This window comes from Desmodus rotundus, chromosome 12, assembly GCF_022682495.2.
Source record: "Desmodus rotundus isolate HL8 chromosome 12, HLdesRot8A.1, whole genome shotgun sequence".
In the NCBI taxonomy this organism is placed as follows: domain Eukaryota; kingdom Metazoa; phylum Chordata; class Mammalia; order Chiroptera; family Phyllostomidae; genus Desmodus; species Desmodus rotundus.
In genome coordinates, this window is record NC_071398.1 from 72,745,818 (window position 1) to 72,989,610 (window position 243,793).

Here is a 243,793-nt window from a genome sequence, read left to right on the forward strand (position 1 = left end):
TGGATCTTCTAGTCTCCAAGTACATTCCTGGTATCCAAATGACATTTCCTCCTGTGACTCTCCCCGATCCCTGACTGCCCCTCCCCCCAAAGAGAAAAGCCCCTGCTTTAGAATCCACCAAAGCCTTTGGGGTGATCTGCAAGGAAGTCTTGTCCCCAAGGGGTTCCATGAGGAGCATGGCGGGGTGGCAAGTGGATAGCGACCCGTGCAGGGGTGCTCTGGTCTTATATATTAGATGGGTTTTTGGATTTGAAAATGACTGAGATGGTCCTATTCCTTCATTGACAGATGGGGAAACTGAGGCCCAGAGAGGGGACGTGACTTGTCCCATGGCTGGTTAGTGGTATGCCTGCAACAGAGGCCCCTGATTTGAGCACCCCAGGTCCTGCATGTCCAGGACTGAGTGTTGGTCTGGGAGCTGGCCCTCAGCTGAGCTCGTGCTTGTCTCATTGCGCTTCGTCATTCCAGCAGTCAGCCCCAGCCACCTTCTCAGAGCTTCAGCAGTGCAGAGTCGGCGGAGACACTGAGAACCGACCCCCGACTCCTCACACACTGCCTGTGTGGAGGGACCCTGGCTGGGTGAACTATATACACTGCATTCCTGGTTCTCCCCTTGTCAGGAGGGCTGCCTAGTTCAGAGTCAGCCTGCAGGCATTCAAATCCTGCCGCTGTTGCTCATGTAACCTCCCTGTATCTGTTTCCTCATCCGTAAAGTGGGGATTATAATAATTCCTACCTCGTACTATTCTCATAGGGTTAAATCAGATAATACATGTAAAGTGCTGAGCACAGAAGCTGACAGTGTCATCCCAGCAAGGCTGCCCTGGCGAGGCCCTACTCTCGTGGAGGCATCCATCTGGGGTCTGTTCTGACCTGAGCAAGACAATGCGTTGTGCTTAGCTTCCTTAAGCCTGACCACTCTGGTCTCTGCTTTGTTCAAAGTCCTACTCTCTCCTTCAGCCCCTGCTCCAGAGAAGGGCTCCCGCCTGGCCAGCCGCCCAAGGTCTCTTCTGCATGACGCTGCCTTCCCCGCTCCTCCTGCACCTGCCTGCTCCGCAGCAGGGAGGGAGGCTCTGGCTGCAGGCGACTCTTGTCCTTGGACTCTGACCAAACCACACAAGAGAGCTGGGCAGGGAATTTGCCTTGCCCAGCAACCTGGCAGAGTGAACGGGATGGTGGCAAGGAGGGGTGGGCACAGCATGGAGTTTAGGGGAAGCAGCTCAGAGTCCCTCACTCCTGGAGCCCATTCCTCTCCCTGCCTTGTTCTCTGGCAGATGTGGTAGAATGGTGAGCCCCCACCCCTAGGCCCATTACCCACTCTGCCCACGGAGGCAAGCCCAGCCCAACCTCTGCTCCATTATCTATATGGGTCATCCTCCAGTTCCTTGCCCCACCTCCTAGATGGCAGCTGCTCCCTGAAAGGCCAGAGAAGAGTCAAGGACTTTGGCTTCAGCTCCTGGCAGTAGCTGTGACCAGGATGCCCAGCTCACGCCCTCTTTCCTGGGACCTGGGACCAGCACCTTTAGGTCTTGTTTTTCTAAGACCTTTCTGCCATCCTTTCCTGAATCCAGATCACTCCTGATCTGGAGGGTCATTTTGGGGGGGTGGGGCTAGGAGCAGTGTTTAACCAATTGAGCCCCAGCACCCATCTCTCTAGCGTGTTGTATGAATGGGACGTGGGTGGCTTTTTGTACTGTGCAGTTTGGCACAGGGCAGGGTGTAGGGCATTCCCTTCTCCAGCGGGGAGAGGCAGGGAGCTGGAGGCAGGGTGGGGCATTTGCAAGGATCTTTGTTGTCTTCTGAGATGGCAGCTTCTCCAGGCCACACCCTTCCCCCTTGGATCCTGACTCTGTCCTAATGTATCAGGGAACCTTGGAAGGGTCAGTGCACCTTTCCAGACTCGAGTGTTTGCCATTTGCAAAATAGGGTAGGGAATTAGCCCTGCTGCCTTTCCAACGTGCAGGGCTGCAGGGGCAAGAAAACCACTGGGCCGGTATCCCTAGGAATTTGGCTCAGGCAGGTTAACATAGATATAGCATGGGGCCTCTGAACAAGCTCATTATAACAATCCTCGGCTACCACCTTCCTGGCATAGTAGCAGGTGACCCATTTCTGAAGACGCTTAGAGATCCTGATGTGCAAATTTGTGAATGGTTCCTTTCTTTCTGGACTTTGCTCAAACGTTTCTCTCTGCCTGGAATGCCCCTGTTGCCCCTCCCTAGTTTACCCTCCTTGGCTGGGCAAACCCCATTCATCCCTCAAGACCTAAAACAAAGTTTTCTCCCAGAGGCTATTGTCCCTGCTCCTCCAGGCAAAGAAAGCTCTCCCCAGTGCTCCTGGAGCCCCTGGCAGGCGGGGACCTCAACGGTCACATTCATCACACTCGGCCTGAGTTGATTCAGTTGCTGGTCCTCCCACTGGACTGAGGACCTTGGTGCAGGGACTGCCCAGTTTTTGTCTAAATCCCTAGCACCTAACACCAGGCACATAGTAGGTGTTCAGCAGATGTTTGGAGAATAAATGACCTTCATTTTTCAGATGAGGACATTAAAACCAACCAGACCAATTAACCAGATCATTTAAGCGACTTGTCTCCAGTTGCATAGTTCCGCAGGGCAGGTGAGGACGAGATGCTTGGGCTCTTGACGCCCACTCCAAGGACCTGGGTCCATGTTTGCACTGAGATGTTTGTTGTGCCTGGGTCCCCTGCTCCCGCTAGGTAGGGCAGCCATGTGGCATATTGTCTAAACTCAGGTACTTTGGAGAGAAAGGGTCACTATGAGTAACGATGCTGGGATTGTCTCCAGGCACGGGGTCTCCCCACCTCTGGGTGATCCACTCAGCCATTGGTACCCTCCTCCTTGGCTCTAGTCAGTGTATTTCTTTTTCCCTAGAGAATGGTTGTTCAACTGTCTTGCAGATGAGAACAAAGGTCCCTCAAAAGCAGTGCTTATAATGGAGGCTGACTCTGTACCCACGCGTAGGAAGAAAGGCAGAACACCTCATCGGGCACAGGCCCAATCAGTCAGGTGTCAACCCACTGACAACCAATAAACATTTCTTTTGTGACTTGTGCTCATCAGTAAGCAATTGTTGAGTGCTCTTGTGCAGCGACCTCTGTCTAGGCCCGAGCTTTTGCTATGTCTAATTTACTTTGATAGGCCAGCCAGCAGGTAGCTAGGGGCCTGTCTCACGGGGCTGGGATGGGGTGTCACCAGGGCAGTGACACATCACTCTTCTTGCCTGTCACCTGCTTAGGAACTGGTGGAGGCCAGATGCCATAACTTGTTTCTTTCCTGGGAAGTACCAGCCCCGCCACGCTCCCCTGGGAGCTAATGCAGGGAACTGCGGGTCCTTCGACCTAGCCCCTGAGGCTAGCGCCGAAGCTCACTGGAGAATGGAACTGTTCATTGAAGATTAGCCTTCCAAATTTGAAAGAAATGGATCTCGAGGTTTGACTTGCATGCCCTCTATCCATACAAGGACCCCTTCTAGCTCTTCAGACCCCTTTATTTTTGGGGGGGACCTCATTTCTTCTGGGTCTTGTCTTTTTTAGAGCTCTACCTCCTAAGCCTAGGATGCTATCGCTCAGTGTTGTGTATGTTTGTGTGTACACAGTTACACGTTCAAGGCGTGCTTAGTTTTTGTATGTGTGTGCCTCTTAAGCTCTCAGATAGTTTTGTTTTATTGTCTAGATTTGTAACTTATATATGATGGTTTACTCTCTGTTAATAGTTTTTATGGCCTCTTTATCTGAAGAGCTCATAGTACTTTGTCCACTGTCTGATTATTAAAATGAAGCCTTATAGAGAGAAAAGGACTAGTCCATAAAATCTTGCCTTTGGGGAGAGAAAAGGAGAATGGGAGAGAGAGGCACACAGGAACCACACTCCAGATTCAGTCCTCAGAGTTGAAGAAGGATTCCAGCCCCTTTGTCCCCATCCCTGCCCCCTGTCCAATTCTGAATCAGGGACTTTTCTGCTCAGCTCAGGGGGCGGGGCGGGGGGGGGTGGAGCAGAAGGGGCGTGGCCTGAAGGGAGCACCTGCAGCTGCAGCGTGGGCCTCCGCAGCATCCGGGGGAGGCTCCATGGCGATAGTGGCTCCCGCTGCCATTGTCCTCCCTGCCCTCTTCAGGGAGGCAGCTGCAGGGGAGGAACGGGGTGGAGGGCACGCTGTCTCTGGCCCGTTGCCAGGGCGACCAGGCCCTGGGCACTGGGAGTGACTCCTTGTGGGATTATGGCCGTTCCGCATTCTTGTCCACGGTCCCTGTGAGCAGGAAGCCATTGTCTGCCTCCAGAGCCCTGTGAAAGGAATAAGGCCCCTCCCTTCCAGAAGTGCTTTCCTTTTTTCTGTCTCCTTTTGAACCTCAAGAGGAGGCAAACCCTCCTGGGAAATTGAATGAGGAGCTGCTTACCTCAGTCTGGGCCCTCAGATTTTTCATAACTTGCCTATCTCCCATGAAGAGGAAGTCTTGTATTTACCACTGGTGTCCTTGGACAAGACTTGACAGGAATTGACCGGCCCTGTGACACACCCCCTGCCCAGCACCCAGTGCCAGCAATGCAGCCTCTGAGGGCCTGGCCTTTGCCTGGCTCATCTGCCAGCATCAGGGCAGGAAAGCACCTCACACATCCTTCGTCCTGTTTGTTTCACTCAAAAGCGAGGCTCTGAGAGGGAGTGGGACTTGCCCATGGGGACAGTGACAGAGCCTGGAGGAGAACCCAGGCCTCCTGACTCCTCAGGAGTGTCTTCCGTATACCACACACACACACACACACACACACACACACACTGCACTGTTGTGATTCTCCCGTTTCTGTCACCTTGGCCCTGAGTGGACGGAGCAGAGGAGACCCCTGAGTCTCCAAGAGCTTTGTTAAAGGGTGTCTTGGCAGCTGTTTCTTCATTTCCTCTTGCTTCATTCTGCCCTTCCTGAGCCATGCAAACCAGCTGGGTGGGTTAATCCTTTTATGGTATTTTCACCTTTACAGGCGAGATAGCAGAGCCCAGAGAACTCTGTGTACCTGTCTAGTTGTTTTTGTTTGTTGCCAGGAGAGGGACATTCCTCATCTAGACTGAAGGGACTGTTCCCCCCACACACAAATTTTTTTTTGTGGTAAAATGTGTGTAACATAAAATTCATCACTTTAAGCTACAGTTCATTCAGTGCATTAAGTACAGTCACCAGGTCGTCCAGCTGTCGCCACTGAGCATTTCTCGGATCACAGAAGCTCTCAGTACCCATGAAACAATAATTCCGCCCCCCCACCCCCGCCATCCCCACCCTTCTCCCGCCTTCCCCTGGTAACTTCTACTTTCCCGTGCATTTTCCTACTCTGGTCACCTCATACAAGTAGACTTGTACAACATTTGGCCTTGTGTGTCTGGCTTATTTCACTTAGTATAATGTGGTCAAGGTGTATCCACGCCGGTGCCAGTTAGTGGCAGTGTAATTTTGAGCAGGTCATGTGACCTCTCTGGGTACCAGTTCCCGCATCTGTAAATAGGGATGATGATATTTCTGTGCCTACCTCCCAGGGCTGCTGTGAGGGCCAATCAACGTACTAAAGCAGCACGTGGTTATCCAGTGCCTGCCGTGTGCCAGCTACTCTGCTTGGCAGCAGGGCCCCGGTGGTGAGCAAACCCTCGTCCTCACGGTGTAGCATGGTAAATTTGCTTTGTAAATCATAAAGCATCAGCCTTCCACACGGTCTTACCTCCCTGGCTCATCTGTGGCCTCTGAATAAGGCCATCGGTCCTTCCTCCTTCCTGCTGCGTGGACTACACCTAACCCGGGTAAGAACCTTCTCCAGAGAAGGTGCTCTTCAGCCTCTCTGCCACCCTCTCTGGTGAAGGATGGAGTGCTTCCCTGGGTGCATCCTTGTTCTCTGCAGCAGCTGCAGGCAACCCAGAGTCAGGAGTTTGCCAGTGTCCACCAGGACACCTTCACCTGCCAGACCTTCCCCTCACTCTCCAGCATTCTCTGTTCCCAGGTGGCCATCAAGTCAATCCGGAAAGACAAAGTCAAAGATGAGCAAGATCTGATGCACATTCGGCGAGAAATTGAGATCATGTCATCACTCAACCACCCCCACATCATCGCCATCCATGAAGGTACAGAGGAGGGGTGTTTGACTGGGACTGAGGGTGTGTGTGTGTATGTGTGTGTGTGAGTGTGTGTGTAGGAGCAGTCAGAACAGGCGATACAAAGAAATGAAAGAGAAGCAGGCTTTGGAGTTGGACAAAAGCTGGATTTGAAATTCAGCTGTATGACTTGGGCAACTATTCAGTTTCGTCCCTGGGTGGGCCTCAGTTCCTCATTTGTAAAACGGGATAATCCCACCTACGTCACAGCATAGTTGCAAAGGTCAAATTAAATGTCATCGGGTTCTCAGCTCATGGGAGGAACTCAGCAAATTGTAGGCTTTTTGTTGTTATTGTTAGGTTTTCCAAACTTGGACACTTCCTCCCCAACCCAGTGAAATCCTCAGCAATACGGGGGAGCCTGACACATACAGAGACCTGCACCTGTCTCCGGTGCATGGATGCTGAGATCCAGGCCTCCTGCAGTCTGCCCTGTACTCTGAATCATTCCTGCCATGGGGCTGGCTCCTGCCTCTCCTTGTTATCTTCCTCAGCCTTCTCTTGCTCTGACATCGGCGCTGGCTCTCCACTCTGCCCTGTTCTCTGTGACCCAGACAACAAAGTGAGCAAGAGAAGGTGACCAGGGAAGGGGGGGCACCCTCCCACACACACCTGTCTGCTTCCAGCCTTTATATAATGTCGGTTAGATGGAGAAATAAGGAATAGCAGCAGAGGGAAGGAAGGGAGCCTATGGCTTTGCCCTCTTTCTGAATATGTTTGCTGGGAAGTACAATATAAGAGAAGTCTTCTCTCTTGGGTTCTATTCATAGGAACGCTAAGGGCAGAGCCACTGACATGGCCCTGTGGCCTGAACCTGTCCCACAAGGGCTCTGGGCAAGTAGCTGAGAAAGCTACTTGTATCTCTATGTATTCCCCCAGGGAAGAGTGGGCAGATGGCAGGGTGTTGGTTAAGCCAGACTGAGCTTGGCAATTGGGGTGTGTGTGTGTGTGTGTGTGTGTGTGCACACCCCACACCCATATCCCCAGCCAGGTCTGGGAACTGAGCTTTGAAGCTCAGGATGCTCAGGCTTGTCCTTCACCTTCAGATCCAGCAGATATAGGGCTGTCGCAGTTACCGTGTATATGCAGGGCTACCCCAGATCTGTCCCCAGTCTGCCACAGCCTTCAGGAGGTATGGCCCGGGGGTGGGGGAATGAGCTCTCACCTAGCGGCTGTCCAGAATGTGCTGGCTCTTGACCCCCAATTTCATGGCACAAAGGCTGCAGCGATGTGGAGAACCACAGGGGCAGCTAGGCACACGGTGGGGGGCTGGGTCACCACACGTCAGGGCCACTCATTCATGTTCCCCTGGGAAAAAGCTCAGTCCTCTGGCCATGTATCCAACTGCCCCAGAGCTGGGACACTTCCTCAAGAACCTGCCTCTCTCAGCTCCTTCTCACAGGCCAAACGGCAGTAGCTCTGGGGCTGGCCAAGCAAGCCGAACTCCTAGGACCTGTTTGACACAAAGATGCAATGTCAGGGACCTACGTGTTCTGACATACACTCAGCTGAAGGGCCAGTTTGGTGACCCAGTCACCCCCTACCTTTCCAGAGGGCTGGAGCCAGAACAAGGCCCGAGGGGGCATGTGGGCTCGTCCCACACAGGCCGATGAGCCAGGCGGGGCCGGCCGAGTGACGCGGGCCCAGCCAGTCCTTCAGTTACGAAATGTCTGTTGATCGCTCCTGTGGACAAGGCCCTGGCAGTGCTCTGGGCGGGAAGTCAAAGGTGTTGGGAGATGAGTATCTCAGCTCTCCATTGTACTTCACAGTGTGCAAAGCCCTCGCATGTGCTTTATCCCTCTTCTGATCCTCCAGGCAGACATTTTATGGGCATTATTATATGTTATTATGTATACAAGGACGCTGGTAAAGAATGTAACAGCGGGTACCATTTATCCAGTGCCTGCTTGTGTCAGCTCCTTGCCAGCTTGCTCATCCAGTGCCAGAGCTTTCACGGACTTGCATTTAGTTATCACCCCAGCTCTAAGATGTTGGCATTATCATCCCTCCTCGTTCTTGAAACAAGGAAACTGAGGCACACTGGCTGAATAACTTGCCAAGGTCACCTAGCTAGTAAGTGGCGAGGCCTAGAAGTGACAGACCTGGAAGAGATCTACCCTGGGTCACGAAGCAAGAAGGCACTAAACCCTGCACCAGAGAGGCTTTTCCTTCTCATCCAGGGACGCCTCTGCCCTCCTGAGAAATTGCAGGGTCGTTCTGAGAATCCTCAAAAGCCAGACCTTCCAGGGGAAGAGAGGGCGAACCAGGTCCCTTGCCCCTAACTTGCTGCTGTTGGAAGATGTTGAGAGCTTCAAAGGCGCTTCTCCCGCCCCATCAGCAAACATCCCTGGAGGGAGGTGTCTGGTCCCGGGCCAGGGAGAGGCCTGGCCGGCAGGGGCGCAGTGCACTCTGGCGGGCCTGATGTCCCGCCCCCTCTGCCCCAGTGTTTGAGAACAGCAGCAAGATTGTGATCGTCATGGAGTACGCCGGCCGTGGCGACCTGTATGACTACGTGAGCGAGCGGCAGCGGCTCAGCGAGCGCGACGCCAGGCACTTCTTCCGGCAGATCGTCTCCGCCGTGCAATACTGCCATCAGGTAGGCGAGCCCCGCCTGCCCTGCCCTGTTCGGACGGGTGGTCCTTGGGCCCTGGTGCGGTTTGGGCCAGAGAGATTCCATGACTTGCCCATGCAGGGAACACACACACACACAGGGAGACAAAGCAGAGGCAACACTCGATTCTGGACTCACAACCTAGGAACGCTGGTGTCTCTGGCTCTGAGTCCCTCACTGGGGGGTAGGAAGGCCTGTGATTTGTGCGCTTAGTACCAATAAAGATGGGCACTCCCAGCCCACTTGTGCCTCCACCTGGCCCCCTTTGTGTTTGCTTTACTCTGCAGGCTAGGTCCTCATGCCCTTCCCTCCCTGGTGCCCTTCCCCTGACACTCTTCCCTCCCTCTTTCAGAATGGGGTTGTCCACCGGGATCTCAAGCTGGAGAACATCCTCCTAGATGCCAGTGGAAATATCAAGGTGGGCCCCGCTTCTGGCTTCCAGCAGCTCTCCTGCTCCTCCCCAGCCTTTTTGCACTGTCCCTAGCCAAGTACCTCTAAGCCCCTAGGGGTTTCAGGAGGAGTCCAGCAAAGGTCCAACTTATGTGTTTGTTCCCACTCCATTTTATGGATGGAAAACCAAGGCCTCGAAATCAGGGGTGACTTGCACAAGTTTCTGTGGCTAACGAGAGGCTGAACACGGCTAGAAGCAAGGTCTCCTGCCTCCCCACCCAGGGCTCTTGACATCATGGCGCTGACAGGAGTCTAGGAGTCAAGGTTGCTCACAACCTTGGCACTGGCAAGGAGAGGGCCACGGCCTGAGTTCTTCCTGCCTGTGTGCATGCGCTCTCACACACACGTGCACACGCACGGAGACTTTCCTCTGCTGCTGTTAGGTGGCTCTTTGGCATCTTTCCCCAAAGACTGAGCATTCCAGCTTCCATCTTCCTGCAGCGTCTGGCCTCCCGTGCCTTGGCAGGTGGGTTTAGGCATGAGAAGGGCACACTGACAGGTACGCTCAGGGCTCAGACCCGGAAGGGGGAGATGGCCAGGCTGGCCCTGCACTCTGCCCTCTGACCCCCGCAGAACCCTCCTGAACCCAGGACACAGTCCCTGCTCCGGTAGCCCCTGACCTGTGCTTTGCGGCACCCTGGCGCTGAGTTCATTCCCCTTTTCCAGCCCATTCCCGGACCAGGTGGGGCTTTCTTTGATGCTGGGGTGTGGGGGAGGGGAGGCAGAGCCAATAAACACACACAGCCTGGACAGGCACGAACTTTCCCATCTGCACCAATCACCTGCTTCATTATGGGCTTCAACTATCTGCTTGATAAGAGTCCAATAAAACCATAAACAAAGGAGCCAGAGTTCCATAAAGAGGCCCGCCCCACCCTAGGCACACATGACCCTCTGCTGGGGGTGAAGAGATCAAGAGCAGCAGGGCACCGGCCTCAGCCCCTCCCTGAGGGCAGCTGGGGAAAGGGTCTCTCTGGGGAACAACAGGAAGATGGGCTGGACACCTCTCAGGCCTCAGTAGCAGATGGCTCGGGGAGTCTGGGAGACGATGCCCTCTCCTGGGCTATAACTCCATGATCTTGTTCTGCCCTCACCACTGCTTCTCAGCCCTACTGGGCTGACCCCATGCTCCTGCCCTGGAGTGGACATAGACAAGCCCTTTGCCAGGAAGGGCAGCCCAGCCTGTGCGCTTAGAGACAGGATGGCATGCTTCTGAGGGCAGTGGCACTGGCATGGGATGTTGACTGTCCCCCTCCATCTGGTCTACCTTCCCATAGAGTCCCATTCATGGGCCACACCTATGCCAGGAGCTGCAGGAGGGATGGGGACAGAAGGAGGTCAGCACAGGAACATAGTGCTGTGGCAATATGAGGAGACAGAACCGATAAGCAAGGGCTACAGCAAGCCGTTGGAAACTAGGGCTCCGTGGGAGAAGGAGATCTCAGGGCCATGGAGGGCTTCCCAGGGGAGCTGAGCTTGCTGGACCAGGAGGATGAGCACGGACAGGGGAGTGCATGCCTGAGCTGGAGTAGCAGGAGAGAGGAGCCCGAGGGACAGTGAGAGCCTGGAGCCCCCGCACCTCTGGCTAGGTGCTCGTTTACATAGTTTCTGCAAGGCTCTTTATTCCAGGGCCTGAGCTGTGTTGACAGTGCCCAGTATGGGTGGGGGTCACAGGCACCCTTTCCTCCTGCTGGGGCCTGGGTTTCCCCAGCGTCTTGTGGCAACAGGCTGAAAACTGCAGAACAGCCCAGGCCTCAGCGTCACCCCTGCCGTGTTTACCCACTCCTGCAGATTGCTGACTTCGGTCTCTCCAACCTCTACCACCAAGGCAAGCTCCTGCAGACGTTCTGCGGGAGCCCCCTGTACGCCTCGCCTGAGATTGTCAATGGGAAGCCCTACACAGGCCCAGAGGTGAGTGGCCGCCCTCCACTGCCAGCCTGCCTCTGCCGTTTCCTGTGACTTCAGCTCCTGTAAGATAGGTGGGCCCGTTTTCTAGTTGTTCCCTTTCTCAGAGCACAAAATTCAGCCCACAACCCATCACCTCCCAAAGTGGTCACCTGCCAGGTCTCTGGCCAGGAGCGGCAAAACTGGAGTGAGAACTTAAACCTCCTGGCCCCTGGTCTAGTCCTGTGCCCCTCACCTTCCTGGTTCCCATTGCCTTTCCCGGCACCCAGCCTGCCACCCCGTCCTGTCCCCAAAGGGATGACCTCTCCACTGCTCTTGTGTTTGTGGCTGCCCCTGCCAAGGAGAGGCAACTGACAGTGCCTCTCCCTGTGCGCTTTGGGCACTTGTGCAGTGCCACTCCTTTGCCCCTGGAATCCAGAGGGACGTGGCCCTCGGACGCACCGGCCTCTGAGTTCTCCAGTGTGCGCCCATTTCTCCTCTGGTGCGGAAGTGAGGCTGGAGGCCCTCCAGCACCCTCGCTGACCCCCACCCCTCTCCCTCAGGTGGACAGCTGGTCCCTGGGTGTCCTCCTGTACATCCTGGTGCACGGTGCCATGCCTTTCGATGGGCAGGACCACAAGACGCTGGTGAGGCAGATCAGCAACGGGGCCTACCGGGAGCCGCCTAAGCCCTCGGGTGAGTGAGAGGTCCGGGTGTCCCCCCCCCCCGCCCCCCCCCCCCCCCCCCCCCGTCCAGGCCCCGGGGGTCCTGAGCTAATTCCTGAGGCAGGGGTTAAACAGTGGCAGTAGAGTGAAGAGGATGACCCATTGCAGATGAGAGTACCCTCCACCCACCTTCTGCTGTCATCTCTCTGCCCCCAGCATCTGTGACCTCTGAAAAGGAGGAGCCATCTCTTCCTTTGCTTATGGGCATGCTTTATTATATTTGCGAAGTGCTTCCTAAGGCCTAACTTAGATCCTCTGTGCTCCAGTTGTCTCACTTTCTACTGCTTTTCCCTCATCCTTAGAAGTCTTTTTGTCCTTTCACCTACAATGTAGGCAAGAGGAAGGGTGTAAGAACCTTGGTTTACCCTTGAGCACAGTCCACACCCTCGGAGGCTTGCATTTCTGAGAGCAAGGATGCACACGCACACACAACAAGGCTAGTGGAGGGATCAGAGTCCCCGGGGGAATGGCACGGAAGAGGAGGTTGGCAGAGTCCATCCAGGACAGCTGGAGTCTGGGAGCTGGCCCAGCTGGGGCATGTGTGGAGCCCTAGGTGGGAGTGGTGTCCTAGCACAGACGGGGGTACCCAGTGAGAGGGGACTGCGGGGTCCCACTCGAGTGGCTGCCAATCTGAAGACCCTTGTCTTTGTCTTCCAGACGCTTGTGGCCTGATCCGGTGGCTGTTAATGGTGAACCCCACCCGCCGGGCTACCCTGGAGGATGTGGCCAGTCACTGGTGGGTCAACTGGGGCTATGCCACCCGTGTGGGGCAGCAGGAGGCTCTGCAGGAGGGAGGACACCCTGGCAGTGACTCTGGCCGGGCCTCCATGGCTGACTGGCTTCGGCGGTCCTCCCGCCCCCTCCTGGAGAATGGGGCCAAGGTATGCAGCTTCTTCAAGCAGCACGCACCTGGAGGTGGGAGCCCGGCCCCCAGCCTGGAGCGCCAGCATTCGCTCAAGAAGTCCCGCAAAGAGAATGACATGGCCCAGTCTCTGCAGGAGGACCCTGCTGAGGACACCTCCCCTCGTCCTAGCAAGGGCAGCCTCAAGCTTCCAAAGGGCATTCTGAAGAAGGTTTCTGCCTCCTCTGAGTGCACAGGGGAGGACTCTGAGCCCAGCCCAGCCCCTGGGAGCCCAGGGCAGGCTGCCCCTCTGCTCCCCAGGAAGGGCATCCTCAAGAAGTCTCGGCAGCGGGAATCCGGCTACTACTCCTCTCCTGAACCCAGCGAGTCTGGGGAGCTCTTGGATGCAGGGGACGTGTTTATGAGCGGGGATGCTGTGGAGCAGAAGTCCCCCCAGGCCTCAGGGCTGCTCCTGCACCGCAAGGGCATCCTCAAGCACAACGGCAAGTTTTCCCGCACAGCCCTGGAGCTCACAGCCCCCACTGCCTTCGGCTCCTTGAACGAGCTGGACTCTCCTTGCCCTCCGGCCCGAGCCAACCGCCCGTCAGGGGCTGTGAGTGAGGACAGCATCCTGTCCTCTGAGTCCTTTGACCAGCTGGACCTGCCTGAACGGCTCCCCGAGCCCCTGCTGCGGGGCTGTGTGTCTGTGGACAACCTCACGGGGCTTGAGAAGCCTCCCTCCGAGGGCCCTGGGAGCAGGGGCCTGAGGCGCTGGAGGCAAGGCTCCCTGGGGGAAAGCTGCTTTTCCCTGACGGACTGCCAGGAGGTGACAGAGGCCTATCGACAGGCGCTAGGGATCTGCTCAAAGCTCAGCTGAGGGTGGGGCCATTGCCCCACCTGGACAGGCTCTAAGATGCACCTGGCAGCACCCTGAGGGGAGCCACCTTTCCCCCTGCCTCCTAGAACCAGCATCCCAGCCTAGAAGGGCTGAGATGGTTTGTGATTTAGCCCTGGGGAGGGCCGGATACAGGAAAAATGGGCAAGTGAGATGCATTGAGGATTCAACATCTTCAGCCCTGTCAAACCAAGAAGGTAGAACAGGGGAAGAGTAGAGGAGTAGAGAAGGTCCATGGCCAAGTTCAGGTTCTCTGTTTTGTGTACACACAGTAGGACCACCGAAATCTGGAAAGAGCGCTCTTATCGGTACCCATCTCCTTTATGGCAATGAGTAAGTTTTGTGCGTGGTGCCTTCTTGCTCAGGTAGGGGTGGAAACTCTTCAAATACACATTCCCATGCCCACCAGGCACTAAAACTGGAATACGGAAACTCCTCATGTGCCTGGGAACAGTCTCCTGGAGTGTGCCCTTCCTTACCTCTCCCAGCAGTAAGAAAACCCAGCCTCTGTTTCCTCAAAGGTTCTCTCCGCTTTCCGGTCCCCCAAACCTCACCCAAGCCTCCTGGAGTCGCTGCTATAAATCTGAAAGACTTGAAAAGGCTCAGGCTGCTATTGGACTTCATCATCTCAAGGGGCCCAGATTACTCTGGACCCCACCTTGAACCTCAAAGGCTCTGTGAACTTCTCCAGCCTCCAAGCTGCTCCTGCTACTGAGAATGAATGTGTCTATTTCTCTGGGTTTTCAGGACCCTAGAATGCCCTATTTATATTTTTAGCTATGTGTTCTTTCAAAATGAATCTTGCTGTTTTCAATAAGGTGAATATTACGTTCTGGAAAATTCACTATACATCTAATTTTGTGTACAAAGTAATATTTTTACAATGATTTATGGGGAAGGGGGCCCTTTTATAAATTCATGTGTTCCTTGGCCCTGTCCAGGGACATGTGGCCCCCTCATCCATGTCCTGGTTCTGCTGCCTGATGGTCCCTCTTCCCTTCTCTGTGGCCAGAAAAAACCCACTCCATTAAAAACCAGACTGGTGACTGAAAATGGCCTTTGTTGTTCTGTTTGAGGAGGTGGGGCGCTGATCTTTGAGCCCTCTCTTAACGCACATTCCTGCTGGGAAATGGACAACATGCTTAATAAAAAACAAAACAAGTTCCCAGCTCTGGGTTCCAGAAGCTCCCCCAGTGTACCTCCATTAGCGAGTCTGCCCTGTAAATATACAGGTGGGAGAGCCCTGGGCTGAATATCCCCATTTTGCTCTTCCTGCCTTTGGCACTAGCGGAGAGCTGGGCTTGGCAGATCGTGCAGACCCGCCCCCAACCTTCTATCCATCTTCTTCCACCCCTCCCCCATATAGTTCTGTCCCCTGCTGCTTGAAGACACCCCCACCTCCTTTATTCTCTCTCTCCAAAGAAATCCCCTTCACTCAGTGTTCCACAGCTGCGCCCAGCTCTGCCCTCACCATCTGACCCCTAGTGCAGTAAAGAATGCTTGGAATGCCCCCCCTTGAAGGCTGTCCCTCTCAACCCCCAGCAGAGCATTTCCAGCCCGCTGGCCTGGTCCTTTGAGAAACTCGGGCTCTGAGGGCTGGGATGAAAGAATGAGGACAAAGTGCAGGCAAGCTGCTGCTGGCTCCAGCTACAAGCAGTCTCCCTTCCCATGCCCTACCCGCTTCTGGTGTTCACAGGCTCCAACACAACCCCAGGCCCAGCCAGCTCCAGCCCCCTGCTCCACTGCACACCTGTTCTCTTTCTGGAGTGGAGCATCTGGACCTTCCCTCCCCGTCCCTGCATCTGGGGACCTGGCAAAGTCGGTGAGCTGGGGAGTAAGTGGGGTGTCCAGGCAACTACGGCTCATGATGCTGCAGCAAACTGGAGTATTTCCGTCTGATATCCTTGAGGTTCTGCGGAGGGCTGGAGCTCTGGGCCAGACTCTGGGTGGACACCAGGAAAATGTAAGGGAGTGTTTTTACACTCCAGAAGAAGCACAGAGTCAGCTGTGGAGTTGTCTGTGCCCCTTTATTCATTCAACTCAGGAATCCAGCCCTTTTTATGCTGTGGAAGACAAAGGTAATTGCTGTTTCTCTGGTACAACACATGAGATGTTAGCTCCCAGGAGGCTGCAGACTGGACAGCAAGGTAGCATGCATAAAAATAAGTAAAATGCAGACTTCCAATCAAGATGGTGGTGTAGGTAAATGCGGTACTTGCATCCTGCCACCACCAACCTACAGAACCGCCTGAAATCTATTAGAATGGAAGTCTTAAACTAAGGATTTAAAGAAGAAGCCACATCGAGACTGGCAGGAGCAGCAGAGACGTGGATGGGCTTTTCCCACACCCACATGTAGCAGATAAAAATGTAGAGGGATATCTCAGCTGCAGAGATTCCCCCCTGAGGAGGGAGGGATCCCAGCCCCACACCAGGCCCCCCAGCCGGGGGTCCCCAGCCAGGAAGAGAAGTCCCCCATAACTGCTGGCTGTGAAAGCCAGTGGAGATTGTGGCTGAATGAGGCAGAGGCTTCTGGAGTCCCAGGCATTTCCTCTTAAAGGGTCTGAGCACAGACTTACTCAGACTCCCTCTGAGCCTCAAGCGCTGGACCAGCAGCTCAAAAGTCACCACCAGTGACATGCAGGGAGGAACTAAATTGTCTGGCATCAGGACAAGAGCTGGATATGGCACCTTTCTGACAGATAAATGTTCTGGCGTAGCCCATTGTTCCTTTCTGCAGAACTCCCCCCCACCAACAGACCTGGCAGGTGGGCCCCATAGCTAAGTCCCCATCAACCTGCTCACACTAGTCACCCCATCTTGGTGATTCCTTGAGACCCTGCTCCACCCAAGTTGCAGGCCCACCCAAACTGTTTTCAGTGGCTTTTCTATACAAATGGCTAATACTTCAGATTTTTCTAAGATCTCTCAAATAAGCAGCATCTGGCCTCAGTGAACCCTATACATTTCACTAAGTGGCCCCAGGCCTGGCACTAGCAGCAGCCAGCTGTGGTTTGCTGTTTTGCCGCACCTGGGCACCTCCAAGCCCAGCACAAGTAGCAGCCATCTGCAGGTCACTTTATAGCTCACACTGTGTGGCCCTGGACAGAACACAGGTGGTGGCCGACTATGGCCTGCACCTCCTGGGAAGCCCCAGAGCCAGTGCACCCAGTGGGCAGTTTCAGACCACGCTGAAGCGCCTCCGCCTGGCCACCTCTACAGGCAACACACTGAAGGAATGAATTTAGCAAACACCAGAGCTCCGCTGAAGTAAGTCCTGCTCTGTGGGGTAAGCCCCAACACAGCTGATCCTCCAAGATAGTGGGAGGTCAGTTGTCGGTGGTGATAGCCAGCCTTAGGGTTGATTGGCATGGGGGTAAATTACTTCCATTGATGTGCCAACAGCAATCAAGGCTCAACTACAAAAGGAGGGTGTACACAGCCCACAGGAGGGGTGCAACTTGAGTGCCCAGCTTGTGTGATTGGGGAAGCTGTGCCACTGGACCCTGCAGAACATCTACTACATTAGGTCACTCTGCAAATCCTGGGAGACATAGCAGCTCTACCTAATACATGGAAACAAGCACAGGGAGGCTGTCAAAACGAGGAGACAAAGAAACATGTCCCAAATGAAAGAACAGAACAAAACTCCAGAAAAAGAGCTAAACAAAATGGAGACAAGAAATCTACTAGATGCAGAGTTCAAAACACTGGTTATAAGGATGCTCAATGAAGTTAGTGAGAACTTCAACAACATAATAAAGGACATGGAAATCATACAAAAAGAACCAGTCAGCCCTGGCTGGTATGGCTCAGTGGACTGAGTGCCAGCCTGTAAATCAAAAGGTTGCTGGTTTGATTCCTGATCAGGGCACATGCCTGGGTTGCAGGCCAGGTCCCCAACTGGGGGCGTGTGAGAGGCAACTGATTAATATTTCTCTCCCTCACTTTCTCCCTCCCTTCCCCTCTCTCTAAAAATAAATAAAATCTTAAAAAAGAAAAGAACCAGTAAGAAACGAAGAGTACACTAACTGAAATGAAGAATAATTTACAGGGAATCAACACTAGAGTAGATGAAGCTGAGAATCAAATCAGTGATTTGGAATACAAAATGGCAAAAAAAAAAAACCCACCCGATCAGAGCAGCAAAAAAGAACCTCCCCAAAATGAGAATGAGTGTAAGGAGCCTCTGGGACAACTTCAGGCATACCAACATTTGCATAATGGGGGTGCTAGAAGAGAAGAGAGTGAGCAAGAAATTGAAAACCTCTTTGAGAAAATAAAGACAGAAAGCTTCCCTAACCTGGCGAAGTAGACATACAAGACCAGGAAGCACAGAGAGTGCAAACAAGGTGAACACAGAAGAGGCCCACACCAATACACAACATAATTAAAATGCCAAAGGTTAAAGATAAAAAAAAGAATATTAAAAGCAGCAAGAGAAAAGCAGTTAGTTACCTACAAAGGAGTTCCCATAAGACAGTCAGCTGATTTCTCAACAGAAACTTTGCAGGCTGAAAGGGTTGGCAAGAAATATTTAAAGTCATGAAAAGCAGGGACCTACAACCAAGATTACTTTACCCAGCAAAGCTATCATTTGGAATCGAAGAACAGACAAGAAAAAGCTAAGGGAGTTCATCATCACCAAACCATTATTACAAGAAATGTTAAAGGATCTTCTTGAAGAAGAAGAAGATCAAAATATGAACAATAAAATGGCAATAAATGCATATTTATCAATAACCGAATAAAAACCAACATCAACAACAAGGAGAACAGAAATAGACTCATAGACACAGGAACACTTTGAAGGTTTCTAGATGGGAAGGGAGAGGGAGGAGGGGGAAACATGAGGGGATTAAGAAGTACGAATTGGTAGTTACAGAATAGTCATGGGGACGTAGAAACTATAGCCAATAATATTCTAATAACGTGAGTGGTGTCAGATGGGTACAAAATTTATCAGGTGATCACTTAGTAAGTTACATAATGTCTAATCACTGGGGTGTACATCTGAGACTAATACAATATTCATGTCAACTGTAATTGAAAAATAAAAATGATTTTAAAAATTCAACACAGAAATTGTCAGTTCAGATAACGTGGAAGAGGAGTTTGAATGATGAAAAAGATTCACAATTTAGAGATAATAATAGGGGTACAATTTATTAAGTGCTAGTGTATGAAGCATCATATTTTCTTATTTAATACGAGTTTTATCATTCTCATGTTACAGAAGAAGAAATTAAGATTCAAAAACATTAAACAACTTGCCTCGCTAGCAAGTGGGAAAACCAGACCTCAAATCAGGTCTGTGGGATGCCAGATCTTAGTGGGGTGGGGTGGGGGCTCGTTTTAACTAGATTGGGCTGGAGAGTTGAGAGAAAGAATATAAGTGAATGGAACTACAAATAATTTATTGAGCATCTATTACATGTCAGGCTCCTTTCTAAGCACAAGGAATATAGCAGTTCCTACTGCAAAAAAAACATCTTCCCCCTATCTCTACAAGCCCCAGAGGGAGCTGGGAAAGAAGAGGGAGAGTGGGAGCAAGGAGAAGCTAAAGGAGGGGAGGGAGGGGGGGTGGCAGGAAGTGGCCTGGAAGGGGAGAAGGGAAGCCACAGAAAGGAAATGGGGGGAGGGAAGGGAGCCACTGACCCCGCTGCCTGGTCCCATCAGCACTATCTCATCAGGGGGAGGAGCTGGCATTTCAGGGAAGGACAAGGAACTCAAAGATCCTGAGATAGCTGTCCTCCTAGTGATCTGTTTGCTTAACCTCTTCTAAACCAGGGGCTGGGAGGGGCCCACGGGCAGAGGGGGTGATGTGGGGGAAGCCTGATGGGGAAGGAGAATATTGTCCCAGCCCTAAAGAGACCTAGACTCAGGCTGTGGGTCTGACACTGCACAGCCCTTCCCTTCACCTGCCCTGATGCTTCATATCAAGAACATTCCAGAAGCAGGCTCAGAGAGATGACGCTGAGCTCTGGGGGAGAATGCCGGGGGCCCTAGGAGTATTTAGTGCCACAGGAGCGCCTCTGGAATGTGAACAACCCAGACAAAGACCAGGGCCGACTTTGGGAGACAAGAAAGGGCCTCTGGAAACCAAGACAAGAGGACTCTTGGCCAGAATCCTCTCCCGTCCTCAGCCCTTTCCTGGGGCAAGTCCCTCCAGGCTGTGCCTGAGTGGAAGCCCCTCGCAGAACCAAGTGTCCTCTGTGTGGACACAGGGAAAGCCCTGTGGCATGTTAACCTGTCCCCAGGACGACCCCCTTCACTGAGGGCTGCTTGGCCCTCCCGATGGGGTCAAGTAAATGGAAATGGCGATTGAGATGTTTCGGGAGCAGCAGTCCCCTGCCAGGCACAGTGCCCACATCCTGCCAGGCTTCTGGGTCAGCTCTGTGAGTCAGAATCTGAAGACTGACTGGCAGCTGAGGCATGTCTCAGGAGACCCGGATGGACCCAGGACAAGGGAGTACCTGAAAAGCCGAGGCGTTTTTGAGCAGAAGAGGGGACTGGGGGGAAGCCACATAATAGATGCCAGAAAGTGGTCTTCTGAAAAAAGGGAGTAGATCTGTAGGCTTGAGCAGGACCAAGACCAATGGGGAGGGGCTAGTGAGACCCAGGATTCAGCTTGTAAGGCAGCCCCTACATGATGTGTTCCTTCGTTCCTTCGAGGAGTATTTATTTACTGAGTACCTACAGCACGCACTGTTCTAGTCCCTCGGGACACATTCGTGAACAAAACTGACAAAGATCTCCACCTTCACAGGGCTTTCATTCTAGTGGAGAAAGATAACAAAGCAACAGGCAGAATAAACACGTAAATTGGTGTATCACTTTCTGCCAGTGGATACCACCAAGCAAGCACCCTTGAAGTCTCCCCTCCCACAGTAGTCGTGTGTAAGTCAGAGTCTCCCAAGTCAGAGCTCCCCAACAGCTGCGGGAGCTCTTCATCAGGGGTTCGAGCTCCGAAGCAACCAATGAGAGTCTGTCTGAGAAGCCAGAGGCTTTGGGTTTGGCACGCACGCCACTGCAGAGGCCGCACGAGGCGGCTGGAAGAGCTGTGGAACCGGTGAGGGCTGTCTCAAGAGAAGATTCCCAAAGGCCTGGTAACCACGTAACTGTGAAAAGATTTTGGCTGTGGTGTTGAAGACACTGAAGAACTCCACCTAAGAGCTTAGTCTGAACAGTACGGGAAAACTGAAGTGGCTGAAATCATCACTGACCAAGGCAGTGGCAAAAAGGGAGAGGCCCTATCTAACTAAGCAAGAGATGGCAAGTGCTTCACACGTCCAGAGTGGTTCTGGAAACTTCGGTGTTGCTCGTGGAGACGGTTTTGCTGAGAATGACAACTTTGGTCATGGAGGAAACTTCAGAGGTGGCGGCCAAGGCAGTGGTGGATATGGGGGCAATGGGATCGCTATTATGGATTTGGTGACAGTAGAAGCACTTTGGAAGGTGGCAGAAGCTACAATGATTTTGGTGATTATAACAATCAATCTTCATGTTTTGGACCCAAGAAAGGAGGAAACTTCGGAGGCAGAGCTCTGGCCCCTATTTTGGTGGAAGCCAATACTTTGCCAAACCACAAAACCGAGGTGGTTAAGGCAGTTCCACTAGAAGCAGTAGCTGTGGCGAAGGCAGAAACAACACCTGCAGGAGAGCAGGGCCAGAGAAGCGGCAGGGGAATCTGCAGGTCACCACAGATTTACGAACTCAGTCAAGCACGGGGGTAGCCGGGCCCAGCTGCTGCAAAGAAGACATATTTTAGACAATACTCATGCTTACGGGCAAAAAACTTGAGGACTGTATTTGTGACAATTGTATAACAGGTTATTTTTGCTTCTGTTTGGTGGAAAGGGTAAAACATTCCAAGAAAGGGTTTAATTAGATATTTTTTGGCACTTGTGTTGTTGATGGCTAAATACGACCCCGATCGTGACTCTGATAGACGTGTTTTTTAAAAAATGTGCGGCGTACCTCTGACTGGTGTGCTCAGCAGGTTGGGCGTCTTCCTGCAAACTGAAAGGTCTCTGGTTCGATTCCCAGTTGGGGCACATGCCTGGGTTGCAGGACAGGTCCCCGGTTGTGGGCATGTGAGAGGCAACCAATCAATGCTTCTCTCCCTCTTTTCCCCTTCTCTAAAAATGAATAAATAAAATCTTTTTTTTTTTGAAAAATATGCTTTGTAGCCCTGGTTGGGTACCTCAGTTGCTTACAGCATCATCCCAATATGCCAAGGTTGTGGGTTTGGATCCTAGTCAGGGCACATACAAGAATCAACCAATGAATGCATAAATAAATGGAACAATAAATTGATGTTTGCGTCCCCCTTCCACTTTCTTTCTCTCTAAAATCAATTTTTTAAAAAAGTGCCGTGTAAAGTTAGTCTACTCTGAAGCCATCAGTGTGAAGTGGGAATTCCTTAGGGTGATGCCAGGTCCCATTTGAAATGTACTTACAACCCGCTGGGCACAGATGCCACTCTCTCCAGGAACCGTGGTGGAGTTGGATGGGCGGTCACTGTGTCGTGACTGGGAGTTCACCATTAAACGTATAATGGTTATTAATGATTGTTGGCACATCCTATGCAATTTAAATTGAATTAGGGTGCCAGACAAAATTGTAGATGGGAAAGAAGCTTGAGTAGCATCTATTATCATATCCTTTTGAAAAAATTAGATGCTATATCAATAGGTTACACGTATTAGGAAAGTGGGGGTGGGGTATTGAGATGGTGGGGACAGGGAATATAATTTTAAATAGGGATGGTCAAAGAAGGACTCACTGAGAATGTGGCATTTGTGCAAAGACCTGAAGGAGTGGATATTTGGAGGAACAGTGTTCCAGTGGAGGGAACAGCCAAACATAGAGTTTCAGGTGGGAGAGATGAGGCAAGTTGAAGAACAGCCAGCGAGGCTGGAGCGGAGTGTGAAAAGGAAGAGTAGCAGAGACAGGGTCAGAAGTGATGGGCCCTGGCTGGTGGGGCTCAGTGGACTGAGTGCCAGCCTGGGAACCCATATGTCACTGTTTGATTCCCAGTCAGGGCACATGCCTGGGTTGTGGGTCAGGTCCCCAGCTGGGGACGTGCAAAAGGCAACTGACCAACGTATCTTTCACACATTGATGTTTCTCTCCCTCTCTTTCCCCCTCCCTTCCCTTATCTCTAAAAATAAATAAAATCTTTTTTAAAAAAGAGAGAGAGGGAGGGGTGGGGATAGTCACATTGGTCCTGGGAGCCATTATACAGGCTATGGCTTCTATTCTGAAAGAAATGGGGAACCGGCTTTCAGCAAGGAGGGTGGCATAATCTGAGTTTTGATTTTTATTAAGAAATTCGTCTAGCTGCTGTTGAGAAGAGCAGGGAGAAGGGAGATCAACTCCATGGCCTTTGGCCGGAAGTGTCCTTTAGCGGAGACAAGGAATGGTTGCAGGTAGAGTGGTGGGGGAGCTGGGAGCAGTGTGGCCTCCTGCGGCCGTAAGAGGCGTAAGGTGTCTGCAAACTGGGGAAGCCATGGGAGTTGGAGATGGAGATTTAGGGGTGGTTGCTGGAAGGAATTCCTGCTGGGGTGGAAACTTGGACTCGATGATCTCAGAAGTCTCTGAGTTGTCGAGTCTAAGCCTTTATTGAATAGCAAAGCAGTTGTTTATTTATCTAATCAGTTGCTTGTGAAAGCTTAATAGTGGGGGAGGTGGGGAGGCAGATTTGCCTGGTTGGGATTGGCTTTCTCCTGAAGAAGACCAAGGAGCTTTCTCTTAGCCAAGAGAGAAGGTTGGGGGAAGTGGTCCTTCATATCATTGAACCTTCCTGAGATTTGGTTCTTCTCCACCTATACAATATGGGGGCTGCATTAAAAGGCTTCTTAAGACCCCCACCTCTGTAACTCCATGACTGAACATCTTGAAATGCTTTCATAGATTTTATGAGAACATTAGATATGTCACCCTTGGGCTGAGCTCTGCTTCTGACCTTGGCAGAGGGGGTGGGAGTTGCCTTGTACAACTGAGGCCCCAGAGGATGAGCCAGCTCTCCAGTTCCCAGGCTTATCCCTGCCGGTCAGAGCTTCCTTCTTCAGATCACTGGGGAGCTTGAGCACAGCCCACCAAGGGCCCAGGAATCTGCATTTAACAAGCCTGGCAAGTGGCTCTGATCACACTGAAGTTTGAGAACTTAGTCCAGGTGAGGGCCCTTCACCTACCTCCACGGAGCTTCTGCCTTTAGAGGAATTTCATTCTTCCAGGCAGGCAGCTTCCCTCTGGGATACAGACCTCTCATTTTTCCTTTCTTTCTCTTTCTCTCCCTCCTTTCTACCTCTTTTGGCTCTAAAATCTTCCCCTCACTGGGTGCTTCGCAAAGGAATTCCCCATGCTTATCACCCAGTCTCCAACCCTGACCGGGGCTAATCCACTCTCTCGATTCCACCCCTGCCACCCCATTTTTAGGTCAAACTGGGGGAATGAGTAATCCTCAGATGGGGGAGGGGCTTCACGTCCATAAATGGGCAAAAACTCTGATTTCAGGTTTCAGCCTCCTAGAAAGGGCCCGTCTCTCGCCTCTGTCCCCTCCCCCAAAGGAATTTCCACAGGAAAGGAAGCCCGTGGGACTGCCTTTGACTAATGGATTTCTAAAAACAGCAGAGCTTTTTAGGAGATAGGGCCAGTCTGACGCAGCTTCCGTGATAAACAGACTCGGCTGGCCAGGATTTTCCCAGCCCGAGGAGCCAAAACTCCATTTCCGGGTGGAAGTGTTCAGCTCTGCCTTTAGAGTGCCGGGCCCAGCCAGCGCCACCTCCTCCCCACTCTGCACCACTTTCTCCCCGTGGTGACATTGCAGATGATCCAGGCTGCATCGGACCTGGACTCTGGACACATATCGGTGCAGCAGGGCTGACTGCACGCCCCACCTGGAAGCTGGGGAAAGGAGGCGATGACCTTTGGAAGCTCCCCCAGCTGGACTGTGAATCACCCTCCTGGCCCCGCCTGCAGAGTCTGTCAGCCTTCTGACCCCTGGCCTGTGATCACTCATGTCCAGCAGGCAGGGCCCTGGCTGGTAGCAGCTGGCCTGCCACTGGCATGGATCCCCCATCCGCTAAGGGACTTCTGGCTTGTTCTGCCTGCAAGCCCAGTGTCCAGTTCTCTGTACATGGAAAATCCAGTGGAGAGGCTGGTGGGCACTGGGGAGCGCGTGCTGGCCCTTGGACAGTGCTTTGCATGGTGGCCAGGTTTCTCTTGAGACCTTTCCACATTTCAGGGTCTGGGGCTCATTTTGCTGCTCAGAAACCTTGCCACAGGCTTAGGAGACTCCAGGGAGGACTCACATGTCTCCAGGAGAGGAACAGGTACAGTTAGAATGCCAATTTATTGATTTATTATGGAAAATAGAACTGCTATCAAACCAACCAGATCCTGGGGTTTGCTGGTGAGCATGTTCACTATCTGTTGGCAATTTCACCCAATGGCAAGCTCAAGTTCAGTGGGAAGGTCACTCAGAGCATGAGAGCTAGGCAAGGAGAGCTAGCTGAACGGCATGCCAGCCCCTCCTCTGCCAGGGGGCGCCAGGAAGCGGTGTCAGGACACCCTTTCCCGGCACAGCTCTGGAGAGCACCCCCCACACGTGTTTGGTGCCACAGTGACAACCTCCCTGGCTTAGCACATTCTTGTCTTAGGCAGAGCACATCGCAAGGGTCACCTTCACAGTGCACTCACACCAGTCACGCTGCTGCCGGGATTAAATGCACCACGCACACACGTGCTCCGTAAGCGCAACCTCGACAGAGACAACCTAGGGAGTGAGAGTAGGCGTTCGATAAATGTTTCATAAAGGGCCTCCACCCGCTTTCCTGGCCCCAGCCCCTTACAGAGGGGGATCTGATAGTTACATCAGTAAAAACCTACCCCCTCATAAACTGTCAACATGCATTGAGATCTTACCATTGTTCTAGGTGCCATGAAAATACAGAAACAATAAAGGATGGTCCCCTCCCTCCAGGAATTTATATATAATAAAGTCGGAGCTATAAACTAGTGCCTCCAGGATGACCGTGAATGCACAGAGGACAGTGTGCTAAGGGCATATGTGTGGCACAGAATATGTGTGAGACGCTCCAGTCCCACGGGACTTGGTGGTAAAGGAGCCACTGGTGTGGATGTGAGATAGGCCACTGATTGTTTTGGGTCCCCACTCCTTGGTCACTGGATTGGTCAGTGAAGGGGTGAGCTTGCTTGACCAGGGTTTCAGGTGCCTAGGCAGGGTCTCACTTGAGGGTACTCAGCTGAAATGTGGCAGTCCAGCTGTCCTTCCTTACGGCCAATGTTAGACTTTCTCCCACTTAGCCGTTTCGGAAAAGGACAGCAAGGGTCAGAAGGAGCAGACAACGACCAGGGAGAAGCGAGGAAGAGTCAGTTGGGCAGCTCTGCGTCCCTCGTCCCTCGCCAGGCGCGTTCGGGGGCGGAGTAGGGCAGCCAGGAGCTGGCTTACTGACTCTGTTCCCAAGGAGCCAGAGCACCACCAGGCTCATCCACTCACACCTTCGTTAGATGCCTCTTAAAGCCTCAGGATGAGACAGAGATGCCGCTCTCTCTCTTGCTCACCTGAGTCAGTTTGGTGCTTCGCAACCTATGTCCCTTGGGTCAGACAGAGTCTTCTTAGCCCCATTTTTTCATCTCCACAGAGGCCCTGGGCAAGACCCAGCCTCCCACCCCGCTACTCGTCTCGGAACTGAGAACCGGTTTGGAATCACATTAAATTACGTGTGCAGTCTCACACTATCCCCTCCCCAAGTTAACTTTAAGAGGCAAAGGAGCTGGTGCTGATCACCACCGAAGTCTCTGGTATTGTGCTAGAGCATTGGTTCTCAGAGTGTGGTCCGGGCAGCCCTGCGGGGAGGGTCCCCAAATTCTTTCAGAGGGTAGGCAAGGTCAAAACCGTTTTACTAATAATATGAAAACACCATTTGCCTTTTTCACTCTAATTCTCTCATGAGGGTACAGAGGAATTTTCCAGGGGCTTTATAGTGTATGATATTACAACAGACTGAATGCTGACGGAGACATATGGATCCAGCAATGTGCATGTACTTAACACTAGTGAATGTATTATGCTGGTTAAGGTGGTAAATCTTGTCACTGGCTGGGTAGCTCAGGTGGTTAGAACATCATCCTAATACACCAAGACTGTGGGTTCAATCCCCAGCCGGAGCAAATACAAGAAACAACCAATGAATGCATAAAATGTGGAACAACAAATTGGTGTCTCTCTCTCTCTTTTCCTCTCTCTCTAAAATTGATTTTTTTAAAAAGATCGTACATCTTATGTTAATGTGTTTTTACCACAATTTAGAATGTCAAAAAAGTTTTAAAGAATCTAGCTCTTTAATTAAGCCATACTTAAAGTCATTTGCAAAAAGTACAGAACAATGCCACTCCTCACTAATTGTTTTTGTTATGCAAAATATAGTTATATTATACAGTTTGTATAAGCATGTAATGAGTTATTAGTTGTTTTTAAACTGTTATTTTAAAATAAATTAATAGTACTTTTTAAAATTTCTGTTTTAATTTCTAATATGATAAACGTCAACTCACCCACAGAGAAACGCTGTGAGTGTTCGTAGTCATTTTTAGGAGTCAAGGGTCCTGAAACCAAAACCTCTGAAAGCCACGGACGGACGGCTACGGTGCGAGGAAGTGCAGCAGGCTGGGCTGCCAGATAAAACAGGGCACCTACCGACATGTGAATCTCAGATAAACACCAAATACCTTTTTAGCACAGTATTGCCTGGGACGTGCTGAACCCAAACAATGTTGTTTACCTGAAAGTCACATTTAAATGGGTGTTCTGAATGTTTATTTGCTACATTTGGCAACCCGGAGACAGGAAAGGTTTCGGTGAGACTGAGAAGACATTGGGATTCTGACTTAGGGACGGGTGGAGAATGCTCCGTTTTGGACAGCTTTAAGAAAAGCAAGTGGGGTCCTGGCTGCTGTGGCTCAGTGGATTGGGTGCTGACCAGCAAACCAAAGGGTAGTAGGTTCGATTCCCAGTCTAGGGCACGTGGGCGCATGCCTGGGTTGCAGGCCAGGTCCCCAGTAGGGGGTACATGAGAGGCAACCACAGACTGGTGTTTCTCTCCCTCTCTTTCTCTCTCCCTTCCCCTCTCTAAAAATAAATGAATAAAATCTTAAGAAAAAAAAGTTTAAGAAATAAAGAAAAGCGAGTGTGTCTAGGGCCTTCAAGATAAGGCCTCTAAATGCTTAAGGCTCCAGGGCCCAGCCTGAGGGAACAGACCTCTTCCCTGAGCTAGGCCGAAGTGAGAGTCACCCACCCTGCAAGAAATCCAGACAGCCAGGATGCCAGACAGCCGGGATGAGCAAAAGAGGAGGCAAGGGAAACACATCATCCTCAATGTTGTTGTTATCAAAAGGGGGAAGCGACACTAGTGGGTGAAGGGTGGGTGGGGGCAAGAGAGGATGTCAAAAGCATGAGATTCTGCTAAAAATAGCTGTGGTTGCAGTGGGGGCGAGGTCTGTCAGGAGGCTGGGCAGTGGAGTGCATCGATGTTTGGGCAGGCTGTGCATAGCTACCGCTGGGGGTGGGGGGAGGACAGAAAAGCACCTGTGGGGCTGGAAACAAGCAGCAACCAAGAAGTGGCCTCTGCAGCAGCCCAGAGGAGGAGGGCAGCAGCTTCTGGCATCAGCATGGGAGGCTCGAAGAAGTTCTTTCCATGAAGAGAAGCAGGGGTGCGTCAGAAATAAGAGTAGCAGGGAGGCTGCAAGGCGTGTTTCTTCAACATGTATGGAGCATCGACTCTGTAGTTGGCATTGTACTAGGCCCTGGAGACCCTGGATTGAATAAAATGTGGTTCCTGCCCCCCAGAGCCTGTAAGTCCAGGGAGGAGACAGTTGCACAAAATCAGTACAAATGCATGAGTTTATTGTGATACGAGTGAACCACCGAGGGTCCGAGCAGCCACACAGGCAGCAAACCTGAACCCCGCCCTCAGCAGCTCCCCAGTCCTGGCCCAAGCTGTAAACTCCTGTGGAGGACAGAGAGTCATCCAGCTGCCTGCAGAGCCATGCTCCCAGCTCTGGACCCCTCCTCTGCCATTTCTGCCAACTGTTTGGAGCAAAAGGAAATAGTCCAGTTGGGACAGAAATGACAGTTTCCCAAACCTTCTCCCTCGCCTACTAGAGCCTGGAGAAAGCTTTTAGATTCTTCTTCTGAGCGTTTTAAAGGCCATTATAGGCTTCCAATTAAGGGAGAGGGGAATTGAGGGGGGCTGGCTGCCTTTGACCATGGTTTTGGACTTAGCTTGGGGTCACAGAACAAGTGGAAGCAAAAGACAGGACACCATTTCTAGTGCCTGGAGCCTACTGAACAGGCATGGGCTGAACCCTTCTTGCCAGCAGCTGGAGTGAGATATTGAGTTCCCAGCTGCAGCCCGCTCGGAGCACAGAGAGGTCAGATACGGACCAGACAGGGTCTGAGTGGGATCTGAACCCAGACCCTGGGAAGGGAGCAAAGTCCTGGGCCAGAGGGCCCTGGGGGAAGCTTCATAGGGGGGTGGTGAGCCGGCCCTTGCAGGCTGAGAAGTTTTCTGGGCCAAGGAGAGGGGTTTTTAGGGAGCAAGAATTTTTTGGAAACTTAAACACTGACTTCAAGTAGTCAGTTCTGGTGCCTGTACGTAAACCTCATACACTCAGATATGCTCTCTGTCCCGACTTCCACCCCCCCCCCGGCCCCCGCTACATTTACTCTCCTGTGTGTGTGCTCCTGCCAAGAGGGGTGTCTGCACTCTTGGGGGAGACAGGGTCAAAGGCTCTTTCTCTGTCCCCTAGGTTCCTGAGGTTCGGGCTCCAGGCCTATTTTCTGCCCTTGTCCTTCCCTTCCCACAAGCTGTAGCCTGACAAGCTGGCCCTTCTCTGCCCTTGCCGAGGAGGCTGCCAGAACCGCAGCTCACCACGAGGCCAGGCTGGTCGCACTTCTGCGCAGCAGCAGCAGGAGCCCTGTGGGCAGTCCGGGCCAGTGCCCCCAGCAGCCACGTGGAGCTGATTCATTGTCGTGTCTTCCCCACTGGGCTTCTTTGAGGCCCCATCTGGGTAGAAGAGTCTGGCCAGACTGGCTGTGTGACCTTGGGCAAGTCACTGCACCTCTCTGGACCTTGACATCTCATTGGTTCAGTTGTAATCTGCGTCCTGGGGGCTGTGAGGTATGTGGACGTGCTTTGCAAGCGGTCAAGCACAGCACTGGTCTGAGAGGCTGTTTCTTTGAATTTGCTCTGGGCCCGGTAGTTTGGACAGGAGGCTGTCACAGAATCTACTTTTCAGGCATCAGCTTCTACATGGGAACCCCTGACCTTGGGTCCAGGGATGGTCTGCAGGAAGTCCTGCTGTCGTTTGCGGGGCTTTGCACAGGTGCATTTTTCTGGGAAGAGGGTGGAGTCTTCCATCAGATCCTGAAGGGAATCCATGAGTGAAAACCTGTTAAGAGGCACTGCCTGATCGTTGGGGCTCCCTCCTTGGGGAGTCATCTGCCAGGAAACCCCCATGAGGCAGGAGGAGGGGCCTGCAAGTCCTTAGAGGCAGCAGTGCCAAAGGCTGGGGTGACCTGCGCACACCCGTTCACCACAGACGTGGCAAAAGAGCCACTGGGTCCAAACACGCCGGGGACATGCTCACTGGCCCAGAGCCCTGGGCGGGCCAGCGAGGCAGCAGAGCTCGGCGCATCGAGCCCGGGTCTCGGATGCGACGTCTGGGTATCACTCTCCATGCTGGCCTGGCCTTGGCTGGCACGTCGCACCCCATCTGGACACCATGTTACCAGAAAAATGTGGATAAATGGAAACGTTTCCAGAGGACACAGGCCAGCTGTCTAAAGGTCTTGAAACCAGTCTCAGGAGGAACGACCGGAAAAGCTGATCTGGCTCGGAGCAAAGAATTACAGAGCACATGGGGACTGGGAGTGGGCATCTGATTCCTGAAGTGCTGAAAGTGGACTCTACGGAGAGGCGGACTCAGCAAAAGGAAATACTTTTTTTATTTGTACTTTTCCCATCACCATTTGTCCCCCTTATGCACCCCGCCAGTAATCACCACACTGTTGCCCGTGTCCATGAGTCCTTTTTCCTTTTTATTTGATCCCTCCACCCCTTAACTCCCCCCCCCCCCGCCTTTCAGAAGGGAATAAATTTGGGGTAGGGTCTGAGTTCTGCCATGGAGGGAGAAGAAGAAATGACAATGGCCACTACTTCCCTGGAGCTCAGGGAGAGTGGGTGTTGCCTGCGGAGGAGAGAAGGCGCAGGGCGAGGCACTGTGGGCCAGGCCGGAGCCTCTGTGGCCTCTGTCTGCACTCACGAAGGTGTCCATTCCGACTGCCTGGATCTGCTGCAAACACCGCCCCCCACCCCGCCCCCAGGGACCCCGCTGTGCTGCACCAAGTGAGAGAGCAAGGCTTGGTACAGAGAGAAGAAGCTGGTGGTGAGGAGGGCTGGTCTCCAGCCCGCTTGGGAGACAAGCTGGGCTGCCCTGGGCTGGCCAGAGGGGGTGGGATGAGAAGATGGCTCATTGGTGAGTCACCTGTGGCCATTGTCTGCTCCTGCACCCTCTGGGGGAGGGCAGCTGAGGGAGACAAGGCGTCTGGCCAGCTGGGCCTGTGAGGACAGGTTCCACACTCCTGTTCTCACAGCTCTGCGGCCACTGGCGTTTGGCTCCCTGGCCCTCCTCATCCACCCGCCAGCAAGGCAGGGCTGGTGAGCTGGCATTGGGTGGGTGGTGAGGGGTAGGAGGTCCAGCGCCACTCACTCCTTGCTAAGGGCCCAGAGGCCCAGTCTACGGGAGAAGCTGCCCTGCCCTGTCTGGCACGGCACAGGAAGCTGGCAGGCGTGCCCCTCGTGGTGATCACACCTGGGTCTGAGTGGCGCACCCTCCCCACCACACCCTTCCTAAACCTCCTTGCAGACCTGTTCTTACCTAGCAGGCCTGTTGAGCACCCCACCCTACCTCAGGGCCCCAGGGAGCCTGGAGAGAGGGAGGGTAACTGGAGGTCAGTGCCCAACGGTGCCTCTCCTGCCCCTCACTGGGGTCTGGTCTGGTCTGAGGGACGGAGTCACCCTCAGACCCACCGTCAAGCCCAAATCTGAGTTCCTGATGCCTCTTTGGGCTGCAGCTCCCAGAAGCTCAGGCCACCAGAGTTGTCGTCATACATGTGAGGGAACTGAGGTTTGCAGAGCAAGACGTGTGCATCAGGGGACTCAATCTGCTGTGGGAGGGGGGAGCGCGGGCCCAGGAGGGGAGACCCATGGTGGGGGACAAGGCTGTGGTTTGGGGCCCACATTCAGCTCTGCTGCTGCCTTCCTTGCTTCCTCCTTTCCCTGTGGACCTGAAGGAAGGTGTCCCAGGGCTTAGGGGCGAGGTTGGGAAAGGGGTTGCCCCGTGGAGGCAGCGGCACAGGCTTTGGAGCCAGACAGACATAGGTTAGAGACCTGGTTCCCGCCACCTGCTGCCAGCAGGGCCCTGAGAGGTGCCTAGAGCTTGCTGAGCCTCAGTTTTCTCATCTGTAAAATGACAATAGTAACTATCTCGGCGTGCAAAATGTTTTACTTCTATCATCTCATTTAGTTCTCACAGCAGCACTTTGAGTTAGATATTATCTCCATTCTTCAGATGAGAGAAAGGAGACCTAGAGAGCTTAGCTGCCTGTGGGTGTCTGACCCAAGACCCCTGCCCTGGACCACCCTGCTCTTCTGCTGCCGCTGCCCCCGAGGACGATGGCTGGGAGAAATGACGGGGCGAGTGAGATGAAAGTGCACACGCGCCTTCCCTGGGCCTGATGTGGAAGAGGGAGCAGGGCTGGGTGCAGGAGAGGGGGAGAGGGGCTTCGAGGGCAGAGGGTGCTCACGAGGGTGTGAAGCAGAGGCCGCTGGGAGGGTGGCTGAGTCCAGGGACCCACCCAGAGGACTGTCAGCTGCCCGGGGGCACTCTGGGTTAGTGGGAGGGGAGGGACTGGAAGCCTTAAAGGCAGATGAGGGCAAAGATAGTGCAAGGGAGACTCTGTGGTCAAAGTGGCCCCTTGACTGAGGGAGACTCAGACGGAGGGCAGACACCTGCCACACTGCTGACAGCGCCATCCTCTGGGAGGCACCTTGGACAACACCTTTACTCTCTATGCCACTGTATTGCCTGCACTTTGCACAGTGACTGTGTGTTATTTGCATTTTGTAAAAAAGAAATAAACAAGAATAATGGCCCTGGTCTGTGGGGCTCAGTTGGTTGGAGTGTCGTCCTATAACCAAAAGGTTGCAGGTTCGATCCTCCATCTGGGCACATAAGGGAGGCAACCAGTCGATGCTTCTCTTCTTCATCAGTGTTTCTCTCTCTTCCTTCCTCTATCTCTCTCTAAAAAGGAGGAGGAGGAGGTGAATGACTGGAAGGACTTATGTCAAATGCTGATAATGGGGGGAGGAGCCTGTGATTTGAGTTCCCATCTTAAATTTCCTACAACATGTATTAATGACACTCAGAGAAACTATTTTTAAAAGAGATCACACGTGTAGCATGTCTTGAGCTGCACCGTGCACACAGAACCTTGTGCCTGACGGGCAGTGCTTAGTCCGTGCCGTCCAGTATGGCGACACTGGACCCCGCGGCTGCCGAGCGCTGCGAGTGTGGCCGGTTCAGCTGAGGAAATAAAACGTTAACTTTATGTAATCTTGACTAATGTATTCCTCTTTTATTTTTATTTTTCAATTACGGCTTACATTAAATAACATTCTGTATCAGGTTCAGGTGTACAGCATAGCGGTTAGACAACCACATGCTTTGCAAATGGTCCCCCGATATTTCCAGCCCCCACCTGGCCCCGTGCACAGTTATTACACACTGTTGCTGACTGTATCCCCGTGCTGTGCTTTACGTCCCCTGACTATCCTGTAACCACCAATCAGTACTTCTTAGTCCCCTCACCTCTTCCATCCAGTCCCTCAACTCCCCTCCCCTCTGGCAACTTATCAGTCTGGGTCTATGAGTCGGCTTCAATTTTTTTGTTTATTTTTCTCTTTAAATTTCACATATAAGTGAAATCACATGGTGTTTGTCTTTCTCTGGCTGACTGATTTCACTTTGCATAATACCCTCTAGGTCCATCTATGCTGTTGTAGATGTAAGATTTCATTCTTTTTTATGGGTGGATAATATTCCATTGCGTATATGTAGCATAACTTTTTTTTTTTTTTTTTTTTTTTTCTTTTCTTTTTTTTTTATTTTTCTTTTTAATATATTTATTGATTATGCTATTACAGTTGTCCCATTTCCCCCCCCCACTCCACTCCATCCTGCCCTCCCCCCTCCCTCCCACATTCCCCCCCTATAGTTCATGTCCACAGGTCATACTTATAAGTTCTTTGGCTTCTACATTTCCTACACTATTTTTACCCTCCCCCTGTCTATTTTCCACCTATCATCTATGCTACTTATTCTCTGTACCTTTCCCCCTCTCTCCCCCTCCCACTCCCTTAATGACAACCCTCATGTTCTAGTTGTTTGCCTAGTTTGCTCTCGTTTTTGTTTTATGTGTGGCCGTTAATAACTGTGAGTTTGCTGTCATTTTTACTGTTCCAATTTTTTATCTTCTTTTTCTTAGGTAACTCCCTTTAACATTTCATATAATAAGGGCTTGGTGATGATGAACTTCTTTAACTTGACCTTATCTGAGAAGCACTTTATCTTCCCTTCCATTCTAAGTGATAGCTTTGCTGGATAGAGTAATCTTGGATGTAGGTCCTTGCATTTAATCTTGGGTAATGTAATTATGATGTGCCTTGGTGTGTTCCTCCTTGGGTCCAGCTTCTTTGGGACTCTCTGAGCTTCCTGGACTTCCCGGAAGTCTATTTCCTTTGCCAGATGAGGGAAGTTCTCCTTCATTATTTGTTCAAATAAGTTTTCAATTTTTTGTTCTTCCTCTTCTCCTTCTGGCACCCCTATCATTCGGATGTTGGAACGTTTCAAGGCGTCTGGGAGGTTCCTAAGCCTCTCCTCATTTTTCCAAGTTCTTGTTTCTTCATTCTTTTCTGGTTGGATGTTTGTTTCTTCCTTCTGGTCCACACCGTTGATTTGAGTCCCAGTTTCCTTCGCATCACTATTGGTTCCCTGTACATTTTCCTTTGTTTCTCTTAGCATAGGCTTCATTTTTTCATCTGTTTTTCGAATAGATTCAACCAAGTCTGTGAGCATATTGATAACCAGTGCTTTGAACTGTGCATCCGATAGGTTGGCTATCTCTTCATCGCTTAGTTGTATTTTTTCTGGAGCTTTGAAGTGTTCTGTCATTTGGGCCATTTTTTTTTTTTTTTTTTGTCTTGGCGCGTCTGTTACTTTAAGGGGCGGAGCCTTAGGTGTTCACCGGGGCGGGGTAATGCTGGTGGCTGCGCTATGACGCTGTACGTGGGGGAGGGGCCGAGCAGGAGCAATGGCGCCTGCCTCACTCTCCTCCGGATTTCAATCTTTTACTCCAATACCCACAATCAAACTGGGCCACTCTGGTGCTGGTTCCCGAGTAAGTGGGCCTGTGCACACTCTAGGCCCCTGTGGGTCTCTCCAACGACCTCTCCTGTGAGGCTGGGAGTCTCTCCTGCTGCCGCCCCAACCCCCAGGGGCGTTTTCAATCAGAGGTTTGAGGCTTTATTTCCCTGAGCTGGAGCCCTGGGTTACGTGGTCTGCTTCGCTCCCTGCCGTTTGTCCAGTTTCTCTGTGGGCGAATGTGGTGCCGCGGGGTGCTACCCGCTGCTCTGCCTGCCCGGCTCTCCACCACTCTGAGTCCGGCCCTCTGGGTTTATCTGTGCAAATGTGGGGCCACAGGGTCTGCTAGTGCTCAGACTGCCTGCGCCATTTGTCCCACACTCCGCCAGTCTCGGTCCCGCTACAGCCACGCGAGTCCTCTCCACCCCGGTGCCGTCTCCGCCCCTCCTACCAGTCCGGATGAATGGTTATTTTCTATTTTCTTGGTGTTGGTCCCCCTTGCTGTTCGATTCTCTGTCAGTTCTGGTTGTGCGAGGAGGCGCAGTGTGTCTACCTACGCCGCCATCTTGGTTCTGTAGCATAACTTTTTTATCCACTCATTTATTGATGGGCACTTGGGCTGCTTCCATATCTTGGCTATTGTAAATAATGCTGCAATGAACACAGGGGGGCTTATGTTCTTTCAAATTAGTGTTTTGGATCGCTTTGAACATATACCCAGAAGTGGAATCGCTGGGTCATAAGGCAGATCCATTTTTAGTTTTTTTGAGGAAACTCCTACTGTTTTCCTCAGTGGCTGCACCAGTCTGCATCCCCACCAACAGTGCACAAGGGCTCCCTTTTCTCCACGCACCTGTTGCTTGTTGATTTACGGATGACAGCCATTCTGACAGGTGTGAAGTGGTATCTCACTGTGGTTTTAATTTGCATTTCTCTGATGATTAGTGAAGTCAAGCATTTTCTAATATGTCTATCGTCCATCTGTATGTCCTCTTTGGAGAAATGTTTATTCAAATCCTCTGCCTACTTTTATAGAATTGGGTTGTTTGGCATTTATTAGTTGTACGAATACCTTATATATTTTGGATATTAACTCTTATTGGATATATCATTGGCAAATATCTCCTTCCACTCAGTAGGTTATCTTTTCACTTATTTTTAGAGAGAGGGGGAGGGAGGGAGAAATAGAGGGAGAGAAACATCGATGTGCGGCAAACATCCACCGGTTGCCTCTCGCATGCACCAAACCGGGGACCTGGCCCACAGCCCAGGCCTGTGCCCTGACCAGGAATCGAACCGCCGACCTTCGGTCTGCGGGACGACGCCCAACCCACTGAGCCACACCAGTCAGAGCTACTTTTATTTTGTCGACGGTTTCCTTTGCTGTGCAAAACCTTTTGAGTTTGATGTAGTCCCATTTATTTATTGTTTGTTTGTTTCCCTAGCCCAAGTAGATATATCAGAAAACATATTGTTAAGTGTCAGAGATAATTCTGACTAGTTTAACTTTAATTTTATAAGCCCTGGCTTGCAGGGGTCCGATAAGACTGACTGTGAATGATGACGCTGGGCCTCGGGGGGGCTTTCTGCCCTGTCTCCACCTGAGCCTGTTCTGACACGTGCTTCCCCCACCGCCCTCTCCCTCCTCCCTGGCTTCAGAGCTTTCTCCCCTCAGGGTGGAGCCCTGACCCCGCTGCCTCCCTGCACACCCCTTACCTTCGTTCTTCAACCATGTGCACAGACCACGAGGGTCCCTCAGTCATGCCTTCCCCCCCTCAGGTCTGGTTGTCATGGTGGGGGCATCTCCTACAGCACCACCTCACTGGATGACCTCGGGCAAGTCATCTCCCCTTTTTGGGCCTCAGTTTCCTCGTCTGTATAATGGGAGCATTGGCCAGAGAGTCCATGAAGGCCCCACGGCTCCTTGCCTAGCTGCTGAGGTTACAGGGTGGCATCACTGGGCGTGGCCAGGTGTCCTGGGCACTGCTGGGCAGGAGGGACGTATGTGAGGTAGCAAAGAGGACTTTCTGGCTGGAAGGCTCATGAGGCAGTGGGACAAAAAATGGGTGGGAATGGATGACGAGGGGTGTGTCCTGGAGCAAGGGCACCGTTGCCGGTCCAGACCCCTCCAGCAGTTAGTTGCCCTTCCTCAGATCGCGTCTCCACGTGAGCGGTCACCAACTTGCATTGCCAATCACCTGCTTTTGTCTCTGTCTTTCAGGATAGATTTCCAGAGGTTCGAAGAGAAAGGGTTTGTCAAGCTGACCTCAGCATCCTCCATGTGGTTTGCAAAGCGGGTGTCCCTACAGATTTGATGGGCAGGAGAATTGGAGGGCCCAGCCTTAGGAACGGATAGAAAGCCAGTGGAATGTGTGGAAGTGTTGTCTTCCCTTTGTGACTCTTGGAAAGTGTTTTCTCCTCATGCCCACAAACCCTAACCTTCTCCTTCTCTGTCAGAATAGAGAAAGAGTGTTCAATGGGATCAGCTAATTCATACTAAGATGTGAATGGCTCCAGATCTACCCCCCTCCAGGGGCACCTGCAGTTGTATATAAAGAAGCAATGTTAACCTAACTGTGGGTGTCAGGCTTCAATCCCGGGCAGCAGCCTTGTCAGCAAGCTTGGGCTTGTCCCAGGTCTGCCATTCGCGAGCTGTGTCTATGAGTAAGTTTCCCCATCGTTCTGAGACTCAGTTTGCTTGTCTGTAAAATGGAGTCGAATGACAACCGTTAGGCACCCCTTGGTGTTGTTGTGAAGATAAAATGATCAGTATATGCAAAAAGCATTTGCTGGCTGGAAGGTCCTGGATGGGAAAAGGGTTTGATGTTGCCATAATTTCGGCCGGGGTGGGGCCTGCCCACACCTTCAAGTCACACCTGAGTAGACAATGGCGGCGTGTGAACGCCACTTCCTTTTTAATCTTCCAGCTGCCAACCAGAGAGGAGAGCCCTGGTATCTCTTTCATCTTGGGGCTCTCCCCCAGGGGACAGTGAAAGGGCGGCCAGGAGAGTCCAGAGAAGCAGCCTCCCTCCCCTCACGCTCCTGGAGTCCCCTGTGCTGCCCCTGCCCCCGGTGTCCAGCAATGGGACCCCTTTTGCTCTTCCCCCCACTTTTCTGCCAGGATGTGTTCTTGCTCACAGACCACATCCAAGCCGTGCCTCCCCGCCACGACACTAGGAGCTGCAAGCAGAGTCACCTTCCTCTCCGTCCTGAACTCTCCGTTTGTGTGGAGAAGGGGATGTCGAGGCCCAGACAGGTGCCTGGCCTGCTCCATGGTGTCACACATCCATCCGAGTGTCAGCCAACGCTCTCCTTTCCCTCTTGTCCCCTCGGCTCCCCTCAGCTTCCCTTCTTCTTCTGGGCACACGAACAGCCCCCCTGATGCCTCCAAGGCCCAGGGGTTCCAGAGTGAGGGTCTTTTCCCCTTCCTGAAAGATGCCCTCATTCCCGCTCCTTCTCCCTGGAGTGGACTTGGAAGCCCCTTCCCCTGAAAATGGACGCATATCCCCTTACGGCATGGAACAATGCCTTCCATGCCACCTGCAGAGCCAGGGGCTGACAACACCACCTCTACAAGGGGATGCTCTCCCTCCCTGCCTCTTAGCCATCCCCCAATGCTCTGAGAAACCTCCCCAAAGCTCCCCATTAGAATGAAGTTCGTCCCTGGACCTCCCACCCAGCTTCTGTGGCAGCATTCATCTCTGCCCGTGTCTGCATCAGAGGGCGTGTGTGTGTGTGTGTGCGTGTGCGTGCGCATGTACCCACTGCCCCGTGAGCTCTGTACAAGCATGGACCATGTCTTGCTTCTCTTTGTGACCCCAGTTCCTGGCACAGGGCAAGCGCTACAACCCGTGTTTCTTGTATTCATTGAAACCTAATGCTGGGTGCTTTGGGGGTCACACACCTGGACTCTAGGGTCCAACTGTGATGAGAGCTCCAAGACCAGCAGAGGAGGAAACAGAGAATAAGAAATGGGACCCTGCCTCGGTCCCTTCCCCGTAAGCAGCTGACTGGCCATCTCTCAGGTCTCCCAGCCTTGGCCTGGCCCCACCTGGCTGAGAGGGTGAGAGGGGGGAGCAATCAGAGACGCATGCCGGGTCTGTCTGGGTGGCTTGTCTCTGGCATGAGTTCGTTTAATGCCCATTTTCATGGGAAATTCTCTCCTCCTCTCCTCCACTCTTACTGTGGGGGCTTGGGGCTGACCTCAACTAGAAAAAGAACAAGGGGACCCAGCTCCAGGTGAAAGTGGCGGGGGGGTCTCACCTAGAGGTGGGCACCCAGAGAGAACTCAGCCTTCCTATAGGAGACCAGAGAACAGAGCCCTCAACCCAGCCGGGGACTGAGCTCTCTCCAAAGTGTTTACTTTGGTCTTATCAGCAGTGAGCTGAAATTGCAAGGACAACCCAAGTAAAGCAACAAGAGAACCTCTAGGCGGGAGGTTGGCAGGCAGCAGAGCTCGTGGGATCTTCTCTGGGTGCTTTTGGAAGTAGACCCAACTGGGTGGGTGGCTGCTTGGAGGCAGGGGTATGGCAGAGGTGGCCTGCCCAGCACTACTGGGCCCAGGATACCTCAACTGGGCAGTTGGCCTTGGGGGAGTAGAGGACTAAAGACAGGGATTGGCCGCTGAGGAGCGAGAGGTCTCCTAGGAGGACCCAAGTGTGAGAGACACCAACTTGGACTGACCTTCTGGTCGGCTCAGGTGCTGCCAGCAGGTCTGGATGCGCTGAGGCAAGTCCTAGCCTTCCCTCCCTCCCCACCGCTGCCCCAGCCTGCCTGGCAGGGCCAAGCTGGCTCCTTCCAGCTCCATCCGGAGCGGGCTACATCCCTTCAGGCCAAGAGCAGGTCAGAACCCTCCTGGGGGCCCCAGATGGTCCAGCAGCATCCTGACAAGTATCTCCCCTAGGGAGAGATCTGGGTGTGGGGAGACAAGCACCCACATCTGAGATCTCCTCTGAGCCTTTACAGTGGGCTGCCACGTGGGTAGCACGGGCATCATTATCATGTTTCAGATGAGGAAACAGCTCCAGGACCTCCCAGCCAGCAAAAGGCTGAGCCTCAGGGGCCCAAACCCAGGCCTCTTGATGCTGGTTGCCACTGGGGCCCGCAGTCTGGAGGAGGACGCCGTGTGCTGACCTGCTCCAGGACCAGCGTGCGGGCAGCCAGGCAGGCCTCATCAGTGCTCTGTCACACTGGCGCTGACCCCTTGGGACCGGGACGCCTTGTGTCTGAGGCGAGGGGAAAGGCTCTCAGCTCCCATGGAGGGTGACTGAGGCCTGGACTCCTGCAGTGACCCTCAGCCTGTGCAGTCTGCATGGTCCGCCTTAGACGCCCTTCTGTGAGGGCTCTTCAGCACCTGAAGAGGCCCTGAGTTCAGGAAGCAGGAGCAGTCACCACTGCCTCAGGTTAGTCCCTTGTTGGGTTTCAGGCATCAGGCTCAAGTCCTATAGAATGTCCTTCGAGTCCTGCAGAAGGTCCTCTGCCTTGCCCCTCAAACCTGTGAGGCACATGTCATTTGCTTTCTTAATGGCCGATAAGGAGCTGGTGTGAGAGCAGTTGGAACCTTGTCTAAGGAGAGGGGCAGTGCTGGGATTTGAACCCAGGTCTGCTGGCTCCAAACCCATGCTCTAAGTACTTTGGAGTCTGGAGTTTCCCACTGCTAGGGAAGTTCAGCCTGCCGTGAGGATCCTTGCTGTTTCCCGTGATAGCTCCTTTCTTCTCCCACCCCGTGGCCCCAGGTCTCTTCTCCTCCCCTCCGACTCTCCCCACCCTGGAATCAGCCCGGAATAACCTGGATGGCAGGGTGAAATCACCTCCCATTGCCCATGCTTTACTGAGGAGTTCGGTGTTTGCTCAGGCTGCACCTGCTGCAGCTCCAGTGTCCACAAGGCTGGCAGGGAGCACCGGCTCTGCATAGGCCCAGTAAATGTGCCAGCTCCTGGCCAGCCACCTGCCCAGGTGCTGCTGCAGTGGCAGAGCATCACATCCAGGAAGAGGTGACTTCTAAGCTGTCCCCATCCTGGGCAGGTGGAGGCTGCAGGACGCGTGGGCCTGGCTGAGCCCTCTGAACCCATGGCGCGGGGCCAGGACAGCAGCACAGATGCCCTGGGAGGAGCCTGCCTCTTGGCCCTGCAGTCTGAAGGAGGATGGTCCCCCACAGAGGAGGCCGCCCTGTGAACCCCTGGCAGGAGAGGGAGGCAGGTCCAGAGTGGGGGCAACTCACCCCCTTTTTCATAGGCTCCAACACAAACAAGGAAGCGTCAGTGACCATCAGAGGAAAAAACCCAACTCCCAATTAGGGGAGGGCTTTACTAGACACCACGTTGTCTCGATGAGGCTAACGTGGGGCCTGTTCGTCCTTTTTGCAGAAGATGCCTCTGGAGCTGAAGCCGATCTTAGCTCTCTTCTTGGACTGTTTGCTTTGCAGCCTCAGGAAGGGCTGAGAATGACGTCTTCCCTCCCTCCCTCCTCCTGCCTCCCTTTCAGTGTGGACTATGGCTGGCAGTGACATTAAGAGCCGGTGCACTGAAGGCACCTGACCTTGGGGAAGAATGTGGAAAATGTCTGCAGCTTGGAGCAGTCCCCCCACCTGGGGCCCAGGAATGTGCCCTCCTCCTAGTCCCTCCCAGGGAGATGTGCATGCGGTTGGAAGAGAAGGGGGGTGACCGTTGGAGAGCCCCACGAGGTCACCCGGTGAAACTCCCCGGTTACAGCAGGCAGAGGCAACTGCAAGCGTTGCCCCCTCATGGCACCAGCACGGCACCCTTTCTGGTCTTGCCAGGGCCGGGCCCCGGACTCCCAGAGTCCCCTCAAGCCTGAGGTTGTGGACACAGCTAAACTTTTGACTTCTCAGACCTACAGAATCACAGAATGTCAGAGCCCTTTGAAATTAGAGGCTACAGCATCTGTCCCATTTTACAGATGTGGAAACTGAGTCCCGGGGAAGAATGGGAGTTGGCCACAGGTACACTAATTACAGGCCAGGATTTTGGTGTAGGTGCTTTCCCCACCTGCTCCTGCTTCCATAGTGCTGGAGGCCAGCATCGCCTTCTCTCACTAGGGAGATTCAGGTGACCCCCTAAGCTCCCACAGGGTTCTTGCTGGACATACAGTGCCTTCTGTAGGTGCCCTTAACTGCCAAGGAGTGGGAGATGCAGCCACATTGGGCCTAGCCTCTATATTCAAGGCGACGCTCTAGCTCCTGGTGATCTGTGCCCTGTGTGGACAGCACTGATAAGGCCAAACTAACTCCAACAGAAGCCTCTTGGGGAGTGAACCCTAAGAAAGAATTAAGGGCTCTGCTGCCCTCTTGTGGTCACCTCTGGGTATGAATACTATCACCCAAGTCTCTGGTAGTTTATCTTCTCTAAGCTATGGAAACCTCCCTTCCCATCCCCTCCATTCCTTCCAGAAAGCACTCCTGGATGGCTGGATGGGCTGAGTGTCATCTCACCTCCCTCTCACCGAGGCCAAAGCCTTGGCTGAACAAAGCAGATGGGAAGGGTAGGGAAGCCCTTGTTCAATGTCAGATCCTAGAGGAAGAAGACCTCAGGCCAGCAGGTGAGGTCCAGTTTGTTACCCAGAACACTGAGTTTGGGGAGAGATTTGCGGCTCCCATGGAGACAGCCTAATCATTCAACACCAGACAGGAGGGTTGAAAAGTTAGAGGATATTTATTTCTCGGGAAGGTCCACATCAGCTGGAAGCCACTCCCCTCCCCTGTCCTAGGGGACTTCTCTCTCCTTTTCCGAGAAATCCCCTCTCTTCTAGGAAGTGCTAATGGGGGGGCTGGGATGTGAACAGAAACCATACACAACACTCTAGAGCCTTAAAAAAATAAAGCAATAAACCACCTCTTCCACACAAATACACACATACAAAATAAATAGACGTAAAAGAGAAGCTTCGCTCCTCCTATCCTGGCTCAAAGGCTGCTTAGGAGAGGGGCTGGGCGGCTTTGCCCTACTTCTCCCAGCCAGAATTATCCAGAAGCTGAATGGTATGGAAGTGCCCGACAGCCCGGAATAAGCCCTGGCTTCAGAGAGAGGAAAGGGGCAGACCTCTCCCTGGAGCTCAGCAGGGATTAGGTACAAATGAACAAATAAATAAATAAATAGAACCCAAGTGCTCCCAGAGGCCTAAGGGCTTAGGCTGAGGCTCAGGGTCCCTGGGCCTGTTTCCCTGAAAAGAACAGATCCAGTGACAGGCAGAAAGAATAACAGGGAAAACACTAGTCCAAAGCCACACCCACCTGGTCTCCAGAGCCTGCATCCTTTGGCTCCCGTAAGGGCCCAGCCCAGAACCCTGCCTCAAACCAACTCTGGAGGAAGGAGGGGTAGGCTGAGCCTTCCCTCTGGCCCAACGGGTGCCCTCAGCTAGGAAACTCCTCCCCTCTCTCTGGGGCCAGCAGAGCCTCCCATCGCCATCTTCATCCTGACCATCTCCACAAGGGGGAGCCGTGGCTCCCACCAGGTGGTCTCTTTGCTGGGAAGACTGAGGCATGGCTCTCTCCTGCTCCTGTTCTCACTGGCCTTCCCCACCAGCAGCATTCAAGTCAGCAGAGAGGTCTTGTGCGACTATAAACAATCAAAACAGTCCAGCCTGGTGACCTCTGCTCCATTTGGCCACAGATGTCCCCACTGCCTCCAGCCAGGGCTGCCTTCAAAGGCTCCCTTCAGGCCAACAGTAGAAGGTGTCAGACGGAAGCAGGAACAGAGAAGGGACAGGAGCCGCTGGAATGGACAGTTTGGGCAGGAAGCCAAACCAGACACATGAAAAATCCAAGGGAGCGGGGAGTCCCCAGGTGCCTCCTGGAGAGGCGTGCCAGCTGGGGGCCAGGGGAGCACGGGGTGGGGACCAGCTGGCCACTCAGCTGGGCAGCAGCACGTGCTCCAGGAGGTAGGTGAGGGAGTCCCAGTGCTTCCAGAGGAGGAAGAGCATGAGGACCAGGAGGGCGGTGCTGGTGATGCGCAGGCGTGTCTTCATGAGGGGCGTGATGAAGTTGGCGATGGTGGACACGAACACCAGAAGCACAGCCATGAGTGCCAGGATCACGTTGATGAACTTGCCCAGCAGCGCCCTGGCGTTGGCGTTCTCCACACCCTCCAGCTGCACCACTTGCTGCTGCTGCTGCTGCAGCTCCAGCTTCGTGACCCGGGTCAGGCAGGACTCCACGGCCTCCTGTGGGGCAGAGGGGTGGGTTGTGGGAGGGGGCCACGCACGGCGTGCCCTTGCCAAAGGCCAGGCAGGGATAGGCTGAGCTGCTGCAGCTGGGGGCAGAGCCCTTTACTTATGACTAGTTGGGGAGGCTGGTAGAAAAATGGAGTCTTGCTTGCCACGGGAAGAGGAGGAGCTGACCCAACCCCAGCTTCCTCTGGAGGCACTTGGAAACCCCCACTATTCACTGGCAAGGCTGCCAGCCAAGGTCTGGGTGCACAGCAGCCCTCTCCAGTCAGTTTGCCTGTGCACAGGGCACACTCTCTGCCCCGGGCCTGCCTTGCTCCTCTCTCTACCCCACCCCACACTGCCCTCTTCATCCATGTGCCCATCCGTCTGCCCCAGCTGATGGAACTGTCTGTGCCCATCATCCCCCACTTTGTAAATCCTCACCCTCTGGCTGCTGCCAGCTCTATCAGCACATCTGGGACCTCCCCAGGCTGGGGCCCTGGTTGTACCTGGATGTCCCGAGCCCTCTCGTAGGACTGGTAGGCCACCTTCTCCTCCATGCTGGCCAGCTCCTGCTTCAGGTTGGTCATCTCATTCTGGTGAAGCTCAGTCAGGTCGTTCAGCTGCTCCTCCAGCCGTTCGTACCTGGCAGAGGGAGAAGGTGGGATACCAGCCCTGGCTCCCGAGCCCCCTCCCCCCCAGGATCAGTTCCATTCGTTCTCAACAATGACTTGGCCAGCCCCACGTGTCGCCCCGCCCCAGATGAAACACTGCGACAGCGAAAGGCACCGCTTCCACAGCACTTCTTAGCAGGTGCTGCGCTGAGCACTCCCCCCAGGTTATCTCACAGGACCGCCCCCGCAACCCCACAAGGTGAGCACTAGTCACCCCACCACAGAGGAGAAGATGGAGGCGCAGAGCGGCTCAGGCGTTTGCCCGGAGCTCAGGCCGTCACAGGGGCACAGTACGACCCGTGCTCTGAAAGCACAGATATGGAAAGACGATTCTTAGGTGGGGGTGGTTAGTTATCAGGCAGGGCTCCCTGCAGTTTTCTAAACATTCCTCATACATATAAACAAGACCAAGTGCTAGGGATAGAAACCCTAAGAACTCAGGGAGCAAGTGCCAATGCCACACGAGAGGCATGGAGCAGAAGAGCAGGGTGGCCAGAGGGGAGGAGGGACCTGCTCGAGTCACACTGGCCGTGACAGGCATTCACACCCTTTAACTTCACAGGTTTGGCCTCATTTACTTCTCAGATGCTTCGAGTGGGGATTCACGTTATTCTCGCCTCCCAGACGAGGAAACCAGGTGCAGAGTGCATTGAGGACTTCGCTCAAGGTGGATAGTAGACAGTAGAGCTGGGATTTGAACCCAGGTAGCCTGGCTCCAGAGTCAGGGCTTGTAATCAGAGGAGAAGCTATGCACCTGGTCCCTACCTCAGCTTTCCCTTCTGCACACTGACCACATAAGCATCAAGTAGGGATGCTCACAGCTCCTGAGACAGGCAGAGCCTTCCTTCGATAGGGCCTGCACTCCCACCTCCCAGCTGCTCAGACCAATCTAGAGGAAGGCTCCTCAGCACCTCTCCCTGGTCCCTCCCAGCAGCCCAGGACCCTTCAGATGCTCTTCCACCTGCCTCTACAGCCCTGCATCTGAAACCTGGTGCTTGTCACCTCACGTCTGGGCTCGCTGGGTGGTGGCGAGGGTGGAGGAGGCACCTACCTGTAGCGCTCCTCCTGCAGGCACTGGGTCATGTAGGTGTAGTCCCTTTGCAGCTGAGCCTTCAGGTCCTCCATTGAGTCCTCCAGGTGGGACTGTCCCTCCTTGATCTCCCGCAGCTCTTCCAGCAGAGCATCCAGGTTTCCAGGGGCCCCATACAGTGTGTTCGACTTGGGGCTCCCCAGCGCCCCAGCGGGCCCAGCCCCAGAGTTACTGCCGGCCCCGGCCGAGCTGGCACTGGCGCTGGAGCACTCATCATCGCTGCCGTACTTGGGGCTGGACACGAGCGTGGCACTGCCACTCAGCGCCCGGGCCGCCTCCTCAGGAGGCCCGTCTTCCAGAGGGTCCTTCAGGTGGGCAATGTTGTCGGCGCTGCCAAACTTGTTGCGGATCAGGCTGGCAAATTCCCGGGGCTTGGACACCACGGCGGTGTGGGTGGCCTGCGAGAGGCCGGAGAGGCTGCCCTTGACGCCCTCCACCACGCCGCCCCCGAAGCCACTGATGCCTGCACGCATGTTGGCGCCCACGTCCTTCAGCCCCTGCTGCATGTCCCGCAGCACGTCCTTGGGCTGCCGCGAGGGCCCGTTCTGCTCGATCTCCCGCAGGCGCCGGCGGTAGTGCTCCAGCTTCTTGTGCAGCTGGGCGATGGTCTGGGCAGACTTCTGGTTCTTCTTCTCGAACACCTGCTTGATGCGTGACACCTGCTGCTTGTCCGCATTGTTGGCCAGCTTTAGATACTCTGCCACATTGTCATCCCGTGCCTCCTGCTCGATCTTGATCTGCTCCGTGATCTTCAGAATCTTCTGGTGCAGGTGGTCAATGGCAGCCTTGGTCCGCTGAGGGTCTGGGGTCCCGTCCGGCACATCCAGGCTGATGGGGATGTCGGTGTCACCATGGCCAGGGCCACCGGGGAGGCTCAGGGCGACGAGGTCCCCCTTGTCCACCTAGGAAAGAAGGCAGTAGAGGAAGCCTGGGTAAATCAGGGAGCCAGGGGTCCCTCAGGGGCCCCTGACACCTCTGGACTTGGTTTCTCTACCTAGAAAATGGGTGCAGATGAATAGAAAACTTCAGGAAGAGCGTTCAAAAGAATAACAATGATGACAATAACAACGGCATTCTCTTACAGCCGCCCCCTGTCACCTCACTGATCCCCACACCCCCCCGAGAGGCCGTCCGGGCAGCTGTTCCTCCGGCAGGCCAGAGAGTTCAAGCAAGTTGCTCAGGGACACATAACTGCAAGAGGACAGAAGCCCAGCCCAGAGCTCCTGCTGCTCCGCCCCACGGTCCAGGCAGGTCTGAGGCTCCATCGGAGAGTCAGGGTGCTGTTTCTCAGGATGAGACAAACTGTCCCTCCGGACCAGCCTCCCCACTGGCTGCTGCCTTGAGCAGGCCTGTCCCTCAGAACTAACCAGAACCTGCACGCTGGCCCCAGGGCTAGCACAGGGAGCCCCCCCTCCCTACTGCAGCTCCTCTAATACAGCTCTGTGGGTCACCCTGCCTCTGCTGACGCCCCTCCCAGCCCGCCTTACCTTCCAGCTCTCTGGAGTTGTCAGCAACCTCTTCCGCTTCATGATGGCAGGAGCACCCTACCCTACCCTGCCTGTCCCCCCGACCCCCACCTGCCCCCGCTGGCCAGGGCTCTGAAGACTGAAGTCCCAGAAGTGACCCACAGGCTAAGGGAAGCAGGCAGCAGTCAGGGGGGGCCCAGGGGTACCAGCTGCCCAGCTGGGAAGGGGGTGAATGTGCAGGAAAGAGATGACAGTCCCTTTTCCTCGCCGGAAGGCAAGCAGGCTTCCCAAGCACATCAGGGTGGCAGGAGAAAAAAAGAGAGACTGATGAAGGAGGCAGGGTGGGGGAAAGGGGAAGGTCCCAGAAGACAGGAAAGACGGAAAGGCACAGGTGAGAGCAGGTGAGCCGGGGCTGGGAGCCCCATTCTCCAGGGGCTGTGTCCCCTACTTATTGGGTCTCGTTGCACAGCCGAGCCCCAGTGTCTTATCGCCATGCAACAGCGGAAACGGCAGGAAATGGCTCAACCCCAAGTATTTTTGCACAGCCCAGTATGGCCGGGTCAGATCATCGTTCTCTGTGTGCCCGGCGGTGGGGGCGGGGCAAGAGGCCCAGTCATGCACACCAGGACTGGAACCAGCCGAGGTCAAAGGTTTCAGAAAATACCGTTAGGCAACAGCCCCACCAAACTGCGGGCGGCTCCACATGGGCTCTCTCGGGGGCCTTTCCAGGTCATGGGGCCCTCACCTGCGACCCAGGGACAATCACATCCTCTCTCAGGTCTGCGGCGAGGTCACACAGATGGGCCCTGGCCGACCCTGCGCCGCATGCAGGGCGTGCAGAAGGCACCCCCGCTGTCCGGATCTAGGCCGCGCAATTCTTTGTTGGGGGGTAAAACTTATTTGAGGTATTACACCCACAGATTTCCTCAGCATTGATGCTGTAATACAGATGCTGAACTACACAAAATTACATTCTATGCGCAGCACATAGTTTTACGATTAAGGAACTTGACCCTCTTATAAGGCCGCCACGCTGCCCAAAGAGACTCAACTCTCTCCCTGTCCCCACGCTCTGAGCAGGACAGGAATACCCAGAAGATGAGTCCAGGCCGGCTGCACCGCCGCCTGGTGCTCGCGCTCTGTCCTCTGCTCATCTCCATCGGCCGTGGGGAGAACTAAGGGGCGTGGACTGGACGGCGAAAGTGCTTTCGGACGGCGAGGGAGTGTGACACAGCTCTGCACTGGCAGCAGAAGCTTCCCCCGGGTGTGGAGTCCATCCGGCTTAGAAGTGGAAAAGCCGAGCTGCAGCTGGCTGTGAAACCCCCATGGACGAGAGGTGAACAGACACTAGGGAAAACCAGCTGGGGCCTGATGGTGGGCTGCGGGGGCCTGGGTCCTCCATGGCGCCCTGCCTGCCCCCTTCTCTGCCCTGGGGCCAGACTCAAGCCTGGGGGTCCTGCAGCAGGACACCAGCCCCTCACTGCCCCTCCACTGAGGCCTGCCATGCCCGGGGCCTGCTAGCATCTCCAGTCACAGAACATCCCCTTCACTGCCCTTGCCGTGGAGGAAGGCAGCATGCAGGAGGGAGGGGCTTCGCCCTGCCCTGCCCTGGGCGGGCACCCCCAGCAGCATGTCCTTGCAGGACCGAAGGGGGATGGGGTGGCTGAGGGAAAAAGAGCCAAGGAGCCGGCAGGAGACAGGCAGAGAGAGGTACAAGGAGGGAAGGCGCTTCACCTAAGGGAGGATGATGAGAACACAGCAGAAACGAGAAAGCAGTGGGGAGGGCGGAGCAAGCCGAGTGTGGGAGAAGGCAGCAGAGACCTGCAGCAGCAAACCGTAGGCCCTTCTGGAAGCGGAAAGGGCACTGACCCTGGATCCGGGCACCAGCATGGAATCCTGCCTGTCACTCGCCAGCTGTGTGACCCTGGGTGCGTCAGTGACTTCTCTGGGACCCGGTTTTCTCATCTAGAAAAGGGGACTAATTCTACCTGCATCCAAGGGCTGTCCGGAGGGTGACACCGGACACGGCGCGTGAGGCGACAAGGACAACCCAACCTCGGGGCGGGCAGAGGTACTCACAGCCAAGTAAGAATAAACTGGGTGACACTTCATACGCACTAGAATGGCTATAATTTTGAAAAGGAAAGCAACTGTTGGCGAGGCTGTGGAGAATTAGAACCCTCGTGGTGGGAGGGTAAAGCCGCTGTGGGAAGCAGCGTGGCGATTCCTCAAAAACTGAACGTAGAATCACTGCCTGACCAGCCTTCCACTCCCAGGTGCAGACCCAGAGAGCTGAAAATGGGCGTTCAAGTCCCTGCACACACGCGTGCTCACGGCGGCAGTCACTCACAATAGCCAGAGGGTGGACACGACTCGAATGCCCATCAGTTAGTGAATGGGCGAACAAAGCTGGTCTGCTCACTCAGAGGAACATCATTGACCATAAAAGGAGTGAACACTGCCACACGGCAAGCCCCCAGAACATCACACTGCGTGAAAGCAGCCAGATACGAAAGGTCACATATTGAGTGATTCCATTTGTGTGAAACGTCCGGAACCGTTAAATCCACAGACACAGAAGGCAGAGTAGGGGTCGCCAGGGCTGGGGGAGGGAGACAGCGGAGTAACTGCCCAGTGGGCACAGGCTTCCTCTAGGGGGGATGACAGTGTCCCGGAACCCGAGGCGAGGGCTGCACAGCCTGGGTACGGAGGGCCCAACCTGCCAGCCTGGGCTGCGGGCCCAGTGTCCTACTGTGGAGTGGTCTGCGGGACGGCACCTGGCACTTCGTCTTACAGTCACATTTTCTCTGGAGCAGAAGTTCTGGGCTAAAAAGTTCTGGGATTCTAATGAGAGGAGCAACAGCAATCACTCAACCCCCAGTCACTAGCAGGTGAAACTCCTGCGGTCCCCCAGCCAGAGCATGGAAGTGGGTGGGCCACAGGGCCAGCATGCTCCCTCTCAAACTGTCACAGCCTCACGGGGCCCAGGCCACCCGGCCTTCTGTCCACGCCCGGCCACCAGCACCGCACCTGGAGCTGTGGCCCCAGCACTGTGGCCCCTTGCCCCACTCTCCTGCCTGAGAAGGGCTGGACTCTCCACAGGTACCTGGCCCCTGTGCTCAGCCCACCATCTAAGAGGAGATTATGGAGGGAGGGCCATGCCTCTTCCACCAGCCCCTCTCACGCCAGGCAATTAGGGAGGCCGTGCCATGCTCCCTGTGCAGCGTGCCCACCATCCAGGGCTGGGGTAAAGACCTTCTTCTAACAGAGACTCAGCTGATGAACGTTCTGGGGAGGCCAGAACTGGGACGCTCTGTCTTAAGTGTCCAGGGCCCAACTTCCCCTTTTTCTCTCCCTGCCCCGAGGAGACCTGCCACAGCCCAGCACCCTCCACACAGCTTCCCAGGTCCTGGACTCTCCTCCCCACCCTCCTGCAGCAACTCGAAGCGGAGCCAGATTAGGCACTCGGCCAGATCAGAGGGGCTCCCCAGCTCTGACTCCCAGGCCTCCCGCCTCCTCCCGGGCCCGAGCTCAAGCCCGCATGTTAACCCGGCCCAGATACAGGACAGCGGCTCTTCCTCGGAACACTAGCCCGGCATCCTGGGCCCCTGAGGCAGGCAGCACACACACTGCAGACAGAAAGCACCCAGGCTCCCACGGCACTGTGTGAGAGAGGGAAAGGCCCAGAGTGGACGTGTGCGCCACCCTGTGCTCCCCGGTGCCCAAGGGACTGCGGAGGGCTCCTAGACGGACTCCCCTCCCACAGGGACAGGCAGCACCTCCCTAGATTCACAAAGAGCTCCTGTTAGGGTTCCCAGAGCTGGCTGACATAGAGATGGGGCCTTCATGCCATAGCCATCTGCTCAGGGGCTGCAAAGGCACCACTAATATAGGTCCCCCTTACACACACAAAAAGAAAAGAGCTCCAGGACTCCTATGTTCCCCTTCAGGACAGCAGGGCAGCCCTGTGTTCAGGAACAGGTGGCCCTCAGGTCCCCTCCCAGGGTGGGGAACTAGGGTGTCAGGTGTAAGCCTGCCTTGCCTGTGGGTCTGGCCAAGCAGGTCGAGGTCCACGCAGGATACTGCCCTGAGCATGGCCCGGACTTCAGGGGCCTAAAGGCCCAGCAGGTGAGTGGTGCTGGGAGCTGTCAGTCCCAGGTGACAGCAACATGCTTGGGTCTGCTGACTTCTGGCTTGAGCTTCTGATCTGGGAACCCTTCTTGGGGTGGAGAGCACCCAGACCCCCTTTTTCTGTGAGTTCCCAGAGGGAAAGGGAGATCAGCCAGGCCACATGGGGAGGAAAAGCCACAGCCAGCTAAGATCCTACCACACAAAGAGGCACCTGGGAGGGAGGGAGCCTGACACCTCCCATGCCAACCTGGCACTGCAGCCAGAGTAAGTAGGAAAATCACCCCAGCTCTCTGCCCTGGTATCAGGGGCTGCCCATTCTCCCAAACCGGCGGCACAGCTGCTGGGCTGCTCTCTCTCTTCCTGGTGGAGCACTGCCAGGTGAGGAGGGGGTGGGGGAGAGCGCCGGCCCACCCAATGGTTCCACCGGTCCTGGCAACCTAAGCGGCTTTCCCGCAGAGGTCCAGGAGGCGAAGGCTTAGATAACAGCGTGATGCGGGACAGTATGTGTGTGGGCTTGCGTCTGCTCAAGGGGCGAAGCGGGGTGAAAAACTCCTGCAGGACACCCTAGCCACCACAAGGGGGAGTCGAGGGGCAGGTGCCCGGGGTTCCTGGCTCTCCTGGGGCACAACAGGCCCTGGGTGGTTTACCAGCAATCACGCCGTTGCACAGAATTTGAGGTGCAGCGTGGAGGAAACACACTCACGCACCCTTTTACGATCTCAGGATGGCCAGGCACTGGTTGAGGCTTTACTCGGCCTCCTGCAGCCAGCGAGTGCTTTCTCCCACCCTGACCCTTCGGGCTGCTCTTTCTTCCTAGAGAGCGACACTCCTCTCATCTAGCCCTCAGCTTCCAGGCCTTCCTGCCGGAGGTCCACCCCTGGGCTCTAGTCAAAACCGCACCCTCCCCCCAGCTGCCTCATTTCTAACCCGCTACGAAGAGGGCCGTTTTGTCGACACAAATGGCTTACAGGGCCCTCTGTCTGCTCACACCCGCAGACCCCTGATCAGGCCCCCAGACCTTGGGGCCTCCTCTGAATTCTCCAAAAGCCCCAAGAGCCCTACATGTTGCCCCTTCTGGACTCTTCCACTGCCACCTGGGGTCTGTGCTCATTGGAACGTCACAGTCCCCTTTCCCTGTCACAGTTTCTCTGGGGACAGAAACGACCACGACCGGCAACACCCCTTCTACTTAACTTCCCATCAGCTCCTCCGGCACCAGGTGGGGTGACTCATGGCCACTGGTTTCTGGGAGCACCTGTGCCAGGATTCTCTCGCCTCCTGCACAAGGCCCCCTTGCCTGACCCCAGAGGCCCTCCCAGCACTGGTCAGCCTACGCCTCCTCCCTAGTCCCAGCCAGCGTTCTCTACAACAGAGAGGAGAGGGCCACCCCCTAAGAGGCCAGAGGGAGAACACAACCCACCTGACAGACACTGCAGACGCGGCTCTCTCCCATCACCCCAACCACATCCGTGAGCTTCTCTCCTTCCACCCCCAGGGGCCTCACCTGTGTGAGTACCATTTCCCGAAGCTGTGCTGGTGACGGGGTGCCAGGGGCTCTGGGGCCCCAGCTTTCTGCAGGCTGTGCCAGGGCTCCAGGGTCACAGTCCCTGGGCAGCATTGGGCTTGCCGAGAGAAGCCGGGGTCTGCGAGCGGGGGTGCCAGAGCTCCCAGGCTCTGCCGCCGCCGCCATCTCCAGTCTGAGGCCCAGCCTGGGATTAGGGCGGATTGCTCGGGGATATTTCCCCCTCCCCTGGGGCCTGTGCTGCTCCTTCCCATCTGGGAGGAGACAAAAGGGTTCACCAGGCGGGTAGACGGAGCTCTGACGAGGTGCTGCGCAGCCTGCCCTGCCTGTCCCTGAGTCCAGCTGTTGCTGCTGTGAGTTCAGTGTACAGGAGGACATCCAGGTGTGACAGGAAGCAACTCTAGTACACATGCACCTGCATCATTCACCCTCCCAAGTGGCTACTCTGCCTGTCCCCTCCCAGGGTGCAAGCCTAGAAATACCTCCCACCGTCACAGCGCCTCTGACAGAAGCACAGGCCCACCGGCCCCCTTCTTCAGCCTTCTAATGGAACTAGGCCTCCCGGCCAGGCTCCCAGGACTAAGGGCTCTCCAACGCCCCAACGGCTGGAGCCTTACACAGCCAGCTCCCCCAGCCAGCTCAGGGGGAATCCTCTGCCTCTCCCCCTGCTGCCTTGCCCACTGGCCTGAGGTAGTGCCGCTCACAAGGCACCTCCCTCTGCGGTAACCAGACCGCAGCCCACCTCATCCAGGGAGTCCCTCTGCCCTGACAGCCAATCCTGGAAAGCCACTCTCTGCTCGGGACACCACTGCAGCTACTTCTCCACGAGCTTCTGCTTCCCATTCCCTGCCCTACCCCCACCCCACCTCCAGTAGCACTGCCCTGGAAAAACACCCGAGATCAAACTAAACTGAACTCACAGCAGCCTCTTCCTCCTTGGCCTTCATCTTGACAGTCCCAGCAGGAAATCCTGGGAGTGTCCAGCAGAGGGGGTCAGAGGTTCACAGATGAGGAGAGCACGCCATGAGGAGGGTGCTGGGGAGGCCTCAGAGCTCAGGGCTCTGCTGAGTCTCTCTAAGGGCAGCTTCGCTTGGCAGAGTCACCAGTCAAAGAAGACATGGATTCTGCATCCACCTGAGCCTGGTGAGGGACTCAGTTTAAGTACTGAGGGTCAACATGGATCATGCTGACGGGTGGCCCCAGTCTCAAGAAGGTGCAGGGAGATAAGACGGGCCCAGCGCTATCTCTGGGGCCCAGAGCCGGCCTGCAGTCACAACACCAGGAGTAGGAGTGCCCACACCCGGGGCCTGTGGACACCTTACAGATATTTGTGACGGCAGATGACTTGGGGTTTGTGAGGACCGGAGCCTAGCAAAAGCAAAACACAGGCTCCGGTTTCTGGGGCCAGCTGACACGGGGGGTCAAGGGAGCGCTTCCGGCAGCCCCTCTGTCTATAAAAGATGATCTCCCTCGGATTTCACTCGAAGCTTTGGCACCGGGCACTGGTCCTCTTGCACTGTGCTTATGTATAAATAGGTCTTGGGTCTTGCTGTCCCTAGGAAGTCCAGACCCTTCACTGTGCCTAGCATCACTGACCCTTCCTCAACATCTGTGTCTGTAAAATGACTGCACGGTCATCTCACTGAGCTGCAACGGGAGACAGTCCAGCTCCGTAGGAGCAGTGAGACAGCCAGGCCTCTCGCACTCATGACAACGTCCCCGCCCCCTCCTCTCTAGGCGCCACCAAGCTAGGGTTTGTCACCTTTCCTTACCACCCGAAAAAGAGGAGAAAAGGGAGAAGGCAGTAGCAGCAGGAGACCAGGGTGGGAGGGGCTGAGGGAGCTGAGCCCTGGGGCTCTCTCACGAGACCTCAATGGTCTCACTCCCCAGGCTGCCCAGGATCCTGAAGGCTCAGGAAAGCACCCGAAGGAGCTCCCTACAAGGCCACGTTGCACTGCCAGTGGGCTAAGAGGAAAGGAACGAACAGGAACCAGGGGGGTGCCTGCCAGGCAAGCCAGCAGGAGAGAGATCCCTTTTCCTCTAGAGTCTGTTCTTGTCTCTGCCTGCGAGAAATGTTCCCAAGCCTGCTTCCTGCTCTGGGGGGGCAGTGGGAGGGGGGGGCAGGAGCCCAAGGCCTCCTGATGGGAAGGTGCTGCCAGCCCAGCGTCTGGGTCCCAGTTCCAGACTTGCTACCGGACCTTGGTCAAGTGAGTACAGGCTCTGATGCTCAGTGTCCACAACAGTGGGGAGGAGTACCTGAGGAGTGGGGGGCTTGGGAAGCCTGGCTGGAAGTCGGAGTGTGGCAGGAGGACACGTGCTTCCCTGGGTGCTGGCGGAGACTTTTGGTGGCACAGCGGAGGGTGGGGAGTCAGAAGGCTGCTGTCAGCCCTCACCCTGCTACCCACTAGCTACACGGCCTTATCCAAGCTTCTTAACCGCAAGAGGAGGCGGCAGCACCTACAAAGTGGCAGCCTGAAGGAAGACGCCTCAGGGAGTGACACTACGGCATTGGGAGATGGGGGAGAGCCAGAATGAGCTGAGCCCTGGAGATCTTTCTGAAGCCCAGCCTTGGTTTTCCGGGCTGTAGTGAAGATGAAATGGGAACGTGACATGTCACAGGTTTCCCTGAAATAGACGGCTGGTCCTGAGGCTTCCTCGCCACCTGTGTATGCATACGCCCCACCCACCCCAGCATTGAGGTGTCCTCACCCTGTGTACACGTGCCCCCCCACGCCCAGCACAGTCATTTTAGAAGGTACCAGGAAGACTCTGCCTGTGACAGAAAAAGCCAGAAAAGTGGCTGCCCTGGGGAACACAGTTGCGAGTGGGGCCGGTGGGCATGGGAGAAGCGGCAGCGGGGGCGAGAGCCACAGGCTCGGAAAGGACAGGCACACAAAGCAGCCATCCTTCGGCAAAGAGGAGGTGCTGCTCCGTAAGTGCCTTTACACGTCCTTCCTGGTAAGTCCTAGCCGTGCCCTGGCTCCCCTCCTACGTGCTCTGTGGCCTGGCAGAGACGCAGGCCCCACCTCGGCCTGGGCGGGTGGTCACCGCTGACGCGCAGGCTCAGGAGGCGGAGTGGTGGCAGGTGTCTCTGGCCTCGCTCTCTCCACTTTTGTGAGTTAGCCTGAGTCCGGGGGCGACAGATGGGCTTCTGCCGTCCTGGAGGGACCCTGGACGGAAGCCCGGGCCCTGTTCACGAGGCCGTCCTCTTTGCATGGCCAGCAGCTCCAGCCCGCTCGCTCTTTCACTGGGTCCCCTTAATCTAGTTCTGTCCTCTCCTCCCTTAATTTTCATGCCATACATCTTCTTTCTTTAGTTCTCTAAATGTTCATTTCTTTCTTGTCTCTTCCTTTGCCCTTGTTATTGTTCTTCATTCCCCCACAACCCCCTCTCCTTTTTAAGTCTTCCTACTTACTTTTTTGTCTTAGGGGAAAAAAAAAACCCCACGAACCACACATGCTGAAGGATAGGAAACTTGAGAAGTCATAGGCTTTAGGAGCAAAGACAATGCTGAAAAGCAGCTAAATTTAGCAGCTTAGAACACACGGCGAGGCCTTAAAAAAAAACCCTCGGGCTCCAAATGTGCTGTGAAGATCTCCGAGTTAGGGCCCTCTGTGAAAGGCTCCGCTCCCTCTATGGCTCACCTCCGGGACTCGGGGTTCGGAAGGCGGCCAGCACTCAGCGGTCTCTCCCCTCACACTCACTTGTGGACCCAGCCAGCAAGTGCACTTTCGTAGAAACTCATGTCACCAAGGAGCGAGCCCTGCCTCCCTCTGGGGAAATGTGGGAGGCAGGATCGTCTTCTTTATGGTGAACTAGAGAACCAAGGTGGGCGTGTTTCCTGGGAGCATGTGGACAGGCCGAAGGGGCTGGAGAAGCAGGCCCCAGCAGAGAGGCCACGGGGCGATGCCGCGCACACAGCACGCCACCTTTCAGCTGCTCCTCGGGAGCAAGGCCATCTCTGCCACCCACTGGTCCTTTGCCCATCTAATGCCAGTGACACTCCTGTCTGGGGAGTCCTCCTCGGGCACAGTCGTGAGCCAGATGCTGGGCAGTGGAGAGAATCATGCAACTAGGTCACTTTTTTTAAAAACCAAAATTGGTGCCAGGCAGGTAGGAAGGAGGGATGATGCCAAGGCTTTCACAGCCACCCTATTTTCCTGGGGGAGCGGACGTTGGGGACAGGTCCAAGAGAAAGTGACCCAGAGAGAAGCCCTATGTTCTTCTGGGGCAATTTTTAGGAAACAGAGCACCCTCCACTCCACCCTAGTTGCCAAGAATAACTTAGGACCCCTCACTAAAAGCAGAAGACTGAAACACAGAACTTGTGGGCCGTCCTCCCGTCTCTCGGGCTCTGCCATGGGCTGGCACGAGTGACCACAGGAGAAGCGTACAGGAAAGCACTCCACACGCCACCCCTGCGCTCTAGGAAGGCGCAAAGGGACGCAACCAGCGCGTCAGCGGGGCACGCCCATGAGGCCGCTGAGCCCCCTTGGAGTCACAGGACCCCGGTAATATTTAGGTGTGCAGCTGCCTGCCTTCTCAGGCAGGGCAGAAACCCTATATAATGAAGTTACCATTACAGAGCACTTGTCTTTCCAGGGCAGGGCTCGCCTTTCCAGCCGCCCCCGGCGGCCTCCTGCCACAGTATCACTTTGGATTAGCTTTTGCTGCGCGTGCTGAATTATTCACTAGCTACAGATGCTGCCCAAACTCTGGGGTCCCAGTGGTGGGGTATCTGGAGAGACAGAAAAGGATACAGTGACTATTCCCCAAACCCAGTCTTGGGTGAAGGTCAAGAAGGACAAGAAGGAGCAGGGGCATCTGAGTCAGCCTCTGCAGGAGGTGGGAAACGGGCTGGGAGCACCGCGAAGTCACACCAGCTGCTCGCAACACCCCAGCTCCTGTTGCTGGGGAAAGGAGGGGGGTCGGAGAAGTCTACTGTTCTCAAAACTTCACTCCTTGCCTCCAACCCCCCACTGCAAAGCAGGGGAGCCCTTGGTTCCCTAGGAGCCTAGAAGGAATGAAATAGGTGGTGTGCACTCATCACTGCTTCTACCTCAGAGCCCTCTGCCCCGAGGGATATAAATAGAGAAAGCCCAAACCGTGCCTTTGAAAAGAAAGAAGAGGCAGAAGCAGGGATCAGGTTCGTGATACTGTATTTCCATTGCCTCATCTGGCACCAGAGGGAACGAGGCTCACTTTTCACAACTCAGGGATAAGCTGGATCGGGGAGGAATGTGCCTGGTAGCGAGGGAGACCTGTGCCAGCTCCCGTGACCCACGCCCACACCACCAGCGCCGGCTCCTTGCCGTCTGGAACCAGATGACAGAGCTCCTCTTGCTGTTGACTGTTATCAGCTCTGGCATGGGGGCTGACACCTGAGCCTTCAGCCCAGTCTCCCCTGGGCAGCCCTGGGGCAGGCCTGTCTGAGGGAGCCCAGGCCGAGGCTGAGGCTGACGACCCCGAGGGAGGAGTCTGGGGATCTGACTGGTGTCTCCCACCTGTGTCTGGGGGGCATCGTCTTAGCCCCCAGGGGCTGCAGAGAGGCACCGGGTCTCCCCCAGGGTTTGGGCCTGAGCTCAGAGACAAGTAGGTTAAGAATGCAGGACATCAGGCCTCACCTAGGTAATTTGGACGTTATCTAACTGTACCCCAGGGAATTCTGTACTATCAGCAGCCAGCGCTCATCTGGAGAGCATGGGAACGAACTTTCTATCTAGAAAGAAAGTCATGGCCCTGGCTGGTATGGCTCAGTGGATTGAGTGCTGGCCTGCGAACCAAAGGGACACTGGTTCGATTCCCAGTCAAGCCACATGCCTGGGTTGTGAGCCGGGTCCCCAGTTGGGGGCACACTAGAGATAACTACACACTGATATTTCTCCCCCTGTCTTTCTCCCTCACTCCCCCTCTCTCTGAAAATAAATAAATAAGATCTTTTTTAAAAAACCAAAGAAAGTCATGGATGTCAGTGGGGGAAAGGTGAATAAAGGCTAATTCCAGAGGCCAGTTATCTGCTGGGCAACTGAGCCCACAGTCCTGTTCCACGAGTCAGCAGGAAGCTGCTGCTTGTGCTCCCGGGTGTCAGAGCTTTAGGCAAGGGGCAGAGTCCTCATTTTCTGGCTCCTCTCCTGATTGGGCAGGACCCCTAAAAGGCAAGAGCCTTCACCTGAATCTGCGCAATTCAAGTCATACTAAAGGAAGAACCTTTTTAAAAATTGAAGTGTAACTGCCATATAACAGTGTATGAGTTTCAGGTGCACAACGTAGCGATTCAACATTTACATCCCTTACAGAGCGACCACCAGGATCAGTGTAACCGTGTAGCACCTACAAAGTCATCACGGCATTGTCGACTGCACTCGCGGGGTTGTACGCCGCTTGGCTTGCCAGGCACCCTGAGACAGGCTGCTGTGGTGGGGCCTTCCGGCCCCTGGGAAATAGGGGCTTTTAATCCCCGGGGCAAGAAGCAAGAGTTCATGGCAAATCACAGAGCTGCCCTGCCTTGGCCTTGGAGGCTCTTCTGAGGCCACTGGGCTGGCTGCCTCTGGCCCCGCTCTGCCTGAGGAACCCATCCACGCAGGGAGGAAGAGAGAGGGGAAGACAGGCTGAGATGCGTGGAGGAGGGAGGAGAGAAGGCAGCTGCCCTTCCCAGCAACTGGGCGTGAGTTCGGGCCGGCAGACTCGAGCAGGCGCACGAGTGACTGTGAACGGGGCAGCACACACGGCTCTGGAGGTGTGTGCACTTGGCGGACAGGCCGAGGCACCCCTGGCCTCCCCCGCTGCCATCGGGACATGGTTGGAAACCTCTCCCAGCAGAGCTGACCCCACCCACCCCTGAACCAGCAGGCTCCCAGACATAAATAAACCAGAGACCCTGGCGCCTGCCACGGTCTGTCTTCCTGGTGAGAGCCTAGGGTGGAGGGCAGCTCCTCCCAGGCCAGCCCCTCAGAGCACACAGGGGTGCTTATTTGCACCAGGGCAGAGGAGAAATCTTGTTATGGGATAAATCTGGGGGAGGAGTGTCACAGGCTTCCAGAGTCTGCTCTGGTTTAGGTGATAAGCTGAATGCCACTGTTTTCCCCACCTGGGGCCTGGAGATAACACCTCCACAAGGCCACAGGGCAGTGTCCAGTCATGACATCATCTCTCCACCTCCTCACTGCGTAGCAGCTGGTCCTCTTTCCCACCCTGCCAGCCCTCAGAGCCCTGGGGCAGCAGGCTGCCCTGTCAGGAGAAGCCCTCCTGCCACTGGGCCCTCCATGCTGGTCTCCTAAGGCTGCCAGCTCCCACCCCACCCTGCTCCTCATCCTTGGAGGGGACCAAGGACCCTGCACAGCAGGGGAAGGGTGAGCAGGGCAAAGTCAGGGGGCTCCTCACCAGAGCGAGCTGCAAACCCAGCACCTCTGTGCAATCCCTCTCCGCTGGGTACACCTCGCACAGCCCAGAAGGGGTGGGAGGAGCGTGGTGACAGCTGGGGAGAGGCTTCGGACCAGGCTGAGGGGGAAGCCCTGAACAAGCCAGACATGAAAGGGGCAGGAGGAAAGGGACACAGGTCGCTGACCCACTCCCAGGTAATGAAGGCAGGACGGAAGAGTTACTCGGTTTTCCTGAGGCCACATTTTTTAGGAACTGCTGCTCAGCAAAAAACAAAACAAAACCAAAAAAAGAGGGTGGGAACACATCTGCTGAGGAACCAGGCGGCCCATATCCACTGTCACCGCACATATTACCGAGCTTCCTGCTGCAGCCTCCGGCTTTCCCGGCAGTTAAGGCCACACACTGATGGAGAGCCCGAAGTCACATCGCCTGCCTTCTCTCTTCACCTGCCAACGCCCCAGTGTGCCAACAAATGATGACGGTGTTTTTCCACTTTACAGGTATAGGACAGAGTAGTTACCTCGCTCAGTGTCACAAAGATAACAGAAAGCAGGATGGTGAGACAACTTTTTAAGATGACAACTTTTTTTGTTTTACAGGGAAGTCATTTAAGGTACAACCTCAGAGACAGCTAACTGGGTTTGGAGGGAAGAAATGACCAACAGACTCCATCACCAAGGCTGAACTGCTACTGGGACCAAGGGCCTCTACTGTCCCCTTGTCACACCCCAGCTCTCCTCAAGCTCCAGGTCCCCTACTTTCTTAGGTTGGGGACAGGGTAAGCCTCTCCAGGACAGCCCAGGAACTTTAGCTGTTTCCAGGGTGTGTTGGTGACTCAACCCCCACCCCCCGCCCCACAGGGCTCTGGTCCGAAAGCCAGCTGGTACATCATAAACAATGACAAGGGGGGTGTGTGTGGTGGGGGAGGCTCATGAATTAAAAATAGATGCTAGCAGTCACGGGGGAGCTTGCGGAGAGCACGTGGGGCTGTGTTTACTAGAGAGAGAAGAATACCTTCTCTTCATGCCCAGAGACGAGTGTGGAACCACCGCAGCCTCTCACACCAACCAATGGCCTCTGGGTCTGGGGAAGTCAGCTGACAGAGCAGGCCCCTCCTTGACCTGGAAGGAGCCCCCTCCTCTGGGAGGACAGCCCCCGGGTAGGAAAGCTGTGTAACTGAAGGGAAATGGCAGCCAAGAGATCAAGTCACCCTCCCTGGGCTGAGGCAAACCTGCTCCCTGTGGATCTTGCATGAAACTGTCTCCAGTGGTTTTGCTCTCAGCTCTCAGTCTGGTCTTGTGACGCATTAGAAGCATGGGATCTAGTCTTCTCTCTGCCGTGAACTAGCTGGCTGCTCTCAGACAAGCAGCCTCGTGATTCCTCCAAGCCTCAGTCTATGCGTCTGTAAAACGGAGATCATACTACCTGCTCTGGCACCTCACAGAGATGTTGTCAGGATTAACCAGGCAGCCCTGACTTGTGTGGCTCAGGGGGCTGGGTATCATCCAGTCGCCGGTGTGATTCCCGGCCAGGACACATGCCTGGGTTGCGGGCCAGGTCCCACACTGAGGGCCTGCAAGAACCATCAGACAGATATTCCTCTAGCACGTAGATGTTTCTCTCCCTCCCTTTCCCTCTCTCTAAAAGTAAACAAATAAAATCTTTGGGGAAAAAAGGATGAGCCAGGCAGCGCACAGGATGAAGCTTGGGAAGCTGAAGGTTCCAGATAAGAACAGAAAACAATCACTGGAGAACTGTTTCCTCGTCTCCACCCTGAGCCCAGGAACCAGCCCCCAGGCAGCCCGCCCCCATCTCTGGGCCTCGTCTTGACCAGCAACAAGAAGAAACCCTGCCTAGGACATCTCCACAGCCGTGCCAAGGCCAAATGTCAGCCACGGAAAAGCCTCGGCAGGAGCTCCCCAGCTGCCCGCCCCCACCCCAGCCCCTGCCCCTGCCCCTGCCCCTGCGTTCCCACTCAGTACACGGGCACAACCCCTCCCAGCTTCCTGGGCACCCGCTGCCCACCAGCTCCATCTGCCCTGGTGACGGAGACGACAAGGCTCACATTCTCTCTCTCTGTAAAGTAACTGTAGTACCAGAGACCTTCACTTTCCAGGACTGTTCTATTTTGATATTTGAAATGTATTCGCTGATTCAGCAGTGAGAGGTGGGCCTGGCTGCTTTACAGGCAGAACAAGTGCCCGTCCAGGGCCGGAGGCTGTGCCAGCCCCTGGGAGTCTCCACTCCACAAGGCCACGTGACCCTTCTAGTGATACACCCAGATCTCACTCTTGGAACGGACTTCTTCACAGTTGAGACTTTGCTTGCAAATGGTCCAGTGCCATCGTTTTAAATACTATCTATATACTGACAACTCCCAAATGTATGCCTCTAGGCTGGATCTCTCCCCAAGACTCCAAATTCATTCATCTGACTGCTTAGCATCTCCACGTAGGCGCTTAATAACCATCTCACATGGAACACGTCTCGTACCTGCTCTGATTTCCATCCCCGCACCACCTGCCAAATATCTGTTCCATTTGTGCTTTTCCCCCAATGCAGTTCATGGCGATTTTTCTTCTTTGCAGCTGCCAGGCCGAAAACATGTATGCCATCTTTGCCTGCTCCCCATCATGCCCCACATCTGTCAGAAATGGAGGTAGCTCGGTCTCAAGCAAACCCGGGATCCAGCCACTTCTCTTTACCTCCAGCACTCCCACCTGCTGCAAGCCACCACCACCCCACCCCTGGCACATGCCAACAGCTTTCCAGCTGGGCTCCATGTTCACCCCCTGGCTCACAGCCGGTCCTCCCCCCAGCAGCCACAGTGATCTCTTAAAAGGTGTCACTCATCTGCATAAAACCTTCTAAGGACCTCCTGTCTCACTTGAAAAAAAAACCCAAAAGTCCCTTCCCTGGCCTACCAGGCCCTATGTGATTGGCAGTCCTCCCTGTCTGTCTTTAAAACCCACCAAAACCCAAACTGCCTCAGCCCACTATCGCTGGCCGCTCTCCTCCCCAGACTAGCTACACGGGCTGCCTCCCCTTCCACCATCTCCTCAATGCCCCAAACTGGTTTCTTGCTGGTTACCAATGACCCCTCCCCTCGCCTGATGCTACCCATCTACATTTCCAAGCCCAGACCTGACCTGTCGCCCCTGACACATCTCTCTCTGTTGACTCCTTCCTCCTCCTCCAAATTCGCCTTTTGCTTCAGCATCCTCTCTCCAGGTTTACTTCTGCATGTGGCTGCTCTGTCCCTCATATGTCAGATCTGTCCTTGGTCTCCTTCTCACTCAACACATGTCCTCCCGGGGTCTCACCCACACCGGTGATTCCAAGCTCAGTGCTGACTTGCAGGTGCTAGCCCCAGCCCAGACCTCGCCCTATGAACCCGACGGCCAGCTGGTGCTCTGTAGTCGATCGAGAGCAAAACTGAGTTCATCACTTTCCTCCCAAACATGCTCCTTCCCCTGTGTTTCGTCAACTAGTGACAGCTGTCCCTAAACCCTGGACTTGTCCTCTACTCTTTCCCTTCCTTCGTCTTCCATACCCACTTCTCAACGTGTACTGTTGATTCTAACCGCCAACGTGTTCTGAGTTTGTCTCCTCCTTTCCATGTCTCACTGGCCTTAGCCTGTCAGTCCCCAAAAGTGCTGACACTCCAACCGCCATGAACTCCCAGTAGCCCCCAGCACCAGAACTTACTTGCTTTGGACGTGCTGCACAATCCCGCCCCGGTCCCCTCTGCTCAGTTCTTCCCTGGCTAAATTATACGCCTTCAAGACTCAGCTCAATGGCTTCCTCCCTAAGTTCTCTGCTAACTCCCCTCCCCCGCCCACCCCCATTTCCCTGCAGCTCCCACGGCCTCTGGCTCACACAGCCTCATCACCCCATTCTGTCCTCTCGCCCAGCTGTCTCCCCTCTATTCAGTGAGCTCCACGAGGGCAGCACCTCTGACTTGTTCATTCTTACAGCATGTAACAACTGCTCGATAAATACTTGTTACATGAATAAACGAATGAATATAGAAATTCAGGAAGTACCAAATTAGATTTTCTCCTTACTAAACAATACTTCATGGATTCGTCCCGATCTTCTTTCGTTGGTAATAATAATAAAAATGATATGGTACCAGACTCCATTCCAAGTACTTTATACATATGAACCCACTCACGAGTAATCCTACAACAAGGCTACTATTAGTACCCCATTTGCAAGTGGGGAAATGAGACACAAAGAGTGACTGCTGCAGCTGCTACGTGGATGAACCAGGATTATGCTCTTAACCAGCGCACTGCCTCTCAACAGCATGTTTGAGGAAAGCAAGACAGAAAGTAATATCAGCCTGAACAAAATATAGTTGTGCAAGAAACAGAAGTTAGTCCTTGGGATCATCTCTTGCTTTGAACTTAGTCTACCTCTGGTTCCTTCAACCAGGCGGATGTTCTGCAGGCAGCAGAGTGCCCACACCCACTAGGCAGGGCCCCCAGCTCAGCTCCCCGGGTGCAGAAGCCACCCCCTGCCCTGAGGTGGCACTTGCCGCTGAGTAGCCACCTACCTGGAAGGCCCTCCTCTCGCCCCACCTCACCTTGTCCCCGATGCCCTCAGTCTCCTCGGCCAAGAGATACACGTTGCCACCATCTGCCAGCAGCAGGGCTGTGTCGGTGGTAGAAGAGGAACGGGGCCGACACTGGTGTTGGTGCAGGATGGCGGCCAGGCTGCTGTCCTGCGGGGCCTTGCGCAGCAGGTGGGGGCTGCCCCGCTGGGGCTCCAGGGAGCTGCTCTTGGCACGCCGGCTGCCACCCCCGCTGCTGCCCCCACTGCTGCTGTGCAAGCTGGCGCCCCGCTTGATGGAGGGCCGGGAGCGGATCTGCTGCAGCACGCGGTTGAAGGCGGTGGGCCGGGCGGGCAGGTCGTGCAGGGACATGGCATAGGAGACCCGGTGCATCTCGGGGGACCGCTCCTTCTCGTCCGGGGAGTCATGGTCAGACACACCCTGCTGCTGCTGCTGCTGGGAATCCTGAGACGTCTGATGCTCCCTCTCTCGTGACCGGCGGCGGCTGTGGAACAGGTGCTTCAGACCGTGGCCAAACATGGAGCCCTCTGAGAGCTGCTGGATTTTCTTAAGAGGGAGAGACAAAGAACTCTGGTGACTGGAGAGCTCCTGAATGCCCAGGTGATGGGGACAGAGGAGAGGCTTCTGCTCTTGGGTGACCAGTGTAGCTACTACAGCTGTCTGAATCTGGAAGACCCTATAAATGGCACATCACACCTGAACGATCACACCTTGCAGAAAGGTGGCAACCCAGACCTGCTCCTTTCATTCTGAAGAAATGCACCCTGTGGCTTCCCACAGGACACTCCCAGTCCACACATGGGTTCCGGGTTACTGAATCATGGGATTCTTGTGGCCAGACTGGGGCTCAGAGGCACACGCAGCCAGCACTTGGCTCATGAGGTTGTATCTCTCCGGCCTGATCCGCCCCCCCCCCCCCCCGCCCCCCAGTTCATCCCTCATTCTGAGTAGGTCCTCCTTCAGGCTGCAAATGCTCCTCTAGACCAGTGGTCCTCAACTTTTTTGGCACCAGGGACAAGTTTCGTGGAAGACCATTTTTCCACAGACTGGGGGCAGAGGGGCAGGTGGGCAGGGATGGCTTTATAGCCTGCCACCAGATGCAGCTTAATTGTCACTTGCCACTCACTAACAGGGTTTTGATATGAGTCTGTAGGCAATTGATTTATTATGGACTCCGTGCAGTTGAACCTCTCTGCTAATGATAATTTGTACTTGCAGCCGCTCCCCAGTGCCAGCATCACTGTCTCAGCTCCAGCTCATCATCAGGCATTAGATTCTCCTAAGGAGCTTGCAACCTAGGTCCCTCGCATGCGCAGTTCACAGTGGGGTTCACGATCCTGTGAGAATCTAAAGCCACTGCTGATGTGACAGGAGGCGGAGCTCAGGCAGTAATGTGAGTGATGGGGGGCGGCTGTAAATACAGATGAGTCTTCACTGGCCCACCGCTCACCTCCTGCTGTGCGGCCCGGTTCCTAACAGGCCATGGACCAGTACTGGGTTGGGAACCCCTGCTCTAGACCAGCAGGCATCCATTTCCAAAGAGGCCTCATTGCAACACTGTGGGAAAATCAGAATCACACAGTCAGGCTACACCAGCATAGCAGACACTACTGACCACCAGCTCACTGTCGTTCCCATTTTCTTTCTTAACCAAACTGAAGAGCCTTCACATAACTGGCTAAAAATTCTTGCTTCATCAGACTCCCTTGCAGCTAGGAGTAGCCACATGACACAGTTCTGACCAAAGAAAAACAAGGTAAGGGTTTCTATAAAGACTTGCTTTCCTGATCGAGGCCCTGGCCCTTCCTACTGCTTCCCAACTGGAATGGGGAAGAAATGCCTGGACATGTAACAGCCATCTTGCCACAAGATAATTGGCATGATATGAAGGCACACATGTGCACACATGTGCCCATGCACACACACATGATCACACATGGTAGAGACCCAGAGGACAGGATGCCTGGGAACTTGATGACCCCACAGTGCCACCAAACCAGCTGTAAATGCCTATCCTGGATTCTTACTGCATGAAATCAATAAGCCTCCCTTTGTCTATAGAAATCTAGCACAAGTTTCTGTTATTGGGAGCCAATCTCATTCCCGGTATGGTCAGCAATAAAATAACCTTCATTGGAGCTTCTGAGTCAGTGACTACAACCACATGCCAGGAGGGTGGGCCACACCCCAGTTCCTCTGGGACAGAAGCTCCTACACTTGGGACCTCTCCAGACCTCACTCTATGTACCTCTTCATCTGGCTGCTCAGCTCTGTCCTTTATAACAAACACTGAACATAACAAGCACACAAACTCCTAGGAGCATGCCTTTTATATGACCACTTCTTTAGCACACGTACCAAAACCCGCCGTCCAAATGAATGTCCTTCCCCTCAGACTGAAATAAACGAAAGAGGCCCCGGGCCCGGCGCTGCCAGGCCTCAGCCTGCCCTCTTAGCTCTGAGACTCCCCGCCTGCTCCCCAGGCCGGGCTGCTCAGTGAGGCCGCTGGACCGCTCGGCCAGGGCGAGGCAACGTGTGGAGTAATTCCAGAAAGCTGCCTCTGTCAGGGGGCCGATTCACCTGGCCAGGCTGAGCCCTCGGCAGAGCTTCAGAGCCACGGGAGGAGGGCTGGGACTCGAGGACCAGGTGGGAACCCACGCAGTCTGTGACTCCTAAGCGGAAACTCTGAGCCCAGGCATTTGGGGCTCCGTGAGCCACATCTGTGAGGGACAGCCCCTAATCGCACGTGGCAGCCTGCGTCATTCAAAAAAAAACATTGCGAAGACTTGCACTTACTGGATTTTCTTTTTTTCTGGAACCAAACTTACAGAGCAGAAAACTGAGACCATGTAGAAACCCAGAAAACACCGTCTTTAGATCTTCTGTGTCTGCGGACCCTCATTCTGGTGTGGAGCACGCCACCGCCCTCGCCCGTGGTCGGCAAGAACGGCACTACCACGTTATTTGTGCACAAGTTTCGAACGTCCAGCTTTCACCTCACTGAGTCTCACCACAGTCCCCCCCGCCCCCCGTGGGCGGGCCCTTGTGCCACCCATTTCACAGATGAGAGAAGTTACACCATCACAGCTCACCAGAAACGAATGGTTCACAGTTTTTGATGTGCTTTTCCTCCTGCATTAACTCACTTGATCTTCCCAGAAACTAACAAAAGCAACAACAGTAACATTTCCATTTTTAGATGAGTAAATTAATGCTACCACCAATCCTTCTCAGGCATTTAAATCTGGGGCTACCCAGTGCCAGGTTTTCCCACGGTAGTCACCATCCCCCAGGGCCAGCCCGCGGCAGGACCATGAGGCTACAGGACCAGGACCACTTGGGCGTCTCTGGGTAGAACCAGGACGCCCAAGGCAGACCAGCCTGGGAGCACAGTCCTCAGGGGCTGGAAAGGGCCAGATTCGCCACCTCCCGACCAGGCACGAGCCAAAACACCTCCCTCCAGGGTCATGGATGGGGCCAGCTGGCTCTGGCATTTGTCCAGCTGCTTCACCAAATGGCCACATTACATATTACAAATCGTCTTGCTAGCATACCATTCCAGGTCTCGTTCTCCTCTCCCCACCACTCCTAACCTAGCCCCTCCAACTCTGAGATCAATCTTCTATAGCCACTCGGATGAAAACAGTTCCCTTCAAAAGACCTCACCAGAGATCCTGGAGCCGGGAGGCGTCTCCGCTGCTCAGCCCCAGGAAACGGGCAGAGGGGCTACGGGCAGCAGCCACCACCGTCTGCCACATTGCCTGGGATCCTAACGTCCTTGGTCAATTTACTTTTAATGTTATACAACAGCATTTTTCAAAGTGCTTTCCAATGTATGCTGCCACCCCAGCCTGATGCCAGCCGCCCCTCAGGAAGGAGGCTCTAACAGACACAGTAGCAGCGTCTCCATGAAGAAACTGAGGCCAGCACAGTCACGTGGCTCGTCCACGTCACACAGACAAGCGCCTGGCTTCTAATTGACCTTCAGTGTTTCACACACTGACCCAACACTAAAGTAGATGTGGTATGTACCTGCACCCCAGAACAGCCTCCAAGGCAGCTTCAAAACAAAACAGAAATGCCTGGGCCAGAGGGAGTTTGGTCCCCTGAACTGTCACTATGGATCTGCCCATGACACAGGGAGGACTTGGACAAGACCTTTCACCACTGCAGCCTTCAGGCCCCACCTCCCCACCTGTCTAGCAGGTGAAGGAAAGCAGGACCTCTGGCCCCGCAGCACAGAGGAGTCTGCTGACGTCTGTGGTAGACACGAAGGAAAGGAACAAAAAAATCAAAGAATAACGGGGGGCAGGGTCCTCTCCAAACACAAGTTTTTCCTCACCAGGTGCATGGCCAGATAGCAGGATGACATCCATACAACCAGCCTTAGGCTTTGGAAATGAGGAAAACCATGGTGACTAGCTTGAGGGAACTTAGCCACCAACGCAGCAGAAAGCACCACCTGCTCTGACTAACAGGTTCCAGCTACTAAATGTCACTTGCTTTTCCACACTGACTTTTTCTTTTCCCCAGCAGCTAGAAACCATTTTTGGTGGTCAAATGAAGCCATGCACCAGGAAAAGAGAGCTGAGATGTTTCAGAGTTAGAGGTGGGACACAAACACAGCTTCCCCGATCCAGAAGAACAAGCAAGTACTGTCCCCAGAGCTGTGCCCAGAGGCTGGACTGAGACAGAAAGAGAGCTTCCCAGACCAGGAGCCTATACGTGGAGAGATAATGAGGGAAGGTTGCTGTCCCCTCCCCTGGGACTACCTCCAAGGGGAGGAAGAACACCCCTCTTCTTTGGGTGACATCATCCTCTCCAGAAGGAAGGGTGGACTAGATGGTTTCTGAAAGATCCTTCCTGAGAAGACTGTGGTCTCGGAACAGCTAGGCTTCATCTGTTTTCCTCCCTGGGTGTGGGTCCCCCAAAGAGGAAGTTTGCTCCAAAATTTGCAAACACAGCTGCATGAGGCCGAAAGTAAATGCTTTGGGGTACGAGAGTCCTTGCCACCATCTGATTAAAAATAGCCAAGCAGCATCTAATTCCTACAGGTCCCTGTGTTCCTAACAACTCCCAGAAAAGCCGAACAGATCTTAAAAAGTCACACTAACCTACAGCTAATTTATCCCACCTGGCAGCTGACTGCATGTCCCTTCCTCCCACCTGGGTTTGAAACTCCCTCTACTCCCCCACCCTCCTAAGGTTTGGTTGTGAGGGTTCAATGGGGTGACTGGGTCACAGTGAGCCTTAGCAAGCCTAAGTCGCCAACGTTCCTCTATTTATAGGGTCTCTATGGAAACGGGGCCAGCATTAGAGAGCTAATCGCTGTAAAAGCCCACAGAGCCCTACTCTATCTCAGGATACAAAGTAGATTGCTGAAGTCCCCAACTACCCTTCAGAAGCTCTGGGCGGGGAGCCTGGGGCTGCAGCCAGGCAGGAACCGACCTCACCCCGGCTTTGGCACTGAGGACCACGAGGAAGAGCGAGCAGGCCTGTTTAGCGTTTCTATTAGAAGCACAGTGATGAAAGATTCTTGGAATCATTTGTGCTCCAACATCACAGATGACACTAAAAAACAGACCTCAACTCAGGGGCAAATGATTTTCCCATTCCCAATTTTATTTTAATTTGTTTCTTTCGTTGCTTACAGAACTCTGCCGAGAGCTGATGCGAGCAGGGAAAGGTGACCTCGACCACTGTTCTGTTCTTCAGAAGACCCTGTTCTTTAGGCAGAACAGACTCGGCACAAACCCGCTCAGAAGGTTGCGACTCAAGTTACCGGCACAGTGCGCCCTCTCTCTGTGGCCCCCGCCGGCTGACCAGACCAGTCTGCAGTGAGCTCACCACCCTGCTCTGAACTCCAGAGAGCACATTACCGGCAACTAATCGTGTACTGCCTCACGGCATGGCTTCTCGTGCTCCCCCAGTCTGTCACCCAGCTTTCCGCCGGCCTATGGACGGACCCCTCAGTGGGAAAGAATATGAGGGGACGGAGGACACGACCTATATCATCTACGTCTTCGTAGATGATGTACCGGGCAGAGGCCTCAACACAAACACAGTGAATGCTCCGTAATTACTTTCTGAGTGGGAACTATCCAAGCCTGCAAAAGTTATCTTTTTTTTTTTTTTTTTTTTTTTTAATTTTAAATATTTATTTTTAGACAGAGGGGAAAGGAGGGAAGAGAGAGAGAGAGAGAGAAACATCAACGTGTGGTTGCCTCTTTCGTGCTCCTCACCAGGGGTTTAGCCTGCAACCCGGGCATGTGCCCTGACCGGGAATCGAACCGGCAACCCTTTGGTTCGCAAGCTAGTGTTTAATCCACTGAGCTATACCAGCCAGGGCAAAAGTTATCTTTATAAGGCGATTTAATCCTTAGACAACTACTTTCCCAAAGATTTAAAATGCACACTTGGGCCGTTTTTTCTTGTGTCTAACCCAGGTCCCTCCTCCTGCATTTTAAACTTCCTCTCAGTCTACTGACTTCGCAACTGCCGGCCTGGAAGAGGGTGAGCGCAGACCCAGGAGCCCCACTGTGTGCACTGTCTCCATGCGCGGCTCAGGTCGGGCTCGTGTCCTTAAGCCAGCCCCGCTTTCCAGGGTGAACATCACTCAGCTAACCTGGCTGAAATAAGGAAGCCTTGAACCATTGGGTCTGAAAAGTCAAATGCTGCCTTTCTCACAATCACAAAACATACCTGCTGTCCCTCCACAGCTTCGCTCTAACTTCTTAGTATGAAGAGAGGCTTAAGTGTTTGGCTGAGGGAGGTGGCCCCTGTCCAGTCAAGCCCTAGTTCTCGGAATGACCCCCCTGGCCTACAGGAACGTCACAGGGGGATGCAATTTCTTACAGGAGAGATGACAATGGAGATGAGTTTTAAGTTGGCCGCCAAGACCATCACCCAGAAGCCAGCTGAGTTGTTTTTTTTTCCCAGTCCCTGATATCCACACTTTTTAAAAACCTCAACCTCACGTTCAGATCCTATTAGATGTTTTCACTCCTTGTTTAGGGAGAGATTCTTGTTAGTGGGATTGGCAGTTAAGACACAATTAGATACACAAAAAGGACATTCTGTAAATACTGAGCCTGCAAGACAGTTCCCACTAGAACGAGGCAGCTGGAAATTCATTTAGAACCCAGTATGTGGCAGGAGAACAGAGAGCTCCTTTTGCCACATGCTTTCTCATCGGTCTCCAGTTCCTCCCGAGCCCACATACAGGGCTGCTCTGAATATTACCGAAGACAGAGGGGGTGCGGGTGGGGGTGGGACAATCCCAGGCCTCAGGATCCATGCCCTTCTCACAGTAAGTGCAAGTGGGATAGAAATAGGTGGCCTCACCATTCTTCAGCACCTTCCACTGTCCCTGACCAATTTACAGGGCTGGGGAAACAACTGCCATTCCAGCCGAAAAGGACTCTGGCCCTACAAGGGACCTGGCACTTGCCACTTGCCTCCCCATCTGGAAAGCCCCTTTCCTCTTCTTGGGTAAATAACATTCCACCCTTACTTTACTATCTTGCTCCAGGTCCACCTCCCCCAGGACATCTTTCCATGTGCTTTTGATTCCATCGCATCACGCTCGAAGCAGCTTTAAACTCATGTGTCCTTCGATGGATGACTTTCTTGCTATTTCATCATGTTTGACTGGGAGCTCACCTGGAGGCGGAGGCAGTGCCTGGTGCTAAAGAACTAATTTTCCATTTCTTTGTTCTTAGGTCTACCTCAACTCTGCACCGCCCCCCACCCCCGCCATGACGCCTAGCCCAGGGGTCCAGCTCCCACTTGGGAATCTTCGGGTCTGAGCGCATCACTTCTGAAGTAGAACCAGGAGCCTCTCGGTGCACAGAGCCACACTCTGCCATGAGAACCTCCCCTCAAGGCCGGAGCGCACACGCTCCTTCATCCCGCCTGCATTCCTGTAAATAGTTTTTCTCCACTGAAAAAGTGGAGAAACTGAGACCTATTGATTTTATCAAAGCCCTAGGCCTTAAAAAAACAACAGAACAGAAAAAGCAGCAGGAGTTTCTCGGGAATGCCAGCGTTCATTTTCTTGACTTGGGTGGTAGGGAGATGGGGGGTCTGTTTTGCGCTTGTTATTTAAACCGAATGTACCTTTCAGACACTTGTATGTGCACGACATATTTCACAGGTTGAAGCTGTGCCTTTCCCTCAGCTATGTGGCTTCTAATCGCTTTTCCCCGATCTTCCTGGGCAGGCAGGACGGCCTATGGAGGGAATGGGAGCACTTACACTAGAACTCAGATGAGCCCTGAGTCAAAAGCACTTCGAACCAGGACTGGAAAATTGGAATTTGGATCTGCACCAGCCTCCCCTGACCTCTTCTTGGGGCGGGGGGATGAATACTGCTCAGAAATCCCTGGGGAAATTATTGGCAGGGGCTTTTGTGAGGGAACCGAGAACCTCAGGGGAAGTCCAGGGGAAGGCCTCAGGCAGCACACTCAGACCCTCCCTTTCAGGAAAGACTCAATTCCTCCTGCTACACCAGGCGGTTGGGGGGAGGGGGGGTTTCCTCCCCTACTTTCCGGCCTGAACCGCACCAGGACAGAACCAGCTGACTTATGCTTAGCCACTCACCGGGGGCCTCAGCAATATCTATCACTTGCTGTATTTTTACAGGAATGTGAGCTCCATGTCCCCTTCTGCAGTTTTCCCCGAGCTCCTCCCCACTCCTGTTCCCACTGGAGCTGGGCTTTCTTGCTGGAGAACGCCAGTGTACTTTTGGTCAGCCAGTACTCTCTGTGACCAGCAGTCCCAGCATCTCCTAGCAGGGATTCTGGGTGCAGCGGAGGACTGGATAATGATGACGATGGAATCAAGACAAGAGCTCAAGGGGTTAATCAGGGATTCAAGCCACAGAGGGTAGGGATGTGATTGTTGGGCTTCTGTTGCAGAAGTGTCTGCTGAGATCTCCGGCCCCCCACCTAGCTGCGCGAGCCTTCTGTAGGGCCATGTTCATTTTCAGGTTATTTTTCAGTTCCCATTTTATGGTTGCTCTTTTAAGATTGCTACTTAACTATTCTTCCTTCTTTTCACTGGCCTTCCCCACTGCATCATCACAGATCCCGGGCCACCATAGCAGAAATTTACAGTGTAGAGAGGGATGCTCCACATGGCCGAAGGATGGGAGGGGAGACCACAGGAGCCCCTGACACCTCTGGCTGCCACTGGTTAGGGCATCATTCAGATCTCTTTGGCAAAGGCTAAAATTCTCTAAATTCTCTCTTCTCCCCATCCTTCACCTCAATGGAGGTTCTTCAGACAAAGCCTCTTATTTTCGCGCCCCTTTCTCAAGATGATTTCCTCCAATACACCTAATCCATCACAATGCCTGGAGCTGTCACAAGAAAATAGAAGTGGACTAAAGGACCAAAAGTTCCTATCTCCAAAGTTTAAATAAAAACAGAAGCGAGCCAGACCTGCTGGTCTCCCTAGGCCGAAGAGAGGTGTAAAGGAGGGAGTGTTAAAAATTAAACTTGCCCCTTTCTGGTACCACCATTAAATCTAAAACAAGTCAGCTTCTACCCAGTGCTAGAGCCAATGACGGAATTTTTTTATTGTTGGAAAACTGTGCCAGCATTGGAAAACGAGTTTGGACACACTTCAATATTTCTAGTCCCTTTCCCCAGAAAAAAATGCTCAGAAAAGCTGAGATCAGGTTTGCCTGAGATCACACAGCAAATCAAATTGCAAGAGACCCCAAGTTCATGTCTGGTTCACACGTCCCTACCCTATAAACATGTGAGAAAGCGGACAGATAAATAGCTCCACTTGTCTCCCCATGCTCCCCCTGAGCAGGCAGCAGCTCTGTTTCCTCCTCCTCGCTGCCAGCCTGGGTCCACAGGGCTGGCATCCACCTCAGTGGTGTGTTTGCTTGGGGGTGGGAATATGTGTGGGGGGAGGGATGTCCAACACCTAGTCACACCTGGCCTCAATTTTGGTTCGGGGAAGTTCAGCATTTCATATCAAGCATAGAGTTGTTGCTATATCTGCCGCAACCAGCATGAAGGTGTCACCGGAGAGAGAGAGAGAGAGAGATGACATAGGGCGAGGTGAACAAGCTTCCTAAAGTAGCTTTTTATCTACAAAGACAGACACTGCAGCCCTCTCACACCACAGCCAGCCCACCCTGGGGGAGCAGGGGTGGAGATGAACAGAGCCCACAGGTTCCAGTACTGGCCTAAGCTGGAGCGAGGGGAGTTGCTGAGGCTGCCACACCTGGACTCAGGGCGAGGGTCCATCTGATTAAGGAATCAGAGTTTGCTGGCCGGACTCATCTGGATCTGCCCAGAACAAAGCTGAAGTCTGCAGCAGAAGGCTGCACCCCGCCACCACCACCACAACAGCATTAAGGGCATCCCTGCCCCTTCACCATCGTATGGGACCCACACCTCCTGAGCACACGGGGTGGGCTGAAGCGTGACAGTGGGGCCAGGCATCGAGCTTCCTGTGTACAGACTAGCCAGCGGAGCTCACCTTTAGACATAAGGCTGGCCCCGAACCTCGGAAAACAGGGCAGCAGAAGAACCAGAGGCCACATCCGAATAACTACTACAATTTCTTAAAATTACACACAAGGAGCTAGCTGCCCCCTTCTCATCCCTCCCCAAGGAATACAGACAGGTGACACACACAGGTAAGAACACACTCACCTGCGCTCTGACTTCCTGACTCTGAGTCGCTCAGGCCAAACGAGGAATGTCATTGGCTTATTCGGGTGAGCTCCTTAGTGTCTGCTGCTATAGGATACAGGCTTGATTTAACATAACAGAGTCCTTTCACTCCCCTAGTCAAGACCTTGCACCCCCTCTGGAGAAAGTCTCTCCTGAGGCATCAATCTCCAAGGCATCTAAGTTCCTTCCTTGGGCTGACATCTCCTCGATCAGCCCGGGGGTGAGCTGGCTTGAGAAGCCTGATCCTGCAGTCCCTGCGGCAGCTCCAGCAAAGGTGCATTATTTATCCCAGCTGCTGTTTCAATTAATATAGAGACATATTCAATACAGCTCCACAATTGTCTCGGCAACCTCAGGCTGGAAAGTAAGCAACTCCTAGCTGTATGATTCTTTCTCCGAGTCTGGTTCTAACTGCCGGCTCAGCGTGTGTGCAACTTGAACCGAGGCCCCAAACCAGCCCAAGCCCGGCTCCGCCACCTGTCAGTTCCACCCTGGGGATTGGTTCCGCAAGCCGGCAGGCAGGGATCTCCAAGCACTATCTTAACCTCTGGCTCCACCTAACGGCAAGAAATCCGCACTCCCCTTTCACAGACGGACAAACTGAGCTTCATCCAGGAAGGTCCCAAAAGGAGGAAACTAATTCAGCAAAGGAAATTAATGGTCCTCTGCCTGGCCTTCCACGTTGTCATTTTCTTCCCCTGCTATCTCACAGGAGGAAAACTGGTGTTAACTTTTTGGTTAGCATCTTGGATTTCTCCAGCCCTTTGTCTGAGAATAGCACTTCACACATATCATTCAAACAATATTGTGTGGGTGAGCCACTAGAACATCTGCTGAATAATGAGGAAGAAACACAGAAGCCTGAAATGGAGCTGAAAGACAGAGGCACAAATGGTACCTGAAGTCCGGCCCAGGGTTCTGGCCCAGCATCCTCTCTGACCTTTGCCTGGTTTCCCCACCACTTTTAAGCACTTCGGCGTGGGGCGGGGAAAGCTAAGTTGCCGACTGGGCTGGGTTGGCCAGGGAAGGGTCTGCGCTCACCTTTAAATCGGGAGGCTTGCTTCGGGGACCGGGGTTGGGCGCCGGAGCAGTGCCCACGTCTGGAGTTGGCCCGCCAGCAGAGTTAGCACCCGTGGTCTCCCCAGGCCGGAGGTCTGCGCCCGGCAGGTGGCAAACGGCATCTTCCAGCCCAGCTCCATCCTCCTCTGCCTGCTGTTGCTGCAGCTCGTCCGATTTGCACCTCTTCATGGTGTCTGTGGGTCGGCCAGGGGAATTTGTCCTTCCAGCGAGCCGTCTTGGGGATGACCGCGCCCCCTCTTACACTCAGAAACGAGGCCTGGGGTCTAAACGATTAGCGAGGAAAGGAGTGGACGGATGACAATTCCTTGAATTAAAAATTAAATCTTTTTAAAGGAGGAAGAGCAAGGGGCGAGAAGGGAGAGCCTTGGTTACAGCTTGGAATAGTTCATTACGACCTGGGGAGCGAAGGCAGGGCACAGTCGAGCTGGCCAGCAGGAGTCCTTGGGGGGTCATTGGAGCGGGTGGAGGGCTGCCCCCAGACCCCGAACTTTCTGCTTCAGGGCATGGCCAGGGCCGGGTTGCTCAGCAGCGCAGCGCATCCCTCTGGGTTGGCCCATCTCTGGGAGAGGCAGGGCAGGGGGCAGCCGGGAGGGCAGGTCCTCGGCGGCCGCCCTCGGCGGCGGCTGGGGCCCCGGGCCCTGCCGCCCGCCCCCGCCCCGCATGGGCCGGTCGCGGAGCCTGCGCCACGCCCGGCCCCCTCGCTCCCCGCCCGCGCCCGGGTCCCCGTGGCCCGCTTCCCGCCGGCGCGCCGCCTGCTGCAAAGCGGCGACCGCGGCCAGAGCCGACAGCGAGTGCAACCTACCCCGCCCGGGCCTCCGCCCGCGAGGGGAAGGCGAGGCAAGGAGAAAGTGACAACGGCAACGAGCCAATGGGAAGCCCGGAGGGCGGAGGGGGTGTCGCGCAGCCACGTTTTAGGGTTGGTTGCACGGTGCGAGCCCCCCAGGAGATGTCTGGAGGACTGTGCTGCTGCGTCTTAGCAATGCGGAGAGCGGCTGCCGAGTAGAGGCGGGGACGGCGGGCGCCCCGGGATCTGTCTTAGCAGACGCCGGAGGGACCCTCCCCGGAAAGGCTCTCTCGGGATTTCCCCCACCCACTCGTTTTATCTGGTGGGGAGGGGGCGCAGTAGGGGTGCTTGCCATCACTGCTTTTTTTACTCTAACTTTGCACATTATATTAGGTACATCCCTCCAGTAAGGAATGTTCTGATTCCCTTTAGGAAACTTGGTCTGAAACACAAACCTATAGCCACGTTCAGCGCTGCAAATACAAAAGAACGTTCTGTCCCATCACCCCTTCCGCCACTTTAGTGAGTCTTAGCTTTATGCTCAGGGATGACAAAGTATTTCATATTTAAACACAATAATGAGTGTGAGAGCTCCTTGCAAATTGTAAAGCAGCTTTTAAACAAAATAGGATATTAATGGCAGGAGGTTGGGACATATGGAAGAGAAGGAAAAGATTGCAAGCTCTTTTTCCCATAAGTCTCAGACAAACTGCGCTGAGTAATCTGAAGGCAGAAGAGAGCAAATACCGCGGTAACCAAGATATGGAGCCTCGTAAGAGCCTCGTAATAAGGAGGGCATCTGCGTGCCTACTGTGTGCTCACTGTGGATAGGATTTTTGGCCCATCCAACAGCCCAGGCTAATGGTTCTAGGGACCAGCGGCATCTGCATCACCTGAAAGCTTGATAGAAATGCAAATTACTGGACACCAGCCAAACCCACTGAATCAGAAATAGTGGGCCCAGAAATCTTTTTAACAAGCGCTCCAGGTAATTGTGACCCAAGCTACCATTTGAGAACCATTGCCCTAGACGGTTAGCCAAAGGGACCCTGAGTCTGTGAGTCCTGGTGATGGACTCTACTGCATTTTACAGCTTAGCAATCTTTTTACACCCACGATGCCATCCTGGCCCCCCTTGAGTCCTACTAGCCTGTGTGTTTCTTGACTGTTTTATTCTTCCCGTTCTAACCACTCATTTTAATGTAGAATATCCTAGGAGAGCCTAAGTTGTTAAGAATTTACCTTCTAAACTATCCATTTTTAGAGAATGGGACATAGAAGGGGCTGGTAGAACCACCCCCGACGTCTGCTGCACAGTATCAGGCACAATGTAGAAACACAGTCTACAAGCCTTCGGCCTTTTCAATGGTGAAGGAAAGGCAGAATGCCCTGAAGACCTGGGCAGATGCAGACAGAACCAGCGAGGGCAGCTTCCCAGGGTGCAAGAGCTCAGGCAAAGTCTATTGCCCCCTGCCTGCCTGCCTGCCTGCCTGGCCCCAGAGAAGGGCAGGGGCTCCACAGAGCCTGGGCCAGCCTTGGGCAAGCAGGGACCAGCAAACGGTGAACAGACCTGAGTCTAAGCTGAAGAGGAGGCAGTTGGCGTGCAGCTTTAAGGGAGCAGAGACGTTATCGTTTTGACTTCTGCCTCACTTCTGCACTAGGTTGGAGTGGCTTTAAGTCTGATTTTTGTATTACCATACACAGGCAAATTCCCTATTTGTGGCCATATTTTGCAAGGTGTGATGCAGGTCAACCAAGCGTCTGCGGTGTGTTTTATGAAATCAAATAACACTTTACAATCCATTTTGGAAAGGCAGGGTGGCCTAGTAGTTAAGAGCCCGGACTCTGACCCGATTGCTTGAGGTCAAATCCTAGCTCTGCTCTCCACGAAGCATGTGATGGGAGGCAAGGTCTCTAACCTCTTAATGCCAAGATTCCTCATTTGCAAGGGAGGATACTGATAGTATCTACCCTAGAGGGTGTTGGGTAATGGGGTGGGCAAAAAGTTGTTTGTATGGAAAAAGGCATGTCAGTTGTGATTATTACAGTAGCTTTATTAACACAAAAGAATGTCACTCACGAACGCAAACCTATAAAACACTCAGACATCACCTGGCACAGAGCGAGGGCCACACCTACATCTGGGATGCCATTCAGTTTCACAAGCGTTGCGCATTGCACTGCGGTAGTTCCATCCTTGGGAGTTCAGTTAAATGTCTCACCCACCTCTGATTGTCACTGAATGTCACCTTATGGAACAAATCCGCTACTGCCGGGGGAGTCTGAGTGGGAAGTCTGTGCAGAGAGCTGTGCGACCTGCAACCATCAGTTTGAAGCTGACAGCAAATTTTCATGAACCATAGTAAATTCTTGAGTGCCGCAGGTAAATAGAAACTGAAAGTATTTGGATTGAAATTTTGTGTACAGGATTGGAACATTGCATTTTTCCAGGCTTCTTTGGGGAAAATATAGGCACATCCTATGTTTCCATGTTCAAGATGAGACAAAAATTTGCAGATTTACAATGCAAGAAATTATGTTTGTTATGTAGGAGTAGAATTTTCCCTTTCTGCTTTGGCACCACCAGTTAATTACGAAGAAGTAACATGATGTAGCGGGAAGAACATTGGTCTTGGTGTTAGCAAATCCACATAAGAATTATAGTTCTGTTACTCCCCGTGTGTTCCTGAGCAACCAAATCAGTCAACTTCTCCCACCCTGGATTTTCTCGGCTATCAACAGGGGCTAATAATATTTATCCTCACGTGGTTATTGTAAGGATTAAACTAGACAATGCATGCGAAAACTCTTGGCACATAGTACGTGCTCAGTAAACTTGAATAAAACAAAATAATGAATTTGCCCAAGCCTCTTGGCTGTCACCTGAGAATGGCAGAATTGTCCCACTAAGCTTGGTGAGTGCTTTTTGTGAAAGGAAATCCCAGTCAGGCGAATGAAAGGGGGGCTCTCCTAGTGGTGTTAAATCCGTTAAACCAGTGAGCCGCACAAACCAGAGAAATACCAGGGCTGTGGAATCCCGTCGCCTGGTCAACAGCCCGTGCCCTTAGCTTGGTAAACTGAAGAAGTGTGCATTACAGAGCTTAGGTTGCTGAGCTCAACAGGTAAGCACAGAGTAGGTCTTAGCGTCTGTTTGTAAAATCAATTAAGTCTGAGAAATAAAATGTTTCCTTTTGCCAATAGCAAGAGGCTTATAGATGATGCAAGAAAATTGTTTCCTATTCTGTAGGAATTCTTAAAAAATATTTTATTAAAATTATTTTATTTTAAAAAGCTTAATTTTAATTGAAAAACATTTTAAACATGAAATGGGTAGGTAGTTTTCAGACAGTTGTTTTAAACATACTAAGTAGACTGCTTTGCTTAGAAGGTGAAGGTATCCTCTAGGGAGACTAGATATAATAATTCTGATCACTGTATTTTGATACCAACATCATTACACATATTCTTTTGTTGATCTAATTTTCTTTCCCTTCTTTTAAAGATATCCACTTCCCCCACACTGTTCTCCTTAAAAGAAATTGGGTTCTGTTGGATTAGGAGAAGAAAACTATGCAAATAATCATCAGGGAGATTGGCTAGATTGTTGATTACATCACCATCCCACCACCTAAATACAGGCTTTTTATTGGCTATTGTAAAAGGCAGACAGGACTGGGAAGGCTCTGCTTCACTCGTGAATTGTAGAAGGCTCTGTATTATAAACAAATTTTATCCTGTTTTCCACTTAAAATGTACTCAGAAGCATTTTCCATGTGTTATTACATTTTTCCATGTTACTTAATAAGTAAACATTTCAAATGCATGCTTACCATTCTATCAAGTGACTGTATCAGGGTTTATTAACCACTATCCACCTTATTCTCACATAATTATTTTAATTTTTCACCTTCAGAAATAAAACTGTAATTACTATTTTTATTCAGAAATTGGATGTATTGTTCCTCCATAGAATAGAATTCTAACACCTGTCAATGTTTTAAAGGGCTAGACAAGCCGAACAGATCGTCCCCCTTGTGACCAGTTGTTCTCTCACAGCATCCTGAGACCTGCGTGGGAGACTCCAGGCTGATCCCTGGAGCGCTGAACCTCCTATCTGTAGTACAAAGAGCTGGAAGTTTCTGTTTCTCATTGCAGGTAGGACACATATTCCTCATTCTGGGTGCTCGTTGCTCCTCGGTAACAGGATGAAGTCACAGTAATCGTGGCTGCGAACAGAGGAGGTTTGTGAGGCACGAACTTAAACCCCGATTGTACTGCTCCGGGTGCAAGCCTGGAACTGGCAAAATGGCTGCTTTGTGTCCTTTCCCATCCCTATAGGGAAACCACGCAGACTTCTGGACAATCTGTTACTTAAAGCTGAAAATGCTAGACCTTAAAAAAACAAGGAAGAAAGAAAGAAGGAAAGAAAGAGAGAAAAGAAAACACCAGCTTTGCTCAGAAAGAATCAGTTGTTTGTTATTTTGCTTCTGAAGATAAACGTCTGGGCAGTTCCATCTATTAGTCTACGTGGCACTTTTAGATATAATAAGAGGTAGCAGCCTCGTTCATGGAGGATCACAGGCATTAAGCATTTGGCTAGGACCTCGTGAGCTCTCTCTTACCCAATCCCCACAACAGCTCTGCGAAGGCAAGTGTCATTCCCGCACTACAGCAGAGGGAACGTGCCAGGAGAGATCACAGAGCGTCCACAGGCCTAAGTTCTGCCCTGTGCTCAGCCCGGTGCAAACCCAAAAAGCCTCATAGCTCCCCCTTTCACGACTGTAATTCTGAACTACTCTTGTGGTAAGGGATTTATCAATGAGTATTAGTCTGCGGTTAAATAAACCTACTACATTCATTCAAATGTATTTATGAAACACATATCATATACAAAAGCTTTACAACATGCCTGTGGAAGGGAGAGAACAAAAAAAGTCATTGGTCCCTGCCTTTTGACTTAAAAAAAAGTCTGGTTGGAGGAATTAGACACAAATGAAATGTAAAAGAGTAACACAAGAAGAAATAGTAATGTCTGTCAACACTCGGAGGGGAAGATAATGAAGAACCACAGCCCAAGGGAGAGATCTCTGTGCCGGATTAAGATAACTCCAAGAAAGAAGTGTTTACACACATTCCTCCATATCATTAGTGTTAAAAGGATAAAATGTTGCTTTAGGATGACTCGGAAACATTTAAGTAGGTGAGAACTATAGAAGTCATCTTTTAAAAAAATTTATTGATTGAACCCTGGCTGGTGGGGCTCAATGGATTGTGTGCCAGCCTGAGAACCAAAGGGTCACCAGTTTGATTCCCAGTCAGGGCACAAGCCTGGGTTGTGGGCCAGGTCCCCAGTAGGGGACGCACGAGTGCAACCATACATTGATGTTTCTCTCCCTCTCCCCCTCCCTTCCCCTCTTTAAAAATAAATTGATTTAAACATTTTTTAAAAATGTTTATTGATTGATTTTAGAGAAAGAGGAAGGCAGAGAAAACATTGATTTGCTGATCCACTTATTTACGCATTCATTGGTGGTGTCTGGTATGTGCCCTGACCAGGGGTCAAACCAGCAACTTTGGTGCATCAGGATGATGCTCTAACTGAATGAGCTACCCAGTCAGGGCCTGTATAAGTCATCTTGAATACATACTCATTCAGTCATTGCATCTCTAATTTAACATCTGCATGTGACAGTTTTGATGGCATATTAGTGATGGGAAAAACACGTTTTTCTTTTTATTCTCTGAAACCATAGGGCAGTTTTTCTCAAAGTATGGTTCATGGACTAGCAACAACATAAATTACCTTGGAATTTAGGTACACATGCAGATCCCCCAAGCGGATAGCAACAGAATTGCTGGGGGTGGGACCTGAAAATCTATACTCGAAACAAGTATTCTAGGTGACTCTTAAGCACATTGAAGTTTGAGAAACAATATGTAGTAGAAGACTTAGTGGATCACATATATTGATAGATTTTTTAATTAATAATATCTCCTATTTATTGAGCACTTACTGTATGCCTAGCACACACTCACATTTAGTCTGTAAGACAAACTTCGTAGGTAAGTATCATAACCTCCATTTTACAGTTGGAGAAACTGAGGCTCAAAGAGAATTAAAATTTGGCAGAGCTCACCCTGTTGGAAAGGGCTGTGACTTTCTAACCAGTTCCAAACTAGTTCTGCTTGCCTTCAATGTCTGTACTATTCCCACAGTGCCTACCACACTGTTGCCTAGGGCTTGAGTGCCTGTTATGCCCTATCATTTCAATCTAAGCCTTTCAGTACCCTCACATGGTTGGTACTCTTGCCATGGAAGGTAACTAAGATTCATAGATATTAATATATAATCTCAAAATTACCTTCCAGCAGTTAGCATATAGCTTTCTTTCTTATTCTAGTCTGGCTTTTCCTCGCTTTTACTTTCTCCTGACAGGTCCTAAAACCTTTTTCAGCTCTGGCTGCCAGGGCTTCCATTCCTTGGTGTAATTTATCTGACGCTTTCACGCCTAGTTTGGAAAGACAAATCATGAGTTGAAGTTTAGGTTCCTTTCTAACAGCTACCACAGCTTTTCTGAACAGGAATGAGAGCTAACGTCTGAATCAAGAGGGAAATATTAGTTGCCTAAATTGAAAAACCTTCTACCGATCAAGGAAGCCTCTTCTGGGAAGGAGAATCACACTGTCCCATGTGAGAGCTCATTCTGAAATATGCATACTTGTAAGTCATTTTCAGAGAGACACATATGGCCTGGGGCATATCCAAGCAGCTAGAGAGACAAAGGGCTGTTTTCATTGGTGAATCCACCCAGGCTTGCCTTGCACCTCTCACAGGATGCTGGTGAGAACATAGTACTCTCTTTCAAGATGCAATGACAGTTCCATTCAGTAATGTATAGCTAAAGCCATATAAATGTGTACCCTTTTTACCAAGTAATATCCTCCTGAGCATGATGCTGGGAAAATAATTCAAAAGAAAACAATCAATGGTACAAAAAAACCGTTATAACAATGAAAAATCTGAAACAACCTCAAAGCCCATGAATAGAGTGGATGAGAAACAATGTTATAACAATACAATGGAATGTTATGTTTCTATTAAGCGAGATACAATTGATAAGTATATAGAAACACAAAAGGACTTTTTTATGTAATGTAAAATGAAAACATTAGAATACAAAATTTGCATTGAGTTAGAATAAGTGCTTTGGAGTACAAAGAACCTGTGTTATTAGCTACATGGACTTAAGACAAATCACCTAACCTGCATCCCAATTTCCTTCTCTATAAAATAGGGACACCCTGGCTGGTGTAGCTCAGTGGATTGAGTGTAGGCTGAACACCAGAGGGTCGCTAGTTGGATTCCCAGTCAGAGCACATGCCTGGGTTGCAGGCCAGATCTCCAGTAAGGGGCTCACGAGAGACAACCATACATTGATATTTCTTCCCCTCTCTTTCTCCTTCTTTTCCCCTCTCTCTGAAAAAAAATTAACAAATAAAATCTTTTTAAAAAACAGGGATAAAAATAATCCATCTTGCCCTGGCCAGGTGTCTCAGTTGGTTGGAGTGTCATTTTGGTTTTTTTCCTTTTATTTTTTTAAAATATACTTTATTGATTATGCTATTACAGTTGTCCCATTTCCCCCCCTTTATTACCCATCTCCCTGCACACCTCCTCCCATCCACATTCCCCCCCCCCTTTAGTTCATGTACATGGGTCATACATGTAAGTTCTTTGGCTTCAACATTTTCTATACTATTCTTACCCTCCCCCTGTCCATTTTGTACCTACCATTTATACTACTTATTCTCTGTACCTTTTCCCCCTCTCTCCCCCTCCCACTCCCCTGCTGATAACCCTCCATGTGATCTCCATTTCCGTGGTTCTGTTCTTGTTCTAGTTGTTTGCTTAGTTTGTTTTTATTTTTGTTTTAGGTGTGGTTGTTAATAACTGTGAGTTTGTTGTCATTTTACTGTTCATATTTTTTACCTCTTTCTTAGATAAATCCCTTTAACATTTCATATAATAAGGGCTTGGTGATGATGAACTTCTTTAACTTGACCTTATCTGGGAAGCATTTTACCTGCCCTTCCATTCTAAATAATAGCTTTGCTGGATACAGTAATCTTGGGTGGAGGTCCTTGCCTGTCACAACTTGCAATACTTCTTTCCAGTCCCTTCTTGCCTGTAAGGTCTCTTTTGAGAAATCAGCTGACAGTCTTATGGGAACTCCTTTGTAGGTAACTGTATCCTTTTTTCTTGCTGCTTCTAAGATTCTCTCCTTCTCTTTAATCTTGGGAAATGTAATTATGATGTGCCTTGGTGTGTGCTTCCTTGGGTCCAGCTTCTTGGGGACTCCCTGAGCTTCCTGGACTTCCTGGAAGTCTATTTCCTTTACCAGATTGGAGAAGTTATCCTTCATTATTTGTTCAAATAAGTTTTCCATTTCTTGCCCTTCCTCTTCTCCTTCTGGTACCCCTATAATTCAGATGTTGGAACGTTTAAAGATGTCCTGGAGGTTCCTAAGCCTCTCCTCATTTTTTGAATTCTTGTTTCTTCATTCTGTTCTGGTTGAATGTTTCTTTCTTCCTTCTGGTCCACACTGTTGATCTGAGTCCCGGTTTCCTTCCTGTTACTGTTGCTTCCCTATACATTCTCCTTTATTTCACCTAGCATAGCCTTCATTTTTTCATCTACTTTGTGACCATATTCAACCAATTCTGTGAGCATCCTGATTACCAGTGTTTTGAACTGTGCATCTGATAGGTTGGCTATCTCTTTATCGCTTACTTGTATTTTTTTTGGCACTTTGATCTGTTCTTTCATTTGGGCCATTTTTTTTTGTCTTGGCGCGCCTGTTATGTAATAAGGGGCGGAGCCTTAGGTGTTCACCAGGGCAGGTTAACACTGGTCGCTGCGCTGTGACGCTTATGTGGGGGAGGAGTCTGAGAGGGAACAATGGCGCTTACTCTGCTCTCTGCTTTCAGTCACTTCCCCTTCTACCCACAATCTAGTTGGGGCCCTCTGGTGCTGATTCCCAGGTAGGTGGGCTTGTGCACGCTCTAGGCCCCCGTGGGTCTCTCCAACAACCTCTCCTGTGAGGCTGGGAGTTTCTCCTGCTGCCGCCTCAACCCCCATGGGTGTTTTCAATCAGAGGTTTGAGGCTTTATTTCCCCGCGCTGGAGCCCTGGGTTGCACCATCTGTCTTGCTCCCCAGCCGTTCCTCCCGGTTTATCTGCAGGTGAATGTGGGTCCACAGGGTCTGCCAGCCACCACCTGATTGGTCCGCCAGCCACTGCCTTGCCACCAGTCCTCACCTCCTGGCTGCCCGTCTCCACCCCTCCTACCAGTCTGGATGAATGTTTCTTCTTTATCTCCTTGGTTGTCGGACTTCCATACAGTTCAATTTTCTGTCAGTTCTGTTGGGTTTTGTTTACAAATTTGTTGTTGTCCTTTTGGTTGTGCAAGGAGGCACAGTGTGTCTACTTGCGCCTCCATCTTGGCCGGAAGTGCCTGGAGTGTCATTTTGTACACCCAAAGGTTACAGGTTTGATTCCCCGGTCGGGGTACATACATGAGGAAACCAATTGATGATGCTTTCTGTCTCACATCAATGTTTCTCTCTTTCTCTTGCTCTTAAAAAAATCAATGAACATATCCTCTGGTAAGGATTACAAACATATATATACAGGGTCTGACAGAAGTAAGGACTGCTTGAGTGTGGTTGGTAGGGTAATAATATTGGTGTAATAATTTATAGTTTTAATTTGACTATTTCATCTAAAATGTCATATGTGTGCTTGAATATGATTCTGTTGTTACAGCATTCTATGCTTATGATTTTGTAATAAAAATGGGTATTATTTGTGCCAGACCCATATATGTATATTGTATTCTTACAACAACCCCGAAGAAAGGTGTGTATGTATATAAATATATATCTATAAAAGAAATATATATCTATAAATATATATTTATATGCATTATATATTTGTATTTATTAATATATTTATTTATTACCACACATATATTTATATAATATCTAATATTATATAAATATAATTACATTCATTTAATATTTATACAATATTTAATATTACTAAATAGTATATAAATGTAGTACTTAGAAATATATTTATAAGCATTACATTTATATAATTTGCATTAACATACAAATATTAATATATATCGATATTATAAATATCACAGTATAAATTACATTTATATATTACATTCATTGATATATTATTATATATTTAATATGTAATACTATGTTTATAAATATAATAAATATTTATATATTTTTATACACACACACACACCTTTTCCCAGGGTTGTTGTATTAAAGATGATATAAAGTCTATGGCTAAAAGTTGTATGAAGCATGATGGAAATGCAGTGCTATTGAGAATTTCATTTGAAATAAGTTTATTTTTATGATATTTAAAGGATTTAAAAAAAGATTTTATTTATTTTTTCAGAGAGAGGGAAAGGGAGGGAGAAAGAAACATTAATGTGTGAGAGAGACATCAACCAGTTGCCTCTCGAAAGCCCCAACCGGGGACCTGGCCTGCAACCCAGGTGTGTGCCCTGACTGGGAATCGAGTCAGCAAACTTTCGGTTCGCAGGCCAGTGCTCCACCCACTGAGCCACAACAGCCAGGGCTATTTTTACGATTTTAAAAAAATTTAATACTTTTTCCCCTCTATTCCTCCACACGCTTAGAAAAATTCATACTCCCTATGCAAGAGCTGTGCATATGTCGTCTGGAAACCTGCCGAAATGCTTCACTAACCCTTTTTTGAGAGGGGTCCTCGATCAGTGCTTCTGAAATCAGCTCCAGGAAACTGAAGCCCCAAACACAGACACATAGGAAGATGGATGAGCCAGGTTCCTGAGCCTGTTTTCCACACACATAGAGGTTTATATGACGCTTGTTAGGGAGAGCTCCTTCTCTCCTCTGCAGTTGGTGGGGGGCACGTTGTCATGACCAGGATGTCTTCCACCTACCTTTGCTTCAGAACCCTAACCCTCACTTCCATTAAACCACCTCTCTTCAGGGCTGGATTCAGGAGAAAGGGGGTAGGCCAGGGGATGACATGAAAGAAATGATACCTTTCAGCTGAAAGATATTACCATACTTCGTTTCAGGCATTATGTTCGGCACATATGGATAGAAACATACTAAGCCAGTTGGAATGTTTTAGAACTCAGGCTTCAGAATCTTCCAGAAACCCTCTAACAAGAATGTTGACATAGAAAAGGGTATTGGCAGGTTTTTATCTATCCACCTTTGTCTATCCAGATCAGCCCAGAGATGTAAAAATACAACCTGTTGCCAGGTTTTACACCGGGCAGGTAAGGAAATTTACCAAAAACGAGTTCCACTAAAGTGTCAGGCAACATAGTGGTGAAAGAATCAAAGTCGTTTAGACTTGGGAAAACAATGCCAATCTTACTGATGAGAAAGAAATTGTGGCAAAATTATGTTCAGGACTTCTGGAAAGATTTGGGTCAGTTACTCTAAAAAATTTCTAGAAACTTTGTTCTTCTACTTGGCAAAGATCATCTCTGTTTGGGGTTGCACCAAATTCCTTTTAATTGATTGTTTTCCTCCCCATGCTGTGCATCCTAACAGCCAGGGATGCCACTGATGAAATATTCAGTATTGGAATGATACTTGATGTATAATTAAATAGAATGCATTTAGCAGGTCAGCTTCACAGAACTTCCCTTTAATCTCCAGGAAAGAAAATATTTATTAAGCACTCGTATATGCCAGGCAAGGTACTAATTGCTCTACACATTATGCCATTTTATCTTTACAACCCCGTGAGTTAGGTGTTAGTAGCTCTACCGTACAGGTGATGTAACTGAGGCTCCAAGAAGCTAAGTCATTTGCTTAAGAGCCAAAGTACATAGCAGCACAAACAGCCCCAGAACGTGGGTCAGATTCCCCGACTCTCGTGCTTTTCCCCTAAATTTTTACAAAATGTTATTTAACTTAATTTCCAAAGCACTTTTATTTACTGTGGCACATCCCAACCACAGACTGACGTTGGGCACGATCACAGGATTCTCCCCTGTAACAGAAGTCACAGAGCCAGGACTGGAACCTAAGTTTACAGCAGCCCCCTTCATCTCACTGCTACCTTCTATTGAGTGTCTTCTACGTGCCAGGCTCTGTAGGGAGCATCTTTTAAAATATCCCCCCCCCCATCTTAATCCTCATAATGACCTTATGAGGCAGGTACCATTTGGTGGATGAGAAAACTAAGACCCAGAGTGGCCAAAATTTGGCCAAGATCATAAAGTAGCAAGACAGGACTAGAGCTCAGGTTTGTCATACTGATAACATAATTAATAAAAGCAGTAGCCATTTAATGAGTGCTTATCATGTGTCAGTTACTGCTTTTTAAAAACTTCGACATAACTTGAGATTTGCAATCGGCATTGCTATTTTCATGCTCACAGTGAGCCTATGAAGAAGGTACTACTACTTGGAGAAAATAATGCCTCCAAGGACTTACAAACAGGAAGGGATAGAGGTGGGATTTGAATGCTCTTGGACTCTAAGACCTATTTTCTCAACCCTGAGGCTTTGCTGACTCCTGTTCTGTGTCCATACACCCTTGCTTCCCTAGGTGTGGTCCACAGACCAAAAGCATTGGCATCACCGGGGAGCACGTTACAAATGTGGAATCCACGCCCTGCTCCAGACCTAGCGAATCAGAAGTGTATTTTTTCAAGATGCCCACATGATTCTTGTGCACATGAAAGTTTGAGAAGCGCTGAATGGCAGCAGCAGCAGCAGTATGCAGAATAAGCAGAGGAGAGAGCACGATTATCGAGAACAAGGATTCTCCAACGTGTTCCTTTGGAAATCAGTTTTGAGCTGGAAGCAGGTACGTTCTGCTGCTAAACTTGATGATAGTGATTTCCCCACCACCAATTTGTAGGGGGGAAAAAGTTAACAAATTGTATTATCTCATTTTTAAACAGAATTTTTCCTCTCTTCTTTGGAGCCCAGTTTCACTTGCCTGTTAGTGATAATTTTAGAAGATGACAACAATTGAGTGGTAGGAAAACCTATGGAAAACTCAGAAGTGTGTACTTGTATTTTTTTCTCTTTTACTTGGGGGATTCTTAATCCTAGGACTTGTGATTGTGATTTTATGTTTCATAATGGAGAACAGTCATACTTTCTATCAGTAAACTTGTCTCTAATTCACACAGCAGAATTAAATGTTAATGTCTTTTGGTGTTCTGCAAAAAACACCTGACTCCACCTACATGAACATGAGGACCAAGGCTCCGGAATCTCTATAGAAATCATCTAATCAAGAGGAACTAGTCAGGAGAAAAGTTAGAAAGATGAATGTATTTCTCACCTATCCCTCTTCCTCCAATGAGGACCAACATTAATCGATATAAATGTGACCTACTGATTCTTCCTGGAGAGTAGAGACATCAGTGGTCTTTATTTCCTCCCTGTGCTTTCCTGAATAGTAAAAAATGCTGTAGTGAACATTCACTCATTCAACAAATATCTAATGAGCACCTGCTTAGGGACAAGCACTGTTCAGGTGCTGGAGATACAGCAGTGAACAAGCCAGACAAAACCTCTTGTTCTGACGTCAGGATCTTTGGGCTTTTCCTCTTTGGCTGGTCAGATTCCTTGAAGAGGACACTTCGAGTTACCTCTCTGAAGGGGAACTATCTGGTAGCCAGAGATCTGGAAACTGAGTGGAGTAAGAAGGCTGAGAATCTTAGCATCTGATATCCATAAACTCACTTAATCTCCCTGTTTGTAAAGAGACCTCCTATTTAACCCTCTCTGGAGAATAAAGACTATAGTCTTTTGGGAGGAGGGGGGACAGTTAAAGAAGGGACAGGTGACCTGGGGATCTACCTGCTCTTGGAACAGCTTCCAAAATCCTTGTTTTAATCCCTGCCCGGGGGACAACCTCTACATGGGAGCCCTGCTGTCCTGTACCTGCACGGTGGGCAGCGAAGGTGCCTACAGCCACCAATTACTGAGACGTGAGGAATTCTGCAGCATTAATTAGGCTGGGTCTCAGATTTTTGTGGGGTTTTTTTCTTGTTAAATTTTTTAAGCAGAAGGAAGACACATGGGCTCTCGGCTTTTTCCCACTCAGGGTTTAGGACTCAGGTTTCTCCAGATGGTTACTGGTTAGTATTCGTCCATTTGCTTTCCAGCTTCTACTTGTTTTTGTTGTTTCTGTTGGAGTACTGGCCCCTCTCGCTGTTGTGGGGCTACGCTTTTAAAAATCAAGTTACTGCCATTTCAGCCGTGTTCTAGGAGAGAACAAAAGTAGCCCGTCTTCGTTAATTGCTTAACTGCCATCACTTTCTGGAAACACTTTTCTAAACTAACTTAAATCCTCTCTTGTTATCGCTGAAACCCTTATTCTCCCCACTTGTCCTTCGAATTGGATATCCGAATAAAATATGTATTTTTACTTGTAGGTGGTTGCGATTTAGAAAGCATTCATCGTCCTTCACGTTCTTTAAGATTTTAAACAACAGGAAACAAAAGATCACTTTCTTCAGCAGATCAAAAATGGGGCTGAGACATACTTATGTATATTAAAAATTATGTATGTAGGTCAGTTACTGCAGCATTGTTTACAACACTGAAGGACTGCAAAACACCTAACAGTCCATCAACAGAGGACTTGCTAAATAACCATCCAGATCCATATGATAGTATATCACACAGTTAAAAAGAATAAGCGTCACGGCCGTGTAGCTAAGTTGGTTAGAGTGTTGTCCCTAAACACCAAGGCTGTGGGTTCAGTCTCTGGTCAGGGCACATACAAGAATCAACCAATGAATGTGTAAATATGTGGAACAACAAATCAATGTCTCTCTCTCCCTGCTACTTCTCTCTCTAAAATCAGTCAATCAATCATTTTAAAAAAGAATAAGGTCTTTATGTTCTGGTGTGGAACGGTCTGTAAGGCAGAATAGAGTCAGTATGGTAGGCTATAATTTGTGTTTAAAAATACTTGTCTAAACTGTAGGGCATTATGCTAAGTGAAATAAGCCAGGTGGTGAAAGAAAATACCATATGATCTCACCTATAAGTGGAACCTAATCAACAAAACAAACAAGCAAGCAAAATATAACCAGAGATATTGAAATAAAGAACAAACTGACAGTAACCAGAAGGTATGGGGGGAGGAGGTAATGGGGAAAGAAAGGGAAGAGTTTTCAAGGAACATGTATAAAGGACCTATGAACAAAGCTAAAGCAGGGAAGGATTTGAGGGTGGGAGGTGGGGATGACTGGGGTGGGGGGAGTTGTGGGGGGAAAATGGAGACAACTGTACTTAAACAACAATAAAAATAAAATAAAATAGAAAAAAAACCACACACACATCTAAGGCCCTGACTGGCTAGCTTAGTCGATTAGAGTATTGTCCCAGCACACCAAGGTTGCAGGTTCGATCACTGGTCAGGGCACATCCAAGAAGCAACAAGTGCGTGCATAAATAAGTGGAGCAACAAATCTTTCTCCCTCTCTCCCCCCCCACCCCCACCCAGTCAATGGAAATACATATCTATATAGTATTTATATCTGTAACAGTGGTTACCTCCTGGGAAGGAACTAGATGACTGGGAGACAGGAAGTAGAACAAAGACTTAGTTTTTCCTTGTGTGCCATTTTCACCATTTAAAAAAATATATTAATTTGAGGAGGAGAGAAAGAGAGAGAAACATTGCTTGTTGTTCCACTTGCTTATACATTCATTGGTTGTTGTATGCTGACCGGAGGATTGAACCCACAACCTCGGCATATTGGGATGACTCTGTAACCGACTTAGCTAGCTGGCCAGAGCCTATTGTACCATTTGAATTTCATATTACAGTCTTATTTATTTAAAAAATAAAGTACTAACACATAGTTTCTAAAAGGATGAGCTCCTTGACCTTTCCCTGGCACAATACCCTCCCTGATTACTTCTGCCTCTCCAAATTTTCCTCCGTTTTCAAGATAGATATTAATTCCCTATTCCTTTTCTGGGCAATTCCAGCCCAAGTACTCTCTCATCTGATCTCCTTTGCTAGAAATTACTGTGTGTGGCAAGCCATCTCACACTGCTTTGTTACAGTGCTGCTTCATTTTAAAAAATAGTATCAACTATCTTATATTGAACTTCCCATTTTGTATTTGCATTTTTGTTTTACTGAGCCTTTTACGGGTTGCGTAGGGGTCTTCCAAAGATGAGGAGTGGCCAGTGAAGAATATGTGAGCAAGTCAAAGAGAGTACCTGAGAAGGAGCTTGAGGCTCCCCTCCTTACTAGGAGCCTTCAAACGCAATTACCAAATAGAAATTCATATGAACCAGTGACCCCTTTCTATAACATGCTGTTGGGTTATCCAAAACATCTGTTTAGTTTTTTCCATTAAGTAAAAGACACATTTTTCATTTTTACCAATAACTTTATTGATTTGGATATTTTGAGTGTGTCGGCTGTCTCCTGCTGTTGGCTTCTAGTGGTAGAGGCAGCGGGTGACACTAAACATCTTCCAAGGCACACGACAGACTCACAGCAAAGAATTATTTGGCCAAAATGTCAATAGTACCAAGAAACTTCACAAACCACTTTTCACATGTTCGATCAGTCACAGCACCTTCTCCATACACTGCACAAATCTTTTTTTGTGTTTCAGTTGTTTTTACCTTTCTTGAAATAATAAAGCATAATATGTTGAAAATGTTGCCTATTTTCTTCCATCTTCAATATAAAGATGGCTGCACAAAAATTCACCAATTTTGATGTTTTTTCAATGCACGCTGATATGACAGCTGTCACAATACAATCTAACAAAATTATTTCACATGAAGTTAGAGATAACTAAGGGCTATTAGAGTCAACTTATGGAAAAAATGTAACGGACTATTTGGCCAACCTAATAAAAGGTAAAGCCTTCACATTTTCCATTGAATTAATCCAATTATCATGACATTACTTAGCTAGGAGCACTTGTACTGAAGGGATGAGATATTGGGAGGCAGAAGGTAAGATTTTGAAGCAGGACTCAAAGTTTTAGAGCCCTCAGGGGTGGAAGATGAACTAACAGAAACCTTTACTTCATAGGTCCCAAGGCAAGGCATTGGGAGAGCTCTGGCTCAAACTTGTCTCCTCTTAAGTTCACTTGAGGAACTCCACTACTCAGCCTGTCAGAGAAGCCCGGCTGGCGTGAAAATATGAGGTCTTAGCCACACCAAGACAGACAGGAAGGCTCTGTGCTGGGAGAAGAGGGGAGAGAAGAGGGGAGGCGAAAAGGGATGGCTATCAAGTTTTGTCTCCTCTGTAATTGTGTTCAGGGCTCCTTGGCAGTCTGTGAATAAAAGTGTTCTATGTTAGCAGAAGCCAAGTTAAGATATTCAGAACCTGTTTGGAAGGCTACAAACCCTACTTCCCCTTTACCAGCTGGGTCTCTCTACTTCCAAGAAACCAAACGAAAGTCAATTCAAAGCTCTTTAACAACCCTCTCACAACCCACTTTTCCACACTTGGAGAAGGAAAGTCAGAAAAGGAGGACGCAGCACAAACCTGAGGGATTTCCCTACTTCCAGGGTATTTTTAGCCAGTTCCCCAGTATCTACTGTATCCGGAAATTCGGAGCCATTAGTGTAACCATGGAGATATTACTGGCCCCGTCTTGTTTCCTTCCCTTTCCGAGCTATTAAAATCTTTCGCTCCGATTTTTGTAAGGCACCCCACTTCCGCTGGCGTCTGGGTCCTGCAGCTCCTCTCTCTGTTCAGGGACACTTATGCAGGGAGTAGGCACACATTTTTAAGCGAGGGGATCGTGTACGCACAAGAACCGGTGAGGTTTATACCAAAGGGGGATGAACCCCATCCACAGTCTCCGGGGCCAGACTACAAGTCCCAGGAGACACCGCAGCGCGGGCGCGTTCCGGTGATTCTTCCCTCTCTCTTCTAGATTGCGGAGATAAAGGTTCCGGTCGCGGTGCACTGCCTGCTGGTCTGTTTTTAACCGCGGTGACGGAGTTGGGAGCCCTGAGAATTGCGGGCGGGGAAGTTAGGAGGCGGATTCCTCCCCACTCGATCACCCGGAGCTGGCGGGTGGGGAAGAGGGAAGCAGTGCCAGCGGGCCCGGGACCGAGCCTCGAAGGCAGAGAGGGCTGAGGAGATGGAGGGCGATGGGGTGCGGTGGGGTAGCGAGCCGCCCTCGGGTCCTGGCCCGGGAGGCGGCGGAATGATCCGGGACCTGTGCCGGAGCTTTGGACGCTACCGCCGCTACCTGGGACGGCTGCGGCAGAACCTCAGCGATACCCAGAAGTTCTTCCGAGACATCAAGGGCTCCCACAGCCTCAGCTGTCCATCCTCCCCCACGGGCGGCTGCGGGGCCCAGCGCGCCCCTGCCGGCGATGTCGCCGAGACCGGGCTGCAGGCGGGTAAGGAGGGCCGCACGGGCGAGCTGGAGGGTGGACCGCACCCGTGCCCTGCAAAACAACCCCGCGAAGAGGTGGAAATGGGAGAAGGGCCGGGCCTGAGGGCCTGCGCGGGCCAAATCCAGATGCCTTCGGAGGGCATCTCTCCGGGCGTGGGGAGCAGCTAAGGGGCGGTGAGGGCTCGGCTTAGGAGTCTTGGGGGCTCCCGAAGGCAGGAGCTCCCGGAGCGAGATTCCGGGGGCCGGGCTGTGCGCGGGCGGGAGCGCGGGCTGGGTGTGGGGGGAGGGCGGGGGGTTAACCCTAGGAGTCGGGAAAGTTGCTCTGAGTTGGGGGTTGGGCAGTTGTGGCTCAGAGTCCCAGTTTAGGGATGGAGGGGTGGAGGAGGGGCCGAGGCAGGGTGCCAGGAGCCTCAGGCGGGGGAACTGTCGTGGATTGAGCGCTGTGTGCTGTGCATGTTTGATTCTGTACGTAAATGCTTTTGCACCAATCATAAGGCGACTCTGAAGAAGTACGGAATGTACTCGCGGTGGGTCTGGGGTCACTGAGGGAGATGGTGGCTGATGGGTGCCAGGGAATTGCCAGAGAAGTTGCTTGTGCTTGTGGTGACGAAGACGTTAGAGAGGGAAGGGGGTGTTTTTGGTCCTGAGACTTATCGACAGGATTCTCTCCGGGATGTGTTTAGAGGCCCTTTGGCACTTAAAATCGTGCAAGGTCTTTGATCTTTCCTAGTTCCTTCCTTCCCCTTAAACTGCTTGTTATTGGTGGGGAACTGGAGGGTTTGGTTTGTTAACTACTGTGTTAATTAGGAAATCATCCCATATAGACGTATACCTTGGGGACAACATAGCAAACAAGTCAGTGGGTTTTATTTAGTGATTCTTAAACTTAAGTATGTATTAAAATCAAATTAAAATAAAAAATGTCTTAGGCTCTACTCCACAGATTGAGTAGGCCTGGTGGGTGGATCCTAAGAGTCTCAACATAAAAACATCTCTGGGGATTCTGATGCAAGTGGTCTGCAAACGCTTTCAGAAACGCAAATTTAGAGGCTGACAGCAAGTCTGAACATGAAGCTCAGAATGAAACGAATTGGTAAACTCATCACGGTGTGTGCCTTGGGCTCTGTATTTCCCAAGGTGCATGTTTAGTGCCCTAGATTTGTCTGAGACTTCAGAAATGGTGATACAAATAAGATAGTAAGATTCCGGTATGGTCCTAAAGGACACTAGTACATTTAGTTAGCCTAGATGTAAATGAAAAAGCTCTTATTTTACCTCCTGGGATAAACGGGAGAAGGAGGATGACTATGGTTGGAGAGAGGTAGAATTCCCTCCCTTTAGTTATTTCGGCTGGACTCATAATGAAATAATAAAATTGACACAAGACTTAACGGGAGGAAAACCAATTTCATAGATGCACATGAGAGAATGATAATATGATCTGATTATAAAATGAGGCTCAAAGAAATGATCTAACGAGACATTTTTATAGTTTTTAGACAAAGAAATTTGTGACAAATTGACAAAACAAAGAAAGTGCTTATTAGAAAGGAATCTGAGCAAGCCTTGGGTATTTGTTAGTGAGGAATCTAAGCAAAGTTTAGACTTGAGTAGTAAGTTAGTAAAGGTATTACAAGGCTTGTTTCTACAAGCTTTTGACTGGATTCTTTTAACTCTTGTGATAAGGTTGTCTCAGCCCTCAGGAGCTAGGAGGGTACCTGTCACGTGGGAGATTTAAAAGGGGGACAGAGAGGTCATGGTTTTCTTCTTGCACAGGCTGTTTCCTAAGTAACTTTAATTTTAAATACTGTGCTGTTGTGGTGTATCTTGGGGTGGACTGCCCTGGGCCCCAACACTACCTATTCTGGAGTTGTGGTTTTGACATCTTATGTTCAGAGATTTGCTGTTCTGAAAATGCAGATGTAGAGGGGACTGATTTCTGTGAGGCTCTCAGAAAACAGCTGGTGAGAAGGGCCAGTGTTTTCAGAGGTGACCCCCGGAACTCACGTGCTTGCACCTCCTCGCCCTCAGCAGCGCTTCCCAGGCTTGCCCTGCTCCCAGGGTTTTCTTACAGCTTACCTAAAAAAAGCAACCAAGCCACACACACACAAACAAAACTCTCTATTGCTGCTGTTTTATAACAACTATTTAGTTTTGAATTACTATGGGAAAAAATCAAGAGAGTAGATTCACCTCATTTTCAAAGTACATTGGTTGGTCTTGTTTTTATTCTTTAAAAGCCAACTTAAGAATACAAATGCACCAGAGAAAACCAAGATGGAGGCGCAGGTAGACACACTGCACCTCCTTGCACAACCAAAAGAAGGACAACAACAATTTAAAAACAAAAAACAACCAGAACTGACAAAACCGAACCGCATGGAAGTCCAACAACCAAGGAAATAAAGAAGAAACATTCATCCAGACCGGTAGGAGGGGTGGAGAAGGGCAGCCCAGCGGAGAGGACTCACAGCAACGCAGGCGAACCCAGAGTAGTGGATTGTGGAACGAACGGGGCAGGCAGTGTGACCGCTGGCAGACCCCGCGGCCCCACATTGGCGCATAGATAAGCGGGGAGGAACAGCAGGGGAGTGAAACAGACTGCGCAACCCAGGGCTCCAGCTCAGGGAAATAAAGCCTCAAACCTCTGATTGAAAACACCCGTGGGAGTTGAGGCGCTAGCAGGAGAAACTCCCAGCCTCACAGGAGAGGTTGTTGGAGAGATCCACAGGGGCCTAGAGTGTGCACAAGCCCACCCACTCAGGAATCAGCACCAGAGGGGCCCAGTTTGATTGTGGGTAGCAGAGGGAGTGACTGAAATCCAGCAGAGCATGGAGCAAGCGCCATTGCTGCCTCTCGGCCCCTCCCCCATGTACTGCGTCACAGCGCAGCCACCAGCGTTAACCTGCCCTGGTGAACACCTAAGGCTCCGCCCCTTATTACATAACAGGTGCGCCAAGACAAAAAAAAAAGGCCCAAATGAAAGAACAGATCGAAGCTCCAGAAATAATTATACTAAGCAGTGAACAGATAGCCAACCTATCAGATGCACAATTCAAAACACTGGTAATCAGGATGCTCACAGAATTGGTTGAATTTGGCCGCAAACTAGATGAAAAAATGAAGGCTATGCTAAGAGAAACAAAGGAAAATGTACAGGGAACCAATAGTGATGCAAAGGAAACTGGGACTCAAATCAATGGTGTGGACCAGAAGGAAGAAAGAAACATCCAACCAGAAAAGAATGAAGAAACAAGAATTCAGAAAAATGAGGAAAGGCTTAGGAACCTCCAGGACATCTTTAAATGTTCCAACATCTGAATTATAGGGGTACCAGAAGGAGAAGAGGAAGACCAAGAAATTGAAAACTTATTTGAACAAATAATGAAGGAGAACTTCCCTAAGCTGGCAAAGGAAATAGACTTCCAGGAAGTCCAGGTAGCACAGAGAGTCCCAAAGAAGCTGGACCCAAGGAGGAGCACACCAAAGCACATCATAATTACATTACCCAAGATTAAAGATAAGGAGAGAATCTTAGAAGCAGCAAGAAAAAAGGACACAGTTACCTACAAAAGGAGTTCCCGTAAGACTGTCAGCTGATTTCTCAAAAGAGGCCTTACAGGCAAGAAGGGGCTGGAAAGAAGTATTCCAAGTCATGGAAGGCAAGGACCTACATCCAAGATTACTGTATCCAGCAAAGCTATCATTTAGAATGGAAGGGCAGATAAAGTGCTTCTCAGATAAGGTCAAGTTAAAGGAGTTCATCATCACCAAGCCCTTATTATATGAAATGTTAAAGGCATTTATCTAAGAAAAAGAAGATAAAAAATAGGAACAGTAAAAATGACAGCAAACTCACAGTTATTAACAACCACATCTAAAACAAAAACAAAAGCAAACTAAGCAAACAACTAGAACAGGAACAGAACCACAGAAATGGAGATCACATGAAGGGTTATCAGCAGGGGAGTGGGAGGGTGAGAGGGGGGAAAGGTTCAGAGAATAAGTAGCATAAATGGTAGGTAGAAAATAGGGGGAGGTAAGAATAGTATAGGAAATGGAGAAGCCGAAGAACTTATAAGTATGACCCAAGGATATGAACTATAGAGGCGGAATGTGGGAGGGAGGGGTGGGCAGGATGGAGTGGAGTGAAGGGGGGGAAATGGGACAACTGTTATATCATAATTAAGAAATGTATTTTTTTAAAAAAATACAAAAGCACCTTTTTATTTTACTGGCTTTTCTAGTTGACTTCATCATGAACTAATCTTAGTGTGTTATCTATCTATCTATCTATTTTTTTAAAAGGTTTTATTTATTTTTAGAGATAGGGGGAGGGAGGGAGAAAGAGGGAGAGAAACACCGATCAGTTGCCTCTAGCACACCCCCAACTGGGGACCTGATGCCCAGACAGGGAATTGAACCAGTGACCTTTTGTTTCACAGGCCATCACTCAATCCACTGAGCCACACCAGCCAGGACTGATTTATTTATTTTTAGAGAGAGGGAAAGGGAGAGAGAAAGAGAGGGAGAGAAACATCCACATGAGAGAGAAACATCGATTGGTTGCCTATTGTATGCACCCCTCCAGGGACTGAACCTACAATCCAGGCATGTGCCCTGACCGGGAATCAACTGGTTACCTTTCACTTTGCAGGACAATGCCCAACCACACCAGTCAGGGCTAATCTTAGCGTTTTTTAACTCTGTCCACCCGAAATAAAAAGCAAGAGGGGGTACAGATGTTAGCGCTGGGAGCAGTTTGACTCTGTTCCGTGAAATGCTTCCATTCATTTCAGTGTGGAGAGTTTTGTCTTTGGAGGGGAATATTAGTGACGTGGCACTTACGTGTATATTTTGGGGATGCCATTTTTCCAGCTGTTTAGGTAGTTTAGGTAGAAAATAGAAACCACCCTTAAAAGACAACTAGCTTTTGTTCTCTCTTTTTTCTTTGCAAGCTATCTTTGCAAGGTCATGTTCTTTCAGAGACTGTCTCAACTTTCTTTTGTGAATGTTAGTTTCTAATTATTAGGAACTTGGAATGTTAAAAGATTGATCACTCAATTTTTAACCTAACAATCCTCTAGAAGGTTTTAAGTGCCATATCAGGATAGAGTGTGCTTCTGGGTTGGATGGAGTATGGTATTTGAGCAACTGAAGATCATGGGATTTACTCTGTTTTTATTTCACTTTTAACCGCAAATAAGATGGGAAGGACTCCCCAAAACGGTTTTCTTCTTACTTCTGATAGTTTTGTATTCACTGGAGCAGTGTAGAGAGTGCAGGGTGGGGCAAAAGTAGGTTTACAGTTGTTCATACGGAAAGTAATAATACAATAATAAATAATAATACAAGAATAAACTCTTATGTTTCACGTACTCTCAACTGTAAACCTACTTTTTCCCTACCTTGTATATGATGGACATGATGTTTTAAAAATTAAAAAGTAGATGGAATAGAACTCTAACATGAGAGTAGCTTGGCCTGTAACAAAGAAAACTGAAATTTCCTTGATTGAGTTCCTCTACTGCCTTCTTTTCACTTAACTGTAAGGCCTGAATGCCCCTGTATCTGTCAGTTTTCCTGTCAGAGGGGTTCAGAAGTAATGAGGTAAGGGCTTTGAGCACTTCTGAAGAAAGGCAGAATGGACTTTTACAAAGTAGCAAAGCGAAAAGTATTTTTCTTGTTTTTAGATCCATTGACAGTTCATGGCTTGTGGCAATGTATCACAAATCTCTCAGTTTAAAGAAATCAGAATGACTCAAATGTGTCTAGTTGGAATGCTCTAGTCCTTCTGCATTCCCTCAGTCCTGGTTCCCACTCCTTACTGACTGAGGGACCTTGGGCCAAATCACAGCTGTGGTGGGCCACCCGTTTCCTCATCAGGAAATGAGGATTAAGATACCAATACTTGCCTCCAGGATTGTTGGGAGTTACATGTGTTGAGAACAGTGTCTGGTACTGCCCTGTAAGTATCTGCTATTATTCAGTAAACATTTGAGTCCCTGATGTGGGGGATAAAGAGTTAAGTAAAGACAGTGGCCTTGGCCTTGGGTTAGTGGAAATCAGTTTTTTGTTTTATACTTTTCTTCTAAGAAAAAAAAAATGTCAACACTGTTGTATAGGCAATTTGTTTATGTTGGATGAGGGATGAAAAGGACCTGGAAGGCCTGGACTTGGTCCTCTAGAAAGGTCTAATCTAATCTCAACCATATACAACTCAACGCATAAAGCAGAAAAATTGCAGAAAGCTGAGGTATGGTTACTTTCAGGCATTTTATGTGAATTATAATTTTTAGGTTTTTAGAGCTTTTTGCCTTTGGTTAGCCAACAGCTTGATTTCTCCCATGTTCTTCACCCTTTTTTTCATACCTAGTATAAACTGGTTACCACAATCGAGAAGAAGAGGGAAAACACTGATGTACTTATTCAGAGTAGGCATTTTTCTTGGATTACTTAGGCAGAAATCTATGGACAATAAAGTTTAAGTGGTAGAGTGACATCTAGGGATGGGACAGAAAGTTGGGAGAGAGGAGATTCTTTTGTGCCTGGTTTTATAGAGCTGCCACCTTCATGGGGCTGGGGGGTGGGGAGAAGCTGGGGTTCCATGGAGCAGAAAGAGACTGGGCTGGACGTGCTTTCTAGTAGTTTGCCATGGTCTATTTAGAAGAGCTGTCTCAGCATTTCTACATAAGCTCAGCAGAGATGGTGCTATCATCGTGGTTCTTACTGCTTACATTACCTTGGGTGATAAACCCCATTTCTCCAAGTGTATCTAAAACGTGCACTTTCTCTCTCCTGCGTGGAAGCAGCATATAGTGGTCAAAAGCAAGCACAGGCATTTGCGTCAGATCTGGGTTCCTGTTCTAGTTCAGCCTCTTATTAGTTATGTGACTCAGGGCAAGTAACTTAACCTATTTGAGTCTTAGTTTCTTCATCTGTAAAATGGGAGTGATGCAAAGTGCCACATGTTTTATGGTTCCATCTATATGAAATGTCCAGAATAGGCAAATTCGTAAAGATAGAAAGTAGATTAGGGATTGCCAGGGGATGGGGAGAGAGGAAAATGAGGAGTGATTGCTAATGGGCATGGCGTTTCTTTGGGGGAATGAAAATGTTCTGGAATTAGGTAGTAGTGATGGTTCCATGATTTAGCGATATATGAATTATCTAAGTAAATAAATAAATGGAAGTAATACTGTCTGCCTCACAAGATGGAGGCATAGGTAAACATGGCTCACCTCCTCGCATAACCACAGCAAAGGTTACAACTAAACTACAAAACAGCTGTCACGCAGAACCATGAGAAAATCAAGCTGTATGGAAGTCCAAAAACTGAGGAATTAAAGAAGTCACATTTATTCAGACAGGTAGGAGGGGTGGAGGTGCCAATCAGGCCAGTCCCACACCCACCTGTGGTAGATAAAAATCAGGCGGTATATCTAGGGAGTGAGGGAGACCAGACCACACAGACTAGGGTTCCAGTGCCAGCAAGATAAGACCTTGTCACTTCTGGCTGTAAAAACCAGTGGGTGTTGGGGTGATGGAAGAAACTGGGATTCTCAGGTATCTCCCCTCAAAGGGCCTGCAGCAGACTGAGGACTTATTCAGACTCACTCCCTCGGGGCACCAGCTCAAGGCAGCAACTTGAAGGACACCAGTGGAATACAGGGAGAAACTGAAGTGTCTGGCATCAGGGTGAGAGCTAGGGGGCAGTTTCCCCCCAGACAAAACTCCAGAGGCCAGGCAGCGGCCATTGTACCTTTTCTGAGGCCTCCCCCACACAGAGCCACAGAGCAGGGTCACCATATCTGAGACTCCATCAACCTGGTTCACATGGGTTGCCCTACCCTGGTGATTACCTAAGGCTCCACCCCATCCAACTTATAGGCCCACCCAAGCAGTCAACAGTGGCTTTTCTACATTAGGCCACGCTACTAAGGGAGTTATAGCAGCTCTACCTAATACAAAGAAACAAACACAGGGAGGCTGCCAAAATGAGGAGACAAAGAAAAGTGGCCCAAATGAAAGAACAAGACAAAACTCCAAAAAAAAGATCTGAACAAAATGGAGATAAGCAATCTGTCAGATGCAGAGTTCAAACAGTGGTTATTAGGATGCTGAAGGAACTCATTGGGTACTTCAACAGTGTAAAAATGATTCTATCAGAAATGAAGGTTACACTAATTGAAATAAAGAAAAACATTACAGGGAATCAACATAAATTACAGGGAATCAACCATGCATGTGGTTATGCGTGGAGTGGATGAAGCTGAGAATCAAATCAGTGATTTGGAACATTAGGAAGAAAAAAAAAACATTCAATCAGAACAGCAAGAAGAAAAAAGAATCCCCCCCCCCAAAAAAAAATGAGGATAGGCTACGGAGTGATTGGGACAATTTTAAGCATACCAACATTTGAATCAGAGGGGTGCCAGAAGTAGAAGAGAAAGAGCAAGAAATTGAAAACTTACTTGAAAAAATAATGAAAGAAAATTTCCCTAATTTGGTGAAGGAAATAGACAGAAGTCCAGGGAGCACAGGGAGTCCCAACCAAGATGGATGCAAAGAGGACCACACCAAGACACATCATAATTAAAATGCCAGAGGTTAAACATAAAGAGAGAATCTTAAAAGCAGCAAGAGAAAAGCAGAGAGTTACCTACAAAGGAGTTCCCAGAAGACTGTCGGCTGATTTCTCAAAAGAAACTTTACAGGCTAGAAGGGACTAGCAAGTATTGAAGGTGATGAAAAGCAAGGGCCTACAACCTGGATTACCCTATCAGGCAAAACCATCATTTAGAATGCAAGGGAAAATAAAGCGCTTCCCAGACAAGGTAAAGCTAAAGGAGTTCATCATCACTAAGCCCTTATTATATAAAATGTTAAAGGGACTTGCTTAAAAAAAGAAAAGATCAAAACTATGAACATTAAAATGACAATAAATTCACAACTATCAACAATTAAATCTAAAAAAAACGAACTAAGCAAATAAGCAGAACAGAAACAGAATCATATAATAGATATGCAGATCAATTGGATGGTTACCAGTTGGGAGGGGGAAGGAGGGAATGGGGGAAAGGTGCAGGGATTAAGAAGTACAAATTGGAAGATGGAGGTGAAGGTAGACACACTGTGCCTCCTCCCATAACCAAAAGAAGGACAACAACAAATTTAAAAACAAAAAACAACAGAACTGACAGAAAGTCAAAGTGTATGGAAGTCCTACAACCAAGGAGTTAAAGAAGAAACATTCATCCAGACCAGTAGGATGGGCGGAGAGAGGCAGCTGGGCAGAGAGGACTCTTGGCAAAGTGGTTGCTGTTGGACCTGGCGAGGAGGCAGTGGATTGCGGACTGGGTACTCCCACATTCACGTGCAGATAAACCAGGAGGAACAACTGCGGAGCGAGACAGACAGCACAACCCAGGGTTCCAGTTCCAGGAAATAAACCCTCAAACCTCTGGTTGAAAACACCTGTGGGGGTTGAGGCAGCAGCAGGAGAAACTCCCAGCCTCACAGGAGAGTTCATTGGAGAGACCCACAGGGTCCTAGAACATACACAAACCCACCCACTGGGAATCAGCACCAGAAGGGCCCAATTTGATTGTCAGTAGTGGGGGAAGTGACTGAAAGCCGGCAGAGAGCAGAGCAAGTGCCATTGCTCCCTCTCGTCCCTCTCCCACATATATCGTCACAGCGCAGCAACGTGGGTTGCGCCGCCCTGGTGAACACCTAAGCCTCCACCCCTTACTACATAACAGGTACACCAAGACAAAAATAATGGCCCAGATCAAAGCGCCAGAAAAAATACAAGTAAGTGACAAAGAGATAGCCAACCGATCAGACACACAGTTCAAAACACTGGTAATCAGGATGCTCACAGAATTGGTTGAATTTGGTCGCAAACTAGATGAAAAAATGAAAGACTATGCTAGGTGAAATAAAGGAAAATGTATAGGGAACCAACAGTTCCCTATATGTTCCAACAGGGAAGGAAACCCGGACTGAAATCAACAGTGTGGACCAGAAGGAAGAAACAAACATTCAACCAGAACAGAATGAAGAAATAAGAATTCAAAAAATGAGGAGAGGCTTAGGAACCTCCAGGACATCTTTAAACGTTCCAACATCCGAATCATAGGGGTACCAGAAGGTGAAGAGGAAGAGCAAGAAATTGAAAACTTTTTTGAAAAAATAATAAAGGAGAACTTCTCCAATCTGGCAAAGGAAGTAGACTTCCAGGAAGTCCAGGAAGCTCAGAGAGTACCCCAGAAGTTGGACCCAAGGAAGAACACACCAAGGTACATCATAATTACATTACCCAAGATTAAACAGGAGAGAATCTTAAAAGCAAGAGAAAAGGAGACAGTTACTTACTAAGGAGTTTCCATAAGACTGTCAGCTGATTTCTCAAAAGCAACCTCGCAGGCAAGGAGGGGCCAGAAAGAAGTATTCAAAGTCATGAAAGGCAAGGACCTCCACCCAAGATTGCTCTATCCAGCAAAGCTTTCATTTAGAATGGAAGGGCAGATAAAATGCTTCCCAGATAAGGTCAAATTAAAGGAGTTCATCATCACCAAGCCCTTACTATATGAAATGTTAAAGGGACTTATCTAAGGAAGAGAAGATAAAAAATATGAACAGTAAAATGACAACAAACTCACAGTTATTAACAACCACACTTAAAAACAAACTAAGCAAACAACTAGAACAGGAACAGAATCACAGAAGTGGAGATCACGTGGAGGGCTATCAACAGGGGAGTAGGAGAGGGGGAGAGGGGGAAAAGGTACAGAATATAAGTAGCATAAATGATAGGTAGAAAATAGACAGGGGGAGGTGAAGAGTAGTATAGGAAATGTTGAAGCCAAAGAACTTATATGTATGACCCATAGACATGAACTAAAGAGAGGGAATGTGGGTGGGAGGGGGTGTGCAGGGTAGAGGGTAATAAAGGGGGGAAAATGGGGTAACTGTAACAGCATAATGAATAAAATATATTTTTTAAAAAGAGAAAAAAAAGTACAAATTGGTAGTTACAGAATAGGCAGGGGGATGTTAAGAACAATATAAGAAATGGAGTAGCCAAAGACCTTACATGCAGGACTCATAGATATGAATTGAAAGTGAGCGGGGGGATTGCTGGAGGGAATAGAGGGTGCTTGGTAGAGGGGGGCAAAGCAGGAAAATTGGGACAACTGTAATAGCATAATCAATAAAATATATTAAGAAAGGTAATATATAGTGAAGCACTTAGTACAGGTGTGTAGTTAGTGCAAAATATCTGTGACTGAGTGTGTGTGTGTGTAGTTGGTGAGCATTAGCTTAGGAAGTTGGAACCTGATGGGTTAGGGGAATAAACAGTAAGAGAGAAGCAGAAAGAGAATGTGGGCAGAACAGTTTTGAACAGTAACCAGAATCAGGCCCGGGTCTGTAAGCTCCCAGTCCAGTTCTGTGACGACTCCCTTGTTCTTTTCTGACCTGGCCATGGGAATATAAAATGCACCCTGGCAGTGGAGAGATTTTATTGCAAATGAGTCATAACCCAGGCTCCATAGCTTGTCATGGAACCATAATTTACTTCAGTGGGAGACTTTATCTGATTGAGTGAGTATAATGTGGTACTTCATACCGGAGCCCCTTATTCCCATGTCCAGTCCCTGGCACTTGGGATACCGGGCCCCTCTGTGCTGATCGTGCTGCTTCAGTGCCCCGGGAGGAGATGGCCTCCTTAAACACAGTGGGTCTCTGCGCCCTTTTTCTTTAACACCGACCCCCTTCCAAGTCTTCTTTCCTAGGGTAATCTGTTTTCCGTGCCACAGGGAAGCCCACTATTAAAAGGGCTTGGATAATTCTGCCTGCTCCTAAAGGATTACCTTAAGATTATTATTATTTGCTGTGTTCAGGTTATTCTTAAAAGTCATTGCTGATTTCAATATGATTAATTCGTTAGCCTTGCAAGTAGTTTTACAGCATGGATTTAAATAAAAATCTATTCTACCCTTTAAATTTTGTTTTGCTCCGTCCACTTTCCCAGCATCTTCTTTATTTATTCTTTCTTCTGTTATCTGTCTTACTAGGTTAAGGGAACAAATAATCCTCCTGCAATAAAAGTACTTCTCAAACCCAATCTTTTGACAACAAAACCTCAAAAATATGTTATTGAAGTAAAGGGAAATAATGAATTTCACCTTATACCTGTAGGTGAATTTCACCTTTTACCTATAGGTGCTCAATTCCTATAGGCTCTGGACATGCAGATTATGCTTTTGTTTATCTGCTTGTTTGCATGATACCTATGGATGTTTTTATCTTCTGCTTGTGAACCCCTAAAGGTAAAGACTGTTCTACTTGTCTTTATCTCCTACAGTTCTTACCATAGTGCTTTGTATGTAAGACAAATATTTTTCAATTACATCCATGTCTTGTAGATTTTGGAATAATGTTTCTACTTCAGAAGGGCATCTCCCCCCTAAAAGATAAGGCTTTTGGTAGATTTGCCCCATTGTACTCTCTGGGCCCCTAAAGAAGAATAATGATGTGCATTTGACAGCTGACTGATTAGGCTAGAGTTGCATTCTTTGCCAGCCTCCCAGAGAATGACTTTCATGTCCCAAAGAATGAGCTGGGCGCAGCTACCCAGTGCAGCAGAGCCTCACCACGACATGAGAGGCAAATGTTTATGCATGCCTGCGTGTACTGGGCGCAGGACTCCGTGGGGAACCACTGTTCGAGGAATTGACATTGTTAGTTCCAAGTTGGTGTTACTAAAAGATTAGTGTTTCATGTTCCTTCTGCTGGACTTTTTACAAATTGGTCACCAACTTAATTAACCACTAGGTGTTTTGGAGGGAATGGGGGTATGGGAGGTTGTGAGATTAAATGGCGTGGTAAAACAGGAGTTGAGATGTTTTACCCACTTTCTAAAATAATACAAGAAAATTAGCCCCATACTGTCTGTGATGGAGTAATTATAATTCTTTTGTTTGTGTGGCTCAAAAGCAGAATGCATTCATGAGGAGTATTGTTAGAGTATTTGTCATCTTCATATCCTTCTCAGAGGTTCCTCTCAAGGAAGCCACTATGAAGAGTATGAGGTGTGTGGGTGTGTGTGTTTTTTTCCTATGTTTTTTAAAATTTTTATTTTTTATTAATTTTTTATTGATTGATTTGAGAGAGAGACAGAGACAGGCATTGATTTGTTGTTCCACTTATTTATGCACTCACTGGTTGATTCTTGTATGTGCCCTGACCAGAGATCGAACCTGCAACCTTGGCATATCAGGACCACGCTCTAATCAACTAAGCTACCCAGCCAGGGCTTTCCTAACAGTTTGAAGACCTGAGGTGAAATTTGCTCCTTATTTCTCATAGGAAAATAGTTCACCTCTAGAGATAATGGGTTTTGCTTCCTACATGGCATAGGGAGTCTGGATGGTGTTATTTATATAACAAGAGTACAGCCCTGGCTGGTGTAGCTCAGTAGATTGATTGAGCACGGGCTGCGAACCAAAGGGTCACCGGTTCGATTCTCAGTTAGGGCACATGCCTGGGTTGCGGGCCAGGTCCCCAGTGGGGGCCATGTGAAAGGCAACCACACGTTGATGTTTCTCTCTCTCTCTTTCTCCCTTCTCTCTCTAAAACTAAATAAATAACATCTTTTAGAAAAATTATTTTTTTAAAAAAAAGTACAGAAGGTGAGTCCATGTGAAAGATGCAGTTTTTCGTTCTTGACCTTCAGAGGTGTGACTGGAGTCCCTGTGGGATTTTCAGTCTAAGTACAGTTCACCTCAGGCTTGAAAACCGATTCTTTGCCAAATGGGGAGTCAGGTAATCTTGGGGATCCTGGAACTTGATGTAGCAGCGCCTGAGAAATGTGCCCCCTCGCCTAGAGCTATAAATCAGCCATATGTAATATTCTTCCACGTTCAAACCGAAACTCTGAGGAAAAGGTGGTCAGCACATGGGGACCTGTCAGTGTCCCCGATAGGCCCACAGTTGCAGTGCCTATCTCATCACAGCGCGGCAGGGCCGCCTTCTGTCTTTAGCAGGCAGTGAGTGGTTTGGACGCATTCCCCAGCCTTCTGCCCTGTGGCTGCGGGAACCTTTTGGCTACCATTCTCTTTGGAGTTGGGCTCAATAGCATGCTTCCGTTCCTTGGGGGGGTGTTTTCTGGGCAGGAAGATGGGAAGTAGGACTTGAGGGTTGTTTTCCTTTTCACGTGTTTAATCATCAAAACTATCCCAAAGAATTATGGAGTCATAAAAGCTTTTGATTTTAAAATAAAAGCCTCATTTCCTTTTTTTTTCCTTTTTAAAAAAAGATTTTATTTAATTATTTTTAGAGAGAGGAGAAGGGAGAGGGGAAGAGAGGGAGAGAAACATCAATGTGTGGTGGCCTCTCATGTGTCCTATACTCGGGACCTGGCCCACAACCCAGGCTTGTGCCCTGACTGGGAATTGAACTGGCGACCCCTTGGTTCACAGGCTGGCGCTCAATCCACTGAACCACACCAGCCAGGGTTGTGTTCTCACACTTCTTTTTAAAAATACTTTTATCCTTTTTCTTTACCTCAGATATAAGATAGGTGTTAACCATAGCATCAGCGGATGAAGAACTTTAGTACCTTATTTATGCTGGACAGATTTTTGCTTAGTGTATTTTAGCTTTTCCAGTTTACATAATGGGGAGAGAATTACATTTCTCAGGATTTTTTTTTTTTAAAATCAGGACAAACTTTTCAGAGCAAAGACTAAGGCCCTGTCATAAATACAGCTAGATTACAAGGCTTGTTTGAATAAAAGTTCTCTGTTTAAATTAGAGAGTGACTGAACTAATATGGAGTTTACTTCTTAATAATATGCAGTGCAACATACGCTGGCCTTAACTTTTAATATTATGGAGATATATAGGTACAAAAAAAGGATATAGGGGAAACAGCTAGTAGGAGAAAAGTCGTCATTTTTTGGCATGCCAGCACCCCACGGGCGAAACCCGTTTCAGACCCCTGATTGCATGCCCTACTGGCTCTCATTCTGTGTGGAGAAGTGGAGTTTCACTCCTGCGCCTTGGTTTGTTAGTATATGACAAAGAGGAGACCTGAACTCCAGAAGAGGTGCAGGTGTATTCCCTACCTGTGACTAATAAGGAAGGGGCCGCTCTAGGCAGTGCAAGGTCAGGCCTCTTCTGGTGGGTTTTTTTTTTTCCCCTCTCTTCAAATTGACTTAGAGAGTAAGAAAGAGAGAGGCTCGTCAGTTCGTTCTACTTACTTACACATTCATTGGTTGATGCTTGTGTGTGCCCTGACTAGGGATCATGCCCTGACTAGGGGTCGAACCCTCAGCTTTGCATATAGGGACGATGCTCTCACCAGCCGAGACACCCAGCCAGGGATGGTGGTGGTTTCTTGTTTTGTGAGATGGATGGTTATAGGGAACTTTTACCGAAGTGTCCTAACCTGGAACATGTTTGTCTGTATTGCTTAGCCTGAGGATTCGGGTTCTAAATCTCATCCTGAACTACTTACTTAGGTTAGTGCCTTAAAGTCCCCAGACTCTCACCTGGCAGCAGTAAACTATCACAGAAGTGTAGACAGTGAAGAAACTGTTTTTGTTTAAAATCTGTTATTACTGTATTTAATGAATTTTTTACCCAATGGGTTTTGTTTGTTTTGTTTTGTTTTGTCAAGTAAAATTCCATCTCTTACTCTTTCTCCTCTGAGACCCAGAACTGGATCACTTTGCTAGCTATCCTTTTGGCTCTTTTTTTAAAAATTATTTTGAAATAATTTAAAACTAACATAAGTTTGGCCAGGTCAGTACAAAGAGCTCTTATACCTACTTCATGCAGATTCCCCAGTTAACATTTTATTTTATGTATGTATGTATGTGTGTATGTATTTATATTTTTTAAAAGATTTATTTTTAGACAGAGGGGAAAGGAGAGAGATAGAGAGGGAGGGAAACATTGGGGTGCAAGAGATAAACTGATAAGTTGCCTCTAGCATAACACCAACAGAGGACTTGGCCCCCAACCCAAGCATATGCCCTCACTGGGAATCGAACTGGCGACTTTTTGGTTCGCAGGCCGGCACTCAATCCACTGAGCCACACCAGCCAGGGCTTCAGTTAACATTTTATTGCATTTGCTCCATCACCTAATACCTATCTCTCTATTACGTCTACTCCTTTTCTGAACAGTTTGAGAGCAATCTCTAGACAGGTTATTTTACCTCCTGTAAACACTCCAGAGTACATTTCTCCCAAACAAGGACATGCTTCCACACAACTCCCCAGGCAGGATATTGCCTGGTTCAGTACTACCACCCAGTCCACAGGTCCTACCCAGATGGTGCTAGCTGTCCCAGTAATCTCTCTCTTTCTTTTTGACCCAGCGTCCTGTCTAGGAATATAGGTTGCATTTCGTTGTCGCGTCTCTTCAGACTCCCTTCCTGTGGAACATCCCTCGGCCTTCCCTGGCATTTACTATGTCTTTGACAGGTCCTGTGGGATGACTCACAGCCTGGGTCTGGCTGTTGTTCCCTCACGTTCGGACTCAGGTCATGAGCTCTGGGCGGGATTAGGCACAGAAATGATGTGGTGTACATCACATCACAGTTACATGATGGCAACCCACCCTACCCTGGAGATGTCAAGCTTGATCACTGGTCATGTCAGTGCTCTCTCGGTTCTTCACCTTAGAGACTCCAGTTTTCTCTTTGCAGTTGATTAGTCTTTTGTGGGGAGGTGTTCTAAAATTTCACTGATAATCCTTTTCCTGAAATTCCACCGGATATAGCATCTACTTGGCTTGGTTTTGGTCTGCTTGACACATCCCCCCGTCTCAGTGATAGTTTTTATAGTTATCATTCCTTCCGTATTTCTTTCTTTTCTTTTTAAAATTGATTTAGAGAGGGGGGAGGGGAGAGAGAGAAACATCAGCTTTGTTTTTCTGCTTATTCCTGCATGCATCGGTTGCTTCTTGGATGTGCCCTGACTGGGGATGGAACCCGCAATCTTAGTGCATCCGGACAACGCTCTAACCAGCTGAGCTCTTCCTGCCAGGGCCTCCTTCTGTGTTTCTTAGTTGTATTCTGTGTTAAGGAAGACCTCTCCTTGTCTTTTTTTTGGTTTTGTTGTATTTTGTGTATTTATATCAGTGTGCACTTGAGAATTTTTCAGTGGATTATAATCTATTGTCATTAAATTTTATAATTAATTTTTTAAGCTCACATTGTTCTTGTGTTGGTCAGTGAGCCCCCATTTGAGCGGGCTCGTGTGTCCTTTTGACACATTCCCATGATTGGATCATTCCTAAAGATTTTGTTGTAAGATGCTGCCTTACAAGTGACAGAAACTAAGCCGGTGTCAGCCATACAAATCTCAGCTGTCTGACTGCCTGTGGGTCTTATGTTCTTATGGGGCCCCTGGACTCAAATGCAGTTACTCTTGCTAATCTGCCATATGTTAATTTGATTATTCGACTAGCCAGCGAATCTCGAAGGGCAGAAGTTTTCCTCCCCAGCGCTGGTCCCTGAGGTCTGCGTTGAGCCCCGGCGCTGCCCTGTTTTCTACCTTTCATTTGCCTAGTTACATGGAGAAGCATGGGCTTTTTTTCCCCTTAAGACACTGTTTCCGGTAAATTCCTACTGTTAACTATACATGGGGATAATAATAGCCGTTCTGCGGTAGAATCGTGGACATTAAATGGCATGAGGCAAATCAAGTGATGTACTGAGAAAGGGCACAGCAAATCTTACTGTGGGGAGGGAGCATAATTTTTTCCACCCTATACGTCCTTGGCTGAGACTCCCCTCTCCACTCCCATAATAAAGACATTAACAGGAGAAGGATGAACAGAAGTTTGATAATATGCATACATGGCAGATACCCAGGAAAACTAGGTAACTCTCAAGTGGCCCAAGGTACCCCTTTAAGTATAATCTCCAGCTAAAGACAGATGTTGTTGGGGGTTAGCTATGGGAGATCAGGAGGAAAAGCACAGTAAGCCAGGGTTGTTATGCAGATATAGGTCTTTCCGTTCTGCAGTGATGAAGAGATTTTCTAGAGATTTAGAGTCATCTTTTTCCTGGTACTGAGAAGGAGACACCCTTACAAAGGGCAATCTCCCTCATAAATGTTTCTTACAAAGGCTAGCTTCTGGTCAGGTTTCAGAGCTTCACTCGTGTCTGCTGGTTCTTAAAAATAACCAGCTGAAAATAACCGATATGCCGATGTGTATTTTGAGGCGGTGCATTTTGCTCCCCTTCATCATCTAAAACAAACAAAAGGGGTTACTCCTTTAGGTGCGCTTCTCCTTCCAGTTTGAAACCGTGCTCAGAAGTACAGCTGCCCTGTGAACAGCACGTGTCGGAGCTGTGCGGGTCCACTTATCTGCAGCATTTTTCAGTGGAACTGCCTGGGTCAGTTGACCCCACGTTTCGAACCCACGTTGTTCAGGGCTTAACTGGAGGGGGGGTGGAATCCATGCACGCAAAGGGCCGACAAATTGCACAGGAATTTTCTACTGTGCAGGTGGTTGCAGCCCCTAATCCTGACATTGTTCAAGGGTCAGCTCTAATCGCAATCAAGATAATCTGTATTTAAGAGCCACCGAGAGGGGGAAAAAGCCTTGGCTTGCACTTCAGACAATTTGAATTGACTTTCCTGCAGCCAGAGCTGGCAGGGTTAATGTGCCCCAGCTGAGAAGCCCTGCAGTTACCTTCTGGCAGCCCATATGCAGATGCTGTTCTATTAATTACAAAAGAAAACCAGATTAACTCTGGAGTCCTTCAACTGCAGTTCTGAAGTAAGTTTTCTTCCGTCCCCCTCCTGCCGGTCTCCAGTTCTTCATCTCTTCTCCAGGGAACTGTTAAAACCGCACTGTCGTCCTCAGAGCCCCCAACTAGTGCAGTCACCCTGTTGACCTGCAGTTACAGCAGTCGCCCAGGGAGAGCCCGTGTAATTAAATTCACATACAACTGAAGGTAAAAACAGCCAGACCAACCACCCATCCCCGCAATTACCTTTCCTTTAACAGTTAAAAAATCTGATGGAATCCTGGAGTTTTATTACTGGAAAGGATGTTAAAAATGATCTAATCCAACTCCATTCGGTGAGGAGAAATCCGAGGCTGAGAAAAATCCAGCGGGTTGCCAAAGTCGCAGAGCTACTCAGCGGTGAGGCTGGGGTCAGAGCGCCCCCTCCTCTGGTGCTCTTTCCACATGGGTGCCGCACTGCTTCCTCCCCGAAGGAGCCAGGAGCCCTGTGCTGAGAGGAGCAGGGCGTGGAACAGTTGAGTTTCACCTTCATTTCTCCACACCCCTGTTCAAGTCGTATACTAGAGATCAATGAAAAAAGCTAAAGACTTGTGGGAGAGGCAGAGGGCTTGGCTAGTGAGGTGTTGAAAAGCCAACGTGGATGCCCACACTGGAGAGCTTTCTTCAGCGAAACTGGTGGCACGTAGAACCCTAGCAGTGCGTGGACGCAACGGCGACAACTGGGTCCAGTGTCAGCCCCTCCCCCGTCGCACTGCCCTGTGGTTGCTGGGCACCAGCAGGTCTATTTGTAGTGACTGTGTTGTCGCTACAGAGATGGGGTGACAATTTGGGTCAGATGAATGGGCGTGTCTGCTGTGGTTTTTGGCTCGTGCAGAGCATGGTTCACTGGCTTTCCTATAGTTGAGTTGTCTCAGAGGTGTTGAGATCTCTCCCTCTGCTTCTGAAAAATGGTTAGTTTTCGTTATCTGTTATCCACTGTCCTAGCCAGAGCAGCAGCAAAACTCGTTTAGGTTTTACATTTTGTTATTACGTACCAACTTCTGTTCAGGAGTGAGGAAGTTTGTCAGAATGAACTTAACACTTACCTGAGGACCCCAGGAGGCCTGGGGAAAGAGGAAGGATAGGAAGGCTAGATGAGCCTTCTAGATGAGCGTGAATCTAGCAGGACTTCTCACTGCTCAGCCTGAGAGGTAGTTAAATTCTGCAAGGTGAGGCCTGTTGTCCACATCTGTTTCCCACGTTGAGATGAAGGAAGTTTTTAGGAATGACGGTTGACGCTGAATGGTTCGTCGTGGTACTGGAGTTTTCTGAGTCCTTAGAACCACTTACAACTTGCCGTATAGACAGCTCTCCACAATAAACAGATTCGCACACAGAGCAAACAGGAGTGTAACAGAAAGGACTAACTACGTTTTAGTCGTTGTGTTGGGTGTTTTGGTAATTACAAACAGATAACCAGAGTAGAGTGTGAGTGTTTGGTGGTGAATGTGGCATGAAAGGACTCGGGGCAAGCCCACTACTTGCTAAGTGGTTACACAAGAAATTGGCTGTATCCTATTGCTTTTTTAAAAATATATATATATATTTTTATTATTTATATACTGTTAGAGAGAGGAGGAGAAAGAGAAGGAGAGAAATATGGATCAGCAGCTTGTCAGGAACCCCCGACTGGGGACCTGGCCCACAACCCAGGCACGTGCCCTGACTGGGAATCCAAGGGTGACACCTTGGTTTGCAGTCAGCACTCGATCCACTGAGCCACACCAGCCAGTGCTATGCTATTGCTTTTGATTTTAGGTCAGAATTAGACCACTGGTCTGGTGTTTTACTCTTGTGGTTAGTAAATACCTTGCACAAAATTAGGCACTCAGTCATTGCTCTTTGCTTTTTTAAAGGAACCCATTTCTTCCCCAGAAGAGTCGGTTTCCTGGTTCAGTGTCTGGTGTTGCTGGTGTTACATGTGCAGGCCGGGTGCTGGACTTACAGACAGATCTGAAAAAAGGGCTCCAGGAAATGCATAGCGGGGTCTGGGTGAGCAAACCCCTGTGAACCTTTCGGTGATGGCATTTGTGGAAGAGAAGGAGGTTTGAGGATTTGAAATAGTGAGTTTGTGGCAGGATAGGTACAGTCTGAAGTAGAGCAGCCTCTTAAATGAATCCGGGCTCTCTTGCTTCATTTATAGGAACAAAACAAACAGCTGATGGGTGGTTTAGTACAGCTCATGGTTAAGTGACTAAAGTGAATACGCTTCCAGTTGGGGCTACCCCAGATTTCAATTAAGATGTGAGACCGGCCTTCTTTCGGCCTAGGAGCCGTGTGTCTGTGCCTTTCTGAACAAATGCAGGGGTTGCCCGAATCATAGACAGTGGCAGGCAAGGCACCGAACGAGTGGGGGAGTGACTGAGTTCAGAATCTGAGTTTCAGTCAACTAATTTCTGGTTCCCTTTCTCAGACAGAGGCTGTCTTACTGAGGAAGTCTTCTGTTCTTTTTTGAATACGTTTGCCTTGTTTGTGGGAGTGCGGTTGTCCCGAAAGGATGTTTTTGAGAGAGATCACATCTCTTTCTAGATTTGCCTGGATTTCACCCTAACAGGCAGATCTTGCCCTTTGTCTCGCTCAGGGTCTTGTCATCCGTAAACTGAGGGAGTGCGATTTAACTAGGAGATACTGATCTGGATTGAGCGCTCAGTTTTTTAAGAAAACACATGATTTGGCTGCTGGGATGCTGCTGCCAGCTATCAGAGAGGTGAACCAGAAAAGATTCCAGAGCTTATGTAAACTTGACTAAGTTTTAATTTCAGTATGTGTGTATTTAGAGGTTAGCTCAGACGTTTAGTTATAAAATATGTCATAAAAGAGGAAAATAACGAGCTAAAACTTGCTGTGGCAGTGACATTTGAAAAGGCCGAATGTGTTCAAGTACTCGGTCTTCTGTCGTCACAGGAGGATTTTCATTGTGACACATTCGAGTGTACTTGCTCCCTGGACTCACATCCCAGTTCGTGGTTTTGTCAACTGAATGACCTTGCGAGTGTGCCTAAGTGCTTGTAAACTTCTCGGGCTGTCCCTCCACTGGATGAAAAAGGGAGGGGGAGGGTAAGATCAGGTCACTGCCACCTTTCTGGATGTAAACGGCTGCTTTCGAGGTGAGCCACCGAGGGGAATTCTGTTTGATACTGAGGAGCCTTTTCTGACTGGGATGTTTTCCTGGTACCTCCTTCAACCAAGAGCCTCCTAGAAGTTTCTTCCCTGGGATCCTGGCATCCTAATGGGGTCTCTGTGTGAGTCTCTCTGCCCCTCCTCACTCTTCTCTCTGTCCTCCTTTCTCCGTCCCCACCCTCCCCTCCCCCACCAGGCCAGCTGAGCTGCATTTCCTTCCCACCTAAGGAAGAGAAGCACCTCCAGCAGATTGTGGACTGCCTCCCCTGCATCTTGATCCTCGGCCAGGATTGTAATGCCAAGTGCCAGCTATTGAACCTGCTCTTGGGGGTGCAGGTGCTTCCCTCCACCAAGCTGGGCGGTGAGGAGAGCTGTAAGCTTCGGCGCCTCCGCTTCACCTATGGGACTCAGACTCGGGTCAGCCTGGCGCTCCCCGGCCAGTATGAACTAGTCCACACTCTGGTTGCCCACCAGGGCACCTGGGACACCATCCCTGAGGAGGACCTGGAGGTCCAAGAGGACAGTGAGGATGCTGCTCATGTTTTAGCCGAACTGGAGGTGACGATGCGCCACACTCTCCTACAGGTACCAATCTCATACTTATATAATTGTACATATGTATACCAGCTTTTCTTGTATTTGAGCTTTCTCAGAAAGGGATTTGGCATTATACACCCTGGGCTCTGAGCATCAGCTGATGAAGTCAAAGGACCATGACCTAGGAAGTTGAAAACGGACATGGCTGTAGCAATGCCCATCCCTGCCTCCGCTGTCCTGCACGGCCCTGAGCAATTGGCTTGTCTCCTTGCCTCCTATCTCCCTTTCTAAAATAGAGGGGATGTGATATTGGCATCTCAGTATGCTTTTACAGAATAATTATGATCAGGGTTAGAAATTCTTTTCCTTTCTTAGCAGGAAGGTGTTGCTAGGATTGCCTCTAGCCATCCCTTTCTAAAAGGACAATAAGATGGTGTATAATTAATGTTCTTGTTAGAGCTGAGACGAGTAAAACATTTTGTGAGGTTTTCCTTAGGCGTAGCCATCACTTGCCGCGCTAGGTGGGATAGATCATGTTGTACTTTCTGAGGAGCTTGGATGCGAGGACAGGGCTGGCTCAGTGTCATGAGATCTAGAGACCCCGGCACGAGAAGAATATCGTTTGCTTCTCTTCTGCAGTCAGGTCTCCAAAGAAAACACAGGGCTTGTGGCACATCCTAAGAATCACGTTGCCTGTCTGGTATTCCTGTCTCCACTTAGGAAGGACTCCTCTCTTTGCTAGGACTGGGCTATTTGATTAGACTAAATGGTTATCAGCAAAGGATGTGACTGTGGCCGAGGGTCAGGAGTGGGTAGGAGTAAAAGAATGCAGACACTGTCAGAATAGAGTCCATCGCCTTGGTTAGCTGTGCCAGGAAGGAAGAGCTAGGTTGGCAAGACTAGGAGAGTGGTTTCTTTTCTCTTAAAACCTCTTCTCTTACCCTTGTTCTAAAAGGCTTGACTTCCCAGTCAGTGAAAGAGCCCTTTGGTTGTGGCCGTAGTCTATATGACATTCTTGAAGTAGAAACTGTCACTTCCTTCCAGAGTCCAGATTTATTTATTTTTTAAGATTTTAATTAACTTATTATTAGAGGGGGGGGGAGAAGGAGAGGAAGAAAAACATCAATGTGTGCTTGCCTCTTGCGCGTCCCCTACTGGGGACCTGGCCTGCAATCCAGGCATGTGCCCTAGGCTGGGAATTGAACCAGCGACCCTTTGGTTTGCAGGCCGGCAACCAATCCACTGAGCCACACCAGTCAGGGCCAGAGTCCAGGTTTATTTTATCTTGAAAAAAGCTAGAGGGGGCTATGTATACAAGGGGAGGGCAGAAAACCCAGAATTTACTTATAAAAAATTGTGGGCGTATTCTTACATGTTTAAACTTCAGTCACTTTCAAAGTACTCTCCAGTTGATGCAGTACACCTATAGAGATGTTTTCTCCACTGCCCCAAATAGTTTTTGAACTCGTCAATTTTGATGCCTTTTAGTGCCTCTGCCATTTTTTGTTTCACCTCTTCCACATCAGCAAAACGTTTTCCTTTGAGGACTTTTTTTTCATCTGGGGAAATAAAAAAAGTCGCTGAGGGTGAGATCAGATGAACAGGGAGGGTGGGGCATGGGAGTTTGCCCCTTTTGGGAGTATGGGAGTAGGGAGTAAGCTGAACACTCAGCACGGTGTAGGCAGGTGTGCTTGTAAATCACCCATCATGAAATGGGCAAACATACTGAAAGACTCTTCAAAAAAAAATTCAGTGATGCCAAATGCAGCCTCTCACAACACCGCCAGGTGGTACATGAAACAGATGGGTTCCTAGAACACTCACCTAGTGGAGGAACCGTATACTCCAAGGGGCCCTCCCTCCAGAAGATAATTCTGGTTTGGGGGGGTTCCCCCTCACATAAGGCAGCATTTTCTCTCAGGTCAGTTTCAGCGGTGGCTTTCCTGTTTTCATACCTAGAGCTCGCCCTCCTTAGCTCAGGGACAATTGCGAGAGCGCTTAGATAACTCTGAGAGTAATTCTTGTATATTGACTGAGGCTCCTCAATTGACCCGTGAACTTCGTCACAAGTCATAAGGATTTGATCCATACACGGTCTGACTGTAGTATACTGCTGCGCTGGTCTGGTTTTCTCCAGTTTTCAGTAGCTCAGCATTTGCAGATTTTAAAACACTGTAAGAAATAATGGTTTATAATAGGACCCAGTGCATATGTACACATGTACATTTGAAATAAAGTTTCATGAAACAATACTTTTACTTCTTGCAAAATACACTGATATTTTCCTTTTTATTCTGTTTGACATCATTTTGAAAAAACGAATGGCAGCCACCACTAAATTGATGCTATGACCTAATACCTTGTGACCTGCGGCTTGCACTGTTAAACAGGTGAAATGCCTGCTCTAAGTTGGGCAACGACTTTGCCTGTTTTTGCCTTTTAAAAGCAATCTTAGAATGTGAGCAAAACCTTTGCAGGAGAAGCAAGTTACTTGGTTTCTCGGTGCCCCTTCATTCTATCGGTTTCATTTTTTGAAATGTTTTATTTACTTTATTGGTTCCCATTTTGGATGCTCATTTACTTTTGTTCCATGAGTTGAGGTGACAACCTGCCTGGGAGTGGGAGCTCCCAGCCCTGCTCCTGATGCGTGCTGAGCACCCAGACTGCAGTAGCGGTTGAGCGGGCTACCTGGTGGGAGGTTGAGATACCAAAACAGCTTTCTCTCCGTACAGTTGAAGTACATATTCTTTCTTAAGGAGTATTCTTCTCTCTTCTTAAGGAATTCACTAGTCTTTTTTTCTGTTTCATGTGGTTTCTGAGGCTTCCTTAGCCAGTGTTTCTCCGGATCTGCTTTATTCTCTAATGGTTTTGATGTAGAAATAGCAACGGACCCCAACGGTTCACAGTTCAGAATCCCGTGATGCGGAGCCTCAGAGTGACCTTAGCAGCCTTTGTGGAGCTCAGGCCCGGCCAGTCTCCCATCAGGCTCCCGTCCCCATTAAATACATCAGCCATGCAGGGCTCACTGCTGGGGGCATTTTGCCGCTACCTTGGAGGTTTTTTCATGCCAGTGAGAAAGATCTCTTTGTTTAGCTCCCTTTATATTTAGGACCAGTGAGTTAGCTCTAAACAGCCCTTCCATTTGGTGGGGAAAGGGGTGGTAAAGAAAGGAAACATTGAACTGGAGGAAACCAAGATTGAATTAAGGGAAATGGATGTTCATTTTTAACTGTCGAATTATCAAAGCAGAAGTTTTCCTTACTCTCTTATACAATGGTCCTTCTTCTAATGCGTTACTTTAAAGTCCTCATAAATGAACCATTTTCAGTTTTTCCGGAATAGGCCAACTCTCATGAACCCACAGTACTCGGCGTCCTCAGCTTTTTAGTTCTGGGTCCCCTGAGATTCTTGCTTCATAATTCAGTATTAGAGGAACATGTCAAGCCATTAGTTTCTGAAACTTTGTTTGTTGTTAAATTTAAAACATAAAAAAACCAAACAAACCATAGTCATTTTCCAGTTGGCCAGACGTTTCGCCGTTCACCATATGTGCTGGTTCTGTCTTCGTGTACAGACACGCTTCCCCTTCCACGCCCCACCCCTTCCTGCACAAACGTCTTCCTGCCTCCTTCTCTCTTTTTTCCTCTTCTAAATCCAGTGGGACACAGTGGTGCGCCTCACAGTTGTCTCAGTCCGACGTGTGGTGTACGTGTATTTTTTTTCCTGTAAGAAAAGGAATGAAAAGCGCAGATGATTAAACTGCCTCGGCATGAGGTGCGATTCCTGCGTCCCAGCCGTGCCCTTTCATTCCCTGCGCAGTTCCACAGCTCTCAGTGGTTCCGCTCTTACCAATAGCCTGCTTGCCCCGCCAGGTGTTCTTCAGCCCTTCGGACAATGTACATGTCACCCGGCAGCCAGCCTGCCATATGCTGACACCTTTTTTTGGCTCATGATGATGTCTGGTAGGGTATATTTCAGTGAACTGAAGTAGATTGATGTTTCTAGGAAAGGTCTATTATATTGCAAATAAACTTTTTTTTTTTTTACTATTTGTAATATTAACCGGTTGGAGTTAAAAAGTTTTCTCTTTATACCCCTCAATCAATAGCTTCCGATGGGATTATGCTCCTTTGTACGCAGGAGCATGTTTGCTGGTTTGAAAGAGCAGGGTGCATACAGTTTTCTAGCAAGTTTCTTTCTTTCTTTCTTTCTTTCTTTCTTTTTGTCTTTTTTTTTTATAGCATTGTCTTTGTTGTATTCTTGCTGATGGTTGCTAGATTTTCATTTATTTGGTTCCCTACTTGATAACATTAGTGATTCTGATTTCACTTTTTCATTTGTTTGCTTTGTTTTTTTCCTCGTGTAACATTGGTAAAGGATCCAGGAATATAACACAAAGGTGGAATAAACATTAATTTGGGGCATTCTTTGGTAATTTGTTTTTTTATAACTACAAAGCTTTGCTACAAATTTATGCATTTCATTCAAGTCAGTGATCTATGTGTGATTTCCTAAACATAATGGTGGGTTATAAAAATGTAACATCGTAATTACATTCCTAATTAGAATTAGTACATCTGTTTTTGTATCTCTTTGCTGTATTTTAACACTTTGTATTACTTGGGTTATTTTGCTTTGGTTAAAAAATGGCTTAAATAGAAAAGCGATCCCATTCACATTAAGACAGTATACAAAACTGTAAATAAAATGTGTACAGTGAGTTGTCTTTTGGACAAAAAGAAAAATAGCTTTCGATGGAAAAAATCTGTTTAAATGTTATACAGACATTGATATTTTTAATTTCTCAGCAGTTAACACTTTCACAAGCCAAAATCATTATAAAGGATTTTACTTAAAATGACAAAAGTTTGTGCAAAATTTTAAATCCAAATGGTTTTTAAAATTTTTTTTAAGATTTAAAAAAAGATTATTTTTAGAGCGAGGGGAAGGAGTAGAGAAAGAGAGGGAGAGAAGCATCCATGTGTATTTGACTCTTACAAACCCCCATGTGGGGACCTGGCCTGCAACCCAGGCATGTGCCCTGACTGGGATTCAAACTGGCGACCCTTTGCTTCTCAGGCTGGCACTCAATCCACTAAGCCACACCAGCCATGGCTAAAATTTTTGTAATACTTTATTTTTTATTGTATCTTTTATTACCAATTATCCCCTTTATCCCCTTTCTACCTCCACCCACCCCCTCCACCCTCGCTCCCACGCAGGCATCACACAGCTGTCCATGCCCATAATTCTTTTTCTTTGCTCCTCCCCTCAGTCCCCCGGCCCCCGTCCAGAGCTGACCTGCTCTCTGTCTTTTGAGTCTCTCTCTGTTTTGTTTGTTGGTTCTGTTTGTTCTAAACATTGTTTGTTGCTAGAGGGTTAGCTTCTCTCAATTTTTGTCTAGTTATTGGCACTTAATATGGCACTTTATAGAAGTAAATTTGTTGTGTGTTGCTTACTTTCTTAGATACCGTATCTTCTCTTGAACATATCTAAAGTGAAAGATCGTGGTTGATTGGTAAAAAGTAGGAAAGACACCTGGGTGAGGGTTCTCAAGGCAAGAAGATCCTTTCGGGAGGAGAAAGTATATGAAATCAGGCCAACACTGGCCATTTCAAGGCAAAGAAATGAAGTTGGGATAACATATGTAAGACAGAGAAATAATGATATTCAAGAGATATTAAAATAAAGAAACCACGGTTTTCTGGGGCAAAAAGAAAGGGAAACTAAAGTGATGTGTTTAAAAAAAAAAAAAAAAGGATTTGGGAGGTTCGGGCAAATATTCAATGCTAAATGGCTTCCAGGCAGTCATCCTGTGTTCTCTGATTTTAGAATCTCTCCCTCCTTCCCCTGAGGCACACTAACTTCCGTAACTAACTTACGTAGTGGAACGTAACCGTCCTGCACACGTTGTTTTTTGCCGAGAAACCTGGGAATACTCCTTATAGGTTAACGTAGCTATTAGGATATGTGTAGTTTAGAGGCAAGAAAAGAAGAAATCCCTGTGCTCACCAGAGAAGCCTTGATATCTCTTAAGAACAGTTTTCTCGGTTCACCTCCAGTGACTAATTTTTGACCTTCCAGGGTTGGCTCTTGGGGAGAAAATCTGTCCAAGATCAGAGTCTTAATCTTCCTCTTTTGTCTTCTCTCTTTTCTGGGACCCTGCCTCTTTCCTGCACCAGGTGTCTTCTCCTCCTTTTCCCTGTCTCAGGAATCTGCTGGTGTTTCCCTTCCAGAAGAGGGTGGGTGGGGGAGGGAATCTTCCCCAATTCAGAGACTAAGAGGTTGAAAGTATTGTCAACATGCAGAAACTGTTGGTGGGACTGTGAAAATTATTTTCTCTTGACTTCTTTTCCGACATCTCACCCAGTCCTTGCAGGACTGTTTCATAGCAGGGCCTTTCCTCTGCAGCCAGCGTATACTTCTTAACACAGAACACAAGCACTGTTAGGGTCCTTGACATCACCTTGTCCAACCTTTGTTATTCTCTCAGAACGTCCCTGACAGATGGTTGCTGACGTACAGTGGCCCTGCAGTTACAGTTTAAACATGGTGCTTGTAGTCAGGTGGGCCTGGCTTTCCATCCTGACTGTGTCACACTGGCGCTCGGTTCCCTCACCTGGAAGACGGGGGTAGTTAGCTGTCTCTTTTAGGACTGGTGTGAGTTGAAGCTTAAATGTCAGAGTATATGTGAAGCACCTGGCAGTGCCTGGCGCACAGAGGCCAGTTCCCTCCTCCCTTTGTATGAGTTAGTCAGTGTCCCTGAGAAGAGGACGGCCTGCTCTCTGTCACCCGTCCCTTCCCTGAGGACTGTCGTGTTGGGACTCCTTCCTTTTGTCAAACCTAAGTCCTCCTGGGTCTAGTTTACTTATGGTTACGATTCTGCTATAATTAGAGACAGAGTTTTTCATAATTCATTATGAAGTACTTTTGTAATAAAATGAAGGAGAAATATTATAAAAAGGCAAATAATATAAAAGCTAAAGTCATAAAGTTAATAGGTAAGCAAAGTTTTCCCTTCCTCCTTTTCTCTTCTCCGTTCCACTATTTTGTCTGGCTGTCCGTCTCTCTTTCTCAGTGGATGTAGTAAGTGGTAAAAGAAAAAAGGTTCAGACTCCTACTTCATCTGTATCTGTGAGTGTTTGAATATCCACAGGCAGAATGCAAAGTGTCTATTCAGTACATTCTCGTAACTTGTCTTTTACAGACAAGAAGTACGAAATACAGAGAAGATAGTTCTGATCCTTAAGGGCTTCATGTTTCTTGGTTGAGGTGCAGAGCCCCCGTTTTGGGGTGTTTGGGTTTGTAAATATATTCCCACTTTTAGCATCATGCTTTCTGTGGTTAGTTTAGGGATTTGGTTGGGACTGTGTTTTTTCCCAAGTCTTGTTTCTGGCACCTGAGTTACCATACTGATGCTTTTACTGAGTAGGGACATGAGCTTGTATCCATTCCATGCTGACTGCTGCGTGAAGCTATGGGTCGGCTCCAGACCAGTCCCAGGTGCTTATGCGGCAGGCATGTTATAGCCCTGGAGTTGCAGCTCCCCTTTGAGACTGTTTGTACCCACAAGAGTCAAGGTATTTTCTACAAGGTAACAGGAGTAGAGAGATATTTTTCTTAATATGTAAATAACATTTAAGAGTGATAGTGAGTTCCAGGAGTTATATAAAAATAAACAAGAATTAACCCTGTGTAAAAACAAACAGAAAAAAAAAAACCCTTTTCAACTGCCCTGTGAGAATTACATGGGAGGATTGAGTAAAAACGGAGAATTTGGGGGCAGGGAGGAAGTTGAGAGTGTGTCCATGGTAGAGCAAGGCAGGACAACTATATAGTTGTGTTCTTTTCTTTTGTGTGACATAAACCCGAGGTTTCAGGACTGCAGAGGAAGCAGAGACAGCTGTGACCTACCTGAGGACATGGCCGCCTTCTGTCTGAAGCGGCAGTCGGTGTGGCCATTCTTGGCCGAAACCGGGTGCTGGCGATGCGCCGTGGGCACAGAGCACGGGGCTCTCATCAGTGGAGCTGGCCTTCTTAGGGCGCGGTCAGGCTTCCTCAGCAGCTGCGTGATTTCTTCTTGGCATTTAAGGTAGTGTCATTTACATCAAAAACAAAACCGAAGAGGTGAATTCTGGTGTCTGCAGAGTAGCAATGTCCTTTCTCTTGCATTCTCAATCTTGCCAAGAAAATCGATGGTAACGTCAGCATCTGTGGATTCCATAGATTGGTGCAGAATGCATCCCACAGAAGAAATCTCTGTAGGAATCTACTGTGACTTAAAGTGGAAGTACGGGATACTCTCGTGCTTCCCTGCGGTTCTGGTTCCTTGACTGAGTTAGAAGCAAAACGCTTGCTCGCTGCATCATTCTTGGAGTAGAGGCAGACAGCAATTCCAGATAAATGTGTGGGATGTGGGTTGAAAGGTAGAAAATTTTACTCATGGTTAATTAAAAAAAATTATTGATTTTAGAGAAACGAAGGGGAGGGAAGAGAAACATCAATTTGTTGTTCCACTTACTTTATGCATTCATCGGTTGCTTCTTGTATGTGCCCTGACCAGGGCTAGAACCCGCAACCTTGGCATATCTAACCAACTGAGCTAGCTGGCCAGGACTACTCATGGTTGTTGAAAGTGGTTTTAAGCAAGCGGTAAAGGCATCATTTATTTATTCATTCCTTTCACATTTATTTATTGAATGCTTACTAAGTGCCAGGCACTGTTCTAGGAGCTGGGAAGGAATATAGCCTTCCATGGAACAGGAAGTCTGAAGTCAGACTTCCCTCGCAGGTGGTCATAACAGGGCCCAGAACAGGTCTGGCTCATCCTCTATCAGTTATTTTTTTTACTCCCTGTCTCCAGGAGACAGTGCTGGCTTCCGCTTTGTTTGTAACTGTGAGGCATGAGTCATCCCTGCGCCATAAGTATTGCAGAATCTCCTATCACATTCCGTCTAATTTGTGCTGCTGCCAGGGGCTCAGCCAGCAGCTCTTTTCTCCTGTCCTCTGGAAGTTACGATAGAACAGTGAGACCAGTGTACAAGTTACCTAACTGGGAAATGGCGGAGAGAGCATGTTTCCTATCCATTTTTGTTCAGTACAGGATACATTGAGGAGTAGACACGTTCTTTGTAGGTGCCAGCATGTCAGGTAATAACTTCCCATTAGAAAACCTTGAATCCATTTAAAACAAATGAATTTGCATCTCTAAGCAAGTAAAGTCAGCTGTGTCTTAGAAAGGATATTAATTCTACAAATGGACTTGGCAGCTTCGGCCAGTGGTTCTATTGCACACACAAAATGATCCTTTGAGGAAAACATGGAAATTTATTTTGGAATTTTTACAAAATCTATCAAATAAAAATTCTTCCTGAAAATTTTCTAAACAACCTTACTTTGGTTTTGAATATTTAGGCTTTTATTTATTTTAGAGAGAGGGGAAGGGAGGAAGAAAGGGAGGAAGAAAAACATGGATGTGAGAGAGAAACACCAAGTGGCTGCCTCTCAAAATACCTCTACCAGACCTCCAGCCTGCAACCCAAGCACGTGCCCTTACTGGGAATCGAACCGGTAACCTTTTGCTGTATGGGCTGTGCCCAGCCAACCTAGTCAGGGCGACTTACATCTTTTAAAATGTATGTATTTAAGACAGCTTTGCAATTTTAAAACAAATGTTTTTGGGAACATTTTCATTTATAATTTTCTACCGTATTATATTTTCATTTCTTGAGATTTTCTTCTAGTCTTTTTCTAATTATATGAAATTATAACATTGGCATCTGGGTAGTTGTATGTTCTACTCTAAACACTAGAAGTTCTTACCCACCTTTGCAATACGCCTCATGCAGTGATTCTTACTCTGGCAGTGTGACTCGGGAGTGAGAGAGGGTTTGTTTTGAATAGCGTGGCAGTGTCAGATTAATCTTCCAATCAAAAACCATGTCATTCAATTGAAGGCACAGATGACTCAGCAGATTTCTTCTTGGCCTAGGCTTGGGTGGAAAATAGGTGGGTTTATGCAGCGTTCGCTCAAACACAAATGGTGAGATTCTAAAAGCACTTTTAGCTCTAGAGGTGAAAGTGGCCAGCCGAATGACACTTATATGACGTACTTTAGAATAAAACTTACTAGTGCTTTGTAGGGGAAGGTGAGGCCTTTGTGCTTTGCTGTGAGTGGGAGCGAGGTCTCTCACACTTGCATGGTATGAGAAACAGTAGGCTGGCATTTCTCAGTTCTTTCTTACTTATCTAGAGAAGGAGATCGAAAAAGCAAGAGGACCTAGGTTTTGATATTTGAAAATCTTCCATCAGAAATACATGTTGCTCAAATAAGGCAAGGAATGAAAACAGAATGTTACTCTGAAAGAAACTAAACAAATTGTATATTTTTTAGATTTCAAATAAAGTAAAATGTCAACATCCAATAACTGTTAAGGACACAAACTTGGGCAGATTTGTGCCCAGTCCCAGCACGTCAGATGTGCGGGAATGCAGTGGGGGGCTGGTTTCTGAGTGTGTAGACCCCTGCAGACGTGGGGAGTTGGTGTGCCTGTGGCGGTGATACAGCCTGAGTCTTTGGGTCAGCCCTTGGCTCGGAATGCCAGGCCCAGTGGCCAAATTCGGAGATAGAGAGGAGCAGCAAGCATGTGCAGCAGAGGGAAAACATGCTCTGAGCGCTCCGGGACCCTCAGGAAGGAAGTAAAACGCAAAGCAGAAACTGTTGGCTAGGACAAGGACCTGTAGAAGGTTTGTTTCTAAACCAAAGATCATTCCCGAAAGTCACTTTAAGAACTTGGGTTCAATCAAATGCGAAAGACAGTCAGAAAAGCAGGGGCTTGTTGAAATAAGACACAGGTTAATTTTTTTTAAAAAGAACTGCTAGGCTGTTCAGGGCTTTTGTGGCAGCGCTGTGGTTATCAGGTTTCCAGGCTCCTGGTTTGTTTCCGTTTCATGATGCTTAACTCTGGGTCCACGCTGAGGTTTGCCTCCCAGCTGCTGTGTGACCAACTCTGCTCTAGATGCCACGCCTGTGCTCCAGGCAAGCAGGGCGAGGCCAGAGGGCACACTGCTTGGTAGGATCAGATCTCTGAAGGGCTTTCCTGGTAGACCCATATACTTAGCTGGCCGCCCCTGTCTGTAGAGGACCTTGTCTTCCCAAATAATGCAGAGGCTGAATATCGGATAGGCAGACGTCCGTTTCTGCTATACCACGTGGTCATGAGCATAAAGGTATTTCCAGTACTTAAATGGTTAAGACGTTGGGTTACCTGCAGACTCTTACAAGAGGACAGTAATGATGTTTGGCAGGCCTGGCTTTTAGTTTGCTGCAGCTTGGTTGACTCAACAATATTGGGGACTTACTCTATTACGGACACTGGAGTTATAATCATGAATAAGGTAGACATAGTCCCTGCCCTCAATGAGTTTACTGGCTAATGGGGAAAATGTGTTTTAAATAAATAAATTTTATGTGTGTTAAACTAGAAGAAAAGGGGAGGCAGAGAAAAAAGGCTTTGGGATTGTGTCATAGGAAAGTCTCCGTAAGGGTATGACCTGACACACACATCAAGATTTAAAGGCTGCTTGGGAGCTAGCCAGGTCGGAGATGTGGGGATGGGGCTGCGAGGCGGGGGCGGGGGGTGGGGAATGTTCCAAGCAGACTCACTCTGGGGCTGGTAACTTCCATAATAGCTTTTTCTTCTACTTGTCGTATTTCTTCATCAGAGAGACCCATGAGAGTTTCCAAGCAGCGAAAGAAGTCAGGGACTAAAAAGTACTCTTTTCATCTGAAATGGCTAAGACCATTGCCATTCTTTCTACTTACTTGTTTTTTCACTCTCTCTAGATGAGTATTAGTAACTGCTGAAGGAGGTGGGCAGATGACTGGGGCACCCCAAAGTCCAGTTGCCCCATGATAGATCTGGATTTTGGTCTCGGTGCGGGACTTTGGGGAGGCAAGGATCAGTTGACCCTGAAGTGCTGACATGATCTAGTTACCCTTCCAGGATGTGGACATTGTGGTAGCACCGTGCCAAAGCCTCCGGCCCACAGTGGATGTTCTGGGTGACTTGGTGAATGATTTCTTCCCTGTGATAACCTATGCACTTCACAAAGATGAACTCTCCAAGAGGGATGAGCAAGAGCTTCAGGAAATCCGGAAGTATTTCTCTTTTCCCATATTCTTTTTCAAAGTACCGAAGTTGGGCTCAGAGATAATTGACTCCTCCACCAAAAGAATGGAGAATGAGAGGTCACCACTTCATCGCCAGCTGATTGACCTGGGCTATCTGAGCAGCAGTCTCTGCAGCTGTGGGGTCTCTGGCCAGGACACGAAAGCTCAGAGCATGTTGGTGGACCAAAGTGAGAAGCTGAGACACTTGAGCACATTTGCTTACCAGGTGCTGCAGGCTCGCCTGGTGTATGGAGCCAAGGCCCTGAACCTGGTGCACTGCGGCTGCCTTGACATCTTTATTAACCAGGCCTTTGACATGCAGCGGGACCTGCAGATTACTCCCAAACGCCTGGAATATACGCGAAAAATGGAGAATGAGTTATATGAATCATTGATGAATATTGCCAACCGAAAGCAGGAGGAAATGAAGGACATGATTGTTGAGACACTCAACACCATGAAGGAGGAACTTCTGGATGACGCTGCCAACATGGAGTTTAAAGGTAGGTCCCCGAACACTTGGTGGGGTGCTAGGACTACAGGAGCCTCTTCCCTTTCCAGCCGGAAATGAAGAAACCTCAGGGTTCTCTCATCTACGCCCCGTCACCAGCAGGCGCCTACTGGAAATCATTTAGCCAGGGTGGCCTCTTGTTCTCGGAGACGTTCCTGGAAGACACCACTGTCATTCCCTCCCAGGACTGGCAGCCCAGCTGCTGGTAAATTCATCCTAATGAATGAACCCGTCCAAATCGGTCCTCCTATAATGGCTACACCTTCATTTATTTAACTGTTTCCCTACTGATGAACATTTAGGCGATTTCTTTATTTCTTTTATTTATTTATTTTCTTGCTATTACAAACTGTACTTCATTGGTCATCCTAATACATATATATCTCCAGGACTTGTAAGGGTGTATTTCCAGAAAAATAACTTCTAGAAGCAGAGTAGTTAGGTCAAAGTTTATATAGGTTTCTGTTGCTGTTTAGTTAGTTTAGAATTTTGATAGCTATTGACAGATTTCCTCCAAAGAGGTGACACTAAGGTGCCACCAGTAAACACAAGAGTGCCTTTTCAGGTGGGGCGTTTGTTTGCAGGTAATTGTCTCTTAACTTCTCTGTCTTCTGGCTCACAAAACAGAGTTTGTAAACCTGGGAAGAGGGGGCGGCATGGGGGGCAGTCAGTGTTCTAGTTGGACTTTTTATTCGTCTAGTAATTCCTGGCTCTGGGGTTTTTCTCAGTATGCTAGGTGGTGTGGAAAGCTACAAAGATCAGAGGCTTTGAGATTCCTGGCTGTAGGACTTCCTAACCGTACCGTCCTCTTCCCAGTGGCCCACTTTGTCCTCCCTTTGAGGCTGTTTCCTGATCTAAAACTGTAAACAGTAATACCCACCTGACGAAGCTGCTGTGAGGATTAAATTGGACTGTGTGTGCAAATTACTTACGATAGTGCTTTCGAAGAGTCTGCACTCGATAAAATAAATATGACCAAAAAGCTAACAAAATCAATAGGCTTATTCTAGACACAATTGCTCCTTCCTAGGATTCTCAGCTCCCTTAAGTAGTTGAGGGTTACGTGGCCCCTGATCACCCTGAGGGTCAGAGTTCAGCTAACCATCTGTTTTGTAGCTGTTGTCATGGTAGCTCCTTGGCTTGAGAGATGTTTTTATTCGGTATGCCTGCCCCTTCCCCTCACACCCAACTAACTTACTTCTCTGCCCCCATAGATGTCATTGTCCCTGAGAATGGGGACGCCGTAGGCACCAGAGAGATCAAATGCTGCATTCGGCAGATCCAGGAACTCATCGTATCCCAGCTGAACCAGGCAGTGGCCAATAGGCTCATCAGCTCAGTGGACTACCTACGTGAGAGCTTTGTCGGAACGCTAGAACGGTGTCTGCAGAGCCTGGAGAAGTCTCAGGATGTCTCAGTTCACATCACCAGTAATAATCTCAAACAGGTACTCAAAGAGTTTAAGACACCCTGTCATGGATAACGCATGAAGCAGAATCCACGCATATGCCCAACTTCAAGTTAGCCAACGATTTCCCTTTGAGCTTCTCGTTGATCCACTTAGAGTTTTATTTATGCTCGTTTCCCATCCTATGACCACTGCCTGTAGGAGGTGCTTGTGAACGGTACACCTGCAGTTAGGTCCATGAGCAGGAAGAAGGTGAAGAAGTCGTCACAGAATGCATGACCAGCTTGCATCGACACCGCACACGTACTGGGGGGTAGATTTGAGAACCCTGAGACCAGACTGTGTTCTTGGAGTAAATATCACTTACCGCATTTTTTAAAAAGCCACTCAGGACATACTTATTTTCTTTTGTGTGTCCTCTTTCAGATTTTAAATGCTGCCTATCATGTCGAAGTCACATTCCACTCCGGGTCCTCGGTTACAAGGATGCTGTGGGAACAAATCAAACAGGTAGAGGTTGCTTAGAGAAAAAACGTTCAGCCCTTAGTTGGCTCACGTGAATCCTAGTCACTGCGATAAGCTCTTCTGTTAGTGTAAGGTGGCCGTTCGTCCTTGTTTTCCTTCCGGGGAGAATTCTGGTTCGTGCTTGTTCTGGTGTAATTGTTATTGTTGCCACCTTTAACGCTTGAAAGTGGTGTGTTCAAATGCTATTTCATGGAGCCACAAGACTGCCTCACGAGCTTCGTCATATCTCTTTGTCCCAATCGAGATGTTTTCTCAGAACCAGGCTTTGTTGCCAGAGGCTGGGAGTGAGGCTCCTTTTCTGGAATTTGATCCGCCTCTCATGTGGAGTTCACAGAAGGATTTACTGATTTCACGAAGGGATTTATCTGGCACTCCCTGGCACTAGATGTAATGTATTGAGAGTTTGTGAACACGTAGACTAGGCCCAGTGTTCTTTAATGCTTTCCTTTGGCCCGAGCCCTAATCTTGAGGTAGATGGAAGTGGAGAGCAGTCTTAGACTTCATGTGGCACCTGTCTTAAGAATGGATAATTCAGAGAGGGAAGGGCGTTGGTTCTTTCCAGTGGTTTCTGTGCCTGTTCTCACTGTTCTTGTCCTGGCAGATCATCCAGCGCATCACATGGGTGAGCCCGCCTGCCATCACGCTGGAATGGAAGAGGAAGGTGGCCCAGGAAGCCATTGAGAGCCTCAGTGCCTCCAAGCTGGCCAAAAGCATTTGCAGCCAATTCCGGACCCGGCTCAATAGTTCTCACGAGGCCTTTGCAGCCTCCCTGAGGCAGGTGGGTATGTAGGAAAGGAGATAAAAGCTGGATCAAGTGGAGAAAAACCTCATTTACTGGGTAATATTTTATTCTGCTCTCCACGTAATGTTTTAAAAATCATTAGTATGTTTTCTGTTCCATTAAAGGATAATATGTCACAGAAAGTTTTATCAATAAATTTTTCATGTTATTGTTTAGTTAATTTCTCCCCATTTCACTGAGTAAGGAATGAAAATCAAGGGTCAGGAATTTTCGATAGTATTTTAGGAATGATTGACAGAAAAGGATGACTTTCCAGCTTCCATACTAGGTTGCAGTTTTGTGACGTCTGCTTGTCCTTTTGGGGTGTGTGTGCATGCGTGTGTCTGTGTGTTGGGGGAGGGTGGGTAGAAACGATACACATACAGGAGGAAAAGTTACTACTTGTCGAGAGCCCATTATAACTAATCTTGGAACTAAACTGGTTACACACATCGTATCTAATTCTCACAGTCATCCTCATGAAGCAGATACTGTTATTCCCATATAACAGGGGAGGAAGCCAGAGCTAGGGACTTCATGGGTCATGTCTTGTTTTCTGTGTCCTCCCAGCTGGAAGCTGGCCACTCAGGCCGGTTGGAGAAAACCGAGGACCTATGGCTGAAGGTTCGGAAAGATCACGCCCCCCGCCTGGCCAGGCTTTCTCTGGAGAGCCGTTCTTTACAGGATGTCTTGCTACATGGTGAGTCCTTGTTTTTTCACAAGTAAACTGGAGGAGGGTTCTCCTGTTCAGCCCGGGAGAATCCCAGTGTCCAAAGCTGCTTCCTTGGGGATCTGTGTAGCACTCCCTGATGTGTTCTTGAATCCCTGACGTGTGTTTGGGTCTGCTACTTACATAGTTCAAATAACATGACCAAAGTTTATTTAAATCAAACCAGTTAGGTTACTTTATGGTTTAGAATGGCAACTCCCCACCCCCTGTGTAATTATGACTTCCTGTCTCTAGGCAGGTCCACAGCTAACAATCCTATGGAGGTTGCCCAGCAAGTTCCCATCCCTCCTGCCTTATCTCTGTCTCTGTACTTTATAGGTAAACCTAAACTGGGACAGGAACTGGGCCGGGGCCAGTATGGTGTGGTGTACCTGTGTGACAACTGGGGGGGACACTTCCCTTGTGCCCTCAAGTCGGTGGTCCCTCCAGATGAGAAGCACTGGAATGACCTGGCCTTGGAGTTTCACTACATGAGGTGGGTAGGGTCTCATTCACCGCTGTGGGAAAAGAGGCAGAGAAGAAGCCAGAAGCCTGGCCTAAATTTTATACCAAGAGCTACAGCGCGCCTTGTCCTTCCACACCTAGGTCTCAGAATGTTGTAGCCCCGGTATTTCCGTGTCTGGCCCAGAGCTGTTCTCTTCAAGGCCTTTACTGTGTTTGCCTTTCTCAACATCCTGATTTCTCACTCATCCTTTCATTTGATTTTCTGCCTTAGTTCTAAATGCCTGTCAATTTTTAGATTCCATAATTCTTTGTTCTTGTTTGGGAACCCATTCTCTTTGCCCTCTTTCTGCGCCGAGGGCCATTACCGTGGGTCCACCTGAAGCACGGTCTCAAGGTTACTCCTTCCCACGTGGCGGCCTGCTGCGCATTGCAGCCCAGACCTCTCTCCTTCTCATCAGGTCTCTGCCGAAGCATGAGCGGCTGGTGGACCTCCACGGTTCTGTCATCGACTACAACTATGGTGGTGGCTCCAGCATTGCCGTGCTGCTCATTATGGAGCGGCTCCACCGGGACCTCTACACTGGGCTGAAGGTGAGGCCAGGCAGGGAGAGAGTGAGATCCAGCTGGCAGCCAGGTCAGCACCTTCCTGTCTGGCCTTCCATCCTTTCTTGTTCACGCAGAGCTTCTAGCTTTTAGAAGACGTTATTGGAGTATTAAAACTTTATTACCCTTATTTCCAAAAAATCTTAAAATTTTTTCAGAATTTATTTTTCATGCAGTTCATATCCAAGATACTGTAACTTACTGTTTTACCCCTGTGGTGGTAGGAAAAATCTAGATTACTCAGAAGTGCAGAAAAGCTTCCTGTAATTCTGCTGTTCTTTCTCTCTCTCTCTCTCTCTCTCTCTCTCTCTCTCTCTCTCTTTTTGCTGTCAATGTATAAAGCCAGTTTTTGTTGTTTTGGTCAATACATAGAGTTATTACTACATGTGACTACTTTGTACAAAGCCCTTAAGGGCCATAGAGGGACATCAAAAAAGTATAATTGCCAGGAGCTTTTAAGAGAATTATAGTCAGAAATCTTCCATGAAGATGGGGTGTTTGAGTTGGCTAAGTACACATTGATGGCTAAGATTTGGGCCATTGGAAAGAAGAGGCCATACCAGGGGAGGAAATAGCATAATGCCAAAAGCACTGGAAGGCCCTTGAGGGCACCTGTCACCGTTGGAGCAGCTGGATCATTTTTGGGAATGTTCGGGGTGGGGGCAGATAATATGCCAAGAAATTTGGGAGCAAATTATAGAGAACTGAAGATGTTAAGAGTTTCCATAACATTCACATTCTGTTATAGACAACGAGAAGCTCTCAAAAGATTTTATTTGAGTGAAAGTGAAGTGCCATCAGTTGGATGTTGTGTTTCCCTGGTCTAAAATAACCACTAAAAGGGAAGTAGAGAAGTTTCACTGGAGCTAAGTAGAATCGGGGGTGGGGGGAAGCTACCACCAGGGCATCTGGGTAGGTCCCTTCTCACAGATTTCTCTTGTACCAGTTTATTTGGAAGCCTTAGAAATGTTTGCAGGAGCCATGAGAAATCAACATGATAAAGATTAAGTGACTCTGCAAGTGGTTTTCCCTCTTCGTTCCAGAGGAGTTGAGCTCAGCACTGTCTGATGCTTCTCCACAAGTGGGCTAGAGTATATCTGAGGCTTGGTAGAAGTAAGGTGAGTGAATGTGGTGTTTGAATAAGTAAAACCCAACCTGGCCTAACTAGGTCTATAAACCAGTGGGTGTAAATCTGCCTGAAGGGCCCAGAAATAATTCCTTTCAGCCTCAAGGGCCATTCCAGAGTTGGTTTAGGGGTTAGAATGAGCTCATGCCTTTACTCATTGGGTGCACCTCTCCTAGTCACATTTGGGGATTATCCAGCTGGCTTAAGAGCAGCTTCCAAGGGATCTTATCTGGCCTAGAGAGCTGGCCCTTCCTTGCTTTGCCTCTGCCTCCCTCTCCTAACTGCTTTCCTCTCCCGTTTTTCCAGCCGCTGCTCTGTCCTTGAGGACCCTTGTGCAGCCAGTCTTTTCGACCCCACAGAAGGAACTCTTAGTTGGTATAAGCGGGTTGGATTTGATGTGTTGTCCTGGTAGTGACACGTAAGCGCTCTTGTTTCCCCAAGGCTGGGCTGACCCTGGAGACACGTTTGCAGATAGCACTGGACGTGGTGGAAGGAATCCGCTTCCTGCACGGCCAGGGACTTGTCCACCGTGACATCAAACTGAAAAACGTGCTGGTAAGAGCTGTTTCTCTGAAATAATACGCTGCCTCTGGGTTAAGTGATCTCTCTAGGGTACATTGACATGTATGTTGGGTTGCAGGAAAGGTGGTAGAGTTAACAGCAGAATAGGTGGGTAGGATCTTGGACTTAAAGCTTAGGGAGGACTTGCATCATAGACCTAGTTCACGTTGCCTAAGGTTTTTCTCTCCCAACGCTTTTTAACAAATGTTAAATTTACAGAAAAGTTACAATAGTGGTGCTGTACGATGAAGGCCCATGTGCTGTTCACCCAGATTCACAGCCTCGTTTTTCCCTGTGTGGCCTCTGCCTCTCTCTACACACACCCACACACAGACTTTTGTACTGAACTATATAAAAGTAAATTGCAGGTGACACGTCATTCCTAAATACAGGCAGGCACACCTCGTTTTGTTGTGCTTTGCTTAATGCAGTGCTCAGATACTGTGTTCTTTTCAAATTGAAGGTTTGTGGCAACGCCGTCTTGAACAGGTCTGCTGGGGCCTCATTTCCAACAGCGTTTGCTCACTCCGTGTCTCCGTGTCACATTTTGGTCGCTCTAGCTTTCCAACTTCTTCATTATTGTTGTATTTGTTACGGTGATCTGTGATCAGTGACCTTTGATGTCACTACTGAAATCGCCTTGGGGCACCACAAACCACGCCCATATAAGGTGGCAAACTTAAGAACACACGTTGCCTGTGTTCTGACTGCTCCACCGATTCCCTGAGACACGACGATGTTGAAATCAGGCCAACTAATAACGTCCCAGTGGCCTCTAAGTGTTCAAGTGAGAGGAAGAGCCTCCCGTCTCTCGCTTTAAACCAAAAGGTAGAAATGATTAAGCTCAGTGAGGAAGGCGTGTCTGATGCTGCTTCTGCAGCTTCCTGACCTCTTGTGCCAGTTGGCCAAGTTGTGAATGAAAGGGAAGTTCTTGAAAGAAATTAAAAGTGTTACTCCAGTGAACACACAAAGGATAAGAAAGCAAACAGCCTTATTGCTGATGTGGAGGAAGTGTGAGTGGTCTGGGTAGAAGAGCCAACCAGCCACCACATTCCTTCAAGCCAGAGCCTATGATCCAGAGCATCGGCAGGTTCCTGGTCGCCCAGGGGCTCTGATGGAGATGTGCAACAAGACTGATGTTTTCATGCCGCTACGCAACATCCATTCTGTAGCCCATGGGACGGGGAGTCGTTTTCAAGTTCAAGTCTTACTATTTAAGAAATACATTTTGCAAGGCTTTTGTTGCCAAAGATGGTGATTCTTCTGACAGATCTGGGCAAAGTAAATTGAAAACCTTCTGGAAAGGATACACTCTTATAAATGCCATTTAGAACGTTTGTGATTCATGCATGGGCCTAGGTCAAAATATCAGCAGAGGTTTTGAAGAAGATTCCAGCTCTCATGGATGACTTTGAGGGGTTCAAAACTTCAGTGGAAGACTTACAAGTGGAGCCTAAAGATGTGACTGAATTGCTACAATCTCATGATGAAGCTTTGATGGTTGAGGAGTTGCCTCTTACGGATGAGCGAAGAGAGTGGATTGTTGAAGTGACAAGAAAGGGTTCAGAATATGACGTAACTTAGATGTTAAAGCAGCAACAGGGCTTGAGAAGATTGACTTCAATTTTGAAAACAGTTCTGTGGGTAAAATGCTATCAGACAGCATCATGTGCTACAGAGAAATCTAGTGAAAGGAAGAGTCACTGAAGCCCTGGCCGGGAAGCTTGGTTACAGTGTCATCCCCATGAGCCAAGGTTGCAGGTTTAATCCCCAGTCAGGGAACATGCAAGAATCAACCAATGAGTGCACAAATAAGTGGAGCAACAAATCGATGTTTCTCTTTCTCTCTGTCTTCCTGCTTCTCTCTCTCTGAAATCAATTTTTTAAAAAAGAAGTGAATCGATGCTTCAGACTTCATTCCTGTCTTACTTAAGACATTGCCACAGCTACCCAGTCTTCGGCATCCACCACCTTGATCAGTCAGTGGTCATCAGCATCGAGTCAAGACCCCCCACCAGCAAAGAGATTACAGCTCACCGAAGGTTCACACGATGGCTAGCATTTTCTTTTGGTTCACATCTCTACTGAGGTCAAAGGCTCCTGTGTATGTCATCATGGGTAGAGCTGCCACTGTCCCCCAAACATGACCCCTCTCCTCAGGACTCCAGCCCTTTCAGGCAGATTCTAGGAGGGCAGGGACAGGCCAAAGAGAACGCAAGGAATTGGAACCAGGGCTTTTTCTAGTGGGCAAGTAACCCATCCACCCTCCCAAAGCTGCTTATGGGATGTCTCCTTCACTGGAAACCAGCCCCACAGAGGAAACTTGGGGCATGGGATCTAAGGGCAGTGTACAGGAGGAGTGGGCCCTCAGATCTGGCCAGGTGGCACTAGCCCTCGCTGGAGTCAGGACAAGGGCAGAGCTTGACACCTAGGTCACCAGCCAGGTGGCAGTAGCAGCAGGAGGGGAATGTGGGAGCAGGGCTCACCCTCCTGATGAGTGAGGGCTACTCTGATGGGGGAAACACCTTCCACATTTGTTTCCTCACAGTAGGCAGGACAGCTAGAAGCGGAGGAGCAGCAGACTCATTCCCTGGATGCAAAGGGCGGCCTTAGACCGCAGTGTAAGGAGGTGGTGGTGTGCCTGGGCGGTGAACCACATCCTCGTAGGCTGGGGACTGAAGGCGATGAGGGAGCAATTGTTGAACAGTGAACTGGTAGGAGCAGGGCCAGCCCCGTGGCACTCCCCATGGTAGGCCGACAAGTTGATCTCACACTGCTGCTGCTGCAGCTGGCGTTAAAGTCATCGACGACAGAAGGTGCAGCAGCTGCTGAAGAGGATGAGGCCAGTCCAGAGCAGCCGGAACCCCCAGAGCTCAGAGCAGTGGGTGTAGCAGCAGCCTGTCTCCCTGGAGCTGTGACCACTCTAGCAGGGGTGGGGCTGCTTGTTCCCCCTGGGCAAGCTGCTGTCATGGCAACCAAAGTGCCCCCAAGGCTTCCTTGTTGCCGTCCCTGCTGCTGGCCCAAGCTCTGCCTCCACCTGCAGCCCCCTGAAGACTACAGCCTCCTCTGTACCGCCAGCCACCTGCCCCTGCCACCTCTGCTGCCACCACTGTGGTCCCTGCCCAGCCCACCTTTGCTGCGACCACCATCATTCCATGGCCAGAGCTCCCATCCCAGTGGTTAGCATTTTTTAGCAATAAAGTATTTTTTTAATTAATGTATGTACTTCGTGGGTTTTTTTTTAAAGATTTTATTTATTTTTAGACAGAGGGGAAGGAAGGGAGAAAGAGGGAGAGAAACATCAATGTGTGGTTGCCTCCCACACGGCCCCCACTGGGGACCTGACCTGCAACCCAGGCATGTGCCCTGACAGGAATCTATCCGCCGACCCTTTGGTTCACAGACCGGCGCTCAGTCCACTGAGCCACACCAGCCAGGGCCCTTGTGGGATTTTTTAAAGATACAATGCTGTTGCACACTTAGTAGACCACAGTATAGAGTAAAATAACTTTTTAGGTGCACTGGGAAACCCAGGGGTCCCGGGACTCACTTCGGGGGCTCTAGAGCAGTGCTCCGGAACTGAGCGGCAATGTGTCTGAGGTGCGCCTGCGCGTCAGCGTGTGTCTACTAAAGCAAAAGGGACATCTATGTAATGGAAATGCCGTTACCACGTTCTAAGAAATTTAACACTGATACAATTTTGTTGGTTAATATACAGTCTGTATTAACATTTTTTGATTGTCCCAAATATGTCCAGTTATCCCAAATGTAGTCTAATTCCAGATCCAATCCAAGGGCCATACACTGTGTTTTGTCATCGTGCTTGCTTAGCCTCCTTTAATCTAGAATAGTCCGTCTGCCTCTTTGGCCTTTGGGACTTTGGCATTTTTAAGGATTCCAGGTCTTGTTATTGCTTAAGGTTTGGTCAGAAATACTGGATAAGGGCTGAGTTGGGTAAATGCACATTAAAAGGTCATGACCCACCAGGCCTGTTATGTAAATTACAAAGAATCTTTTGACGTACTCCTCTTGAAAATCTATTGTGTTATTACTGAGTTATCTCTGGTATCACTTGAACGATATATAAAGGTACGGCAGTTTGGAGGAAAGGAAGGATCTTCCTAAAATTAATAGGCTGAAACCCATGAGGCTTATCAGTTACCAAGTGACACACAGATTTATTCTCTCGGGCCTTTGGGAAAGGAAACTACAGGGAATTCCAAAAGCTTCTTTAGCCAACCAGAGGACCTCAGTGTCCTTGCTTAGCAGCTTTCTGCCCGTGGGGTCTGGCGGCTGGAGGAGAATAAGCAGGAACTGAAATACTTTCCGCAGTGTTACTCACGCATTCTTCCAAGGTTTGTCAAGCTCCTGATAGTGCCAGGCGTCATGCTAAGTGCTGGGAATCCAAAGGTGAAAAGGGCAGTCATGCCATCGGGTTGCTCACAGGAATGAAGCTGGAGACGGGGAGGCTGGGGGCAGGGTTGATGAGGTATTGCCGTGAGGTAGACACCTACCGTGAGCTCGGTTGCCACGGAGTGGAGTGCTGTGTGCAGAATCAGACACAGGGCAACTCGAACCCTGCTTTGTTGGCAGCTGGACAAGCAGAACCGAGCCAAGATCACTGACTTAGGATTCTGCAAGCCAGAGGCCATGATGTCAGGCAGCATTGTGGGGACGCCAATCCATATGGCCCCCGAACTTTTCACAGGTAAGCTGGAGGGCAGGGAGTGGGTCTGGGGAGGGCTCCATGCTACAGCACTGAGTGCCACCCCTTGAGGTAAGAGTGGTGTCCACAAGTCGTGCTGGCAGATCCAGCACGGGCAAGGGAGGAAACAGGCAGGGAGAAACTAAGACAAGTAGAGGAGAAGTACAGGTAAAGGGGTCAGAAAGAAAAGTGCAAGTGGGAGTCACCAACCATTCTTTTGGCTGTCTCTCTGGGCCTTAATTGTCATAATCAACCAATTATTTAATCACAAGTATTGATTGACTGACTCCTATCCTGTACTAGGTGTTGTCCCCTATCGTTTAAGAACTTACAGATGACGGCGATGTATTAATAGGTGTCAGATAATGAGGAGGGCAGTACCAGACACCATGCGATACAGTGCTAAATTAAGTCTGCGTAATGTGACGCTGATGCTCGGAGAAGGGGTGGGTTAAGGTTGAAATGTTTGACCGTTTTCTGGTAGAGGTAAGAGTTTACGTAGAACTTGAGTCCAATCTGGAAAAATTAGTAGGCGGAAAGAGGATTCGTTATTAAGAATATTCTTTGAGCTAGGCAGAGTGAGTATTTTTTTTCATATATTTTATTCCATTTAATCCTCACTAGAATTCTGTGGTGATATTGACTCGTTTCTGTGTCTATATCATGAATAAAGTTAAGTCACGGCCCGATTGCTGAAGAAACCCACCCTAGAGCACTGAGCTAGAAGTCGCGGATCTAGGAATGGAGTCTTGGTGTTTCAGTCTCTAGTGTCTGACCATGTCTTTTCATGAAAGAACGAAAACTCCGGAGGCTGGGGAACGGGAAGTAGGAGGAAAATTGCAGAATAGAAATAAGCGTTATAGGAGAGAAATCCATTTGGGGAATAATAGCAAGCGAGGTGGAGATAAAATGCAGTGAGCTTAAAATTCACACAGAGGAGTGAATGCTCAATGTAGAAGAAGTGAGGTGTTACTGTGCTTTCGAGCAGGTAAGGAACGGAAAATGTTTGTGGAAGATTAGCTTGGCAGCAGTAGGGAGAGGGAACTTGAGGGGCCAGAACCAAGGTAGGGAAACGGTGGCTGTCTTCATGCTTAGGTTGGTGGTGGTGCTAAATAAACAACACTGACAGATTTGAGATAAATTCAGAAGAAGAATGGATAATGGTGTCTTTTTTTCTTTTTAAGTTGATAGGAGCGATGAACAGAAAGGATTACTACACAATGACCCCAAGGTTTTGAGCCTGAGTGGTTGTGAGGAGAGGCTCTAAGGTTCGTGAGGAGGATGGAAAGGCAGTCACAGGTTCCCCGTTAGTAGTGGGGAGAGTGAAATTAGCAATATCTTAGAATTTCTCTCCCTAGCCTCGTTCACGAGTCCTCCCCCAACCCTTCACCCAGTGACCCGTGTAAGTGTCGGGGGTCAGCTCGGGCGCCGTAGTCCCACACACACTGGAACGACACACAGTCATCGTTTTTCTTCTAGATTTACTTTTTTAAAATTAAACTTCTACTGCCCCTGCTCTTATTATTTTTTTGGCTGCTTCATATTTAAATTGCTTTGATTGTTTCTACTGCATTTCATTCTAATGCTGTCAGAATAATCTTTCTAAAATATTTTTCTTCATGTCACCTCCTGCTCTAAAACATAAATAACTTCTGTTGTCCACTCAATTCTAACTCTTCTGTCTGACTTGAAAAATCTTTATATTCTGGTTTCAACTTGCCCATCCACCTGTACTTCCCACCTTTCTTTTCTTAATATGACCTTCCACAATTAATCTTTTTTGACTGTCCCTTTAAAATAAAAGACCTGTTTTCCTTCTCCTTTGTCATGTTCTAGTCTTGGCTCTCTTAATATCTAGCTTTGGCCTTGAGTGCCATAGTTCTTTCTAGTACAGAATGGGCGTTAATGAATGTGTCCTGCCCCCCAGGGTCGTTAGGAGACAGAATGGATGTTGAAAGCTTTAGAAGAAAGTGCAAAGACTTGTGTAGACGCACGTTAGTGGTGATGCTGTTGATTCTCTCCCTGCTCACTGCGTGTCATCCCTTCTTGTTGTAGGGAAGTACGACAACTCCGTGGATGTCTACGCTTTCGGCATTCTTTTCTGGTATATCTGCTCAGGCTCGGTGAGGCTCCCCGAGGCATTTGAGAGGTGCGCCAGCAAAGATCACCTCTGGAACAACGTGCGGAGAGGTAAGAGCCACAAACCTACCTCGTCTGAACTCCTCGACTGAGGGCAGACTGAGACCAGACACTGCAGCAGGGGCCTCCCCTCAGACCTTCGATTCCAGGCAGCGTGGTACTGAACTGTCTCATAAAGGCTGTTTTCTTTAAGATTTCCAGCTCCTCAGCTGTGTCGCAGTTTACCATCACTGTTCCTTTAGGTTCTGATCTAGATTTTTGCGGTTGGAGCCAACGCTTCCTGTATTCTTCAGTATCCTGAGCCCCAACTGGGTCATTAGCCCGAGAGCTCATCATGTCTTTGGTTTTCCTGGTGGCCCTCTCACTGACTCTGGTCTTATTTCCACGTTCCTCTCTCTAGGGGCCCGCCCAGAACGCCTTCCCGTGTTTGACGAGGAGTGCTGGCAGCTGATGGAAGCCTGTTGGGATGGTGACCCCTCTCAGAGACCTCTCTTGGGTATTGTGCAGCCCATGCTTCAGGGCATAATGCACAGGCTGTGCAAGTCAAATTCTGAGCAGCCGAACAGGGGACTGGATGATTCTACTTGAATGCAAAGACCTTTCTCTTTCACTGTCCATTTCTTCCCTTCCCCTCACCTTTGGCCATGGGGAGAATGTGACAGTTGTTCATTACAGAGGGCTCCCAGGGGAATCGATGCTTGCCGGGCCTCCGCAGGCAGAGATAACTCCCGGACGCTGCTGTCGGGTGGCTGAGCGTGTTCAGCAGTTCACTGATGCCCCAAGCTGTTTCTTCAGCAAAAGGTCGTCTCGGGCATGGGTAAAAGGCTGAAGAAGGCCACGTTGTGGCCTCACAACTGAAAAGGAGGTAAATGTTCCCATTGTCTGTTCACTGTAGGTTTCTAAGACAAGGGGGACAGTGCAGTGGCAATAGTGTTAAAAACTATAATTTTCATAGTTCGGACTCTAGCTGAGAATAGTTTGGATCTATCCAGTTGTCAGAATCCTTAGAAAATTTAAGCTCAGTTCTGGAATTGTGAAAATGTAGGAGCAAAAAAATAACTTGTGGATAACTCTTTCCTGCTATCTGCACCCAGAGATCTCAGGCTGCAACAGCCAGGGGCCCCAGTGATAAAGCTAGAAACACAGCCATCTGTTCCTTCCAGTGCCAGTGTGTTTACATTTATAGGAGCCCCGGCTTCCGGGGGAGGGTTTCACAGTTCATCGCCGGAGGCCACAAGAAGAAAACAACACGTGTGCGTGTTTGTGTGTGCTGTTGGATCTCAGTTACTGCTACTCCTTGAACAGAATTTCTTCCACCCCTGCGTCTTCACTTTCTTTTTGTCTGTTTGGTCTCACAGTGGGGAAGCTCCAGTTGACATGGTCCTTCGGGGTGAGTGAGTAAAACTGACCCAGTGCAAAGCGTCTGGTGAGACCGAAAAGTGGGCAGTGATCTGGGGCCGCGGGCCCCCACAAACCCGCCAGAAGGGTACCAGTTTGTTTTCTAAAACTTAAAAAAAAAAAAAATCACTCATTCTTTCAGAGTTTGAATCTAACACACTGATGTTTTTTAAGCTTGACCAGTGAGCTTTTTAACTGAGGTTTCTTCTGGCCCTTGTCCCTTCTTTTTACCTTATTTTAAATGCAATGTAGAAAAGAACCAGATGAGAGAGAAGGACGCTCCGTGTAGTTCCGAGTGTGCCCTCGTCCCTGCGTGCCAGTGTCTGGGCGAGCCCTTCCTTTGCACTTGGCAGGCGGGCGGTGGTCTTCTGGAGAGTCTGTCGTGAAGTGGGCTTACACAAGAAGAGAAATTCCTGTGCCAGTCAAAGGACGGGGAACAATCTAAACACCGGTGCATCTTAGACCTTGACTTTAAGCCTCCCTCAACCAAAATGGTCCATCAGATTTAGAAAAACGTGCAGGCGAGGGAATGGGCAGTGGAGGTGAGCAGCCTCCTCCATCGGCCCTGGGCCTGAGCACTGTGGCCTGTCCCCTGTGCCTCGTCCCAAACAGTGAAACAGGTCCCAGAGTAGACGTATAAGACAGTGGTCAGATTGGCTGCTGGAATTTTCTGGGGTTGCTAGTGACAGAATGACCATCTCTTAAACATTAACAGGGTATATACAAAAAAATTTCCGTATAACTTTCAAAGTTCAGTTTTTAACCTAGCTATCCTGGGCTCTGATCCTGATATTTGTGAGCGTAGTAGCCCCTGAGGACTCGCAGCCCTTCAGAAATTCCGCCCAGAGCTGAAAACCTTCTTACTTGCAGTGGTTAAGTTTACTGACCCAGTGTCTGGGTTCTGTAGGCTCCAGCCTCGTTTTGGTGGAATGTTCAGTGTATCGCTCAGAATTTTTAACACTTATTTAGCTATACCTCAAGTCCCTCTATTCTTGTCAGCATGGACTCGTTGCCCTTCTGGGGACTATCCCGGGCCTTCCAGGAAGCCATGCTTCAAGTTAAAAAAGTGGAAGTGAGTAGTCTCTACTTGATGAAAAGTCGGTGCAAGGCTTGTTCTGAATGAAATTGCAAGAAAACTTTTATAGGGTTCCCTCTTCCACACTGTCTGTGTGACTCTGGCCATCATCAGGAGTCAGCGCTCCCATTATGGAGCATTCCTAACATCCACATTCCTGGCATCCTTTGGAAGTCTTATACTCCCGTGCACACATGGGAGGTTAGGTTTTTCTCCACCCGGAGACCCTTTCTGGTGTATCCCCTGTGGCTTAGTCTGCTCTCAGACATCAGTTTCCTAGCAGATTCCCACATTTTCCCCCTGCGTGAGGAGGGAGGGGCTCATGGATGAGTGGTTCTGCTGCAGTTCATTTACAGAAAAAGTCGCCAGGCCAGCCAAAGCCCACGTACAGGCACTGGACGTGTTATTTAAACACTCAGCAGGCTGAGTGCAGGAATACGTGTTGCATGTATACTTCGCTTTTGTTTTACACATTGTCAGCAAATTTGGGGTTCTTTGTCCCTTTGGCACCCATTACTATTAAAGTGATGGAATGCCGTGAAATGTACTGTATTGTATATTACTTGGGAAGATACTAGGTTATTAAAGAAGTTTGGTGGCAGTTGGACTATCAGGGGCTCAGCAAGACCAAAGTCTGAAAGATTTTACCACCTTGCCTTGGCTGTATGTGCTCCCCGTGTTGAGGCGAGATCATGGCTGGGGGAGGAAGAAGGAGGGGATGAGAAATTACCCTGGGCTCTACCCTTCTAGTTAGTTCAGTAAGGGCAGTTTACCCCAGCCCAAAAATGATCGCCTGGCCATTTGCAGTGCACTTAAAGTCTGATCACTTAAACGTTGCTTCAGAACCGAGTAAGGGACCCTCCTGTGGTGCAGTTGGAAGATGGTAGGGTCTGGAGCCAGGAGTGGCTGACCCTGTGCCCAGGGAGCCAGCAGCAAGGTCAGTCATGGGTGGAGGAATGCTCGTTTGGGTGAGGTTTCCACAGGCGTGCCCTAGTTCCCTTGACCCTCTTGCAGAGAGAGGCTCATTGATTGAGCAAGCCTTTCACTTCTCTGGAAAGGAGGACTGTGCTGGTTCTTCCCAGACCAAAGAGAGTCGCTTGTGACTCCATCAGTTTCAGGGGGACAGAGCCTAGGCAGCAGCTTCTCCTAATTTTTAACACTAAATGTCAAGGAAACAGTGAAGGAAAGGATACATTACTACCACAGATAGAAACGGGGGAATAGTAGAACTCTCAACTAGTACCTGTCAGCTCTCCAATACATTTTTATTTTGTTTTGTTTTATTGCATCATTGCTCGAGCAGCCAAAGATATTGGAAAAGTTTTTTTTGTTGTTACAGGAGAAGCTGTTTGGGCTGCAACGTGATAACTGCACTGAATGACACTTTATTTTTGTTTTTATTCAGCACTGACAAGCCCAGGGAGGTTGGTGGTTACAGTAGCATTTGGAGGAATAGACTCCCTCTGGCCTTGCTGGGTGTTCCGTCTGCCTAATCAGGGACCCTCCAAACTCCACAGTGCATCGGAGCTGGCTAAACAGCCCTCCAGAAGTCCGTTGCCAAAAGAGGAGTTGTTTTCTTTTGAGATTTCAAAGCTTCATTTTGGGATTTGCTGGATCAAATAACCCATTTTCTCTTTAAAAGAAAAAAAAAAAAAGAGGGTTTATCCTTCTCAATGTGGAGGTGGGGAGTGGTGAGGGCTAGTGTGGATGGTAATAGGTAAGGAGGGAGCAACCTTGAGAAACTTGTATTGTAAACTCCCTTGGGGGTTTCAGATACAGCACTACTGTTCTTACAAGGGTTTTATTTTTAACTTCACCTGCTTTGTTAACATCCAGCCCAACGGAGACGATGGCAGAGACTGTGTGAACACCTGGCGCTGGGTAGGCCTTCTTCCCCAGAGGGTTGAAAGGAAAATTGGTCTGGACAGCTTGGTGTCTTTTGTCTTTATGTAATACTTTTGTTTGTTTTAAAGCACTAATGTTTATTACAGTGTTGAATAAAAATGTTATATACTAAGGGTGTAGAATAAAAGTGCAATAACAAGAGAAATTACTTTGGCAAAAACTTTAGTCCTCACACTCTCTCCTTTCTTGTGCTACCTGTCTCTTTCCACGTTGTTCCATTTCCACGTTGTTACAGCAGGACCCTGTTAATTGTGTGTATTTTTAAGAGACGCAATTAAGGGACAAGTCTTCACTTAGTGTAATTTTGAAGGGTAGGGTCTGGTTTTATAGAGTATTCTATATAGTTGCTGGGTGCAAATACCAGATGTGCTGTATAATAAAGATCATATTAACATTTTAGATTTATGTGTTTGGCTTTTGTTTTCCCCTGTGTTAACAGGACACTCCTGACTCTATTCCATTTCCACTGGGACCTCTGCAGTCTGTCAGTTTGCCTTAGAGATTGATGGGTTATGCCACTCCCCCACAGATGGCTCTTGGTTTCCAGGCGATGTTAACGCTGTCAGGAAGTAGGGCAAGGGAATGGAAGGTGGGCCAGTAGAGAAGAGGGGGGCAAGGTGTGGTGACAGCAATGTGTTTTTCAGAGACTTTGCAGGGTTTGTACCCTGTTCTCCAGCTTCTCTTCAGCACAAGCATGCAGCATTCTCAGCTCACGCATGAGCCTAGCTATTCTTTATTATACTGTGAGAGCATCCGGGGGTGGAATCTGTATACCGGCCTATCTGTGTTTGGAATATTTGAACTTTCTGTTCAGGCCCCCCCTTCAGATTTGCTTGTTAGACAGTGCCCAACAGGCACCGTCAGAGGCCACTACCAGCAGAGTGGCACTGTCTGCAGTGGCCGGGAATGTCAGCAGGTGGCATGCCACCTTTTCCCCAGGGTATGTGTTACTATGTTTTGGGTTACCATATCCTGCTTGCAAGGCTGTGTCACTTTTTGCTGTAACTGCTTGTGATTTGGCTGCAACACAAGTTTAGCCAGGAGATGGCAGCATACCTTAAACAGTTGGATACGTTTTTGATTAAGTCTTAAAGGAAAGATAAAGTATCTCAGTGGCTCTCTGCCTACTCCTACACATTTAATGCAGATGAGCCTCTTACTCGTGAAATTCTCCACTAATTCCAGCCACCCTGCACAGCCAAATATCTCCCATCTTACATGCACATATCATATATTCTAGTATAAATTTCAGTACGGTTCTCTTTTTCTCTGACCATTCTTACTTTGGAGAAAATCGCTTGTGTATATACATTTTTAGATTGGGCATGCTTTTCCAAGAACATCTCCCTCAGCAGGCTCCTCCTTTGAGTAGGGTAACTGGGGTGGCTTTCCTGGGCCTGTGATTGGGTGGCGTTCAGAGGGGAGAGGCCACCGAGTTGCTGAACACTGATAAATTTAACCTAGATATTTTTACCTTCAGTAGGATCCCAAGGTGTCCGCAAAGTGTTCACTGAGTGCCCTTTGAAGTGCAGTTACGGGTGGCCATGAACTGGTTTAGGTCTCTTAAGGTCCTCTTAGGGATGACCTGTCCCTTAGTATATTCTAAAGATGGAATTTCAAAATAGTGGAGAAACAGACTATAAAAATGGCTATTCACCTGAGGAAAAAAATAGCCTTAAATCATGAAAAAAAAATTTAAAAGTATACTAAATATCTAAATATAAAAAAAACTATAAAGGAACTAGATAATGGCATATACATCGAGTATTTGTTATATACTAGGCACTATTCTAAATGCTTTACATGTATTAACTTAACCTTCACCAGAACCCCATTTTACTGATGAGAAAGTTAAGTACCAAGGTCATGTAACTGATAAATGCCAGAGCTGGGATTCGAACCTTGGAAGTCTGGCTCCAGAATCTCTCCTCCTACAACTAACCACTGTGCTGTGCTATTCCACCTCCAGGGAAAAATGCATGTAAGTATGTTCATTTGTAGTTTGGGGGAAAGGAGAACTTTTCTGGGTGTGATCAGGAACCCAGAAGCCATAGAGAAAAAAGTAATGGAAATTATAAAGAACAAATAACACATCCAAAGACACCAAAAGCAAGATTAATACAGATCACTATTTGGAGGGAATAATTTCAATATATAACTGATAAAAGGTTTATATTCCTAATATATGAAGAAACCAATAAAAGCTTTTTAAAATAAATTGGCTAATACATATTTGAAAGATATATTTATCCTCACCAGTAATCGGGAAATGCATAGAAAGCCAAAAAGATGCTTGCATCTATCAAATTCCTGAAAATAAATATTAAAAACCTATTTATAAGTGTGGGTGATGAGCAGCACTTCTTCCGGATGCTTTTGGGAAGTGGGTATAGCCAGAAAAAGGCAATCTGGCAGTACGTAATATAAACATCTTAAATGTATATATCCTGCCCTGGCTGGTGTGGCTCAGTGGATTGAACACCGGCCTGTGAAACAAAGTGTTGCCGGTTGGATTCCCAGTCAGGGCACATGCCTGGGTTGCAGGCCAGGTCCCCAGTAGGGGGTGCATGAGAGGCAACCACACCTTGATGTTTTTCTCCCTCTCTTTCTCCTTCCCTTCCATCTAAAAATGAAAATAATAAAATCTTTTAAAAATGTATATGTCCTTTGTTCCAGAAATGATTTCTAGGCAATTCCCTACCTACATAAATATTTGCACAGGTGTGCAAAGCTATATAAGTATAAGGGTGTTTATTGCATCATTACTTCTCTCATTTTCTACTAAAAACTTGGATAAATTTATTTTTTGAAATCCTGTCTTAAGGATTTACTAACCACTTTATTTTACAGTAATAAAGCAAGCAGCGAGTTAAATTATTTGCAAAGTTAATGTATTTTTTATTGAATTTATTGGGGTGATACTGGTTAATAAAATTATATAGGTTTCAGGTGTGCAATTCTGTAGTATATCGTCTGTATATTGATTGTGTGTTCACCACGCCAGGTCAAGTCTCCTTCCATCACCATTTATCCCCGCTTTACCCTCTCCTCCCCCACCCCCCTTGCATCATCATTTGTAATACTAAAAAGTTGGAGACAATGTTGATGTCTGACAAGGGAAGATTAAATTGTGGAGCTCATGCCATGGAATACTATGCAGCTATTAAGAGGAATGGCAGATCTCTATGTACTGAAAAGGAAAGATGTTTATACTCTATCAATGGGTTAAAAAATAATTTATATGAGTATATTTGTTATGATCCCTGTTATGTAAAAATCCCTTCCACTCCCCATGACCCTGTATCATCTAGAGATCCAGTCCATCTCTTCCTGTATATATAAAATGCTGGAAAACATTTGTAAGGATATGTATCAAACTGGTACCAATGGTATTCATAGGGAGAGGACTTCCAACTTTTAGCGTATTGACTTTCCTATTGTATTGTTCGTCTGCTACGAACATCTGTTTTTCTCATCTTTTAAGAAAAAGGAATGAATTGACCAGTTTAGGAGAAAGGAAGTATGTTTTGGAAAGATACTAGGGGCCTACAAGATCAACAGGAAACTGGAAGATCAGGCCCACAGAATCGGTGGGCAGGAAGCAGAGGGGGTTTGCAGGCTCCTGAAGAGGACTCACCGCGGCTGTGAAGAACCATCTTCACTCAAGTCAGCAGCCAGGGGGAATTTTCTCAGCTGGCCCAGCTCAGGTCCCAGGCCCGCTGTGTTGGTTCCGAACCAGAAGGCTCTGTCTAACCCCAGATACCGTAGTGAAAGGTAGATCTTCCTGCTCACAAAACTGTTCAGTGGAGGAGATAAAATTCCTGAAATTAACCGAAGAGCTGTAGAAAATGGACATAGATTCAGGACAGGCCCTAGGTGGCAGGTGTCCGCTTCAGTTCACTGCTTGGGCTGCTGGACTTCACACTCACCCGTCTGGCGCTACTGGGGAGGCACAGTCGTCCGTGAAAGTGGATTTGTAGACGAGCCATAACTGGGTCTCTCGGAAGACATTTCAAAATCTTTGGAGGGTTTTTTTTTTTCATTGAAAGAAGACCCCCTTGGCTTCTATTTCCTTTCTTCTCCCTTTTTTCTCTCAACATGGCTTCCCAAAGAAATTAATATTAAAGATGCATGCCCCGACCAGTGTGGCTCAGTTGGTTGGGCATCATCCCACAAAGTGAAATGTCACCAGTTCGATTCCAGGTCAGGGGCACGTGCCTGGGTTGCGGGTTAGGTCCCCAGTTGGGGCGTGCAAGGAAAGCAGCCAATTGATGTCTCTCACTCACACTGATGTTTCTCTCCTCTTTCTCCCTCTCTCTAAAAATCTAAAATAAAATAAAAATTGTTAAAAAGATGTGAAGCGTCTAAGAATATGCTAAATCAGAGCTTTCTATGTGTGAAGTGCAGGAGTGGAAACAGCAAAAGGATGGGGAAGTGCCAGGTGCAACAGGAAGCCACAGGCTCTGGAAATCAGGGCTCTGGGGAGCCACTCCAGGTTCCAAGCTGGGAACATGGAGAAACAATACAGGGTTCGTCTGAGATATTTTACTGCGCAGGATTTGCTTACAGTTTTAAAAAGTTATCATTGCCCTGGTTGGGTAGCTCAGTTAGTTGGAGCATCATCCCACACACCAAAAGGTTTCGGGTTCAGTTCCCGGTCAGGGCGCGTACCTAGGTTGCAGGTTTGATCCCTGGTGGGGGTGCATATGGAAGGCAACCCTACGGGAGGCAACTGCTCAATATTTCTCTCTCTCCCTTCCTCTCTCAAGTCAATTTTTTAAAAGAGTTATTATTTACTGTCAGATATTTGCAAAAAAAAAAGCATATGTAGCATCCTTGTAATTATGAAACAATTTTAAAAATACAAAGTCACCATGTAATTTGTAGACCAGAACATTAACCATAATTTTGAAGCCCCTGTGTGCTCTCCCCAGATGCCCTCCCTACCCCGAGGTTACTATTGTGCTTATTCTTGTGCTTTAAAAAAAGGTTTCCCAAATACACATGGACCCTAAACAATGTATGTTGGTTTTACATACTCTAGAGCTTTATAGAAACAGTGTCACCTGTATTTAGCCCCGTATGACTTCCGTCTCCCTCAGTGAGTCTCTGATTTCCCCCAGGCTGACTTGTGGCCTCCGCAGCACACTTGTTCTCGCTGCGGTGTGTCGTTCCGGCGTGTGAGTGTGTGGCAGTTCAGCTGCTCTCTGTTTTTCCCCGGGGGCCAACTTCTGGTTGTTTCTCTCATTGTACCTCTGTTTGCTGTTTTAATTTCTGCTCTTAATTACCTTCTTTGTTCTCCTTGTTAGGGCTATTCCAATATCCATTGTTTCCCCCTATCTACGTGGGATGCTTAGCTCATGAATTTCCAACCAACCTTCGTTTCCAACATAAACGTTAAAGTTCAGGATTTCCCTTCAGGTGCTGTCGCTGCGCCCCACAGGGCCCAGCGGGTGACTTCGTTGTTACTGTTCAGCTTTAAGTGTTTTCTAGTTGCCGTTATGATTTCTTCTTTGCCCCGAGTTTTACGTAGGTATGTTTGAAAATTTCCAAGTGTGGGGATAAGTGCCTTTTTTATTTTGGTTAAGGATTTACAACAGTTACATTGTGGGCCGTTCACTAAGTCTATGTGATGGCAGTTTTTAAAATCTGCTGGAACTTGATTTAATGGGCTAGCTCATGGCGAATTTGTGTTTTATGTGTACATAGAAATAATGGGCATTTTTATCACTCTTTATGATTCACTGATGAGAGTCAGTTTTCCCCTGCACGACTTTAAATATGCGGGCAGATGCTATGCTGTTTTGTTCGGTGTCTGGCACGCAATAGGGATCATGGGAGTGCGCTCTCTGTGCCCTTCCAAACCCACCTTCCCTGCTCCTCCCAGCTCTATGTCCCAACAGGGCGGCATCTGTGGACTGCATCTTTTGCTCTGGGACTTCCACTTAGGCTCAGCTGCACTCGTAGGAGTCTGGATAGTGGTTAGGAAAGAGAGGTTGGGGAACTTTTTACACTAGCTCACTTGCAGCTAGACTGGGTTAGCAGCACTGCCTTCTCCCTCAAGGTAGCAGCTCCCCTCTGGCTCTCTCCTGTAGCCACAGCGCTCACTCACAGGTTCCACTGCCGCTCTTCCCTTCGCCCCGTCAAAGCCAAGCAGCTTCCCACTGCTCCTGCACTGCTACTAGTCCTGGCATGTTTTGTTGCTTTGCCCATAGCCCCACTTACACCTTTGATTGATTGATTGATTTTAGAGAGAGAGAGGAGGGAGGAAGGGAGGGGGGAACATGAATTTTTTGTTCCACTTATTTATACACTCACTGGTTGATTGTTGTATGTGCCCTGACCGGGGATCGAACCCACAACCTTGGCGTATCAGGACGACGCTCTAACCAGCTGAGCTACACAGCCAGGGCACATGTTTTAAATAGCCCCTTCATTAAACTTTCTAGTTCCCCTTTTTGAGTATGCCATCTCTGTCCTGTCAGGACCATGAATGATACAGCAGGATAATGAATATTTGTTCAGGAAGTTATGTGAAAACATGCACAAATTTGCACAGAGCAAGAGCGGAACTTGGTGTTCGGCGAACTGAGAGCTCAGTGATGCTGAAGAGTAGAGGCAGTGGGGCCCTGGGGAGAAATGAGACTGGAGAGATTGGCAGGGGCCAGATCATGAAGGACCTTGAAGGCCATGTGTCATGTTCCTGTAGCTCTAGCTCTGAGAGGCATTAGTATGTAGGAGGTTTATCAGGGAGACCTCTAGACCTCGTAAGGATCAATACCTTAGGTGGGTGAAGGAAGTGTGAATGAGCAGATGTCGATTCGAAGATGAATGAGCCCTGGTTGGTGTGGCTCAGTGGATTGAGTGCTGGCCTCTGAACCAAAGGGTCACTGGTTAGATCCTCAGTCAGGGCACATGCCTGGGTTGCAGGCCAGGTCCCCAGTAGGGGACACGCAAGAGGCAACCACACATTGATGTTTCCCTCTCTCTCTTCCTTCCCCTCTGTCTAAAAATAAATAAAATCTTAAAAAAAAATTTATTTAAATGAGCAATCAAGTTGCAAAGTAGGCCTCAGCTGATCCCATGGGAAACTGCGGGCCTGAGATAATTTCAAAATTGTCCCATTTTGAGGCTGCAGGGAAGAAGTCCGAGGTCTCTGCCATTTTAAGTGTTGCGTCGCATTCAGGAGATGGCACAGCCCATGCCTGTGGCCCAAGGCTGTAGCCAGAGCTGGCAGACCTTGGTGCCTGTGTTCTTCAGCCCCAGAGTCACACTTTCCCCTCCAGCTTCTGGTGCCATAACCGACTCTGGGCGTGCTTCATCACTGGGCTGCGTTAAGACTTAGTCAGTGGAATAAGAAGCGGTGACAAAGAACTCCACTGTTTCTTTTCCCTCCAAGAGAGGTGATCCCTGGGCAGCAGCTCGGAAAGCTGTCAGAGACCCAACAGGAGTTGGGAAGACCTTTTAAAGCAGGGGTGTCCAACCCTTCGGCGTCTCTGGGCCACACTGAAAGAAGAAGAGTTGCCCTGGGCCACACGTTAAATACACAACCACTAACGAAAACTGATGAGCAAATAAAATGTCTGTGTATAATTTCCATGACATCTGCCACCACAGACCAGCAACAAGTCCCCACATAATAACCCTAATTATGCAGCAGCCCTTTCAATAACCTTAAAATCGTTGAGCAGGTCCCACGTTTGTGATCACTAATGTAGAAAATGTACATATCTAAGTAATTAAGTAATGTTTTAAGTAAATTCACAATTGTGTTGGGCCGCGTTCATTGCCATCCTGGGCTGCGGGTCGGACACCCCGTAAGCATCCCACCTAAGTTCTTCCCTCACAGCAGAGGACACTGAGAGCCGCAGAGGAAAGGACATCTCACAGCTGGTGGGAGGCAAGGACAAGACTAACTCCCTTGTCCCCTGATTCCCAGGCCAGTTTCCTTTCTTAATTATGGCTTCCACGGGCGTCTGAGTTGAAAAGGAGGCTGGCAAATGGGTTCCTTCATCTCTCTTCCAGCCATGGGGTCTGGCAGAGCCTCATGTATGGAACCTCCATCCAATTCAGGCGCTGCGGAGGAGTCTGGCGGCTGATGCCATCAACCAAATGGCCCTGGGATGCAAGAATAGTGTTGGAAGAGCTTGCTGAAGCAGAAGCCGGGGTGAGGGTTGCAGGCCAGGGCAGGTGAAGGGAGAGGCAGCCTGAGGAAGGGGTGAAGACCAGCTGGACACAGGGTTCCCCTGAGGTTTGACTTTGATAATTTGCTGTATTTCAGTGACTACACCCAAGGAGGTTTGGTCCAAGAAGCAGAAGCCACTGTGATAGTGGGCTCGTTAAAGAAAATTCAGGGACAGTTGTTTAAAATGGCCCATCGTGATAAGTATTAGGACCAGTGCAGTGGGATTTTATAGCCGGGGAGAAGTGGGGCTCGACCCTGAATACAGCTTGGGCAATGGGTAGCCAAGGAGCTGGGTGGGGGGCCGTGGATGGAAAATTACTAAGAGGAAAGAAGGGGGTAAGAAGGATTCTGGCTAAACCAGCCTAACAGGATTCTTGATGAAGACTGGGGTGGTGGTACAGGAGGAACCTGATCACATCTTGAAGGGCGGGGCAGAGGGGGGAGTTCTGGTTAAACTGACTTTAGCAGGGGTGTTGATAAAACCAGATTTTACAAGGAAACATGCAGATGGGCCTGGGAGAAGGTTCAAGCAAAGAATCTTTGTCAGGCCCCATTCCGGTAGATTTGAAGACTGTTGTGTCTGTTGGGGATGGCAGGGTCCCTGGGGAGACCTCTGTCCCTCTCTCTGTGGGCTGGTGTCACTGCCAAGTTCTTAAGGCTGAAGAGAAGTCCCCTGTGAGGATGAAACGGAGCCTTCTGCTTGGTGCCCCCACCCCCACCCCAATAGATGTCAGTTCATTTATGGAGAACGTGGACATCAAGGAAAAGGTGAAGCAGGGCTGCAGGAAGCCAGCACAGCAGAGGAGAAGTGAGGTGGGGGCAGAGGGAGTATGGAGGGGAAGGGGGCATTGCTGCCCCTCGTCCCCAGTGGAGACCCTGGAGCAAGTCTTCTCACTTTTAGGTAAGTGGAGGGGAGCAGGAACTGCAGAAAGAGCTGGAAAAGGCCTGCAGGCGAGAACAGCTACAGCAGCTCAAAGACAACGTGAGAAGGCTCGGGACATCAAGAGGGGCACCGGAAAAGCTAGGCGCTTTGAAACTGCTATAAACATCCAAGGGCTGGGTTTTGTGTGGTCGTAGTTTTCAATTTCTTTGGCTAAAAACCAAGGAGCATAGTTACTGTTTTGCATGATAAGAATATGTTTAGTTTTGTTAAGAAACCACCAAACTGTCTCCCAAAGTGACTATCCTTTTCATTCTCACCAGCAGTGAATGGGAGTTCCTGTTCTACATTTCATCAGCTTTGATGTTATCAGTCTTCTGGATTTTGATGGTATCTCTTGTTTTAAATTGCATTTCCCTGATGACATGTGATGTGGAACGTCTTTCCATATCTTTATTTGCCATCTGTGTATCTTCTTTGGTGAGGTGTCTTCAGATATTTTGCCATTTTAAAACGAGGTTGGTTGTTTCCTTATTGTTGACTTTTAAGAGTTCTCGGTCTATTTTGGATTGTAGTCCTTTATCAGACATGTCTTCCGCAAATACTTCCTCCCAGTCTGTGGCTTGTCTTTTTCTTTCTCTTGACAGTGGCTCTCACAGAGCAGAAAATTTTAATTTTGATGCAGACCAGCTCATCTATTTTTTCTTCCGGGGATCACACCTTTGGCGTTGTATTTAAAAGTCTTCGCCATACCTGAGGTCATCTAGAGTTCCTCCTATGTTATCTTCTACGAATTTTATAGTTTTGCATTTTACAATTAGTTCTGTGATCCATTTTTAGTTAATTTTTGTGAAGGGTGTAAGTTCTGTATCTAGATTTATTTAGTTTTGCATGCGGATGTCCAGTTGTTCCAGCACCATTTGTTGAAAAGACTATCTTTTCTTCATCACTTTGTCAAAGACCAGTTGACTGTATTTATGTGGGTCTATTTATCTGTTCTTTCACCAGTACCACGCTGTCTTAATTAGTGTGGCTTTACACTAATCCCGTATGTCAGGTACTGTCAGTTGTCCGACTTTGTTCTTTTCCTTCAATATTAGGTTGGCTATTTGTCTCTCCACATCAGCTTCAGAATCAACTTGTGACATCCACGCAATGGCTGGCTGGGGTTTTGGCTGGGAACGCCCTGAACCAACAGAGCAAATTGGGAGGGACCGGCATCTGGCAACATTGCCTCTCCCTCCCCTCACCGTGGAGTAGCCCTCCGTTTCTGTAATTCCAAGTTGGTTTCTCTCGCCAGAGTTCGTATTTTCCTCACAGAGATCTTACACATATCATGTTAGATTTATACTTAAATATTTCATTTTGGTGTGTTCATATAAATGGCATTGTGTTTTTTAATCCTCACCTGTGATTTCTACTTTGACCCATGTGCACTTAGAAGTGTGTTGTTTAATTTTGGGATTTTCCAGCTATCTTTCTGTTACCGATTCCTAGTTTAACTCCACTGTGGTCCGAGGGCAGACATTGTATGCTTTCTATTCTTTTAAATTTGTTAAGGTGTGTTTATGGCCCAGGGATGGTCTACCTTGGTGAAGGGTCCAGGCAAACTTGAGAAGAACGTGTATTCTGCAGTGGCTGGGTGAAGCCGTCTCTAGAGGTCCATTATACCCAGTTGATGGGTGGTGGTACTGAGTTCAGCTGTGTCCTTACTGATTTTCTGCCTGCTGGGTCTGTCCATTTCTGCTAGAGAGGTGTTGAAGTCTCCTACCTAATAGTGGATTCATCTGTTTCTCCTCGTAGCCTATCAGTTTTTGCCTTCTGTATTTTTACCGTCTGTTATTAGGTACATACACATTAAAGATGTTATTTTGGAGAATTGACCCCGTTGTCATTGTGGAATGCCCTGGTGAGTTTCCTTCCTCTGACTGAAAGTAATATAGCTACTCTGGCTTTCTTTGATTAGTATTAGCATAGTACATCTTTCTCCATCCATTTAATTTCTAAGCAATATGTGTCTTTATATTTAAATTGGGTTCCTTGTAGACAACATATAGTTATCTTTTTAAAAAAATGTTTTAACCTCACCTAAGGACATGCTTATTGATTTTTAGACAGAGGGGAAAGGAGGGAGAGAGAGAAGGACAGAAACTATTAATGTGAAAAAGAAACATCTATCAGTTGCTTCTCACATGCGCCTGACCAGGGACTGAACCTGCAACCTAGGCACGTGCCCTGATGGGGAATCGAACCCACAACCTTTCATTTTATGGGATGGGACAATGCTCCAACCAACTGAGCCATAGGGGCCAGGGCAGTTGAGTCTTGCTTTTGAATCACTCTGACAATATTTGTCTTTCAATTAGTATATTTATTTATATATTTTAAAGATTTTACTTATTTTTAGAGAGGGGGAAGGGAGGGAGATAGAGAGGGAGAGAAACATTGATGAGTGAAAGATACATAGATTGGTTGCCTCTCGCACGTCCCTAACTGGGGACCTAGCCCTCACCCCACGCATACGCCCTGACTGGGAATCAGACCGGCGACTTTTCAGTTCACAGGCCGGCACTCAGTCCACTGAGACATACCAGCCAGGGCAATTGGTGTATTTAGACTGACTTTTAAAGTGATTAGTGATAGTTGGATTAATATATACCATATTTATTATTGTTTTCTATTTGTTGCTTTTTGTTTATTCCTATTTTTGTCTTCCACTTTTTTTTTGCCTCATGTGGTATTAATATTCTGTTTCCTTTCCTTTTTAAGAATGTTGACTGCACTTTTTCTTATAAGTTTTTTCAGGGGTTGTCCTAGAGTTTGCAATGTACACTTACAACTAATCCAAGTCCACCTTCAAATAACATTGTACTTCTTCACAACTAGTGCAAGTACCTTATAACAGCAAAATAATCTTAATTCCTCCCTCTCGTGCTTTCTACCATTGCTGTCATTCATTTCACTTATACATACGCATATGTATGTATATATAATAAGTTGTCACTGTTACTATTTTGAACAAACTGTTCTGTTAGATCAATTAAGAATAAGACAGTTAAAACTTTTTAACTTCAGTGAATCCTTTTCTGATGCTCTTCCTTTCTCAGTGTGTATCTGAGTTTCCGACCCATGTTATTTTCCTTCTGTCTGAAGAACTGCTTTTAACATTTCTTGACAGACAGGTCTACTGACAACACACATTCCCTCGCTTTCTGTTCGTCTGAGGAAGTCTTTATCTCCCCCTCACTTTGGAAGGGTACTTTTGCAGTGCAGAGAATTCTAGCGTGGTGGGGTTTCTTTCTCAAATACTTTAAATTTTTTCACTCTCTTGGGGGTGGGGTGGGAATTTGTCCTCTTTGGTGTCCTCTGAGCTTCCCAGATCTCTGACTTAGTGTGACACTAATTTAGGGGATTTCTCAGTCATTACTCCTTCATATATTTCTTCTGTTTCTTTCTCTTTCTGATATTTCCATTACCTATATGTTACACCTTTTTTAGTGTCCACGATTCTTGGATATCACAGTCTGTGTTTCTCAGTCTCTTCTCTCCTTGCTGTTCACTTTTAGATGTTTCTATTGACATATCCTCAAGCTCAGATTTTTTTTCCTCAGTTGCAACCCGTCCGCTAGTAAGCCAGGGGTGTGTCAAACTCATTTTCACTGGGAGCCACATCAGCCTCGCGGTTGCCTTCAAAGGGCCGAATGTCATGTTAGGACTGTATAAATGTAACCACTCCTTAACTGTTAAGCGAGAGCTCGGCACTGCCTCCGGGTACAAACATGGTGCCAGGCAGGATAATACAAGGTGGAGGGCCGAGCCCGAGGGCCTTGTGTTTGCCACCTGTGTAATAAGCCCAACAAAGGCATTCTTTATTTGTTACTGTGTTTTTGATCTCTACCATTTTTTTCTTTCTCAGAAGTTCCATTTCTTGGCTTACAGTGCCCATCTGTTCTTGCATGCTGTCTGCTTTCCCCGTTAGAGCTTTTAGGGTGATAATTATAGTCATTTCAAATTCCCTGTGCAATAATTCTGATATCCCTGTGATAACTAGGTCTGGTTCTGATGGTTCCTCTGTCTCTTCAAACTTTTTTTTTCCTTTTAGTACGCCTTGTCAGTTTTTCTTGGTAGCTGGACATGCTGTACTCGGCAAAAGGAACTGCAGTAAATAGGCCTCAGGAATCTGGCGATGAGGCGTCAGGGGAGGGGAAGCACCCTCGGGCCCTGTGTTTAGAGCTCAGTCTTTTAGTCGGCTGTGTCTCTGGACCGTGAACTTTGCGAGTGCTTCTCATTCCCTCTGCTCCCTGCCCCTCCCCGCTACGCCCTGTGACAAGATGGCTAGAGTGGGCTCCAGCTGGATAGTTCCATTCTCCCACGTGGAAAGCTAGAGTCAGTTGGAGTGGGGGATTTCCCTCCTCCCGGGTTGGTTAGGCTCTAAAACCCCCAACAACTTAGGTTTTGATAAAATAATTTCTCTCAGGGGCAAGCTTTGTTAAGAAGAACAGAATGTTCTAGCATATTTCAAAATGTTTCCTTTCCCTCCCCCCTGGTGGAAGCACAAGAGGGTTTTTCTCCCGTACTCACTGAGAGAACTGGTTTAGCTCCTGGGGGGAAGACTCACAAAAGTGTAGTGGCCCCCCCCTACGACTGGGCCCCCCAGGAGCTTTTACCACTCAGATTTGCCCATGCTGAGCCTCCAGCGGTTTGTCCGTTGCAATTCCGGTTTCCATGCCCTGATACTGGTTCCTGCGGAGATTTCTGCTCAGGGGCTTCTGTTCTGGTAAGCTGCAATTCTCTATCCCTCCAATTCTGGGGGCTTCGGTTTGCCCTGTGACCTCACTTCTCTGACGAATCTACAGCCATGCACTGCACGATGATTTTTTGGTCAAGAACAGACTGCATATACAGTGGTGGTCCCATAAGATTATAATAAATTATAAGCAAAAATTTGTTTGCAATGTTGAAAGAAGAGGGTGGACCCAGCTACCTGATTTTTTACCTGGAGCAAGTACCAACTGACCTAATTTAGGGAGGATTTGTACAAGTTTTTTTTTTTTTTTTAAGATTTTATTTATTTTTAGACAGAGGAGAAGGGAGAGGGAAAGAGAGGGAGAGAAACATCAGTGAGTGGTTGCCTCTCACGTGCCCCCTACTGGGGACCTGGCCCACAACCCAGGCGTGTGCCCTGACTGGGAATCAAACCAACAACTTTGGTTCGCAGGCCCGTGCTGAACCCACTGAGCCGCACCAGGCAGGGCTGTAAAAGTCTTTGATGAGATGAAATTCCGGCCTAGCCAAGAAACAAGTTTTTCTTTCCCATAGAGTCTGAATGACAGGTGTTGCGCAAGTTACTTCAGACCAAGAAGGAAGAATATTAAATTTCCTTTTCTCCCCTTCAACACAAATCTGGACACCTTCCTTTGCAGTTGGTAGTATTAATAAGCTCCAACTAACACGTATAAAGCAAAGTCCACCAATTCTACAGCTTCCAATCAAAGATACCATGAGTCACATGACACACAGTTATGTAACACTGAGAAAGGAAAAAACACTGCTAAATAATTATGATATAATAAAGGATAAGATATATTCTTATTTCAGATATTATAAAATGTGGGAAAATGTGCCCATTAGAATCCAGTAGCCTAGATCTCTTCTTTGAACTCCAAGTCTGTATGGTCACTTGAATTTCTCACAGGCTCCTTAAACCTGATGTGTCCTACTCGGGATTCTTCATCTAGGTCGCCAAAGCTGTCCCTTTCCCTGCAGTCCTTGTCCTGGCGAATGGAGCCACCCCAACTAGAAGGACGTTAGTCACGCCAGACTCCTGACCCTCTATCAGTTCTGTCTCATGCATCTCTTCAAGGCATTGCCTTCTCTCTTTTCCTTCTGTTGTAGCTTTGGGTCAGGTATTCCTCATCTCTCCCCAGGATTACAGCAGCGATCTAATTGCTCTCCATTCCTCTAATGAATTCCTACTCTACCCTGTCCTTGTCTTCTTTCGTAAGCATCAATCTGATACTATTCTTGCTTTGGAAACAAGGTGAAGACTCCATCCAAGAAATAGGCAAAGGACACGAAGAGGCCAAATCACTGAAGAGAAAAGTACACATTTACATATGTGAAAAGTTGTTCATCTTCATTATGAACTAAATGTAATAATGACATTTTCTCACCTTTTCAATGGGCATTTTGTGAGAACTGACAATAAGGAGTACAAGAGTGTTGAGAAATGCCCCTATATATCGTTGTTGGTGGACAGTATTTTGGAAGATATTTGGGCAATGTTTTGGATATGTGGAGAAAAGCAAACTGCCAATTATCTCTCAGCCTCAATTACTGCATTTGGTCAAATTGGGCTGGTATCTACTCTAATGGCCTTAAGGAAGTGAGATAATGTAGGGGAAAGAGATTTGTAAGTAATAGTAGCTAACATTCATGGGGTACTTGCTGTGCTAAGCACTTCATATGTGTTACCTCATTTAATCTTCACAACAATCCTGTAAGTACTACTGTTATCATCCCCATTTTGCTTCTAAGAAAAGTGAGGCGCAGAGAATAAAATATTGCCCAAGCAGTGGAGCTGGGATTACTGGTAGTAAATCTACATGGTGGGATCTAGCTTTCTGCAGCGACCTACGCCGCCGTTGTTTTATGTGAGAGCCCATAGCATCCACAGTAGACACTTGTTCATACAGAATTTGCTCCTTCGTTAGTTACCACCAACTGGCCGCCTCTAATTGCTTTGTGTATCTCATCACGGTCCTGTCTGGTCTGACTGAGCTCCAGAGAACTCAGCCCACCTCTCACTCCAATTCATTTTCAGTGTCCTGGCCATCACTGGGTACAGGGTGAAACCTGAGGCAGAGGCCTAACTAATGTTAGCGTGCATTTCTGTGGGATCAAAGGCACATCTTTACAAATGTGAATTTCCACGAGGCTGAGACAGATACACTATAACTAGCTACATACAGGTGAGTATGTGCCTTGACCACCACAGCTCCGCTCCACACCTGGGCCCTGGGCTGACCTTTCCAGCTTCCCAGTGTCAGTCGTATTCGCCCGGAACCTTTCCTGCGGATTCTGATGCAGCCGGCCGGTACACCGCCACTGAACACACAACAGAGCAAGGACTAGTAGTCTATTTATATGCCTGACATTTCTAGCTCACTTACACAACCCGGGAGAAAACATCCTCAAGTTCTTGCACTTCTTAAAGTGCTAAGTGACGGAAAAAATTTTATCCCTTAATTAATGTTACAATCGAATGACTTCGAGAGAGTTTGTTCTTCATTTTGATTAGGCATATATGTGGACAGCTCACTTGGAACGAACAGGGAAGGCGGGGGGAAGAAAGCGGAAGCCGCAGGGTCTTCTAAACCAGAAAGTCTACGGCGCCAGCGCCAGGCGATCTGCGGCGCTCCCCTTTTAGACGCAGTGTTAGAAACAGGCAGGGGGACAGGTGTCGTCGCTGGAGCTGAAGCCAGGCGGCCGGAGTTCTCAGGGATGAACCTCGAGTTGCTGGGTAAGGGGAGCTATGGCTGCGTCCAAGTCCTGCGTTTTGGTCCTGGAAAAGGGAACCCGGGCGGGAGTGGTTTCAGGCTGCAGCCCTAGATACCTAGTTCTGCTGTGGATCACTGGGCGCTCCCGATAGACAGCAGCAGCAGGAGGAAGCAGCAGCCCAGATTCTGCCCGAGCAAAATGCATTGCCTTCCCGGAGGCTATTTTCTGATCAGCTTTGAAGTGGTAGGGACAGTTTGTGACTTAGTTTTGATGACAAGCATCACAGGTGCTGAAGTAGCTCAGAACAGGCAGGACTACAGTTACTGGAGAAAGAATCTGAGGGAGTCGGGATTGAAGTGAAGCTCCTAAGACTTGTCAGAGATTTGGGTGTCTGCACAGGTTAAGTCTTTTTGTAGAAATACGAGATGCCTAAGGAGGGAAATTTGGAGATCTTCTAGTTGAAGTCCCTCATGGAACAGATGGAAAAAGCCTCCGACAGTAGTTACTTGAAGGCGCTGAACAAGCACATGGCATAGTTGGCACTGGAATCGTTGCCTTGACGTACTATCTAAGCTTCGTAACTATCAGGGATGGTGTGTGAAACACTGGGGTGTAAACTATAGAGGCATTTGCCTTTTGTCACCCTCCCTTTGAGTCATTTCCTCCCTACACCTTACTCAAGTTGTTTAAAAACTGTAGGTTCTTTCTTCGAGGCTTTCATTAGGTGTTCAGCATGGTAGCCTAGGGATGTCTGATGTTTTCCAGAACTCCTAAACGACTTGCTGTCTTTAGCGGCTGTGTTACTCTTTGAATAGAAGATCAGAAGGTGTTTTTGGCTGCGCAAAGGACTACAACGATATTTAAGAAGTGGTCTTTACCTTTAAGGAGCTTTTTGTTATGCAGAAAGATTAGGATGGTTATGTAAATAGCTCCAGTGTATTGCAGAACATAGGAAGGCATTCAAGAGTCCTTACAAAGAGCTAAAAACGTGTAGAAGAGGGAATTAGTATCTTTGGGCAGAGGAAGAAAGGCGATCAGGAACAAGAAGCCTGCTGGGGGAGTTGGAGTTTCGAGTGGACATACAAGATTGGTAAAATATTGACGGACTGTATTTCGATTGGGGGGAGGGTGCTTACTAGGAATATGCTTGATTTAAGATATCAGTGAGAGAGGACCTAAAGAATTTACCTGCTTGGTTGTGGGTACTGTGTATAAAGACAGTCACGAGAAGGAGTTGGTGCCATGAATTTTGTGGCGGCTCTTGAATACCCAGCTGGAAAGTCTGTGCTTTTAAAGAAAGGTACAGAAGATCCATTGAAGGGTTTCCACTTATTTAGGGGGTAGGAAGATAAATGATATAATGATAATATCAGTTAACTATCAGTTACATAATACTTACTGTGAGCTAGGCATGTTTTTAAGTGTTTTCCATATATTTATGCAGTAGAGGGAGAAGAGAATGTGCAGGTGGGTGTGGTGTGGTGTCTTCCGTGGAAGCCAGTTGTAGAGCATTTGAGGCTGAGAGCCGGGAAAGGGCTGCTCTATTTGGTCCTTGGGCAGCTTGGTGCCCCCTCAGCAACTTGAGCGGGAGACAGATTACAGTGATTTTAGGAAGGTGTGGGAGACAAAAGGGAGGGAAAGAGTTGATAGGCTAGTACATTCAAAGAGAGAGCGAAGTCATGGGAAAGGTTTTATTTATTTATTTTTAACTTTAGAAAATTCATGAGTGTGAAATTTAGGAAGGAATATTTACCATTGGAAGGCTAGACAATTTAAAAGAAGGCTGGGTCCAAAAGATGTAAATCTCTATGGAAGTGGCTCTTGAGTTTTAAAGCGGAAAGTTAGTGATTACAGAGAAAAAGGAGAAAGAGCAGGAAGTGATGTGATTGTGGGAGCATATTAAGGGATTTCTGGCCAGATAAAGGAAATGAATGATAATGTGTTCTTAATGTGGACACTCGAGATGCTACATCTGCAACCACTTCTTGAGCCCTTGCTGTGTATCAAGCAGTATGCACTAGAGATAAAAGTTACGTAAGAGTTTTTCAAACTTATTTTTCTCACAACTCATAATACAAATATATTTTCTATCACAACCCATTATATATTCGTACATTTATAACTGAGTTTCTCAAAATTACACTTAACCCTTGTTATGCTAAGTGTCCTCTGGTATCTTCTAATCTATTAAAAAGAACTTGTGGCTCACTAAATTGATTTATGCATTTATGGTGGGTTGGGCCCTACTGTTTGAAAAACAGTGAAATAATATACAGCCATTGCCCTGGAAAAATGCATAGAACTAGAAAAGAAACATAAACAAATGATAAGCCAGTGGGAGTTTAGATCTAGAAAGCTCATGGAGGCCCTGGCAGGTATGGCTCAGTGGATTGAGCAAAACAAAGGGTTGCCAGTTGGATTCCCAGTCAGGCCACGTGCCTGGGTTGTGGGCCAGGCCCCCAGTAGGGGGCACATGAGAGACAACCACACATTGATGTTTCTTTTCCTCTTCCTTCCTTCTCCTCTGTCTAAAAATAAACAAATAAATAGATAAATAAATAAAATCTTTAAAAGAAGAAAGAGAGCTCATTGAGGTTCTTTAATTTCATGCTTTTCAAATGAATAAAGTACATATTCCATATTTATCACAACATTGGAAACTATAAATATGTGTGCAGAAAAAATTATTTTTCCCCCCTTCTCCACATCGGTAACTGTCTGGAGTTTATCCTTTTATACCCTTTGGCTTACTCAGATAAACACATTTAAACAAATGTCTAAGGGCTTTGTTTTTGCTTTTTCCAGATAGAGAACCTTTGTAGATACATTATTTGCAACTTACTTTCTTCACACAACACTGTAAAGATACTATTCTTACACATTAGGAGATAATAGATCTAACAGTTTTTGATGTATTCATGTGGATACGCTCATGATATATAATTTTAACAATGGGTGCTTTTTTCTTTTAAATTTTTTCTGTATTTTTAGTAAGAGGGCAAGGCAGGGAGAGAGGGAGAAAACATCGATTGGTTGCCTCTTACATGCCTACCACTGGGGACCTGGCCCACACCCAGGCATATGCCCTGACCAGGAATTGAACCATTGACCTTTCGATTCGCAGGCCCATGCTCAATCCACTGAGCCACACCAGCCAGAGCTGGATTCTTTTTTTAAGTATATTTTATTGATTATGCTATTATAGTCGTCCCTTTTTTTTTCTCCCCTTTATTTCCCTCCGCCCTGCAACCCCCTTCCACCAGCATTCTTCCCTTTAGTTCATGTCCATGGGTCACACATATAAGTTCTTTGGCTTCTCCATTTCTTATACTATTCTTAACGTCCCTGTCTATTTTGTACCTACCATTTATGCTTCTTATTCCCTGTACCTTTTCCCCAGTTCTCCCCTCTTCCCTGGGATAACCCTCCATGTGATCCCCATTTCTGTGATTCTGTTCCTGTTCTAGTTGTTTGCTTAGTTTGTTTTTATTTTTGATTTTAGATTCAGTTGTTGATAGTTGTGAGTTTGTTGTCATTTTACTGTTCATAGTTTTGACCTTCTTTTTCTAGGATAAGTCCCTTGAACATTTCATATAATAAGGGCTTGGTGATGATGAACTCCTTTAACTTGACCTTATCTGAGAAGCACTTTATCTGCCCTTCCATTCTAAATGAAAGCTTTGCTGGATACAGTAATCTTGGATGTAGGCCCTTGCCTTTCATGACTTTGAATACTTCTTTCCAGCCCCTTCTTGCCTGTAAGGTCTCTTTTGAGAAATCAGCTGACAGTCTTACGGGAACTCCTTTGTAGGTAACTGTGTCCTTTTCTCTTGCTGCTTTGATTCTCTCCTTATCTTTCATCTTGGGTAATGTAATTATGATGTGCCTTGGTGTGTGCCTCCTTGGGTCCAGCTTTTTTGAGACTCTGAGCTTCCTGGACTTCCTGGAAGTCTATTTCCTTTGCCAGATTGGGGAAGTTCTTCATTATTTTTTCAAATAAGTTTTCCATTTCTTGCTGTTCCTTTTCTCCTTGTGGCATCCCGATGATTCGGATGTTGAAACACATCCAAATTTAAAGTTGTCCTGGATGTTCCTAAGCCTCTCCTCTCCTTATTTTTTTGAATTCTTGTTTCTTCATTCTGTTCTGGTTGAATGTTTCTCCTTCTGCTCCAAATCGTTGAATTGAGTGTCAATTTCCTTCTTGTCACTGTTGATTCCCTGTACATTTTCCTTTATTTCACTTTGCATAGCCTTCACTTTTTCATCTAATTTGCGACCATACTCAACCGTTTCTGTGAGCATCCTGATTAACTGCAGAGTTCAAAACACCCTGCATCTGATAAGTTGGCTATCTCTTCATCGCTTAGTTCTGTTTTTGGAGTTTCGATGTATTCTTGCATTTGGGCCATATTTTTTTTGTCTTGGCATGCCTGTTACATTGTGAGGGGCAGAGCCTTACACATTTGCTCAGGTGGGGAAACCCACAAGGCTGCGTTGTGATGCTCTATGTGGGGGAGGGGTCAGAGAGGGAACAAAGCCGCTTGCTCTGCTCTTGGCTGGCTTTCAGTCTCTTCCCCCACTACCCACAGTGAAATTGGGCCCTTCTGGTGCTGATTCCCGGGTGGGTGCATTTGTGTACATTCTAGGATGCTGTGGGTCTCTCCAACGAGCTGTCCTGTGAGGCTGGGAGTTTCTCCTGCTGCTGCCTCAACCCCCACGGGTTTTTACAGTCGGAGGTTTTGAGGCTTTATTCTCACCCCCTCTCCCCATGCGCTGGAACCCTGGGTTGCCCAGTGTGTCTCGCTCCCCAGTTATTCCTCCTGGTTTATCTGCACGCAAATGTGGGACCACCCGCTCCACCAGTTGCCGCCTTACTGCAAGTCCTCTCTGCCCAGCTGCCTGTCTCCGCCCCTCCTGCAGGTCTGGATGAATGTTTATTCTTTAACTTCGTAGTTGTCGGACTTCCATACAGTTCAGTTTTCTGGCAGTTCTGGGGTTTATTTTGCTTTTAATTTGTTGTCCTTTTTTTCGTTGTGTGATGTGGCAAAGTGTATCTACCTACGCCTCCATCCTGGCCGGAAGTCCTGGATGGTTTTTTAGTGTGTTTTTCTGGCCTCCTCCATTTTGTTGGCGGTCCTATGTGGTTTTTTTCACATTTTTCTTCATGCCTGTTCTTGTGTGTGTACTCACACACATTAATGAAAAAATGAGATATTACATACACTTTGTTTTGCTTTTTATTCACTTGGTAACACCAATGAAAACTTTTCTTAGAGAATTAGTATAATTTATCCACTTTTGAATATTTTTTTCTGCTCTGAAATAGCTTGAAAAACATAGTAATTTTCTACTGCTTGAGATTTAAGAGACATCAGTCACAAAATTGTATGCGCTTGCTGCCCTTTTTCTTTTTAAAAATAATAGGTCTTGAACGGCCTTTCAGTGTGTTGTTTACATATTGATTCAGTCGAGGGTTTTTCTTCTCTAATCAGTTTTGGAAGTGTGAATATTGCTTAAAACTGATTCATGTTTTTGAAATTATCAAATATACTATGAAGTTAAATCTCTTTGACCAGGGTTTATTTCTCTTTGTCATTCACATCTTTGGGCACATTTTTTCCCTCAGTGGACTTTAAGACCGAGCCCAGGCAACGCAGTTGGAGAACATAAAAGTGGTCCTGAGCATCCTGAGGAAGAGGCCTAGTGCCCCCTCTTCCCTGCCTGACTGCACTCCTGCTCAGGCCCTTCAGCCAAGGTGTCCCAGCCTAGCTCAGTCTTTTTTATACATGACTTTCTCTTTGCGTTCCTCCACACTCCTCATTGTAACCTTAATCAGGATGACCCCCCCAAAAAATACCCAACTCAAAACGTAAAGCGAAAATACAAAATTAGGGTAATATGTATTGAGGGGATAATCATCCATTAAAATGGTTCCTGGATTCTGCATTCTCTCAGAATTTTATTTTAAAGACTTTATTTATTTATTTGTGTTTTTTTTTTAGAGAAGGGGAAGGGAGGAAGAAAGAGAGGGAGTGAGACATCCACCAGCTGCCTCTCACATGCCCCCAGTTGGGGACCCGGCTTGAAACCCAGACCAGGAATCAAACCAGCCAGTGACCCTTTGGTTTGCAGGCTGGCTCTCAGTCCACCGAGCCACACCAGCCAGGGCTGCACTCAGAATCCTATGTGTGGCTTTCGCTTCTCCCCACATAGCACAAGTACCACTGCTCCTTCCTAAGTACTTAATATTTTTAGGTTGTATTTTTAAATTTATTTGGTTTTTTGATTTTTAAATAAGGACTCCTTTTTATTGTTTCTACACCATGTGAATATTATCTCTAGTATTGAAGATGTATAGGATATATTGTTAAAGCAGCAAGTCACGTAATAATATGTGTAGTATCTTGTTCTGGTTTCAGTATTTCATTTCTTTAATCAGCCTCCATAAGTCTGGTGCACATTACATAAGTCAAGATAATGACCCTTTTTGGCAATTATTTACCTTGAGTCTCTTCCTTGTTTTAGTTTTCTTAACTATAGGGTATGTTGGGGAGGGGGGGCGTGATGTTTTAAAGTTTTCATTCTTCAGTTTTCTATTAATGTTTTTTAAAGATTTTAATTTTAGAGAGTGGGAGGGAGGAAGAAAGAGGGAGAGAAACATCAGTGTGTGGTTGCCCCTTGAGCACCCCCTACTGGGGACCTGGCCTGCAACCCACGCATGTGTCCGGACTGGGAATCAAACCTGCTACCCTTTGGTTTGCAGACTGGCACTCAATCCACAGAGCCACACCAGCCAGGGTGTCTATTAATTTTTTTAAAAGGACAAAATACAGTGAAAGTAGTTTTCAGTCTCTTTTTTTTTTTTAAGCATATGACTTCTTTTTAAAGTAAAATCTTATTTGGATGTCCTATATGTAAAACAGCTTTCATGGTCCGGTAGTTCTCAGAGTATAGTTTAAAAACCATCGTGATAAGCCCTGGCTGGTGTGGGCCAGTGAATCGAGTGCTGGCCTGCGAACCGAAGACCCAGTCAGGGCACATGCCTGGGTCGCGGGCTGGGTCCCCTATTGGGGACATGAGAGAGGCAACTGACGGATGCATCTCTCACACATCAGCATTTCTCTCTTTCCCTCCCTTTCCTGCTCTCTAAAAATAAATAAATGAAATATTTAAAAACCATCGTAATAAAGTCTAGGTAATTACATAAGAATACTGACAAAGACGGTGCTGCTGCTGAAATTAAGTTTCTGACACGCAAGCAGTACCATATCATTATATCTTGAAGTGTTTATTACTACTAATGTGTAAATACCAAACTTATTATAGGAAAAGCATTTAGGGATTTTTGTACCAAAATGTTTTTTGCCTAAGAAAGATACGTGTGTTTAACCAACTGCCAGACTATGTCACAACCTAGATGCTATTATTAATCAGGGCAGTGATTGCTATTGGTTGGCTGCTGTTAATAAAAATTTTAGGGAATATTTGGGACTTAAGATAATTTGGCTTGATTTTTAAAAGTTTGTTATTTAAAAATAACCATAATGACATCATTACATGTTTATGTAAGTAACATGTTTTTATGAAAAATAACTATTTTCTAAAACAAAAAAAAATAGTGAAAAGAGTAACATTGTTTTACACTTTTACAAATCTCTGTAACGTTTGCCTAAATAGAAACTGGCAGAATTCTTGCTTCTGCTTCTGCGTTCATTCTGTTGCAATATCATAGGTCATAGAGCCTCAGGAGAACGATCTGTAAACTTAAGAGATAATGAGGATAGAAAGGCGAGCGCCTTCTTGGTATAATAATGAAAATAAGAAAGGGCTTCGGTCCCCCCTCCACACTTTGCAGATTATTGCCACACGCCGCTCATGAGCCGTGGGTCCCCGGGGATGTTGCACATGTTCCACCAACTCTCTTTCTTTCTTTCGTTGCAGAGTCCTTTGGGCAGAATTATCCAGAGGTAAGAGTGTCTAGTATTGTGATTTTATGAGCATGGTAACTCACTAGCTTTGTGTTTGAGTTTTGGAAAATGCATTTTGATCCTTTTTTTTTTGACAACAGAAACATTAAATGTGCTGATACATATCTTTTGCTATAATAAGGAACAAAATGTTCAGTTTGGGGGGTAGGGGCAGATAGGCAATATTGCCTGGAAATCTCACCATAATGTAAATAATGTAAATCTTACAGTTCATTTCCCTTTAAATAAAAAAAAGTTGATTAAAGGGTCACAAACAGTGCCATTGCCTGTATATTTTTTCTGGTTTTGATTGATGCTTTTACATAGTAATAAATCAATATATGCTATAAGTGTGCTCTACTATTTAAAATATAAAAATGTTTTGGAATACGAGGTCTGTCCGGAAGGTATCCAGCCATGTAGTATGAAAAGTAAAGATATTTATTAAAGAAGATACAAGAAACATTGTACATAGGACATTGTACAGTCTCCTTCAAAGTAGGCACCTTGGGACCTCACACAGTTCCCTCCCAGTTGCCATCAGCTGCCCTGTTGTATTTTCCTGAATCTCATTACCAGGCTGAAATCTCCTCTCTTTCAAAGGTGATTTTAGTTTTGGGAAAAGCCAGAAGTCTCAGGATGCCAAATATTGGCTGTGTGGGGGCTGAGTCACCTGGGTGATTTTATGTTTCACCAAAAATCTCTGCACAAGACGTGATGCATGAGCGGGCATATTGTCGTCATGGAGCAGCCAATCACCAGTTGCCCATAGCTCTGGTCTTCTGAATCACCCTTTCCATGAAGCAATGTTCAGACTTAACACAAAATTTGATGCAGATTCGTTGCTCTACTTGCTCAGTCATTCTGAACGCAACACCCACACAGTACTCGTGCTCACTCACTCTGTCATGCTGCCCCCGCTGACTAGCACAGTGAAGTCGTCACTGTTCACACGTGCACATCCCAGTCCACTCTCCCTGGCTGCCAGGTCACAGCATTGTCATGCAAACTGTCTCCTTTGTTAACAGTGGCTGGAGTTTTTCTGGACAGATTTTGTATGTTTCAGTTAATTCATTATGATTATTTTAAATGGATTGATCTCTTCGTGGCCTTTTGGCTAAGATGGAGTGTATTTTAAATGGATTGATATTAATAGAAAATATTTTGTTTGGCTTTTCTAACACTATGTAGGCTATTCTAGGGTGTTTGTTTTAAATTATTTTTCTTGGGATAAATTCAAAAAAATACGCTTCCTGGGTCAGCAGGATGACTCTTACTGAGCCTTGTTATATTTGGCCTGACTGCACTCCGGAGTGTGTGTGCACAGAGTTACGGTGGTGATGCAAGCGAGTGATTGTATCTGTTTCCAGAAATTTTGCTAGCACTTATAAATATTTCTTCATTTTGACTAGTTTAACAGGTAGAAGAACATACATAGAGATTATTTTGGTGAACATCATGATTTAAATTCAACAGAAGTGTCATAGGTGGTAGAGAATCTTTAAAAAGTAATTTGGAGCCCTGACCAGTGTGGCTCAGATGGTTGGAGAATTGTCCCGTAAACTGCAAGGTTCTGGTTCAGTGCCCAGTCAGGGCGCACCCCTGGGTTGCAGCTTCGGTCCCTGGTTGGGACACATACAAGAGGCAACAGATTAATGTTTCTCTCCCTCTCTCTCTCTCTCTCCTTCCTTCCCCCTTTCTCTAAAATCAACAAGCATGCCCTTGGGCAAGGATAAAAATAAATAAAAGGTTAATTTTATTAAAAAATCAGTAATCAGCCCTGGCTGGTGTGGCTCAGTGGATCGAGTGCCAGCCTGCAAAGCAAAGGATCTCTAGTTCAATTCCCAGTCAGGGCACATGCCTGGGTTGCTGGCCAGGTCCCCAGTGGGGGCACACGAGAGGCAACCACACACTGATGTTTCAAAAAGTCAATAATCATTTGGATATCTGGGTATTATTGATTATATATTTGTGTTCACTTTTTAGGAAGCTGATGGAACTTTGGATTGTATCAGCATGGCCCTGACTTGCACCTTTAACAGGTGGGGCACGCTGCTTGCAGTTGGCTGTAATGATGGCCGAATAGTCATCTGGGATTTTTTGACAAGAGGGATTGCTAAAATAATCAGTGCGCACATCCATCCAGTCTGTTCTTTATGGTAAGGAATTTTGATATTAATATGTTTAGTGTAAGTTAAAGTGGGGAGATGAATGGTGACTTTTTAATTGGCAGTCTCATTGTAGATATTTTAATAGAGTGTAAAATATCCATCCTTTAGCAGTAAAATTGCTCACAGCTTATGTAGGCCTTGAACCCGTGCTGTCCTTGAAGCTCCTTTGTGATGAGAAATTAGTGTAATATATGGATCCCTATCAGGCTCTGTCTGATAATATTTCAGTACTGAACAAATACGTACTGTTTGTAGGTGTAGTAATATTTGTGATAATGATGTTTTGTTATTAAAATAACAAATCTTGGTTAGGAGAGAAGCTTGGAAGTCATCCAGCCCAGCCTTGCCCAGGTTCTTGAATTCCAGTAATTGGAGTGATCACAAGCATGTCCTTTTCTTCATTGAACTATGTAGGCATTAAGGCTTTCTATCAAATACTTGAGTTGAACTTCGGTTTAATAAAAATTCCCATGGATTTCTTTCTTACTCTCTTAGATGACTATTCAGAAAATTTTATTTTGGGGCAGCACTTATTTTAAATCAATTTGAGGCCAAAAAAAGCACTTAATCAAATCTAGACTTACTGAACTGTAACACATTTCCTTTTGTCTAAAGAGAAACAGCAGAGGCATTGTAAAGTACTGGTTTGGAAGGGGCCCTAAATCCTAGTTTAGGTTTAGCCACTGATGTGGTGGTTTTGGCAAAAACTTTTCTCTAATATACAAAGTCTAACACCAGCCCTGGTTGGTGTGGCTCAGTGGATTGTGTGCCAGCTGGACTGTGAAATAAAGGGTCGCCAGTTCAATTCCCTATCAGGGCACAGGCCTGGGTTGCAGGCCAGGTCCCCAGTAGAGGGTGCATGAGGCAACCGCACATTGATGTTTCTCCCTCCTTCTCCCTCCCTTCCCCTCTCTCTAACAGTAAATAAATAAAGTCTTCAAAGTATAATGCCAGCTAGCATGATGTCTTAGGCCCTTTACAGCTCCTTTGCATTTCATTTGTTTTTATTGTTGTGTTTTTACAATAAAGATTATTTTTAACAGCTTTATTAAGATATTATATAATTCACAAACTAATTTTAGAACTGCTACCTATTAAAAATATATTTTACAAACCAGTGTATAATCATTTATAAAATTATGGAAAATATAGCAAAGGAGAAAGAACTGATGTCTCCCATAGTTCCATCACCCAGATGTGACTGCTGTAAAATTTTTGATAGGTTTCTGCATACAGTTTTTAAAAAGAAGAGTTTATAACTGTGTTGGGTTTTTTGTCTTCATGGAAAAGTTTAAAATGTAGTTTACTGAAAGACAGGTATCTTTGCAAAGAGAAATAGCACTAACAATCCAATCTAGAAGTTTAGATAAAAGTAGATGATTTAAAACTAACAGTATATGTAAAGCTGAAGTCACTGCCTTGGATAATTTATATACTGCACCCAGTATTTTATGTGGACTTCCATTCTTAAGGCAGAGAAAATGAATTTGGCATGTAATGACTTGGCTCTTACATCCAAACGTCAAACAGGGAGTAAACTTGAGCAGACAGATTGCTTGCTAATGAGGACTTACCTGTGGTGACAGCTCCACCTGTAGAGCTCTGTAACAGACATACCTCTGAGAGCACAGAAAACGGTGAGTTCTAAGATGTACAAACGTAATTTTTAAACAAGGGGTCAGTGAGACTAGCCTTTCTATTATGAGGTGAAACTACTCCCATAACAGACCACCAAACTCAGCACACTCTCTCTGATGTGGTGTGCAAAGTGCTTGAAATGTCAGAGAATTCCCTTTTTGGGTGTGTTGCTCGATAGACTAGTTTTCAAGGTCTAGTATAAAAGGTCGCCTGAACAGTTCAAAGCAGTTGAATGTCAACGCATCCTGCTACTCAGAAGTCTTCCATTTAGGACATTCCCACCCCATCAACAAAATCCTGTGCAGGGAGCATATCATCATGTATTAAAATAAAAAGGAAGCCCCGCCCCCCCACCCATGTGCAAAACCACTCATCATTTGCTAGCAAGAATATCTTTAAAGAAAAAAATGTTAATTACAGGATCAGAGGCATCAAAGCCAGATGGGCACAAGAATGTACCCACCACCCTGCCTAGTTGGATGGATATTTGGAGTGACAATGGCTATTGGGTGCGAACCTCAGGGGATCTGCTCAGAGTGGGACAGAGGAGAGTGCTGGGAGAAGCCAGGCCCAGAGTAGGGCCACCCCTCAGCAGAACAAGGTCCCGAGCCCTCAGGGCCGTGTGTGCGCCTTCGCTTCTCAGCATCCTGGTACCAAAACCTTAACAAAAACAAACACAGACTAAAAGACAATTATTAGGCAGGTGATGGTGACTGTAACCACCTAAGTACTTTTTTGTGTGCTTATTATTTATGTCATAACTCTGGCAATTGTCAGAAGTATACAAAGATTATCTGCCTAATGTTTAAAGACATAAAGATTTTCTTGCACGGTGGCAGGAGTCCATGTGAGATTTGTAAACAGTGATACAAAATACTGTAAACATAACCTAAGAGTTTGTATAAAACAGAAATTGTGAATCCAAATTTACAAGGGGGTTAAAAAAACCCCAGCAGGCAGCTTCATACAAAGTTCTCCCTCCTGCACCAAGTGATTTGACTACAAATAAAATTCTGAGCTGAAAAACTGGGATTTGGGGGAGAGCCATCTTTGTGTACAAAATATCCAAAGGAGGCTTATTCTTTTACTTTTCTCCAGTGATACTCAGCTACCAGAGACAGTTCTGACTCTGTGACTTTGGAGACATTTAGAGTTTAGTGTGGCGTCCTGGCCTGGGGCCTGCTGCAGTGCTGGCCATGGCAGCCGATGCCACAGCATCCTCTGCCTCCTCCAGTTCATCCTGGGGCTCCCGGCTGGCACTGGACTGCAGGGCTGCAGGAGTGAGTCACTCCTTCCGGAGGCAGCTCTGTAGCAAGGGGATACAGGAGCTGAAGTAGGCACGCGGATTGATCCGGCGAGGGACCTCTTTCCCACTAAGAATCTGATAAAGCTGAAGAAAAGTGATTGCAGTTTCCGTGCACTAAATGACAGGCATTGCCTTTATTCTTTTCCCAGTTCTTCTACGGTTTTTCTGTATCATCTTCTAGGAAGTGAGAGCTCCCTAAAACAACAGCTTCTTCAAATTGAAATGTTTCTCCTAGTTCAGAAGCATTTCCTGGGGAAATTTCAAATATTGCAGAAAAGGGGTGAGGATGGGTACCATAAGCACGTTCTCTGCCATATGCTTCAGTTCCTGACTGCAAAACTCCCGTTCCAAAGGGTGAGGTGTACTTGTTCATCCCGTACACGTCGTACACGTGGAGCACCACTAACTGGTTAGCAGCTCCCATCTGCCTCTCCCCCCCGCCCCCCACTGCTGCCACTGCCTCATCCTGGGCCCAGGCTGCTCTCACCTCCACGGATGCAAAGCTGTCATTTAGAATGGAAGGGAAAATAGTGCTTGGGCACGAAGCTCACAGCCTAGCCCAGGCAGCCTGGGCAGGACCAACGGGAAGCTGGGTGGTTCTGGGGCACTGCCAACAGGAACCTCTGCCATCAGGGCTTATAGGTGAGGGGCCTGCTCGGGCTCAGGCACCGCCCCTTGATGTACGTTTGTTTTTTTTTTTTTTACTATACACTACTGTAGACTTAATTTTTTTTCAACTTGAAATATCTTGAATATCTTGATTTTTTTTCTTTTAAATATAGTTTATTGATTTTACTGTAACAGTTGTCCTAATTTTTCCCCCTTTGCCCCACTCTTCCTGGTACCCCCTTTCCCTCCTACAATCCCCCCATAGTTCATGTCCATGGGTTGTATGTGTAAGTTCTTTGGCTTCTCCATTTCCTATGCTGTTCTTAACTTCTTCCTATCTATTTTGTTCCTGCCGATTATGCTTCTTAATCCCTGTACCTTTTCCCCATTCTTCCCCTTCCCCTCCCAGCTGAGAACCCTCTAAATGATCTCCATATCTATGATTCTGTTCCTGTTCTGCTTGTTTGCCTAGTTTGTTTGTTTAGATTTAGTTGATGATAGTTGTGAATTTGTTGTCATTTCAGTGTTCATGGTTTTGACTTTGTTTTTCTTAAATAAGTCCCTTTAACATTTCATATAATGATGGCTCTGTGATGATGAACTCCTTTAGCTTTGCCTTACCTGGGAAGCACTTTATTTTCCCTTCCATTCTCAGTGATGGCTTTGCCTGATAGGGTAATCCAGGTTGTAGGCCCTTGCTGTTCATCACTTTGAACATTTCTTGCCAGTTCATTCTAGGCTGCAAAGTTTAAGAAATCAGTTGACAGTCTCATGGGAACCCCTTTGTAGGAAACTATCTGCTTTTCTCTTGCTGCTTTTAAGATTCTCTTTGTCTTTAACCTTTGGCATTTTAATTATGGTGTGTCTTGGTTGGTGTTTCTCTTTGGGTCCAACTTGTTCGGGACTCTCTATGCTTCCTGGACTTGTATGTCTATTTCCTTTGCCAAATTAGGGAAGTTTTCTTTCATTATTTTTTCAAATAAGTTTTCAATTTTTTACTCTTCCTCTTCTCCTCCTGGCATCCCTATGATTCACATGTTGGCAGGTTTGGAGATGTCCCAGGGGTTCCAAAGCCTATCCTCGTTTTTTTTTATTCTTGTTTCTTCCTTTTGTTTTGGTTGAATGTTTATATCTTCCTTATGGTCCAAATCGTTGGTTTGAATTCCTGGCTTCCTGTGGATTATTCTTTATTTCAGTTAGTGTACCCTTCATTTCTTCCTTTATTTTATTATTATTATTATTTTTGCCCTATTCAAGGAGTTCTCTGAGCATCCCGATAACCAGTGTTGTGAACTCTGCATCTGATCGGTTGGCTATCTCCGTTTTGCTTAGTTCTTTTTCTGGGGTTTTGTTCTGTTCTTTCATCTGGGCCATACTTCTTTGTCTCCTCAATTTGGCAGCCTCCCTGTGTTTGTTTCTGTGTATTAGGTAGAGCTGCTTTTATTCCCTGTCTTAGTAGCATGGCCTATGTAGAAAAGGCACCTGTAAATTGTGTGGGGCAGAGCCTCAGGTAATTGCCAGAGCTGAGCAACCTGCTTCACCACTTTGTGGCTGTGGAGAGGGCTGAGAGGGAACAGTGCCACCTCCTGGCTTCTGGTGGTTCCCCTGGTGCTCGTCCCATTTCTAGTCATTTTACCCCCTTCTGTATGTGACTGGCACCCTTCCAGCTACTGTCCCATTGGAGAATCCCGGAGTGGGTGGGTTTGCTTATGTTCTAAGACCATGCCGGCCCTTTCAGTGGCGAAAATCTGGCAGTTTCTTCCACCACTCCAACCCCTACTGAATTTTTAGCTGGAGGTAACAGGGGTTTATCTTCCTGCTGCTGGAACCCTGGGCTGTGCAGTCTGGCCTGGGGCTGGGATTGCTGGTTCCCAGGGTATCCCACCCGTTCTACCACCGCTGCCACCGCCTTTCTGTGCCATACTGCCTCTCTGTCCGTCTGCGCAACTCCACCCCTCCTACCAGTCTGGATGAATGGCTTCTTTAAATCCTTGCTTGTAGGGCTTCCTTATAGCTCGATTTTTTGACGGTTCCGGGTGTTACTAGTTTTGTGACCTGGTTGTAATTCTTTCTATGGTTGTGTGAGGAGACAAAGCGTGTCTACCTATGCCTCCACCTTGACCAGGAGTCCTTTGTATTCTATTTTATATTTGACTTTTTTCCCATCCTAACACTGTCTAGACATTTTGCTGCTTGCATCGCCTTTAAAAAAGTTTTCATGGCTATATAGTGGTGGGCAAAAGTAGGTTTACAGTTGTTTGTATGGAAAATAATACAGTAATTATTACAAGAATAAACTTTTGTGTACTCACAACTGTACATCTTCTGAAAGATAAACCATAATTACTTAACCATTTTTGTTTTGTTTCTTTGCTTCATAATATTTAGTGAATGTCTTTGTGCATAAAGTTTTTCTGTCGTATATTCATTCAGCAAACGTTGAATATGAATTATGTCCCAGGTACTGGAGGCACTGGGCACACAAAACAAGCGAGGCGAACGAGATTAGTAGGGGAGGTGCGCGTGCACACAGGTACATTACCAGAGTTTTACAGGTCCCGTACAAGAACTGCATTTGGGATTCAGTGCCCGTGTGTGTGGTGCATAGTATATATGCGTTATAATTACTTAACTGTTCCCTAATTTATGTATGTCTTAAAGACCATCTACTTACTACATATAATTGGTAGTTACATGCATTTTGTGTTTCTCTTGATCGGCCTTATTTAGAATATCACTATGTGTTAATTTGTTGTGTAATGTTTGAACATATCAGGGACTAAGAAAGTTTCCCAAGAGAAGTTTTGGGTAGGCATGATGGCTGTCTTCAGCGATGAAAAATTTAACACGTATAGGACAGAAAAATTGGCCCAAGGAGTAGAAGCAGGACTAGTTAGCTAACAGACAGAAGTTACAAGGAAACAAATGCTAACTCAGAGTAAAGAAGAGCTGCCAAGCAGAGGAGTCTGTGGGTGGCATGGATTGCACAGGAAGTAGTTTATCAGTGGGACTATCCCTGCTTGGGCTTGCTGCCCCCTTCTTGGGCATGCTATGTAATGAATTCAACACTGGAGGGGGGTTGTGGGGAGAGCTAAGTGATCTTTAAGACTAAGACATTAGACTTAGCAAAGATTCATCAGTCTTTCGGAAAGAAATTTGGAATTGAAGAATTATTAATGGGAGAACCCTCCTTAGTTTTTTTTTTAAACATATTATTGATTATGCTATTACAGTTGTCCCATTTCTCCCCCTTCACTCCACTGCATCCTCCCCACCCCCTCCCTCCCACATTCCCCTGCTATAGTTCATGTCCATGGGTCATACTTACAAGTTCTTTGGCTTCTACATTTCCTACACTATTCTTACCCTCTCCCCGTCTATTTTTTACCTACCATTTATGCTTCTTATTCCCTGTACCTCTCCCTCCTCTCTCCCCTTCCCACTCCCCTGTTGATAACCCTCCATGTGATCTCCATTTCCATGGTTCTGTTTCTGTTCTAGTTGTTTGCTTAGTTTTCTTTTGTTTTGGTTTTAGGTGTGGTTGTTAATAACTGAGTTTGCTGTCATTTTACTGTTCATATTTTTTATCTTCTTTTTCTTGGATAAATCCCTTTAACATTTCATATAATCAGGGCTTGGTGATGATGAACTCCTTTAACTTGACCTTACCTGAGAAGCACTTTATCTTCCCTTCCATTCTAAATGATAGCTTTGCTGGATACAGTAATCTTGGATGTAGGTCCTTGCCTTCCATGACTTGGAATACTTCTTTCCAGCCCCTTCTTGCCTGTAAAGTCTCTTTTGAGAAATCAGCTAACAGTCTTACGGGAACTCCTTTTGTAGGTAACTGTGTCCTTTTCTCTTGCTGCTTCTAAGATTCTCTCCTTCTGTTAATCTTGGGTAATGTAATCATGATGTGCCTTGGTGTGTTCCTCCTTGGGTCCAGCTTCTTGGGAACACTCTGAGCTTCCTGGACTTCCTGGAAGTCTATTTCCTTTGTCAGATTAGGGAAGTTCTCCTTCATTATTTGTTCAAATAACTTTTCAATTTTGTGTTCTTCCTCTTCTCCTTCTGGCACCCCTATAATTTGGATGTTGGAATGTTTAAAGATGTCCTGGAGGTTCCTAAGCCTCTCTTCATTTTTTTGAATTCTTCTTTCTTCATTCTTTTCTGGTTGGATCTTTCTTCCTTCTGGTCCACATTGTTGATTTGAGTCCCAGTTTCCTTCCCATCACTCTTGGTTCCCTGTACATTTTCCTTTGTTTCTCTTAGCATAGCCTTCATTTTTTCATCTAATTTGTGACCAAATTCAACCAATTCCGTGAGCATCCTGATTACCAGTGTTTTGAACTGTGCGTCTGATAGGTTGGCTGTCTCTTCATTGCTTAGTTGTATTTTTTCTGGAGCTTTGATCTGTTCTTTCATTTGGGCTGTTTTTTTTTGTCTTGGCGCGCCTGTTACGTAAAAGGGCGGAGCCTTAGGTGTCACCGTGCCGGGTAACGCTGGTCGCTGCGCTGTGACGCTGTACGTGGGGGAGGGGTGAGAGGGAGCAATGGCGCTCGCTCCACTCTGCTGGACTTCAGTCACTCCCTCCACCACCCACAATCAAACTGGGCCCCTCTGGGGTGATTCTCAAGTGGGTGGGCTTGTGCATGCTCTAGATCCCTGTGGGTCTCTCCAACGACCTCTCCTGTGAGGCTGGGAGTTTCTCCTGCTGCCACCTCAACCCCCACGGGTGTTTTCACTCAGAGGTTTGAGGCTTTATTTCCCCGCTCTGGAGCTCTGGGTTGCACCGTCTGTTTCGCTCCCCCACTGTTCCTCCTGGTTTATTTTTGTGCGAATGTGGGGCTGCAGGGGCCGCCAGCCACCACCTTGTGGGGGCTGCTAGCTGCAGCCTGGCTTGCCCCATTCCACAATCCGCCACCTTGCTGGGTCCGCCAGCTAGCCACCACCTTGCTGCGATTCCTCTCCGCCCGGCTACCTGTCTGGATGAATGTTTCTTCTTTATCTCCTTGGTTGTCATGCAGTTCGATTTTCTGTTAGTTCTGGTTGTTTTTGGTTTTAAATTGTTGTCCTTCTTTTGGTTGTGCAAGGAGGTGCAGTGTGTCTACCTACGCCTCCATCTTGGCTGGAAGCCCAGTTTACATCGAACCCCCCTTAGTTTTTACCTTTGTTTATAATTGAATTTTTAAAATTAGCTTTCTTCTATTATAACAGAAATACCATCTTGCTGTAAAAGCAAAAGATGTGCAAAAGCGTTTAAATAAAAAAAATGAAATCATAGGTAACATTCTGTAGTAAAATTGTGCTGAAAGGCTTACAAGAACGGCAGCAGTAGCTGTCCCGTTTCTACCCACTCCTAATATTCTTCCATTCCTATTGGACTTCCAATTTTTTGCCTGTTTCTTCTGGTATTTTCGTATTTCTGAGTAACATACGTGTGTCACTTTTCTTGGTTTATTTCAGAATTACCCATAGACTTCCTGCTACAGTGTGAGTTTTAGCTCACCCTCTTCACCTCCCATCATCTTCTGATATTGGGTGGCCTGCTGGCTTTGTTTGTTGTGAACCCACAAGTTCCAACATCTGTAGGCCTCTTCGAAGTTTTTTAAGTTCACGTGCTCTAGGAGGAGTCTCTAGTTGCCTTTCGCAGGTGTAAACCTGACTGTACGTGTTCTTGAGCTGCTCTAGAGCTGGTGGGAGAGGGGCACCAGAGTCCTTTTGTAGTTAGACTTGAACTTAATCCCTCCATATTCACTTCCTCATTTTACCCCTGCCTTCCTCTCTCCCTCAGGTCCTAAGTCTGGGAGTACATTTATCTTGTCTTTGATACAAGTAATTGCTTGTGTTTATTGAACACTCATTATTGTCAAGCAATGGGCTAAGTTTTATGTGTATTAATTTTAATTCTCTGAACAGTCTTCTGTGGGTAATAACTATTATTGTTCCCATGTTATAGATGAGGGAATCGAAGTTTAGAAAGGTTATATAACTTGCTAAAGATCAAACAGCTTAGAAGGTGGTAATGTCCAAGCATAAGTCTGATTCTTGAGTCTATGTTCTTAACCGTGGAGCTATATTGCCTACTAAGTCCTTAATAATAACTTCTCTTTGTTGGAAAATTTGGGTAAATACTGGTTTGGAGTTCCTTTTGGTTTATTTGTTTCTTTTGTTTTTCACTTCTTTTTCTTGCTTTCCTATGGGTTTCTTGGACATTTTTTAGAATTCCATTTTGATTTATCTATAGTATTTTTTAGGGTATTTCCTTAGCTTTTTAGTGGTTACTAGGTATTGTATGTACACAACTTATCACCATCTGCTGGTGTTGATATTTTTCAGTCCAAATGAAGTATAAAGAAACCTTACCTCCAGTTATCCTCCTTTGTTTAAAGTCTAATTGTCTTAAATATTTCCTCCATATACAATGATACCCAAGTAAGACAGTATTGTAATTTTTGCTTCATGTCAAAACTCAAGAAGATAAAGAAGTCTCTATTTACTGATATTTTTACTCTTTTCATTGTTCTTTCTTCCTGATGTTCCAAAATTTCTTCTTTTATCATTTCCTTTCCATTTAGATAACTTTTTAAAAAAGATTTTATTTATTTATTTTTATAGAGAGGGGAAGGGAAGAAGAAAGAGAGGGAGAGAAACATCAGTGTGTGGTTGCCTCTCATGTGCCCCCTACTGGGGACCTGGCCCACAACCCAGGCGTGTGCCCTGACTGGGAATTGAACCAGTGACCCTTTGGTTTGCAGGACCGCACTCAATCCACTGAGCCACACCCGCCAGGGCTAGAGAACTTTCTTGAGCTGTTCTTTTAGGGTAGATCTGCTGGTGACAAATGTCTTGATTTACCTCTTTGTACCTGAAAGATGTTTTCACTGGATATAGAATTTGGGTTGACACCTGTTTTCTTTCAGCACTTGAAAAATGTGTGACTTCCTTGTGACCTTCATGGTATGTGATGAGAAATCTGTCATGTGAATTGCTCCCCATAGGTAGTGTCGTTTCTTTCTTAATGCTTTCAAGATTTTTTTACTGTGTCTTCAGTTTTCAGAAGTTTGTCTCTGTGTTTTGGAGTGGATTTCTTTGAGCTCATCCTGTTTGATGTTCATTTAGCTTCTTGAATCAGTAGGTTTTTAATCTCTTGCCAAGTTTGGGAAATTTTCAGCCGTTTTGTGTTCAAATACTTGAAGCCCCCCTCTTTTTTCAGACCTTCTAGGACTGATGAGTGGGCTTTAGGTCTTTTATTCTGTCTCACAGGCCCATGAGGCTCTGTTCATTTTTTACCATCTCTTTTCTCTCTGTTGTTCAGATTGGAAATATTTTATTTTACTTTATTTACTGATTCTTTCCTCTTTCTGCATTGGCTGCTGAATCAATGTCTGAGTTTTTTATTTTAGTTATTTTAATTTTCAGTTCTCAAGTTCCCGTTTTAGTTCTTCTTTCTCTATATCTTCTATTTCTTTCCTGAGACTTCCTGGTTTTTTCATTTGTTTAAGCATGTTTGCAATTGCTTATTAAAACATTTTTTTGATGGCTGCATTTAAATCTTTGTCAGATAATTCTAGCATCTGTGTCATCTCTGTGTTACTATCTGTTGATTATCTTTTCTCATTCAAGTTCAAATTTTTTTTGTTCTTGGATTGATTGTGATTTTCAGTTGAAACTTAGGCCTTTTGGGTGTTGCGAGACTTTAGAGCTTATTTATTATTTAAATCTTGTGCCTTAGCAGGCCTCCTCTGATACTGTACCAAAGGGAAGGGAGGGTGCCATCTTGTTATTGCCAGGTGGGTTAGAAGTCCAAGTTTCTCATTTGGTTGCGTTAGGCTGGTGAGTTTGGAAGTTCAGGCTTCCACTGGGCCTCCCAGGCTGTTAGTGTCCTGGCTGGGATGGATGGAACTGCCTCTTTCCTGTTCCCCACTGGTCTCTTTCCTGTTCCCCACGTGGTCTCCACAATACTGCGGTGGGGATCCTCATTACCACCTGCTGGGTATGAAAGTTTGTCTCTCCGCTGAGCTTTCTCTGACACCAGTTAGGAGGAAAGGGGGCTTTGCAGTAACTGGGCAGTGGTGGAAGTCTAGACTCTCTATTTAGACCTTGTTGACTGGGGTTGCAGTTTTTTCTATGGTGGTTGCTGGAGTAAAGGGAATATTGTCTGAAAGTTTTCTCTCTCTCTGGTTTGTCTTTTCCTAGTCCTTTGGTTAGAGAAAGCAGGCTCTTCTTGAGCCTTTTTTTAAGTGTGTGCCCATTGGTATTACTGTGTTGTTGGCATCTCCATCACCTGGTCCAGGGCATCCGGGTCATAGGAGGCAGAAAGAACATCGAAGGAACTATTATGTCTTTTTTTTTTTTACCCTGCAAGTCACTGACCAGTTGTCATCTCTCTGCTTTTCAGAGTCTTTTTCTGTTTGTTTTTATATAATGGCCAAGGTGCTTAGCTGTAGTTAGCAGGAGGAATTCATTCCTTTCTTAATTATTTTAAATAACAGATACTTATCTTTATTATTTTGTTTATGTTCTGAGGGACAATCTCAGAAAGCTCAGATATTCCCTCCCCATCTCCAAGAAAAAAACCCTGTTTTTCGTTACATCAATACTTATGGGCTTGCTGATTATAGACTCTGAAATGTTTGAATATGTCCTTTCACAGAGCCACTTACAGTGTTATCTTGAACTATTAATGGTTTCTGTTACTAGATAAGAAAATGTCGCGAAAACATTCGCATTTATTGCTTAGTTGGGAAAGCATGTTGTGGATTCGAGCGAATGTTTTAAAAAAGAAATGTCGACCCTGTAATTAGGGCAGTGTGTGTGGTTCGTGCGTTTTGTCTGCAGGAGCGGTATGATTTACTTTGTTTAGAGTATGTACTAAGTTACCCATTCTGTTTCTTCTCAGCTGGAGTCGAGATGGTCATAAGCTCGTGAGTGCTTCCACGGATAACATAGTGTCACAGTGGGATGTTCTTTCAGGCGACTGCGACCAGAGGTTTCGATTCCCTTCACCCATCTTAAAAGTCCAGTATCATCCACGAGATCAGTATGTTTAATCTGAGCTGTTCTTTCCTGGGGTGGGGTCTAACTCTATATGGATTAGCTCCAGGCTCATACAATTTCAGTTTAAGGTTTTAGGAGGCAAATACACACAACTCTTTAAACCTTCAAATACAAAGTCTTTCTGTCTAGGTTGGCTCGACTGAGTAGATTGTAAGGAGGATGTTATATAATTAAAAGCTGGCCAAAATTAGGACTTTGGAAACGGGCAAAGGTAGGAATAAGTATAATAACTAGTTCTTGACCTGTGCCTTCCCCCGTTATTTGAATTTTCTAGTGGTGAAATCGTTCAGTATTAACACTACATTCAAGAGTTATCCATCATTCCATTGCCCAGACATAATTGTCTGCATTTCTCTGGATTCTCTTTTAGTCAAGTACTCTCTACATATAAAGGTCGTTATGTAGTGCTTTATAATTCACAGAGCACGGATATGCATGTTAATGCACATAAATATGTATTTTTTACATGGCTTTAGTTAGTATTTTGCTTTTTTTCCCACTTTATTTCATACATATTTTACTAGTCTATTACATTTTCATTTTTAGTGATTACATTGTACTTTGTCAAGGTACAGTAGGATTGAGTAACTTTACTCAGTCATTTCCCTATTATTAGACATTTCGATTTTAGGGGGTTTTCCCCCCTGTATTCATTTTGCTTGGGCTGGAAGAGTTGGTGAGGGTAGTGGGGAGGGGTCAGGGAGAATGGCAAGGGAATCGGTCTACTGGTACCAAAGCAACGGCCAATGTACTGTTCGTATTTTTAAACAGGAACAAGGTTCTCGTGTGTCCCATGAAATCTGCTCCTGTCATGTTGACCCTTTCAGATTCCAAACACGTTGTTCTGCCGGTAGATGATGACTCCGACCTGAACGTGGTTGCCTCTTTTGATAGGCGAGGGGAATATATCTATACAGGGAATGCAAAGGGCAAGGTAAGCCTAGAAGCCAGTGAAATACACCTTAGTCATCCTGTGCTTTGGTTCACTTTATGTGTACTTTGCTCCTTCCTTTGAAATTTCTTTATCCCCCGCAGTAAGCGTGCCTCTTGCCTATGGCAGATGTAGCCTATTTTCCCCTCGTGCTTAATAATTTCTGTCCTGTGGGTTTAGAGTGGTCAGGGGTTATGTGGCCTAGGAAGCGATGGAAGGGCCTTTACTGGATGCTACTAATGAAGAGCCGTTACTGAATCATAAAATTGAACAGTCATGATAAAATGGAATACTGCTGATAAATATACGTAGTTCTGTAAATATTGCATAATTCAGGCCGGTTTAACCTGCAGGTTCTCAGAGTAAGAAGTCAGGTTAGGTGAGCACTAAGGTCTCTTTTAAACTTAGAGTTCATTAGGTACCTTTTTTTAAGTTTTCTGACTGGGGCACATGAGCTAGTATGATTTTATGGCTACTTTAGAAAGTGACAATTTTAAAAATTCATAGTAAAAACATATAAAGTACGCATAACGTAAAATTTACCACCTTAACTATTAAGTGTATATAGTGCATTGGTATTAAGTACATTCCCACTGTTATGCAGCCGTCAGTCACCACCACCCATCTCTAAGACTCTTCTCATCTTGCAGAACATTAAACAGTAACCCGTTACTCCCTGCTCTCCCCGGCCCCCGCCCCAGGCAGCTATTGTTCTGCCTTCTGACTCTATGACTTTGGCTTCTCTAGTACTTTATATACGTGGGTTCGTACAGTTTTTGTCGTTTTGGCTTACTTCATTTAGTGTAACGTCCTTAAGATTCACCCGTGCTCGGCGTGTGCCGGACTCTCCCTTCTTTTCAAGGCTGACTGGCGTTCCATCGTATGTGTGTGCTACCTTTTGTGTGTTCACGCACGGGGCCGTAGCCGGCTTACCGTGGGCTTTCTGTGAATAACACTGAACACTGTGTTTTAAGAATAGAGGAAGACACTATCCTTTATTTGAAGAGGTAAAAGGCAATACCAGTTAATCAAGTTGAATACATGGGAATAAAATGCTTATATTTTATCCAGTCTCTGCCCAGTTTTAGAAACAGAAGCCAGATCTAATTATTGTAAGTTCTCAGAATACTTACTTTTTACTTTTTCTTTTTTGAACTGTAGATTTTGGTCCTAAAAACAGATTCTCAGGATCTCGTTGCATCCTTCAGAGTAACAACTGGAACAAGCAATACCACAGCCATTAAGTCCATAGAGTTTGCCCGGAAGGGGAGGTGAGGCCCTGTCTTTTTAGGGGCAGTTTTAAAATTGAGTCGGATACAAAATACCATTAAGATTCACCGCTTGTGTGTATATTATATTGCAGAGGTTTTAAAAGTTTACTTAAAAAATAGTTACTAGAAACTGTCACTGTCTGGTTCTTAAGTTCATAAAATTCACTGCGTCGAGCCAGCATCCCCATCTTCTGTGGCCGGAGGTTATGGGGCCACTCCTTTACAGAAAAGGTTCCCGAGCGACGTGTGCTGAGACCAAATGCCGGCACACAGTTAGCCGTGGGTAAAGATTAGCTCTTATAATCAGAATTGATGTCACAGAATTCACGTAGTACCTGCACATATACTTTACTCACATAAAACCTGTTTATCCCTTTAATTACAGGTGTTTTTCTGGTAAGTTTGGTTTCCCAACTAGAAGTAGATATACCAACAGAAACAAGAAGAAATAGGTTGTCAGTAAAAGAGGTAACAGTCATCCTGCTCCATGTGGGAACACCCGTACGTGCTTAGGGGACATTCACGTTCCACGTTCTCTTAAGAAAAGGTTAGTTAGTGAAGTCTGGAAGAAGTCACAAAGTAACATATTTTAACAGATTTCTAACGTCATTATTTCATTTTTTAAATTGAAATAGTTTATGAATTCATTTAAAAGACTGTATTATATATAAAATGGCCAGAGAAATGAATTATTTATGTACATTTAACTATTCTCGTGAGTTGAGCAAGCTGGTTTCAATTTACAGGTCTTGGATCTCAATTGAATACCGATGATTAGTTTGTTAGTTTGTGCGTACAAGGTTCAAGGATACCCAGGAAGTATATGACGTACTCTCACCTCAAAGTAAATTTCAGTGTGGGAGGTGACAAGTATTCTAGTTCATTACACAGATCTTTCCTCAGTCTCTCCCCAATTTATTAGTTGTTTTAGGGAAATGTTCTAAGTAACAGCTTGTAATAGAAAATGTCAATGGAAACAGATTCCTAAACTCTGGTGTTGACATTTTTCTCCTTTCTGTAGTTGCTTTTTAATTAACACAGCAGATCGTATAATCAGAGTTTATGACGGCAGAGAAATCTTAACCTGTGGAAGGGATGGAGAGCCTGAACCTATGCAGAAATTACAGGACTTAGTCAATAGGTACGTGTCACAACCTGGAAGAATATGTGATAATTCACGACGTGGGCTCTAGTTCTAGTTTGCCTTGGGTACTTCCTTGTCCTTTAGGACCCCGTGGAAGAAGTGTTGTTTCTCCGGGGACGGAGAATACATAGTGGCAGGCTCGGCCCGGCAGCATGCCCTGTACATCTGGGAGAAGAGCATAGGCAACCTGGTGAAGATCCTCCACGGGACGAGAGGAGAACTCCTGCTGGACGTAGCTGTGAGTAGAGTGAGAGGTTTCCGTCGTTACGTAGCTGTGAGTAGAGTGAGAGGTTGCCGTCGTTACTTAGGCAACGCAGAAACGTCTCGGGTTCGTTCTTGGAACTGATTGTTCTTTCCTTCATCAAATTTAGTGGCATCCCGTTCGACCCATCATAGCTTCCATTTCTAGTGGAGTGGTGTCCATCTGGGCGCAGAATCAAGTAGTAAGTATTTGTCTGGCTTAATTGCTTTGAAACTAGAAACTCTTCTTTTTTTCAAAGGATTTTACAAATAGTAAGCTAAAAATTACCTTATTTACTTTTTTTACATATGATTCTCGTAACCTAATTAAATAGGTTCAGTGCATCTAGCTTTGCTTTATTGTGATGGGACGGTCTCGGGCCATTGCCAATTTACAGTGGACTTTCTGTTACATTTTCCTATTTCTTATCTGAGAAAGATTGTTGTTTTGCTTTTCTTATTTTCAGCTCAGTTTATGTTTTATAGCTTGGTTTTATTTTGACCACCTTTAATTGTACTTGTAGTCAGTGTACTTATAAAAGTCAGTCAAACGTGTAAAGGATATGAAGATGCAGGACCCTAGAATTCCCTTCCCGTACTGCACTTTTTGGGTTACAAACTGTATTTGTTAACCCCTTGGAGGATGGTTCATTAGCAGCCCAGAAAACGTGTAGAGCTCTGATCATTCTGCCATCTTTGCCCTTGGGGCCGTCCTGAGAGCGTCTGGGCTGGAGGTTTGGGTTTGGGGTTACTGCCTCAATGAAGAGGAAGAGGAAGGTGGAGGTGGAGTTGCTTTTACCTCAGTTACATCGTAGAACGATCAAAGATAGCGGTATTTTGTGAAAGAACTATAGTTAATAATAACTTGGAATGTTTAAGAGAGGCAATATCTTAATATAGTAAAACCTGTAGATAATTAGTTTTTATTATCCAACCAGATTTGGTCTCAGACCCCTAAGCAGCTTTCATGTTCACGTCTGTCTCTCTGTCGTGAATGTCCGGGTCACCGGCTGTTGCTTTCCTCAATGGTTACGTGTATGCTTTGTTTGTGGCGTAGGAAAACTGGAGTGCCTTTGCACCAGACTTCAAAGAATTGGATGAAAATGTAGAATATGAGGAAAGGGAATCAGAGTTCGATATAGAAGATGAAGATAAGAGTGAGCCGGAGCAGACAGGTAATGTTGCTCAATTGTAGACAGTATTTCCCAAAGGAAAAGTGATTGTTTTATTCATTGTTAATTTGTGTTGAAATTTATTTCATCACTTAGTCTAAGATGTCAGTTTTTAGATTTTATTTATTTTTAAGATTTTATTCATTTATTTTTAGAGAGAGGGGAAGGGAGGGAAGGAGAGAGGGAGAGAAACATCAATGTGTGGTTGCCTTGCACGCACTCGTTTGGGGACCTGGCCCACAACCCCAGCATGTGCCCTGACTGGGAATTGAACTGGCGACTCTCTGGTTCGCAGGCTGGCACTCAATCCACTAAGTCACACCAGCCAGGGCTAAAATGTCACTTTTTTAAATTGACTAAGGGCTTACATGGACATTATTACTAGGGTTCAACAGATCTCTTAACATTTCACTTTGTATTTCCTGATTAACTGCAGATGATTAAATGAGGATTTACCTGTAGCACTTAGCAAAGGTCCCACGCAGGCTGGGTGCTCAGCTGTATCACGTGTTGTCACATCTTTGTCAGTAAGGTGAAGGTAAAGAGCGCGGGCTTTAGAGTTCTACTGTCTTGGGAAAAGTACTTACTCTTTAAGCCTGAATGTCCTCATTTGTATAGTAGTGGTTATAACAGAACCCTGCTTTTAGGGTTGTGGGGAGTAAATGAGCTGCTTCACCTGAAGCACTGGTATAGTGCCTGGGCGTAACAGGCATTCAGATGTTAACTTCTGTTCTGATCAGGATCTTTGATATTTTTATCCCGTTGATGTTTTATCTCAAGGAGACTCCTTGAGAATGAGGACTTGACTTTTTGCCTCGGTGGGGTCTAACAGGAGGCTTTGTATCTAGTAGGGGTTTGTGTGTGTGGTGCTTAGTCCGCCCACTTAGCACTGTCAGTGAATAATTAATGCCACCGATCACTTGGGGGATCACTTGGATGGTGCTGGGAATTAGGTCCCTCTTGTAATTCTAGAGAACTTACACGCCTCGTGTGTTTTAGGAGGACCTCCAGGGATGCAGCATGTGCTGGACTGTGTTGGTATCATTGGATTATGTTTTGTGAAGCCTTCCCAAACTCTCACATAAGGTGTTCCTCCTTCCCATCTACTTAGCACATCGAACATACCTTTACTGTAGCACTTGTTGAATTGAAATGATCCATTAGTGCCTGTCTTCTCAGATTACGTATGACGCTTTTACTGAAGAACTGTTCCCAACTTTCTTGGTCATCGCTGTAGTCCCAGGGTCTGTCTAGCACATGGTGGAAATTCAGCACACATTTGTTGAATGATTAAGTAAAATGAACTGTTTGGTCTTCCTCCTTTGTGTCCTCTGAATGGCAGTGTATAGAAATCATTGAGCTAGAAGTAAAAGCAGTTTTGCACTTCGCACACCTCTGCCGTGTCTCTGTCCTGCAGGGGCTGATGCGGCTGAGGATGAGGAAGTGGATGTCACCAGTGTGGATCCTATTGCTGCTTTCTGTAGCAGGTGAGCCACCGTGAGGTCTCGGCCTCCGATGCCCCTTCTTTTCCTCCTCCTCGTCTCTGGTGGTGTACTTCTCAGCTCCTCACGGCAGGCCTTTCAGTCCTGTCTGCTTATTAGTCCGAGACATAGGTGCTTTGTTTTACAAGAAACCCCTTCCTTTCTCCTCTGACAGAAAATTTTAAACTGAAATAATTCATTTATATCGTTTAATTTTACTGCTGATTTTGTTAGTCATGCCGTCTGATTTTCCTTCATTCTTGTTGGCTTTCTTAAAGTTCTAGATCCTTACATGTTGCTTATGGTTAATATAGGTGATTCTGTCCTAGAGGAAGGGCTATTGTTTTAAGCAACTGTTTCCTCTTTTTTCCAATCCCTTGTCCGATCTTATTCCAAATAGTGATGAAGAGCTGGAAGATTCAAAGGCTCTATTATATTTACCCATTGCCCCTGAGGTAGAAGACCCCGAAGAAAACCCTTATGGCCCCCCACCAGATGCAGTCCAAACTTCTCTGATGGACGAAGGCGCCAGTTCGGAGAAGAAGAGGCAGTCTTCAGCAGACGGGTCCCAGCCACCTAAGAAGAAACCCAAAACAACCAATATAGAACTTCAAGGAGTACCAAATGATGGTAAGAGCCGCATCTTCTCTCTGTTGCCCAGTAGACACCACACCACTTCTCCACTCGCCAGCACAATCTGGTAATTTCTGTTTCTTTGACTTTACCTTAAAGGATTTTTCCCATGAGTTGTTTTTATAGTGCTTTACAACTTAATAAGGATTTCATGCACTTTCACTTCCCTTTCAAAACGGGGAGACTCTGCCCTTGCTACTTTGCCTAAGATGACAACACACTTTGAGTCTTCTGACGTGTGGCTCAGCGTTTCTGTCATTACGCCACCATTCTCACCACCACCCTCCCGCCCCAAGATTTAATTAGGTGGTAAAGTACTAGTCAGACTTGCACAGTCTTTTCTTTCCTCTTCCCTGCTTTTTACGGTCTGATTCTGGAAGCCTTTACAGTCACGTGTTTGAGTGAGGATTTTACCCTGGTCTCTCTAGTTTCCAAAGCCCGTTCCCTTTCTGCTCTTGCATGACACCGTGGGTGTGTGCATTCCTGTTCTGCTTCGGCCACTTGTCCAGTTTAGAGCTGCTGTGGCTCGGTGCAGACCACGCAGGCTGTGCATGCCCCTTAGCCAAGCGGCTATTTCTTAATGGCCATTCTTTCCATAGTTTCCTAAATAATAAACAAAGCACATTTTTCTCCTTGTCTTAGTAGATGTGGGACACAAGGGCAACATTCTTTGCTCATGGATACAGGGCATGCCATGTGCTTAGTTGGGTAATGGGACTGGTAGTGTTTGGATTCCTTTCCATGCCTATCTGTCCTTTTACAGAAGTCCATCCACTACTGGGTGTGAAGGGGGATGGCAAATCCAAGAAGAAGCAAGCAGGCCGGCCTAAAGGATCAAAAGGTAAAGAGAAAGATTCTCCATTTAAACCGAAACTCTACAAAGGGGACAGAGGTTTACCTCTGGAAGGATCAGCGAAGGGTAAAGTGCAGGCGGAACTCAGCCAGCCCTTGGCAGGTAAGGACACATTGGGAGCGCTGTCTGGCTTGCTTTGTGGCCTTGCTTTGTACAGCCCCTGACTCTGTTTACCTGTAGCATTTTTTCCTTCCTCCCCTCCTTTTTCCAAGTGGCAGATAGTCTCTGAGTTTTAAGCTGCCAGCAAGGGCAGGATAAAGCATATTGGCTTAATTCAGTGGCTTTTAACCTTGAGTCCCTAAATAGATTTCAAGAAACCCACATTCCCTTGATACTAGATACAGAAATTGTGTGAATATTTGTGTGGGAAAGATGCCCATACCTTTAATTAGAGTCCTGTTGGAACCCATTACCTGAAAAGGGATAACAACCCCTGGTTTAATTCTTTCCTTCCTTTGTGTTTGCTCCTGGATGTTTTGTTTGGCCTCAAATCAAAGAGCCATACAGATAACCAGAACCATAAGCTTGCTTTATACGGCCCCCCAACTATTTAACTGTAGCATCTCTTCTCTCTCTCTCTCTCTCTCTTCAAATTGTTCAAATCCCAGAGCTTTTTCTCTCTCCCAGTATCTAGAAGCAGTAATGACGTTGATGGTAGTACCTTCATGGTAACAAAGAAGATTGAGGTGTTTGCTTCTTTTCAGACAGGAGGAGATTACCAAAAAGACAGAAACTGCAGTCTCTATGTAGCTTGTTAAAACCCAATCCTTTTGAAATTTACTGAGCTTTCTGACTTTTATATGTTGAGGGATTTTTATTGGGGGATGGGAGAACAATTTCAATTTTCTATCAGATATTTGCAAATGTAGGCAGATTCCGTTTCTACTCCAACATTGTTGGGTTTTGGAAACTTTTTGTTATATAGAAGCACTACTTTAGTTAATACTATACTCTCAGTTTTTTTGCAGCTAAGTCAATAGACTTAAGAGGCCAGATTGATAAAGCGTGTGGTTGTGTTCAGGTTTCCCCCCTTGCTTTAAAATTTCAGTGTAAGCGCATTAACCCAAACGCGACGATGCGGCTCACTGGGATGTGAGACAGAGTCCTCGTTTAGACCTTTAGTCAGTCAGTCGCTCTGCACACGGATTCTGCAGAGAGCTGAAGCAGGCCCAGTCACTCGTCGTTTTGAGTGTCCTGCTTCCAATTAGTTAGACTTCAGTCTTTCACTGGCCAGCACTATGCCACCGAGCACACCGTGTTTTCCAGCGGCAGTGGTTATGGTGCTTCGGTGCTAATCAGCTACCGCCTCCTCACTCAGTCCACGTAAGCTCGGTCTCTGTGTATTTTTAAGCAGTCTGAAAGAGTTCTCTGGGTATCGCCAACAAAGGTAGACGATTGGTAATTGATTCATTAAATAAAAAGGATTCTTTCATGACCCATTTCTCACACAAGCTGATGCAGCCACAGAAGCAATGCAGTTTGAAGTTTAAGTAGATCTTCCTGGCCCCGATTGCTGACATGCTTCCGGGTGATTTAAACTGTGGCCAAACATCTTGAATTAATTGAAATATTCTATGACATAGTCTCCTAGTTTCTTCAAAAGCTGTCTGTAATTAATCATTTGCTTTGTAATAGTAAATGTATGGTAAATAAACCATTTAAAGCTGTCAAAGCTCACATTTCTCTTAATTTTAGTTGGCGTGGTCTCTGACGGTAACTAACTGTCTCTGGCATTTGCCACACTGGCTCTGTCAGGGTACCGGAGGTACTGTTAGCTCATACAACCCGGCGCACCGCAGACGCGCTGTTTCTCAGCTGTGCTTCAGGAATGTCTGCAAGAGTCAAAATCAGCCCTGACTGCTGTGGCTCAGTGGGTTAGGCATTGTCCTGCAGACCAAAAGGCCACCAGTTTGATTCCTGTTCGGGGCTTGTGCCTGGGTTGCAGGCCAGGTCCCCGGTTACGGGCATGCTGGAGGCAGCTGATTAATGTTTCTCTCTCTCTCCCCCTCCCTTTTCCTCTCTCTCAAAATAAGTAAAATCTTTTTTAAAAATTCAATCGGGTGCTTTCTTCAGGAGCACACGTACTGAAAGTGGAACGACACAGAGAGTAGCACGGCCCCTGTGCAAGGACCACACACGTGCCCCCAGAACCCGTTCAGTCTGAGGGTCGTATTCGTAGAGTTGAGGTTTGTGGACCTGCCCTCGGTTTGCATGAGAGCTGAACTGTTTGAAGGCAGGATTATAGGAGTGGGCTGTGTTACTGCTCAGGGTATTTAAATGACAACTGTTTGTTAATGTCTGCAGTTGAGCAGTTACTGAAGAAACTGCAGTGGGCCCTGACAAAGCTGCTATAGTGTGTTTCATGTTGCAGCAGGACATTATGCATTTCAAGGGAAGATTGGAAGACACGTAGACCACTGTAGAATAATCTGGCTATCTGGAATCTAGGGCTCCAGAAGATTCTTTCCTATCAAACAGCTCATCAGTATTGGATAGCACCCGTGGACCAACATCCATGAAGACACACTTTCTGTAATGAGGGAGGATCCGTCAGTGAAGCATGGTGAGGGTGACCCTGACCTTGGGACTTTTTGGAAAGGCCAGATCAACATGGCACCTGTCAGGTTCCCCACAATTACCTTATTAGATATTCTCCGAAGGACAGTCCTCAGATCAGAAACTTGAGGTGTGAGCAAGACCACCAGTGTCTCGGTTGCCCTGTGACTGCTTGAGGGTTGCCCAAGAACTAGGGCTCTTTGGCAGTGAGCATCCTCAGTAGCCAGTGTGACAGAGTTGTGGTCTGTCATGTACGTGAGATGTGGGCACGAAGGGCTTGGTGTGCGCTTAGATCTAGTGGGGGCGGCAAAGACCAAAATGAGCGGAGACGCCGCTTCTGGGGGTGGACAGGCACCGGGAAGGTTTCCCTGCAGGCTTCCACTGTCCTCCTGCTGCCAGCCCACCCCGACCTGGGGCCTCCAGAGTACCTCCCGAATCTGCGATTGTTTTGAACGCTTGGTATTGAGGGGTTTTAGTCCCCTCTCCTACGCTTTTTAAAAAATCAGTCAAGACTAATTTATGAATTTCTGCTAAACTCAGACAACTATTTGGGTATTCTTTTTTGTTCTTTGTGATTTTATTAGCTGACCAAGGTAACATTTAAAAATCAGGATCTGGTATTTTCTAAGGCCACCCTGGCTTGGGCTGCTACTGGGAGGCATCAGTAGCAGCTGCTGGTCCGGAGCCATCATTGTAGATTGCCTTTGTGTTGCAACTAAATAACACGTGTCCTTGGAGCAGACCAGCCTGGAGGCCTTCTGTTGTGCTGCTGTTTCTGTGTGTCTTGTCTTGCTCGTAGTGTGATTGCTCTGGTTTGGTTTGGTTTGTTTTTTCCGTCATTTAGGCTTAAAATGTCAATGTTGTATTCATTTTTAAACTGTTAAAACGAGATTGGTTAGGGCACCTGAGAGGACAGTCAGCAAAACTAACCTTAAAGTGTTAAAGGCATGATAGTTCTGTGGTGTAGATTCTTCTATATCAAGATTTTTAAAAAATAAACTCAAGAGGTTAATTATTATGTTTTTTATCGAGAGATCTGCATTACAGGTGCTTAATAGACTTTTTATCTCACTGAACTACATAAAGTTTACATTTGATTTTTGACAATACAGCATCCATGCGTGTTTGTAATTTCAGTCTTATTCTCAGGCAAATGGGAATATATTTTTATTGCCATTTTTCATTTTTGCTTTAATTTTTACTTTAAAAATCAGGTTAAAAGCAAAGTTTATAAATGGGTATTTTTCTTTTATAACTTGAGCAATTATTTTTTAACCATTTTACCTTCAAATGGCATGTTCTCTTCCACTCCCAATGATATCTGGGAGGGTTTTCTTCACCTTGTTCTCTTTTTACACTTCCCAGTTAATAGTTCACAGCAGCCCATCTAAGGATGTCCATCAGAGGTTGAACAGCTTCTATGGAATAATCAGGAAAGTGTTCGTTTGATTTTACTATTGAGGATTTTATTTATCGATCAGTTGTTGGCACATAGAAGTACCAACACTAGTTTTCATTAACATTTCATCATATTTGGAATTCTGAGGTGATGAGAATGTCACTGAAGCAGCAGGGGTGCTTGGAGAGGGTCATTCCTCACTGTTAATCATTTAGGGGCTAATCAGCCTAAAATGTGAGAGATTCGATATGTAATGCCTTAGAATTAATTCCCTTTACTTATTGCACAATTTGTTAACACCTTGGAGAGTGGTTAATTAGTTAATTAGCAGCCTAGAGAATGTGTAGAACTGATCGTTTCACCTTTTTTTGCCCTTTGGGGCAGTACTGAGAAAGTAAGGGGTGGAGGTTTGGGTTTTGGATTATGCTTCAATGAAGAAGAGGAACTGGGAGTTGGAGTTGGTTTTAACTTAGAGGGGGAATTCTTAGCCCATGTGTGCTTATCATGTGTCATCCAGCATCTGTCAGTATTTCTGCTCTTGTAAGTAGCTGGTTTAAGTTGATACTAAAGGAAACCTTTTTATGTCTGATCTCTTTAGCAGGGGGAGCAATCTCGGAACTGTTATGAAGATCCTTGAAGTGCTTCGCTTTTTCCCACTTTTCCATCATGTGGCTTCTGGACACTGTTCAGTCCTTCGAAATTGACTTTAATTTAAAACAAATGCCTCTGCTTCGCCCAGGAGGTGGGAGGAGTGAATTTTATGTTTGAATGAAGAAGTGAATTATGAAAGAAGACTATACGTCCCTTCCCTTTCAAGCATAAGTCCGAATCGGCGCTCAGGAACGAGGATTTGTGAAGACATCAAATGGGAGTTTGACTCATTTAACCATTAATACTGAGTTATGTTGCTGGAGAAAAGATACCTGTTTTGCTCATCCAATTTTATCGTACCCAGCATCGTTCTGACCCGTCACTTCCTTTCTCCCGTCTGCCTTCTATCCTCGGTGCATGTCCTTGAATAATTTGTTCTGATCTGAAAGTCTGCTACCAGTATCTTTGGAAAACTTCTCTTGCATATTTTTCCATTTTGCAATGTACCCTCTCACCAGACGCCTCCTATATTTCCACATTGTATACAAAGGATGGGTAAAAAGAAAGTGCTTGAAACATTTGAAATTTTTAGAAAGGAAAGAAAGATGAGAAAGCCCCCCCTCCCTGGTACACCCCATTGTGCTCAAGCTGGGCTGTAAGAGGGGTTTCTGTTTTCCTTTCCCTGCATGCCTCCCTCCAGTGTTGGTTCGTTGTCATTAATCATGGTTTTTTGAAGGTAGCTAGTTTCATCCGTCACCAGCAAACGATCATCAGTAGTTTATATTGCTTTGCTTGTGCTGGCCTCCGCAGATGAAAACCGACCAAGCTGTCTCTCAGCAAGCTGCTTGTATACGGGGTGGGGGCTCTGTGCAAGGACTAACGTAAAGCCGTTCAGAGTCAAAGCAGCAGCAGCAACGGTTCAATCACAGATGAAGGAACAGACTCTTCTTGTCGTTGCTTGTGGATCTCTGTCCTTCCATCGGTCATCGCATTTCCCCTTCTCTGTCTCCATGCTCCTTTTCCTTATGACATGTTTCAGCCACTTCCTTTCTGTGAAAGGTTGCTTAGCGTTTAAAATTTTTTTTTTAGATTTTGCTTTTGCTGTTCATTTATATAAAAAATAGATTGGATGGATGTGTACATTAGGTGTTTGAAATTCTCTGAAAATCCAGAGTAAAGAAGCCAGGTGTGGGGCGGGCTCACGAGTTGTCTGAGGAGAGCTTTAGCTGACCAGAACTTAACCCGGGTCATCATTTTCAGTGTTTACAGAGGAGAGTTTAAACACTGCTTGTCGTGAAGTCTCTATCAGCTGCTGGGTGCTCCTGTAGGTGGCCAAACAGTTGATTGCCGTTTGGATTTTAGGGTAGAAATCAAAGTAGAACGAGCAGTGAGAGCCTCTTTCTCCTGTTCTGTCTTTTAGAACAAACTATTCAGTATCTGGAGAACTCTTCTTGAGTCTGTTGCAACATGCCTGTATTTTTAGATGCCACTACTTTTTTCTCAAATGCTTGTTCTGTGAATTTCTCTTCATACCGCATCTCACAGCAGTGGTGGAGACGGCAGGTGGCTCGCTGACATTTTCGTTGCAAACGTTGCCTCCAGCCCGTGTCTCCGCGCTGTGACGCTGCTGTAGCGCACGGACTGTGTGACACAGGCCCCTGGCAGCGGCTCCTAATCATTATTGACGCCTGGAGCATATTTTCAGCTCATTAAACCTCTGTCCATTTCAGCTTGATTTTCTGTGTGTACCATACAAGCATATTCTCTTCCTCCCTTTTGTCATCTTCCCCTTTTGTTTTTTTAATGTTCTGTAGTTTTGTACAAGACAGGACTTAGCCTTGGGTATTTCTTGCTGAAGCTTTAATGCTTTGTCAATAAAATCGGATGTTTATTAACGAACAGGTGTAGATGCTTGTTTGTAGGCACCGCCCACTTTGTCAACGCACTGCCACTGCGCCTTGCACGACAGAAAAGGCAGCTTCTGTGCTGACGTAAGATCTTTGTGGACCTACAGAGCTGGGAGGGGTAAGGGATGGTCAGCTCGTCCAGGTTTCTGCCTCTGGACATTATAAATAAACAATTCAAACAAAAGGTGTTAAAGTGAAAAGATTAGGAATGATCTCTCGTCCAAGTTTTAAATTCGATGTAAGTGTGTATAACTGGTCCGTAGAGGCCTGTGCCAGGAGGCATTCTGGAGGGTATGAGACGCAAGCAGAGCTTCCTGCCTCCAGGGAGCTTTCTTAACCTGTAAGTACAGTTAAATCTTCTTTACTCTCTTTTTTCCCCAGTAGATTAAATGAACTTTAGAACCCATTGAATACTTACTGTCTCCTAAACAGTGTTTCATAAGAGCTATTTGGTTTTCATCATCAAATCTGAGTGTTTACGTATTAATCTTTTCTGTTATGTGACTGCGGATCTGTCTTTGACATCATAGCTGTTTCATAGCAACGCTGGCCTGGGTGAAAGAACAGAGTTCCTCTGTTCTGCAGAGTGACGGGGATAGGCCAGGCCGAGAGGCACGGACAGTTAGGCATCCTCTCCTTCTGAAAATTCTTCGCTGCCTTTGGGAGGGAAAAGTGCCTAGAAGGTAGAGGAGAGCTCCGTTTAATACTACCTACCTTGCTGATAAACATTTGGGTTCTGAAAGGGCTCGAGGCCCTTGTCTTCATGAATGTTCATTTCTATTTGAAATCCCTTACACACGAACGGTGTTTCACACTTTCCGAAGTATTTTCATGTGCACTCTCGTTCGATGTTCAAAATGACCTTCCTGAAATAGGCAGGAAGCTTTTCATTTACAAAGGAGAAATTCGAGATAGAAAATTCAGGAAGGGTCAGTCACTTACCTTCCAGTTCAGAGTTTCTTACTCCTTTTTGTAGAAGGTTTACGAGCACTGAGAGTCCGTAACTTAATTCAAGTTAATCCTCCCTCCCTCTCTCTCTCTTTAAGACTTGTTATTTGGTTTCTTATTTGGTTAGATGTAACTGGGGTTTTGAAACCCTTTAAATTAGATCCCACAATTTGGCGGGGAGGGGAAAGAATGAGGAAAAGTCTTGGCTTCAGTGCATTTGAGGTAATTTGGAAATTCAGCTTCCAAAGTCTTCATCTTTGTCTTCCCGAGAGGTGCATTTAAAGTCATTAAAAGGAGGTGGAAAGAATGAAGATCAGTAAGGTGGTCATTAACTAGCCGAGCTGGGAAAGCGGCAACACTGTGGCTCTTTTCCCTGCCTTGTGGCCTCACCTATCAATGAGGATTGGACTTTGGTTTATTAAGTGTCAGTGTTTTACTGGCAATGCATGCATCATATCTGTTGATTTTGAAGGATATTTCATGTCGAAGGAATTGAGTTACGATATCGTAGAGGATTCAACTGGAATACCTTGGGGTGCTGGCTGAGGGTGGCGAAATGTCTACCGAGACATGAAGACTTTGGCCATTAGTTTTAGCCTTGGAAGTCTGGTGTTGGCCTTCTACCTGCCTTTGGTGGTGACTTTACCTAAAACACTGGCCATCCCTAAGAAGCTGCAGGAAGCTGTGGGGGAAGTTATTGTAAATGCCACCGCCTGCACTGTCACCTGTGGCCTTGGCTACAAGGAGGAGACCGTCTGTGAGGTGGGCCCAGATGGAGTGAGAAGGAAGTGCAAATCTCAGCGCGTGGACTGTCTGGCCAGCTGGATCTGTGGCATGCTCCACTTCACCATTCTCACAGGAAGGGAGTTCCAGCTGAGCTGTCTGAGTTCAGACATCCTGGAGGTCGGGCCGGAAGCTTTCCGCTTCACCTGGAGACTCGCTCGGGGCATCATCTCAACTGATGATGAAGTCTTCAAGCCCTTCCGAGGCAGTTCCCACTTTGTGAAGTTTGAATCTGCCCAGGAGTATGACTCTGGGACCTACCGGTGTGACGTGCAGCTGTTAAAAAACTTGAGACTCGTCAAGAGGCTCTATTTTGGGCTGAGGGTCCTTCCTCCCAACTTGGTGAACCTGAATTTTCATCAGTCCCTTACCGAGGATCAGAAGTTGGTAAATGAGGGCCTGGAAGTGAATCTGGGTAACCATTCCAGGCCTCACCGTCCACTGTGGAGAAAGAAGGTGGCCATAGCCTTGGGAGTAGGAGTTGCCAGCGGAGTGATTGGCAGTGTGTTGGTGAGCATTGTCTGCGGGGGGCTGAGGGTGACCAGTAGCAATGCCAGCATGAAGACCTAACAGGCCTTGCCCCTGAAGGCCTGGCTGCCCAGGCTGTGGCGCTTGGCTGCTTAGGAAGCCAGGCTACATTTTCAGGGGAGTGTCCTGGCTGCCTGATTGTGGATCAGCTAAGAGGGAGGGCTTCCAGGGCCAAAAGAGTGAGCGGGAGATGTGGAGAAGGGGCTACATCGTGAAAGCCATGGGCAATAATCTCTTAACTTCTTTGTGTCCAAGATGGATCTCTTCCTGAACTTCTTGCCCACTAGGTACCCAAGGGGACCTGACTGCAGGCACCTCCCCTACTGCTGGGAAGAGTTGTCTCCCAAGCCTGCACCCGTTTTCCGTGCTTCACAGCTGGTGCGCCTCCCCACCCTCCGTCCCCTCTGAGCAGCGTGCTCACGTAGATGGGATATTAATAATAGCTTTTCCAGTGAGAATGTCTATTTCCTCTTCAATAAAAATGAGCGTGGCTGTATGGAGACCTAATCTTTTCTATTCTTTAGTTAAAAATTTCTGGCATTCGTTTAAATTGTCCCATAATTGGTCTGGCTTTTGTTTTCCTCAAATTTCTTAGAGTTTGAATCGATTGTATTGTGCGGGGCATAGGCCCATGTGCTCCAGAGCAAAGGCTAGCGGTGACATCTGACTCCGTATGTAAAAGACCATCACTAAGTGTTAATGATTTCCCTGCCCCTCTCCTCACCCCCAGGCGAATCCTCTGTGTTCAGTGTCCCATTGATTTCTTGCAAAACATTGGCATTTTCATCTGATAGGTTCCCCTGAAGCGTCCTTGGCTTGCTCCCTGCTTCTCTCCCAGCTCTGTCAGTGCCCCAAAGGTCAAGTGTTACCAGTTTCTTACAGTAGCCAAGACCCCTGAAGGGAGGCCTAGTACCTTCCTCCATGGGAAATCCAATCTTAAGACCCTCAGAGGCCTTTCAGACTGTGCCTGCGATCACTGGCTTGTGCAACCATCAGGGGAAAGGCTCTGGGCCACCAACCAAACTAATTCTGAGCGAATTACAGCGCTGCTTCTCCAGCTGTGTCTGACGCACTTGGATGAGCTTTGGAAATATAAGATTCCTGAGCCCCAACCCCGACGATGCTAATTCAGTTTCAGTTATGGCCAATGGATCTCTCTGATTTCCTCTACTTTTAATTTTTAAGAATGTCAAACCCATAGAAAAATGGAAAGAAAGGTTTGGTGACACCCATAGACCTTTACCTAGAATCGTCAACTTTGACTATTTTGCTGCAATTATCTTTCTAAATAATACTGAGCCACTTGAATACTAGCCACAGACATTGTGACCCTTGAGTCCGAAGTCATGTACGCATCTCCTAATACGGGCATTCTCCGGTGTAACTGCCGTATCTTCGTCACATCGAAGAAAACGAACAGTTCCCTAATCTGACGTGGTTGATTTTTAAAATTTTTGCTAAAATCTGAGAGATTTTTAGTTTGTTTGTTGATCTGGGAGCAAATGAAGATTGACACCTTGTTTTGCAGCAGACCCCCTGGTGTCAGTGTTGTTCTTTATGACATTGATTTGGTTGAAGAGTCCAGCTAGGCCAGTTGTCTTGGGTGGTGTCCCACAATCTGGCTTTGTCACTGTTCCCTAATAATTAGGTTTTGAGGAATAAATCCTACGTGTTTTGACAAGAGCTCTATGTGTCAGTAATTGGTAATGCTCATTGCAGCATCCCAGGAGGCACCTGGTGTCAGGGTGACCCGCTGGTGATGACCTCTCTCCAAAGGCGTGTGTACCTTTTCCTTTTGTGGTTAGCCTGTGGGGTGAGGGGCACAACCGTTCTGGAATCCATTCTTGATCCTGCCTTGGTGTGACATGCTGGGGGGGGGGGGGGGCAGCATGGTGATTCTCTAAATCCGTCATTTCCGTGTTGCTAACTGTGGTTCTCTGTGAAGAGGCACTCTTTTATTTTGGAGGTCTCAATGGCTTCTCTTTCTTATTCAGTGAATTATATATAATCCATTAATGTTGTCATACTTTTGATGTTCAAATTGCCCCCAACTTTGGCCAGTGGGAGTCCCTTCAAGTCAGCTCTTTTGTCCTTTCGATGTGACCACGATTGACTTCTAGTATGACCTCGCTTGCTAGTACAACAGGGTGTCTCAGGTCCACCCTTGGGCTTTCCTTTCTCCAAACCTGAACCTGTTGCCTCCAGGAAACCCTGGCTCCTTGTGCTGTGGGGGGCAGCGCCTGGGAGCTTAGATGGGCTCATCGCCACTGGGGAGTCACTGCCTGGGCCCGTCCAGTGCCCTAGATACGAGTAAGTCATGAGTTCAAAGCCCCTGTGTTTTGTAGGAGTTTTATAGGTGGTTCTGATTTATCGTGAAGATCGAGAGCCACTGGCCTAGGCCCCCACATGGGGAGTCTTTTACTATTGCTCTTAGTTTGAAAAGTTTTTACATTTTCCACACGCCCTTCCCCCCATTCTCTCTACCTCAGAGGAGATGAATTTCTGAGGACCTGGGTTCTGCTCCTGTCTGTGCCAGCAACTGTGTCATGGAACAAGTTGACTGACCCCTTGCGGTCCTCCTCTTTGGAATGCGTGATTGTAAGGATCGAACGAGATCCAGGGAATGGAACGGAACCGCTTGGTAAGCCGTGAAGGGCTGGACGTGCTACGCAGAGTCATTACCGACACACATCAGTTCCGTGCTGGACAGCTTGCTGAAGCAGCCAGGACAGGGCTTGCTATACTTTAAAAGACCATAAGACGCCTTTGTAGATAACTCAGAATTACAGTGCTGAGGAGGGAGGAGGACCGGGGCACGCTTTCACATTTTACAGACGGACAGACGGAGACTTGAGTCACTTCCCCGGTAAGCCAGTGCTCACGCATGGATGGGGCATTTACAGCTCTAGGTTTGTAGCCCTCTGTGCGCTGGACTCGAATTTTGACTCTGAGGGTGTGAAGGGATTGAACAGGGAAGAAACGAAAGACCCTCAGGTGTGCCAGCAAATACCCAGACCCAATTCAGTTCATTGAATTCTGTGCATGTAATCTGCCTCTGAGGGTCAAGGAAATGCTGACTGGACCAAAATTTGGGTTCTAGAGTGGACAGTGGTCCAAATAGCCCCTTGGGTGCAAAGCGGAAGGGCTGTATTGCCGTCCATGCTGGCCTCTTCTGGGGGCTGGCTGGCAGCCTGGGCTGCTGCTGACCAGGCCCCGGGCACAGGGCTGAGCAGCGAGTGGTGGGGCCTCTGCCTGCTTTGGGCTCCCTCTTCCCTGAGAAGGGCTGTGGGCACAGTCAGCATGGAGCCCTGCCTGCTTGGCGTGGAGCTGATGGGACACTGCTAGTGCTGCACAGGTGTGTCACTACACGGGTCTGAGACGTGATGGGCACTTGGTAGGCGCTTGTTGAATGCATGAGAGAATGTTGTAGCCAGAAACTGCCTAGGAATTCAACTTCTTTGGCTGCTGTGAGCAGACTCTAGAGGCCCCTAGAGTCTCCAGGTGGCGGCCACTCCATCTCTGCAGGGAGAAGACTTCCCTTGAGTGCATCGGGTCAGTGCTTCCAATGTCTTAAATACCAGGGCACCTTGCAAGAGTACCATCCCATGAGCACCGTTTGCTGCCCGTGGTGCGAGGAAAAGCCAGCCCAGGCTAGCGTAACGCCTGCTTGTGAGCTGCTCGGGCCTGCCCTAGAGTCCCTTGGGCTGATTCTTCCCCTGCCAGGGCTGAATGAAGCAATACGGACTGTATGTTGTGACTTCCTTAGAGTTGATGGGGTGAAGGGTAAGGTTAGGGGCTGCAAGCCTGGGGTTAGGGAACAGGATGAGGAGGTTGCGTTAGCCTGGTGATAAATCAGCCACAGCTGGTGCCAGCTCCCTCTGCAGGTTGAGAAACCATCTTTATTTCAGAACTGCCTGCTACCAGAGTCAGTAACTATCATCACAATAAACACGAGAGACAGACGACAGGCCAGCAGGGGCGGTTCCGTCTGAACAAAAACCGAGTCAGGCCAGTGGCCTGATGAAGCCCTGGGCCTTGCCAAGCCGGGAGCTTCAGTAAGCTCTGCCGGCCCTGGGTAGGCTGGGTAAGTTGGAGTCCAGGGGCCAAGGCAGGGGACAGCCCAGCTAGGGGCACTCAGCTTCCTGGGGCTCTCGGTAAGGCTACCTGACCCATTTTTCCCTCTGCAGTTTCCCTCTGATGTTCTACCTTCCCAAAGCCAGTGACCATTTACACATACACACACACACATACAGCGACCAGCCACCTCTTTCCATGGAGCTCTTTGAAGTCCCTTAAAAATGCCCATCTAATCCCTCACACCACTCCAGCAGCCTCTGGCCACGTCGTTTGTCCCCAGGACAGAGCCCAGGTTAGCCCAACCCAGGAAGACGGGGTACCACTCCTGGGCCTCAGGCCAGGGTTGAGGACAGCGCTGTCCCTGTGGCACAGAGGAGCCCAGTGGCAGTCATATTCTGAGGCCAGGAAGAGAAGAGCCCTCTAGCCGAGGAAGGGATGCAGGGAGTACAGCATCCCTAGTCAGCTTGGGCTCTTGTCCAGGGCACAGACTGGGCGGTGCCTGGGGCTGCCGAGAGGTGGTGCATGCTGGGAAAAGACTGCCTGGATGAGCCTTCTCCCCCAGTGACTGTGATGGCTCAGCGGGGGCCACAGCACACAGGCGCTCTGAGACTCTTCCTGTGCTGAGCACTTTGTGGTTCTAGGCATCTCAGTCCTGGAAGGATACCCTGCGCCACCTCCCCACCCCTCCAGTCCTCACCTAACCTAGACTCCAGAGCAACGGCTGTCAAAATTCCTCAAAGCTTCCTTGGAAAGGAAGCAGCTTGTTGCTATTCCAGGGTCTTGTTGCAGAAGTGTTTCTGTCTAACCTCAGTTTCCTCATTTTATCAGAAGAAAAGCATCCTCTGCTGTTCGCTACCATGGCCCTTCTGTTCCCTGGCACCATCTGTATCATTTGATGCACGTAGTCAACCTGACCTTGCTGGGCCCCTGTCCTCCATCCAGAGAGAGCTGCTCTCCCTGAGGGCAAGGTATACACAGAGCGGGGCAGAGCAGCGAGGACCAGGTAGCCAAGGTCATGATGAGGAGCCCTGCAGGCTGAGCCCAAGTGTGCACAGAAGGGAGAAACTCACCCAGGACCCTGCAGTGGTGTCTGGAGGCTGTCTCTGTCCCTAGTCCCCAAGGCACTTACTGGCCACTGAACTGGGGTAAAGGACTCATTTGTGGTTGTTCCCCTGCTGCGTCTCTGGAGCTTGGAATGAGAGGAGAGACCCAGAATCGAGTCATGACCACGGCAGGGGTGAGCCCCCTCAACTGCCTGAGCCCTTCCAAGCAAAGAGGGGAATCAGAGGCCCCTTGGGCAGGAGGGAAATCTGAGAGGCCATCTAATCTCGTCTGCCTGCAGCAAGCTCCTGCACAAGGCACCCTGACAAGAGGCTATTACATCTGACAGGCCTGCATGTCCTCAGGTCACCTACTGGTTTTTTAAGCCTGAGCGCTACCTGAAGCCTCAGGCTGCCAGACAACGCTCTAGTTCTGCATCCCCTGAGCAACCGTCCCTGCACAGTGGCTAGGTTTTCCTGGGCTGTTTTCCTAGTTGAGTATCCCTCCTCAGCTTCCCAGCAGGCCTGTCTTCCTCCCTTTTGCTAATGGGCCTCCTTAGAACTAAGACACTTGGTTGTGTGTTTGACTGAAGCAAGCTTAGGGACTGCAGCCTCCAGCTGCCCTGGTTAGGTACTGTGCCAAGCTGGCGCATCCCTCTTGGCCAGCACAGACACCTGTCCCCTGCTCCCTCTGCCCCGGCCCAAGGCAGTGAGGACAGAATCGGCTAAACCTTGGGAGAAGGTTCCTTTCCTTGGACATCCCCTTTCTGATGGAGCTGGGCACGGCCAAACCACAGCCACAGAGGTCAACATGGATGCTAGGCCAAGTTTGGGGTCCCTGTAATGGGAGAATGGTCACATAGCTGAGCCCCCAGCACCTTGCTTGGGGGGATGGATGGGAGCAGGTGAGGAGGGCGGGATCTGATGTCCTGGGCTAGGGCGTGGGGCAGTGCAGCGGTGGTGGGGAGAAGAGGTGTGAGCTTACATTTTTAAAAAACTGTAGTGGGTAAAAACATCAACATAAACCCGCCCAGGAAAACAGAGCAGGACTTAAAAGTTTAAAAAACCATAGCAAAATAGAGCTCTAACTATAAACTACAGAAATCAGGCTTAGGGGGCCTGTCCCCTACAGGATACCTGTCCTGCTGCTCCTGGATGTCAAGGGCCACCTGTTGGAGCACAGGTCGTGCTGCCACTGCTGCCCAGGTTTGGGGATCCCTGTCCTTGCCGTGGCCTTACCCTTCTCGGAGCAAGGGTAAGGGGGACGGGGGGCTCAAGCCAGCACTGTGTCTTGAGGTCCTAGCAGAAGCTGGGCCCAGAAGGCAAAAAAGGACCAATGTCTCCTAGAGTCTGCCCACACCCTGGGCTGGGACCCAGCCAGGCCGCTTAACCCCAAGATCACCCACCAGAACCTCTCGAAGCAGAGTTTCATAGCCCACCCTTCTTCTCAACCACCACGTTAGCCAGGCCCCGGCCTTTCAGCACTGACCCCTCCTCTGGGTGGACGAGGAGACTGGAGACTCCAGTCCTTATCTGAGCCCTGTCACTGACACACTGTGTGACCTTGGAAAGTTCGAGCTCAGTTTCCTCGGCTGTGAAGTGAGGGGCTTGGACAAGGTGAGCCCTAAAGCCTCTTCCAGCTCCGATGTTCTGGCTGGTAAGATACCCAGAGCATTTATTAACCCCTTTTCTTCCGGGGAAATGCAAAAGAGCAGTTTCAGGCGGTCCAGAGACAGGTCTTGCCAGGTGATCCTGGGTATTCCTGGGAGCAGGCAGGGCCACATTTATCCATTGTCCTTCTCAGAAGGCTCCCGACTCCTCGACCCACAGAATTGATGCTGTTTACTGTCCCGGGCACAAGGGGGCCGTGCTGGGAGAGTGGAGTCCTGGGGCCTGCAGGCCGAGCTGGAGGAAGAGGGTGGCACACGCCCCCTGTCTCTGGTCTCCTGCCTGAACCCCAGAGGGACTGTGCAGGATGGGTCTTGGTGGGGGAGGGGCCTCCCCAAGATAAGCCCTTTAGTCACCCAGCCACCTGTAGTGGCCTCTGTCACTCGGGGGTGACAGGGTCGGGTTGGCAGTGTTGGCTAAGAGGGCACGTCAGGCCAAGTCTGGTGCCCCTCTCCCCCAGGTGTCCCGGCCTCTCAGCCCTTGTTAGCCCTCAGCCCCAGAAGTCTGGAGTGCCACCCCCCAAAGCTGAAGGGCTCAGGCTCCTTATCCTCAGACATCGGGCACTGGCGCTCAGCCGCCTGGCCAGGTGGCAAGGGCCTCCAGGGAGCCATTGAGGGCTGTGTCAGGGTCCAGCTGCGTCGCCCTGAGAAAGTCAGCAAATCCTTGGTCCCAGGGTCGGCTCTCTCCTTAGGCTGGGGGATGCCTGCGTTTGTTCCTCATCCCACTTCAGCCCAGTCCCATCCGGTGTTCCCGTGGGTCTGGGCCTCTGCTCTCAGGGGACAGAGTCCACGTGCAGTCCCAGGGTGCCGTCTCCACAGATGCGCAGCTGGATGCTTCAGCCCCACTCTCCCCACGGGCCTGTTCCTGCCACCCAGGCAGCGAAGAGGGCCCAGGTGAGGCTCGGTGCCATCACGGAATTTACTGCCTGGTGCCTCTTGATTTAAAGAAAAAAATCCTCGGGTGGGTTCTATCCTGTGGCAGAATATGAAATACCTACCTCCTACAAAAAGGGCACTGTCTAAAGTAGGTATTTAAAACCAGCCATTCTCAGGCACAGTGTTGGGCCATCTTGGCATCCGGAAGGACCGGGGCCAGCTGGCTGCGTCCATCAGAGGCGGGTGTCCAGCCGTGGTGGAGAGGGAGGGGTGCCGAGATCAGAGCTCCAGGCAGCCCATGAGGATCAGCATCGCCAGGGAGTGAGAGAGGACAGCGCCAGAATGTGGGGCCGGGCAGACTGCTGAGTTCTCCACCATCATGCTGGTGCCTGGAAGCAACGGGCAGAGGTGTGGGCTGTCTGGGTTGGTTGGGCCCGCCCTGCCCCACCCCACCCCCTCTCTGGACCAATCCAGACCTTTCTATGGGGGCTCAGAGGGCAGGCTTTCGGGATGCAGTGTGATCTCAGCCCCACTCCTATAGGACTTTGTAGGACCTTGGCTTTGCGGTCCTCAGCCTCCCCCTTGTCTCCCCTGAAAAGAGCACATACTTCCCCAGTCTTCAGGGGGGGTGGGTTTGGGGGAAGGGGAGCAAGGGCAGGTCCAGGGACTACTTTGCACTTTGCTCCGCCTGCTTTCCTCTTTCCCCTTGGGGTCTGGCAGGGCTGGAGTTGGCTTGAGTGTGAGAGATTCCCTCACCAGGCATCTGAATGGGCCCTAATAGCCCCGGGGGGGCTGGGAGGGGAGAGGAAGCACCTCCATTCCTCGAGATGTGGACTTGCGCCGGGGTTCCGTCCCCTCCAGGCCCCGTGGTCCGAATCTGCACCAGGGCATGGCCGTTGTCGTCGGGAACTGCGATCTCTATCCAGTTCTTGCTGGTGAAGTGGAGCGTGGCGGTGGGGTGTAAGTCATTCTGGTACAGCATCTGTGGGGAGGTCAGCCAGAGCAGCTACTTAACCAGGGCCGATTCTTCTCCCTTCCCCAGCTCCAGGCTCTGGGAGGAGCCCCTGTAGGTCCCGCCCTGGAGCACCGCCTCCTCACGCCTCCTGTTTCAGGGTGACCAGGACGGGCTCTCGAAGGAGAGCCTCACGGCTGGAGAAAAGCTTTCAAGCAGCTGTACTGTTTTTGCAGACCCCTTAGGCTGGAAGGACCCCAGATTTCACCTAGTCCATCTCTGCCCCCATGAGCCCTGCCTTTCTGTAGCCATACATACTGAGACAGGACAGTAAGAAGCTAGGGAAATTCCTTGACAAGTGGAATAAGGGAAACAGACAAAAGAATTAAACAAGGCCAAACAATTTGAACAATTTACAGCCAGTTAATGAATCACAAGGTTTTGTCTTCCTTAACTAAAGACAATTAGAAGCACATGGTTGACACATTCCCGTCCCTCTTTGATGATGTTCTTTAAAAATGAAACTAACCAGAAAATAACCCTGACCCCTCTATACACACATTTTAATGAATCAACATACTGAAGGACACATCTAGAAAGCTAATGAACATTCTGTGAGACTGTCCCCTGAGACCTCCCCTAGGATTCCCAAAAGCCAAAGGAAGATGAAAAGCCTCGAGACAAAGGACCCAGCTCAGCATTCTCTAGAGCACGCCCACACCTTTCTCCCTTTACATGTATCTCTGCCTTTTCCCCTAAACTCTAAAGGTCCCCACGAGACTTGCAACCAGGGGAGCAGTGGGCAGCAGCGACTCATCTGGGGCTAACTCCTTGACCCTGTCTCCAAGCCCTCTCTTTCTCTGACTTCCCAGTGGGCTGACAGCAGCTCCACCTTGGCTCACTTCTGTGACCTTTGCTTCTCAGCGAGCTCATGCAGCCCGGCATGGTCCACTTCTTTCCTATAATGCTTCTAAAAGGTCAAAGGAGTCTGCCTGGCTCTCTCCTGTTGCTGCTTCTATCCTAAGCCTTTTCTTCATTTCACTGTCCCCAGATTTAAGAAACGTACTCTCAAAGTCACCTGGACTGTGTTGTGAAATCTTGCCTGCACAAGGTCAAGAACCCACACACTCGGGGCTGGGCCGAGGCAGATCCCTCAGGCCCAGTTCTGTCCAGTAACAGCGCCGCCTGCCCGCTTTCTTACGGTCTCTACTGCCAGTTACCTGGATAACCGCTCCTGCACCTCATACATCTCATAGTCACAGACGCTTTGCCTGTGTCTACCTCGGATCGCTCCTGCTAGAAACGGGAGCCCTCCTGTGTGCCCTGGGAATGCAGATGGGCTGTTCCTCAGCGTTCAGTGCTTGGCTGGTCCCCTCCTTACCTTATAGCCAGTGACTGCAGACTCATTTCGGAGAGGGACCACAGGGTCCCACTTAATACTAAGTCTGGAGCTCAAGAAAGTCCAGGAGATGTTGCCGGGAGGTCGCTGTGGAGCTGCCAGAGGAGGGAGGAAGTTGGGCGACTTCTGAATGTTTTCTCACCCCCCCCCCCCAAACCCCACCTTTAGCCAGCTTTTCATAAATGTCTGCCTTGGCAGTTAGACCCAGAACATTCGGTCACAGCTGCCTAAGACACAAGCCCATGAAAGTGCAAAGGCTGGAGAAGAGAGAGCCATTCAGAAGCCAGGAACTCCACTCCTTTATTTTCTTTGGGCTTGCTGCCCTGTTTCAGTCCAGCCCAGGGCTTGTGTGCTACAGCAGGTGTCCCCAGCCCCCGCTGCGCACCGGTACCAGTCTGGACCTGTTAGGAACCCGGCCGCATCGCAGGAGATGAGCGTGAACATAATGCTTGAATCATCCCGAAACCATCCCCCCAACTCTGGTCCATGGAAAAACTGTTTTCCACGAGACTGGTCCCTGGTGCCAAAAGGTTGGGGACCACTGGGCTAGAGCATCTGTCTTGTGTTGGAGGACACAGCAATCCTAGAGGCACCGCCCGCCCCAAAGGCACACCCCTCTCCCACCCTGGACCAACAGACTCACGGGGCTTCATGGTTGTGGCGTTGGCGGAAGGGCTGGCGGGCCCAGTGCCCGCTCGGTTGTAGGCCCGAACGGTCACATGGTACTTGGTGTTGGGGTGCAGGTCAGTGACTCGAGCACTGGTGTCCAGCCCTGCTGTCCTCACTCGGTCAGCGGCTGCTTCTTTGTCCCCAGCTTTCCAGTAGCGAATCTGAAGGGGACCAGGACACCCTAGGGTGAGCAGTCAAGTTCAGGACCTCAGAGCCCCCTGACCCTGGCCCTGGTCACCTACAGTCTGTTCCTCTCCTGCTCACTCTGGTCCTTGTGACTCAGTCTTTTTTTCTTTTAATTGATTTTAGAGCCAGAGAGGAAGGGGGTGCAGAGAGAGAGGTGGGGTGGGGAGAGACACGTGGATTTGTTGTTCTACTTACTTATGCGTTCACTGGTTGGTTTTATAAACATAAGTTCATTTTATAAATTTTTTAAATTAAATATATTTTATTGATTATGCTATTACAGTTGTCCCATTTCACCCCCTTTATTGCCCTCCACCCTGCACACCCCTCCCTCCCACATTCCCCCTCTTTATTTCATGTCCATGGGTCATACATATAAGTTCTTTGGCTTCTCCATTTCCTATACTATCCTTACCTTCCCCCTGTCTATTTTGTACCTACCATTTATGCTACTTATTCTCTGTACCTTTTCTCTCTCTCTCCCCTTCCCACTCCCCAGCTGATAACCCTCCATGTGATCTCCATTTCTGTGATTCTGTTCCTGTTCTAGTTGTTTGCTTAGTTTGCTTTTGTTTTTGTTTTAGGTTCCGTTGTTAATAACTGTGAATTTGTTGTTATTTTACTGTTTATATTCTTTATCTTCTTTTTCTTAGATAATTCCCTTTAACATTTCATATAATAAGGGCTGGGTGATGATGAACTCCTTTAACTTGACCTTATCTGGGAAGCACTTTATCTGCCCTTCCATTCTAAATGAAAGCTTTGCTGGATACAGTAATCTTGGATGTAGGTCCTTGCCTTTCATGACTTGGAATACTTCTTTCCAGCCCCTTCTTGCCTGCAAAGTTTGTTTTGAGAAATCAGCTGACAGTCTTAACGGCACTCCTTTGTAGGTAACTGTGTCCTTTTCTCTTGCTGCTTGTAAGATTCTCTCCTACCCTTTAATCTTGGGAAATGTAATTATGATGTGCCTTGGTGTGTGCTTCTTTGGGTCCAACTTCTTTTGGACTCTGAGCTTCCTGGACTTCCTGGAAGTCTATTTCTTTCACCAGATTGGGGAAGTTCTCCTTCATTATTTGTTCAGATAAGTTTTCCATTTCTTGCTCTTCCTCTTCTCCTTCTGGTACCCCTATAATTCAGATGTTGGAACGTTTAAAGAAGTCTTGGAGGTTCTTAAGCCTCTCTTCATTTTTTTGAATTCTTGTTTCTTCATTCTGTTCTGGTTGAATGTTTCTTTCTTCCTTCTGGTCCACACTGTTGATTTGAGTCCTGGTTTCCTCCCCATCCCTATTGGTTCCCTGTACATTTTCCTTTGTTTTTCTTAGCATAGCCTTCATTTTTTCATCTAATTTGTGACCAAATTCATCCAATTCTGTGAGCATCCTGATTACCAGTGTTTTTGAACTATGCATCTGATAGGTTGGCTATCTCTTCATCACCATATTTTTTGTGGCACTTTGATCTGTTCTTTCATTTGGGCCATTTTTTTTATCTCCGTGCACCTGTTATGTAGTAAGGGGCAGAGCCTTAGGTGTTCACCAGGGCCGGGCAACTCACATCGCAGTGCTGTGACTCTGTATGTGGGGGAGGGGTCAGAGAGGGAACAATGGTGCTTGCTCTGCTCTCTGCTGGCTTTCAGTCACTTCCCACACTACCGACAATCAAATTGGGCCCTTCTGATGCTGATTCCCAGGTAGGTGGGCTTGTGCACGCTCTAGGACCCTGTGGGTCTCTCCAACAAACTCTCCTGTGAGACTGGGAGTTTCTCCTGCTGCTGCCTCAACCCCCACAGGTGTTTTCAGCCAGAGGTTCTGAGGCTTTATTTCCCCTCGCTGGAGCCCTGGGTTTTGTGGTCTGTCCCACTCCCCAGTTGTTCCACCGAGTTTACCTGCACGCCAGTGTGGGACTGCCCAGTCTGCCAGCCTTGGCCTTGCCATGAGTCCTCTCTGCCCAGCTGCGTGTCTCCGCCCCTCCTACCGGTCTGGATGAATGTTTCTTCTTTAACTCCTTGGTTGTCGGACTTCCATACAGTTCGATTTTTCTGTCAGTTCTGGTCATTTTTTGTTTGTAAATTTGCTGTTGTTGTCCTTCTTTTGGTTGTGCGAGGAGGCGCAGTGTGTCTACCTACACCTCCATCTTGGTCGTAAGTCCTCATTGGTTGATTCTTGTGTGTGCCCTGACTGGGGATTGAACCCACAGCCTTGCTATATCAGGATGAAGCTTTAACCAACTGAGCTGCCTGACCAGGGCATGACTCAGTCTGGAGTCTTAGAAGCTGCACACTGGATCAAGAGCTTCAGGAGAGCAGGGACAAGTCCCTGCTGCCTTGCTGGTGCCCAGCAGGGAGCTGGTGGTGGCCGGTGAGAGTGGGGGATTGGCACATACTCAACCTATCAATGACCTGCTGGAACCTAACCTACATAACTATTTACAGGTTATGAGATGCATATTTGCACTGGCAAAGTTGTCCCCCAAACCCCAGCCAACCTATAATGGCTGCCCAATAAGTGCAAACCCCTTTCAATAGCCATGACAATATCAAGACCTGCAGACTATTCTTCCAAACCGCAGTGGGGCTGGTCTCACCTGTGGTGCTGCAGCAGAGGTATTAACCACGGCACTAGTAACCAGGCCTGAGGACCCCTCCTTAGGCAGGGACATGTGACATTCCTTGCCTTTCCTTTTCCCCTTCCTCTTGGCTTCCTCTCCTTCCTCCTACTCCACACCACCCTAGTGTGGACTCATCAGTGGTCTAGGGCTCAGGCCAGAAACCGCTGGACCCAGTGTTTCCGGACGATCGGTTAGTACATAGGGGGGCCATGCTATTCTCTGTGGCCTGAGGGTGCCACACTAGCTGGGCTCTGGCTTGAAAGGGACAGGCCACGCCCCTTCTAGAACCTGCCCCTCCCAGAACCTGCCCCTCCTCTCCTAGGCGCCCACAGCTTCCAGTGCTGGGGCTAGCCTAGCCTTTACTCTAAGGCCGTCTACAGGCCTGTGCTCCCCGGCGAGCACCAGCCGCGGGGGCCTAGCTAAGGCTGCATTCAGAGTGCTACACAGACCGGGTGCTGTTCACCACATTCGCAAGTGAGTGATCCTGGAAGGAATGACGAGTGAGCTGTGAGGTGCCCCCGGCTTTGAAACCCTCCCAGGCCCCGGGTCAGCGCTCACCTCATACCCCAGGAGGATCCCATTCATGTCCTGCTGCACAGGTTCCCAGGTCACGTTCATCTCTGAGGATGAGACCCCCTTGGCCCAGACCTTGGTAGGGGCCACCCTGGGCTCTGGGGATCGATAGAGAATGAGTTTGGATTCCTGGGAGACTCTCCCTGTGTCCTACAGAACAACCGTCAAACTGGGACAGCCCTTGCTTAGGACTTTAGCCCAGGGTCCAGAGTGAAGGCCACAGGGTGGGGGGTGGGGGGCGGGGGGCAGGGAGGGAAACTGGAGAGCCTCTCTTCTCCTTCCCCAGGCCTGAGGGGAGAGCAGGTAGCAAGGGCTAGAAATGAGGCCAGTGGCCTAGAACCCAGGTGGTCTCTCCTCCCCACTATGGAACTGAGGGGATGTGGGGGATGGGGAGTAACGTTCCCCACCCTACCCCCACGGACAAGTAGTTGGGGTGGGGTTCAGGGGGCGCCCGGGGGCGACCCACCTTCCTCAGCCGAGTACACGAGGGCCGTGAGGCTCTCAGGCCCATCGCCGCGGCGGTTGTAGCTTCGGATCTTGACCTCAAAGGGCGTGTAGGGCCGGACGCTCTCGTTGCTGTAGACGAAGTACTGGGTGTCGGCGCCGCGCACCCGGGCCGTCTGCCAGCCTGTGCTGCCCTGCCTGCGGAAGGACAGCAGGTAGCCGAAGCCATCTCCGTTCTGGTACTCCCGTGACATGGGCTGAGGGGCAAGAGCGTGGCATGGGTGAAGGGCCTCGGGTGCATTTCCTGCTTATCCCCCGGCCCTACCCAGCCTTCGCCAGGACTCATGCGCCTGTGGTGGTTTGTATCCTGCGTGGGTACTCCTGTGAGACGCAGCAGGTGCGGGAGCGGGGAGGACACCTCCGCTCTTGAGCGGACTGTGCAGTGGCTCGGTCTGGCTCCGCCCTGCACGCTGCTGCAGGCCAGAGACGAGGCAGCGTTGGGGTGGGGGAGGCAGGACTTGTCCCCCCAGAGAACTGGAGGCACACTCTGCCTCTGTCCCCGCAGCTTACCGTCCAGTTGACAATGAGCTCTCCAGGGGCTCCACCGCCGCCGCTGAGTCCTGAGGGTGCCACCGAGGGGGCTGTCAGGGCCGAGGGACAGATGTGGCTTGTTAACGGGCAGTGAAGGGACAGAAGCCCTGGGCCTAGGCCTGTAAAGTATCCTAGGACGGGGACACCCCTTCGGAAGGGCCCCGGCTTTGTCCTCTAACAGTCCCTGTGGACATGGGCTCTGCAGTCAGGCAGGCCTACGACCAGATCCCACCTGTGCCATTTACTAGCTGTGTTTCCCTGAGCAAGTTACTTAACCTCTCTGAGCCTGATTCCCCTCCATAAGATGAGCATAATGCTTGTGTCACAGGGCTGTGAAGAGAATAACATTAAACAAGAGTGGCTAGTGTGCGCATGCGTGTATCCCGTGAACGCTCACGGTCCTCTTCCCCCGTCCGCTGGAACCGGGTAACGGAGACCAGCTCCAGCTTGCTGCAGCTCATGGGGAGGAAGTAGTCCCGAACGGCAGTCAATGCGAAAACGTTTCCTTTGGGTTGCAGGGTGTTTTATTATTGTTTTCCTTTTTTGTGGCAGTTTTAAAATCCTGATTGTCTCTATTATTCAACAAGGGTGATATTAAAACTAGAATATATTTCATCTGCTCACAAAGCTTCACAGGGGGTAGCTTGGCTGAGGGTCCGAATATTTCTGCAGATGACCCAGCAGTTAGAAACTTATCACTTGGCTTGATGACTATCGCTTAGGGCCTGTGATCTGCAAGGAGCCCTTGAAGACGTTGCCCGTCTGACCCTGAGAGTTGGATGTTTTTATCACCCTTTTCAGGGTGGAAAGCCTAAGGCTCAGTGCAGGGAAGTGACTTGCCTAAGGTCACAGAGCTAATAAGTGGCCAGAATCTGAACTTGTTCTTCTGATTTCAAAGCCTGTCGTCTGTCCTCTGCACCGTGACTGTCTTTGTGCTCACCAGCTCCCGGGATGTGGGGGTACAGGAGGGCCGCAGCCCACCACTGCCTCTGCAAGAAGTCCAGTCAAAGAATGCGCCACTTCCGAATTCCTCACTCAGGAGAGGTACCGGTTAGAAATGTCGAATGATCCCCGAAAGAGCCCAGAGCGCCAGGCTGGGGCACATAGGGAACTACGTCGAAGGCAGGCCTGCGCTATACCTCCAGAGGGGCGGGCCTGGGTGGGCGGGAGACGGGGAGGCAGGGCCCTGAGTCCGTGCTGCCCACCCAGGATCCGGGCCTCTGTGGAGGAGAGACTGTTCCATGACGTGACCGCTGTATGTCCTTCAAACCAGAGGGAGGTTTCTTTCCGAAAACCCCACTCCGAGATTGTCAGATCAATGTTCATTCTGATAGAAATCAGCATCCCTCCCCTGCCGCCTGCCTCCTGCTGGTCCCTGGAATAGACCCTTGACCTGCTCAAGCATGTGAAGTAATTTCCTGTACCCGGTAGTATCTATTAGCACCTAGTACTTAGTACCTATGAGTATTCCCCCTTTTACCCTTCGGGGCCTGGCAGGCAGCACAGAGCCCATCCACTTCATCTGGCAGCTGCTGAAGTCCACCTGCTACGCTAGTCTCCTTAATAAGCCCTGTTACTTGCCAGACTGAGGGTCCTGCCTCTTTCTCGGGTCTTTCCCTGCCCTCCACTTATGGAGGCAGATTTTCCCTGGGCCCGTGTGTAGCAACAGGCTCTCGTGCCGCACCTTCAGACCCGTGAAGGGCTCCGAGGGCGGGCAGGAGCCTCCTGGCAGAGCCCACCGGGGTCTCTTCCCTTCCTTCCCCACTCTGACCCTGACACCGCCTTTCAGGAGGCCGTGGGCAGGCCTCCATTCCTCCTGTTCCCAAAGAAACCACACGGAGGGTTTGGAGACACTGATGCTTCCCTAGGCTCCTGCACAACACACACACACAGTCACTCACTCTCACAAACACACACGTACACGCACCTGCGTACACACACTCTCTCACACTCACACCTTCCTCATTAACTGATTTTGGCAGCTCATGCAGTTCCAGGGAGGACATTTGCCCACCACCCCATGGTCCTGGGTTCAAGTCCAGGCTCTGCCAGTGTGACCCTTCCCTTCTCCAAACTTTGGCTTTTCCATTAAAAAAAAAAAGCTTTTTGTTTAGAGATAGTGTAGATTCACGGAGTTATAAGGCCGGCCCGTGTTTTAAGTGAGGGCTTTGGACAGGTCGGGCCCAGGGCCTGCAGCACCGTGCCGCGCAGCAGCCCGTCCCTGACCTGTGCTCCTTCCTCGTCGGCTGGCTGGACGGTCTGAAGCCTGGTGAGCAGGGCCGGAGCTCTGCGTGCAGGCGGTCTGCTTGGGCCGCCTCCAGGGAGGGCTAGGGTCAGTGCCCCGAGGCTGCTTCTCTTTGGGACACTCAGACTCTGACCTGCTTCCTTGGTCCGGATTCTGCTGGAGGGTCCACTGGGCTCTCCAGTGCCCAGGATGTTGCTGGCTATGACCCGGAACTCATAGTCCATCCAGGGTGTGAGGCCCAGCACCTGGGCGGTCTCCGCATTGCCCTCGATGTTGGCGGGATCTGCAAGGCACCAGGGAGTTGGTGTTCCGGCATTTGTTTATTGGTCTGGATGGAGAGGGCAGGGACTGAGCCCGAGCCACCTCCTTGCACTCAGCCCTCATGGGGGAGCCGGACCCACACTAAGTGTTCAATACCTCCTTCAGAAGTGACCAGAAACCTAGTCGCCCTCCCTGCCCAGGAGCCTTTGCTGGTGTTCTGCACACCCTACACCCCCGTGCATGTGGTCATTGCCCCAGTAATATTCCTGCCAGTTCTTCAAGGGTGCAGACCAAGCTCCACGGCCTCCAGTTCTTGCCCTACCCTCTGGCTGTCCATGTGACCCATCTCCCCGCTGGCCTGGGACCTGTCTGCAGGCAGATGGCCCAAGCTTGTCCCCCTGTGAAGCTCCAGGCTCAGCCCCAACCTTCTGACCCCTGTCCCCACTCCCGGCACACAGCCAGGCCTTATCAGTACTGACAGTGCAGGAAGGCGGCTCACTTACTGGTCCGAACTTGCTTCCACTTCCCTGCAGGTGGAGTGCGAGCTTGCAGGGTATACTTGGCAATGGGGCTGTGGTTGTCGAAGCCACGGCTCCAGCTGAGCTGGACAGTGGTGTCACCAATATCCCTTACCACCACACCTCCTGGGGGACCCGGCGGACCTGCACCCAGAAGTCAGAGAATTGTGGGTTAGAATTGGGCAGCTTCAAATTTGAGCCAACCTCCAGCCTGGTTTGGGCTGGTGCAGGGCCGAGTGGGGCCAGCAGAGGGCGACACACACACACACACACACACACACACACACACACACACCCTGGTGGGAAGAAAGAAACACCCAACCAGAAAAGAATGAAGAAACAAGAATTCGGAAAAATGAGGAGAGGCTTAGGAACCTCCAGGACATCTTGAAATGTTCCAACATCCGAATTATAGGGGTGCCAGAAGGAGAAGAGGAAGAACAAAAAATTGAAAACTTATTTGAACAAATAATGAAGGAGAACTTCCCCAGTCTGGCAAAGGAAATAGGCTTCTGGGAAGTCCAGGAAGCTCAGAGAGTGTCCAAGATAGCTGAGTAGACCCACTTCCCACAGCTCTCTGGCGGAGGATGGGGAGCTAGGGAGCAAAGGCCAGAAGAACCCAGCTGGCTCTGAGGGAGCTGGGCTGGAGGTGGGAGTGGGAAACAGCATTACCTCGGACCAGGACCATGGCCTCCTTGGACGCGCTGTCCACCACTGTCTGGGCCACGCATGTGTACTTCCCGCCGTGACGCAGCTGAGCATTCAGGATGGTCAGATCCCCAACCGTCTCCTTCTGCACACAGGGAACAGGAAGAGGGCAGGTCAGGGGACCCAGCTCTGGCTAGCGCAGTGAGCTGGAGACACGCACGAGGCAGGGCTCGGCATCCCCTGCTCCCTGGGTGTTCCTATATGTTCCACGGGAGGGCCAGCCACTCCCCACCTGGTGCATCTGGGGACTAAACAACAGTTTGTTACACAAGACAGTCAGCAGTGGCCCAAGTGAATGAGGCCACGTGCGTTGGCGGGGATGGGGGTGCAGGATAACAAGAACGGTGGTGGGAGTGAGTCTTGCTGAGCACCTGGAATTATGGGTTTGTCTCTCACCTCTTCTAAATGCATGGACTTCGGGGGAACCCAGGGAACTGCCAGTATAAAGGAGGGTGGTTATGAATCCAGGGTGAGTTTGCCATGGTTGGCATTTCTGCAGGAATGGGGAAAGGCTTTGGGGCTGGGGTGGGTAAGGACATCTTGGGGACCCTGTCTATTCAAAAGGAGGGAGGAGCCCTGGGTTCCCAGTCTCAGGCCTCACCACACTGGATCTCCGGTAGTGACCCCCAGGCTTATCAGAGTCAATGGGGAAGTCATCCAAAGTCCAGATGAAGGTGAGGTCCATGGTGGGGTCATGGGAGGCGTGGCACTGCAGGGTCAGGTTGTCCCCCAAGTTGATGTCGGCACTGGAGGGGGCCAGAGTGATCTTGGTTGCATCTGCCAAGAAAACAAGGGCCCTGAATAGATGAGGCGAGAGGGTTTGCCCTATGCCCCAGGAATGAGAAGAGGCAGCATGGCCACACTGTCCTGACCTCCCAACGGCCCCCGAGGGTGTGGCAGGGAGTCAGGACTAGATTCTGGATGGTGGCCAGAGGATGATCCCAAGTGAAATCCCATTCTGGAGTAGTCTCAAAATCAAACTAGGAGGAATGTGGGACCACGAGGGCAGGATGGTGAGGATGGACAGTGCCCCCTGGTGGCCAAGTCCACCAACCTCTGCCAAACCACACTCCTTACCTCGCACGGACAGGATGCCTGTGCTGTTGGCTTTGCCCATGAAATTCTCAGCAAAGCAGGTGTATTTGCCTTCATCTGACCGACTGATGTTTCTTATGATCAATGTGCCATCCGGAGTTACAGTCACTCTGTAGCAAGGACAGAGCAGATCCGGCCCCCCCAGAGACACACTGTAGTCCTGGGAAGGGACTCACCTCCAAGGAGAACGAAGGGGAGCAGGAATTGCTTGGGGTGGGGTGGGGTGTAGGTTGTACCTGCTGCTGTTGACCAAAATCTCAGTGCCTTTGCTCCAGAGCACCACGGCTTTTGGAGCTGCCCGGGGCTGACAGGGGATAATGACCTCTCCCCCGCGGGCTGCAGGGATCAGGCGCCTTACAGGATTCAGCCGGAAGTCGGGGGCCAGTGCTGGAAGGAAAGGGGAGCACCCCACAGTTATCCAGCACGCCATCGCAGTCCCCACGATTAAGACATCGCCTGGCCATGTGCTAAGAACTTCACGCACAATCCATGAGAGACTCTCAGCACCACTTCCAAAAATACCCAGAATCCTCTTCTTATCACACCACTGCTACCTTGCCGCTCCACACACCAAACCTCCTGCTGGACTACTGAAAGGCCCCCTAATTGGTCTTCCTGTCTTTGTATTTTCTTTCTGTAACCTCTTTCCTACCCAACAGCCAGGAATATTGCGTTTAAAATGTGAACCGGGCACTCGGAATGAAGCCCACCTCACGAGTACTCAGAACTAAGTCCCCTCCTCTCCAATCCCTCTTCACTCCATTCTCTCCCTCACTCAGTGTGCTCCCATCACCTGGGCCATTTCTCGTCCTTTGAAGATGCTACATTTTTTACCTGCCTCAGGACCTTTGCACTGGCGGCACATTGTGCTTGGAAATCCTCCAGATCTTCCCATGGCTGGTTACGCCCAGGTCACATCCCCAAAGTGACTTCCTCAGAGAGGTCTTCCTTGACCATCCCGTCTGACTGGCACACCTCAATCCTACCTCTCTACTGGATTTTCTTCATACTGTATTTTTTTTAAAGGCTGCTGAAATGATCTTATTTCATGATTTGATTTTGTGTTTATTTGACCCTCTTTCTCTGCTGGGTTGTAAGAGACTTGATGGCAGAGACCTTATCTGAGGAGGCATTGAATAAATATTGGTTGAATGAGTGAATGACTGGGTCTCAGTTAAGCCTCACCACAACCTGACGGGGTAAGCGTTACTGCGTCCACTTTACAGATGAGAAAGCTGAAGTTCTATGAGCTCAAGTCAGACAGAATGTGAGCGGCAGCCCACACTTACCAGGCACCCATTATGCTTCGGGTCCTTCATGCTTTTACCTCTGTCATCTCGCTGAGCCCTCACAACAGCTGTGTGGGGGCAGGACTGTCGGCCACATTTTATGAACTGGTGAGAGGTGCAGAGCTGAGGAGGTTAGGTTAGATGCAGATCTAACTGATTGGGTTTCCAGTGACTTTTGCCATCTTTTTTTTTTTTTTTTTTTTTTACTGCAAAACACTATTTGATTTGTCTGTGCCAGACATGGAACAAGCCAGAGACCTTGTCCTCTGGGAGCCCTCAGTTTAGTGTCTCATCTCCTTTCTTAAATCCCTGAGTTCTTCTCAGAAGCTGTCGGAAAACTGCCAGGGTATGTGTGTGCTTCGAAATGCTGCGAGTCAGCTCCGAGAGCCCCACCTGTGCCTCCCGGGGCCCTTTACCTTGCACGGCCAGCTCGGCGCTGGCGTAGATGGTGCCGTGCTTGTTCTCTGCCACGCACTGGTACATGCCCGAGTCCTCCAGGCTCAGCTTGGAGAACTGCAGGTCCCCCGCCAGCACCTCTATCCGGGTCTGTGCAAAAGAGCCATGCCCAGGGTCGGGCAGGAGTGTCAGGACCACTGGAGGACCAGGGTGGGGGGGCCTACAGAGGTGGGGGTGCAGTGGAGACTCTGGGCTGGCACTCCTTGGAGGAGGGGTTCATATGCCCAGTCCCATGTCAGAGCCACCTGGAATTCCCCGGGCCTCCTTGCACATCAGCACAGAGACGCCAGGTGGGTAAAGTGACCCACAGACCACACAGTGTATTTGTGGCTGGGTTGTGCCTGGGCCCAAGTCTCTGGACCCTCCCGTCAAGAGTCTATCCAGCTGACCAACCTGTAGCCATGCGATTCTGAAATGGAAAGAAGCACCTAGAAACACCCTATGGCACTCTAATTGGCCCAGAGGGGCTGCCCGTGGTGCAGCGCGGTGGCGGGGGCAGGCAGTGGGGAGCGCGGGAACGGGAGAGAGCAGAGGACCGTTTGTGTGTGGGAGGAAGCCCCAGGTCTGCTACCTGGGAGGCCAGAGGCTCCCCGTTCCGCAGCCAGCGCACTGTGGGCCGGGGCTTGCCGGCGGCTGCGCAGCCCCAACGCAGGCTGGAACCAATGTCAGCTTCCATGTCCGAGATCACCTTGAGCCACTCTGGCTGGGCTGTGGGGTGCAAGGGAGAGAAAGGCTGGGGATAAGCTGGGAGGAGCCTCCAGCTCATTAAACAGACTAGAATTGCAGTACTGCAGTTCCTGTGCTAGACAGCAGAGGGCGTAATCAGCGTTCTGGGTTGGGGTGTGAGATGCGGCCTCCAGAAATTCGGTACTTTGAGCCTGTGTCACTGTGTCACTGGCTGTTTCAGCATCTGAAATCATTCTAAAGCCTTCCATGTGTTTTCTGTAATGTCGACTGGAGCTCTGAGGTCACCTCTTCTGTTCCCGCACCCAGGGCATCCTGGAGCAACGGGCTTTCCCGTCTCCTCCCTGACTTTTTGGGTGGACTGCCTCAGTCAGGCACAGGGGTCAAGGTGGGGAGAGGGTGTCCTGTCTCGTACCCTGCACGATGATGCGGCCCTGGACACTGTCTCGGCCCTTGGAGTTCTCCGCCTCACACTCATAGGTGCCCTCATCCTCGAAGCTGACGCTGGGAATCTGCAGGGTGGGCTCAGCTGTGGCCCACTGCGGGGACAAGGAGCCATCCACTTTGCGCCACTTGATCCTGGGCACGGGGCTGGCGGGGAAGACAAAGCCAGAGGGGGTGGGCTGAGCTAGTCAGACTACCCTGTGCAGACTCTCAGGTCCTCCTGAGATGCTGGGCAGGTAGGGGTGGCAAGGAGGGCAGCCCCGGCTGGGCCTGGGAGGGAACGGAGCGGGGAGGGGCCTCTTCCAGGTGGGCTTGGAGCACAGGCAGGGAAGGGGCAAGAAGTGGGGCTCCTTCTCCCCTCCACTCCCCTGCAACAATTGTGACACCAGCGAAGTGGGTCTTCTGTGTAGTCTGCACCTGAGGCTTACTCGCCCTCCCTCCCCCACACAGCACTGACCGCCATGCCTCTTCTGGGCCTGCCCTCCCCAACAGTGGCCTGGGTCCCCTTCCCCTCTCTTCAACAGGGCCTTGCCTCTACTTTCCAAAGTGTCTTTAGTTATTAGTAATCTGTGAACTAAAACGGACTGAAGTTTTGCCCTGGCTGGTGTGGCTCAGTGGCTTAAGTTCTTGCCTGTGAACCAAAGCCTCACTGGTTTGATCAATGTTTCTCTCCCTCTCTTTCACCCTCTCTTCCTCTCCCTCTTAAAATAAAATAAAATAAAATAATAAAATAAAATAAAATCTTTTAAAAAATGGACTGAGGTATCAATGAGTCTTTAAATACGGATTTCCTGGAAGCCCAATAACTTTCCACAAATCAGGGGGCAGCCGGGCGTCCTCGAACAGCAGGAGGCATTTGCGGGCACTCTTGCTACAAATATTCACCGGGCACCTGCAGTGGGGAGCCCTGTTCCAGTGACTCCTTTTTCCGGGAGAGCATGATTTCCACTGGAACTCCTTAAAAGGTAACTGTTGGTGTCCACAGAATGCCTACTACATGCGAGGCACTGTTCTGAGCACTAACGTATATTAACTCAGCGAGTGCTCACAGCCCATGAGGGGGGTACTATTATCACCACGTACAAATAAGGACACTGATGCACCAAGCAGTTAAGTGGTTACCAAGGTCTCCCAGCCAGCAGCTGATAGAGCTGGGATCTGAGCCAGGCAGGCCAAGTGGTTAGTGCCCAGTGTGTGGTGGTCACTGCCCACTGTGGGCCTGGCACTCTGCTAGACCCTGTGAGGGCACCAAGATGACTGAGTGCTGGCCCTGTGTGCCCCCTCTCTCCCTGGGGCCACCTGTGCCATGGCTTGCCCGCCCCCCCCCCCCCACTCACTTCCCAAAGGCAAAGCACTCCAGGGTGACCTGCTGTCCCACCAACGCGTATGTCTCCGCCGGGAACCGGGCCTTGATGCTGGGCGCGAAGAGCCTGGGGTCTGGGGAGAGAGGGCTCGGCAGGTCAGATGCGAGAGGTCCGGCTCAGGGGCTCCCGTGCTGGGATCTCAGCGAAGCTCTGAGCCAGCTCCATCTTAACTCCCTTCCCCCTTGGGGGCCCGAGGCGAGCATCTGGGGTCTTGTAGCAGGGGGGCCCAGGGGTCTAGGCCCGGGACCCTGCACCCTGCACCCTGTGAGCTGTTCTTCACAGCCTCTGAGGGAAAAGCCCCTTTTCTCCACATCCGCTGACCCTGACCTTCAGCAGCCAGGTTGAGCTGAGCGAACTTGCTGAAGACGCTTTTGGTGGAGAAGTCCATGTGGCTGGTGGCCAGGCAGGAGTAGTTGCCCAGGTCTGAGGCGTTGGTCCGGGCGATGTACAGATTCCCGGTGGTCTGGGACACGAAGTGGCGCCCGTCCGCCGGGATGAAGTTGGGGAACTCGTTGAGGAGCCAGCGGTAGGACAGACCTAGGAGTGGGGAGTGTGAGGACACCAGGGGGTGTTGGGCTAACAGGCAACTTTGGGTGGGGACCCAACATGCTGGTAGGGATCTGTAGGCCCTGTCCTGAGAGCGCCACCCCCCACTTCTCTGAGCTGGGGCTGAGGGAGACCTAGAGGGAAGATTCGACTGTATTCCTGCCCCTGGGGAGCGCTGCCTGTTAGGGAAACAGCCCGGCAGGGACCTCCCAGTCAGAATGGGGAGGCAGGGCACACAGCTGGAAAATGACAGATCCGTGAAGGAAATCATTCTTTAAGGTCGAACACCGAGGGATCAGTTGCTTCCAAGAGTCACTCACCACCCCATATTCCATCCCTCCTCTGCTGAGTGGCCAGAGCCCCTCCTGGGCCCTGGTCGAACCGTGGGTCCAGGTCCCGACTCACCTGGGTAGTGGGCGGGTGGGTTACAGGGCAGCATCACTCCCCAGCCTTCGTGGGTTTTCACTGGGTCTCGTTCCTCCTTGGAGAATTCCTGCAGAACTGGAGGTGAAGGCCAGGCAGCCCTCAGGCGCCATCCTCCCAGCGGGGGCCCCTCCCTGGCTCAGCCTCCATGGGAAGCAGGCACCTGCCTTTTCCAGACACTCTTCCCAGCCCCCTCCCGCCCTCCGCCAGAACATCCTGGCACCCCACGGGGCCTCACAGCCGAAGCGCAGGACAGCCTCCCTGCTGACGACAGTGCCCACTGGGTTGGAGGCCAGGCACTGGTAGACGCCGGCGTCCTGAGCCTTGGTGGGGCTCATGATGACGAGGTTGCCTCCCACCAGCTGGTGGCGGGACGCTGGCTCCAGCTTCATCTCCGTGCCATTCATCTTCCATCTGCAGCAGGGGCGGGAGGGGGCTCCTGAGTGCTGCCTGGCCGCCCAGCCACAGGGCTGATGTGAAGAAAACCGACACAGCTTCCCAGGGCCGCCCAGCACCCACTGTGGGGGTCTCACCTGTAGGTGGCCGGAGGGCTGGCCCGGGCACGGCACGCCAGTGTCACCTTCTCCTCTGTGGACTCCTCTGGGAATAGCAGGCTGAGTGGCTGGTCTTCAAAGACAGGGCCAAAGGTGGCCGGGGATCCCAGGGCTGAGCTCCACGCTGCAGATGGGGACACCACCAGAGGCCTCAGGGCCCGGGGGCCAGCTGGGGCCTGGCCTCTGGGGCAGTGCTGTCCAACAGACCTCTCCACAATGATGGAAAGACCCCATCTCTTGCCCTGCCCAGGATGGTGCCCTGGCCACCAACGCTACTGTGGAACCCTTGCAAGGTGGCTGGTGCAGCTGAGGAACCAAACTCTTAACTTTATTTAACTCTAATTAATCAAAACTTGAATTTAAATAGGTTGGGCGGGCCCTGTCTGGCCAGTCAGTTCAGCCGACTGCCTGCCCTGCACGCGGCTGGTGAGCGCTGCTGTTCCCCCCCCCCCCCCCCCCCCCGCACCCGCACTGGGCTGCAGAAAACGGCCAGGACAAGATGGAAAGGTGCAGGGGCACCTCAGAGGGGGAGCGGGTGACACTGCCCAGGGACAGTGGGGCGCGGGGCTCTTGCAAAGCCGATCTGCAGGGTGTGAGACAGGCCTTGAAAGATGGTCAGGAAGTCAGTGGCCAAAAGAGGCAATCTACGTCCCTGGCGCAGGCTGTCCCAAAGAGAAAGCGCCCTGGCTCTTATCAGCTGTTCTAGAAACTTCCGAGCTAACACCTTTGCCTGTGACATGGAAAGACTGTGAAGGGCCTTCCCAGGGTCTGAGGGGGGACTGGCACGAAGTGTGTGGTCCCCAATGTCTGCCGGACCCAAGTGTGGGACAGGGTGGGGTTTGGGGGAGAAAGGAAGGCTTTGCCGTGGGTGGGTGGTGTGCAGGTTGCTTTGGAGGCATTTTTATAAAATTCCAGAGAGACAATTCAAGAAAGAGAGGCCCAGAGAAGGGAATGATATGCCAGGGGCACAGGACGAGTCTATGGCACACGCAGGTCTAGACCTCGGTCTCCTGAATTTGCTGAGCACGTGGGCATCTTGGGGTGGGTGCGTCTCACTCTCCAGCGCCCGGCCTCACCCGGCAGGGCCCCGAGGTGCACAGGGCAGCGTGCCACTCCTGCCTTCCCGCTGCTCTGGGGAATGAGCGCCGTTTCTGATTCCCGCAGCCAGGCACGTTGCCCCTTTGTGGTGTCGGCAGGAGCCGGGCAGCCCCTGATGGGCTCCTAGTCCTCAGTGTAGCTGACTTCGTCCTCCTTCGTGGGTCATGGGGGGTGGGATCCCCATCAACCAATTAGTGCCTCCTCTCCCTGCGCATCCAGCTGTCAGCCCTGTTCCAGGGGTGGGGGCTTGGTCCCTATGCTACAGCTGAGGCCCAGCCCAGACCCCCGGGAGTGAGGGCAGCTGTTAAGCAGCTCTCAGAATGAGGAAGGAGGCAGGGCTCCCTGAAACAGCATCCCGCATCTCCCACCCCACCACCCGTCACTGCCTTTCACTGCCGCCCCAGGCCTTGGAGACGGCACCGAGAGCCCAGCTTAATCCCAAGTTAATGATGGTGATGGAGGGTAGGGACCCCTGCCCAGCTGGGACTGCTGAGAGGGGAGCGGAGGGGAGGGAGGGGTGGCGGAGGCAGCCCGGCTGCTGGGAACCACCGTTCACAACAGCAGCTTCCAGTAACTGTGTGGGTGGTGGGGGTGGCTGAGTGGGCTGGGCACACTGATGCTTTCAGACTGGCTTTCTTCCCGCAGAAGCTTTCTCCGTCGCACTCAGCCATGTACATGCCCTCGCCCCACTATCCACATACACCACGCGCACGCCTCTCACCTGCACCCACTCCCCTGCGCGCACACACGTCACACATACCTGCACACAGACCCCTCTAAGCCACCGCGGCGGTCAGATACACACATTCACACACATGTCTAACAGACACGCACACTCGGCTCACGGGTCCGTGCGCACGAACTTGAACACCCCGGTGATTCACGGTGAGGAGGACAGGTGAGACGCAGGTGCTCACTTGCCCCGTCACACCCTCCTCACGGGCAGTGGCTGCCGCTTCCTTACTTTAACAGTGTGGGACCTGAGACTAGGGAAGGTCTCACAGCCTCTCCAAATCACACAGCAAGAAGGGGCAGGGCTAGGGACTTGGACCCTGGCCAGCTTCACCCCCTACCAGCGTCCTTAGCCACAGTGGCCGTGGTTCCTGACCGCAGCCCCACTGGAGCCGGCAGAGGCTCTGTTCCCCCTAGAGGCGGGGAGTCAGAATCTCTGATGGGGACGAGGAATCCAGCTCCTAAAGTGCCTCATGGGTATTCGGCACTGCAGCGGGAGGTGAAAGGCCCGCAGCACCGCACCGTAGGGCCAGCCACCCCCATTCATCAGCGCCCCTCTGTGCAGCAGCCCCCTCACATCTGCCCCACAGACACCCACAGACACACGCTCACACTGTCCACACCTTCCTCCGAAGACACACACTCACTCCCAGGCAAAGCCAGCCCCTCCTCACTGTCCTTCCTCTGTGGCCTCTCCAATTCTCCCTGGTTTCTTGTCCTGGCAACTCTGCTCCCCCCACATACAGGCTTTGGGAGCCTTGCAGAGGAAGGGGTGAGAGAGATGTGGGTGTGGAGGGGAGTCCTCCCGGCCTTTCCCTGCACCGGGCGCAGCCCCAGGACAGGTCTGCAAAGAGAGTGGAGCCAAGCACCTTCCTGGGGGCGGGGGACAGTGACAGAATGCTCCACTCCTGTCTCTGGAGCCCTGTGACTGGCAGACCGGGTCCCCTTTCCCTTGGCCTGTCTGTACTTCTGGGTCTAGGGACCCTGGAGGCCACCACACCCCTTGCCTCATATGATGGGGTTCCAGCACTGAGCGGTCCCCAAGGGGCCCAGGCCCCTCTCCTCTGTACTCTCCAGAGTAGGTGTCTCCTGCTCCTTCAGGTCCTGGACCCAGCAGCTCCTGGGGGGCCCCAGCACAGGCAGCTAGCCCTGGGGGTGGGGGTGGGAGGCTCCTCCCACCCTCTGGGTCATTTCTATTTCCCAGCAGGCTCCCTGGCTCGAGTGCAGGACTGAGAGGCAGTTAGGACAGAATGAGAACATCTGACACTGCCCGGTGGAGCCTTTCCCTGCTGAGACAGAACCATGGCATGTGGGCCGCAGCCTTGCGGGAAGCAGGTGGGGTGGAGCCCGAGCTGGCTAGAACTCCAGAAGTCTGGTGGAGGACGGCACTCTTTCTCCCAGGGAGGTGTTTAAGGAGAAAAGAAATGTCTATTGGTCTGGGCTGGGCTGGGCTGGGCAGAGAGGCCAAGTGGTGGTCCCAGAGGACCCCTCAGATGGAGCGCAGGCAGCCCGAGCGCTCTCTAGCTGTCGGACGAGCTGGGTCCGCATCACCCTCTCCAGAGTCCAGCTACCCTAGCCTCTCAGGCCAGCACTGCCGCCTTCTCGACATCCTCCTCTCCCTTCTATCAGCCTTCCTCCCCTCTTCCCACTCTGTAGCACCCCCGGCCTGAGAGCCTGTGCTGGGTCCCTCTTGCCTTCATCCTGGGCCACCTCATGCTCTGGCCCCCTCTCCCCAGATCCTGGTCCCCGCTAACCCCGCCCACCAGGCTGCAGCGTTGCCCTGAGAAACTGTCCCAGGGTTTTGCGGTATTGGTCCCTGCCTAGAGCGGCGCTACCCAAGAGAAATATTCTGTAATCTGAGCTGTCCAACGTGGCTGTTAACCCTGGAAATGTGGCTAGTACCACATTTCTCTGAACTCCTCTTGATGTTAATTGTCCCCCTGCTATGGGCTACTGTGTCGACCAGTGCGCCCTTCGAGCTTCAACTCCGGGCTGGTATCCCGGAGGTTGCGCCGTATGCTGGTATCTGGGCTGGTTGTGTCACAATATTGCTGCGTGACCCAGTGCAAGCCATTTGCCCTCTCTGGTTGGGCTTCTTTCATCTATAACATGGCAAAGGCTCATTCCCTCTCCTAACCTCAAAGGGAAGGTAAGATCCACAAGTGGGGAAATTTTAGGCAGAAAATGGCCCCAGAAATGCAGAGTCAGCAATGTCTGTGGTCATCACCAAAGTAATAGCAATGACGTAATGACAGAACTGTCCCCACCGGGCTTCAGGACCAGACAAACCCTCTTACCTGGACAGCAGACAAGGGCCACAGCCAGCAGCAGCAGCAGATGTGACTTCCTCCGGGAGGGGGTCCCCATGACGGGTGTCCGGGCTGAAGTGGAGAGCAGAGAAGGGCCTCAGCCCAGCAGGAGGGGAGGAGAGCCCAGCAGGAGGTTGAGAAGGACCTAGGGAGGCAGGAGGCAGGAGGCAGGAGGCAGGGGAGGGCCGGGAGCTGAGGCGTGCCCCTCCCAGCTCCAGGCTGTCTGGGTCTTGCCTGGGAGAGGCCGGAACTACTGGACCACGCATCCTCCCCAGGGCCCAGAGGAAGGGGCTTGGCTCTTACCAGGGAGCTCTTCCCTGGGCTGAGTGCCTCCTACTGTGCCCCTGGGAGTCCAGCTCAGTCACATACCCCTGCCCCCTCCCTCCCCCTCCCTCCGCTCCCACAGCCGGCATGGTGCTGCTCAGGAAGTGCAGCAGTGATTACCTGGGACTGGGAGGGAAGGACCACCTGCCCACTCACCTGTAATAGCTCTTGGTGTGGGTCCTGAAGAGAACAGGGCCCGGGCCTGGATTTGGGGACCTAGTTACATCTTTCTCTAGTAAGGGCCCATTCTCCCTGTCCCTCCCCCACAGCTGCCTGGGTCGGGGAGGGGGCTGCAGGAAGCAGTACGCCCCTCTGGGAGCTGTACTAAGTCTCTCAGGCTGAGTCATCCACTGGCTCTCACCCCGGTCCCCAGGTGAGGCATCACGTCCTGTGCATGATGGAGCCCTGACCTTGGCCGCTTCAGCCGTGCTCCCAACCGCGTGCTGAAAGAGTTAATGCAGCTCCCGGAGGAGGCTCCCTCTTGCACAGAGCTGAGCACAGGCTTGGTTGAATCTTGGGAGCTTTGGAGAGCCTGTTCCCTGGGATGGGGGCCACCAAGAGCAGGTCAGAGCTCCTGCCTCAGTCTGAGAGATGGGAGCCTCATCCTTAGAAGCGAGGGCAGGGCCAGCCTCCCATGAAGTGCTCCCCATGTCCGGCCAGCTTTCCAAGCTCTGGCACCCCAGGGGCATGCTTTTCAGTGATTGGGCGCCATAGGGAGTCAGATCTCCAAGCTGCTGCTGATTCTGCTTCTCTGCCCTGACTGCCTGCTTTGCAGACACCTATGAGCAGGGTGGGGGTAGGGGAACCCTGGCTCTCTCCCACTAACTGGCTGCAAGACCCATGCCACTTTTGGGTCTCAGTGTCCTCATCTGCAGGATGGTGCTCTCTAAGGTCCCTTCCAGCTCTGAGGCCTTGTGTTCCAGAGAGTGCGGTGCCGCCCAGGGCCAGGGAGTGCTGTCCCTGGATTGGTGGGAGGGAGGGGGGAAGGCTGGGTGCAGATCACCTAAGACTCTGCCCACAGGTCGGTGCAGGGTCTGAAAACAATGCGAACTCAGCATCTCCCTGTCCCCTGGGAAAGGGAGTCCCCAAACTCTTAAACCCTCTCTGCCCCAACTCTAGCCTCATATACACTCCCCTTTGTTAGGAAGGGGCCCTGGGGACGCAGCTCTGTGACCACCTGCCCCTCCCTGTCCTTGCCACTTTCAGTTCCAGACTTGAACCAAGAAATCCAGCACTTTCAGCCCCTGTGACGTCCCCCAACACCTCCATCCCTATGCCTTTGCTCCTGTGACCCCACTCCCCTGCAGTGCCCTTCCTGGGCCAGGCGCACTCACCCTCATGTCCCCATGCACCTCTCACTGCCCCAGGCCGCTAACTAGCCCGTGAGCACACGGCCAGGACTCAGCTCTGACCTGGACTGCGCTGCCCGGGGCCCTGCCTGTGGGGCAAGTCTGCCTTCATTAGAAGGTGTGAGCTCCCCAAAGGGAGAGGCTACGTCTTCTCCATTTTCGTGTTGCCCGTGCCTGGCCTGGTGCCTGGCACATAGCAGGCGTTACTTGTGTGGCACATTGCACTGTTTGAGGACAGCTGTGTCCGGTGCCTACAGGAGCAGCGGACACCACGGTCACACGCCTACCCCCACTCCCACAGCGGGGCTCAGCAGACAGCTGGCTGCCTGGCCGGGCACACTCACTCACATGCTCGCACACCCTCACGCTCCTTCTCCCATCAACACATTCACTCTCAGACACACGCTCCCCTTCACTCACGCTCACATGCACGCACTTGCACCCTCGCACACTCACACACATCCTCACACGCACACTTCTGTCTCATAGTCACTCTGTCCCTCACACACACACTCAGGTCTCCAGGGTGTTCGGTCAGGGGGGAAGCTGGGAGTACGGCCCTGGATGCCTCACCTGGTAGGGAGGCTCTGGGGCTGCGAGCTGTCCCAGGCTGTGGGCTCAGAAGACGGGGTTTGGGGACATCGACTTCATCTCCTAACAGCTTTGGGAGCTTGGACAACTTATTTCCCCTGGTGGAGCCTGTTTTCTCACCTGCAAAGAGGAGATCACGACACTTGCTTTGCAGAGCTGTTCTGAACATTCCATGAGACACTGGAGTGCCCGCTGGGGTGGTCTTTGGGTCGCATGGGGGGCGGGCAGGGAGAGGAGGTGGCTCCAACCTGTCCCCTTCAGCCGGAGCAGCCCCACTTATACCTGCGTTCTCTCCTGGGCTTCGCTACCGGGCTCCCTTTGCACAAACGGTTCCACAGCCCCCAAAACTTTGAAAACGCTCCCTTGGTGCTGGTGTGGCTCACCCCAGAGCTGGGCACAGAGAAGGAGCCCAATCATTGTTTGCTCACTGCTGCCCTTTGTGTGCCTGCCAGTCCCGGGAGCTCGGGGTGGGGAGGAGCGCGGGCTGTAGGCACTCACCGGAGTGTGCCAGGGCAGAGCAGGGACCGACCACCAGGGAGCTGAGGCCCTGGGGCAGGAGCTGGCGATGCTCCCTGGCAGCCCTGATGGGAGCAGGTGGGTGTGCCTGTGCGTGCACACGTGTGCATGTGTGTGCATGTCTGTGTATTGTGTCTGCATGCATGTGCACGGTGTCTGTGTGTATCTGTGTATCTGTCTGTGGATATGTGAGGGTGTGTCTCTGTGTGTCTGTGTTTGGGTGTGTCTGGTCTTTGCGTGTGTGCCTGTGTAGGTGTCCCTGCCCGCACAGGGCGTGACGACCCAGCCCCTGCCTGGTTTTTCTGGGACCCGCAAGGAGGTCTGTGTCCTGGATCATTCTCCTGCACCCCACAGTGGTCAGAATCATCGGTTTTCTCACTACAAGTAATTGTCATACTTTGTGGATAATCTAATTCTACTGCTTCTCCTAAACTTCAACTTAACCCAGACCTTTATCAGTCACCTCTGGGCTCAGGGGCCCTGGGCACCCCTGAGGGACAGATGTGGGGGAGGGGTGGGCAAGCGGCTGGGGGAGTGCTAGGGACCTGTCAGAACGATCACGTGCACACAGAGCCCCACTGTGTGCCAGGGCCTGTGTGAACACACTCACACACACACACACACACACACTCGCACACACGGAGTCTGGGTAAAAGTTTGGAGCTTACTGCTGCCCTGAAGGTGAGGCAGTTTGCACCCAGTCTCGCCCTGGTCCACTTTCGTTCTAGTATTTATGACCGTGTGCCAGGCATCGTGCTAATCACTGGGGGACCAGCGGTGAAAACTGCCTTTACGGGGTTCCCCGACCACCTGAGTGCCACCGAGCGTGTGCTCACGAGCTACGTGGACAGTCATCTCGCACCATCTGCCCTATAACGCATTCTAGAATGCGCAGGATGGATGAGGCCTTTTTGTCAGGAGCGAGTGGAGCTCTGCCAGGCTGGGAGCTGGCCCTGTGAGCCCGGAGCCAGCCAAGCCTGGCCCAGGCCAGCTGCCCTGGTACAGGGAGCAGGCACGGGCTGGCACAGGCGGGCATGAGCTGTCACCACAGGGCGCTGGTCCTATGAGCCACAAACACATGGGGGAGCGGGCTGCTTGGGGGTTCAGAGGCTCCAGGGGGGCTGGCTGAATCGCTGGGCCTAGGAAACAAAGGGCCTGGGGACAAGGGGGAGGAAAGGCTGAGTCTGCACAGGACAGGGCTTGCTGGCCTCAGGGCCCCCGCACAGAGCGGTCAGAAAACGAAAGATAGACTCCTCCCAAATGTTCTCATCTGGGATACCCAGCTCCTGGCCCTGAATCTCTCTCCCCAACCCCTGGTGGAGATGTGAGCACCGAGGGCTGCTTTTGGAGGGGTGGTGGTGGAAAAAGGGAGAGTTCGGGGTCCGATTGAGGGCAGAGACTAAGGGATTTGTTGTAAACGACTGGCACTGCCTGAGGCCCGAGGTCTCCAGCACCGTGCACCCTGCAGCACAGCGCAGATGAACAGGGTGGGCTCTCAGCCACGCCCCTGGCGCTCATGAGCCAGCAGAGCCCCAGTTACTGTGTTCACTGCTCAACGTCTCTGAGCCTCGGTCTCCTGTCTGCAACGTGGGGTGAGGAGGGGTGTAGCCACCCCAAGGGACTCCTGTGAGGTCAGCGCCATTTCTGGCCCATAGTAAGCGCTCAGGGGACACAGACACGTGTCCGCAGACGCTGTGCGTGGCATCTACTTCTACACAGCCACGACCCCCAGGCTGCGCTCACGCAGGTTTAGGGTACTGACAGACTCCCACACTCTCCCCGGGCAGGTGCCTTCCTCCTCTTCTGCCCCGCGGGTGCAGTGGGCCCCGGCAAGCCCCAGCAGGCACACTACCCAGGTGAGGGCCCAAGGACACACAGAGCCACATCCAGACACCATGTGTCTGTCCTCCTGGGGGCACCTGTCTAGGACACACGAGGCACTGCCAAGCAGGTGCTCCTCCTCAGCCACCCCACCTCCTGCCCCTGGGGCCTGGTCGGGGAGGGGAACTCGCCTACAATAGGAACTACCACCTGGAACAGGGTCACTGTTCTCCAGGAAGGTCTGAAGCACTCCACGCCCTCTGGGAGGATGGGGACTGTGTGGCCCTGTGGGGCCGCGTGTCCGGCAGGGTGGGTGCTGGCAGGAGCAGGACTGTGGTTGAGAGGCCTCGATGAGGAAGGTGGGTGCCCTGAGCTGGAGGGGGTCTTGAGGGCAGATTTGGGTGGGCCGGGGACCTCCTTAGTCCCCGGTGAGGGACAGGGCAGCTGTGCAGCTGAGTGTCTCCTCAGACCCCTCTCTGTGCTCCCTCCCTGCCTGCACCCAGCTTTTTTCTGCAGGCTCTTTGTATTGGCAGCTGGTTCCCTGGGGCCCTGGCACTGGCTGCCCGCCCTCTGGGGAACTGGGTTTGTGTGAGTTTTCAACCTTGGCCTGAGGGAGTCTGGCCCTTGATCTTCAGCCTGGAGTCTGTGGCCCTCCTGCCCCTGGCCCCCCCTGCTGCACTGGAGAGCCCCTCTGAGTGGGGAGTGGACAGAGGGAGAGCCTTGCATCCTTCTGGGAGGAGCTGGATAAGGGGAAAGTGCTGCTAGACCCTAGGTTTCCTGCGCCCCGTGTGTGTGGTTTGGTGGAATGAGCGAGGCTGTTGGGAGGAGGTCCATTTCTGAGATGACAGGAGTGAGAGCCGTTGTTTTCATTTGGTTCTGGAGAACCAAATCAGGGAGAGATTAGCAGAGCAATTTTGCATGTCCCTTCATCTCTGTGGAGAGGAGACTCCCCCCAGTTCCCAGACAGTTTCTTCCTGGCTGGTCCAGAGCTGAGCCTGGTGGGGGTGGGTTTGAACCTACTCCTCCTTTCAGGCTAGTTTCTGTTCTGGGGCCCAGGTGCACTGCCCCTCCGGGTTGCACGGCATGAAGGGCGCTTTCAGCCAGACGTGGGGTGGGACAGCCTCTTGGTCCGAGAAGCTGGCAGACATTGAGGGAGTGTGGGCTGGGGGTGGAGGAGGCTCAGCAGGTTTCATCTGGATGGGTGCCCTGTATGTGTGCGCGCGTGTGTGTGCATGTGCACACACATGTGGGCATATATGTGCACGCACCCACACATGTGTGCATGTGGGAGGGCTCATCTGATGAGAAGGACACTGGGGTGTGCTTGGGTCTGCGCCTGTCCTGAGGTGCCACGTGTCCAGTTTGGGGGAGAATATCACACACCTTTGCTTTTGTTTGCACCCTCTTTGGATAAACAAGAAAACATGGGCTCATTTTGTAGCAAGAGGACTCATTAAACCCGAGGAAGGACTTCACTCCAGGGTGGTCATTATCAGGACACAGAGTCCATGGAAACGCCCAGATGTTCCAGGTTAGCCAACCCTAGCGGATGGGGGGGGGTAGCCTAGATTAGGGTGGTCCGGAAGCATGAGAGGTGGGCAGCAGGGAATGAATAAGATGCCTATCTTCTTACGGATTCCTAGACACCCCTGCCTGTTTCGTTGGAAAGCGGATAACCTGCACCTGGAAGCAATGTACAGGGTCATCCAGCCCAGCCAGCACTTCCAGGCAGGATGGTTTCTAACCGTGGACCGGACCCCAGTTTCCCATGGCTTCTTAGAGCCATTGGAGAGACTGCCCCACCTCAGGCTCCTCTTCCTGGCAAGGAAGTGCCTCCTGCAGTCTAATTTCAATTCCTCCTGCTTCTCTGGAATATTCTTGGCTATGGTTCTTCTTCCTCTTGCTCACCCCCCCTGGTTCTGCCCTAGGAATCCCTCCAAAAATACAAATACCACCTACACTCAGGCATAGATTGTCTTTGAGATGCACTTTCTCACAAACATTTGGCTTGAGGACTTTCTTGGGGAGAGGGCGGAGGATGTGCACCCCCCAAACCACCCCAGATGAATTGCTTCCCTGATCGCCTTGGAGCCAGACAGGTTGCCTTGGCTCCCCCCTGACCCCCCAGTGCTTGCTCCTGGGGAGAAAGTTTGGTGTCTGAGACAATATGTGCCACTACCCAGCTGTCCTGTCGAACACAGTCCCCAGAGGTGCACCCCGCATGTGTTTCTAGCTGGACACTGCCGGCAGAGAAGGTGCTGGGGTGGAGTTACATAAGAAGTGAGAGCTGTTAGGGGAACGGTGTGGGGTAGGTAGAGAGGCCTGGAGGTGGAGGAGCACATCTGACTGGGGAGGAAGTATGGGGAGGAGCGGGGCCAGGTGGGGGAAAGGATGAGGGGAATGACAGAGTCACAGAGAGCGGACCCTGTGTTTTTCTCACTGCTCACTCGGAGCACCAGGACAGGTGGACCTTGGTGACTTTGATGTCATGGGCTCAGAGGCCCCTCCCCATCTGCCGCACTTCCTGCCTCCCTTGTGCTGCCTGAGGACTCCTGCTGGATTCCACGCGAAATTAGGAAGAACTTTGACCTTGTGACAAAGGCCTTGCCTGAGTGGCTCTGCAGCCTGGCTAGAAAGGGTTAACTGGTGGGGCCCCCTGGAGAGGGCTGCTCTCCTAAGAGCCCAACTCCCTCCTCCCAAAGCCAGGAGTCTGGGTCCCATCCCCCTGTCCCACCCCCAGGAGCCTGTCACATCAGCCTCTCTCACAGGTGGCCCTCCCTTTGCAGGTCCCCAGTGGCTCCCTGGTCCCTCTGAGTATAACTGAGAGGACAAGTGGCTGAATGGACGGGGGCACTCTGGCCAGAGGGCTGGGAGGGGAGACTGAGCCGGCGCCAGAAGGAGATCAGGAGGCACCGAGAGACTGGAATATTGGGCAATCCTGCTCCTTCCTCCCTGGGAGCAGAGGGCCCGGGGGTGGAGTCTGTGGCCCTGAGGGGTCAAGCTGAAAGGAAATGGTGGTAGGGTCTCACCAGACTCAGGCTGGACATGGGCGGGGGAGTCAAGGACAGGTACCTTGGAGGCTGGAAACCCCAGCCTTCCCCAGGGCTGGGCCATGGGTACTCACAGCTCCCATCTGTCTGGATTCCCAAACCTCCAAACAACCTTGACTGACAGCTTTTCCTAGGGGCACAGGCTCGGCTCCCAGGGGCCTGTGGCTGAGGGGTTCCTGGCTTTGTCCGGTGGCGGCAGGGCTCTCCTTTCCCGGGCTGTCTCTTCTCACTCCCCTCTCTTGCTTCCCAGACCTTGGGACCCTCCCGGACGGACGAGGTGACAGGATTCAGCTCTGGACACTGGCTGGGGCTGCCTCCCCCACCTCTGGTCCATTATGTAAGCCCCATGGTGCTGGGGAGAGGGTTGCCTCCTTTTTCTAGACCCCCTAAAGGGTGTCCCTCCCCCCTTCCAGCCCCAGCCCCTTTCCTTACCAAACTTCATGCAGATCTTTCTCTCCCACCAGTGAGGATGAGAGGGAGGGACTTGAGGAGAAGGTAAGGCTGGGGGGGGGGGGGAAGGAAGGGAAGAAAAGGAATGTCAGCCCCTATGGTCCCAGCCACTCACCCTTCGGGACATGACTTGCCTTAGTTTTTCCTCCCTAAGTCCCACTCCTGGTCAGGCCCTTACCCAAACTTGAGCTCCATTCCCTCCTCAGTGGAACTGAAGGAAGACTTTGCAAAGAGGTCACCCTGCAGAATCTGACCCAGGGTGGCCTCCAGTCCAGGCAATCAGGCCCAACTCCCTCTGGGGACATATGGGGACAGGCCAGGGTCTGGGGCCTGACCCTAAGGGCTTTCTGGTCCTGGACATGGGGTCCGGGGACAGGGCCCATAACCACTGTCCTCTCTGAAGGCAGTCGCTGCTGTCAGCCAGTGGCCAGTAGCCAGCTTGAATTCCTGGGCACACAGCTGGGGGCCACTTCCTGGCTGGCTTGGCCTGCTGGGCCCTGCAGGATGCCACCCATGTAGACAGGGCGGAGGACACTTCCAGTCCCAGTGGTGAGAAGTCACTGGCCCCAGCCTGCAGCTGGGGTTCCCTTCGTGCCCCTGCACCTGCCCTTGTCCCTGCCTCTGCCCCTCCCAACTTGCAAGGACACAGAGCTCTGAGCCCATGCCCCAACAGTGCCCCGGAGACAAAATTGGTTGGCACCTACCTGGGGTGAAAGAGGGGTGTTGACTGGGGCAGGTGGATGCTGCCCCAGGCGGTGAGCCAGAGCCAGCCTGGCCACCAGCGCCCTGGGCTGCCTATGTCTCCTCCCCCGTTCCCTCAGCCGCTTGCGGCTGTCCGGGTGCGGCGGCGGCAGTGCCGGTGGCGAGAGCGGTGGCGGGTGAGGGCGCTTGTGTGTGTGCGCGCCCGGAGCCACTGCAGCATCTCTGCATCAAGATGTGCTCCTCCCTCTCCCAGGCTCCGCTCACTGGCTGGCTCCTGTCCTCAGCCAACGCTCGGGGCCCTGGAGATGACTTCCTCTGCCCCCCTCCCGCCCCCTTCCCGTCCCCACCCTTCTGGCTTTACCTCATTTGCTGTCATTTAAGGACCAGGGAGCAGCCAGAGCACCCGCCGCCTTCCATAATGCATGGGCAGCTCAGCTCCCGGGCGCTGTCTGGCCTGCCTGCCCACCCCCAGCCCAACCCGGAGCTGAAGGGGCTGCAGAGGGGTGGGGTGCAGAGGAAACCGAAAGTGGCTCTTGCTCTTCAAACCCTGGAGACCCAGGGAGCCAAACTCCTTGTTTCCCTAGAAATCCCGTGTTAGAGGAAAGGATGCAAATTAGAAATCTCCAGCTTGTTGTGCAGATCAAGTGGGATGGAAGGGCTCCTTCGTGGCCCACCCCACACGTTCATCTTTATTGTTTCCCTGAGAAAAGTAACACGGCTCTTTGTCAAAATATCCAAACATTAGAGGACATTGTAAAATAGGTAGTAGAAGTCTCTTAACAAATCTG

The 243,793-nt window shown here is 49.2% G+C and overlaps 6 protein-coding genes and 1 pseudogene across 16 annotated transcripts in view; 4 read left to right on the forward strand and 3 right to left on the reverse strand.

Moving 5' to 3' along the window:
* The window catches only part of NUAK2 (NUAK family kinase 2), a 17,544-nt gene extending 2,921 nt beyond the window's left edge, over window positions 1-14,623 (forward strand). Inside the window, exons 2-7 of the mRNA XM_024575094.3 lie at window positions 5,994-6,114; window positions 8,589-8,740; window positions 9,108-9,173; window positions 10,997-11,116; window positions 11,653-11,785; window positions 12,472-14,623. Coding sequence (XP_024430862.2) covers window positions 5,994-6,114; window positions 8,589-8,740; window positions 9,108-9,173; window positions 10,997-11,116; window positions 11,653-11,785; window positions 12,472-13,532 — 1,653 coding nt within the window. The 3' untranslated portion in view covers window positions 13,533-14,623. The remainder of the gene's footprint in view (window positions 1-5,993; window positions 6,115-8,588; window positions 8,741-9,107; window positions 9,174-10,996; window positions 11,117-11,652; window positions 11,786-12,471) is intronic.
* A 28,088-nt stretch (window positions 14,624-42,711) lies between these two features.
* On the reverse strand, window positions 42,712-77,526 carry TMCC2 (transmembrane and coiled-coil domain family 2). Of its 7 annotated transcripts, none has more exons than XM_045182537.2 (6): window positions 76,803-76,938; window positions 66,515-66,621; window positions 65,077-65,610; window positions 45,948-46,888; window positions 44,732-44,867; window positions 42,712-44,237 (listed from the first exon to the last, which is right to left on the reverse strand). In XM_045182537.2, the coding sequence occupies exons 3-6, from the start codon at window positions 65,581-65,583 to the stop codon at window positions 43,926-43,928; spliced, it is 1,896 nt and encodes a 631-aa protein (XP_045038472.1). In that variant the 5' UTR covers window positions 65,584-65,610; window positions 66,515-66,621; window positions 76,803-76,938; the 3' UTR covers window positions 42,712-43,925. The 7 variants fall into 7 exon arrangements, with proteins under 7 accessions (XP_045038472.1, XP_045038461.1, XP_024427317.1 ...); XM_045182526.3 differs by lacking the exon at window positions 76,803-76,938 and adding an exon at window positions 75,741-76,240; XM_024571549.4 differs by lacking the exon at window positions 66,515-66,621 and having other exon boundaries at window positions 76,803-77,526.
* An 18,013-nt stretch (window positions 77,527-95,539) lies between these two features.
* DSTYK (dual serine/threonine and tyrosine protein kinase) lies at window positions 95,540-149,038 on the forward strand. 2 transcript variants are annotated; one of them, XM_024575082.4, is made up of 13 exons: window positions 95,553-96,083; window positions 118,216-118,604; window positions 130,562-131,231; window positions 132,454-132,686; window positions 133,074-133,157; window positions 133,774-133,950; window positions 134,524-134,653; window positions 135,002-135,158; window positions 135,586-135,718; window positions 137,298-137,411; window positions 142,011-142,125; window positions 144,178-144,312; window positions 144,662-149,038. In XM_024575082.4, the coding sequence occupies exons 1-13, from the start codon at window positions 95,819-95,821 to the stop codon at window positions 144,847-144,849; spliced, it is 2,790 nt and encodes a 929-aa protein (XP_024430850.2). In that variant the 5' UTR covers window positions 95,553-95,818; the 3' UTR covers window positions 144,850-149,038. The 2 variants fall into 2 exon arrangements, with proteins under 2 accessions (XP_045038456.2, XP_024430850.2); XM_045182521.3 differs by lacking the exons at window positions 142,011-142,125; window positions 144,178-144,312; window positions 144,662-149,038 and adding an exon at window positions 139,966-141,978 and having other exon boundaries at window positions 95,540-96,083.
* A 16,027-nt stretch (window positions 149,039-165,065) lies between these two features.
* RBBP5 (RB binding protein 5, histone lysine methyltransferase complex subunit) lies at window positions 165,066-202,125 on the forward strand. Of its 4 annotated transcripts, none has more exons than XM_024575058.3 (14): window positions 165,066-165,226; window positions 173,146-173,171; window positions 175,158-175,330; window positions 187,798-187,938; window positions 188,727-188,889; window positions 190,048-190,157; window positions 191,179-191,298; window positions 191,386-191,539; window positions 191,673-191,744; window positions 192,599-192,716; window positions 194,131-194,200; window positions 194,595-194,824; window positions 195,591-195,782; window positions 200,234-202,125. In XM_024575058.3, exons 1-14 carry the CDS (start codon window positions 165,208-165,210, stop codon window positions 200,260-200,262), a joined length of 1,617 nt encoding a protein of 538 aa, XP_024430826.2. In that variant the 5' UTR covers window positions 165,066-165,207; the 3' UTR covers window positions 200,263-202,125. The 4 variants fall into 4 exon arrangements, with proteins under 4 accessions (XP_024430826.2, XP_024430830.1, XP_053771131.1 ...); XM_024575062.3 differs by having other exon boundaries at window positions 195,591-195,668; XM_053915156.2 differs by lacking the exon at window positions 200,234-202,125 and adding an exon at window positions 199,602-200,214.
* On the reverse strand, window positions 177,658-178,710 carry LOC112318017 (deubiquitinase DESI2-like; annotated as a pseudogene).
* Window positions 202,126-202,251: 126 nt separating the features above from the next.
* On the forward strand, window positions 202,252-204,888 carry TMEM81 (transmembrane protein 81). The gene has a single exon (XM_024571539.3). The coding sequence runs from the start codon at window positions 203,652-203,654 to the stop codon at window positions 204,432-204,434; it is 783 nt and encodes a 260-aa protein (XP_024427307.2). The 5' UTR covers window positions 202,252-203,651; the 3' UTR covers window positions 204,435-204,888.
* Window positions 204,889-208,252: 3,364 nt separating this feature from the next.
* CNTN2 (contactin 2) lies at window positions 208,253-243,206 on the reverse strand. The gene is made up of 24 exons (XM_053916161.2): window positions 243,008-243,206; window positions 242,286-242,354; window positions 234,191-234,274; window positions 230,043-230,187; window positions 229,748-229,923; window positions 229,492-229,587; window positions 228,868-229,077; window positions 228,514-228,613; window positions 227,148-227,323; window positions 226,620-226,756; window positions 226,009-226,138; window positions 224,540-224,690; window positions 224,286-224,413; window positions 223,810-223,985; window positions 223,173-223,293; window positions 222,486-222,644; window positions 221,855-222,004; window positions 219,456-219,526; window positions 218,908-219,142; window positions 218,427-218,539; window positions 215,047-215,233; window positions 214,386-214,498; window positions 212,866-213,034; window positions 208,253-212,441 (listed from the first exon to the last, which is right to left on the reverse strand). The coding sequence occupies exons 2-24, from the start codon at window positions 242,293-242,295 to the stop codon at window positions 212,332-212,334; spliced, it is 3,147 nt and encodes a 1,048-aa protein (XP_053772136.1). The 5' UTR covers window positions 242,296-242,354; window positions 243,008-243,206; the 3' UTR covers window positions 208,253-212,331.
* Window positions 243,207-243,793: the final 587 nt, after the last annotated feature.

Excerpts from the sequence above, each read along its gene's own strand:
- DSTYK (XM_024575082.4), top strand. The coding sequence starts at position 95,819 with ATGGAGGGCGATGGGGTGCGGTGGGGTAGCGAGCCGCCCTCGGGTCCT. Across the intron at positions 134,654-135,001 it reads ACAGGATGTCTTGCTACATG|GTAAACCTAAACTGGGACAG; the intron begins GTGAGTCCTTGT and ends TGTACTTTATAG. Across the intron at positions 142,126-144,177 it reads GGCCCCCGAACTTTTCACAG|GGAAGTACGACAACTCCGTG; the intron begins GTAAGCTGGAGG and ends TTCTTGTTGTAG.
- RBBP5 (XM_024575058.3), top strand. Across the intron at positions 191,540-191,672 it reads AACTCCTGCTGGACGTAGCT|TGGCATCCCGTTCGACCCAT; the intron begins GTGAGTAGAGTG and ends CATCAAATTTAG. Across the intron at positions 191,745-192,598 it reads TCTGGGCGCAGAATCAAGTA|GAAAACTGGAGTGCCTTTGC; the intron begins GTAAGTATTTGT and ends TTTGTGGCGTAG.
- TMEM81 (XM_024571539.3), top strand. The coding sequence starts at position 203,652 with ATGAAGACTTTGGCCATTAGTTTTAGCCTTGGAAGTCTGGTGTTGGCC.
- CNTN2 (XM_053916161.2), bottom strand. Across the intron at positions 224,414-224,539 it reads ATTTTGGTCAACAGCAGCAG|AGTGACTGTAACTCCGGATG; the intron begins GTACAACCTACA and ends TCCTTGCTACAG. Across the intron at positions 213,035-214,385 it reads CTGCAGTCACTGGCTATAAG|ATGCTGTACCAGAATGACTT; the intron begins GTAAGGAGGGGA and ends ACCTCCCCACAG.
- TMCC2 (XM_024571549.4), bottom strand. The coding sequence starts at position 77,009 with ATGAAGAGGTGCAAATCGGACGAGCTGCAGCAACAGCAGGCAGAGGAG. Across the intron at positions 46,889-65,076 it reads CTGAGGGCATCGGGGACAAG|GTGGACAAGGGGGACCTCGT; the intron begins GTGAGGTGGGGC and ends CTTCTTTCCTAG. Across the intron at positions 44,238-44,731 it reads AGAGGGCTCGGGACATCCAG|GAGGCCGTGGAGTCCTGCCT; the intron begins GTACAACCAGGG and ends TCTGCCCCACAG.